Raw genomic sequence first — 288,358 nt, 5'->3', positions numbered from 1 at the left:
GTGGACTTAGTCCATCTAAATCAGACTGGTTTTATGGTGGACTGTGAAGCTAGGGACAATACTATCCGGGCTTTACATATATTGCTTTGGGCCCAGAATGGTCCTGCTCGCACACCTTGCATTGTGCTCTTGATAGACGCCAAGAAGGCCTTTGATCATGTGAACTGGACCTATATGGTGGATCTACTTCAAGAGTTAGGTCTCAGATGGATGATGGGCTGCATTTTAGCCCTATATGCGTGAAGGTGAATGGTACGCTATCTGATCGATTTAAGATCCACAATGAGACTAGGCAAGGCTGCCCACTATCTTCCTTGCTATTTACCCTAGTCGTAGAGCCCTTTCTATGGAAAGTCTGGAGTCAACCGGATATCGCTGGGATCCATATTGGGTCCACGGAACATAAACTATCAGCATATGCTTTTTACCTGTCTAAGCCCCATACTTCTCTTCCAGTAGTTATGATGAAACTTCAAACAGTTTGGTCTATTATCAAACTTCAAGCTACTACCAATCCATGTTCCCCCCTGCTGGTTTAATCTTTGCATCAGTCTTTTCCCTTTGGGTGGTGGAGGGGCTCTTTACCATACCTGGTGACCCATATATCTCCCAGCCCCAAACTCCTCTATGACCTTAATTATGTCTCACTGCTGGCTGGTGAACTTAAGGATCTGCAACAATGGAGAGTCCATTAGTTGACCTGGTTTGGGAGCGTGAGTGTCTAAAAATGACAATCCTGCCGAGGATTATATACTTTATACATACAATGCCCATTACGTTGCCTCAGATCTTCATCATCAAACAGCTACTTAGGGCATTCCTAACCTTTATCTGGCATTATAAACACCCCAGGTTGGCATATGACATCTTACAAAGACATAAGATGGATGGCAGGGTAGGTCTATATTATAAAATCATGGCTCTTGTATGCATCCGCAATTGGCACCATGATACCTCGACTAAGATGTGGGTTCTGTTGGAGAAATCAATGGCGAAGAGAAATTTGGTGGGTGCCCCATGAATTCCAACTGCTTCCAGAGGACTCTCTGACTGGATGTCTGCCCTGACTTGGACCAGACTGACGGTCTGGGATAGACTGAATGGGAATGGTTTATATGCTCCTGGGACGTCCCCACTAGCACCCCTGGGGGGTTACCCCTGGTTCCCACCGGGAGAGGATCTTGGATTTTTCCGCTCCTGGGGAGCAGATGGAGATTTTTCCTCTGCCAAATTTGCCCCTCATTGTACTCCTTTACATGTCATACAATCTTATAATGGGACCTTCCCACTTACAGACTGGAGGCATCATCAACTGACTAACTTCTTAACTAGGCTGCAACCAAAACTTCATCAACCTGGGAGATACGCCCATAGCACTACCTAGACATGTCATCCTTGCTGACTTAAAAAGCAGTCCCCAACCACAGCATTTCAGAGGCACATTCCCCTAGCGTTGTGTCAAGAGGTCAAAGATTTGTTCCATAACATACTGCAAGGTGGAGAGATGCAGTCGCAGTCCTTGGGCCGCCCCTGTTGTCCTGTGCGCAAGAAAGACAGGGGCCTGCAGTTCTGTGCGGACTATAGTAAACTCAATGCCTGCACCCATGGGCCTACCCTGTGCCTTGGGTAGTAGAATCCCTGATGGCACTGGGACAAGCAAAGATCTACTCCACCCTAGACCTGGCCAGTAACTACTGGCAGGTCCCAGTGTGGGAGCAGCACCAAGAGAAAACTGTTTTAATCATGTCTCTTGGACTAAATGAATGCCCTTTGGCCTCAGAAATGCCTTCAGTACCTTCCAGCGTTTAATGGAAAGATGTCCAGGAGACTTCAGCTTTGAGACTGAGCTAATCTATCTTGACAATATCATCTTCTCCAAGACATTTGAGGACCATTTGAAACATCTATAAAAAAGGAGTTAGTGAAGAACACAAGTAGTAAGCTGGAGCCTAACTGGGAACGCACCCCAAACTGGGTGATGGTGTAATCTTTCCCGCATACTCTGTCTATGTCCCTGAGGGGCCCAACCCTGTCAAGAGATGATTGCATTGAAATATGTTGGAGGACTTGTGTACTGGGTGGAGAGTGCTCCGAGAAGTCTTCTGAGGTCCTAAAAGCTCTCAACCCTGCTGACCTCCACCAGTGCAAAAGGCACCCCTGGTATTGTTCCTGCCACCCCTTGAACTGGAGTTTACAGTCCCCAGAGGGTCTGAGCCCGAGGGCTCTGAAGCTGAAAGATCAATGGAACAGGATACCGCTTCCAATGCCGCGAATAGTGCTGTTCAGGAAGTAAATCTTACTTAGGGCTCAGGTGACAATATGATGACCCTATGCTACCTATGGCCCCCGAGTCACCACCTGAAGATGAACCGTTGCCAAGTGACTCTGATGAAAGCCCAGCCATCCACCGCCCAGTGCAGCCTAATAGTGGGCAACTACCTGTAAGATTCTCTGATAATGTTGTTTACTAGTTCTGCCTTACCTTTTATCACACTACTGTTGACATTTTATTGTGTTGCGATACTGAAGACAGTATCTGTTAAAGAGGAGGGGAATGTAGGCAACTGCAGTCTGTTTTCTCCACTGTAGGTGGCCCTCGACCCGCGTGGTACCACAGCCTGGAATGGAAGTCCAAGGGAACATGTTTTCTCTATGGTTTCCTGGGTCAATGGAGCAGCGTTTCAGCTGGCTATGCTGCAGCCATCTTGAGTCAGCAGGTTGAATTTAAGTCCTTGTCCCTAGGTTTTGGAGCACTTTGTGTGAGTGGTTAGTGTAGGGAGAGAGACCCCCCACCTGTTAGGGACAGTAATTAGTAGTAGGTAGGGGCGGACTGACCATTTGGAAACTCACGCACTGCCAGAGGGGGTCCCATGAGATGTCCCTGATACCTTTTTCATAGGCTTTTTTGAGTTTGGGCAAGGACACAGGGGCCCCATGATCCCCTATTGCCCGGGGGCCCCATGAGTTGTCAGTCCGCCCCTGGTAGTAGGAATAGGTTCCTGATGAAGAGGGAACGGCTAGGGGTGTGCTAACCTGATAGAAGCCTCCCATCTTGGGACTGAACCAGCCAGGCCACACATCACCCTCTAAACAGACGCTGTCGGCACCTCCCAGCTGCATCTGTTACTGCATCGAACTATGAGTTATCTCCCTAAGCAGCGCTCTCCCACTAGGTGTTTGTAACACTGGAATTCTGCTAAATACAAGATTACATTTTTGCTACTTTTTGCATCATGCTGCGAAAAAGTGTTGCTTGCAATATGTATGCTTATAGCTAGACAATCGTAACTGAATAAGACACAATACTGTACATCTAAACTCAGTCACTAAAGCTAGATACTGTATGAGCTTTAGCATGTCAATTCAATGTAAATTCAAATGATGCTATCAAATATGCAGCTTTTATTATCATAACTGGGTTTTCCTGAAATGAAGGTTCTTGTTCAGGCACTTCCTGTTGTTATTGGGTGACGGTCTCCTAACTGTGCATAATGACACTGCCTCATGATTTCTTGGTAAAGGCTAAGTGACCATGTTATCTCCTTTCTTCTGCTTCTTAAAGTGGAATTCCACTCAAAAGTGGCAGCTTCACTTTTCTGCCTCCCCCCGCCACATTTGACACCTTTTAGGGTGGAGCGGGTACTTGGTTTTGACAGATACAGGGCACTTCTGCTGCCTCGGCAAACTGAGCCAGGAATTTGGCACTTGCCGCAGCAGCCCTCTGGGACTTCCAAGGTCCAATTGCAAGTGCAGCACACTTCATGTATGTGCAGTAGAAAACTTTGCTGCTGGTTTTGCTTGGTCAAGATGGCAGCACCAGCACCTGACAGCCAATTGAAGAATCACCTCGGGGTGAGGACACCGCTGGATCCCTGGACAAGTGCTCTACTATTAAAAGTCAGCGGCTACAGTATTTGTAGCCGCTGACTTTTAATTTTTTTTTTGTTGGGAGGTGACGGGGAACTCTGCTTTAAAGTAACCTTGACATTTTTTCTTAGTTCTAACAGTGATACAAAGTCAGAAATTAATTTTTATTTTCTGTTTATTTTATAGATTATCGCAGCTTCAGAGCTTTCCAGAGATTTACAGGTTTCCAAATCCTGAGTAAGTGCTCCACAACCATTGCCTTACCCATTATTGAAACAAGTAACGTTTAAAGGTTACAGCTATTCATACTCCCAAAAGGTTGGACCAGGTCCTATCTGACAAATCCCACAATCCTGCACAAATATATGGCTTCACCAAATATACCTGTCCGTAGGATGGCTTTGCTTGACTCCTAGGCAAGCAAGGACAATTGGAAGTCTCTCCACTCACAGGCCAACACGCAAATTCCACAAATAATTTTAGAATGACGTGGGATAAACAGTAGCCTAGTGGTATCATCTAATGTGACTGCAACTTTATTACTTGCCATGCTATTTATGCATCTGTCTTAAAATTTTGACCTAAAATGTTAATTAGCCAAACAGGATTGTAACTCAAATGTGAGCTGGCTATATTTGTCTAGGGTAATGGAGGTTAGTGTTGAGTAACCCATTGCAGAAATAATAATAAACATGTTAATTTAGTCATATTTCAGTAGTTTTAAATAAAAAAAAAAAATAGTTATAACTGATAGTATTTCCTTCAAAGAAAAAAAGTACACACTATTGAACCTCCTAACTGTCCCTTTGCTTTTATGCCTATGAAGCAGGGGCAGACTGACAACTCATGGGGCCCCCAGGCAATAGGGGATCATGGGGCCCCTGTGTCCTTGCCCAAACTCAAAAAAGCCTATAAAAAAAAAAAAAAAAAAAAAAGGTACCAGGGGCATCTCATGGGGCCCCCTACTGACCCCAGGCTCTCTGGCAGTGCCCGAGTTTCCAAATGGTTAGTCCGCCCCTGCTATGTAGACATTTATCCAGGTCATGGTATAGCTAGTAATAATTAGTCATTAGGGACAAGCCAAAAACTTACCTGGGTTCAGTGGATGACAGGTTCAGTGAAAATTTGAGTGTAGAAAACAAACCCCATTAAAGTCAACAGAAGTAGAATGTTAAAAATCAGTTCAGGACATTTTCTATGACAGAATAAATTAAATGGGAGCCTGCACTACCCTAATAAACATGTGAAAAAGCAAAAAAAAAGAAGTTTTTCAATTCTATTCGGTTGGGAGTAGTGATTTAACCACTTCCCTTAATTGACAAACCCATACAGCCTTGGGTTTCAGTGGTTCTACCAGAGTCAAGGCTGCTGCTGCAGTCATGACCATGGTATGTTTATTTAGAGCCAGCAATGCTCTTCCATATGGTTATAAACCCTTACATATACCCAGTGAAGTGACTGGCCTCAAGTGAATACAGTGATGAAATAAATCCTCATATACCTCTTTGTTGCATTCTTCTCTTCTCTAAGGGGGAGGAGAGCTGTAATTACACATGGTAGAGAGCTCTGAGAGCTGATTGGATGGGAGGCACACCCCCCCCCTTCACACAGCTCACAGAAACAGAGCTGAAGCTGTCAATCTGCTGGAGGTCTGTCCCATCACCTTTTTTCTCTTGGTGTCAGGAACATCTATCAGAAGCGACTCATGCAAATAGCAGAGGAATGGGGCAGCAGACAGAAATTACATTTAGTGCTCTGAATAAAAACATCTACACACTATAGAGGGATATGCTTTATTCATATTTCATCTCTGAGGTTTACATTACTTTAATGTAAAAGTGATCCAAGCAGCTACACAGCTGCTGGATCCCTCTTACAGGTGGCAAAAGGTAATCCCCCCTCCTTCTGCCACCCCTGCTTTCCTGGCTCTCCCACTCCAGTTGAGTAGCACGCCATTTAGAAAGGAGGAACTTCCGTTTGCCCAGAAATCTCGATGGTGTATGAAACCTGTAGCGATGAGGGTTTTGTCACTTCTGGTTTTGGTTTGCTGTTTACAAGCTGTTACCATGTGACAAGCTGTGACCAATCACAGCTCTCACAGTATTTCCTGATGTAATACATATACCTTTTTGTGATATACCATATAAGTTTCCCAAAAACCATATGAAAATTAAATCAAATAAATCAAATAAACCATAAAGTGTCCAATTCAATTTCAGTCTCAAATATGTCCAATAAAAAGTTTCAGATGTGTCCAATAAAACCCAAAATCCAGTTTTTCCACTTCAATCCAGTAAGAAGGAATATAATCCTAATTATTCCACGAAAACCTCAGGAAAAAGAAATAATCTATAGTGCATTAGCTTTAAACATATACAAAACACTCCAATCCGTGCAAAAAACAAACCACTCTTTAAATGTGCAAAAAAAAACAAAAAAAATTAAATATATACATATAATATATAAATATATATATAAACCAAAACGTGAACACCTTGTGATCACTCCAAATATTGTGTGCACTCTGTGATCCAGCCAACAGTGATACTAAATACTATTACCCTCTGGGAGTATTCATATGCGTAGGCTATATTATGAAATCAGATTCTTCCCATTCCTTCGCTTCAGGGGTACTCCTCCAAAGTCCTCATGAAAGTAAAAAGATTCTAAGACAGATCTCAAAAACGTAGGGACAACTTTATTCATAACTTACATTTAAAATAGGAACTTCCAGCTCACATCATAGCTTTCTCAATGGCTCTGTAATGGTTCTGCAAACATTTGGCTGAAAACCATGTGTAAACAACCAACAAAATGGCCACGGCGACACTTCCGGCTAGCGTGCGTGCGTCTTGATGTCACATATCTAACGCGTTTCGTCACTTCTGGACTTCATCTGAAGGGATCTTAGGCCAAGATTTATGAAAAAAGATTTGTTTGCAAAATTCTATAAGAAAAACACTTTTTTCAAAATGTTTTGACTTTTTTATTTATATAGCAAGAAAATAAAAATCCCAGTGGTGAATACCATCAAAATAAAGTTTTATCTGTCTCAAAAACATGCTAAACAATTCATATGGGTACAGTGTTGCATGACCGCGCAGTTGTCATTCAAAGTGCGACAGCACTGAAAGCTGAAAAATGGCTTGGGCACAAAGGAGGCGTAAGTGCCCAGTAAGCAAGTGGTTAAAAAGTACCTGTCACTGCCCATGTTATCATAACAGATGTTGTTCATTCCTTGGGATAGCAATAAAGTTGACAATTTTGTTTTTTAAAGAGACCATGTCAAAAAATAATTTTGAATGAAAAAAATGTTAAAGTGCCCCCATCCCCACATGAAAATACAAGCACATACATAGGCCCCACATGCATATGTAAACAGTGATCAGTCCACACATGTGATGTATTGCTGTGAACATCAGAGTGAGAGCAATAATTCCAGCACCAGACCTCCTGTGTAACTCTAAACTGGTAACTTGTAAAGGCTCTTAAAAAACATCACCTATGGAAATTTTTAGGTACAATAGTTTGTCACCATTCCACAGGTGTGCCTCATATTAAAGTGTTACATGTTAAATATCTATTTACTGGGCATAACAATCTTTTACTAAAAAAAAAAAAATGGGTATTATACTGTGTTTGTGTGCACTAAAATGCATTAAAGTGTATTTCTTCCCAAATAATTTGATTTGATAAACTACTGTGCAAATATTGTATGACATAAAAGTATTGCAACAACCATCATTTTTTCTCCAAGGCCTTTGCTTTGAGAACATATATAATGTTTGGGAGTTATTTAGTTACAAAATGCAGATTTTTGCATGTATGTGAGAAGTGTCGGGATTGGCTTGTGCAGCAAGTGGTAATAATGCTTACAGTGAATGATTAACTGCTTCCCCGCTGCCCCATAGTAGAACTACTGCTACTGGACGGCAAGACAGCACGGCTGCACAAAATCACGTATATATATATGATTTGCATTTCCAGGTAAGTGGCACGCCGCCCTACCCACTCCGCCATTGGCGGCTACGGATGTCAATCACCAGGTCCCGGCCAGAGATTCCCCACTAGCACCCGGCGAACGCTAATAAAACTGACAGGGGAGAGACCTGTGTGTGAACAACACACAGGTCCTTTTCCTGCTAGCAAGGACTTGCTGCTGTGTCTTTTTTTTTTTTTTTTTTTTTTTTTTAGCAAAGGCTTGTAGCAGAATACATTTTGCCCTAAATTTATGTAGACATTTTATTTTTTAAATTTTTTTTTACTGGATGTTTTATAGCAACAACTCAAAAATATTGTTTTGTTTTTTTTTCAAAATTGTCGCTTTTTTTTATAGCGCAAAAAACAAAAATGCACAGGGGATCAAATACTACCTAAAAAAAGCTCTATTTTTGGGAAAAAAGGACATAAATATATGTACAGCGTTGCATGACCACGTAATTGTCAGTTAACGTAACGCAGCGCCTGGTCAGGAAGGGGGGGGGGGTAAATCTTCTGGAGGGCTACAGTGGTTAAACATGCATTTCTTTAATCGACATGTCTGGGGAATGCTCCTAACATGACTGTGAAGTGGTGCATCTGTATGATGTATACAACCTACAGCAACAAAACTGACATTTACAAAATTAAAAAAACATACTGTTTAAACTGCTGGCAATTGACAGTTTCAGCAACTTTACTTCTGTTTGTAAATAAATGGCCAGGGAATCTCTTTTTCTATCCTAGATAAAAGGGGGGTACCGACACAGAAAAAGAAAAACTCCCCCATGAATCCACATCAAATCCATATCTGAGCATGCAGGCCAAATGTCACATGCCCTCACCATGGGGGTACTTTACCAGGGGGAACCCCCTGGCAAAGCACCTTCTCCTCATTGTGATGAGGACAAGGACTTCTCCCCCACAACCCTGGTAGCATTACGCATTCACACACAAAAATAAATACAATCAGAATAAGGCCTCATGCACACAGGATGTTAAAAAAACTCTCCAAGAAGCCGTCCTCCTGGCGGCAGCGTTTTTGTAGAAAACCGCCTGACGCTTGTAAAAGTATCCAACGCTTTCACAAGTGCTTAGGCGCATTTACAAGCGTTAAACGCTTGATTGTCAATTCATTTAAATTGGCCAGAATGATCATTTATTCTGGCCATTGAAATGAACGATCAAAAGCTAAGCGCCTAGTGTTTAGCCACATCAAGCGTTTTTTGTGCCAAAACGTTGCTGCTCCTGAATGCACTGGCCCTGGGTTTTTTCCTGATGGTAAATGCTACCGCTACTAAAAGCTTAAAAAGTCTGTGCGAACATAGGATAACAGAGGGCCATTTGGAAGCAGTACAAAAAAAAAATGCCTGACGCCCCTAAAAGTGGCTGCAAAAATGCCCTGTGTGCATGAGGCTTTGCCATTCCCTATGCCATTTGTAAGCTTTCCCTACAGCAACCTCTATTCACTGAGATTATGGCTGCTCTTTGTGCCCCCCTTTTATAGTGAGGGGACTGGCTTATCCAAAAGCCCCCTGATTGGCCCTTCTAAGTCGTCACTGGTCAAATCCTCTTCAGGTCAGAGAATTCCGTTTTATCTTAGAAACGTCCATTTTTGAGCTCCCCATATTGCAGACACACCACTTATAAAGTCCACAGTGACATGCAGAGGTCCAACAAAATGGTGCACTGTCAATTGGTGGCCTCATTTACACTTGCATTGTCCTTGAAAGAGCAATCTGCATTTGGATCACTCTTCGGAGGGCATTTAACAGGCAGTGAGGAGGAATTCTATTGCCTCCTCACTCCCTGCACAGCAATTGCTAGGCTCCCCCATTCAGTTGAAGGGGTCACATTCGGCAGGCAGTACTGACCGCCAAATGCAACAGTGGAGATCATTTTTGCCATAGCATATGTACACCCCTTGCAGCTTAAGGGGGAGCGGATGAGGGTGGTAAAAAATTGCAGCTCCCAACCACAAGTGTAATGAGACCTAAGGCTGGCCATACATTATACAATTTTCTTGAGATTTTTTGGTTTAGATTTATCAAAACAATATAATAGGAGGTCAAACCTAACAACACTTTCAATTGTATCTAATTAAGCAAGCTCTTGCACTAGATAGTTGAAGGTAAATCTAAAGGAAATTGGGCAGAAATTGGACAGAAAATTGTATAGTGTATGGCCAGCCTAATGACTGCTCTCCTTTCAACTCTTGCAGGTTGGAGGTGCCAGTCATGTGCTTTATCAGGCAGTTGCTCCCTAGTGCTGAGCATACAGCCTCATACACACTGGATGTTATAAAAACGCCAGTAGCATAAGCTGTAGAATGCTGCAGTAAAACGTGGGTGGGGTGGATTGGGGTGGGGTGGGGTAGGTTGCAGTTTTTAGCTTTTTTTGCATTAACTTTTTTGCGTTTTTTTAGTGTTTTTCCAGAGTTTGTGATTTTAAGCAAAGTTATACTCCCACAAAATCTTCAGGCTGAAAAACGCTCATAAACACTTGATATCCGTGTTTTTTAGTGTTTTTTCAGCTTTTGTCAGAGTAAGGCCACGTTCACACTAGTGTTGTGTGCAGGCGACAGAGAGGCATTTGGGAAGCGTTTTTACCGCTTCCCAAACGCCTCTGCCAATTCTGCACATTACAGCACATGGTGCTGTTCTAACGGGAGCGTATTGCAGCAAAACGGACGCCTCTGGTCGAGTCAGGAGGTGTTGAAGCCCTAGCGTTCTAGTCTATGGTGCCGCTCCGCAAATGCCCGGCCAGCGTTTGCGGTGCGGTTGCGGAGCGGTAACATCATTCAAACTGCATTATAGGCGTTTGTAACGCTCGGCAAACACCTCCCAAACACCTGTGAAAATTCTGCACATCACACGGGAGCATTGTGGCAACATGAACGCCTCTGGTCCAGTCAGGAGGAGTTGAAGCCTCCTATTCAAGTCTATGGTGCCGCTCCGCAAATGCCCGGCCGGGTTTGCGGTGTGGTTGCGACGCGGTTGGGGATATTTGCGGAGCGTTAACACCATTCAAACTTCATTATAGGCATTTGTGGGGTGTTTTTAGCGCTTTGCAAACACCTAGCAACCGCCGCTAAACCGCGCATGCAGTGTTTGAGGAGCGTTAAAAAACGCTCCGCAAATGCCAGACCAACGCTTGTCAAACGCTATAGGGGCGTTTGACAAGAGTTGGAAAAACAGTCAAGTGTGAACGAGCCCTAAGAGAAATGTTAAAAATGTCCAGTGTGCATGAGGCCTGAATGGCAGTGGAGTTTTGGTAACTGTTGCCAACACTTTTCTGAAACATCTCAAAAGGTATTATGCCTTTGCAGTAGTTAGCAGTTTTTAATCATTCCACTGGACCCTCGGGTTGGAAAATGCAATGGGCTTCTCTTTGGCTATACGTAAGCTAGGTTCACATTATAGTGTGGCGGGAATGTGCACACAGTTTCATATCTACCCGACATGTGGGACATAGGAGCTGCTCTTTAGCAGACATTTGTTGTTGCCATTAATCCTCAAACACATTGGCAAATTGCCTTTCTTTTGACGAACATGAAACTGCATGGTGCCACAGCATAATATTGTTCCTTGGGGCCCAGCAGTGCCATCCATCTGTGCCCATCAGTGCCTAGCAGTGCCATCCACCAGTACCCAGCAGTGCCACCAATAGGTGCTGCCAATCAGTGTCGTCAGTCAGTGCTGCCCATCAGTGCCACCTATCAGTGCTGCCTATCAGTGCAGCATCATCAGTGCCAGCTCATCAGTGCTGCCTATCAGTATTCATCAGTGCCACCTATCAGTGCCCATTAGTGCTGCCTATTAGTGCAACCTCATCAATGCACATCAGTGAAGAAGAAAAATTACCTGAAAAAAAATAAAACACGGTAATTAAATACCACCAAAAAAAAAGCTATTTGTGTAAAAAAAATGATAAAAATGTAACATGGGTACAGAGTTGCATGACTGCACAATTGTCATTCCAAGTTCTACAGCACTGAAAGCTGAAAATTGGCCTGAGCAGGAAGGGGGTATAAGTGCCCAGCAGGCAAGTGGTTAAGGTGGAAACTAAACTCACTGAGTAACTTATCTGCAATTAATTAGCTTCAGAACCTGTGTAATTAATATGTGTTCAGTTTTAAAAGGATGAGGTGGCAACCCTAGTCCTGCACCTTTTTGGTGCAGATGCAATATGACTTGAGCCATACAAAATGTATGGCTAAAATCGCACCGCACAGACATTTGCATGTAATTTGCACAGGAATTCGGTGCAATTCCTATGCGAATTACATGCGGTGTCCTGTACTGCCTAGTGTGAACCCGGACTGAATGTGATTTTTCTGAAATATTCACAGGTGGTTAATCATTACCTATGATTCAAAATACATGTGCCAGGAAGATTTATCTGCAGCGAATATTTGGTGAATGTCACTACTACTCCTGGTACACACTATCAGTTTTTTTTTTTCATTCAACCCAGCAGGCTGAATGAAAAATAAACTGACGAGCATGGAAGGAGCTTACTGTACTAACTATCCAATGTTATTGCAAATAGTCCAATGGGCAGGAATCAAGGGCACCAATCCTGAGTAGTAAATAGACCAGCGCTTAAAATTTCAAGTCCTGAGCTACTAGCCAGGCATTAAGAGTTACTCGCCACCAACAAACACACACAAACAGAGACACCTGTACACATACAGACACATGTATACACACACAGGCACGTACAGACACGCATACACACAGATACATGTACATGCATAGAAATACACACACACAGACACATGTACATACACACAGACACATGTACATACATGCACAGACACATGTACATACAGACACATGTACACACAGACACATGTACGTACATACACACACACACACACAGACACATGTAAACACACACATACATGTACATACATGCAGACACAGACACACACATGTACACAACCCCCCCCATAAAAAGTTGCAGTACTTTGTTGTTCACTCACAGAGCCGGGTACTGCACTCTAGGGGGAGGCAGAGAGCACAGCACGCACTGCTTCCTTTGCTTTCACTGCACTCAGCTATTGAGCAGTTTGACGGCTCCCAGTGCCAATGACAGATCCAGCCTGAGCTCCGAGTCTGCTCAACAAAACAGCCCTGGGGGACACACTCACCCCCACCATAATTTCCACTTACCATTGGCGAAAAGGCGAGTGGAAATTTCAAGCCCTGGAATACACAATTGAAAGAATAATGCGTGGCAGCAAAAGGGTGACAACCAATACTTATGTGCTGAGAGGGCACTCACTTTGTGCTCCCAACGCACAAACAGAGCTATTGAAGACAGCCCTCGGTCAAGCCTGAAAATTCATAGCCAGCTGGACCGGCGTCCAATCATGTAACCACTGTGACCGTGGTTACATGATTGCCGTTCCTTCTCACCTCCAGTTCCAAACTGTTTGAAAGGGTGGCTGGGAAGGGGTTAAAGAAACTCGTTTCGGTCAGTTCAACAGAAACTGGCCGACATTTGGTCTGTGTTTACACCAGCCTGTCTGTACTACCACCTTCTGTTGAATGGGCATGCTGAAAAACCAACATCCGATCGGAATCTGATCAGTGCTGGCAGCCAATGGCTGTGAGCGCTGAGTGGTGTTTGCTGGTGGTAGTCCCCTTGTCAGAACACAATAACTCAGCGGGGAGATTGCTGTGTTAACACAATTTAAAGAATAAAGGGATTTTTTAGGTGCCAAAAACATGATACCAACCATCATGTAAAATGTAACAATTTTTTTGGTAGGGTAACATATAAAACCAAAGAATTGGTGTTATTAAAATCAGCATTTAGTTACACTGGAGATCACTGTGACTTTTTAGTCAATTATTGCAGCAGCTTCCGCTCAACATGTTTCACCATAAACTGGCTTCTTCAGGCTTCTTATGAGTAGTGCAATTCTTGTCACTATCAGATAAACCAAATACATATATCAATACAATACAACAAATGTTCATGTTGATTACACTTGTGTTAAAATTGACGAATATACAGCATGATCACTGCAAAATGCGTTCCCTAGGGGGCTTCATACCAAAGGGCCTTGAGCAGAACCCACTATGAACAGAGCAATTATCTTGAACCATACTGGAATTATTCCAGGCATGCAAGGCGATGGTATCTGTGGCCAGGCCAGTACAAGGCATGGGAGGAAGGGACACCTGCCCTGGGCGCAGTGCCTCTGTGTAGAAGTAGGGGCGTACTTGGAGCTCCAGCAGTTCCCTTCACTTTTAGTAGCCAAGAACAAATCCAGGGAAATAAACTGTTAAATCTTATCTGCTCACATGATAACAGAACTTCCCTGCAGGGTATACCACATCTCCAGCTATCACAGGCTGCCCACAGAGCACCGCTATCTTCAGTTGTCAGTGCACTGCTTGTTGAATGGTCTCCAGTTGCCGGACCTGTGAGGCTCAACCTGAGTGTGCACTAATCAGGGGAGGAGATTAACACTTTACTTATTTCAAGTACTTATATAGTGCTGTCAGTTTAAACAGCACCTGACATATATATTGTACATTCACATCAGTCTCTAATCCGTACAATCTAAAGTCCATAACTTACATGCATATACTAGAGCCAGTTTAGACAGAAGTCATTGAACCTACCAGCATGTATTTGGAGTGTGGGAGGAAACCAGAGTACCTGGAGAAAACCCACGCTGGCACAGGGAGAACATGCAAACTCCAGGCAGGTGGTGCCATGGTGGTTGGGATTTGAACCATCAACCCTAGTACTTCCAGGTAGAAGTGCTAACCAGTTAGCCACTGTGCTGCCCATGCTTCCCTGCATTTGTTTGGTTGATGACACTTAACGGCTACTGTAGGTAGAGTTTAAAGGAGAAGGATCACCTCTTAAAACTAGTGCTCAATGCTTGTATATTAGAAGTACATACATTGAGGAATTTGTCCATTTGGCTATCTTTTGACTGGCTTTTTTAGGTGGACTTGACTGATGGAATGAAGTAGCACATGTGCCATAAAGACTTTCGATGAAAAGAGAGGATTGTCCAGGTGCTCTCCTAAACAGTTCAATCCTCACCTAGCCATTATGGTATTTCTCCGTATTGAAAGCCAACTAGGATATTTTTCTTTGGGTGCTAATTCAGATATGTGCAAGTGACTGTTGCTCCTCTGAAAAGTTATGCTTGGATCATCTTTTAGAATTGTTTGAGAGGTGGTGATTTAACTCGATAAATACTACAAGGAAAGAGATGTGCCTGAGACAAAATCTAAATATCCACGATGTGGCACCATCTCCGCCTATATGTAAAGCAAGAGAAAAAGACCAGAGTGGGCAGTCACATCCAGCTAACTGGGTGGTCATGTCCCCTCTCCAGAGAAAATGGGACTTTGTATGTACAAGACAGCGGAGAAAAAATAAATCTACAAAAAAATACTAGAAAATAAAAGGATGCATTTTATTGGTTAATCGTAAAGACACACTTTTCTTATTTAAAACCCAAACTGTCTATAGAAATAATAATGGTTTGGAATCATATCACAAAGAAAAATGATGAGCATGTAGGATCGACGCGTTTCGCTATAATTGCTTCCACAGGATCCACACTTCCGATGAACCACTATAACAATATAAAAATATACAAACATAGAATAAAAAATGCTAAAATAGACAAACATCAACTAAACTGAAACTAATCGCAGTTAATGGTTATCCTTTTAGTTGATGTTTGTCTATTTTAGCATTTTGTATTCTGAATAGTGATTTGCCACATATTACTTTTCTGAGCAGCAGCAGTGATAGCCACGCATCTGTATGGGTTCTTTTAGCACAACGTCCTTGCTCAGGGCCCCCTAGATCCCTCTAGTTCCATGCACACCTCAGAGCCAACCTACCCATCCCTACTTTGTCCTACAGACTGTCCTTCTTCAGACTGACAATAGTGATGCCGCACAATTGTTTCTCTTAGCAGCATCACCGACTCCGGGACATTTTTTTCCCCATATTTGTGCTTCAGTTTGCTGCATTGTACCATTTCAGTGCATGCCACAAGCATTACATACATTTCACTCTGTGCATCGCTATTAGCCCCGCTCCCTCCTCCCAGGTAAGGGGGGGTGCAGTTTACCATCTTCGCCCTGGGTGCTGGATGACCTTCTCCCGGCACTGTCTGTGGCCACAGAGGGGAGAGAAAACATCAGCCCCTATAATGATCATGAAATATATTCATATTAAACAATGAAGAAAACTCTGGATATTTTTTCTTCATTGCTTAATATGAATATATTTCATGATCATTAACTCCTTGATGCCGACCACACACAAAATAGTGGCCTCACAGAACTGGGCTTTTTTCTGTGGGGCCGCTTATTTGCATACCTGTCTTTCTGCTGGGAGCGCGCCGCATGAAATGCTCCCAGCACAAAGTCCGGGGTGTCCCTAAGAGCCCTGGGTCCTGTTCTAATGATCTGGACTCGGAACTCCTGATTCTGGGTCACCTGATTGCTGTAATAGCCTCTGATTGGCTATCACAGTGATCAGTCACTGTGAAGCCTGCCCCCCTTGTTTTCTCTCTCTGAATGGAAGAGAGAGATACATTGTATCTCTCTCTGTCCTTTCAGAGAGAAAAAAAGTGTGAGTAAAAAATAAATAAAAAATAAAGGAAAAATAAAAATAATAATTCAAAAATAAACATAAATACCCAGATCAAGATTTGATCTAGACTTGATCTAGGTCTAGTGTTTTGGTCAAGGTTAAAGGTCAGGGTCAGATTTTTTTTAAAATTAGTATCGGTTAGTGGCAGAATAAAGAAAAAAGCAAACTGCGCACTACGGTTTCTGGGCTGTGCTATGGGTACAAACAACAACTAACAAACACGCATGTGGTATCGTTGTGATTAGGAGCAGGAGAAATTATTTTGGGTTGTTCTTTGATGGTTGGTCATGGTAATACCAAGAAATATACAGCTACATTTAAAAATTTTTTTTTTTTTTTTTACTATTTTGGGCCAGTTTTCCTTTGGTAATAAAAAAAATCAGGAGATATCCATTAACATTTACCACCAAATGAACGCCCAATTTGTCCTGAAATAAATCAAGGTATAATTCACCTGGATGTACAAAGTAGTTGTGATGATATGTACAGTTTTGATAACACATGTCAAAGTTGCAAAATTGTGCTTAGGCTTTAAGATTTGTTGTACCCCTAGGCATGAAGGGGTTAAAGTTATCTATTAGGGGGTGATGTTTCCTCTCCCGCCTGTGGCCACAGATACCATCCCCTTGCATGTCTGGAGTATTTATAGTATGGTTCAAGACAATTGCTCTGTTCATAGTGTGAATTGCTTGAGGCCCTTTGGTATGAAGCCCCCTAGGGTCCTTTCACACGGGCGTTCTGTTTTTTTCATAAGTTCAGTCATGTTTTTTCCAAGAAAAAAACTGATCAGTTTACATCAGTTTTTCAACAGTTTACATCCATTTTTCACATCCTTTACCAATGCAAAAATGGACTGTATGTCTGTTTACACCTGTTTACATCCATTTTTCATCCGTTCCAGTTTGTTTTACAGAAGAAACATAGGGTTTTCTTCCGTAAAAAAAAAAAGTATGTTAATGGATGTGGACATTAACAGATGTTAACAGATGATCATCCGTTTACATCCACTAGTCCACATAAATACATGGGTGTCCATTTTTCATCTGTATGAAAAACAGACATATGGAATGCCCGCGTGAAAGGTGCCTTAGGCAACTCATTTTTCAGTGATCATGCTGTATATTCGTCAATTTTAACATAAGTGTAATCAAAATGAATATTTGTTGTATTGTATTGATATATGTATTTGGTTTATCTGATACTGACAAGAATTGCACTACTCATAAGACGCCTGAAGAAGCCAGTTTATGGTGAAACATGTTGAGCGGAAGCTGCTGCAATAATTGACTAAAACATCACAGTGATCTCCAGTGTAACTAAATGCTGATTTTAATAACACCATTTGTTTGGTTTTATATGTTACCCTACAAAAAAATTGTTACATTTTACATGATGGTTAGTATCATGTTTTTGGCACCTAAAAAAATCCCTTTATTCTTTCTGTAGTTTTAACTATCCAACGTTAGTACAGCAATCCTACCGCTGAGCTATTGTGTTCTGACAAAGTGACTACCCCTGGCCAGCAAACACCGCTCAGCACTGATCAGATTCCGATTGGATGTTGGTTTTCCAGCATGTCCATTCAACAGAAGGCAGTCGTTCAGACAGGCTGGTGTAAACACAGGCCAAATGTTGGCCAGTTTCTGTTGAACTGACCAATACAAGTTTCTTTACCACTTCCAGTGGTTTTACCCCCTTCCTGACCAGGGTAACTTTCAGATTTCAGCGCTATCACACTTTGAATGACAATTGCGCGGTCATGCAACACTGTACCCATATGAATTTTTTACCATTTTTTTGAGACAGATAAAACTTTATTTTGGTGGTGTTTATTCACCGCTGGGATTTTAATTTTTTTGCTATGTAAATGAAAATGTCCAAAAATTTTGTAAAAAATGTTTTTCTTATAAAATTTTGCAAATAAATAATATTTCATCATAAATCTTGGCCAAAATTTATTCCGTTATCTTTTTAGTAAAAAAAAAAAAAAAAAAGCCAAATTAGTTTATAACCAAAAATTATAATTTTGAAACTTTTTTTTACATTTTTTTTTATATTATTATTTTATTTTTTTTACATACTGTCACCCTAGCAGTACAGTGTCACCATGGTGACACTGTACTACTTTTGGGGGGTGATAAAGTTTTTTGGGTTTTTTTACACTGATTGCTTTTACACCCATATAGGATGTAAAAGCAACCATTTTTCTTTCTCTCTGTCTGCATTCTTGCAGCCATTGAGAACTACTGAGTGAGCTGTGATTGGTCACAGCTTGTCACAGTGGAGGACACAGCAGGCACCGGATCGCGGGCACCGGGGAGCGCGCGCAAACAGGGTGCGGGGAGGCCGTTTATAAACGGCCACCCAACCCTGCAGTGCCACCGTCCGGCCGTTTATATACAACTGCCGGTCGGAAAGTGGTTAAACACAGGCGTTCTTTTAAACAGTTTGGAACAGGGGGTGAGAATGAACAGCAATCATGTAACCACTGTAACAGTAGTCACATGATTGGAGGCCGGTCCAGCTATCAATTTCCAGACTTGACCAAGGGCTGTCTTCAATAGCTCTGTTTTGCTTTGGGGGCACACAGTGAGTGTCCTCTCAGCACATAAGTATTGGCTGTCTAGCAATGCATACGTGCAGCATGTGGCCATTAAAGCTCACCCTTTTGCTGCCACTAGGGTTGCCACCTCATCACTTTAAAACTGAACACATATGAATTACCCAGGTTCTGAGGATAATTTAATGCAGAAAAGGGACTAATGCAGGCCATAGATGGGTCGAAAATCAGCCGATTTTTTTTGGCGGAAAAAAAAATCGGCCGATTTTCACACCGTTAATGGGTTAATTGGTCTGCCGTTTTTCTGGATTTTGTCAGATTTTTTGATCAGTAAAGTTGGAAAAAAATCAGCCAATTTTGCCGATCGGCCGATTTTCACGGCAATGATGGGCAAATCGGCCGATCTTTTTACCGATAAAAAATCTGCTCATGAGCTGTAACTTGCAAGAAAAAGAAGAAGAAAAAGAAGAAGCAGAAGAAGGAAGAGAAAGAAGAAGAGAAAGAAGAAGAAGAAGAGAAAGAAGAATTCCAGTCCGCTATTATATTTGACATGAAAAAGTATTGCGGTTGCAACAATGTATCTACAGTTGTGTCCAAAATTATTCAACCCCCACTGAAATTGAGTGTTTTGGCCAGTTTGACATTGCTTTTGATCATTCAGTCATCTTGCTTACATTTACATTAAAGAGGCACTTGTAGGTCAGACAAATATAACATAACAGTTATAATGAAATAACCACAAATGTCTTTTCTGTGCTCACAGCATTATCAGTTTTATTCAACCCCCAAGTGACATTCAATCTTAGTACTTAGTACAGCATCCTTTTACAGTTATAACAGCTTTTAAACGTGAAGCATAGCTTGACACAAGTGTCTTGCAGCGATCTACGGGTATCTTCGCCCATTCTTCATGGGCAAAGGCCTCCAGTTCAGTCACATTCTTAGGCTTGCGCACTGCAACTGCTTTCTTTAAGTCCCACCAGAGGTTCTCAATCGGATTTAAGTCTGGTGACTGCGATGGCCACTCCAAAATGTTCCAGCCTTTCCTCTGCAACCATGCTCTAGTGGACTTGGAGGTATGCTTGGGATCATTGTCCTGTTGAAAGGTCCAACGTCTCCCAAGCCTCAGGTGTGTGACGGACTGCATCACGTTTCCATCCAATATCTCCTGGTACTGAAGAGAATTCATGGTACCTTGCACACGCTGAAGCTTCCCTGTACCTGCAGAAGCAAAACAGCCCCAAAGCATGATTGACCCTCCACCATGCTTCACAGTAGGCAAGGTGTTCTTTTCATCATAGGCCTTGTTCTTCCTCCTCCAAACATAGCGTTGATCCATGGGCCCAAACAGTTCTAATTTTGTTTCATCAGTCCACAGAACACTATCCCACAACTTTTGTGGTTTGTCCACATGGCTTTTGGCATACTGCAGTCGACTCTTCTTATTCTTTGGAGACAGCAAGGGGGTACGCCTGGGAGTTCTGGCACGGAGGCCTTCATTACGCAGTGTGCGTCTTATTGTCTGGGCTGAAACTTCTGTACCCACATCTGACAAATCTTTTCTCAGTTCCTCAGCAGTCACACGGGGACTTCTCTCCACTCTACGCTTCAGGTAGCGCACAGCAGTCGAAGTCAGCATCTTCTTTCTGCCACGACCAGGTAGCGTTTCAACAGTGCCCTTTGCCTTGAATTTGCGAATGATGCTTCCTAAGGTGTCTCTTGGTATGTTTAACATCTTTGCAATCTTCTTATAGCCATTGCCCTTCCTGTGAAGAGAAATCACCTCTTCTCTTGTCTTCCTGGACCATTCTCTTGCCTTCACCATGTTTGTAACCACACCAGTAAATGTCTAGAAGGAGCTGAGTATCACAGTCATTTTAAAGCTGCCTAATTGGTGCTTATTATGCTTGATTGCTGCTCGGTGACATCCACAGGTGTTTTCAATACCTGATGGAAAGCACCTGTATGAACCTCTGTTCTTCAGAGTGGTAGTCTTTAAGGGGTTGAATAATTGTGGCAATGAAGAAACCACATAAGAACCATTTACTACTGTATTACATAAACAATTGATGTCATTTTAGTTGCATTTGGGTAGTTACAACGTCCTTGTAGGATTTGATTCTGAATACAATTCCAAATGTACACTATAGTCCCTAAACCCCTTTACAGCATTGGGGGTTGAATAATTTTGGACACAACTGTATTTGTATCCGAAAAACATCTGTATCCGAAATGGATACAAATAGATACAATGTTGCAACCGCAATACTTTTTAATGTAAAATATAATAGTGGGGCTCTCTGCAGGGACAGAAGTAATTAAATGCCGGCCGTAGACGATTTTTTTTTACTGTTGGTGGTAACGTCGGCCTATTGAATGACCGATTTTTCATTTTTTTGTTAAAAAAACGTTCGGTTTTCTCCCCGTCTATGGCCTGCATACGTGAGTTTAATTATAATCAGATTAATCAGATAGAGCTTGCTTTTGGTGGTATTTAAACATCACTGGATTTTTTATTTTTTGCTAAACAAAATAAAAAAAAGACTGAAAATTGTGGAAAAAAAGTTTTTTTCTTAGTTGCTGTTATAAAATTATGTAAATAAGTAATTTTTATCCTTCACTGTTGTGCGCTGATGAGGCTGCAGTGATGGGCACTGATAGACATCACTGATGCAGCACTCATATATGGCACTGATAGTTGGCACTTATGAGCACTCATAGGCACTGTTAGGCGGCACTGACCGACACTGACATACAGCACTGACTGGCACTGAACGGCAGCTCTGATGGGCACTGATATGTATAATTGATGTGCACTGATGGGCGCTAGTATGTGGCATTGATGAGCACTGACGGGTGGCACTGATGGGGCTACACTGATCATCAGGGCACTGATGATCAGTATACATGTTCCCTCTGAGGAATGCTGATTACGGGCTCTCCTCACGTGCTGTCAGCGTGAGGAGAGGACTGATGATAACCGACATGTGCTATTTACATGCGGTCTGCAGTGATTGGACACAGCTTATCACATGATAGAGCCTATTTCATCGGCTGTTTACTGTGATCAGTGATTTGCTGTGTCCCAGGGACACAGCGCATCATCAATCATTGCTCCTGCGCAGCTAGAATAGAAGGATGTCGCATGACATGCGCCCAGAATGAGCGAGCCAACGCCTGTCCATCATTTCCTTACATGGCGGGACATCATCCAAACTATTACACTCACAGGATGGTTTGGTTGCTCCCCAGTCTGTCCTGCACAGTCTGTCCTGGAACCAGCTGGCTGTGCAGGACAGACTGGGGAGCAACCAAACCATCCTGTGAGTGTAATAGTTTGGAGGATGTCCCGCCATGATATTAGTCTCTAATTGATGAAGGACTTGTTGATTAATGGTCTGTACTACGCTGGCACTCACCTATCAGGTTTGGATGGGCCACGATATCTGTGCCTATGATATGGAGACATGGAGTATCTTGCCCATATAGTGCCTTGAATGCAGTGAAATCTGGGGAAGCACTACAGGAGGGTCCCATCCATATAAAATACTGAAAGCAGGTTTATTGAGGAGTGTTGGTAAGGGTATGCATTCCTTACTATAATAGAAGTGGCACGGTGTGGATTTATTTTGGAGCACTGTAAAGTGATTCACAATACACAGTTTTGCACTATTTTGGAATTTGTTTGTTCACTTGATTCACCTTTTACACTAATTACCAAAAGGAAAAATTATATTCCTATTTGGATAATCACTAGAGTGTTGTCACGAATATTTTGTTGTATCAAAAAGATAATACACTATGTGATATTTCCTTTTTTTGAGGTTTTATCACCGTGAGAAAGGATTGGAAGGACTTTCATTTTTGTGTTTTTTCATAATTTTTGGATTTATATTTATTTCTTTTTGGACTTTTTTATATATTTTGAACACTTATAGCAAATATAGGTATTTGTTTTATGGGGTGGATTGTATAAATTTTGGCACATTTTTTATATTATGGTGTAAAAACTCCTGCCTGCAGCACCTTTGGGGCATGTATGGTGAGTTAAAAAAAACACCTCAGAAATGCCTCTTCCCATTCAAATCAATGGAAAGCTCCTCAAAAACGCCTCTGGCCTTTAAAACCGCTCAGTGCGGCAAAAGCACGTTAAAAACGCCTATGTGTTTTTGCAGCGGATCAGTGTGAAAGTAGCCTTACATGGCGGCATGTAGGCTGAATCACCTCTTTTCCCAAAAGCACTGGCATAACATTTGTGCCAAAAGTCCCAGCTCTACTCATCTCCTTCCACCATGATTGATGTTATGGAGAAGGCAGCGGGAAGAGTGAGACTCTGTGGGAGGGGGAAGAGCGCGGAACCAGGGTGGGTAAGTCTGCTTGGCATCTCCTCCCATTACCAAAATATTGTTTTAGTGTAATACCTCTTTTAAAAGGCATTAGACTGTTTTAGCGCACAATATTAACCACCTCATTGCCAACATGTTTCTTCACTTCAAAAAAACTAGATTATGTTGGGGAGTCTACTTTCCAGAGAGGGGTAATTTTGAGCATATTTGTACTGTCCTGACATTTTTATTTTAAAATAAGGTAAAATGTATTTTTTATTTTACATAGTAAAAACCCAGTGGTTATAAAATACCACCAAAATAAATCTCTTTAAAATTCACTTGGGTACAGTGTTGCCTGTAAAGGTAAGGGGTGTACCGTAACATACTGGTGTTGAGGTTAGTTAAAGGATAAGTTCACCTTTCCACAAAAAATTACAAATGCACCTTTTTTTGCAGGTATAAAAATGTTCATTTACCATTTTTTGTGTTAGGAGCCTGTAAAGCATTGCACCAGTGATCAGCAGATCGCTGGTGCCATGCAGGCCTCCTGCACACCATCAGTATGTCTGATTGCTCATACATCCCATACAGACAAGCCAATACTTGCTGAAAGGTAGAATCAATGAACTACCATAGTGCTCCACAGCACTGCTGACAGCCGCTTAGAGCCCCACACGCCCGTGCTGTTTTGGAAATCTGATAGCTAGTACGGGGAACTTCTCCCCGTACTTTTGTCACAGGGAGGGGGGCCAGAGAGGTGGTAGCTGTAGGATTATGAACATGTTACACCCTAAAAACGGGTGGAACATGGAACATGTTCTCAAAGTTGAAATTATCCTTTAATTTTAGTGACTTGGAGTAGATTGGAATCTTTTGTGTAGTGGGTAAGTAAATGGCAAGGAACACCACGATCAGGAATATTTGCTGTATGAACACCTGAACAGCGCCTGCATTTAATTGGATGCAGATGCTCTTCAAGCCAACGATTTTTCATCAAGCTGCTTGGAAGGTTCAGTTGCCTTTTGTCAAACACAGCTCTGCCAGCAGGGCCAAATACTGCTTGAATTTTGTTCAGCCAGCAGGAATCGGCTAAGATCTGATTGGTGTATAGCCAGCTTAACATTTGCTATGCAGAATGTGACATTTCATTGTAATAAAGCCTGCCATTAGAGATGAGCGAATCGAAGCATCCGAAGTGGAATTCGAGTCGAATATCGGAAAAATTTCGATTCGTGCCGAATCCGAAAAACAGCCTAATTCGGACGCGCGAATCGAAATTTTTCCGAAAATGGCGGCTGACATGTGCGGCGACGGAGCGGGGATGTCGGGGAAGGCGCGCAGACAAGGCGCGCTGCCCCATAATGCATTCCTCAACGACATGTGATCGCATCAGCCAATCAGCAGCCAGCCAGCCAGCACTGTGTAATGGTCGAGGTATATATAGCGGCCATTTTGGAAATCTTCATTTGCCTGCAGTCATTGAACAGAGGCAGACCGCTCTGTACTAGGGACAGGGACAGAGTTAGGGCCACAGAAACGAGAATTGGGGACAGAGAGAAGTTACTTAGGGACAGAGAACCATTACTCAGGGACACAGACTTGTTAATGAGGGCCACAGAATCGTTATTTAGGGACAAAGAAACGCTAGTTAGGGCCACAGAATTCATACTCAGGGACAGACAGAATTGTTACTCAGTGCCAGAGAATTGTTACTTAGGGCCACAGAAACGTTATTAGGGCCACAGAATTTTTACTCAGGGACAGACAGAATTGTTACTGAGTGCCAGAGAATTGTTACTCAGGGACAGACAGAATTGTTACTGAGTGCCAGAGAATTCTTAGGGCCACAGAATTCATTCTCAGGGACAGACAGAATTGTTACTCAGGGACAGACAGAATTGTTACTGAGTGCCAGAGAATTGTTACTCAGGGACAGACAGAATTGTTACTGAGTGCCAGAGAATTGTTACTCAGGGACAGACAGAATTGTTACTGAGTGCCAGAGAATTGTTACTCAGGGACAGACAGAATTGTTACTGAGTGCCAGAGAATTGTTACTCAGGGACAGACAGAATTGTTACTGAGTGCCAGAGAATTGTTACTCGCACAGACACAAAATTGTTACTTGCACAGACACAGAATTGTTACTCGCACAGACACAGAATTGTTACTCAGGGCCACAGAATTCATACTCAGGGATAGACAGAATTGTTACTGAGTGCCAGAGAATTGTTACTCAGGGACAGACAGAATTGTTACTGAGTGCCAGAGAATTGTTACTCAGGGACAGACAGAATTGTTACTGAGTGCCAGAGAATTGTTACTCGCACAGACACAAAATTGTTACTTGCACAGACACAGAATTGTTACTCGCACAGACACAGAATTGTTACTCAGGGCCACAGAATTCATACTCAGGGACAGACAGAATTGTTACTGAGTGCCAGAGAATTGTTACTCAGGGACAGACAGAATTGTTACTGAGTGCCAGAGAATTGTTACTCAGGGACAGACAGAATTGTTACTGAGTGCCAGAGAATTGTTACTCGCACAGACACAAAATTGTTACTTGCACAGACACAGAATTGTTACTCGCACAGACACAGAATTGTTACTCAGGGCCACAGAATTCATACTCAGGGATAGACAGAATTGTTACTGAGTGCCAGAGAATTGTTACTCAGGGACAGACAGAATTGTTACTGAGTGCCAGAGAATTGTTACTCAGGGACAGACAGAATTGTTACTGAGTGCCAGAGAATTGTTACTCGCACAGACACAAAATTGTTACTTGCACAGACACAGAATTGTTACTCGCACAGACACAGAATTGTTACTCAGGGCCACAGAATTCATACTCAGGGACAGACAGAATTGTTACTGAGTGCCAGAGAATTGTTACTCAGGGACAGACAGAATTGTTACTGAGTGCCAGAGAATTGTTACTCAGGGACAGACAGAATTGTTACTGAGTGCCAGAGAATTGTTACTCGCACAGACACAAAATTGTTACTTGCACAGACACAGAATTGTTACTCGCACAGACACAGAATTGTTACTCAGGGCCACAGAATTCATACTCAGGGACAGACAGAATTGTTACTGAGTGCCAGAGAATTGTTACTCAGGGACAGACAGAATTGTTACTGAGTGCCAGAGAATTGTTACTCAGGGACAGACAGAATTGTTACTGAGTGCCAGAGAATTGTTACTCAGGGACAGACAGAATTGTTAGAGTGCCAGAGAATTGTTACTCAGGGACAGACAGAATTGTTACTGAGTGCCAGAGAATTGTTACTCGCACAGACACAAAATTGTTACTTGCACAGACACAGAATTGTTACTCGCACAGACACAGAATTGTTACTCAGGGCCACAGAATTCATACTCAGGGACAGACAGAATTGTTACTGAGTGCCAGAGAATTGTTACTCAGGGACAGACAGAATTGTTACTGAGTGCCAGAGAATTGTTACTCAGGGACAGACAGAATTGTTACTGAGTGCCAGAGATTTGTTACTCGCACAGACACAAAATTGTTACTTGCACAGACACAGAATTGTTACTCGCACAGACACAGAATTGTTACTCAGGGCCACAGAATTCATACTCAGGGACAGACAGAATTGTTACTGAGTGCCAGAGAATTGTTACTCAGGGACAGACAGAATTGTTACTGAGTGCCAGAGAATTGTTACTCAGGGACAGACAGAATTGTTACTGAGTGCCAGAGAATTGTTACTCAGGGACAGACAGAATTGTTACTGAGTGCCAGAGAATTGTTACTCAGGGACAGACAGAATTGTTACTGAGTGCCAGAGAATTGTTACTCGCACAGACACAAAATTGTTACTTGCACAGACACAGAATTGTTACTCGCACAGACACAGAATTGTTACTCAGGGCCACAGAATTCATACTCAGGGACAGACAGAATTGTTACTGAGTGCCAGAGAATTGTTACTCAGGGACAGACAGAATTGTTACTGAGTGCCAGAGAATTGTTACTCAGGGACAGACAGAATTGTTACTGAGTGCCAGAGAATTGTTACTCGCACAGACACAAAATTGTTACTTGCACAGACACAGAATTGTTACTCGCACAGACACAGAATTGTTACTCAGGGCCACAGAATTCATACTCAGGGACAGACAGAATTGTTACTGAGTGCCAGAGAATTGTTACTCAGGGACAGACAGAATTGTTACTGAGTGCCAGAGAATTGTTACTCAGGGACAGACAGAATTGTTACTGAGTGCCAGAGAATTGTTACTCAGGGACAGACAGAATTGTTACTGAGTGCCAGAGAATTGTTACTCAGGGACAGACAGAATTGTTACTGAGTGCCAGAGAATTGTTACTCAGGGACAGACAGAATTGTTAGAGTGCCAGAGAATTGTTACTCAGGGACAGACAGAATTGTTACTGAGTGCCAGAGAATTGTTACTCGCACAGACACAAAATTGTTACTTGCACAGACACAGAATTGTTACTCGCACAGACACAGAATTGTTACTCAGGGCCACAGAATTCATACTCAGGGACAGACAGAATTGTTACTGAGTGCCAGAGAATTGTTACTCAGGGACAGACAGAATTGTTACTGAGTGCCAGAGAATTGTTACTCAGGGACAGACAGAATTGTTACTGAGTGCCAGAGATTTGTTACTCGCACAGACACAAAATTGTTACTTGCACAGACACAGAATTGTTACTCGCACAGACACAGAATTGTTACTCAGGGCCACAGAATTCATACTCAGGGACAGACAGAATTGTTACTGAGTGCCAGAGAATTGTTACTCAGGGACAGACAGAATTGTTACTGAGTGCCAGAGAATTGTTACTCAGGGACAGACAGAATTGTTACTGAGTGCCAGAGAATTGTTACTCAGGGACAGACAGAATTGTTACTGAGTGCCAGAGAATTGTTACTCAGGGACAGACAGAATTGTTACTGAGTGCCAGAGATTTGTTACTCGCACAGACACAAAATTGTTACTTGCACAGACACAGAATTGTTACTCGCACAGACACAGAATTGTTACTCAGGGCCACAGAATTCATACTCAGGGACAGACAGAATTGTTACTGAGTGCCAGAGAATTGTTACTCAGGGACAGACAGAATTGTTACTGAGTGCCAGAGAATTGTTACTCAGGGACAGACAGAATTGTTACTGAGTGCCAGAGAATTGTTACTCAGGGACAGACAGAATTGTTACTGAGTGCCAGAGAATTGTTACTCAGGGACAGACAGAATTGTTACTGAGTGCCAGAGATTTGTTACTCGCACAGACACAAAATTGTTACTTGCACAGACACAGAATTGTTACTCGCACAGACACAGAATTGTTACTCAGGGCCACAGAATTCATACTCTGGGACAGACAGAATTGTTACTGAGTGCCAGAGAATTGTTACTCAGGGACACCTAATCGTTGAATTAAATAGTATGTCAGACAACATGCAGAGGAGTGGCAGAGGAGGCAATGTTTTAGGAGCGAGCAGACGTGGCAGCAGAGGAAGGGGTCGAGGCAGCAGTATTCGCAGCCAGAGGCCAGTGCTCCCGGTGTCATCCAGCGGTCGTGTCTCCACCGACAACCCTGCCGTCATTGATTGGTTGGCTCGGTCGTCTTCCTCTTCCCAGGTCACCTCTGACACCTACAGCCAACGGTCGGTGGGTACGTCAGACACAACCGTTAGTTGGCATGGCCCGGGACCAAGCCCACTGAAATCACGTGTCCTCTACCTGCCCCTGTCCTTTGCTGTTCCCTCACCAAGCGAAGTATCGCATGCTGTGGGCTCAGCCCCACTGTACAGTGAGGAAGAGCTAACAGAGGGCGGTCAGGAACGGGGGGAGACATCGGCCTTTTCAGCAGCCAAGCGAACAAGTACTGGCGAGGAGAGTGGCTCGGTAGCCGGTCTAGAGACAGGTCTGTCTCCTGACCCAGACGCAGCCGAGGGGGCTAGTAGTGAGGCGGAGACCCTACTTGATGATGAGGAGGTTGATCGCACTTGGCAGCCTCGTCGTCATCAGGCAATTTCTTCCGCATCATCAGGAGAAGAGGGTGGCAGCTTGGCAGCGAGCAAAACAGTCGGTGGGTTGCCCAGGAGACAGCAGCAGGGTCGCATCAGTGTCAGTGGAGCCAAACGTCCACGGAGTAGAGCACCAGCTCCACTGCAGCCTACCACCACGGCCAGTAGTGGTGCCGTTGCGCACGGAGGAAGTAGCAGTCAGCCAGTGAAGAGTAGCGGGGGCAAAGTTTCCTACTCGGTGGTGTGGCAATTTTTCCTCAAGCCGCCCGAGGAAGTAAACGTAGCCGTATGTCGACTATGTGGCCAGAAATGCAAGCGTGGCCAGGGGGCCCATGTTGGGACTACAGCGTTGCGTCAGCATATGCAGCGTCACCATTCGGTGGCCTGGGAAAACCGTGATAAACATACGGCGGTTCTGCCTGCCCCAGCCCCCGCTCCATCACCCGCTCCGTTACTTGCTCCGTCACCCGACGTCGTCAATCGCCCTCTATCAGCCAGTCAAGGCTCCAACACCTCTGCTGAGGGGAGTTGTCGCTCATTGGCATCTTCCGCTCGTTCAGATGCTCCTTCTCCTGCTACTCCTCTTCTCGGATTCCGTCAACAGTCTTTCTTGGAATCCGTATCCAAGAGACAACAGTTTGCGAGCACGCACCCGACGGTGCAAAAGCTGAACGTCCTCCTGTCCAAGTTGCTGGTGCTGCAGTCCCTCCCTTTCCAACTGGTGGACTCAGCACCTTTCCGAGAAATGATGGCTTGTGCCGCGCCGCGGTGGAGAGTGCCAAGCCGTCATTTCTTTGCCCAAAAGGCAGTGCCAGCCCTGCATTCACATGTAGAAGAGATGGTGGGCCAGTCTTTGAGCATGTCGGTCTCTGCCAAAGTGCACGGCAGCGCCGACGTGTGGAGCTGTAACTACGGTCAGGGACAGTACATGTCATTTACGGCCCACTGGGTGAACGTGGTGCCGGCACAGCCGCACCAGCAACTTGGACAGGTCACGACGCTTTTGCCTCCACGTTTGCACGTCCTTGGTCCAGCAAGCATGTCCGCCTCTACCACCTCTTTTTCCGCCGTGTCCTCAGCCGCCACCCCCGTGCCAAGTCCCATTACCCGACCGGCATATCACATGTGCAGGGCGCAACGGTGTCACGCTGTGCTGCACCTGGTATGCCTTGGCGAACGTAGTCACACAGGGGAGGAACTGCTGAGTGTAATGAACAGAGAAATCGACAGATGGCTGTCTCCGCGCAAACTAAAAATCGGAACCATGTTGACTGACAACGGAAAGAACATGGTGTCTGCTCTGCGTCAAGGAAGGTTGTGCCATGCGCCATGCATGGCTCACGTGTTCAATCTGGTTGTCAAGCGGTTCCTAAAATCCACCATCCCACTGCAAGACATCCTTAAAATGTCACGTAAACTGTGCATGCATTTCAGCCATTCCTACACCGCAAAGAACACCCTCATTGAGCTGCAGCGTCAGAACGGAATTCCACAGCATCGCCTGATCTGCGACGTTGCAACAAGGTGGAATTCAACCCTACACATGTTAGACCGCCTTTACGAGCAGCGAAAGGCCATCACCGATTTCCTGATGTTACAAGCGGATAAAGGTACTCCCCTGTGTAACTTAGATGTCAGCCATTGGCAGCTCATGCGTGACACCTGCCGCTTGCTCAGGCCCTTTGAGGAGGCCACGCTATTCGTGAGTCGGCAGGACTATGGGATGAACGACGTCATTCCTCTGTTGCACGTCCTGGAACAAATGCTGTTAACAATGGCTGGTCAGGGTGCGGTAGACGTGGCGCACAGATCTCAACGCCACATGACCCCTGTGGGGGCAGGACAGGAAGAAGAGGAGGAGGTAGAGGAGGACATTTGTGCTCAGGAATTATTGAGTGAAATGGGTGGTTTTTCCACTCAGCGGACAGGAGTGGAGGAGCAGGAGCATCTGGTAGAGGAGGAGGAGGAGGAGACAGAGGACCCAGACGCACCGTGGCAGTATGCTGTGGAGATGGAGGCAGGGAGTCCCTCGCATTCCTTGGCACAAATGGCCCATAGCATGCTCGGTTGCTTGCGTAGCGACAGCCGAATAATAACCATCAGACAGAGGGATGACTTTTGGCTGTCCACCTTGTTGGACCCTCGCTACCGGTCCAAAATGGTGGCCTTTTTCACACCTGCTGAGAGGGAGGCCAAAATTACGTACTATAAAAACCACCTATGTAGTCAGTTGGTCTCTGCCTTTGTGCGCCAACGTCCATCCTCAGACACTGTGGGCCCTGTGCGCTCGCGTTCCGCTGGCATGGCAGCAGGGGAGGGGTGGGGTGGTAGGAGCAGTGGCAGCTCCACCAGCAGCGGCTGCCTCAGTCTGCAGTCGATGATGAGTAGCTTTCTTCACCAGCGCAGTGAGGAAACTACTAACCAGCCGCAGCAGCAGCAGCAGCATCAGGTGGACCTGGAGCAGGAGCTCAAACAACAGGCTTGGGCCTACTTGGACAGCACCCTGCCAACCGAGGTAGACAATCCCCTTGACTACTGGGCAACGAAACTTGACCTTTGGCCCCAACTAGCTGAATTTGCCCTTGAAAGGCTGTCATGCCCGGCCAGTAGCGTGGCATCGGAGCGCGTGTTTAGTGCGGCAGGAGGTATTGTAACTCCGCGGAGGACACGACTGTCCACCCAAAGTGTGGAGAGACTCACGTTTGTGAAAATGAATCAGGCGTGGATTAGTCTGGATTTCAAACCACCAGTTCCTGACACAACTGACTAAATCCGCCATGAATCATGCCTCAAACATGTGCCACTTTCAGGTCTCCTCACACACTGCTGGTGTGTTACATTTTTTGACATAGGGTGCAGGCAGATTACGGGCCTCACATAGCTGCTGCCAGGCCCCTAATCTGCCATGGGCCCCTATATACCGCCTCCTCATGCTGCTGCCAAGTCCAGAGTCTCTCATGGGTCCCTGTACGGCCTCCCATTGCTGCTGTCTCCATCGCCACACTCTGCTGCCATGTGCCACTTTCAGGTCTCCTCACACTGCTGGTGTGTAGAATTTTTTGACATAGGGTGCTGGCAGATTATGGGCCTCCTATAGCTGCTGCCAGGCCCCTAATCTGCCATAGGCCCCTATATACCGCCTCCTCATGCTGCTGCCAGGTCCAGAGTCTCTCATGGGTCCCTGTACGGCCTCCCATTGCTGCTGTCTCCATCGCCACACTCTGCTGCCATGTGCCACTTTCAGGTCTCTTCACACTGCTGGTGTGTTAAATTTTTTGACATAGGGTGCAGGCAGATTACGGGCCTCACATAGCTGCTGCCAGGCCCCTAATCTGCCATGGGCCCCTATATACCGCCTCCTCATGCTGCTGCCAAGTCCAGAGTCTCTCATGGGTCCCTGTACGGCCTCCCATTGCTGCTGTCTCCATCGCCACACTCTGCTGCCATGTGCCACTTTCAGGTCTCCTCACACTGCTGGTGTGTAGAATTTTTTGACATAGGGTGCTGGCAGATTATGGGCCTCCTATAGCTGCTGCCAGGCCCCTAATCTGCCATAGGCCCCTATATACCGCCTCCTCATGCTGCTGCCAAGTCCAGAGTCTCTCATGGGTCCCTGTACGGCCTCCCATTGCTGCTGTCTCCATCGCCACACTCTGCTGCCATGTGCCACTTTCAGGTCTCCTCACACTGCTGGTGTGTAGAATTTTTTGACATAGGGTGCTGGCAGATTATGGGCCTCCTATAGCTGCTGCCAGGCCCCTAATCTGCCATAGGCCCCTATATACCGCCTCCTCATGCTGCTGCCAGGTCCAGAGTCTCTCATGGGTCCCTGTACGGCCTCCCATTGCTGCTGTCTCCATCGCCACACTCTGCCATGTGCCACTTTCAGGTCTCCTCACACACTGCTGGTGTGTAGAATTTTTTGACATAGGGTGCTGGCAGATTATGGGCCTCCTATAGCTGCTGCCAGGCCCCTAATCTGCCATAGGCCCCTATATACCGCTTCCTCATGCTGCTGCCAGGTCCAGAGTCTCTCATGGGTCCCTGTACGGCCTCCCATTGCTGCTGTCTCCATCGCCACACTCTGCCATGTGCCACTTTCAGGTCTCCTCACACACTGCTGGTGTGTTACATTTTTTGACATAGGGTGCAGGCAGATTACGGGCCTCACATAGCTGCTGCCAGGCCCCTAATCTGCCATGGGCCCCTATATACCGCCTCCTCATGCTGCTGCCAAGTCCAGAGTCTCTCATGGGTCCCTGTATGGCCTCCCATTGCTGCTGTCTCCATCGCCACACTCTGCTGCCATGTGCCACTTTCAGGTCTCTTCACACTGCTGGTGTGTTAAATTTTTTGACATAGGGTGCAGGCAGATTACGGGCCTCACATAGCTCCTGCCAGGCCCCTAATCTGCCATGGGCCCCTATATACCGCCTCCTCATGCTGCTGCCAAGTCTAGAGTCTGTCATGGGTCCCTGTACGGCCTCCCATTGCTGCTGTCTCCATCGCCACACTCTGCTGCCATGTGCCACTTTCAGGTCTCCTCACACTGCTGGTGTGTAGAATTTTTTGACATAGGGTGCTGGCAGATTATGGGCCTCCTATAGCTGCTGCCAGGCCCCTAATCTGCCATAGGCCCCTATATACCGCCTCCTCATGCTGCTGCCAGGTCCAGAGTCTCTCATGGGTCCCTGTACGGCCTCCCATTGCTGCTGTCTCCATCGCCACACTCTGCCATGTGCCACTTTCAGGTCTCCTCACACACTGCTGGTGTGTAGAATTTTTTGACATAGGGTGCTGGCAGATTATGGGCCTCCTATAGCTGCTGCCAGGCCCCTAATCTGCCATAGGCCCCTATATACCGCTTCCTCATGCTGCTGCCAGGTCCAGAGTCTCTCATGGGTCCCTGTACGGCCTCCCATTGCTGCTGTCTCCATCGCCACACTCTGCCATGTGCCACTTTCAGGTCTCCTCACACACTGCTGGTGTGTTACATTTTTTGACATAGGGTGCAGGCAGATTACGGGCCTCACATAGCTGCTGCCAGGCCCCTAATCTGCCATGGGCCCCTATATACCGCCTCCTCATGCTGCTGCCAAGTCCAGAGTCTCTCATGGGTCCCTGTATGGCCTCCCATTGCTGCTGTCTCCATCGCCACACTCTGCTGCCATGTGCCACTTTCAGGTCTCTTCACACTGCTGGTGTGTTAAATTTTTTGACATAGGGTGCAGGCAGATTACGGGCCTCACATAGCTCCTGCCAGGCCCCTAATCTGCCATGGGCCCCTATATACCGCCTCCTCATGCTGCTGCCAAGTCTAGAGTCTGTCATGGGTCCCTGTACGGCCTCCCATTGCTGCTGTCTCCATCGCCACACTCTGCTGCCATGTGCCACTTTCAGGTCTCCTCACACTGCTGGTGTGTAGAATTTTTTGACATAGGGTGCTGGCAGATTATGGGCCTCCTATAGCTGCTGCCAGGCCCCTAATCTGCCATAGGCCCCTATATACCGCCTCCTCATGCTGCTGCCAGGTCCAGAGTCTCTCATGGGTCCCTGTACGGCCTCCCATTGCTGCTGTCTCCATCGCCACACTCTGCCATGTGCCACTTTCAGGTCTCCTCACACACTGCTGGTGTGTTACATTTTTTGACATAGGGTGCAGGCAGATTACGGGCCTCACATAGCTGCTGCCAGGCCCCTAATCTGCCATGGGCCCCTATATACCGCCTCCTCATGCTGCTGCCAAGTCCAGAGTCTCTCATGGGTCCCTGTACGGCCTCCCATTGCTGCTGTCTCCATCGCCACACTCTGCTGCCATGTGCCACTTTCAGGTCTCTTCACACTGCTGGTGTGTTAAATTTTTTGACATAGGGTGCAGGCAGATTACGGGCCTCACATAGCTGCTGCCAGGCCCCTAATCTGCCATGGGCCCCTATATACCGCCTCCTCATGCTGCTGCCAAGTCCAGAGTCTGTCATGGGTCCCTGTATGGCCTCCCATTGCTGCTGTCTCCATCGCCACACTCTGCTGCCATGTGCCACTTTCAGGTCTCTTCACACTGCTGGTGTGTTAAATTTTTTGACATAGGGTGCAGGCAGATTACGGGCCTCACATAGCTCCTGCCAGGCCCCTAATCTGCCATGGGCCCCTATATACCGCCTCCTCATGCTGCTGCCAAGTCTAGAGTCTGTCATGGGTCCCTGTACGGCCTCCCATTGCTGCTGTCTCCATCGCCACACTCTGCCATGTGCCACTTTCAGGTCTCCTCACACACTGCTGGTGTGTTACATTTTTTGACATAGGGTGCAGGCAGATTACGGGCCTCACATAGCTGCTGCCAGGCCCCTAATCTGCCATGGGCCCCTATATACCGCCTCCTCATGCTGCTGCCAAGTCCAGAGTCTCTCATGGGTCCCTGTACGGCCTCCCATTGCTGCTGTCTCCATCGCCACACTCTGCTGCCATGTGCCACTTTCAGGTCTCTTCACACTGCTGGTGTGTTAAATTTTTTGACATAGGGTGCAGGCAGATTACGGGCCTCACATAGCTGCTGCCAGGCCCCTAATCTGCCATGGGCCCCTATATACCGCCTCCTCATGCTGCTGCCAAGTCCAGAGTCTCTCATGGGTCCCTGTACGGCCTCCCATTGCTGCTGTCTCCATCGCCACACTCTGCTGCCATGTGCCACTTTCAGGTCTCTTCACACTGCTGGTGTGTTAAATTTTTTGACATAGGGTGCAGGCAGATTACGGGCCTCACATAGCTGCTGCCAGGCCCCTAATCTGCCATGGGCCCCTATATACCGCCTCCTCATGCTGCTGCCAAGTCCAGAGTCTGTCATGGGTCCCTGTATGGCCTCCCATTGCTGCTGTCTCCATCGCCACACTCTGCTGCCATGTGCCACTTTCAGGTCTCTTCACACTGCTGGTGTGTTAAATTTTTTGACATAGGGTGCAGGCAGATTACGGGCCTCACATAGCTGCTGCCAGGCCCCTAATCTGCCATGGGCCCCTATATACCGCCTCCTCATGCTGCTGCCAAGTCCAGAGTCTCTCATGGGTCCCTGTACGGCCTCCCATTGCTGCTGTCTCCATCGCCACACTCTGCTGCCATGTGCCACTTTCAGGTCTCTTCACACTGCTGGTGTGTTAAATTTTTTGACATAGGGTGCAGGCAGATTACGGGCCTCACATAGCTGCTGCCAGGCCCCTAATCTGCCATGGGCCCCTATATACCGCCTCCTCATGCTGCTGCCAAGTCCAGAGTCTGTCATGGGTCCCTGTATGGCCTCCCATTGCTGCTGTCTCCATCGCCACACTCTGCTGCCATGTGCCACTTTCAGGTCTCTTCACACTGCTGGTGTGTTAAATTTTTTGACATAGGGTGCAGGCAGATTACGGGCCTCACATAGCTCCTGCCAGGCCCCTAATCTGCCATGGGCCCCTATATACCGCCTCCTCATGCTGCTGCCAAGTCTAGAGTCTGTCATGGGTCCCTGTACGGCCTCCCATTGCTGCTGTCTCCATCGCCACACTCTGCTGCCATGTGCCACTTTCAGGTCTCCTCACACTGCTGGTGTGTAGAATTTTTTGACATAGGGTGCTGGCAGATTATGGGCCTCCTATAGCTGCTGCCAGGCCCCTAATCTGCCATAGGCCCCTATATACCGCCTCCTCATGCTGCTGCCAGGTCCAGAGTCTCTCATGGGTCCCTGTACGGCCTCCCATTGCTGCTGTCTCCATCGCCACACTCTGCCATGTGCCACTTTCAGGTCTCCTCACACACTGCTGGTGTGTTACATTTTTTGACATAGGGTGCAGGCAGATTACGGGCCTCACATAGCTGCTGCCAGGCCCCTAATCTGCCATGGGCCCCTATATACCGCCTCCTCATGCTGCTGCCAAGTCCAGAGTCTCTCATGGGTCCCTGTACGGCCTCCCATTGCTGCTGTCTCCATCGCCACACTCTGCTGCCATGTGCCACTTTCAGGTCTCTTCACACTGCTGGTGTGTTAAATTTTTTGACATAGGGTGCAGGCAGATTACGGGCCTCACATAGCTGCTGCCAGACATGTAATCTGCCATGGGCCCCCGTACCGACTCCTCATGCTGTGACGTTGCAACAAGGTGGAATTCAACCCTACATATGTTAGACCGCCTTTACGAACAGCTAAAGGCCATCACAGATTTCCTGATGTTAAAAGCGGATAAAGGTACTCCCTGTGTAACTTAGATGTCAGCCATTGGCAGCTCATGTGTGACACCTGCGCTTGCTCAGGCCCTTTGAGGAGGCCACGCTATTCGTGAGTCGGCAGGACTATGGGATGAATGAGGTCAAATCGGCCATGGGCCCCCGTACCGCCTGTTCACGCTGATGCTGGTCCCACAGTGTGACCTGGGTCCCTGTACGGCCTTCCATTGCTTCCACTCTGCCATGTGCCACTTTGAAATCTCCTCACACTCCTGCGGTTGTCCATTTTGTCATAGGTTGCTGGCAGATTACAGGCCTTCCATAGGTGCCACCAAGCCCCATATCGGCCATGGGCCCCCGTACCGCCTGGTCACGCTGCTGCTGGGCCCATAGTGTGACCTGGGTCCCTGTACCGCCTCCCATTGCTCCCACTCTGCCATGTGCCACTTTCAGGTCTCCTCACACACTGCTGGTGTGTTACATTTTTTGACATAGGGTGCAGGCAGATTACGGGCCTCACATAGCTGCTGCCAGGCCCCTAATCTGCCATGGGCCCCTATATACCGCCTCCTCATGCTGCTGCCAAGTCCAGAGTCTGTCATGGGTCCCTGTATGGCCTCCCATTGCTGCTGTCTCCATCGCCACACTCTGCTGCCATGTGCCACTTTCAGGTCTCTTCACACTGCTGGTGTGTTAAATTTTTTGACATAGGGTGCAGGCAGATTACGGGCCTCACATAGCTGCTGCCAGGCCCCTAATCTGCCATGGGCCCCTATATACCGCCTCCTCATGCTGCTGCCAAGTCCAGAGTCTCTCATGGGTCCCTGTACGGCCTCCCATTGCTGCTGTCTCCATCGCCACACTCTGCTGCCATGTGCCACTTTCAGGTCTCTTCACACTGCTGGTGTGTTAAATTTTTTGACATAGGGTGCAGGCAGATTACGGGCCTCACATAGCTGCTGCCAGGCCCCTAATCTGCCATGGGCCCCCGTACCGACTCCTCATGCTGTGACGTTGCAACAAGGTGGAATTCAACCCTACATATGTTAGACCGCCTTTACGAACAGCTAAAGGCCATCACAGATTTCCTGATGTTAAAAGCGGATAAAGGTACTCCCTGTGTAACTTAGATGTCAGCCATTGGCAGCTCATGTGTGACACCTGCGCTTGCTCAGGCCCTTTGAGGAGGCCACGCTATTCGTGAGTCGGCAGGACTATGGGATGAATGAGGTCAAATCGGCCATGGGCCCCCGTACCGCCTGTTCACGCTGATGCTGGTCCCACAGTGTGACCTGGGTCCCTGTACGGCCTTCCATTGCTTCCACTCTGCCATGTGCCACTTTGAAATCTCCTCACACTCCTGCGGTTGTCCATTTTGTCATAGGTTGCTGGCAGATTACAGGCCTTCCATAGGTGCCACCAAGCCCCATATCGGCCATGGGCCCCCGTACCGCCTGGTCACGCTGCTGCTGGGCCCATAGTGTGACCTGGGTCCCTGTACCGCCTCCCATTGCTCCCACTCTGCCATGTGCCACTTTCAGGTCTCCTCACGCTCCTGCTGGTTTCCATTTTGTCATAGGTTGCTGTATGGCCTCCCATTGCTGCTGCCTCCACCGCCACACTGTGGCTCCAAACACTGGTTTTGGCCCCGTGACTGGCCAAAGGAGTGAAGTGTGCAGTGATTCTAAGATCGACGGCACTCATCTGCATGTCATACTGACAGACAGTATTATTTCTCTTCCCCAGCAGACTCCAAGGGCATTTAAATTAAAGGTACAGTGTTCTGCACTAATATTAAGTCTCTCTGAAGCCTAGAAACACCCTTTTTTAAGTTAAATTCACAGCGAATTTATTCGACTCGAATCGAATATTGTCCACGAATTCGCCGAATCAGTCGAATCGAATTTTTCATTTCTTCGCTCATCTCTACCTGCCATGCATGGATATAAATTTGATTTGTTCAACAGGGACTGGCTGAATTCTATTATTACTATTCATGTTTAGGTAGGCTGGTTTCTGTAGAATTGCCCTGTTGAATTTTTTGCAGCTTGATCAGCATCGCCATATTCTGACAGTGGGGACGTTTTTCTGCTGTCAGAATACAATAGCTCAGCTCAGGATTCCCCCATCTATCTCAACAGTGTAATAAATAATACATGCAGCGCTACAAAGGGTTAATATATATTAACACAAAGGGTAATAAGTGATGGGCTACTGGTGCTTAAATGGTGATTGAAAAAATGTCCTCATAACATGATACAATAGTCCCAGTAAGCAGTGCAAAGGTGGTCGTCTCCGTGCTGAAAGGTGTATAATATTATGCACTCACCAGAAAGCGCATAATATGCGCATTTGAGTTGTCAGACCACTCCTGGTCCTGGAAAGCTGAAACAGTGTGGATCATCTGGCAAGCTGTCACTCTGATGGGGGTACACCTTTCCTTGGCCAGCAGGGGGATTCCAGACATCCAGAGATACTCAATACCACTGATCCAGACTCCTCACCCAGGGCACTCATATGAGATATCCACCTTAAGAGAGGGGGGGGCTTGGCCAAAAACGCCCACCCCAAAAAAACACTGATTGTGTAGTATGTTCAAAAAAAGCATTTATTTGCAGAGTAAAATTGATGATCACTCACAGGGTATCCCAGGATCAAAGATGGCCGCCGGCCTCCACGAGGTGCGGAACGGCGTGACGTCACCGGCTAGGCTCCACCCTGACGCGTTTCGTGCGGACGAGCACGTTGTCAAAGGGAGCGAGCACTAGCCGGACAAAACTATATATAGTGGTTCCCGCGCATGCGCGGTAAGAGAAAAAGCCGGTGACGCCATCTTGGCCCGCTCGCGCATGCGCAAAGCATACGATAGCGGCCATTTTCTTGGTTATCGCGGCTCAGGTTAGGTAATTGTCATGCATTTTGGTGAATTCATCTCACCTGCATTGCTATATGGAAAACCAGTATGCAGGAAACAAAAAACGTCCATATTCAAGTGGATACTGGCCCTAAAGGGTGTTGTACATATTATTGCACTAACCCTGACTCCATTGTAATGGGGTTTAATGCAGGTACAGACAGGTTTACCGAATGAAATCTAGAAAGATAACAATTAACACATGACTATATATATAATTAAATGTAGTGAGGTTATAACCAAACATAAATAGAAATAAAGATAAATATAGAAATAAAACCATTTATAAATAATGGAATCATGCCTAAAAACTACCCCCTGAGCCAGGATAACTTACATTCCAAATGGTATAAAACCCTATATAAAACATGTATAAAAAATATATAAACATAAACATATGTAACCTACATAATACACATATGGATGGTAACCATATGGAAACATAAACAACCTTATTGTGTTCCCCAATCTCAAACACCCATAACTTATAAAATCAACCCATATAATGGGATTACCCTCATACTCCTTATAATATATGTATGATAGGGACAGAATCCATGAATGGGTAAAGTAAATGTAAAAGAAATGGGGGAAAGGGGAAACGCACTAGAATAAAAAAGAGGGAAACGCACTAGAATAAAAAGGGGGGGGGGAGGGGGAGAGGCCTGATAAAAAATATAAAAATGGGCTAAAACATATCAACTTGTATCAATAAAACAATTAATGTCAAGGTCTACATTCAGACCTTGAGGGAAAAAAGACTGAAGCTCATAAATTCACTTGGTTTCCAACCTGGCAACCGATCTCTTTTTGTAAGTACCCCTCCAATGTGGTTTAATAATGTCTATAGCCGCAAATTTCAAGCATTTGGGATTGTTGTTGTGGCACAGCCGATAATGTAAAGATAATGAATGGTCCTTAAAACCTTTTTTAATATTTTTTAAGTGCTCACGCAGTCTATCACGTAACCTTCTTGTTGTCCTCCCAACATATTGTTTCCCAGAACCGCACTCTAGTAGGTAAACAACATGTGTGCTATTACAGGTAATGGTGTTTTTAATTTCATAGGTCCTGTTGGTGGTATTAGACGCAAAAGTCTTCACCGGTCTCTTGTGTATACCATTATCAACACAGATCATGCACCTATTACAAGGATAAAAACCTTTATGCCCAAGGTTAAATGTTACAATTTTTGGGGGGTTCACAATGTTGGGGGCTAAAGACAACCCATGAGGATGACTTTGATGACCTTCATGGGTTATTTCTGCATCTGTCTAACCATACCACCTCTGAGATCAGAACCCTTTGGGATATTACCTTTTTGGAAAAATATATTAAGGAGGGTATGGTTCCCAGATCCTTGAGGTGGGAGGTTCCTCCGGAAGTCGGAGATGTTAACAGTGAAGTAGAATGGTTTTCATTCTTTAACAATAAAGGTTTGGATCTGTTAACATTTTTGGTGGCCAGGAAGAAAAAGAAATTAATATACTTAGACAATGAGATAAATAAAACTAAGGAAAAATTACAACCATATAAAGGGAAGGATGAATATAAAGCAGAATCTAATCGGTTAAAAACTCTCCTTGATAAAACTGAAAAGGAACAGAGAATCAAGAAAAAGAAAAAATATGGGAGAGACTGTAAAGATTATGCAAATAAAGAAATATTTAAATGGCAGACTTCCAGCCTGCCTCCTGCATCACAGACTGTAACCCAGTCGGAAGGTAATTTCTCTAGACCTTATATTCATCCTAATAAAGGTAATGCCCCACGGATTAATCCCCAAAGACACCAAAGAGAAGTAATCACAGGGTCGATAATGATAGACCCCCTATTACACCGAATTTCTCGCAAGACCAATATAATATACCCACTTTTAATAGGTATCAGGGGTTTAATCAGATGCACACACCTTTTTATGGAGATAGGAATTTTAGACCACATTCCAATCCTAATCATAATCACAATAATAATAGACCAGGTGGTAATCCAAATGGTAATGGAGGGCACCCGCGTAAACCACAACAAGGGGGCACTTGGAGAAATACTAAAAACTATAATCAAGCGAATTATGGGAATAATAATTATTATAACCAAGAAGGAGGGAGAGGTGATTGGACCCCAGGAAGGCACCAATATAACCCCAGTCAGAACTGGGGCTCATCACCAAGGAGATATCCTTCCAATAATTATGGCCCCCAGTATCGGGACCACCCACAAGCTTCTTTACAAAGGAATGAGAATTATTCCTATTCTAATATCGACCAACAATACCCTCACCCACAAAGTCATTTTTTAGGAATAGGTCCGGCAAGGAAAAGAAGCACACGGTCAGAGGAAGAAGAGGAGGAAAGAGGGTGCATAGACAACAAAAAAAGAAAGACTTAAATTCTAAAGGTATTTTTAATCTTAGTAAACAAAAATTAACTGAGAATGAATTAGACCTCCTGAATAAGGGGCTGAAATTTGCCCCAAAAGCTAAGCTCAATAAATTTGACACATATATTGACATTCACAAATTCACGAGGAAATTAGCTATGAAAAGGTACTTTCTGAATGCCCCTCCCACGAGTATATCCTCTAACCCTGCCAATAGTATTTTTAAGCATTCAGGCCTTAAGAATGCTTCCCTGTTTAATCCTCCAGCCCACTCATATGTTAATGTTTTTAAAAGTTCAGTATTAACAGACCTAGAAAAAATTAAGGTCAGAAATAGAGACAACTATAAACACAGGGATTCCCTGGTAAAATCATTACTGGAAGAAAAAGATCTTGTAGTGCGCCCAGCGGATAAGGGCGGGGGTGTAGTTATTATGGACAAGACAGACTATGTCAAGCAAGTATACCTTATCTTAAATGATAAGAATACCTACCAAACTCTTGATCGAAACCCTCTGGTCCCATATAAAAAATCATTGAGGAGTATTATCAATAAAGGCTATGATATGGGCATTCTAACCAAAAAGGAAAAAGATTTTTTGTGCCCTATCTCACCCAAATTACTGGTCCTATACTGCCTGCCAAAGATACATAAAGATCTGACTAACCCCCCTGGGAGACCCATAGTGAGTGGCATTGGTTCTTTAAGCTCGAAGATTGGGGAATACATCGATCAATTTTTGCAGCCTCTTGTGGCCAGGACACCGGCGTTTCTAAGAGACACTAAGCAAATGCTTATAGACATTAAAACTATCAAGTTGGATTCTCCTACATATTTGGTCACAGCAGATGTGTCAGCACTTTATAGTAATATCAAACATGATGATGGAATGGCGGCAACAGATTTTTACCTTAATATGGCCACAGACATCCCTCCAATACAAAGAACATTTATTTTAGACCTTCTTAAATTTGCCATGACACACAATTACTTTTGGTTTGGGAACGAATTTTATTTACAAACTACTGGTGTCGCTATGGGCGCTAAGTTTGCCCCAAGTCTGGCAAATTTATTTATGGCGAGATGGGAGGAAGATCTCATCTACTCTAGGGAATGGCCTAGTCTTTTGTTTTACCGGAGGTACATTGATGATGTGTTCTTATTGTGGCAGGGGGATGAATTCACTCTTAAGAATTTTTTTACCACATTAAATTTTAACGAATTAAATATTAAACTCTCTTATCAGTATGATCTTAAACATATCGATTTTTTAGATCTTACTCTTTTTGTATCAGGAATGGATATTTTAACTAAAACATTTTTTAAGGAGACGGACCGCAATAGTTTTATTCCACTTGATAGTTGCCATCACCCAAAATGGTTAATGAATATTCCAAAAGGCCAATTTCTTCGGATAAAAGGAAACTGTGATAATATTGAGGATTTCCACAGACAATCTATAATTTTAAAAGAGAGGTTCTTGGAAAAAGGGTATGATGAACCTTTTTTGACCAAAGTAATAGAGGAAGTACAAAACACAGATAGAAATGAATTACTCAAGCCCACTACAGCTGCCAATAATAACATTATCTGTCCCTTTATTACAAACTTTAATACCCAATATAAAGATGTTTCCAAAATAATTAAGAAAAATTGGTCCATCCTTTTGAATGATCCATTATTGAGAAAAGTACTACCCGACCGTCCGGAGATTATTTTCCAGAGAGCACCCCCCCTCAGGTTGTCTTTAGCCCCCAACATTGTGAACCCCCCAAAAATTGTAACATTTAACCTTGGGCATAAAGGTTTTTATCCTTGTAATAGGTGCATGATCTGTGTTGATAATGGTATACACAAGAGACCGGTGAAGACTTTTGCGTCTAATACCACCAACAGGACCTATGAAATTAAAAACACCATTACCTGTAATAGCACACATGTTGTTTACCTACTAGAGTGCGGTTGTGGGAAACAATATGTTGGGAGGACAACAAGAAGGTTACGGGATAGACTGCGTGAGCACTTAAAAAATATTTAAAAAGGTTTTAAGGACCATTCATTATCTTTACATTATCGGCTGTGCCACAACAACAATCCCAAATGCTTGAAATTTGCGGCTATAGACATTATTAAACCACATTGGAGGGGTACTTACAAAAAGAGATCGGTTGCCAGGTTGGAAACCAAGTGAATTTATGAGCTTCAGTCTTTTTTCCCTCAAGGTCTGAATGTAGACCTTGACATTAATTGTTTTATTGATACAAGTTGATATGTTTTAGCCCATTTTTATATTTTTATCAGGCCTCTCCCCCTCCCCCCCCCCTTTTTATTCTAGTGCGTTTCCCTCTTTTTTATTCTAGTGCGTTTCCCCTTTCCCCCATTTCTTTTACATTTACTTTACCCATTCATGGGTTCTGTCCCTATCATACATATATTATAAGGAGTATGAGGGTAATCCCATTATACGGGTTGATTTTATAAGTTATGGGTGTTTGAGATTGGGGAACACAATAAGGTTGTTTATGTTTCCATATGGTTACCATCCATATGTGTATTATGTAGGTTACATATGTTTATGTTTATATATTTTTTATACATGTTTTATATAGGGTTTTATACCATTTGGAATGTAAGTTATCCTGGCTCAGGGGGTAGTTTTTAGGCATGATTCCATTATTTATAAATGGTTTTATTTCTATATTTATCTTTATTTCTATTTATGTTTGGTTATAACCTCACTACATTTAATTATATATATAGTCATGTGTTAATTGTTATCTTTCTAGATTTCATTCGGTAAACCTGTCTGTACCTGCATTAAACCCCATTACAATGGAGTCAGGGTTAGTGCAATAATATGTACAACACCCTTTAGGGCCAGTATCCACTTGAATATGGACGTTTTTTGTTTCCTGCATACTGGTTTTCCATATAGCAATGCAGGTGAGATGAATTCACCAAAATGCATGACAATTACCTAACCTGAGCCGCGATAACCAAGAAAATGGCCGCTATCGTATGCTTTGCGCATGCGCGAGCGGGCCAAGATGGCGTCACAGGCTTTTTCTCTTACCGCGCATGCGCGGGAACTACTATATATAGTTTTGTCCGGCTAGTGCTCGCTCCCTTTGACAACGTGCTCGTCCGCACGAAATGCGTCAGGGTGGAGCCTAGCCGGTGACGTCACGCCGTTCCGCACCTCGTGGAGGCCGGCGGCCATCTTTGATCCTGGGATACCCTGTGAGTGATCATCAATTTTACTCTGCAAATAAATGCTTTTTTTGAACATACTACACTATCAGTGTTTTTTTGGGGTGGGCGTTTTTGGCCAAGCCCCCCCCTCTCTTAAGGTGGATATCTCATATGAGTGCCCTGGGTGAGGAGTCTGGATCAGTGGTATTGAGTATCTCTGGATGTCTGGAATCCCCCTGCTGGCCAAGGAAAGGTGTACCCCCATCAGAGTGACAGCTTGCCAGATGATCCACACTGTTTCAGCTTTCCAGGACCAGGAGTGGTCTGACAACTCAAATGCGCATATTATGCGCTTTCTGGTGAGTGCATAATATTATACACCTCTCAGCACGGAGTCGACCACCTTTGCACTGCTTACTGGGACTATTGTATCATGTTATGAGGACATTTTTTCAATCACCATTTAAGCACCAGTAGCCCATCACTTATTACCCTTTGTGTTAATATATATTAACCCTTTGTAGCGCTGCATGTATTATTTATTTTAGTGTGAAGGTTTGGGGTTTGTGCCTTTCATGCTAGCTGCTTGTCATCTATTTCTAAGCGCTCGTTAATTATTTTCACTATCTCAACAGTGTGGCTGGACGAATCAAGTCGATTTTTTTTTTTGTTCAACCCATTGCTCGAATAAATAAAATATAACTCATCTACAGGCACAATGCTGAATAGCAAAACAAATCCTGGTCGTGAAGGGAGTAAAACCTTCTGGAGGTCAAGTGGTTAAGATTTTATTTAATTGAACTGTTTTCATGACATCAACTTGTTAGTACAGCATGGCTGTTCTTCCCCAGTTTCATTCCTCCCACACAGCTGATTCTGTTTGATTTAATGATTGTAATGTAATCCACACGTTATCGTATTGATCATTAGCACCTGTTTGGTATAATTGTGTGTTCATGCACTGGACTAGATGCCTGTAAAATCCTTATGCAGGCCATACATTGGTCTAATTCTGAAAGACTTTTCTTATGAAAATCGTAACTAAGAATTTTCCCATGAATTTTCGCACCATTAGTGGGCTCCAGCATCAGCCAATTTCTGTGCACCCATCGAATTAAAGTGATCGGACGTGTTTGAAAGTTTTTGAAAAACAAACGATTTTCTAATCCACGGTGGGAGAATCATGTGAGAAATATAATCGAAAAGAAAAGAGCATGAGCTGTGACCTCTAAAGAAAACAAGATTCCCGGCCACGAAAATTATTTTCTGTAGCAACATGAGGTGAAATTGAAAGATTGGTTGTGTCAGGGACTGCGGGTCTCGCCGCGGCACGCAGGTCTGCGCATGCGCAGATTGCCTAGGCGCACTAATGTGCAGGCACTAGGTCCTGGGCGTCAGCGGCGGCAATTTCGGGCGCGCGCCTGGCACCAATGGTGGTGCAGGGCGCACTATTTAAACTGGCCAGGTGGTGATCAGGTCGCTATAAAAAACAAGAAGCGCACCAGCCTTGCGCATTACCTCAGCGACCAAAATTTATTACTTGTAAAAAACATACTCACAAACAGCGAATAAAATCAGGCATGTAAGTCCTCTCAGGGACTTGAAAATAACATGAGTCCCATCAGGGGAATAGGTGTTCAGTACAGCTGTACTGAACACCTATTCCCCTGATGGGACTCATGTTATTTTCAAGTCCCTGAGAGGACTTACATGCCTGATTTTATTCGCTGTTTGTGAGTATGTTTTTTACAAGTAATAAATTTTGGTCGCTGAGGTAATGCGCAAGGCTGGTGCGCTTCTTGTTTTTTATTTCATTTTACAGTGCTGATTGGGCTTCCCCAGCCTTGGTTTGGAGCTGCACAGCCCTTTATGCAGTGGTGTTCGTTCTCCCCAGGCCTGGTTCCATCTTGTGCCACCTGTCTGAGTCTTGGAGCGCAGGAGAATTCTTTTTCGTTTTTCCATGGTGATCAGGTCGCCACAAGGTCTAGTTCCTGTGTTTCTGAAGTGTTCCTGTTGCCGATCCTGCTTGTCCTGATTTGTTGACCTTCTCCTGCTCTGACCCCCGACTCATCCCTGACTACTCTTCTGCCTGTTGTTATATCACTAGTGGAACCCCCGTTGCTGAACCTTGGCTCATGACCTGGCTGCTCTCTGTCTACTGCTTGGTACCTATCTGTCTCCACCGTTACCGACCTGGCTAGTCTGACTACGCTCATTCCTGACTGTCATCCATCCATCCCGCTCTGGACCTGGACTTGTCAGTCTCTTCATATCAGGCTCAACCCCCGCACATACCCTCAGCGGGACCCCTCTACCATAGTCGGGTGCACTCAGGGGTCGCGACCTGGTTTCAGTCTTGCACCAAGTCCATCCCCACCATCAGGGGCTCTGGTGAAAAGGCAGACTGGGACTTAGACTCCGTGTCCTGGGGAATCCCGTTCTGTGGATCACTAGAGATCCCGCCGGGCGGTGTCTGACAGGTTGGTTGAATTTCGAAATCAATGATGGCTCCGTCTGATTACAAAACGCACAAAATTTCCGATTTTCTAAAGAAAATTTGTTCAGAATTTGACCCGTGTATGGCCTGCCTTAATTGGAAGAATTGATGCTGTTTTAAAGGCAAAGAATGGACACACCAGATTTTAATTCAATTCAGTTTTTTTTAATTATATACACTCTGTAGGTTGTTAATTGATAAAAAGCATCCTCACTTTCCAACATTTTTTTGACAAGTGCCCAAGAGCCCCTTTACACTTAAGCATTCCATGGCATGTGTGTTAATGAATGTGCATTAACATGTGTTGCGTATAGGCAGCCCATTAATTATGAAGATAAAAAAAATGACATGTACCTTTTTTATCAATGCAGCACACCACAACGCACTGGTGCGGTGCACTGGGCTCCACTGTATAAGGAATAGTACAACAACGTACTGCAGCAGGTACGTTGTCATGCATTGTGGCAACTCGTACATTGCCAAAATGCATGAGTGTCAATGGGCCCTCAAACGTTTTCATATATAAATGGTTAGCACTTCCGCCTGGCAGTACTAGGGTCGTTGGTTCAAATACCAGCCACGGCACCAGGGTTTCCTCCGGGTACTCCAGTTTCCTTCCACACTTCAAAGACATGCTGGTAGGTTAATTGGCTCCTGTCTAAATTGCCCTAATATGTGTATGTATGAATGAAAGTTAGGGACCTTAGATTGTATGCTCCTTGAGGGTTAGGGACTGATGTGAATGTACAATATATGGGTAAATTGACGGTGCTATATAATTACCTCAAATAAATAAATAATATATACACTCATTTGTGTTATTTATATATTTATGTACAATTTTTGTTGAGCCACTACTCATGTTGTTTTATGCCAACTTTCATCTTTATATCACATCAATTTTTTATCCATGCTAATTCAATGTATATTTACTCGTTGTTAATGTAGATTTATATTTAAAGCCACATTTATGTAAGTATACACATCTTCCTTTTACAGGGTAGTTAGTATAGGAGTTAGAAGGTGGGTGGGAGTAGGAGCGGACTGACAACTCATGGGGCCCCCGGGCAATAGGGGATCATGGGGTCCCTGTGTCCTTGCCCAAACTCAAAAAAGCCTAAGAAAAAGGTACCAGGGGCATCTCATGGGGCCCCCTACTGACCCCGGGCCCTCGGGCAGTGCCCGAGTTTCCAAATGGTCAGTCCACCCATGATTTATGATGTTTTATGCATAGTTAGTTCTAACTCAGGCTTCTACTTTAAAGCTGAATTTAAAACATTTTTTATGTTTATGCATTTCCTGCTTGTATTTCTCTTATTCCAGTGTGAATTAAAAGCAAAGACCTGATCAGGGCTACCAAAAAAGCTGCTGATCATGCCTTTGCTTTTAATTCACACTGGAATAAATACCATTGTAGGTCCAGTTCACTTTATTTCCAGTCAAGTCCTTCTGAAGGGGGCACTTAGACCCCCAAAACGCATTGGCTACTTCTCGAATTATACCTCCAACTTTAATGGAATAAAGTTGTATCTGGACCTCTTAGCAGTGGTGTGGTGCTTCAATGTCAACTCTTCTTACATTACACTACAAGCCAGGGAGACTGTGGAGATCCTCTGGGGTGTAGAAGCCACCTGCCCATGAAACAGATTATTTACACCAACATTAATACCTTTAAGATAACAATACCAGTAGAGTGTATCTGCACATCCATCGCCATCTTTCCGCTTTTCTCAGCAGTTCTGTGAAGATGGCACTGCTGGGCATCTTCCAATGTGGAAGGGAATTAAGCATGATGTGTCTTTCATCTGCTGCATTAAGTTTCCTTGGTAGACCATTGGTTCTACGGTCCCCAGTGTTTTTGTGCTTATTCAAAAGAGCTTGAACAACACATCTTGATACCCCAGTCTGCTTTGACATTTAACAATGAATGATTGAATGAATGAATGAATCATGTTTTGCAATGAACATATACAAGATCAGATGTAAGTATACAAAATATCCCCCAATTGTGTATAGATGGAGATGGTTCATGTCAAAGCTAGGAGGGAAATAATATGTGTACCAAGGCTTCTGGATAGTGCTAAATATTTGTCTGACCTATCTGTTAGCAGAGCCTCAATTTCTCACAAAGCATTATTTGGCTAATTCTGATTAAGTTTGGCTATAGAGAGAACAACAGATTTCCACACCTTACATGGGTTGAATTCCGAAATAATTTTCTTTAAAAAAATCACTCAAATTTCATACCATTAGTGGAGCATCGGCAGATTTTTGAATGACCATCAAATTTGAGTGATCGGGCATGTCGAAAATTTTTTGAAAAACAAACAAATTTTTAATCAATGATGGGAAAATTGTGCAAAAAATATAATCGATCAAGAAATGCACATGGGCTGTGACCTGGAAAGAAAAGAAGATTCCCGGCCACGAAAATTCTTTCCTGTAGCAACATGAGGTGAAATTAAAGGCTTAGTTGGTCAAATTTTGAAATCAATGGTGGCACCATCGGATTACAAAATGCAAAAAATTTCTGATTTTCTAAAGAAAATTTGTTCAGAATTTGACCTATGTCTGCTTCACAGCTGTGAGATCATGAAACAATAAATTAAACTGAACTTTAAGAAGCTTGGACTGGATAAGAAGTGCATATTCTGCATGTGGCGAGATCCTAAAGCATTTGAAGAGCGAGGGCCACTTTAGTAATTTGGTAACCGGTTGCAGGCCACAATAAAATGAAATAGTTTCTAATTTAAAAAAATTTCAATAGCATAATGAACATTATCCTCCAGTAACTGCTGAATTCTGGTGGGAGGGAGAGGAGGAGAAGCTGGATTTCAGTGGAAATACATAGAGGATTGGTTCCTGTGTATGCCACCCTTCCTGTCCAAGTGTAAAACAGAATGTGATAGAGAGGCCACTTGGGCCCCCTGGAGCATGGCGAAGGGTTGCCCTTATGACACCTGAAGCTACTCCAGTGGTTGGGGGATACAAACAAACTATGGAGTTTTACTGCCCCCCAAACCGCAAATGTAAACAATCCATTACTGTCGTGAGCCCCCTATAAGGCTGCTGTCAGACTGATGTGCTGCAGTTTACCCACACCTGTGGCTTTCCTGTGAATTAGCTGAGCTTTGCTATAGACTTCTTTTATATCTTGCAGGTGTGGTGTACTTTCTGAAGGCACACCAAAACTCGCATTTAGGAGTTTTGGTGAGCGCGCACAAAACTCACAGGATATAACAGAAGATAGGAAAGCCACAGGTGCACTGCACTACATGGATGTGGATCAGTGTGGAAGCAGCCTAATAACCCTTTTTTAAAAGTACTAATATATGCCCATTGCAAAACTATGTGATGTTTAATAACTTTTTCTCTTCCAACTTCTGATGGCATTGCAAAGCTGCTAGAAAAGTACAAGGTGAAGTGCACTTGGTTTCACTCCACCTGGGACAGGAGCCAGCACTACAGAGGAAGCATCAGCTTTTGAGGCCCCTGCTCCCTGGGCAGCCGCGTGCTTTCTCTGCTCCTGGCTCCATACACTTTGATGCTCTGAGATGACAGGTCGGCAACCTGCAATCTGGCTGACCCGCCATCCCATAGCATGAGCTCATGGGCCACATCAGAGGGCTCCGCAGGCCACAGATTGAGCACACCTGTCCTAAAGCCTATTAGTGTAGTTGGCAGTGTATATGCCTCTACCCAGAATTAAACTGCTTCATTTATAAACCTGGCAGTGAGATCCATTACAGTAGAATGTTTGAGAATCACAATGTTTCTAGGGAATCAGCAAACACTCTCTTGAACTCACTCTCCCAAAAATCCCTTCAACAAAAATCTATCAAAGAAATAAAAATATTGTTTGATGTTAAATACTATTACTTAGGGCTTTTTCTTTGCAGAGATTAGGTGCAGGAACTCCCCCCACACTTTGTCTCCACCCCCTACCCACCTCTGAGCATTGTCCCTTTGTTCCACCCCCTACCCATCTCCCAGTACCGCCCCTTTTAGAGAATACAGAACCAAGTATCATTTTGTGCTACTAAGTAATTTGTATGCAATTTTGGTAATGATAACAAGACAGTAAATTAGATCCCTTGCAGTGAGCAACAATAGACCCCAGCAACAGAGGACTTCCACCCCAGCAACAATAGACCCTACCTCAGCAACAATGCAGGTCACACAACAAAATACCACCCCAGCAGCAACAAATCTCCCAGCAGCCAGCAACAATAGACCACTCCCTCAAGAGTAGGTCGCTCCCAGCAACAAATGACCCCCTAACAACAATAGACCTACTCAGTAACAACAGAAACCCATGCAAAATAGATCCTCACCAGTGACATTAGATCCCCCATTAGCCACAATCAATATACTCTCCAGCACACCCCAGAATGCCATTACATACATTCAGTGCTGGAGGTGGTGGAACTGCGTTCCCCCGCTTTTCCACTGAAAAAAAACCCCTGCTAATTCCAAATACAAAGAATGATGTACTGTAAGATTGTCCAATGTAAAGATCATGCCCATTGTTTAAATGGAAGGTAAAGGTTTGTGGTTAAAGTTGATCTCTAGGTAAACCTTCCTTTTGTTGTTTTAAATAGAATGGTAGGGTTAGCACCTCTATAAGTTTTTATAGATGTCAGTCTACTATCGGGGATACCTGTTGAAGCGAGGGAATGCCAACATTTCAAAAAACATTTCCAGGGACATCTTTTTTTGCTATGCATTCAGCAAACCATAGGCAGAGAATGTACTTTAAATAGGAGGGAGGCATACATTTAAAATGGGCATGGTTCCACAACAGGGCCGCCATCAGGGGGGGACAGCCCATACACTTGTAGGGGGCCCGGATGTCCTGAGAGGCTCGAACCCCAACCCAGAGCTGTCCTAACGCACACGAAGGGCCCCTGCAATTCCCTCCCGCTGCGTTTCTGGCGCTGCTCCGGCACGATGCACTAATCTTCTGCAACCATGGAGGTCAGGTGACCAATCCTCGCTTCTCTGGTTTCTATGGCTATCTGCAGCTATATACTAGTGGCCATGACGCTTCATACTGTACTGTGGGTAGTAAATTCTCCAGTCCAGTGAATGCAGTAGAGCTGCTCTGAGGGACAGCTCTGGGAGGATAGCTTGAAGAGAGAGAGGATCAGGTAGCTGCAGCACAGTCTGAAGGACTGGTGAGTGTTAGGTAGGCCAAGTGACTTGGAGACCTTGGAGATCTGATCTGACCAACCACAAGGGTGGGAGAGCAGGGTCCAGTCACAAGTCATGCTAAGATCTCTGATTCCTCTACAGTTAGAGGTTAGTAACAAGGCATGTTGGGATCTCCAGATCCGGCCCCCCCCCCCCCGTACTGCTTCTTTCTGACCCCCCTGTACTGATCCCCCCTTACCTTCCATGTCATCCTGATCCCCTGCATCATCCCCCATTACCTTCCAAGTCATTCTGATCCCCTGCATCATCCCCATTACCTTCCTTGTCATCCTGATCCCCTGCACCATCCCCATTACATTCCATGTAATCCTGATCCCCCTACATCATCCCCATTACATTCTATGTCATCCTGATCCCCTTGTATCAACCCCAATTACCTTCCATGTCATCCTTATCCCCCTGCATCATCTCCCATTACCTACCATGTCATCCTGATACCCCTGCACTATTACTTTCCATGTCATACTGATCGTGCTGTATTATTCACCCCTCACTTTAAATGTCATCCCAATTCCCCTGCACCATCCTCAAATACCTTCCATGTCATCCTGATCCACATGCATGAAGAACTTGATAGGATGGCCAGTGGGCAGTTTCGGTGTGATGGCCAGTGGGCGGGCCCCAGAAAATGGAGAACGTCGGTGGTCAGGGGCAAGGGGGCACAGGCTTAAAGCTGTGTAAGGGGCCCCAAAATTTCTGATAGCTGCCTTGGGAAGTTTACACTGCTCAAAAAAAGTTAAAGGAACACTTTGAAAACACATCAGATCTCAATGAGGAAAAATATCATGCTGGATATCTATACTGATATAGACTGCGTAATGTGTTAGGAACACAAGGATGCCACATAATTTGATGGAAATTAAAACTATCAACCTACAGAGGACTGGATTCAAAAACACCCCAAAAATCAAAGTGCAAAAATTATGCAGTAGGCTAGTCTATTTTGCTGAAATTTCATTGCAGCAACTCAGAATGGTACTCAGTAGTTTGTATGGCCCCCATGTGCTTGTATGTATGCCTGACAACATCGGGACATGCTTGTATGCATGCCTGACAACATCGGGGCATGCTCCTAATGAGACGACAGATGGTGTCCTGGGGTATTTCCTCCCAGATCTGGACCAGGGCATCCCTGGGCTCCTGGACAGTCTGCGGTGCAACCTGGTAGTGTTGGATGAACCGAAACATGATATCCCAGAGGTGTTCTATTGGATTTAGGTCAGGTGAGCGTGGGGGCCATACTCTCGCTGCATGAGGCTGGGCATTGATGTGCACCAGGAGGAACCCAGGACCCACTGCACCAGCATAGGGTCTGACAATGGGTCCAAGGATTTCATCCCAATACCTAATTGCAGTCAGGGTGCCATTGTCTAGCCTGTGGAGGCCTGTGTGTCCCTCCATGGATATCCCTCCCCAGACCATCACTGACCCACCACCAAAATGGTCATGCTGAATGATGTTACAGGCAGCATGACGTTCTCCACGGCTTCTCCAGACCTTTTCACGTCTGTCACATGTGATCAGGGTGAATCTGCTCTCATCTGTGAAAAACACAGGGCGACAGTGGCGGACCTGCCAATTTTGGTGTTCATTGGCTAATGCCAATCGAGCTTTATGTTGCCGGGCAGTGAGCACAAGGCCCACTAGAGGATGTTGGACCCTCAGGCCACCCTCATGAAGTTTGTTTCTGATTGTTTGGTCAGAGACATTCACACCAGTAGCCTGCTGGAGGGCATTTTGTAGGGCTCATCCTGTTCCTCCTTGCACAAAGGAGCAAATATCAGTCCTGCTGATGGGTTAAAGACCTTCTACGGCCCTGTCCAGCTCTCCTAGAGTAACTGTCTCCTGGAATCTCCTCCATGCTCTTGAGACTGTGCTGGGAGACACAGCAAACCTTCTGGCAATGGCATGTATTGATGTGCCATCCTGGAGGAGTTGGACTGCCTGTGCAACCTCTGTAGGGTCCAGGAATCGCCTCATGCTACCAGTAGTGACACTGGCCCTAACAAAATGCTAAACTAGTGAAAAACGGTCAGAAAAGATGAGAAGGAAAACAAATTTCAGTGGCCTCCACCTGTAAACCATTCCTGTTTTGGGTGTCATCTCATTGTTGCCCATCTAGTGCACCTGTTGTTAAAACTGAATAACAACCCCCGCTGCTACTTAACTTTCCAGATCAATATCCCAGGAGTGTAATTGACTTGATGCTATACTCTGATTAAAAAGTGTTCCTTTAATCTTTTTGAGCAGTGTATTATCTTAATGCCATACTATAATTAAAAATGTGTTTTAAACATATGTAGTTATGTGTAAAACAATAACAAAACATTAGTAGTAACAGTAATCATGTAAACACTGATCCCAAGATTTTAAAGGAGGACTGCAGATTTTAACTACCGTATTTGCCGGCGTATAAGACGACTGGGCGTATAAGATGACCCCCTACTTTTCCTGCTAAAATGTAGTATTTGGGCTATACTCGTTGTATAAGACTACCCCTCTTCCAATGCACACCAGTGGGAGGAATAGTGCCCCATCATCGGTGTCAGTGGGAGGAATAGTGCCCCATCATTGGTATTAGTGGCAGGAATAGTGCCCCATCATTGGCATTAGTGGCAGGAATAGTGCCCCATCATTAGTATCAGTTGGGGGAATAGTGCCCCATCATTGGTATCAGTGGGGGGAATAGGTGCCCCATCATTGGTATCAGTGGGGGGAATAGGTGCCCCATCATTGGTGTCAGTGACGGGAATAGTGCCCCATCATTGGTGTCAGTGGCAGGAATAGTGCCCCATCATTGGTGTCAGTGGGAGGAATAGTGCCCCATCATTGGTGTCAGTGGGAGGAATAGTGCCCCATAATTGGTATCAGTGGCGGGAATACTGCCCCATCATTAGTATCAGTGGGGGGAATAGTGCCCCATCGTTGGTGTAAGTGGGAGGAATAGTGTCCCAACGTTGGTGTCAGTGGGGGGTGGGAATAGTGCCCCATCGTTGGTGTCAGTGGGGGGTGGGAATAGTGCCCCATCGTTGGTGTCAGTGGGGGGGGGATAGTGCCCCATCGTTGGTGTCAGTGGGGGGGGGGAATAGTGCCCCATCGTTGGTGTCAGTGGGGGGGAGGAATAGTGCCCCATCGTTGGTGTCAGTAGGGGGGGGGAATAGTGCCCCATCGTTGGTGTCAGTGGGGGGGAGGAATAGTGCCCCATCGTTGGTGTCAGTGGGGGGGAGGAATAGTGCCCCATCGTTGGTGTCAGTGGGAGGAATAGTGCCCCATCATTGGTGTCAGTGGGAGGAATAGTGCTCCATCATTGGTATCAGTGACACCAATGATGGGGCACTATTCCTCCCACTGACACCAATTACACTTGCTGACCCTGTTCTAGTATGGTGCTGCTGCAGCCAGCATATGTAGTTGCAGCAGCACCTCTACACTGAACACTTACCTGCTGCTCCTGCACTCGATTTTCGCGGGGCCGCTCGGCTCCGCCCCCTCGCTGGTGATTGGCCGCCTGTGTGCCTTTCCTGAGCTACAGTTCTGGCGGCCAATCACCGGTGAGGAGGCGAAGCCGAGCAGCCGCGCGAACATCCAGCGGCCTACCTGAAGGAGCAGCCGCGCCTCCTGAACCGAATCGTCGTGGGACCAGAGCCAGGTTAGAAACAGCCCCTGCCCACCCCTGTACTTAGTGTCCCTTCCGTTGGAAGGGGGGGGCGGCGGCACTGCGCCGCACCCCTAAAAAGTGTCAGTATGCCGTATACCGGCGTATAAGATGACCCCCGACTTTTGAGAAGATTTTCAAGGGGTAAAAAGTCGTCTTATACGCTGGCAATTACGGTACCTGAACAATCATTCTGCACAGTAAAGAAACAAAAAAGACCCACTAAATATATATAAATTGAGCAACACAGCTGTCTTGTGCATATAATATACCTACTGTATATGTGCTTGTTCAGGTCACCATCTTACACAGCAGGAGATCTGGTTTTAAAGCTCAACTCCTGGGAAAAGCACATATTTTCTAAATACAAGAGTCTTCCTTGAATCTTGATGTGCTTTGTGTATTTCTTCCAGATCTATGCAGTAATCCAGTGTGAAACTTCTGTACTGAACGACTGATCACTGCTGCCCTCTCTCCTTGGCCAGGATCACTGGTCTTGTCTCTGCCCCATCCAGTAGCTTTCTGCAAGCAGTCTATAGTGGGTGTGGCCTGATGGCCCCTCCCATATTTCTGTTCAAACTGTGAACAGGACAGTGATGTCACTGCTGCATTCATCAGATAATATCCCGGTTTGCAAAAGAATTTTGTGCTTACAAAGTGGATTTGTATTCTTTGTGACTATCAGGAATATATTTAAATGAGATTTTGTTTTTCTGCCCAGAGTTCAGCTTTGTAATGAAGCAAGGGGTGGAGGGTAAGTAATGGTGCTCTGAACAGGAGGGCAGGAGAATTTGGAAGGGCTGTGCATGGAAGGAGAAATGAGGTGTGTGTAAGGTGCTTTGACTGAGGAGAGGCGTTTGATGTGTAGGAGAGTAGTGGAGGGGGGTAGGGATTGAGGTGGGTGGGAAGTGCTGTAACCTGGGGGGGGGGGTTAGGAAAGTGACAGGAAGATACAGTGACTAAGAAGGAATGAAGGGAGGTGCTGTGACTGGAGGAGAGAGGGTGAGGTAATTTTAACGGAACCGACCCAGACTGCGCTTGAGTACTTTTGTTAGAATACCGCTTCCCCGTCCGAACACCGACAACAGACACCATAGCCAACCATACAAGACTAGACGACACCAGTCTGCCTGAACGTGGAACTTATTATTTTAAACTCAAACAGGCTTTTTATATAATACACACTGAGACTGATCACATGATCATATGCAAACAAACACAGCTATATACAGAAATAGACTTAACACTCTAAACAGTAAGTTAATTAGGTTAGCTAGCTGGGTGACAAACAAAAGGTGAATGGGAATTCACACCTAGACAATAGTTTGATGAATTAGGATCTCACTACAGTGCAGATGGTTCCTCTCCTACACTGGAGTAGAGGAGAGTGTGATCAGCTCTTTCAATTCACATGTCTAGTTCAGAATCAGCAACCAGGAATAGTCTTCATATGGTGGCTAATAAATATTACTGTCCCATCTGAAGTAATTCCAGCCGCATTCTCAGCGTCCATTTATCACCCTTTGCCTCTAAGAGACACAGGATGACTTGCACATTAGAGGGATATGGGGAGCTGAGACAGGGGTCTTCCAACCTCTGCAAAGTAAGCTGGGTTCCATGAGCCCCCCACCCAAAGTGACTCCCGTCACAGTCATGGGTGGGGGGGAGAGATGGAAAGGCTTTTTACAGGTATGGGTACCAGGGGCATATTCAATTCACCTGAATCCTTCATTACTAGTCAGCCTTGAAAAAAAGTCTCTGCACTCAGAGCCTGTCATGTGTCACAGCATGCTGCTTGCAGTGACATTAATTTCTGCACAGTAAAGTGTGGGATAGAACTTCATTGTTTTTGCAGTTGTTTTGTTGCTGGTGCCTGTTACACTGTGCTAGTGTGTGCAAACCGCAGAAACAAAGATATGCTGACATGATTGCAGAGCTGTCAGCAAACCTCCATACATGGGGCCTGCAAACAGTAGCAGTGTTTTCAACTCCAGCAACTAAACAGTGTTGGACACAAGGAGCTCATATGCTGCACTTTGGCAGTACAGAGCAGGTAGTGAGATAGTTGCACAGAGCAAGTAGAACTCTGTGGAATGGGGGCAGACTTTGAGAGCAGTGACTTTTCAGGCCGACGAGTGGCCATGCAAAAGTTCAGCGATAGGGAAGGGTGGCATTAGCTGGCATTTGTTGGAGTGGGGGACAGCAGTGTTGGATGGAGGAAGCAGAGTTAGATTGTGGGAATAGAGCCACTGGTGCTAGAACAGAGAACTACAGCTGTATGCGTGGCTCTAATGTCAAGACACAGCTCAGTCTGAAAAGTGGAACTGCACCGCCAAATTCAGGACGGTTGATAAGTGTGGTTGTGATGCTGTATTTAGAGACAGCCTCTTATCTATTTTTGCCTAGACAACATCTGAACCAGAAAAACTCGACTCTGGCTACCTTAGAAAAATGTACATTTTGAAAACTGCCAAGTACTGGACTGGCCAATACAGGTTATTTGTATATACTGAGACATACATGAATACTGCATGACCAAAATAGAGATACAAATTTTATTAATTTCGCCATATACAGTAAGCGTGGTTCCAACACTGGTTAATTGTCATTCTGGGAGAAATTTCTTGCACTTTTATAAATTTGAGGAACAAAACCATAAGCCCTTTAATATTAAGTCACATGACATAGTGTTCAGATGGTGTCTGAGAACACAGAGCCTTTTCAGTATTGGCAGGGACAGTTTTTCTGATTAGCTATCCTATATATATCGCAAGTATACAGAAAAACAAACAAAACTGTGCTAGATACATAAAACAATGCAAATCCTAAAAAATGAAAATAAATGAATAAAATTCAAAATTGTTGCCACTTCCAATAAATCAATGAGAGACAAAACTTACAAATATTGCACAGTGGCTGGACAGTATGTAAGTAGCTTATATAGGCTACAATATAATAGGGGAGAGATGCGTTTTATCTTTAAACAAACAAGTGTATTATCCTGGGAGACAATAGCGACAAATTATGTACAAAGGTTGGGCAGTATGTAAGCAGCTTGGTTAAGCTTCAGTTTAGGAAGGTAAGACAAAGCAGGTTTTATCTTGACATTAAAATGATAGTGTATTATCTAAGAGACAATAGCCACAAATAGTGTACAGGGACTGGGCAGTATGTAAAAAGCTACAGCGCCAAAGTACTGTTTTGTAGATTGCCCTGCCCATGAGCACCTTTCACTTTTTGACTCTTTCAAACAGATCCGAGCTGTTGCTGTTGTTGATTTTTCTATGTCTGTATAGCAGCTAAACAACTACAGCTGTTGCTCTCATACACAAAAATGTTGAGTCTATAAACTGTGAATGGTGGGGAGGGGTATGCAAGAATATGTAGCATACCACACTGCAATCCATAGTAATTTAGAGCAATAAAACATAGGGGGAGATTTACTGTAACTGGTGTACATAGAATTTGGTGCACCTGTGCAGAGTAACCAATCCGCTTCAAGGTTTTATTGTCAAAGCCTAAGTGAAGAAGCTGAACCTATAAACTGTTTGGTTACTATGCACAGCAGCACCAGATTCTGTGTGCACCAGTTTTAGTAAAACTTCTCCATAGTATATATATCAACTAACTCTCTCCATACAGTTAGCTCTCCATAAGCAACTTCAACACACACAAACAAATCACTGCCGGGAACACACTCTTTAAGTGAGAGGGCTGGCACATAAAAAGCCCTTACTATTGGCGATTCTAACCCTTCTGGCTATACAGCTGAAAATTCAGGAAGGCTTTATGTGTCCTTTAAAATTCGGCCTGGTGAATTTCATCATAAATTACCCAAAACTGCCAACCCTGAACCCCCAACTTCACTATGTCAAAACCACAGCTCATCCCTACCCAGAATGGGATACAGCCAATTTTCAGTGTGCTCATTGTGATATAGTTATTGCAAAAATAGTAGATTATTGTTTGGGGGCTTTAGTTGTTCTGAGCCCTAGGTCAAAAAAGAGGGAGGATATGTGCCGGAAGACCGGGAATACAGGTTGAGGGTATTTATATTTCCCCCAGGTGTGAAAACTCCAAAGTAAGCCTTTTTGGCTTTAAAAGGAGGCTATTTGCATTACTATGTTTTCTGTAAAACCGATAGTAAAAGTGTGCTGCCTGGGGCAAGTCAAGGTCTTGGATCTACCAGGCACAGCAAAGCCTTTAAACTTCTGGGGTTTTCATGTTTTTTGAAGTTGACTAATTTTATAGTCTCTGAATCCTTGGGAAGAAGCCATCTATGGCAGGCTGCAGAAAGTTTGTAGCAGCAGCCCCGAGAGAGCTTGAAATTAGATCCAGAAGCAAGGAAAATGACATGGTCACACTTGGTCACTTCTTATGCTTATTTGGAGCATATGCCAACTGTTCCTATGTAGAATGCACTTGGTATACTAGTATTTTTCAAAAAACACGCAATAGGGTGAAATTATTTTATGTGTGCCAGGAATTTCCATCTCCCAGTCTTTAAAACTTTTCTTTCCAAATGGTGCATCCAAAAGCAGATACAAAAATAACATTATAAACATTTCACATTTGTATAATAAGGCTCTAGTTTATTCTCCCAGTTGTAGAATATTTAGGTGCTTCTTTACCTGCACACTGGGAATAGAACAACACATGTTTTCATAGAACTAAAATAAATGTCAACATTTTGATTAAATTGTTTTTTTTTTTGCAGGTGCAGTAAACGTACCTGGAACAATGGCCACAGACAGTATTCCAACAACAGATTACTTTGATTATGATCATTCTGGCACAATTTGCGAAATGGACAGTATCAGAAAGTCATTGAAAATATTTGGCCCTATTGCCTTGTCCTTAATATTTATTTTTGGGCTGGTGGGTAACATACTGGTTGTTGTGACCTTCAGCTGCTACAAGAAAAGTAAGACTATGACGGATATCTTTCTCTTAAACATGGCAATAGCAGACTTACTGTTTATCTTTACTCTTCCATTCTGGGCTGTGTATTTGGAAAAGAACGAATGGATTTTCGAGGATGTTATGTGCAAATTAATTAAAAGCATCTACACAATTAATTTCAACTGCAGCATGCTGTTATTAGCTTGTGTGGGTATTGACCGATATGTAGCCATTGTGCAGGTAACAAAGTCGTTTCGACTCAGAAATGTTGCATTGAGTCATAAAGGAATGATCTGCTTAGCAGTTTGGATTGTGGCTACCTGCTTCTCCAGCATAACATGCATATTCAGTGGGGCTTACAAATCAGAAATCAGTCAGTCCACGGTTTGTGAAGCACTTTACCCACATAATTTTTCAGCATCCAACTGGAAATTTGCAGTTATAGCTGTGGAAGTCGTTGCTGGGTTTTTGATTCCATTTATTGTTATGCTATTTTGCTATACATGTATAATTTTGACATTGCTACAGGCAAAAAATTCCCAAAGATACAAGGCAATCCAAGTAATTGTGACTGTAATGATTGTTTTTCTAGTTTGCCAGGTCCCATACAATCTGACACTTTTGGTAAAAGCTAATAATTTGTTACAGAGACATGGCATGACATGTCCTCAATTAATAGCAACAGAGTATGCACTCCATAGCACAAGATTGCTAGCTTTTTTTCACTGTTGTCTAAATCCAGTCATTTATGCCTTCATTGGGGTAAAATTCCGAAATTATTTTATGAAAGTAATGCAAAACGTGTGCTTTTTGCATAAGTTTCCCCTGTCTAGAACACGGAGCTCCAGGTTATTCTCGGATATGTACCCATCAAGGAGGACAAGTGAGGTATTCCCAAGTGATGGTGCTTCATCTTTCACAGTATAGGACAAAAGCAGTGAGGCATATCTTCCCTGTTCACATATAAGATATCACAATAACCAAGATGCACTGTACAGTAAATCCATTTTTTCTTGTAGCTTCCCATGAAAATCATAGCAGATACTTAATATTTTTTTTAGATTTTTATGTATGTTGGATATACATATAGAAGAAACAAACCTTGTTGCAAGCAACATGATGTAGTAAAATGAAATGCTTAACAGGGATAGGGTTGAAAACGGCTTACAAGTTATTGTTACTGATTACTTCTTTCTCTTCCTGATGGCAACTGCTTCCCTCACTTTTTGCTGTTGTCATGCTGTCAAAAGGACTGGATTGGAGATGACTTTTCTTTAACAAGGTCAAACATAGCAATTAAAAAAATTAGATATCCTACCACCAGAAAAAAGGGGGTTCACTATTTTTTTAATTGCTTCTGTTTGAGATCCACATTCATTCATTTATTCAGCAGCAACAGTAGTGCCCACATCTTTTCCCCAATACCAAATCTAATGTTTCCGAGATATTAGCATTTAAGGACATGTGGACATGAATATATTTTGTGTGGTTTGAGTCACAATGTCAGGGTTCACCTGCTTGGGGTAAGGCTACAAACAAAATCTAAAATAGCATTTCCCAGTTTTTTGTTTTGTGTGTGTTTAGGGGTTGGAGTGGTTCTGTGTTACTATATAAATGGATCTCCAGCAAGGGATTACATTTAGTTGTTGTCAGAAACTACCTACATTATCTAAACTACATACAATCATGTCTCGGTTATTATACTTGCAACATGTTAAAACGCCACAGTATTGTGGTCAATTTTCACATCTTCACACAATTTTTCTGGGCTGCTGTAAAACAATGACAACTTTAAAAAAAAAGGATTACATGAGTCATGTCACTCAAATACAAAAGCACACAACTGATCTACAATATGTAGTAAACAAAAAGTTGTTTGTCCTTTCTCTTGTGGGCAAGAACAATAGTTCATGCACTTTCTCCCTGTGTTTATAGTACCTATAGCAGCTTTATGCACCCTCTATGACATAACATGAATGGGTGATGGTATACATAGCTGCAAGCTTGGTGTCTTCACAGTAGGGTATGAGCAAAACTAACCAAAATTTGCCCTATAACAGGGAAATGCAGTTATAGTCAATGGAGAACGCAAAGTTACTGTGCATTTAAAATGAAAACAATAGCCACATGATCAACAAGTCTTTGCTTTAGCTGCCAATTGCAAGTGTATTTGTAAATTAATGTTTTTGTTTTTAATAAATTTTTTTGTTGGGAGTTTTTTTAGCTAACAGAAAGAAATAGTTAAAATAGCAACCAGAAAATTTTTAGAGACCACAATATAAGAATTGTATTTTATTAAAGTTTCTTGTAACATATAACAATACATTTTACCAAATAGATGAGAAAAAAACCATTGTGCACGCAATCTAACATTTTCAAGCTGCAATTTGGAATATGGAGAGAAACACAAGCAGTGTTACAAATTGCTGCTCTATTCACTTTTTTCCATGGTCTAAAACAGTGGTCTCCAAACTATGGCCCGGGGGCCAGATGCGGCCCTTTGCTTGCTTTTATCCGGCCCTTGAGGCACAATTTCATCCACTGATAGCTACAATGGTGTATCATTTCCCCACTGATACCAATAAAGGGGCACAATTCCTCCAAATGACACCAATAATTGGGCATTGTTTTTTTTCAACTGACATTGGGACCTTTTCTACTCACAATGGCCACAGTCCGGCCCCCCTAAAGTCTGAAGGGCAGTAAATTGGCCCTTTGATTAGAAAGTTTTGAGACCCCTGGTCTAAAATACCTCAAATACCATAATACGCCAACATTTATTGTTGGGCATTTATTTTTAGATTTTTATTATTTACATAATGCACAATCACTTATTATGATATGATTGTGCATGTGCCTTTGATCCTTTTATTTGTGTTTTTCTCTAACCTTTGGCATATGTTATTATTTTCCACATAAAGAAAAAAATTAACTGAAAATAGAACATCAGGCACATTCTTTTGTTACCCTCTCTAAATTTTACATGTCTCCTAGGAAAGGACCAAAAAACATTTAAAAACATTTTGACTTATTTTTGGGATATATATATAACCCATAAAAAGTAATAAGGACATATTTTTCCTCCTATATTAAGCAGTCTGCTAATAAGTACATTTGTGAATTTCCATTGTTCTTGACCTGCTCTGATTGATATGAATGGGATCTATTACCTAGAAACCCATTTATATTTAACAAAGGCTTTTTTAGGTAAACAAAACCCCATTCAATGTAATAAGATGAATAGATTTGTGTAAAACAATAAGACTAATTCATATGTAAAACATAGCCAAGCATGAACATGATTTTGAGCCAGTCACCAGTTCCCTGGAAGTGGTAAATAATAAAAAAAAACTCCTATAAGTTAATTCATATTAAATGATAAACAAATAATAATAATAATTGTATATTTTAGATGATGAGTAAGTGGTATTTATTAAGCTCATCTGCTACATTAAATTAGATCAGTTGCAAACAATTTATCTTCTGGTTTAGATTAGAAAATCTGCATATTAAAACATCTCCCAGTTTAGAGAAAACATGTGGTTTCCCATTTCTGGATAAAATTGGGATTGGGTAATTGCTAAATTGGGATTGGGTAATTGCTATCTGCCTGCCATGTGAATCCCTTGAGTCCAAAAATAAATACACAGAATTTTGACTTCACTTAGGCTGGCCATAGGCGGGCCGTTTATCGGCCGAATTGTCGGCTGATAAATGAAAAATCGGTCGCCGCCGTTGCCCATGCTGCCACCATTGTCCACAAAAAAACGCTGTTTTTCATGGATTTTCCAGCATGACCGATAAACGTAAACAAGAAGATCCCCGAAAAATGGGCGACGGGTGGGCCCCACTAACGGCGAGAATATCGGCCGATTTTTCAGGCGGACGAAAAATCGGCCGATAAATGACCCGTCTATGGCCTGCATTACTGCCTACTGTTGCAGGTCAGTGAAACAGAATTTCCCTCTATCACCTGACATTGCAGAGACGCCCCAGGCTCTGGAAGGATCCCAACTATATTAACGGGATCTGTGCAGCAGGCAGCTGGAGCCATTTGCGTCTGCCCCATCCCCTGCTGGCATTCCAGCTATAGCAGACTGAGAACTGAGTGATCAGCTGTCACCACTGAGTTGACACGGAACAGCTGCAGTATTACACCAATGCTGAAGCACAGAGGCATTTATGGATGTTTATTTAGAAGCCCATACTTCTCCTTTAAGTATTTCATCATACAAGTTTGAGTTACCAAACGAACCAGTATTAGATTAGGATTACTTAAAGGGTACCTCCACTTTCATGGGAAGTAATATAAAGAAAAAATATATACTGTATATCATACACCATTGCAACATAAGCCATATTACAATTAAAAGTGTTACTAAATCCACAACAGTAAATATGCAGTAAAGCATTCATGTTATACTCACTATGGAACAGAAGGGGTTAATCCTTCACATTGTGTAAAAAGGATGCTTGATCTTGTCTTCTCTGATCCTCTCCTTCTTCTGCTGTCCCCAGTTCATCAGAGCCTTGGGGGCAAGCTGCACATGCTCACTTTGGTGTGTATTGCTAGAAAGTGTTTGTTTTTTTCTCTTGGGGGAGTGCATGTGATCAGCACATGGTCAATAAGCACTTTCCAGACACTGGTCATGCAGCCTCACAGAACAATCAGGGGAGAATGAAAACTCCTCCTACAAGTTTTAACTAGTGCTCTGCTAGACACTGATAGAATTCACAAGACTGCTCTAACTACTGTTGAGAAAAGATATTTAGCAGTTTATAGTTACCACAATAATTTAATTTACATGTTATGTGTATTGTGGGAGACCAGATAGAGTGAATGCTGGGTCCGCGGTTTAGTAACACTTTAATGTTATAAAAATTACCTTCCTTTTCAATCTGCAACCACTGTATTATTTTGTAAAATTCAATGTAATATGGCAACCTGCAGGCATTCTGTATACAGATGTTTTTCGAAACACCCGTAGAACTGCCATTTGCTGCTTCTGAGATTGGCCAACTGTTTTTCCCGGAAGTCTGCACTAAGATACAATTCAGATTTTAGGCATCCTCTGCAACAAAAAGTTCATTTTTCATGAGATGCTCCTAAAGGGTTAATCACTTCTAAAAAGGTATGTAGGCCCTGTGACTCAATGATGAAAAAATCACTCCCATAGAGAATCAATGTCCAAAAGACATAGCATAACAAACCGTTATTCTTTCATTGGAGAAACAAGCAGAAATCTGCAACAAAGTTTATTACAATCCTTACAAAAGTAGAGTTAAGTAGAACTACATCCTAGCCTGTTCCCTGTGTAGCAGTAATATATCATAAAACAGCACCACACTGCTCTCAGTTTGCAGAAGCAGGTCAGCAATATAGGCTTAAAGGGTAACTCCACTTTCGTGGGGAAAAAATAGCAAATGATTCATAGTGTAATTGAATGTTATTAAAAATTACCTTTCCTTTTCAATCTGCAGCGCTGTAGTTTTCTGCAAAATGCAATGCAATATGGCTACCTGGAGGTATTCTGTACACAAAAAGTGTACAGAACGCCCCCAGACACATCATTTCCTACTTGTGTGATTGGCTCAGTGAATTTCCCAGAAATCTGCACTAAGACACAAGTTAGACTTTAAGCATCCCTTGTAAATTTCATTCTTCGTAAGATATTCCCAAAGGGAAATCACATCTAAAAGGGATGCAGACCTTGTCACTTTCTTCATTAGAGCCCTGCAGCAGTTGATTGATAATTATGAAGCCACTCCATACAGATTTACTTTGCACATGGACACAAACAAACAATTACTTCTTCTGAATAACAAAAAGTAGGAATCTACAACAAACTGTGCTAAAATCCTTGTGATGTACATACTGTAGTTCACACAGAGTGGAATGTTTTTTTTCTCAACCAAAGTGGAGTTACTCTTTAAGTGTTTTTCCCAGTACAGGTTTCCTTAAATAGCCAACCAGGAGAAGCAGTTAAACACAAATGTTTTAGAAATGAAAATTCATAAATTAGCACCTAAGTGTAAATGGGCCCTAAGTTCTTGTTATTCACTTCATTCATCACTTTAAATCTGTATCAATAAAACAAACTAATAGTTGATGTCATCTGAAAAGACTATTACTGTTTCTAGCTTTACCAATGAACATGCGTACATGGGAACTATTCTTATAGTAGGCCTCATGTACGCTGGGCATTTGTTCAGCTCTTCTGAATTCCTTTTCCCCTTGGACACATAGGCTAACATGGAGGGGCATATAGAGGCAGAAAGAAAAAATGTTGAACACCCTTAAAAGCAGCATTTTTGATGCCCAGTGGAGGAGGCCTTAATTATAGAGTGAACTATTTTTTTCATTCATTTGTATTGTATGAAGCTACTTTTAAAACCACAGTCTAAAGGAACAAACCAAATTTGACATTCCAATGAGGGTGACATATGAATGTGCCTTTTTGCTTTTTTTAGAAAGCCATACTTAATGTAACAAATGGCAAAATATTATTATATTCATTATGTCTTACTGTGTTGTATTGCACAATTTATAGGTCTTACTGTTATTGCAAAAAGTTATGTGCATATTTATGACTGTTTCATAACACCCAAATAAAATGTTCTATTGAAATAAAAACCTTGAGTTAGCTTGATATTTTAATTTTTTTTTGCAATAAATGCTACTTAGCATCATAATAAAAATAATATGTTGGCTAAATTATTGCATTTTTAACATAACACTTGTTTCTCCTATTTTTTCCTCTGTTGTTGTATATAAAGCTGGCCATAGATGGAGTCAAATTTGGCTGGTTCAGGAGGGACCGGATGAATTTTCATCCATCTATGGCTGTTTCGGCTCAAAAGGAGTTGATCTAAAGATTACCAGCCTTTTTCATCCTTTGGGTTTTTTTTGGGTTGCCTTGGCAAAATACCTAAAAATTGGCCAAAAATTGGATACAAGCCAGCGGGTGGAACAAGCCTGCCTTTTAGTTACACAAAGCGGCAAATTTTCGTTGTGCACCATTTCAACCTTCCACTCACCGACATCCTACCATCCAATGACATCATCAGTTATTGGGCACCTGCACAGCATCCTTGTTTGCCCCTTCCCCATCATCACAGGGGTCACATTAGCTGAGTGAGGGAAACCGAGGAAGAAGAGAAACATTGGAATGCTAATCAGTACCTGTGTGGAATGGTATATAATAATAAATCATCTCTATCGCGGGGTTTCCTATGTGTGTGGATGTTGCTGTATTGGGTAAAACTATTAGTTTACCTTTTTACATTTCAGAAGGGGTGTCTCAAGATTATGCATAATTTTAAAGGGTGCCTTGACCGAAACAAGGTTGAGAAACACTGACCTAATGGATACAATTGCAGCAAAAATCTTTCACATTTGCTGTAGAGACCTTGAGACAGTGTACTTAGGTACTGTTAGGATGTTGGACCACATACTGTACTTTAGCATGTGTGCTTCTCCTTGTAACCAGCACACCTTAGGCCTCTGCAGAGAACCTACCCTAGTCGCTTTTAAATGGAGCGCTTTTAAGGACCCAGGTCCACTTGCCAGGGTGCATTTTACAGCTTCCTGCCCATGTTCACTTATCACAAAGAATGATAGCACAGAGTTTCATCCTAGCATCAGTTATTCTGCATCACACAGCAACAACCATTTTTCATTCTCCTGACTATTTAGTATAGCTCTAATTGCTCAAGTCCCAGCTTCTCTGCTGGACGGATTGTCCCTAGTGATAGGAGAATCTTCCCAGGTCCAACTCATCAAGGGTTCAGCAAATTTTGTTTGAGATCCAGAAAACCAGAACTTAGATTCCGTTCACAGTTCACACCAATGTGTTTTTAAGTCGTTTTTGCAGAAACGCACTACAGTCCATTTAACATGGTTTCCTAAGGAACATGTTCACATCTATGCTTTTTTGAGCAGCTGCGTTTTTGGAAAGGGTCAGGGACTTTTTTAAAAGCGAAAAGTAGCATTTTTGCAATAGAGTAAAATGGAGAAGCTGCTGAAATGCATGGTAGTGCATGTTTGCCGCATTTTGTATTATATTCTGTCCAGCAACAAAAAAAAATTCCACTTTAACAAAAAAAAGCTGAACAAAATGCAGACGCGGTAAAAACACGTGTAGAAAAATGCAAAACGCACTGGAGAATGTATCAAATGCAAAATGCATATATGTGAACGGAGCCTTAGAGGCGAGTCCCATGGAAGTCTAAAAGGAAGTTGAGAGAAGGAGAGGGGAAGGACAAATCTTGCTGTTAAATTAAGTACACGTCACAGACAGTGACAGTATACGCTGGCAGTGCATATTTAATTTTGGATTAGATACAGCAACAACACATTACTATGAATTTTTTCAATTTGAATAAAAATAGCTTTATGCGAGTAGATTTATCAGCGACACGTGCTTTTTCATGAAGTGGTAATAGGCCTGTTTTTCCTACCAGATAGAAATTGCCAGTAGTACACAGAGGCTGTCCTTGTTCTCTCTGATGGAAAATCGCCTTACTGCTCGCCAATGTGTATCAAGTTCTCATTAATAATTTAGAGACTGCAGATGATATATCTGTGTAAATTTAGACAGCGGCAGGGCATATTTAATGAGGGAGATCAGGTTGGAAAAAAAAAGGAGTACAGGCAGAGGCTATACTACAACAATTAGGGGACCGTAAAAGATAAAGAAGTGAAAAATTGTCCAGCAGCAAGACAATTGTATGTCCAAACTTTCCAAAGACAAAGAGCAGAGCCTGGGAAGTTAGTAAAAGAATTAAAGGATAAGTTCACCTTTAGTAACATGGTACACCCATATTCTGTAGAGGGTGTAACATGTTATACCCATATAGAGGGTGTAACATGTAATATACTACTAAGGGGGGTACATGCGCGGCCGGGAACGCTGATGGCCGCATCCTCCTGAGCTCCGCTCATCTCCCGGTCCTAGAGACTCACCCACGGCGCATCGCTGCTCCACAGGCGTCCGTGGGTGAGTCATATTAGTGGGGCACCCAGCTCTCCAGACCCTAATCTCATCATGGGGAAGATTGGGCGCTGGAAGCCTCCTTCCCCACCGCCGCATGAGCCGCGGCCGTCACCGCGGCCGTCACCGCTGCAGCGGGTCCTTCATAGGCCGCAATCTCCGGCCCCAATTCCGGCCGCAATCCCATGGCCGAGCTCCGGCGGACCCCCAGTGGTGGCCGGAGGTACTGCAGCAGCTGCCTCTGAAAAGCAGCCAAGCTCTGGCGAACCCCCAGTGGCGGCCGAAGGTACTGCAGCAGCTGTCTCTGCAAAGCAGCCGAGCTCTGGTGGACCCCCAGTGGCGGCCGAAGGTACAGTAGTAGGGGCAATAGTGCATTCTCCATTGAGCCCTTCACCACCTGCTTCTGCCAATCTTCATGTTTCATCTACTCTTACGATATCGGCATTGGAGGAAAAGCTGCAGGTATTTTTACGAATATTATCGCCACTATATCCGCTGAAGTGAGCAAGTTGGCTTTGAATCTTCGGGGAGAAATAGTGCAGATTGGGGAACGTGCGGATCAATTGGAGAATAAATTTGATGAATTGGTGCAGTACGTCCATGTCTTAGAAGAAGATAATGCGTATCTGAAGCACACCATGTCCCAAATTCAGCTCCAACAAGAGGATTTGGAAAACAGGGAACGCCGGCAAAATATCAGCATTTGCGGTATGTCTGAATCTATTGCCAATTCCCAATTTCGTCGACATCTCTTGTCCTTCTTCACTGCAACCGCCCCCTTGGTTCCAGAAGCGGATTGGCGCATGGACAGGGCCCACCAATCATTAGGTCCCAGACCTGCTGATGGTACCAAACCACGTGATGTCATCGTCCGCTTTCATTTTTTTGAAAGCAAGGAAGCCTTGTTAGCCTCTGTACGCCACATCCCATCCCTGAAATTTAAAGGGGACAGGCTTCAGCTCTTCTGTGATCTCTCTCCGATTACCCTGGCTAAACGGCGAGCGCTGAAGCCACTCACCACTCATCTCCAGCACCACTGTGTCCCCTATCGATGGGGTTTTCCCTTCAGGTTGGTCGTCTCCAAAGATAATTCCCAAGTTACTCTACATGATCTTTTTGAGGCGGACTCCTTCCTGAAGCAATTGGGACTACCTCCTCTGCCAGAAGACAATTCCTCATTACCACCTTCTCCATCTCGTCCTTCCACTACCCCCAACAAGATTTGGACACCAGTTCGTAGGGTCTGGAAGCGTCCTTCACGTACTCCACAACGTCCTCGCCCTTCTCGTTCCAGCGACGTGCCTGCTTGATGCTTCTCTGCGATGTTCTTCTGTGGGCACTTCGGGGTTGTATTCTTACTCCCCCACATCCCCCCCTTTCCCTCCCCTCCCTCCCCTCCTTTCCTTCCCCTCTCCCTCCCCCCCTTCCTTTTTTTCCTGTGCTGGGTCCCCCATATGTCATACTTTTCTGGCCGGATTTGCTGACTGATATGTTCCGGTTGTCCTGTTGCCCCCGATCCCGTCCAGACAATCGTGACGGCTTTACGACTTCTGTCATATAATGTCAAAGGCCTTAACTCTGTTCAGAAGCGGTGGATGGCTTTGAAGGAATTCTGATCCTCAGGAGCAGATATTATTTTTGTCCAGGAGGCTCATTTTAAGTCAGCAGGCTCCTTTCGTTTTGCCTCAAGGTTTTTTTCTCAATCCTATTCGGCCTTTGACCCATCTGGTAAGGCTGGAGTGGCTATACTGATACGGACACATTGCTCCCTTCGGGTCGCCTCCTCCAAGGTCGATCATCATGGTCGCTTCATTCTCCTAGAATGAATGCTTGGTGACACTCCCCTTATTTTGCTGAATCTCTATGCTCCGAATTCAGGTCAATTACAATTCCTTACACAAACTCTTGCCAAATTGGGCTCCTTTTCCGCTCCACACGATTATAGGGGGTGACTTTAACTAGCTGCCGACCGCAGATAGCCGAATGACGGCTGCACTGCGGCCGGCCAGTTCTGAGTGGACGTCATATGACGTCCTCCCAGAACGCGCTCCAGGGGGCACGCACCCGGCGATCTCCATGATCGCTGTGTCCTACGGACACAGCTGATCACGTGATGTGGTAAAAGGCCAATCACAGCGGCCTTTTACCACGTGATCAGCGGTGTCCAATGACACGCTGATCAGAGGGAAATGCAAGTGCCGGTTCTCGGCTGCACTTTCCTCACGCTGTCAGATCGTGAGGAAAGTACTGCCGAGAACCGGCAGTTGTCAGAGCGGGGATCGGCACCGATCATCAGGGTACTGATGATCAGTGCCCTGATGATCGGTGCCCAGCAGTGCCACCCGCAAGATCCGCCCACCTGTGCCCAGCAGTGCGCCCACTAGCTCCGCCCACCCGTGCCCAGCAGATCACCCACCTGTGCCCAGCAGTGCACCCACCTGTGCCACTCTGCAGTGCCACCTACCTGTGCCCAGCAGTGCCACCCACCTGTGCCCACCCACCGGTGCCCACCAGTGCCACCCACCTGTGCCCACCCACCAGTGCTGCCCACCAGTGCAGCCCAGCAGTGCTGCCAGTCAGTGCCACCAGTCAGTGCCCAGGGGTTGTGCCAGTCAGTGCCGCCAGTCAGTGCCCAGCAGTGATGCCAGTCAGTGCCGTCTATCAGTACCCATAATCAGTGTCACCTATCAGTGCCGCCTATCAGTGCTGCATATTAGTGCCGCCTATCCGTGACACCTCATTAGTGCTGTCTATCAGTGCCGCCTATCCGTGCCACCTCATTAGTACTGCCTATCAGTGCCCTTTAGTGCTGCCTATCAGTGCCCATCAGTGCCGCCTATCAGTGCCCATCAGTGCTGCCTCATCAACGCACATCAGTGAAGGAGAAAAAATACCTGTTTGAAAAATTTTATAAAAGAAACAAAGAAACTTTTTTTTTTTTTCAAATTTTTTGCAATTTTTTATTTATAGCGCAAAAAGTAAAGTGCCCAGTGGCGATTAAATACCACCAAAAGAAAGCTCTATTTGTGAGGAAAAAATGATAAAAATTTCATATGGGTACAATGTTGCATGACCGCGCAATTGTCAAAGTGCGGCAGCGCTGAAAGCTGAAAATTGGCCTGGTAAATAAGGGGGTATACCGTATTTTTCGCTCCATAAGACGCACTTTTTTCCCCAAAAAAAAGGGGGGGAAATGTCAGTGCGTCTTATGGAGCGAATATAAAGCGGCCGGTCCGGTATTTCTGCCGCCACCATGTCAGAATACCGGGCCGGCCGCTCAGCTGTTCTCTCCTGCAGGGCCTTACCTGTTCCTCGCTCCAGCTCTGCACAGTCTTCCCGTGCTGGCTTCTGTGACAGCCGGGTGCCCACTGCGCATGTGCTGCGCTTTGTGAAGGATCCGGTGTCTTCTGGGACACATGACAGGTCCCAGAAGGCGCCGGGCCATTCACAAAGCGCAGCGCTTCTCGCACATGCGCAGTGGGCACCCGGCTGTCACAGAAGCCGGCCCGGGAGGAAGAGCGAAGGACAACTCCGCGGAAGTGGGAGCGGGTACCTGTCAAATTCAGGTACCCGCTCCCCCTCCCTCCCCAAAGGTCAGCAGTCTCTGGTCATTCCCTGCACTGTCTGCAGCCTCTGGTCATTCCCTGCACTGCCTGCAGCCTCTGGTCATTCCCTGCACTGCCTGCAGCCTCTGGTCATTCCCTGCACTGCCTGCAGCCTCTGGTCATTCCCTGCACTGTCTGCAGCCTCTGGTCATTCCCTGCACTGTCTGCAGCCTCTGGTCATTCCCTGCACTGTCTGCAGCCTCTGGTCATTCCCTGCACTGTCTGCAGCCTCTGGTCATTCCCTGCACTGTCTGCAGCCTCTGGTCATTCCCTGCACTGTCTGCAGTCTCTGGTCATCCCTGCACTGTCTGCAGTCTCTGGTCATTCCCTGCACTGTCTGCAGTCTCTGGTCATCTCCTGTACTGTGTCCGCAGTCTCTGGTCATCTCCTGTACTGTGTCCGCAGTCTCTGGTCATCTCCTGTACTGTGTCCGCAGTCTCTGGTCATCTCCTGTACTGTGTCCGCAGTCTCTGGTCATCTCCTGTACTGTGTCCGCAGTCTCTGGTCATCTCCTGTACTGTGTCCGCAGTCTCTGGTCATCTCCTGTACTGTCCGCAGTCTCTGGTCATCTCCTGTACTGTGTCCGCAGTCTCTGATCATCCCCTGTACTGTGTCCGCAGTCTCTGGTCATCTCCTGTACTGTGTCCGCAGTCTCTGGTCACCTCCTGTACTGTCCGCAGTCTCTGGTCACCTCCTGTACTGTCCGCAGTCTCTGATCATCTCCTGTGCTGTCCGCAGTCTCTGATCATCCCCTGTACTGTGTCCGCAGTCTCTGGTCATCTCCTGTACTGTGTCCGCAGTCTCTGGTCATCCCCTGTACTGTGTCCGCAGTCTCTGGTCATCCCCTGTACTGTGTCCGCAGTCTCTGGTCATCTCCTGTACTGTGTCCGCAGTCTCTGGTCATCTCCTGTACTGTGTCCGCAGTCTCTGGTCATCTCCTGTACTGTGTCCGCAGTCTCTGGTCATCTCCTGTACTGTGTCCGCAGTCTCTGGTCATCTCCTGTACTGTGTCCGCAGTCTCTGGTCATCTCCTGTATTGTGTCCGCAATCTCTGGTCATCTCCTGTACTGTGTCTGCAGTCCATTGGTTCAGAATATTTTTTTTTCTTGTTTTTCGCCTCTAAAACCTAGGTGCGTCTTATGGTCAGGTGCGTCTTATGGAGCGAAAAATACGGTAAGTGCCTGGTAGGCAAGTGGTTAATTTAATCCTTTCACCACACAAGGATAGGAAGGTCCTCTTCGAGTCCACTCCTTCGAAGTGGCAATGCTCCCTGAAATCCTTTCGCAAATTGATCAGGGAGCATCGCCTCTTTGATGCCTGGTGGATTCGACATCCTACCCACAAACAGTTCACCTTCTATTCCACACCTCAAAGCTGCTACTCCTGCTTAGATCATTTCTTCATTTCAGCTCCTTTTCTTCCGCTTCTAGTTTCCTCTGACATCAACCCTATTACATGGTCTGACCACGCCTCCCTGACCTTAAATTTGTTATTCCCCAATGTTATGCCAAAATCAGGCCATTGGCGTCTCAATGAGTCCTTTTTAACCACGGAACATCTCCATGCTGAGCTCTCACAGGGACTTGATATGTACTTTCAACACAATGTAGGCTCTGTACCATCTACCTTGACCGTATGGGAAGCCCACAAGGCGGTATTTCGAGGCCTTTGTATCTCCATGGGTTCTCGCCTGAAGAAATCCGCAGAGCATGCCAGGATTACCCTAGTTCACCAGTTAACCCTAGCTGAATGTAGACTTCTCGCAAAGCCGTCAATTTCTAGGCTGTATAAAGTGACCTTCCTACGTGACCAAATCAAAACCCTTGATGCTTGTGAGTCCACAAAATATCTCCTCTGGGTCAGGCAGAAATTTTACGAACTCTCTAACAAACCCCACCGTATGCTTGTCAATAGACTTAAAGCACAGTCCCGTTCTACATTTCCAGACCATCTTGTCCAGCCGAATGGGAGCCCTACTTACGATCCTCGTGTGATGGTTTCCCTTTTTGGCTCATATTATGAGTCCCTTTACAACTGTTTGACCTCAGACTTCCACCCTCCTCTTACAGAAACCTCTTTTGATAAGCTTTTCAATCCCCTATTACCAAAGCTATCGTCTTCTGACATTGCGGCCCTCAACGCTGACATTACATCTGAAGAACTATTTGATACAGTCAAACATCTCCCCTCACGCAAAGCCCCGGGACCAGACGGACTTCCCTACTCATATTACAAGACCTTCATTGGTATCCTAGCTCCCCATCTTTCTCTTTATCACGATTTTTTCAGAGGTATTGTTCCCCAAGCCGACTTTTCCCATGCATATATCTCTGTGATTCCCAAACCTGACAAGGACCATTCCATCTTAGATAATTACCGTCCTATTGCTCTATTGAACTCTGATTACAAGATTTTTACTAAGATTCTCGCCAATCTAGGCTCATCTCCAAGCTCATACACAGAGACCAGGTTGGCTTTTGTCAGGGATCGCGGCTCCGTAACCCTGGATCGCGGCGCCGTCCCCCGCGCATGCGCATTGGCAGCAGATCACGCCGGGACACAGGCACTAGGTCCCGGCGAGCCGCGGCTGACAGGACGCCGCGCATGCGCAGTAGGAGCCGTGGGCGCGCCTCAGGCGTCCAATGACAGCCGGGGGCGCGTCCTAGCCAGCCAATGACAGTGCAGGGCGCACTATTTAAAGATGCCCTGCACTGTCACATATTGCCGCAAGGTCTTTCTGTGATTTTGAGTTCCTGCACCCGTCTAGTGACCCTGATTGACCCTGACTACGCTGCCTGCCCCTGTGATTGACCCGGATTGTCCTGACTATTCTGCCTGCTCCTGAGATTGACCCGGATTGCCCTGACCATTCTGCCTGCTCCTGTGTTTGACCCGGATTGCCCTGACCATTCTACGGACTGACTTACCCTGCTGACCCTGCGTGTGACCCGACTACTCTTTGCCCACCGATTCTGTACCCCGCTTACCCTCACGGGTCCACGATCCGTTACTACCCTGCTGGGGCCGCCATTTCCTTCACATCTGGCTCTCCCGGTACCTGTCCCCGGAGGTCTCCTCAGCCACTGGTGGGCCTGCTCGGAGGTCGTGACCTGGCCCGAGACTGTTTCAAGTCCATCCCCACCATCAGGGGCCCTGGTGAAAGCACAGCCCGGGCTTAGACCCCACGCTCTGAGTAGGTCTGTCAGTTGGCAGCCTGAGGCACCACCTGGCGGATCATAACAGTACCTTGCGGCCATGACAGAGCCAGGAAGTGGACCGGCGTCCCTAGAGGATATTTGCCAGCACCTGGCAACCTTGACCCAGGCTTTCCAGAATTTCCACAGTCGCTGCGCCCGACTGGAGGACCGCATGGAGTCAATAGCTCCCCTGACTCCCCCTGCTCAGAGTCCTCCATCTGCAGAACCTCCCGCTAACCCGGTATCCGGAGCGGTTGCCACACCCCTAGCTCCTGAACCCCGCGTTCCTCTGCCGAAACGATTTCGTGGTGACCGGAGCCGCTTCCGAGCCTTCCGGAACGCTTGCACCCTGTACTTCGACTTACAGCCCCGCACGTTCACCACCGAGACCATCAAGGTGGGGTTTATAGTCTCCCTCCTTCAGGATGAGCCCCAGGATTGGGCTCACGGTCTGATGGAGAAGCACGACCCCCATCTTGACTCCGTGACCGAGTTCTTTCAGGCCATGGCCGTCTTGTATGACGACCCTCAGCGGGCTGCTTCCGCAGAGGCTACCCTATACTCTCTGCGGCAGGGCCGCCGGACAGCCGAGGAATACGCGTCCGATTTTAGGCGTTGCATGGGAGACACCAGATGGAACGATGCGGCCTTATGTCACCAGTTCCGCATCGGGCTGTCTGAGTCTCTCAAAGACGAGCTAGCACGAGTAGGCCTACCTGACTCCCTGGAAAAACTGATTGAGTTGGCCATTCAAATTGACCGTAGACTAAGGGAACGTCGGCTGGAAAGGAGCAGTCAGGGTCAAAGGGTGGCATGGATTCCATCGAGAGACACAGCTCCAGCCCCAGGGAACCATCCGCGAAGCACGGAAACAGGGGACAACTCGGAACCCATGCAACTGGGACTGGCCCGTTCCCACTTATCGGTCGAGGAACGTCAGAGGAGACGATCACAGAACCTATGTCTGTACTGCGGGGAAGCTGGTCACCAGGTGCGCTCCTGTCCTGCAAAAATGAGTAAGTCCACTCCCGTTTCTTTTACTTTACCTGCAGGAAGGGATGATCAGTCAAGTTACCTGGCCATTCCTGTGTCTTTACAGCTCCCCGGAGGAACATTGTCGGTGACCGCAATCGTTGACTCAGGAGCCTGTAGTTGTTTTATCGATCTGACTTTTGCCCACCGGCAAAAAATCCCTCTCCAGACCAAAGAAAGGGGGTTCAACATCTTCTTGGCAAATGGGTCCAGTATAAAGTCGGGGGTGGTGGACCAGGAGACACCACCCATTTTCAACACAATGGCAGACCATCACCAGGAGTTCCTCCGTCTGGATGCCATCGCGTCCCCCCTTTTTCCAGTCATTCTGGGGCTCCCTTGGCTGAGGGCCCATAACCCCCAGATTGACTGGGAAAAGGGAACAATTCAATTTCGGTCACCTTATTGTTTGAGTCACTGCCACGTCACAGGATCCGTGGTTCCTCGGTTCCTCCTGTGCCTGGATGGAGACACCAATCTATCCCAGGTTATTCCTCCGGCCTAGCATGACTTCTTAGACGTTTTCAGTAAGCGGGGTGCTGACATTCTTCCTCCGCACCGTTCCTACGATTGCCCCATAGATCTCCTACCCGGATCTGAAATCTCATTCGGCCGTTTCTTTCCCTTGTCTGAAACGGAATCGGGTGTGCTGAGGGAATATATTGACGAAAACCTTCGGAAGGGATTTATTCGTCCATCCACATCCCCAGCCAGGGCCGGGTTGTTCTTCGTAGAGAAGAAGGACAAATCGTTACGGCCCTGCATAGACTACCGTGATCTGAACAAAATATCGGTAAAGAATCGTTATCCCTTACCCCTAGTCCCCGAGCTCCTCCAGAGACTGAGATCGGCAACGATTTTTACTAAATTAGACCTGCGGGGGGCCTATAACCTTGTTCGTATCAGGGAGGGGGATGAGTGGAAGACGGCGTTCCGTACGAGATTCGGTCACTATGAATATTTGGTGATGCCGTTTGGGCTCTGTAATGCACCGGCGACCTTTCAGCACTTTATCAACGATGTTTTTCGTGATTTTCTCGATATTTTCGTGGTGGTTTATTTGGATGACATCCTAATTTTTTCCCCCTCACTGGAGGTTCATCATGGTCACGTGTTACGGGTATTAGAACGGTTGCGTCAACACGGGCTATACGCCAAGGCAGAAAAGTGCTGTTTTGAACAGCGTGAAATCCCGTTCTTGGGTCTGGTTCTCTCTCCCGCGGGGGTCGCGATGGATCCCCAGAAAGTCACGGCAATCTTAGATTGGCCAATACCCGCCGACAAAAAGGGGGTACAGCGTTTCATCGGCTTTTCTAACTTTTACAGAAAGTTTATTAAGAACTTCTCCGGTCTGGTCTCCCCGATCACGCAACTGACGAAACAAGGGGTCCGCTTTAAGTGGACTCCCGAAGCTCAGATGGCATTCGAGAAGCTCAAGAAACTGTTCACCTCTGCTCCCATTCTCTGCCATCCGGATTCTTCTCTCCCATATGTTTTGGAAGTGGACGCCTCCGAAAACGCGGTAGGAGCGGTTCTGTCCCAAAGGAATGGTACCAAGGAACTACTGCACCCTGTGGCGTTCTTCTCCAGGAAGTTGACACCGGCGGAACGTAACTATGACATTGGAGATCGGGAGCTCCTGGCCATTAAAGCCGCTCTAGAAGAATGGAGGTATTTACTGGAAGGAGCCACACACCCAATCCTAATATTCACAGATCACAAAAACCTTGAATATTTAAGAACGGCTAAACGACTGAGACCGCGCCAAGCGAGATGGGCTCTTTTCTTTTCTCGATTCACATTCCATATAACGTACCGACCCGGTACGAAGAATACAAAACCAGACGCTCTGTCCCGCATGTTTGAGGACCCTGATGACGCCGTGGTACCAGACACCATCCTACCTTCTGGAAGCTTCCTCGCTCTACAAACGGAACTTCGCTCCCGACTTCTCGATGCTTCTGCAGGACTACCAGTTCCGTCTGGGTCACCCCTCCAGAGCCACGGTGGGCTGTTTTGGAAGGAAGACCGGATCTTGGTCCCAGAAGAAGTGCGAACCTTGGTCCTAGGGCACTGCCACGACCATCCAATGGCGGGTCACTTCGGGGTTGCGAAAACTCTGGAATTACTACGGCGCTCGTTCTGGTGGCCGGACATGATCAAGGATTGTGAGCGTTACATCCGGACCTGTCCCACCTGTCAAAGGAACAAGCCCTCCAGGAGCAGGGCATGGGGATTGTTACGTCCATTACCCATACCCAAGCGGGCCTGGCAAATGATAGCCATGGATTTCGTGGTCGAACTCCCACCATCCCAAGGCTACACAGCAATAATGGTGATCGTCGACCGCTTCTCAAAGATGGCACATTTCGTGCCCCTGGAGAAGACCCCATCGGCACCGGAAACGGCACGGATCTTCATCAAGGAAGTGGTGAGGCTTCATGGGGTTCCCGAAGATATTGTGTCAGATCGGGGGGTCCAATTCACCTCCAGGTTCTGGAACGCCTTATGTAAAGCGCTGGGAATCAAGCTGTCGCTTTCATCCGCCTACCATCCACAGACCAACGGCCAAACCGAGAGGACCAACCAAACGCTGGAACAGTACTTACGATGCTACACATCCTACCTTCAGGATGACTGGCTGACGTTGTTGCCTTCCGCAGAATTCTCATACAACAACTCGAGTCACTCAACTACGGGTCAATCCCCGTTCTTTTCCAATTACGGGTATCACCCCACATTCCTCCCTGATCTAATGCCTGAAAATCCGGTACCGGCGCCTCAAGACATCTTGAACTTCTTTTCCGTCAACAACAAGACGATTCAGGAAGCCATCGCTAAAGCCCAAGAGGACAGTAAAAGGGCATTCGACAGAAAGAGAAGAGGAGAATTACTACTTCAACCAGGGGATCGGGTTTGGCTAGCAACAACCAACTTGAAGATGCTGTGCCCTTCAAGGAAGCTGGGACCCAAGTACATTGGCCCATTTCCGGTAAAACGAGTAGTCAACGAGGTGGCCTACGAACTCGAGCTTCCGCGGACCTTCAAGATACATCCTGTGTTCCATGTGTCTCTCCTGAAGCCATCCAGACCGGATCCCTTCCCAGACCGTGAATCCGGACCTCCCGAGGCAGTCACCATAGGTGACCAGGAGGAATATGAAGTGGAGACTATCCTCAGTTGCCGTAAGAGGGGGGGCCAGACACAGTTCCTGATAAAATGGAAGGGTTATGGCCCTGAGGAGAACTCATGGGAACCCGCCCAGAACATCCACGCGCCCAGGCTCATCCGGGAATTTTTTCGTAGTCACCCGCGGTGGAGAGATCAGTGGGGCTCCCGGAGGGTGCCCATTGGGGGGGGGCAATGTCAGGGATCGCGGCTCCGTAACCCTGGATCGCGGCGCCGTCCCCCGCGCATGCGCATTGGCGGCAGATCACGCCGGGACACAGGCACTAGGTCCCGGCGAGCCGCGGCTGACAGGATGCCGCGCATGCGCAGTAGGAGCCGCGGGCGCACCTCAGGCGTCCAATGACAGCCGGGGGCGCGTCCTAGCCGGCCAATGACAGTGCAGGGCGCACTATTTAAAGATGCCCTGCACTGTCACATATTGCCGCAAGGTCTTGCTGTGATTTTGAGTTCCTGCACCTGTCTAGTGACCCTGATTGACCCTGACTACGCTGCCTGCCCCTGTGATTGACCCGGATTGTCCTGACTATTCTGCCTGCTCCTGAGATTGACCCGGATTGCCCTGACCATTCTGCCTGCTCCTGTGTTTGACCCGGATTGCCCTGACCATTCTACGGACTGACTTACCCTGCTGACCCTGCGTGTGACCCGACTACTCTTTGCCCACCGATTCTGTACCCCGCTTACCCTCACGGGTCCACGATCCATTACTACCCTGCTGGGGCCGCCATTCCCTTCACATCTGGCTCTCCCGGTACCTGTCCCCGGAGGTCTCCTCAGCCACTGGTGGGCCTGCTCGGAGGTCGTGACCTGGCCCGGGACTGTTTCAAGTCCATCCCCACCATCAGGGGCCCTGGTGAAAGCACAGCCCGGGCTTAGACCCCACGCTCTGAGTAGGTCTGTCAGTTGGCAGCCTGAGGCACCACCTGGCGGATCATAACAGCTTTGTTCCTGCCAGACATGCGACGGATAATACCAGAAGATCTATTATCTGGTTGACTTGGTTAACCGGTCCTCCATTCCCACTATTTTATTGAGCTTAGATGCCCAAAAAGCTTTTGACCGCCTCAGCTGGCCTTATATGTTTATGGTCTTGGAGACGTTTGGCTTCCGTGGCCCTTTCGTGGCAGCTTTAAAAGCTCTTTACTCTCACCCTTCCTCACAGGTCAGACTAGCCTCCTTTCTCTCACCTCCTTTCCAGATGTCGAATGGTACACAGCAGGGATGCCCACTCTCTCCCGTATTGTTTATCCTCTGTTTGGAACCCTTGGCTATTGCAATCCAGGCCCATCCTGACATAAAAGGGGTAATGTCTCATGGCCGTGAATACAAACTATCCCTATTTGCGGATTATATTCTCCTTACTCTCTCGAACCCCCAAATCTCCCTCCTAGCATTACATAAACTTTAACGACAATTCGGGACTCTTTCGAGTTACAAGGTTAACACATCCAAGACTGAAGCGCTCCCACTCCACATACCACCAGTTGTCCTCTCATCCCTCCAAGACTCTTTTCCATATCGATGGTGCACCCATTCTTTAAAATATTTGGGTACTAGTCTAACCTCTTCCTACAGTTCTATTTATGATGCCAATTTCCCCCCACTATTTATAGCTATTTCCCGTTCCTTAAAGTTTTGGGATACCCTACCCTTATCATTCTTGGGATGTATCAACGTCATAAAGATGACTGTACTACCCAAACTTTTATATTTATTTGCGACTCTACCCGTTACTGTTCCCATGTCCAAACTACACTCCCTCCAGAAATCCCTTCTACATTTCATCTGGCATAATAAGCGGCATAGAATTGCACGCAGTGTGCTACTGTCCCTGCACTCTAGAGGAGGCCTAGATGCACCGGATATCGTGACCTACTATTATGCTACTCACCTCCGTTTCATTCCGTCATGGTCGACCCAGTTTCCTCCCAATCTGTGGACTGAGATTGAGTCCTTACAATTGACTCCGATTCATCCTTGCTCTATCCTCTGGTTATCCTCGGTGGTGGACCTTGCCCCTTTCCGTCGTCTCTTCCTCGGCTCCATGCAATTTTCCATGAGTATTTGGCGGAAATGTAGGACCAGGTTTGCACTGACCTCAGACTGCTCTCCACTGACTAATATCCTCTTTAACCCCAATCTTCCAGATAGTTTGGCCGTGTCCCGGATGCTCCCTTGGGTCAAGGCCAGGCTCTTCCAATTGCGCCACTTAGTACATCGTTACTCGGAAGTTGCAACCATTCTCATACCTCCAGAAAAAAGATCTGTCCTCCCAACATTTTTATATATACCTTCAGCTACACCATTTTTTCTCCACCAAGTTGACTTTGACTCTCGGGAAACCCTCTCCCTTTGAGCGTCTATGTATACAGGTCCCACATCAAAGGGGTATAATTTCCAATATATACAAACTCTTAATGGACGCTACCCCCCTCTCTAACGACACTCATCATTACATGCGCACGTGGTCCCAGTTTTTGCAATGTGACATCGATCTAAGACAGTGGAAGAAAATTTGGGAAAACGCATCTAAATCTTCTGTCTGTGTGGTTTATAAAGAAAATACATACAAAATTCTGATGTTGTGGTACAAAACCCCTGAGGTTATTCATGCTTTTAACCCGAGTACTTCTTCTGCCTGCTGGCGTTGTGGGAAAGACTTTGGCTCCCTCTTCCACATTTTTTGGACTTGTGGATCCATTGTCCCTTTTTCGGAAGAGGTTTTGTCTTTTTTACAATTGTTATTGCGTACCTCTCTACTCTTTGAGCCCCTATACTTTTTATTGGGCTTGCTGTTCCCAGGCCTTCCCAAGGTGTCCAGGAAACTTTCCACACACATTTTGACTGCGGCCAGAAGAAGCATTCCTATGTGTTGGTTATCCGCTATACCGCCTTCGATGTCAACTCTGTTTAAAATTATTGCTGATGTACGACAGATGGAATACCTGACTGCTATACATTCCGGCTCGACAGCTGTGTTCAAGGCAGTGTGGCACCCATGGGATAATTCCTCCCCTTCCCACCTTTCTCCAACTGTGCTGTTCTGATAGCCTCCCCACGGTAGCTATGTGACATTATTATGTTTGTAACCATGCAGATTTTACCATCGATGTGCTCCTTCTTTCTATTTTGTTCTCTTTCAACGTGTTCATATATATATATATATATATATATATATATATAATGTGAAAATCAATAAAAATTGTTAATACAAAAGTAATGTATTACTAAAGCAGCAGCCCTGCATCCCCCGATCCCGCATTGTGACAGCTGGCGGGGGATCCTTCCTCCGCACCCGCTGACACAATTTAAAAGCCGCACATTTGTGCAGAGCTCAGAGTTCTGTGAATTAATGAACTACAAGTGCTATCTGTAACCACAGATGGCTTGTAGTTCTCAATAAACTGTTAGGGCACTGGCGATCACCCTCTTAGTTTATCGATTCTTCCTGCTCATCAGTAACTGCCTGCCTGTACGGGAGGTATGGGCAGACAGATCTACTGTGTCTGCAGGAGCCTGACATTGCACCCACAATCTACTGATCTTTTAAGTAAAATATATATATATATATATATATATATATATATATATATATATATATATATATACATATACATATACATACAGTGGGGATCGAAAGTTTGGGCACCCCAGCTAAAAAGTTGTATTAATGTGCATAAAGAAGCCAAGGAAAGATGGAAAAATCTCCAAAAGGCATCAAATTACAGATTAGACATTCTTAAAATATGTCAACAAAAGTTAGATTTTATTTCCATCATTTACACTTTCAAAATAACAGAAAACAAAAAAATGGTGTCTGCAAAAGTTTGGGCACCCTGCAGAATTTATTGCATGCACTGCCCCCTTTGCAAAGCTGAGACTTGCCAGTGTCATTGATTGTTCTCAATCATCGTCTGGGAAGACCAGGGGATGTCAATCTCAAAGGTTTTAAATGCCCAGACTCATCTGACCTTGCCCCAATAATCAGCACCATGGGTTCTTCTAAGTAGTTGTCTAGAAAACTGAAACTGAAAATAGCTGACGCTCACAAAGCTGGAGAAGGCTATAAGAAGATAGCAAAGCATTTTCAGATGTCAATATCCTCTGTTCGGAATGTAATTAAGAAATGGCAGTCATCAGGAACAGTGGAAGTTAAAGCAAGATCTGGAAGACCAAGAAAAATATCAGACAGAACAGCTCGCAGGATTGTGAGAAAAACAAATTCAAAACCCACGTTTGAATGCACGATCCCTCCAGAAAGATCTGGCAGACACTGGAGTTGTGGTACACTATTCCACTATAAAGAGATACTTGTACAAATATGGTCTTCATGGAAGAGTCATCAGAAGAAAACCTCTTCTACGTCCTCACCACAAAAATCATCGTTTGAACTTTGCAAATGAACATATAGACAAGCCTGATGCATTTTGGAAACAAGTTCTGTGGACTGATGAGGTTAAAATTGAACTTTTTGGCCGGAATGAGCAAAGGTACGTTTGGAGAAGAAGGGGCACAGAATTTAATGAAAAGAACCTCTGTCCAACTGTTAAGCATGGGGTTGGATCAATCATGCTTTGGGGTTGTGTTGCAGCCAGTGGCACAGGGAACATCTCACGAGTAGAAGGAAAAATGGATTCAATAAAATTTCAGCAAATTTTGGATGGTAACTTGATGCCATCTGTGAAAAAGCTGAAGTTAAAGAGAGGATGGCTTCTACAAATGGATAATGATCCTAAACACACCTTGAAATCCACAGGGGATTACATCAAGAGGCGTAAACTGAAGGTTTTGCCATGGCCTTCACAATCTCCTGACCTCAACATAATTGAAAATCTATGGATAGACCTTAAAAGAGCAGTGCGTGACAGACAGCCCAGAAATCTCAAAGAACTGGAAGACTTTTGTATGAAAGAATGGGCAAAGATACCTCAAACAAGAATTGAAAGACTCTTGGCTGGCTACAAAAAGCGTTTACAAGCTGTGATACTTGCCAAAGGGGGCAGTACAAGATATTAACTCTGCAGGGTGCCCAAACGTTTGCAGACGCCATTTTTTTGTTTTCTGTCATTTTGAAAGTGTAAATGATGGAAATAAAATCTAACTTTTGTTGACATATTATAAGAATGTCTAATCTGTAATTTGATGCCTTTTGGAGATTTTTCCATCTTTCCTTGGCTTCTTTAAGCACAAATACAATAATACAAATTTTTAGCTGGGGTGCCCAAACTTTCGATCCCCACTGTATATATTTACTGTGCTTTTAAATTTTAAAAAGTGTTTGGGTGGGAAAACAAGTAGCATGTGACCTGGGAGAAAATTCCAGAAGGTCAATTGGCTAGTGGAAAGTTGTAGAACAGTGAGAGGCTCATTATATAAAGGAGCTCTGTGGGTGGGAGATTGGCAGCTGGTCAGTGTCAATAACGAGCTCCCTCCCTTTTTTGTCGCAAGGCACATTATGTGGTATTGTCACCCTTTACATTTAAAGGGGGGACTGTTGTTATATTTATTCAGTTTGAGCTTGAGGCCTTAATGACTGAGCTATTTGATTGGTATTGGATAAGAGAAGTATAAACTTGTTTATTAATTATTTATAGCATTTGTTATTATTTATTTAAACCAATAAAGTGCCCTGGCCAAAATTTTTCCATTAAAGATTGTGTGTGTATATTTATTTAGATAGTTACATAGTTAGTCTGGCTGAAAAAAGACAAAAGTCCATCCAGTTCAACCATTTGATAGTTATATATTTGGTATTCGAGAAAGGGAGAAAAGGTGCGGCCTGCATTCCCATGCATTAGTGTAAAGTTGGTCAAGAGCTGTAAAGTTCTAAGCAGGGATAATAGGTTAAAATATACTAGAGACCAATAGTACAGGCAGGTGTTTTATTACAAGAATTAAGACAACACATATAATATGATACTGTAAAATTGGCCAGTAGGACAATTTTAATAGGAAAGGCTAGACCCAAATGTATTAGAGACACAGAGCACAGGTTGGGCTTTTTACAATTTATATACTGCAGAGGATACAGTAGTGTAAAATTGGAACATTTGCCAGTAGCGGGACAGGTTTAATCAGGGATAATAGGCCTAACTGGTATATGCTTAACTTTGATTTTATATATGGGGATAGGGGAGTGTGGTGAAAGTGAAAAATATTATGTGAGGCAATTTAAAGGCCAACTGTTCCTGCACTTAGTTTTTTCAATAATGCAGTGGTGCGGAGAACAAAAGGCAGCTCCAAGAACAGATGGTCAGCAACAAGTGAATGTTCCATTTCATGCATCCCAAACTTAAAAATATTCCTATCATAACATAATATTAAAAAAAAACCCCACAACAGATTTGAAAAATTTTGCACTTCTGCAAAAATCTCACTTTTTATAGGAAAATCGTTTGCCATGGATGGGGCAGCAAGTGTAAAGTGACTGCTGACCTCAAATCAACCACAAAAATAAAATGAAAGAAACCATGTCTCTTATGTCAGCTAAAATGGCTTTCCAAGGAGCATTGCCTGATTGCAGGCTCTTTTCTTTTTAAATATTTAAATAGTTTTAAATTCTTCTACCTGGTTCCTGCGTCTCAGGCATCCTTTCCTTGCCAATAATATCTCTCCTATTGTCATTTGAAACAATTGCACTCTTGCAGTCATTGCTTTAATCCTAATATATACACAGATATATATACAGTACATACATAATGGGGTGTATGAGGTTTGAGGTGAAGGTTCGCCACTACCATGAGTCTATGGAGAGTTCTACCTTTTCAAGGTTTGCCATCTCAGCAAATTAAGGACCGTTCTATACTATAGCTAGAGACCTGCATTTTGCTGCTCTATGAAAATGCAGGTCTCTGTGCCGTATTCATACCAAAATGCTGGTTTTATATGCAGTATAGAGCTGTGCATATATATGTAACATGTCTAAATTTCTCTGCACAGCAAACGCACATAAACGAACTGCAGCCCTGAAAAAGGAAAAGGAATTTATGACACATCATACAGGGGAAAAAAAAATAAAAAAATCAGGAAAAAAACCACATGGCAACTGATGTCAAAGTGTAAAAAAGTGGTGTGAACACATATCTATGCACTTTAAATCTGTGCATTTATTCTATGTGTTTTTATGCACATATAGTGTGAATAAGCCCGCAAGTGCTTGTTCACACTATGCAGACCAGATTCTTTGTAACCATAATTTGCTGGAGCCACGATTTGGATTGATGTAGAAGTGTGGAACTCGCTCCCCCAGGAAGTGGTACTAGTCAAGAGTGGAGACAACTTCAAAAAATGTTTAGATGTTTATTGGAATTGTTAGATAATAAAAATCACACACACCTGTGTCTTTTTCAACCTTATAAACTATGTAAACTGGCTTAGAAGGGTCAGTAAGGGACTTTTGGATAAGCCAGTCCCCTCCCTATAAAAGGGGGAGGACGCAGCAGCCATAATGATAACATGCTGTAATAGAGAAAGCCTAGGAAGTGCTGATGACAAAGTGCAAAGGAAGAGATTAGTGTAGGGCTTACAGGCACAGGCAGGTCTGCTAACATAGATGTAAGGCTGACCATACAATATGCAATCTAAGTGTACAATCCCTTTTAGATCTATAACAAATCAGGTATAGCAAAGACTTGCATGGATTGATACTAATGACATGGATTCATAAAATAGAAAGGAGGTCATAAAGAGATTGTAGCATGTATAGCCAGCGTAAACCTGTACTGAATATCCTGTAGGTAGAAAAATGCTCTGGATCTTAGACAATTTTAAGAGGGGTGGTAAGGGAATTGATTTTTACCTTTTGTTCATCCTTTGTGACATCTTGATGTATATGTAAACCCTCACCTTGTAAATTAATCCATATAGTTTAAAATATAAATGAGGTTAAACATTTATGTATACATATAAAACCATTATAAATACCTTTTTCCCTTTTTTTATACGTGATCATATATCCCCTGTTCTCAGCTGCATAGAGAGGTGAGGGTGCATAAACAGCAGTACACTGATCTTCCTAGTGAATTGCTGTGCATGGGGATGTGTCAGGACAAGTCTGATTATTGGAGGAGAGCAGGCTGAGTTCCCAGCACATCTAGAGAACTGACTACGCAGTGATCTTATGCCTACTGTGCTCAGTTTCTAAGAAAGCAGAGGGACTGGCAGAAACACTTGGGATTTTACACAAAGGAAGCAATACAAAGAAAACAAGACACTTTTTCATACAAGTACATGGTACAGTAGGCACATAATCGGGAATATGAAATGTTGGCTTTACATATTCTTTAATGCTGCTGATGCTCTACAAATTCTTTAGAATATTTCACTATTCACATGAACTACTAGCTGTTGCTGGTTGCAATAGCTATTTCAATGAAATTTGAAGATTCCTCTTATTAAAAGGCTTGCAACCCCCACTCCCCAAGTCAAACCACCTTCAAAAAGGTGATGTGAAAATGTGGTTGCTAAAGAAAAAAAAAACCTTGACCCAGGCTTCAAACACTTATGGGAGACACTCCTGAGAAAGCTAGGCACTTGAAATCCTGCAAGAATTTAGGGATGTATTCCCATGGGATTTTGAGCGCCCAGCTATCCCAATAGGTAGTGGTGAGGTATGGTGATGTCATCTGTGCCTCTGGGAGGATGCACATGAAGATGCTGCATTAGAAACCCACAAAGACTATCACTGCTGACCCCATGCACTACACACAGGAGCCCCTGTTGCTGGAAAAAAAAACACAACTAAAAAAAGCAAACATTCGCTTTTTGTGCAGAATACAACAATGATAACCTTTTGTGAGTTTCAAGGAGAGTGGATATATGTTTATCCAGCATTACCTGTCTGTATCCTACATATTAACTCCTTATAACTTCACAACTCCAAATGTACAGAAGATTAAGCTTTTTAATACAAATCACAAAACTACATACAGTGAGGAACAGAAGTATTTGAACACCCTGCGATTTTGCAAGTTCTCCCACTTAGAAATCATGGAGGGGTCTGAAATTCACATTGTAGGTCCATTCCCACTCTGAGAGACAGAATAAAAAAAAATTCAGGAAATCACATTGTATGATTTTTAAAGAATTTATTTGTCTTGCACTGCTGAACATAAGTATTTGAACACCTGAAAAAGTCAGTGTTAATATTTGGTACAGAAGCCTTTGTTTGCAATTACAGAGGTCAAACGTTTCCTGTAGTTCTTGACCAGGTTTGCACACACTGCAACAGGGATTTTGGCCCACTCCTCTACACAGATCTCCTCTGTCAGGTTTCGGGGCTGTCACTGAGCAACATGGAGTTTCAGCTCCCTCCAAAGATTTATATTGGATTTAGGTCTGGAGACTGGCTAGGCCACGCCAGAACCTTGATATGCTTCTTACGGAGCCATTCCTTGGTTATCATGGCTGTGTGCTTTGGGATGTTGGAAGACCCAGCCACGACCCATCTTCAATGCTCTGACTGAGGGAAGGAGGTTGTTGCTCAAAATCTCACAATAAATGGCCCCATTCATCCTCTCCTTAATACAGTGCAGTCGTCCTGTCCCCTTCGCAGAAAAGCACCCCCAAAGCATGATGTTACCACCCCCATGCTTCACAGTAGGGATGGTGTTCTTGGGATGCAACTCATCCTTCTTTTTCCTCCAAACACGACGAGTGAAGTTTAGACCAAAAAGTTCTACTTTGGTCTCATATGACCACATGACTTTCTCTAATGCCTCCTCTGGATCATCCAGATGGTCATCGGCAAACTTCAGACGAGCCTGGACATGTGATGACTTCAGCAGGGGAACCTTCCGTGGAATGCATGATTTGAAACCATGACGGCGTAGTGTTCTACCGACAGTGACCTTTGAAACTGTGGTCCCAGCTCTCTTCATGTCATTGACCAGCTCCTCCCTTGTAGTTCTGGGCTGATTCCTCACCTTTCTTATCATCAGTGATACCCCAGGAGGTGAGATCTTGCATGGAGCCCCAGTCCGAGGGAGACTGACAGTCGCCTTTAACCTCTTCCATTTTCTAACAATTGCTCCAACAGTTGATCTATTTTCACCAAGCTGCTTGGCAATTGCCCCGTATCCCTTTCCAGCCTTGTGGAGGTCTACAATTTTGTCTCTGGAGTCTTTTGACAGCTCTTTGGTCTTGCCCATGGTAGTAGTTGGCGTCTGACTGACTGTGGGGTGGACAGGTGTCTTTAAAGAGCTCAGACAGGTGCTACTAAGTTACATTAATGAGTGGAGTAGAGGTGGACTTTTTAAAGGCACAGTAACAGGTCTTTAAGAGCCAGAATTCTTGCTGTTTCTTAGGTGTTCAAATACTTATGTTCAGCAGTGCAAGACAAATAAAATTCTTTAAAAATCATACAATGTGATTTCCTGAATTTTTAATTCTGTCTCTCAGAGTATGAATGGACCTACAATGTGAATTTCAGACCCCTCCATGATTTCTAAGCGGGAGAACTTGCAAAATCGTAGGGTGTTCAAATACTTTTGTTCCTCACTGTATATCCATTTTCTTGACATTCATAAAAATGTACATGCCTACACTAGTGATGTACAGACTCTACCAGTCCAAAGAAATGTAAAAGTTAAAATGTTTAAATATGTTTATTGTTCTAAAATGTAGAACAAAAATAACAGAAAAGTAATCAAACAAGGTTGACATGGTATTTAAGAACACTGCAGAGCAAAGATCAGAGATTTCTATAATAATATATTATGGTAGGCTGACTAACATAGCATAAAATGTAAAAAAATAAGGACAGCAACAGTACAAATATCTAACACCTTCATTAATATAACCCAATATGATCCATCAGACATAATTACTTCCTATTAAAAATTTTAAAACAATGACAGCAACAGTGCTAATATTGAGCACCTTCATTAGTAAAACCCAACAAGATCTGTTAGACATGATTACTTCCCATGAACAATGTAAGAACTATAACAACAGCAGTAACAGTGCAAATAGCAAACACCTTCTTTGGTAAAATCTAACACGATCCATCAGACATGAATAATTCCATGAAAAATTTATTGGATTTTCATTTTAAAACCAAAATGTCAATACCTTTACTTGGAACTATGACTTAGGGCTCATGCACAGAGTTTAAAAAAAAAGCCTTTACAGGCATTGAGCAGTTTTTTTTTAAGCCTGTAAAAATACCTCTGTATAAGTCTATTTATCCATGCACACAGGCATTTACAGGCATATTACAAGAGGAGCATTTACAGACTGAAAAAAATTCCAACAAAGGTGCATTCAGAAGAGGAGATGAAAAGTAGAAAAACACAGAATTCCAATGGCCAAAATAAGTGATTAATTTATGGCCAATAGATTGCATTAACGCTCAAATGCTAAACGCATCTAAACGCATGTGCAATACACTGCTTTTAGGATGTGTAAGTTCTGAAGCTCAGAGGGCCTTAAACAGACACCCCATGTAAATGAGGCCTTATCCATGTCAAAAATTACAGACTGCACTTTCCTGAGATTAATAAAGATATTTTCAATTTGATCCTTCCATATGTACAACTATGTTTATTGTACAGGTGGGTAATATATGTCTATCAACTTATCACAAACATGTAACTCCACATAGGATGCTCCCAACTTCCTGCTTGTCTGTTTAGTTAGTAAAAGCTCATCTTTTGGCTCCACTGTACAGTTTCGCAGATCAAAATCTTTTGTAAAGCATATTTCAATCTGTCCCAGAGTCTGAGCATCTTCACCCTGAGAAAGACAGAGAGACATCATTGAAATGATTGTATTTAACCACATATTGTATGGAGTATTCACTCCCTTGAAAATGTTCACGTTTTATGGTCATAGAACATCAAAAGGAGATTTGTTTTGTCTTTTGTCTTTTGACATTGATCATCAAAAAATAGCTTCTTTTAAGTCAAAGTTAAAACATATTTCTGAAAAGGTATTCAAATTAATGGAAAAAACATGAATGAACACCTTTTAATGTAGCACGTCTAAATTATCTTAATATCAATAAATGTTGAGCGGAGTATAAATAGTAAATCGCTCAATGAATCGTGAAATAAATTAACATACGTTATCTCCAAGTTGACTACCATATATTCATGAGTCAAATTAAATCTCCTGTGAAAAAATGTCCATGAATCAACTTAAAATCAGTAATTAGGAAGTGTTCATAAATCAGCATGATCCGTGATAAGTGCTCCACCACCACCAAACACATCTTTTTACCAGAAAAAAAAGACCCCAGGTTATAGGAGGTCTATACAGGCTGTGTGTAATCCACTCTGGTGTCACTTGTATGGTGTTCCGATGCTCAGATATCTTTTCTCTTTAGAAGGCACTCAAATACAAGAAAAGGCCTCCATAGTGAAGTTCCGCAATAATTTATTAAATAAAAACCAAAACAATTCTACTCACAAAACAAACACGTCAAAAATCACATTCAGATACATTCCCAGGAGGAGTCTATGCTGACATCACCTTTGCTTACTGGGGCCAGCACCAGACGCATTGTGTCTGAAAGGGGAAGAGCAGTCTATGCTGATGTCACCTTCGCTTGCTGGAACCTGCACAAGTATCATTCTGTCTGAAGGGGAGGAGTCTATGCTAATGTCACCTTTGCTTGCTGGGGCTGGCATCAATACATTCTGTCTGAATGTGATTTTGGACTGATCGTTTTGTGAGTAGAATTGTTTTGGTTTTTATTTAATAAATTATTGTGGAACTTCACTAAGGAGACCTTTTCTTGTATTTGAGTGCCTTCTATAGGAAAGATATCTAAGTATCGGAACACTGCATGAGTGACACCAAAGTGGATTACACAAAGCTATATGCCTGTATAGACCTCCTATAACCCGGGGGTCTATTTTTATGGTAAAAGGCTGTGTTTGGTGGTGGCGGAGCACCTATCACAGACCATGCTGAGTTACGGACACTTCCTAATTACTGGTTTAAGTGGATTCATGGACATTTTTTTCATGGGAGATTTAATTTGACTCATGAATATGTTGTATATGGTAGTCAAATTGGAGATAACGTATATTAATTTATTTCACAATTGAGTAATTTATCATTTATACTCAGCATAACATATATTGATTTTTATATATATATATATATATATATATATATTGGAATGTTTGTGAGTGCAGCTGAGAAATGATTTATTGTGGTATATCACTAAGCTCATAGAAATGAAGAGTTTTTTTGTAGGTCTAAATTATCACTGTGTAGTCAATTCTTTTTCAAAGTAACATTATTATATAAAAAAAGACAGAGTTGGCTCTGAGGAAGAGGCAAGTCCTCGAAACGCGTCAGCTTGTTGGAGGTCCAGAGTTCCCATTACGGACAGACACGTAGTGCGGATTGGACAGAGCTGTTCTTTCACGTTTGCCTTTGACTGTATTGTCATTTTGTGAGTACAATACCTAATTTTATTATTTAATACATTGTTTAAGGTAATGCACTAGGCCGGTGTGCCCTCTGTTTGTTTTTCTCCACTCAGTAATTTGGACTTCCCCAGTCATTTGAGGGCAGCAAGGCGTGCATATCCCAAGATATTTGTGATGTGGTCCTATATATACAGAGTCCATCCCTAAGCGCAGGAGTATCTGGGTTTGCCATAAAAAAAAGACATCACCTGTGTGCAATTAAGGAGCTGTAGCATAAATATGTACTGTATATCTGAAGATTCAACTTCTGGTGTATTGGTAGTGTGGTATAACCTGCACTATAAAATTAAAAGAACACTCCAAGCTACTATATGAAAAAAACAATTGAAAGCCCATGTCAAGGGATGTATACAAGAACTTTTCTAAATCCGGGGTTACTCCTTGGAGCACAGTTAAATCACTAATAAACAGAAACACTATGGTACAATTGTAAATTAGTGCAGAATAGATCATCAATCAAAAGTGAATGATTGTGCCAGCAGGCTAGAAGCCAGAAAGAGACCAATGACTACACTGGGGTCATCAATAACCTTAGTGCCTGAGATTAACAAAGCCTTCTTGAGCACAAATGACTTACAAAAATCACATCATATACATTTAGATACTCTGTTGTTTATTTGTACATAAACTGTAGCCTAAAGTTACTTTCCTTCCATGCTTCTGGTTGATGAATTAGATTTGACAAAAGTCAACTTGTGAAAAATGGCTGATGAGAAAATGACACTTCTGGACACCTAGGTATATATTTAGAGTTCTTATTTATTGGCAATTTCTGAGCAGTTTGAATAACTGAATATTTTTTTTAGCATACACATACAAGACAATAGAGAGCACACATGTGGTCCTGTGTCATCATGTTTGCTCACTTTTGCTATTCAGCAATGCCTGAAATTCTTTTACAGCATATAGGGCTGGGCTAATACCTCAGCTTCTGTTTTTTTTAGTTCTGCGTCTTTTATCTGCATTCAAATTATGTAAACTCTGTGACTAACTAATAATTACCAGACAAGTCTGTAAATCAGGTCAATGACCTCCCCTGGAATTTATGCTTGTCTGTCAACCACACTACTGTCCTGTGATCCAGACAATGACAAGAAAACACAATCTGTCTATTAAAGCAAAAAAAATGTTAATTCTTGTACTACAGCATATTGACAAAGTGACAGCATCAGCAGTTGTGTGGAAAAGCACATGAAAAAGAAAGATAGAGTAGGGAATAAATGTTTGCAAACCTCATTACTATAGTGTTAATCATAGAAGGATTGTTATAAATTAATATGTGCCAAACCCAGCACTGCCAATTGGAATAGCAATGTGATGGCATCAAGAAACAATGTTAATTTAATTATGTGTTGCCCTTTTACTATATCTCTTCAGGTATGTTAGAAAGCTTCAATCTTGCAATATTAGTGAGCTCCAGCAAACCTTTATATAAAGACAAGTGTTTAAAATCCTGGTAGAAAAGTGATTAACAGACCTGTTGGAAAGGGTCTGTATATAGCTGAGCCTCAGGAATTAGGAGCCCTCAATCTGTGTGAACAATCTACTGCTGCGTCTTCTCTAAATTGTTCCCTTTCGCATTCCAGCCTCCTTCACGTACAATGCAGGACTAATAGCCCTGCATTGTATATTATGCCCACAAAGGTGAAGAAATAGAGTGGCGGGGGAAGGGGGGGTTTGGTAAGTCAATTAGTATATTCTCTTCACCTCCAACAAGCATTTCAAACCTTGCAGTCTGGGTGGAATTGGGTAGGGGGGGCTGCAAAAGTTTGGTTTCTCCTGAACGTTGCAACATTGCTATATACTGTCCGCATTTCAGTAGATTTGTATCTTAAAATCTAAATTACTGTAATATGATGTTCAGAACCTATGCGTCTGATTAATTGTGCCGACATTACTTTATTGCCCTAATGTTATACTATACACTGCACACTAATGAGAAATAAGAGAAATAAGTGTGCTACATGTCCAGTTAAGGAATAAATAGCAGACAAAAATTGGTTTTCACAAACCAATAGATTTTTTTTTCTTTTTTCTACTTCTCCTTTTGCATTTTACTCCTTATGTTATTTTTCTTTCAATTTTAACTGTCCTACATTGATTGGTCTTGTAATTTATCCATGTGTGCTTCTATATAGGGTCAGCTCTGTTCTCCAGCCTTTTCATGCAGTAATTTTTGTCTATAGCGTAAGTGATCCGATTTTTTTTTTGTACTTGTTGCAATCAGCTTGCAATAGTTAGCCTAAAAGAGGTGACTGTGGGTAAGCCAAGGATCCCACACAGTTTGGTACTGTGTGGAAGGGAGTCATGAAAAAAAGCAGGTAAACCCATTCCATGAAAAAACCTTTGTCACTGCGCTTAGTGATCAAATTAAATAATCAATCCTACAGCTGCACTCAGAAAACATCCATCATATAAATTATACTGTCACAAAAAAAGTTGTGCTGTAAATAAATAAGTGAATAACTAATAAAACAGCAAATATTCAAATAATGATATATCCTAACGAGACATATAATTAAAAGTCCAAATCATTAACGTTTTCCCCTGAAAGAAGTGTCCGTCAACTTCAATCTATTGTGAGAAGTCCATTCACCACCAATATAACCAGCCTCTTATCCCAAGATCCCATATTATAGGAGATCTATTTGGCATGATGCTGCATACATCCTCATGATGATGGTGTGATGAAATATTCCAATGCCACAACAGTTTATCCTTTATCTTGCCACCAAGAGCGCTCACGTATAAAAGAAATCCACCATAGTGTGATATCGCCAATAATTTATTGATAAAAACCACCAATATTCTACTTACAAAGTCATAAAATCAAACCACATTTCAGCAATGATGAGGTCAGCATGGACTCCTCCTACCCTGACATACAGGTGAAACTCAAAAAATTAGAATATCATGCAAAAGTTCATTTATTTCAATAATGCAACTTAAAAGGTGAAGCTGATATAAGAGATAGACTCATTACATGCAAAGCAAGATAGTTCAAGCCGTGATTTGTCATAATTGGGATGATTATGTCTTACAGCTCATGAAAACCCCAAATCCACAATCTCAGAAAATAAGAATATTGTGAAAATGTGTAATATTCTAGGCTCAAAGTGTTCCACTCTAATCAGCTAATTAAGCCATAACACCTGCAAAGGGTTCCTGAGCCTTTAAATGGTCTCTCAGTCTGGTTCAGTAGGAATCACAATCATGGGAAAGACTGCTGACCTGACAGTTGTGCAGAAAACCATCATTGACACCCTCCATAAGGAGGAAAAAGGTAATTGCAAAAGAAGTTGGATGTTCCCAAAGTGCTGTATCAAAGCACATTAATAGAAAGTTATGTGGAAGGGAAAAGTGTGGAAGAAAAAGGTGCGCAAGCAGCAGGGATGACTGCAGCCTGGAGAGGATTGTTAGGAAAAGGTCATTCAAAAGTGTTGGGGACTTTCACAAGGAGTGGACTGAGGCTGGAGTCAGTGCATCAAGAGCCACCACACACAGACGGATCCAAATGTCTTATTTCTCTTGTCAAGCCACTCCAGAAACAACAAACAACGTCAGAATCGTCTTACCTGGGCTAAATAAAAACAGACCCGGTCTGTTGATCAGTGGTCCAAAGTCCTCTTTTCTGATTAGAGCAACTTTTGCATCTCATTTGGAAACCAAGGACCCAGAGTATGGAGGAAGAATGGAGAGGCACACACTGCAAGATGCTGGAAGTCCAGTGTGAAGTTTTCACAGTCTGTGTTGATTTGGGGAGCCATGTCATCTGCTGTTGTTGGTCCACTGTGCTTCATTAAGTCCAGGGTCAACGCAGCCGTCTACCAGGAGATTTTGGAGCACTTCATGCTTCCTTCCGCAGACAAGCTTTATGGGGATGCCAATTTCATTTTCCAGCAGGACTTGGCACCTGCCCACACTGCCAAAAGCACCAAAACCTGGTTCAATGACCGTGGGATTACTGTGCTTGATTGGCCAGCAAACTCGCCTGACCTGAACCCATAGAGAATCTATGGGGCATTGCCAAGAGAAAGATGAGAGACATGAGACCAAACAATGCAGAAGAGCTGAAGGCCGCTATTGAAGCATCCTGGTCTTCCATAACACCTCAGCAGTGCCACAGGCTGATAGCTTCTATGCCACGCCGCATTGAGGCAGTAATTGCTGCAAAAGGGGCCCAAACCAAGTACTGAGTACGTATGCATGCTTATTCTTTTCAGAGGCCCAATATTGTTCTATGTACAATCCTTGTTTTATTGATTGCATGTAATATTCTAATTTTCTGAGATTGTGGATTTGGGGTTTTCATGAGCTGTAAGCCATAATCATCACAAATATGACAAATCACGCCTTGAACTATCTTGCTTTGCATGTAATGAGTCTAGCTCATATATTAATTTCACCTTTTAAGCTGCATTACTGAAATAAATGAAGTTTTGCACGATATTCTATTTTTTTGAGTTTCACCTGTACATTTCATCTATAAGGATTTTATTACTTCCCCTCCAGGGGATAAATATCCAGGGGATATAGGCATATATCCTACTGGAGGGGAAGTAAGGAATATTTCTCAATTAGAAACACTATGGATTTTCAAAAATGAAATCCTATACTCCCCATTGTCACAAATGAGTGGGATATTATTAGTAATAGTTAGGTGGATTATGGGTTTCTACTTTCTTCCATTTTTTTTGATACTGATAATTTTATTTTTCATATTCTTTATTTTATATTTTGTAATTTTTATCATACAGTACTCAGCATAAATGAGTACACCCTAAGATATTTTTAAGAAAACCTTTACTTTCCTTTCAGAATCAACATTTTCAACACTATACTACAAAATACTCCCACAAATGCGGGCCATTGATTGTAAACAACATTTGTTATTTTGCACACACAAAAAACAACAAATTTATTCAAGACCATATTGCAAAAATGAATACATCCCAATGAAAGTTTTAGGAGAAAAGCTAAATTTTAGAAAACAAAATCTTAATTAACAAGAACTCAACTACAGTTGAGTCTAATTATTCATTAAACAGGTGTCCAGCAGACAGTTGATTATAAAAGGGTGTTACTTAACAAAGAAAACCCCTTCCCATTTCATGCTGTCAGCAATGGTACCACATGGAACAGAAAAGTTACAAGGCCTGAGAAAGAAAATAATTTCTTTACACAAAAAAGGTGACAAGAAGATCAGCAAAGCTTTACTTATCAGTCAGAATACCGTAGCAAAAGTGATACAAAAATTTAACAAAAGATGGAACTGCAACCATCTCACTGACACGTCCAGGTGGTCCATGGAAGTGAACACCTTGACAGTAGCATCTTCTGATGAGGAGGGTTGATGAAAATCTCTCTGCAAGGTTACTGCAGTTAGAAGTAGAAAGCCAAACTGGGGTGATTGTTTCCTGTGATACAATACGGCGTACACTGCAGAGGAATGACATGCATGGATGTCATCCACGAAGAAAGCCTCTCCTAAAGCCCATGCACAAAAAAGCCCACCTAAAATTTGCCAGGGTCCATGCTGAAAAGAAGAAGACTACTGGGACTCTGTACTCTGGAGTGATGAGACCAGGATACATATTTTTGGAACTGATGGCTTCAAAACTGTATGGTGTCACAAAGGGAGTGCAAAGAAAAATGCATGGTGCCTACAGTGAAACATGGGCTGCATGAGTGCTGCTGGTGTCAGGGAGCTGCATTTCATTGATGGTATCATGAATTCACAGATGTACTGCTCTATATTGAAAGAGAAGATGCTACCATTTTTCTGTGCCTTTTGTCGTCGTGCACTTTTCCAACATGACAATGATCCAAAACACACATCTAAGGCCACTGTTGAAGTTCTGAAGAAGAACAGTGTAAAAGTGATTTTGTGGCCAAGTATGTCTCCTGATCTGAACCCAATCGAACTCCTATGAGGAATTCTGAAAAGACAAGTTGAGCATCACTCTCCATCCAGTATTCAGGCTCTAAAAGAGGTCATTCTTGAGGAATGGAAAAAGACAGATGTTGCAGTATGTCACCAACTTGTTCATTCCATGCCTAGACTTGGTGCTGTCCTTAAAAATCATGGAGGCCATACAAAATACTAGATGTAGTAGTTTTTGTTGTGGGCTGTATTCATTTTTGCATCAACTAATTTGAGTAAAACGGAAGATTTTGTGATCTAAGTCATATTATTAACCTTACTTTCATGTAATGAGCTAAACAAATGTTCTATAAAACTTTGGAAGTTGTTCTTGTGCTCATTGAGATATTGATTAAAATCTTACTTTTCAAAAGAGGTGTACTCATTTATGCTGAGCACTGTATTTTGCTTAGTTTAGCAATGATCTATTTCCCAAGAGATTTATTCATTTGACATTAGGAAAATGGATGTTGTCCAGTAGGGGGCATTATACCTCTTTTTTCATATATTTATATTTTATCTTAAAAAAAAGTTTTTTGGAATTATGAATATATCGAGACATGGATGTATATCCTTTTTCATGATAGTTGTTGATTGTTGGTTTGATGACAGGACACTCTGGAGAAAGAGATTCTTGTGCCGTGATCAGATGGTTCTATATAATGTACAAGTACATCAGCATGTGTAGACTGATCCCCTTGACAACATCCTTTTTGATGAAACATACGTCAAGGTAGGAGGTGTCTGTGCTGATGTCATCATCACTGACTGGTGCCGGCACCAGCAGCGTTCATTTACATGCAGTTTGATTTTATGACTTTGTAAGTAGAATATTTGTGGTTTTTAACAATAAATTATTGGTGATATCACACTATGGTGGATTTCTTTTATACGTGAGTGCTCTTGGCGGCAAGATAAACGTTAAACTGTCATGGCATTGGAATATTTCATCACACCATCATCATGAGGATGTATGCAGTGTCATGTCAAATAGACCTCATTAATTTGAGGTCTAGGGAATTGGTTAGAGGCTGGTTATATTGGTGGTGGATTCACTTCTCACAATGGATTGAAGTTGATGGACACTTCTTCATGGGAAAACTTTAATGATTTGGACTTTTAATTATATGTCACATTAAGATATATCACTTTTTTGGAGTATTTACAATTTTTTTAGTTATTCACTTATTTATTTACAGAGCAACTTGCTTCTGATAGTAAACCCATTCCATGAGCTTAACAGAATTAACCCTAGTGGCAACTTGAGTTATAAGTTTGGATTAGCTTGGACCAATGTAACTATGCATATACAGTACCATACCTGTGGGATTGTGGGATTCCTCTAGAAGCTGGAAATCACTGTAGTAGACAATACTACAGGGTTCTGTGCTGATCGGCTGCCCTGCCCTCTAGGCAATGCTTTCCCCACCATGGTCCCACCAAGCTGGACCAGTATAACTAAGTAAAAATGCCATATCTGTGGCTCAGATGCATGGCCATTCCAGGAATACTGCAAAGCCTGGTCTTATGTTATTCCATCTGTTACGGTTATCTGGATCATCTAACTGAGTCTGCATCTGATCAAGGGTGTTGAATAAGGTTTCATGGTCATAGCAGAGGATTTTGTGGGCTAGTGGGCTAAAGAGTGTTCATCATGCTTGGTCTCCAGGTTATCAGGCTATCTCATGAGTATAAGTGTTCTTTTGCAAAGCAGTCCTTGGCAGGTGGTATATGTCGAGAGAAGACCTGTGGAAAAGCCAGAGAAGAAAAAAAGTCTGCAATGCTATCTTGGAGCATCATGGGCTGTCGGTGGTGTCTCAGCAGGTTTGCTAGCTAGGAAATTCTGGTTAGGGCTTCCACATTGTGCATTCCTTCTCTGCATGCACAGCTCTGGAAGAAAGGGGGTATAGCAAGAAAGGAGTATAAAGTCCATGTCTTGCCCTTGCAATCCTAGCTTTAGTGTTCTTGGTATGGCAGAGCTCTATGAGAGAGCACCTGTTCCGTCCCGAACATTGGGGACAAAACACAGTGGGGATCGAAAGTTTGGGCACCCCAACTAAAAATTTGTATTAATGTGCATAAAGAAGCCAAGGAAAGATGGAAAAATCTCCAAAAGGCATCAAATTACAGATTAGACATTCTTATAATATGTCAGCAAAAGTTAGATTTTATTTCCATCATTTACACTTTCAAAATAACCGAAAACAAAAAAATGGCGTCTGCAAAAGTTTGGGCACCCTGCAGAGTTAATATCTTGTACTGCCCCCTTTGGCAAGTATCACAGCTTGTAAACGCTTTTTGTAGCCAGCCAAGAGTCTTTCAATTCTTGTTTGAGGTATCTTTGCCCATTCTTCCTTACAAAAGTCTTCCAGTTCTTTGAGATTTCTGGGCTGTCTGTCACGCACTGCTCTTTTAAGGTCTATCCATAGATTTTCAATTACGTTGAGGTCAGGAGATTGTGAAGGCCATGGCAAAACCTGCAGTTTACACCTCTTGATGTAATCCCCTGTGGATTTCGAGGTGTGTTTAGGGTCATTATCCATTTGTAGAAGCCATCCTCTCTTTAACTTCAGCTTTTTCACAGATGGCATCAAGTTACCATCCAAAATTTGCTGAAATTTTATTGAATCCATTTTTCCTTCTACTCGTGAGATGTTCCCTGTGCCACTGGCTGCAACACAACCGCAAAGCATGATTGATCCAACCCCATGCTTAACAGTTGGATAGAGGTTCTTTTCATTAAATTCTGTGCCCCTTCTTCTCCAAGCGTACCTTTGCTCATTCCGGCCAAAAAGTTCAATTTTAACCTCATCAGTCCACAGAACTTGTTTCCAAAATGCATCAGGCTTGTCTATATGTTCATTTGCAAAGTTCAAATGATGATTTTTGTGGTGAGGGCATAGAAGAGGTTTTCTTCTGATGACTCTTCCATGAAGACCATATTTGTACAAGTATCTCTTTATAGTGGAATAGTGTACCACAACTCCAATGTCTGCCAGATCTTTCTGGAGGGATCGTGCAGTCAAACGTGGGTTTTGAATTGTTTTTCTCACAATCCTGCGAGCTGTTCTGTCTGATATTTTTCTTGGTCTTCCAGATCTTGCTTTAACTTCCACTGTTCCTGATGACTGCCATTTCTTAATTACATTCCGAACAGAGGATATTGACATCTGAAAACGCTTTGCTATCTTCTTATAGCCTTCTCCAGCTTTGTGAGCGTCAACTATTTTCAGTTTCAGTTTTCTAGACAACTGCTTAGAAGAACCCATGGTGCTGATTGTTGGGGCAAGGTCAGATGAGTCTGGGCATTTAAAACCTTTGAGCTTGACATCACCTGGTCTTCCCAGACGATGATTGAGAACAATCCATGACACTGGCCGGTCTCAGCTTTGCAAAGGGGGCAGTGCATGCTATAAATGCTGCAGGGTGCCCAAACTTTTGCAGACACCATTTTTTTGTTTTCTGTTATTTTGAAAGTGTAAATGATGGAAATAAAATCTAACTTTTGTTGACATATTGTAAGAAAGTCTAATCTGTAATTTGATGCCTTTTGGAAATGTTTCCATCTTTCCTTGGCTTCTTTATGCACATTAATACAAATTTTTAGCTGGGGTAACCAAACTTTCGATCCCCACTGTATATGCCCGTTATTCACTTTTTTACCATTTGGTATATGATTGCTCCTTCAAAAATGTTAACAGATTGGATAAATGGACATGGTGCAAGTTGTTTGAAATACAAAGATTACATTGACCTGCTGTCTGTCCTGTCTCCAACAGGAGGTACACAATGACCAAAAGCTCATGCAACGCAAAATGAGCATGTGACCAAATCCTGTTTGAACAGAATTACAGCTATTTTAAAAAGTTAAATAATTCACATATACATATTACAACAGTATATTTATCTGTTTGTTACATGCTACACTTAAAATATACTAAAAAATATGTATGTTTAAGAACAACTAAAGTGCCCCAGCTTCACAAAGCAGTTACGTCCAGGTCATACAGCAGGAAGCTGCATGATTGTTGGAGATCCCAGCCGCTCTAAAGATAAACCAAGGATCTTGGACCACTTGACCAGACATGGTGAGCCTAGAGGTATGCTATAAACAGGATTCAAAAGCTTTTTTAAAAGAGACAAAAAATAGTCTATATAATCAATATACTACATTTGTTGGTGCTACTTTTAATTAAACTGACCTAAAGAAAATGCTATCAATTGGAGCACCATACCTACAGATGGGTATGTAAAATATATAGGATGAGTGCAAAGCAGTGCTGCTGCTTTTGTTATGATTGCTTACAATCAAATAAAAAATATTTAAGAATTTCTTAAGGCAACTCGAACTTGAACATTGTAAAAAATCTCATTACAGGCTTTTTGTGCTCTAAAAAAAACAAAAAAAACCACGTTAGTAAAGTTTATTATTACCTGCTGTGGAGGAATACACTGAATTTTTGGCACCACTCCATATACATTCAAAATCACATTTTCAATCTCTTCTACCTGAACGAAAGTACATTAATTATTACATTGATTATCATTAGCTTTGTTCATTTGATGTTCAGACATATTATCAATGTTGTGTTTTGCACACAGTTATCATTCCCTTTATTCTGAAAATCAGCATTCACATAGAACAAACCCTCTTATAGTGAAATGTTGCAACATCAGCAAAGGTCTTGCAGCAGAAACAACAAACATTCAGCATCAAAGACTGATTAGTGTGATAATTCTATTCACATTTTCACATAATGTACAATGCTATCATGAAAAAAAAAGTTAAGAAAGAGACCCGGATTGAGCTAAATTGTCTGTTTATATTTTTTCAATATTCTAAAGTGAAACTCAAGTCAAAACTTGAGGCTATAATAATTGCATTCTATACCCACATTAGGGAAATTGACACTACTTCCTGTTCTGGTGAAGTAATGATTGGGGCAGGAAGTGAGGGAAGAGCTCTAAAAGGATAAAATGGCCCTAAAAGGAAACAATGTCAATATATATCTGATGGGGAATCTAGCCTTTTCCCACACCTTAAAAAAATTATATACATATATTTATTCTGCTGCTGTGTCCTGGTTGGACAGTTTCTCCATCACTTCCCAGTTATTGGCTTAATTAGAAGTTGTTGGTTTTAATTACAATTCTATAACGTACGCATTTATTCTTTCACAAGCATGACATTTTACATATGGCTACGGATTAGTTGATTAACCAGTAGACAAAAATGTAAATATGGCAGAATCCAAATATAAATCCTATACACAGACAATATAATTGAAAGCCCAGTACACATTCCTAATTACCAATCTAATCACTTTACGGTTGTACATTCTAGCACTGCTACAAGATTTGTCATATGGTGTATATTAACTGTAGTTAACTCTAGTAGTACCCTATCCCTTTCAAGATTCATACTGGCATTCAACATGTGTTTTCACATATGGAAGGAGACATTTTCTTTGCTCATGCTTTTGAAACCTTTCTCAACAGTGCAATGTTTTTGTAGATTCACTCTTTGTTTTGTCATTATTTTGTGAACTGAGTAAAATAAGCCTTAAAGCCTTGTTTATACTAACCTTCTTATATCCCAATTATTATTTACTATCATTATTTTCAGGATCATGGATTATTCTACCAAAGCCCCTCCCCCATCCATTTCTTAATTATTTTAGTTTTTAATTTTGTCCTCTATAGGTCCCTGGTTGCTCTTCAGGACATTTCGCTGCTTTTGCCAATTCTTGCAGCATTCTCCATTCTGCCCAATACCTAGCCTTAGAAGTTCATTGTTACTGCACACAAACACAAAATATAAAATGCTCAGTTGAAAGCCACCATCTTGTTCTCTTTTTAGAAGTTTCAGCTTTTTTCCATCCACAACCCTTCTGCCCAGCATATTTAATGTGCTCTTCTCCTTACTTCCTTAAATTCACTTATTGTTGACTTGTTACTTTCTTCTAAAGCTTTATTACATTCCATATCCTACCATCTTTTCCTCTGTCCATAAACACATGCTCTCTACTGAACCATTCTAATTAATTTGTACTATTCCATTGTTTCTCCAATTCATACCTTTGGCGAGTTTCTGCAAAGTGCTTTTCTTTATTTATTGCATCAAAATATCCTCGTTTTACCACAAAAGAGCTTAGTTGCCTTCCCTTTTGTATGGCTAAATACCACTATTTTTCATCTGCTCTTGAGTCACAATATATAGTGTTTTGTGCTGCAATCTTGTACAGTTATGTACATCCTGGAGTGTTGATTTATATCAGCTATCATCCAATGATCTATAATTTTGTCACCCCAAATGCCCTGTACACAAGATGAGAATATCGGACGAACAATAGTCCGTTTTTTTCGCCTACTAGTCTCACATCTAAATTGAAAGGTTACTAAAGATACAAAAATTCTTGTACAAAAGAAAAGAATTTCGAAACTGATGTCATGTACAGTTGTGTTCAAAATAATAGTCAGACATCACTAACCTGTTCAATCACTGTTTTTGGTAGAAATGATATTTCTACATGGCAAATAATTTACTAGCATGTGTAGTAGAGTAATAGAAATCCAACAGACCCAACAGTCATGACATGCATGCTGCTGATTCTGTGTAATTGAATCACTAATTGAAAGGGGCATGTTCAAAATAATAGCAGTGTGGTGTTCTATTAGTGAGGTCATTAATTCTTTGAAAAACAGGTGGCAATTATTGCCCTTATTTAAGGAAGGAAGGCAGCAAATGTTGTACATGCTGGTTACAGTGCATTTCTCTCTGAAATTCTGAGGAAAATGGGTCATTCCAGACATTGTTCAGAAGAACAGCGTACCTTGATTAAAAAGTTGATTGGAGAGGGGAAAACATATAAAGAAGTGCAGAAAATGATAGGCTGCTCAGCTAAAATGATCGCAAATGCTTTAAAATGGCAACCAAAACCTGAAAGATGTGGAAGAAAGCGAAAAACTACCATGGATAGAATAGCCAAAATGGCAAGGACTCAGCCAACAATCAGCTCCAGGAAGATCAAAGAAGGTCTAAAGTTACCTGTGAGTACTGTTACAATTAGAAGATGCCTATGTGAAGCCAAGCTATCTGCAAGAAGCCCCCGCAAAGTCCCACTGTTGAAAAAAAACACATGTGCTGAAGAGGTTACAATTTGCCAAAGAGCACATTGACTGGCCTAAAGAGAAATGGCGCAACATTGTTTTTTTTGGGTCTAGTGGCCGGAGACAGTTTGTCAGACGACCCCCAAACACTTAATTCAAGCCACAGTACACTGTGAAGACAGTGAAGCATGGTGACAGTGAAGCATGGTTGCGCAAGCATCATGATATGGGGATGTTTCTCATACTACGGTGTTGGGCCTATTTATCACATACCAGGGATCATGGATCAGTTTGAATACATCAGAATACTTGAAGAGGTCATGCTGCCTTATGCTGAAGAGGAAATGCCCTTGAAATGGGTGTTCCAACAAGACAACGATCCCAAACACACCAGTAAACATGCAACATCTTGGTTCCAGACAAGATTGGAACAAGATTGACGTTATGGAGGGGCCAGCCCAATCCCCAGATCTTAATCTAATAGAAAACTTGTGGGGTGACATCAAAAATGCAGTTTCTGAGGCAAAACCAAGAAATAGAGAAGAACTGTGGAATGTAGTCCAATCATCCTGGGCTGGAATACCTGTTCACAGGTGCAGAAGTTGGTTGACTCCATGCAACACAGATGTACAGCAGTTCTCAGAAACAGTGCTTCTACAACTAAATATTAATTAAGTGATTCAAAGGAAAGCAAAATCCTCCAACATTTTTCAGTTTATATAGTGAATGTTTGAGTTTGTAAAGAAGAATACAAACACTGCTATTTTTTTGAACAGTCTAATATTCACTTTTCTTCAATTTTTTTTAGAGGAACAGCACAAATTTGATATATTTTTCTTCATGTTTTGGTTTGGAATAGAATGTGTAGTGTTTCCAATGCATTTGTGTGTATGGAAATAAAAGCTATTAGAAGGATTTTGAGCTTTATTCACTTTTTTCAACACACTGCTATTATTTTGAACACAACTGTATTTGTATTGTATTTTCGGACAACTACTGTACTGAATAAACGAAAATCGTATGATCTGGTATCATACAAGAAAAATTTCCCTTCGGAGATCGTCACACGAATTGTCGTGATCGGCTCTCGAAAGCTGTATACGAACGATCCGATTATCGGACAATCGGTCCTCGCACGAAAATTCTCTTTTCTTGTGTATGGGGCAACAGCGTGATCTCTACATCTCCTAATGTATATCTTTTGTGAGCAATATGTTCTGCTGAATCCTATCTTCACTGAAAAAATAATTGCTTTCTAACTATTATATTTATCTTCTTCAAGCAACCTTTCTTATCTATTACTAGGTATTTTTACCTCTCATTCCTATCATTGGCTACTTTCATACATGGCTTCCAATTTGTAAAAGTCATTCTTCGCTTCCTCTGACATGTTCTTTGATAAGAACTTGAACGGTAAATGCAGTATGGATATATCTTAATCTACTGGCCCAAAACAGAGCCTGTTTCTATGTATTATGCATCATAAAGTCAGTTCCACTTAAAACTATCCTATCCCTTCTCACATATCTCCTTTAAGGTTGTCAACTATATTCTTCTTTTTACATTTATCTTTCTGTTTGCAAATCTTCCACAACTTTTTAGACTCGGTATTTTACAGCGTGCCAACCAAATATTATTATCAGAACCAATTTCCAATCTTTGATATCTCTTCCTGTTTCTTTACTAGTCTAAAACTAGTATAGAGGCACTAATGGGTCAGGCAGATGCGATATATTAAAACAGCAAGTTTTTTAATTGTAAACATTTTGAGGTTCTTTTCATCTTTCCTGCTTCTATATACTGCAGTTAATACTTTGAGACTTTAGTACATTTTTCTTTAGCTCTAGTCCAGCCTCCAATCCTAAAGAACCAATGATTTTCTGTGAGCATTTTCTTGTTTAATGATGGTGGCTCTACTATGCCTTAGGAGCCCTCCCTGTCCTAGGGTCATTAGGTGTCAAGCACATGACTAAACCAAAACCAAAAAAAAGATGTCAGCAGCGTAAGATGTGAAGGAAAAACAAAAATGGCAGCAGCTTTGGGCTTTTTTATTTTCTTAAATAAAACAATATACAAACACTTTCTTTCTGAGAGCATGCAAAATTGTCCCTGATGCTTTTCCTTCCCCATGCTTTGGTGCTCTAAGGTCCTCTGAAGTCATAAAGGCCAATGGAGGGACCACAGCCCTGCAGTAGACGTGAGGATGTTGAGGAACACTCCACCACCAACGCATGGGGGAAGACTGCCGTAGGAGCGGAATATCAAGCAAGTGGTTTTCTATCCCCTAGAATAACCAAGCAAATAACTCTTGCAGTGTAGGAAGAGCCCCTCTGCAAAGAAGGGTTTTGAAGTCTCCTGGAGTTGGGCTGTAAAGTAAGAAAATTTTCTTGTGGAATTTTTGTTGAAACACACTTAACTACTGGCACATTTTTAAAACCATAATTTACAAAGAAAGACAGACAAGATAAAATAATGCACAGTGCTTTTCACCTTGTATGTGTTTGCAGGTTTAATTCCAGACTTCTCAAGAGCACTGGAAAAGAAAACATGCAAATCATTTTAAAACTCCACAGTATAGTTTATACACTTAATATCTGAAACACAAAAATATACATTTGTGTAATGTATATATATTCTGAAATGCTTAATATATTTTAAAGCCAAGGAACAGAAAACAGCTTAGAAAAAAGTAGATGTCAGGAAATCTAAATCTCCACACAATAGGACCCCAATTAAAATTTCTTATAACTAGAGATGAGATTAAATCACATGACATTTGCTGAACTGCTACTAAGATCTGCATGTTAAAGTGGTTCTAAAGACTCAAGTTTTTTTTACCCTCATGCATTCTATGCGCAAAGGTAAAAAAAAACCTTCTGTGTGCAGTGCCCCCCCCAATCCAGCGATTTTCTCAACAGCCTCTGCTGTCTGGGGACTCTTCCTCTGCATTGGCTGACACAGCAACGGAAGCCCAATGGCTCCGAATGGTGTCAATCGCAGGCAGGGAGCCAACGAGGAGAGAGCGAGGGGGGGGGGAGTGGAGCATGCAGAGGTGTCCCCAGAGCGGCTTCGACTAGGGGCACTGCTTGAGGAGGAGGAGCCAGGAGAGCCGGAGGGGACCCGAAAAAAAGAGGATTGGGTCTGCTCTGTGCAAATTCACTGCAAACAGCAGGTAAGCATAGACATTTATTTTGAAAAAAAAAAACAAGCTTTAGTGTCACGTTAATACAAACCCCAGTGAAGTCAATAAAGGCTGAATTTTTAAAATCAATTGTGGCCAATCAAACAGGCAAAGGATTGTCAAGCAAAAGGCATGGGGAACTAGGCACTGCCCTGGGGAAGATATAGAAATGCAAAAAACATTCAGTTTAGTGGGGAGCAGCTCTTTTAATAACACATAAAGGTCACCATTAATAGTGCACATTTCTGTTAAATAACATTTTTGCACTAAATGACATTTACTTTTTAAATTATTTTTGTTGTAAAAGAAACAGCACAAGGAACCCCCAGACAAAGGGCATAGGGAAGCTGAGCAATACCCTGAGGGATATATTCTTTTATTATTGCCTAAAGGGCAAAATTAAAAATGCAAAATGATTTTAAAAACGCATGTTTGGAGAATACCCTAAACCTGCCTGTGAAGTGGTGCATTTTTAAAATACCATTTGAATTGCCGAAAAATTTAATTTTCCAGTCATTTCCCAGTCGCTTTGTTCTATTTGTAAACAAATCGACTGGGGATTCTCTTCATCTATACCAGACTAGATATATCCTAGATGATGAGCTGTAACAAATGTTAATGGGGTAAAAAAAAGTCTACACCCCTCTTGCCTGAACCATACCAAGCCACATGTATTTTCAAATACACAGCACAAAAAAATTCCCAAAAAAGTAATCCACCTCCACCCTTGAAGGTTAATCAAAAATTGTGTACAAAACTTTTCTTTAACAAAACCACATCAAGTGTCCAAAACAAATCCCCACTCGTGTAAACTAAATGTTCAACCAAATCTCTTTATTTTCTTCTTTCAACGACACATCTTTTTCTCAACACCCGCAAGTTCTGATGACAATATCCCTCAAAAGAAAAAAACTTAACATAGTGTCATACCTTTTTAAAATCAAATACACACGTGCCCCTTCCAGTGCAACATGCAATATTGGTGAACAAACAAACACAAAAAAAAAAAAAACAAACTAATATATATATATTTAATTTTCTCCCCTTATTCAGTGAAACACTCACAAAACGTGTACACTCTAAACTCTGTGTAGACAACTCAAAAAGATATCACTGCAAATGTGTACCACCACACTAAATATGCATCAGTGTCGTTGAAAGAAGAAAATAAAGAGACTTGGTTGAACATTTAGTTTACACGAGTGGGGATTTGTTTTGGACACTTGATGTGGTTTTGTTAAAGAAAAGTTTTATACCAAGCCACATGGCCTCAACATGGGGAGGGTACATTGCTTTGTTCCCAATTTGATGACATACTGCACCTGGTGGGAGAGGGCTTAACAGAATCATAAAAGCTCCCTTAAAAATAAGGGATCCCTCAGATAACAATCCTTGCTACGTGAATGAATAAGGTGTACACTGTACCCCTGGTTACTCCTTCACAACAAAAAAAGTAAACACACTGACACATTTGTTTGTCATTTAATAAAAAAAACAAAGTTCCAAAATGTAAATCCATTGTCAATCATGCTGAACACCATCAGCTGACTTGCCAAAACAAAAATGGCAATCCGCTGACATGATCTGCTTCCAATAGAGGATCCTCAGCTGGCAGCTTGATTCTAAACAAAGGGGTGGGGATGTCATGACCATATTTCTTCAATAATGTCAGCCAGCATTCACCCCAAATCGTTTACGTTCAGCTGCTGACCAGGAGGTAAATAGGGGTGCTGGCTTCCTAGCAAAACAGGAAGCTGCCACATTTAGCATCGGAAGTAAAGCACCCTATTTAGTTCATCCATTCGCACAACAGGCAAGGTTTGGACTGAACTTTATACTGGTTCAAACCATGAAGCTCGCTCCTACAAATAATGCCACATTTAAAAGGAATTTGCTGCAAAGCAGGCCGACTTGAAGAATGTTCACATCCAACACTGTCTTTCTGCATCATCCACTGCATGGTTCCTCCTGTCAGCTCCTACGTCACTACAGGACACGGGACTAAGCTCGAAATTAATTGCAGGAATTTCTGTTAGCTTCCTTTATCTATTAAAAACTGCTGTGGAGGGGGTTTTATACACTATGCCAGTACAACCAATGGGTTCAACATTTCTCTGTACCATATGAAAGTTACAAGAAATCTATTGTAAAGCATTTTGTATGTATGTGAATCAGATAAAAGATGCTGTTCTACAATCCTTGGGCTAATTATGTGGAGTAGAGAAAGTCATAAATAGGCAGCTTCCACCTAAGGCTGCTCAAACAGGCACTGGGTAAGTGACTTAAAAAATATGAAGCTATTTTAGAATGACACTTAGTCAGCTAGAAGAAAGGGAAGTCAGCAAATGGAAACTGCTATTCTTTCTCAGTAGAGGTTTGCTGCAAGACGTTTTCTGATTACTGTGTGCACATTTGTTGCCCACAATCATCTGTTGACCCCCCCCCCCTTTTCCTCCTCACAAAGCCAAAGTGCAAATGAAGTGAAGAAAAGAAAAAGAACATAATATCTTTAAGAATAATGAGTTACAATACCTGCTAAGACTGATACGTGTATATAGTTCCAGACCTTTGCTGAAGTACTTGTGCTGAGTGTTCAGACATGGTAAGGATGCTGCACAGGTTCCATGTTTTTGCCATTCATGTTTCCTAAACAGGAGAAAAATAATCATAGTAACAATCCCAACTTCCCAAATCTCTGTACATAAAAAGACAAAAATAGGTTTCCCATATAATGCAGTAGCATGGTTTTTATATTACACAAAATTGCAACTGATCTACCTGTGCTGAACAGTAAGAAACATTCTCCCCCATAACCCTTCTGAATTACTTTTACTTATGTTCTAAGGTCAAGTTCACATCTGAACAGGTGCAGGAAAGTGTATAATCGCACATCTTCCCAAACCTGCAGAGAAAAATGAGCTGCTGCTTAATAGAGGCATGGGGTACCATTAATCCTAATTGTACCCCCATGCACTGGAAACTGCAGCGTGGTTTCCCACACTGGGAAACACACTGTACCATGCCGTTTCCCTGAGTCTTTGGCAGATACAGCAGCCAATTCAATGCATGGGCACGGTAAAATAAACGTACCAGAGTTTGAATGTCCTCCCTTCCCACCCCCTTCTACACTGCTTTAAAATAAGTGTTCCCAAGCATACTTACATCATCAAGACCATGATCCCTTCTTCTGTGCTCATTGACCCATTATGGAGTGTTCTGTGCTCAGGTAAGGAACTGTTCTGGACCACAAGTGAAACCTGCTCAGGGCCACTTCTTCCAGGTTGTCCCCGCTTACCTATGCCTGGGCACAGTTCACTCATACTACATAAACGAATGGGACCAAGGGGATGAACCATGCTTAGGCACCCTTAGTCACCCCTGAAAACAAAATCAGTAATAAACATATACATCATTCACTCCTTAATTATATTAATAATTGTTTACCAGAGTTGAGAACAGTTTGGATGGAGAACATCAGGCCAATACTTGTTCAATTCTGCCAAAATGTCCTGCAAGAAAAGACTTCATCTGAGTTCTTATCGATATAAAATGATACAATACAATACAAACTCACACATACACATGTAATTTGTATTAAACTAATCCAGATTAGCAGTGTGAAGAGTAGGTACAAGCCATGTAGTACACTTTTAGAACTAGACTTCAGTTTATACACCTTAGTGAATTATGAATTTGGGGTTGGTGCATTTGACATTTTGCATTTTGTCATACTAAATAAGGCAGAATGAGTATCAGACGTGGGATGGGGCTTTGTAAATGACATTTGACATTAACAAAAAAGTGTTTCAGTTATGTTTTAGTCATAAACTGTCTGGTATAAGGAAAGCTGTCTTTTATGTGGCAAGTTCAGCAGTCTAAGAAATAAAATATAGTTATGTAAAACCTCACATTTGTGGGTATAGTGAGAAATCCATACTTATGTGTAATATTTTACATAATCTACCTAGTAATAGCAAAACTAAAAGAACGTTGTTCAATTTATAACTGTCTGAACACAGAATGGATGACATTTGCAAATTCAAGCAGAGCAGACAGGGTGGGGAATTTATCAAAATTGGAGCAGACAGAATCTGGAGCAGCTGTGCATGCCAACCAATCCGCTTCAGCTAGTTCAGTAAATGAAAAATTGTTTTTGATTGGTTGTCATGCACAGCTGCTCCAGTTTTGATAAATACTACCCATTTGTACAAGCAAGATTAATGTGTATATTGTGGAGAAAGTTTCTTCTTAACGTTGTACAGTAAAGTAGTATGCTATTTCACTGAAACAAGTCAGGGATAGAAACCACAAAGTCAGTATTTTATATCTTAATGTGATTCTAAAAGTTAATTTTTTTTTTGGGGGGGGGGGAAATAAAAACATGTTATACTTGCCTATTGTGTGCAGTGGTTTTGCACAGAGCAGCCTGGACCCTCCTCTTCTTGGGTCCCCCGAAGGAGTTCCTGGCCCCTCCCTCCTGTTGGGTGCCCCCACAGTAAGCAGCTTGCTATGCGTGTGTCCATTCACACATGGAGCTGTGGCTTTGCTCTGCCCTCGCTCTCTCCTCATTGGCTAACTGGCTGTGATAGCAAGCTGGAGCCATTGGCTCTCACAGCTGTCAGTCTCAGCCAATGAGGAAGCAGAGACCCCAGGCAGCCGAGGCTATTGTTCACATCGCTGGATCACGATGAGGCTCAGGTAAGTATTGAGGGGGTTGGGGGCACTGCTGTACACAGAAGGTTTTTTGCCTTCATGCATGGAATGCATGAAGGTAAAAAACCTTGAGCCTTTACAACCACTTTAAAGAATATTCTTCAGGGAAAAGTAAATATGTAAACTAAAAAAAAAATAATTTTACCACACGCACACGGTAAAATAAGTATTTAACACATCACCATTGGTCTTAGTAAATATATTTATAAAGGTGCTATTGACATGAAATTTTCACCACGCGTCGGTAACAACCCATGCAATCCATACATACAAAGAAACCAAAACAAATAAGTTCAGAAATTAAGTTATGTGTAATAAAATGGAATGTAAACTACCAAGTCTTATATACAGACTATTCTTAGTTGGCAATTCTAACAACTCACTTTACGAGGGTGCACAACCCTACGCACCAGATAGCCAATTCATTAAAAATGTAACCTTTATGATTATTATAAAAGTATGTTCCTAACTGTAAATATTAGATATTTATAAAGAGAGAACAAGGAGTGCATTATTGAACAAATATTTCTTTTTTGTGCAATTTCCATAAACTCATATTTCTCTCATCCAACATAATATCTGCAATGTGCCAAATATTCATCTCAATACACACCACCCCTATATATAGATGAAACTATGAACAAATGTTGTTAGACCACATACCTGTAGGGTACGATGTATAATATATTTTGTCAAACACCCGGCACATTTACCGGTGCCTCGCGGAAAGGTCCTGATTGCTATTTGCGGTTGGGAGCTTTCCGATCATGTGTCTGGCATGACAGCTAATCACGGCTGTCACAGGACCCTAAACCCTAAACGCTTCCTGGTGTCACAAACCCCTTACAGGCTTGGGAGGCACTGGCGCCAATGGGTTAAAGATACCTATAAACTGGTGCATGGATTCATGAAAGAGAGAAGTTGTCAAACAAATCTGATTTCTTTTTATGAGGGGGTGAGCAAAACCTTGGACAGAGGGGTGGCGGTGGACGTGGTATACTTGGATTTTGCAAAAGTGTTTGACACAGTTCCCCACACACGGCTAATGTGTAAGGTAAAGTCTACGGGCTTGGAAAAATCTGTATGTAAATGGATAGAAAACTAGCCTAAAGAGCGTATTCAAAGAGTAGTGGTTAATGATTCATACTCTGAATGGTCTAGGGTTGTCAGTGGTGTACCCCAAGGTTCAATGTTGGGACCCTTACATTTTAATATATTTATAAACGATATAGGGTCTGAGATTGAAAGTCCCATTTCAGTCTTTGCAGATGACACCAAGCTGTGCAGTGGAATAACGTCCTTACAGGATGTCTTCAATTTACAAGCCGACCTCAATGCACTGTTTAATTGGGCAACTATGTGGCAAATGAGGTTTAATGTTGATAAATGTAAGGTTATGCACTTGGGGACTAAGAATATGCATGCATCATACATACTAGGGGGGTACAACTAGGGGAATCAATGATCAAGAAGGATCTGGGAGTTCTGGTAGATCACAAGCTTAATAATGGCATGCAATGCCAAGCTGCGGTTTCTAAAGAGAGCAAAATCCTCTATTGTATTAAAAGAGGTATAGACTCCAGAGAGAGAGATATCATATTACCCCTGTACAAATCATTAGTAAGACCTCATCTGGAATATGCAGTTCAGTTTTGGGCACCAATTCACAAAAAGAACATTGGGGAACTGGAGAAAGTACAGAGAAGGACAACTAAACTGATAAGAGGCATGGAGGAGATCAGCTATGAGGAAAGATTAGAGGGACTGAATTTATTCTCTCTTGAGAAGAGGAGATTAAGGGGGGATATAATCAACATGTATAAATACATCAGTGGTTCATATAATGAACTCGGTGTAGAGCTATTCACCCTGAGGTCATCACAGAGGACAAGGGGGTACTCTTTACGTCTAGAGGAAAAGAAATTTAATCTCCAAACACGAAAAGGTTTCTTCACAGTGAGAGCTGTGAAAATGTGGAATAGACTCCCTCAAGAGTTGGTTCTGGCCAGCTCAGTGGATTGCTTCAAAAAAAGCCTGGATTGTTTCTTAGATACACAGAATATAACTGGATACTAATATTTATAGGTAAAGTTGATCCAGGGAATATTGCCTCTCAGAGGATCAGGAAAGAATTTTTTTCCTAGCAGGAGCAAATTGGATCATGCTTTGCTGGGGTTTTTTTTGCCTTCCTCTGGATCAACTGTGGGTATAGGACTATAACTTTTTTTTTCTATGGTTGAACTGGATGGACTTTTTTTTTCAGCCAGACTAACTCTGTAACTATGTAACTATGTACCTGTGTTTAGAGAAAATAACATTCTGTACAATCAGCTTATGATTAGAAACTTGAAACGCAGCTAAATGCATGTAAATATGGCTGAACTACTTTTAATGCAGTAAAAAATGATCTGGGAAATAAAAAAGTTGTTTATATTTTTCAGATAACTACTCCTGCGTTTAGAAAAGTTGGGTGCAGGAGTGTCAGCGTGAATAGGGCCTAAGGGGTCATATGTAAAACAATATAATGAATAAAAAGCTCCAGCAAATGGTATCCAAGATGCGTGCAGTTTTAGCGTTACTCTTGGACAAGCTTTGGCCTCTGGGACAAGCGATTTTGATTGCTTTTAGTTCTAATAAGTTCAAATAGCAACTGCACATCCAGGTGTTTGTAAATGCCATGAATGATGGCATGCCAGAACAAGATGCAAAGTTACCATTAATCCAAATAAATGCATTTCATATGTTTATTGTGAAGACAGCATCACATAAAGCAAAAGAAATTGGCGTGGTCTTTATGACAAACACAAGAAATGCATTTATTTGGACTTTGCATTTACTTAAACTACTGTGGCTATTAAGACCATTTACACTTTTGGAAATTTTATTTTTGCACCTTTAGCACATTTTCTCTGATTATTCCAATGCTTAAAGTGGTTGTAAAGCGCCAAGGCTTTTTACCTTCATGCATTCTATGCATGAAGGTAAAAAACCTTCTGTGTGCAGCAGTGTCCCCAGCCCCCTCAATCTTTACCTGAGCCTCATCACGATTCAGTGATGTGAACGACGTCCCAGGTCTCTGCCTCCTCACTGGCTGAGACAGTTGCCATTGGCTTCTGCTGCTGTCAATCACAGCCAGTCAGCCAATGAGGAGAGAGAATGGACATATGGAGCAGCGGGTTCCCCTATAGCAAGCTGCTTGCTATGGGGCACCTGACAGGAGGGTGGGGCCAGGAGAGCCTGCGGGGGATCCGAGAAGAGGAGGATCTAGGCTTCTCTGTGGAAAAGCACTGCGCACAGCAGGTAAGTATAGCATGATTGTTACCCCCCTCCCCCCCCAAAAAAATTAACCTTTAGAATTGCTTTAAGGTGCAATCCTACATTTATATAAAACCAACAGTACTGCACATTGTAAGCTTCCCACACTGAGCACTGGAAGCTGCAGCAAGTCAAAGACTCACCAGCCTTACTGTCCCAGGCCTGCCTCCTTCACTCATTGGATTTCAGATCTTTTGATCACGGAGGCTAGGCATCATATGTGCTGCACAGTTCATATTGTAATTGAATGTTATTGAAAAGGACTTTTCCTTTTCAATCTGCAGCACTGTAACTTTCTGTAAAATGCAATGCAATATGGGAACCCAGAGGATTTCTGTACACAGATGGTGTACAGAACACCCCCAAAAATGTAATTTCCTGCTTGTGAGATTGGTTTATGGATTTTCCCAGAAGTCTGCACTAAGATACAAGTCAGATTTTGGACATCCCCTGCAATATAAATGTCATTTTTGGTGAGATACTCCCAATAGGAAAACATGTCTAAAAAGGATGCAGACCCTGCCACTCATTTCCTCATTAGATTCCTGCAAATGAAGCAGCTGATTGATACTTATAAAATCTATAAAATAACTCCCATAGACATTTATTTTGCACATGTACACAGACAATCAAATAGCTATTTTTTCAGAATAAAAAAAAAAGTAGGAATCTGCAACAAAGTTTGCTAATGTCCAGCAAATATTTCACACCACAGAAGAACTTATAGGTTCAATAACTGCTGTATATTGGGGTATAGAACAGTAGCTTCATCTTAATGCTATGGCTTATATCTCATTAGAATGAATGAGGCCATCTATTTATAGAAGTCTTTACCTGCAATGGGCAAACTCTATGAAATCTAAGGTTGTATCTCCTGACTCTGCTGGAACCTGTGTAATGCAATGAAGCTAAGAAACAATAACACAAGTCAGCAACCGGGCTCATTCAAAAAGAGTCAGAATAATCGGATAAAGTATAACAGGAGAGATTTACTAAGGTTCACACCTATGCAGGTTGCATTTGAGCCGTTTCTGCACTTGCGTTTTTGATGCATTTTGCTTATTTTTTCTTCTTGCTAGGCAGATTTAAAAATGCAGCAAAAACGCAATACATGCTTTTCTGCAGCATTTCCATTGCAGTCTATAGAACCAAAAATGCAACTTTTTGCATTAAAAAAAGTCTCTGACCCTTTCCAAAAAACGCACTGGGTGAAAACGAGCAGATGTGACCATGTCCCATAGGAAATTATGCTAAATGGACTGTACTGCGTTTCTACAAAAAGCTGCAGAAAACGCTTAGGTGTGAACCTAGGATAAAGCAGAATCTGGTGCAGCTGTGCATGGTAGCCAATCAGCTTCTAACTTCAGATTGTTCAATTAAGCTTTTCCAATTAGACCTGGTTTATGCCTATAGATTGTTTGGTGCTTTTTGCAGAAACGTACTACAGTCCATTTAACATGGTTTCCTATGGGACATGTTACTGTGTGTTTTTAAAAAGGGTCAGGGACTTTTTTTTAAATGCAAAACTGTGTTTTTTGTTTAGTATACTTCAATGGAGATGCTGCAGAAAAGAACAGTTTTGCATTTTTAATCTGCCCAACAACAAACTGGTCCCCCAAAAAAAGCATTAAAAAAATGTATGAAAAAACGCATCAAAACTTGTGTGCAAAAAACCACAAACTGCACAGCTTAAAGCACTGCAGAAACAGATCAAAAACCAAACTGCACATGTGTGAACCAAGCCTTCAACTCATAAGCTGATTGGTTACTATGCACAGCTGCACCAGATTTTGTAGGCACCAGTTTTGATAAATCTACCCCTATGTGTCTAAACTGAGCTCTCAAGAATCTACTTATATATTAGATCAATATAAATGATAAAGGTTAAGAATTTATCCAAACAAAATAAAATATTGCAGATCTATCTCTTACAGCATACCACTTTAATGACGTAACAATTAAAACTCTGTGTGTTTACCTTTATTTCAGAGTAATCAAAGGGCCAGGATTTATTGCACATTTGTGACTTATCAGTCCTAAAAAAAACAAAGTTGAAAAATATAATGGCTAAATAAATACTATACAAACTAAAGAGACCATTTTAAAGAATGGACATAGGTGTGTGATTTTAAAGGCATACAAAAGCTAAATAAAGCCCCCAAACTGGTTATTATGTTACAAATTTAACCACTTAAATTCCCACATCATTATGGACCAGAGCAATTTTTAAGTTTTCGCCATGAGCCTTGATTGGGCAATAACTTTTTTATTATTGAAGTAACACATATGCAGGCCATACATGGGTCGAATTCCAAACAATTTTTTTTTAGGAAATTGGAAATTTAATGTGTTTAGTAATCTGATGGTGTAACCATTGATTTCGAAATTCAACCAACCAAGCCTTCAATTTCACCTCATTTTGCTACAGAAAAGAATTTTTGTGGCCAAGACATTTCTTTTCATTCCAGATCACAGCTCATGCTCATTTCTTTTTCGTTTATATTCCCCACACGATTCTCCCTTCATTGATTTGAAATTCGTTCGGTTTTCAAAACATTTCCAACATGCCCGATCACTCAAATTCGATGGTCGCATGAAAATCGGCTGTTTCTGTGACTCACTAATGGTGCGAAATTCGAACGATAATTCTTAGAAAAGATTTTTGAAAGGAAATTCTTTTGGAATTTGACCCATGTATGGCCTGTTATACTGTATGTATATTTTTTTTTCTATTCAATCTAAAGGCAAATTATTTTTTTTTAGTTTGGGTGTTTCTTATTTCATATGATGCTACAAAAACAAACACTGATTAGGGTTAAAAAAAAAGGGTTAAACAAGAACAATTTTAATACAAATTTCCTTGGCTTGTGAGGTTGCTTTAACTCAGTGTTTCTCAACTCCAGTCCTCATGGACCCCCAACAGGTCATGTTACTGAAGGTATGAATTGCATATAAGCAACAAATCTAAATACAATGTTTTTTTCAAAGAAACTGGCAAACATTGACACGGTTTTCAGCACAGACCAGGAGGGTCCCCAGTGATTAGGCCAAGTACAGAGGCCATGATAAGTTACACCCAAAGTTTTTACATTTTTATGTTTACCTCATATGCCCAAAAGCCATGTCACACCTAAATGGACAGCTACAACAGCGGTTTACGGTTTACTGCGAAACCTGTCCATTGGGCTGTAGTGAGCCAGCGGTGTAGTGTGCGATTTTTTTCGACTGATCTTAACACTTCATTTGTGTCACTGTACAGCAGCGCTCCTGTGATCTTGTCCAGTGTGCTGTGATAAAATACAGAATGTCTTCATTTTGTCTTCATTTTATCACAGATCACTACAATGCAGCTCTAGGATGGGTTTCAATGTGTACAAGACACAGAGAAAACAATTGTGTTCTGTGTCCAAGTGGTGACGGGCTTTCTTCGAGTGCGGAAAAACATTGGGTACAGCATTATTGTGAATTGGTCCCTAGATCTGCAAGTTAAAGGTGAGATCCTTTACAGGTTTCCTGATGTATTCACAGCTGGACAAGCCACTACAGCAATTAAGGTCAACTATAGTTTTTAGCAAACTTCATTTAAGGGCTTTTCAGGCCCATTCTCATTTTGTCATTGTAGGCTGCACATACAAAGTGTCTTATGTAGTGTTGAAAATGTTTTTTCTTGTTTGTCAGTGATACATACACTCACCAGCCACTTTATTAGGTACACCTGTTCAAGTGCTTGGTAACACAAATTGCTCATCAGCCAATCACAAGGCAGCAACTCAATGCATTTAGGCATCTAGATGTGAAGACAAATTGCTGAAGTTCAACCCGAGCTTCAGAATGGGGAAGAAAGGGGATTCATGTGACTTTGAAAATGGCATGGTTGTTGGTTATAGACAGGGTGGTCTGAGTATTTCAAAAATTTCTGAACTACTGAGATTTTCATGCACTGCCATCTCTAGGGTTTAAAGAGAATTGTCCGAAAAAAGAGAAAATATCCAGTGAGAGGCAGTTGTGTGGATGAAAATGCCTTGATGATGTCAGAGGAGAATGGGCAGACTGGTTCGAGATGACAGAAAGGCAATAGTAACTCATGTCAATATGGACCAAAATCTCTAAATGTTTCCAACACAATTTTGAATCTTTGCCATTAAAAATTAAGGCAAAAGGGAGTCCAACCCAGTACTAGCAAGGTGTACCTAATACAGTGGCCATTGAGTGTAAATGATAGATAGTAATGAAACATATTTTTTAGTGTTACCACAATCCATGTAAAGTCCAGTAGTTTGGAATCCCTTCACATTTTTGTTCAGCCATCTGAAACAAAATGGAAACGCCAAAACAGATAGTGAGGAAATTAATTAGGTTACACATCGGTAATCAAGCAAGATTTTGTTGAAGAAAAAATGTAATTGCCCGGACATGGGCCTTAAAAAAACAAAGGCCAAAAATGAATATAAAAAAAAAAAATGCGCACACATGTGTTATGAGCTGTACCAATTATTAAAGCAGGGCTAAAAATTTCAAGTCCTGAGCTACTAGCCAGGCCTTAAGAGTTACTCGCCACCAGTACCCGTACCCTGCCCCGTCTCTAATGCCGCCCCTAAACACGCCCTCGTAAATTATCTCATGAAATGACACTGTTAATATTTATTTTACCTTTATTTTGCATAAAACAATTAACAACCACATTAACAATATTGACACAAAGTAATGTAAACATAAAAGGAAAATAAATGCTTTCCATCAATAGGGAAACAAAATGATGCACAGTGCGGAGGTCAGTGGTGTGACACATAGTGAAGGGAGAGAAGTACGGACTGTAGGGAGGAAGGAAAGAATGAAGGAGAGGGATGGTTAGGAGGGTTAGGAAGGGAAGAGGGGAAGGAGAGAAGGGAGGAAAGGAAGGAGAGAAGGGAGGAAAGGAAGGAGAGAAGGGAGGAAAGGAAGGAGAGAAGGGAGGAAAGGAAGGAGGAAAGGAAGGAGAGAAGGGAGGAAAGGAAGGAGGAAAGGAAGGAGAGAAGGGAGGAAAGGAAGGAAAAGAAGGGAAAGGAAGGAAAAGAAGGGAAGGGAAGGAGGAAGAGAAGAGAAGGAAAGGGAAGGTAGGAAAGTAAGGGGAGAGAAGGAAGAAAGTAAGGGGAGAGAAGGAAGGAAGTAAGGGGAGAGAAAGAAGGAAGAAAGGGGAGGGAAGAAAGGGAAAGAAGGAAGGGAAGATAGGAAGGTCAGACTCGTGTGGCTCTGTTATTGCAGGGCTGCAGGCTGCTCTGTATAATATTTCCTGCCCACACATCCTCTTCTCAGAAGCTGCATGGACTGGAGTGTGGGTGGGAACAGAGGGAAGGCAGAGCAGTGTGGAGGATAGGGGAAGGGGCTGGGCACTGAGGAGCACACAGGGGCGGCCTGGAAATAAACAGAAGGATCAGGGTTGATCGGTGCAGCGGTGGGGGCAGTTACAAGCAGTGATCTCCCTGTATGGCTTTCAATGAAGCACCTGGAAGTCAATTCTCTTCCTCTCCCCCCGTGGCTTTCAGCTCCTTCACTGAAAGCCATACAGGGAGATTGCTGCTTGTAACTGCCCCCACCGCTGTCCCTCCCATTCCCGACATTGCTCGCCTGCACGTAATTTCCACTCACCCAATGCAATCGGAAATTTTGAGGGCTGATTAAAGCATTACGGATTTTAAAAATTGTATTGTAGTTTTTTGCTGTTTCACAAGCATACACAATTTTCAGACAAAATCTATGTGGTATTTATTAATTCCACACAGTGTCATATTTTATATTTAGATAAACATTTGGGGATTATATTGTATTTGTATTTTATACTTTACCTTTTGGGTAAAGATAACCTCCTGCCCTGCTCACTTTTCTCAGACCACCCATTGCAATAAGACCCTCTTGTTACTAAAACCAGGGGACTTACACCAGAAGATCAGAGTTACAAATAATTTTATTGAGTTACTTCCCTCAATGTTTCTGTATGTGGCTAATCAAATTTTTCTTTCCTTTTTTTCCCCTAAAATAGTTACATGTAATAATAGACTAAGGAAAATGTTCTACTTTTTTTCCTTTTAAAGTATCTAAATCAAAATACAAAACATTTATTCGATACAGCTTATCAGTCCTTAGAGGAAGTGACTACATTAGTTTTATTTTTTTTAGGCTTCTTCACTTATTATCATTTTCCAATACTTAGAATAACACACTTCCCTACTTAGGTGGTTACGCTCACTCCTTCAGGGCTCGTTCTTACGAGCTGGATTGAGCTGTGTTGATCTGCACTGATCAATGCAAGAGCACACAGAAATTAATTGTTCTCTGTTTGACCTATTCAAACCATATACACTATATTGCCAAAAGTATTGGGACGCTTGCCATTCCACGCACATGAACTTTAATGGCATCCCAGTCTTAGTCCGTAAGGTTCAATATTGAGTTGGCCCACCTTTTGCAGCTATAACAGTTTCAACTCTTCTGGGAAGGCTGTCCACAAGGTTTAGGAGTGTGACTATAGGAATATTTGACCATTCTTTCAGAAGCGCATTTGTGAGGTCAGGCACTGATGTTGGATGAGAAAGTCTGGCTCGCAGTCTCCACTCCACTTCATCCCAAAGCTGTTCTGCCGGGTTGAGGTGCAGGCTAGTCAAGTTCCTCCAACCCAAACTTGCTCATCCATGTCTTTATGGATCTTGCTTTGTGCATGGTTCCCTTCACTGGAACTAAGGGGCCAAACCCAACCATTGGAAAGCAACCCCACACCATAATCCCCCTTCACCAAACTTTACAATTGGCTCAATGCAGTCAGGCAAGTACCGATCTCCTGGCAACCGCCAAACCCAGACACATTCATCGAATTGCCAGACAGAGAAATGTGATTTTTCACTCTAGAGAACACGTCTCCACTGCTCTAGAGTCCAGTGGAGGCACGCTCTACACTGCTGCATCTGCCGCTTTGCATTGCACTTGGTGATGTAAAGCTTGGATGCAGCTGCTCGGCCATGGAAACCCATTCCATAAAGCTCTCTATGCCCAGTTGTGCTAATCTGAAGGCCACACAAAGTTTGGAGGTCTTCAGCTATTGACTCTGCAGACAGTTGGTGACTTCTGCGCACTGTGCGCTTCAGCATACGCTGACTCCACTCCGTCATTTTACATGGTCTACCACTTTGTAGCTGAGTTGCTGTTGTTCCCAGTTGCTTCCACTTTGTTATAACACCACTAACAGTTGACCGTGAAATATGTAGTAGCAAGGAAATTTCACAGATGGACTTATTGCACAGGTGGCAACCTATCACAGTACCACGCTTGAATTCACTGAGCTCCTGAGAGCGACCCATTCTTTCAAAAATGTGCATTGGTGTGTGTTTTTATGCAGCGCAACACATATCAAAGCATGCTGTTAACTTTGAATAAAGATGCAAAAAACCCCCAAAACTTACAAGTACACACTGATGAATTGTAACAGTGCATAGTTCTAACTCTGCACACTGCACACCAGCGGAAGCTACTGTGAAGGGGCCCTTAAGCCAGCCATAGATGGATTGAATCTCGGTTACTTCAGTAGTGACCTGCTGAGATTCGATCCATCTATGGGCAGGCTGATTGTACTGAAGTTAATCCATTGATCAATTTCAGTACAACCAGCCCATCAGATTTTTTGCATGTTATCACTGTTGGCGACGGTAGTCGCCAGCAGTAATCATTGAGTTCTGTCGGCAGGGAAGCCTCCCCGCCAGCAGAACACAATAGTGCTGCGGGAGGGAGTCCTCCGCGGGTGTCAACAGAAAGTTAACGACACCCCAAACACAGGTCACAAATGCAGTGCATTTTCTTGCACCGAATTGCATGGTACTTTTGTACCATGCAATCTAGTTGCAGTGTGTTTAGAAAGTAGTGAATGCACTACTTTTGGTGCAGTGTAAATTTAGGGCCAATTCACACCAGGCTCGTACATGAATGGCACAGGAACACATTGTGCGTTCCTTTGCGATTCACATGTGGTGCAACTTCAGCCGATTCATTTTGAATGAGCTAAAATCACACCACACTAAAGTAGTGCATGCACTAGATTTTAAAATGCATTGCAACCAGATCGCATGGTACAAAAGTACTATGCAATCTGGTGCGGGCATGTGCAACGCACTGTTTTTGCGACCAGAGTTTGGGGTGTCGTTACATTTCTATTGACTCCCGCTGCAGATCGCAAAAGTAGTGCGTTTTGCATGTGTTCTGAATTGCACAGGAACGCACAGCATGTTCCTGTGTGATTCATTTACTTTGTTTCATGTACATCATAAATGTAAAACAAAAGCTAAAAAAAAAAAAAAGACAGGTGAAAGTTTGTAGGTTGCTAAATAAGATATCTCACCTTGCACACTGTAACTGGCCAATGATGAGTCAAAATAAGCTTTTTCCATTCTGGAGTATTTCTAAAACAAAATATAGTATTGTTTACAATTTAAAATATATTGCATTTCATGCATTATAGAATGTATTTTGAGATCACTCAAAAATAGGCTCAACAGTATTTCTGCAAATGCGCCCCCACAATCACCTAATATTTAGTATAAAAACAAATTGTGCAAAACCAATAAAAGTCCAAGTTAACATGTCTAGTGAAGTCCAAGTATAACACCCATGAGCTTCATCTTGCAGCAGTGATCTTCATGTGCAAGCCCATCATAGGTGCTACTAAGTTAGATTAATGAGTGGAGTAGAGGTGGACTTTTTAAAGGCACAATAACAGGTCTTTGAGAGCCAGAATTCTTGCTGTTTCTTAGGTGTTCAAATACTTGTATTCAGCAGTGCAAGACAAATAAATTCTTTAAAAATCATACAATGTGATTTCCTGAATTTTTTTTTAATTCTGTCTCTCAGAGTGGGAATGCACCTACAATGTGAATTTCAGACCCTTCCATGATTTCTAAGTGGGAGAACTTGCAAAATCGCAGGGTGTTCAAATACTTCTGTTTCTCACTGTAAATTGGAGGACTTAAATATTAATTTGACTCTGACGCTAATTTCCTTTCTCCTGGACCCAGAAAAGATTAAAATATTTGGGAATATACTGGTACCTTACTTCCTCCTTGTCTGAGATATTCAAGGAAAATTTTCTTCCTTGTTTAGCATCAACCAGACCTGATTTAAATCGATGGTATAAGCAAACATTTACTTGGTTTGGTCGCAACAGTGTACTGAAAATGACAGTCCTGCCTAGACTTCTATACCTTTTACAAACCCTGGCGGTGGCAATCCCCTGACCAAGGCGGAATTCTTGAACCTCCTATGAGGTCATAAAACGAAATGCAATTCCTACCAGTTTCTTGCTCTACCCAAGGAGCAGGGGAGTATGGGATTCCCAGATCCATTTAAATATTTCTACACAGTTCATATTCTTGTACTTTAGACTGGATCAAAAATAGTTCGGACAAGGAAAGTATGGACCTGGAGAAATTCATGTCACTGCTCCCCTTACAGACGCTCTCATGGCAAACTGTGCCTCTTCTGTCAGAGGTTAAAATGCACCCTATCATAGGGACTAAAGTGGTGATCCTGATCAAAGTGGGCTGCCTAAGCTCCCTGATCATAGTAGCTCAAGAATTCACCACAGGATTGGAGGACACAAGATTCCAAGCCTTTCTGTCGTCCAATCAATTCTGTGTCCAAAACGTTTTGACAGGTAGCATATGGCAATCCATTTCTGAGATCCAAGCGTTGTTCTTCTCCCCTTTAGATTCATGGCAGAGGACTGTCTCTATATTCTGACCTCTTCTAGAAAATCCACTCTAGTGGCCCAAACCTGGATGGTCTAGATGCCAGCAAATGCACCAGGGTTGGGAGACTAAGAAAATGTGTGCTACATGGTTGTAATTTTATATCCTGTGTAACCCGTATCCTGATGCTCTTGAGTACTGTACAACAGGACACAGTTTTGTTGGACATGGTTCTTTTCACTGCTTTTTTTTTGTGTTCCTAAAGCTTGCTGTTGTTCCACCATGTACATTTGTAGCATGTACTGTGCCAATGAGCGAAATAAAGAAAAACCAAAAAAAAAAACCACAAGCCTTACATAAAAGCCACTGCTCACCAGAAGACACCAGCCAAAAATGACAGTGTTCAAAAAGGCTCCACCAAACATGTTTCATCCAATGAGAAGTCTTCCAGGGTGGGCCCCTTATGATACAGTGGGCACAGAAGAGAATCACCTTCTTTAAAATAATCACATTTTGTTGCTTTGCAGCCCGAAATGAAAACAGACAGTTATATTTACTCAATGCAACTTAAAACATCCAAGTGAAAGATATACCACCAACACGTCACAAAAAATAAAACAAATTCAGAATCCCTGAGTTGGAAAAAGGATCACCCCCTCCTATAAATGACTTACAACCCCAATCAGGTGTAGCTAATCACCTTCTCAATGGCACACAAAGCCATTGGACTTTCAACTGTGATCAGATATGGTCATTTTGATGAGCTTAGCATGAAAAGTGCTTTCCTGGAGTATTTCAGTCCCTGGTAGTGCAACTGAAGCAAACAATCAACTATGGTTTGCGAAGCACTGTCAAAATATCTACAGGATAAAGTTGTGAACAGGCACAAGTCAGGAGATGGATACAAAACATTTCAAAGGCTTCATCAATGCCTAGAAGCACAGTGAAGTCTATTATTAAAAAGCGGAAAGTATTTGGTTCAACACAGACCCTCCCTGGATCAGGAAATCACTTCAAACTGGATGAAAGAGCCAGGAGGAAACTGGTCAGAGAGGCTACCAAGAGGCCTACAGCAACTCTGAAGCAGTTGCAGGAATTAATGACAAAGAGTGGTCATTGTGTGCATGTCACAATATCACAAATTCTCCACAATTGTGGCTTGTACGGGAGGGATGCAATAAAAAAGCCACTACTAACTGAGCTTTGCTAAAATGCACCTTGATGATTCTGAGGCCACAAAACAGAAAAAGTTGTTATGGTCAGATGAGACTAAAAATTGAATTATTTGGCCTCAACACTAAACAAAATGTCTGGCGGAAATCCAATATAGCTCACCATACAAATAACACCAATCCTACAGTAAAGCATGGAGGTGGCGATATCCTGTTATGGAGGTATTTCTCTGCAGCAGGGACTGGAGCACTTGTCAGGGTAGAAGGAAAAAAGGATGGGGCAAAATGCCATCAAATTCTTGGGGAAAATCTGCCTCCCTCTGTCAGAAAGTTGTCAATGGGAAGAATGTTTACCTTTCAACATGACAATGACCCAAATAATACAACAAAAATGACCACACAATAGTTGAAGGAGAAAAAGGTGAATGTCCTTGCATGGCCAAGCCAGAGCCCAGACTTAAACCCCACTGAAAATATGCGGAATGACTTGAAGACTGCAGTCCACAAACGGTTACCATAAACTTTAACTGAACTTGAGCAGTGCTGCAAAGAAGAGTGGGCAAATATTACAATGCCTAGACTGTGCAAAGTTGGTAGAGACACATCCCAATAGACTAAAGGCTGGAATAAAAGCAAAAGGTGGTTCAAGAAAATACTGACACAAGGGCATGATCCTTTTTCCCAACTCAGTGATTGTGTTTTTGATTTATTTTTTCTGACATGTTGGTGTTATAGCTTTCGCTTGAATGTTATAAGCTGCTTTAAGTAAATACAGATAAAACAAAAACGTCCATCTTCATTTTAGGCTGCAAAGCAATAAAATGTTATTGGTTTAAAAAGGGGGTGATTCTTTTCTTTAACCACTATATGTTATATTGGGGATGTTTGATACGGATGAGAAGATTGAGGGTGTCGTAGCCAAGATTTGCTGGCGCTTGCGAGATCTGCTTGTTAGACACTATTCGTTTATCTCTGTCCTAGCTTGTAAAGGGAGAGTAGAAGTACCTTGATAGAGCTACAGGCTAATACATGCTGAGTGCAATATATGTCTCTATGGTAAGCCTTCTAATTGCCAGAACATGAAGATAGCTGCTGCATGGTATTGAAGCACACAGGTGTTATACTTGGACTTCACTAGACAAGTTAGAGTAACTTTTATTAAGCTGGACATAGATGGATCAACTCTCGGCTGGTTTAGCAAAGACTGGCCGAGATTCGATCCATCTATGGGGAGGTTGGTTGTACTGAAGTCAATCCAGACTGTCAGGTTTTTTTTGCATGGGACTACAGCTGGAAGCTATAGCTGTCAGCAGTAATCAATGTGTTCTGCTGACAGGAAGGGCTCCCTGCCAGCAGGACACAATGGTGCTGCAAGAGGGTATTCCCCCATCAACATTTACTGTGTTGATGGGGGCAATCAACAGATTTTCTTTCCTGCAACCACAGGTTGCATCATCTATTGCTTGCCTTAGTTTTGCATATTTTGATTTTATGATAACATTGTTTGTGTGGGAAGTACAGTGGCTAAATGGCTAGCACTTCCGTCTGGCAGCACTAGGGTTGTTGGTTCGAAAGCCAACTACGGCACCACCTGCCTAGAGTTTGCATGTTCTCCCTGCGCCTGCATGGGTTTCCTCCAGGTACTTTGGTTTCCTCCCACACTCCAAAGACGTGCTGGTAGGTTAATTGGATCATGTCTAAAATTGGCCCTATTATGTGTATATATGAATGTAAGATAGGGACTTTGGATTGTACGCCCCTTGAGGGTTAGGGACTGATGTGATAGTATATACAGTATATATATATATATATATTTTATGTAAAGCACTGCGTAAATTAAGTAATAAAAATAAACATTATATTTACTTTAAAAAAAATTACATTTGAATTGCACTAAAGGTTTATCATATCTTACTTTGTAGACAATGAGCTATCCATGAAGCTGCAGTGTATACCACACAGGCTGCAAGTGATCAACAAAATATATCGAAGAGAGTTTTTCATGTTGCAAAATCTAAATTAAGAAGAAAATAAAAGGAAATAAACAGTAAGAAATAAAAATAATAATAATAAAAAAAAAAAGCAACAAAACTAAACCAATTAAACAAGTTTTTCTATGTTACTACTATAACAACAAAACTATTTTGAAAATTTGAATGATACATTTTGGTGGCTTTACTTTATTTCTTGCAAAAGATAATAATATTATGGAATCATTTGTTGCCATTGCTATACAGTACATGCAGTGCTTATATACAAAAGATATTTAAAATATATAATATCGTGCTCAAACCCCAAAACATCAGGAGTTCAGGTAGCAATGCATTAGTTTTAGGACCACAGCGAACAGGTAGCAATTATTCTTTCAACCAAACAAAATGTAATGCCCGGAATAATTCTATAGAATGAAGGTTATATTTTAAAATCCTAACTCCCAACTTTGAAACTGACCACAAAGCTGTTGTAGATGTCTTCGTGTTATGGCAAAAAACTCAAATTAGTCTTGAAGCTTGCAGATAATATGCAGAACACTATATTGCCAAAAGTATTGGGACGCCTGCCTTTACAAGCACCTGAACTTTAATGACATCCCGGTCTTAGTCCATAGGGTTCAATATTGAGTTGGCCCACCCTTTCAGCTCTAACAGCTTCAACTCTTCTGGGAAGGCTGTCCACAAGGTTTAGGAGTGTGTCTATGGGAATGTTTGACCATTCTTCCAGAAGCGCATTTGTGAGGTCAGGCACTGATGTCGGACGAGAGGACCTGGCTCGCAGTCTCCGCTCTAATTCATCCCAAAGGTGTTCTATTGGGTTGAGGTCAGGACTCTATGCAGGCCAGTCAAGTTCCTCCGCCCCAAACTCGCTCATCCATGTCTTTATGGACCTTGCTTTGTGCAGTCATGTTGGAACAGGAAGGAGTCATCCCCAAACTGTTCCCACAAAGTTGGGTGCATGAAATTGTTCAAAATGTCTTGGTATGCTGACACCTTAAGAGTTCCCTTCACTGGAACTATGGGGCCAAGTCCAAACATGAAAAACAACCCCACACCATAGTCCCCCCCCTCCACCAAACTTTACACTTGGCACAAGGCAGTCAGGCAAGTACTGTCAACTGCCAAACCCAGACACTTTCATCAGATTGCCAGACACAGAAGTGTGATTCGTCACTCCAGAGCACACGTCTCCACTGCTCTAGAGTCCAGTGGCAGCATGCTTTACACCACTGCATCTGCGCTTTGCATTGTGATGTAAGGCTTGGATGCAGCTGCTCAGCTATGGAAACCCATTCCATGAAGTGCTCTACACACTGTTGTGCTAATCTGAAGGCCACACAAAGTTTGGAGGTCTTTGACTCTGTAGAGAGTTGGCAACTTCTGCGCACTGTGCGCTTCAGCATGACCTGACCCCACTATGTCATTTTACATGGCCTACCACTTCATGGCTGAGTTGCTGTTCCCACTTGCTTTTACATTGTTATAATACCACTAACAGTTGACCATGGAATATTTAGTAGCAAGAAAATGTCATGGAAGGACTTATTGCACAGGTAGCAACCTATCACTGTACCACGCTTGAATTCACTGAGCTCCTGAGAGCGACCCATTCTTTCACAAATGTTTGTAGAAGCAGTCTGCGTGCCTAGATCATTGATTTTATATACCTGTGGCTATGGAGGTGATTGGAACACCTGAATCCAATGATTTGGAGGGGTGTCCCAGTACTTTTGGCAATATAGTGTATTTTAACTGCAGTGAAATAACTAAAGTGACATGCCAGTCCTAGATTAAATGCACAAGCAGAAACACCCATGCATTACCCATTTGTAAGCAGAACTCGCAATGTCTTAAGCTGGGTATACATGTTCAGTTGTTTTTTTTGTTCATCCAGAAGGTTGAAAGAAAAAAAAAAACGAACAGATCCCCGCATCAACACAAGCAATGTGTACTGAAATTTACTTCTGAGGAACAAAAATTTGAAGCAATTAAAAAATTATATAAAAGGCCTTGGCATTGGCCAATGGTTTTGTTATTAACCCCCCCCCCCAAAAAAAAAAAACTTTTAAAAAATAACAAACACGTTAAACGTATCTGTCTGTGCAATGGATAACCTTACATTAAGATTTTTGCTAGCTGGAAATTATCTGGTATTGTTATCTTTCACTGAGACTTTTGTTAGCTGGAAGTTTTTCTCCCATATACTGATTGTCCCTTGGATTGGATATCATCTTTTAATAAAACGTACTACACTATCAGTATACTTTTGTTTTGTGGCTTCATTTATGAGCCATTTAAAGTGGAGTAGTATTTCCGGTGCAAATCGGTACAAAGTGGTAGTCGCCAAAGGAGCTATCCTTATGTCCCCCTGTGTGCTGGATTGGTTTGCTGTGAGGTTTGGAGTGCTGTCCGGTGTGTGTGTGCCATTGGAGCCCCCCTTCCCCAGGTTGTGATCAGATCCGTGATGAACACCAGGGTCCCCATTTTGGATATGATATTTAAGAGATGCGCATTTAACTTGCGCTTCTGGTAAGTGCAAGCATACTTCATTTCTTATTTCACAAGAAGTCTCCTGCACCGAATCCTGATGTTACTGGAATCCTTTATTTAACTCATCCATTCACAATTTCACTGGACTTTCATTTACAATATTTTATCCTATGTCAATATTAACTCATATTAAGATTCGTTTTGGTTATGAATTATTCACAATTATTTTGTCACCTTAATTACTAATGATATGTTCCTCCATTCACTTTTGCACTTGTCACCTTGTTGACATTGTTGTAATCCACCAATTTTACGCTAGTTTTATACTTGCGTGATATGCACATAGTCACTTTTTTTAATAGCGCTGCATATATGTTTTTACAGTCTTTTTGAGTATTAAGGGGTTTATCCTTCTATGCAAGCAGCTGTTTTGCCTTGGTCTTTGTGCGCTCACTCTTACTACTTGTTTTTTATCCCCTATAACTTGAATGGGCATTGTCATATATTCTTTTTTCAGAAATCTGGGGTCTATCAGACTCTAGATATCTCCTCTGCCCTAACATTATCTAATCAAACCAAAATCGGTGTGTTCAGATGCCTCCCCAATTTACAAATGGCACTGTTTACATCCTGTGAAACTGAAGTGATGAAATGCTCATAGCTTCTGATTTTGTAGGCTATAGAGATGATTGGCACCATTCTGGTCTCCAATCAGCTCTATGGTCAGCTGGCAGAAACACTGGCTGCTTTCTCAGGTTCCCCCGATGGCACGGGACTGCCCGAGAAGGTGTGGAAGGCAGCGGAGGGAGGGGGGGCATCATCTCCAGCTGCTTGCAAAAGCATTACTGCAGCTAATTAGCACTAGAATTTTTTTTTTTTTTACTTCGGAGAGTACATGTGATTAGCACAGGGCCAATCAGCACTGTCCAGACAGAGGGCAAGGGTCCTGCAATGAACCAGCAAACACAAATGCTCCTGCGCTTGGGGATGGACTTGATGCAGGCTACAACCACATTAAGAATGTTCTGGAACATGCACACCTTGCTGCCCTCAAATGGACTGGGGGAATCCAAATATACTGAATGAGGAAAAAACAAATGCACAGGCCTAGTGCATTACCATAAAAAATGTTTAATAAGAAATAAAATAGGTGTTGTACTCACAAACGAGAATAAAGTCAAGGCACATCATAAAAGAACAGCTGGGTCAACACCACGCTGAGTAACAGTCCGCAATGGGGAGTGTAGACATCCAATAGCTGACGCGTTTCGAGGACTTGCCTCTTCCTCAGAGCCAGGGTCCTGCATCCTCATAGAGGAGAATGAAAACCCCAGCTAAAAGCTTTAACCAGTGTTCTCCTGGACACTGATAGAAGTCACATGACTGCTCTAATTGCTGATGAGAAAAGGTATTTAGCAGTTTATATCTACTAAATAATTGCATTTCCATGTTCTCTGTACTGTGAGAGATCAGATATAGTGAATGCAGGGTCCTGGGTTTGGTAATATTTTAAAATGTGTGAAAAGCATTTACAATGCTACTTTAATGGAAAAAAACAGAACTTCAGTACAATGACTATAGTTTCACACTTCCTGTCAACTGATACTGAGGAATATTGTTCTAGTTTAACATAAAACTTGCTGACACAAACAAATCACATGCACAATAACCACAAGCAATAGAAGCAGATATTTCTTATTTCACGTCTCTATAGCAGCGGTCTCCAACCTGCAGCCCGGTTTGCCTTTATCCGGCCCTTGGAGCACTTTTCCTCTCACTGATAGAAGTTGGGCGATTGGAGAGGAGCACCCAATGTCCAAAAAAAAAAGTCTCGTGATGAATTTTATAGTTGTTTATTGAAAATAAAAGTAAACAAGTAAAGCTAACTAATTTCAGGGGTATTGCCTCCCACTTCTTCAGGGCTAGTATATAGAGAGTATCAGAAAAGGTAGGAGCCCTAGACCCCAATGGAGACATTGTGTACTCTTCTCCATTCAACTAAGTGTTCCCTGCAGTAATATCTCTATTGTCATTATCAAAAAGCTAGCAACCCTAGACCCCAACGGAATCTATCATGAACAACCTACAACTGGGATATAAGCAATTCCCTCTACCCCCCCCCTTCCCCGCCCCCCACAGTTGCTTGCCACTAGGCAGTCCAGTACTGTCTTCCACTCAAACTTGATTCCCACTGATACAAGACACTATTACTTCCACTGGCACCCAGTGTTGACGGGCATAATTCCTGCTACTGACATCAACAATGGGGCACTATTCCTCCGACTGATACCAATGATAGGGCACTATTCCTTCCACGAACACCAATGATGGGGCACAATTCCTCTCAATAACACCAATGATTGGGCACTATTCCTCCCACTAATACCAAAGATGGGGCACCATTCTTCCTACTGACACCAAAGATGCATTGTTTACTCCTACTGCCGCCAGGACAATGTATACTCCCAATGGCCACAGTCAGGCCCCTTAAAGTCTGAAGGACAGTAAAAGTTTGGAGACCCCTGCTCTATAGGAAAATGAGATACACACAGGGCAGCATCTGGAAAATATATAATAAAAAACATACTTGATAAAAAGATATGAAAAACTGCTTAGCTTTCAATGGATATCAAACACCATCTAAGTGTATCATGGCCTTTAACATTGTGCTTAAAATGAGTTTTATTTTAATTCAGGCAGAAAATATGAAATATTAGAGAATTACAGTATGTCCATTCGCAAGCTTCTTGCAATATCAGCAATGGATAACAAATTTAGCTATTCTGAACAATATCCTGCTATGTCTTTAAAGTGAAATCTGCTAATGACAAAATCAGTTCTATAAGACCCTGGTCGCACTGTGTCCGACTTGGCATGTGATTTGCATGCCATGCGACTTGCAAATTACATGCCAAGTCGCACCCTATTGTCCGCAATTACATCGATCATGCACTACTTTTGATGCAATTGGCATAGACATCTGTGTCAGATGTCTTGCAAATCACACCTCAAATCACAATGATATCTCGACTTTGAAATCATGCGACTTACAGTGAAGTCAGGATCGATGTGACTGGGGTGTAAAAGAAAGCCGTAAGATAGAAGTAGATTTATTTCAGCAGACAGACTTTTTTTTTTCTTTTACCTGAATGGAAAGAATAAATAGTATATTATAGAATCTAATGTCTGACACCAACATATGTGTTGTTACACAGGAAACCACTTAAAAGCACCAACCTGAGGTGTGACATTGCCACTTGCAAGCCACAAATGTCTTGCAGTGTGACCTATGCTATACTGTCAAAAGTATTGGGACGCCTGCCTTTACACGCACATTTAACTTTAATGGCATCCCAGTCTCAATCTGTGGGGTTCAATATTGAGCTGGCCCACCCTTTGCCATGTATAAGCTATAACAGCTTCAACTCCTCTGGGAAAGCTGTCCACAAGATTTAGGAGTAGGTCTATGGGAATGTTTGACCATTCTTCCAGAAGAGCATTTGTCAGGTCAGGCACTGATGTCGGATGAGAAGGCCTGGATCGCAATCTCCGCTCTAATACATCCCAAAGGTGTTCTATCAGGTTGAGGTCAGGACTCTGTGCAGGCTGGTCAAGTTCCTCCACCTCAAACTCGCTCATCCATGTCTTTATGGACCCGCTTTGTGCACTGGAGCACAGTCATGTTGGAATAGGAAGGGGCCATCCCCAAACTGTTCCCACAAAGTTGGGAGCATGAAATTGTCCAAAATGTCTTGGTATGCAGACGCCTTAAGTGTTCCCTTCACTGGAACTAAGGGGCCAAGCTCCACCCCTGAAAAACAACCCCACACCATAATCCCCCTCCACCAAGCTTTACACTTGGCACAATGCAGTCAGGCAACTGCCAAACCCAGACACGTCCATCGGATTGCAAACAGAGAAGCGCGATTCATCACTCCAGAGAACACATCTTCACTGCTCTAGAGTCCAGTGGTGGTGTGCTTTACACCACTGCATCCAATGCTTTGCAGTGCACTTGGTGATGTAAGGCTTGGATGCAGCTGCTCAGCCATGGAAACCCATTTCCTTGGAGCTCTATAAGCACTGTTGTACTAATCTGAAGGCAACACAAGGTTTGGAAGTCTTTAGCTAATGGCTTTCATGGTTAGACTTATTGCACAGGTGGCAACCTATCAAGGAACCACGCTTAAATTCTCTGAGCACCTGAGAGCGATCCATTCTTTCAAAAATGTTTGTAGAAGCAGTCTGCATGCCTAGGTGCTTAGTTTTATAAACCTGTGGCAATGGAGGTGATTGGAACACCTGAATCCAATGATTTGGAGGGGTGTCCCAAAAACTTTGGCAGTATAGTGTATATTTTACAATGGTGAAGCCAAATAGTTCAAACCAAGATTTATATTTTTCTTATAAATACTGTTTAATCAGTGCCTCTTGGAACAGCACCTTTTCAAACAGCCTATAATCTGACTGCTGTTTACATTTCTTAAAAAATCCAAAAATATTCTGTAACAGCTATTACCCAGATCTATTGTTAAAGAGAAACTTGACCCCTCCCCCCCCCTCCTCGTTCTTAATCTATTCCCCTTTTATCTGTTATTAAGCATTTTCTTAGATTCACATTCTCGCCTGACCAGCAAATATAGTGTTATCCTGCTGTGATCCACCAATTTGGTCCCTCGGCACCATCTTCTTTTTTCCAATACCATCAGGAGCCAGCTGGTTTTTTTTGGGCTCAGAAAGCCGGCTCCCGATGACTTGTTGCTAGCTCTGCCCACCATTCACTGTGTGTACCTGCCTCTACAGCCACATGGGACGTATATCATGAATATCCCTGAAGACTGCAGAAGCAGGGACATGTTATTCTCGCCTAAGCTGGACTAAAAAAAAAAAAAAAAACAACAAAAAAGTCCCTGCTGAACTGGCCTATGGCCGGCTTTATTTCCCAGTAGTTGCCTGCTCAGAGAGAAAGAAGACCACAACTTAGGAAACAGCAGCAGCATAACCTATCACCACCTTCTGGAGCTCTGGAGAGAACAAGGCCTCTGTGCCTTAGTCCTTCCAAGGGTCCTCACCTTCGCTGTATGTGCAGGCAGGCTGTGTCTTCCCATTAGCACCAATAAGTAACCTTCCAGTTCTAGACTCCCCAACTGTATCCTGTTTACCTGTTTTTTTGGGAACACCTGTGCACCTCCATGTTCCTTGAACATACCATTACCCCTGTGTATCTGTACGTCCACCATCTGTCAGGAATCCCAGGGCTTGCGGCGGCGCACGGGTCTGCGCATGCGCAGAACGCTGATGCGCATTAGCCAGCGGGCACTCGCACGCGCACTTGCGGACGCACGCCTGGCACCAATGACAGCACAGGGAGCACTATTTAAACCGTCCCTTTGGATGCTCAAATTGCCGTATGGTCTTGTTCCTGTTGATTCCTGCTCGTTCTGTTCCTGTGATTGCCTTTTTGCCGTCCCAGCCTGACCCTGATTCTGTTCACCGTCTCCTGCTCTGACCCTTGGCTCATTTGACTATTCTCTGCCTGATCCTGACTATCTGACCTTCCGTTGCTGAACCTGGCCTGTGACCCGACTACTCTTAGCCTGCTGCCCTGTACCGTCTGCCTCCGCTGTTACCGACCTGGCCTGTCTGACTTCGCTGTTTCTGCTCGGATCCATCCATCCTGCACGGATCCATCTGCTACTGCCTAGGTCTGCTCGGCCTCTTCACCACAGGCTCATACCTGCTACGTACCACTGGCAATTATCTCTACCACAGCTGGGTGGTACTCGGGGGCTGCGACCTGGTCTCAGTCTGCTCCAAGTCCATCCCCCCCATCAGGGGCTCTGGTGAATAAGCAATCTGGGGCTTAGACTCCGCGCCCTGGGGAATCCCGGTCTGTGGGTCTCTAGAGCCCTCGCCAGCTGGTACCTGACAGCATCCCACTTCTATAAAATACCCCTGTACTTCTGTCTCCCTGTGAACCCAGCACCCAAATTCTGTGACTTTTACTAGTAATCCTGTCTGTCTGTAAAGCCAGCATCCCAGTGCTGCGCTATACTCCTGACAGTCCTATAAGTCCAATGCTTTGGCAGATCTTCTTCTTTTGTCCTTTACTGCAACATGTCAGCTGTAACCTACATGAGTGCTGTTTTAAAGCACACCGCCATCTAGCCCAGGCTGCACGAGAGCTTCACAATCCCCAACCATTCGTTATATTTCCCATTCATGACAAAGCTTTAGACCTAAATTCCAAAGGCCACAAAAATGATGGCAGGGCAACTGGTGTTAAAGATGTTTAAAACATGGAAGAGGCTCATGCCCAGTGAACATTCTACTCATTACACAGAGCATGAGCTTGTGCTATAATGTTTCACACAAAAGGGTCTTCTGCTCTTTCTTCTATTAACCATGCCACCATTTTTGTACTCTGTACAATCTACCACAAACACTTCTTCTCCACATGCTACTCTGGGACCCTTGCATGAGTCGAACTGCCACAAACCTACCTATGACTATGCCCAGCGCTACCTCACATGCAAGCTGTAAAGAAAATATGGTGGACTCAACATCTGAAGTCGCATACGTTTTTATGTTTTCGTTATTTCCCATTATTTTGGTATATAGGTTACTGCCTGTCACTGTGGTTACCGGTTTATGTCTTTTGGACAACACACCATGTTTAGGTATGGTAAAATGTCTCCCTAATCATGTGACCATTGTGTTTGCTGTCTCAGTGGTCACATGATCAAAAGCAAGTACAGACCGAGATCTGTCTTTGATAGCTTGGTCTCTGTGCTGAGAGTGTGCAGTGAGTACGCTCTCAACACACAATCTTCTGCTGTCCATAGACACATATGGGTGTTAAAGTCCACCCTCTTTGCCAGCCACATATGCGTTACATGGCTGGCAAGAGGTTAATAAGTCTGTGATTCCATGTAAATAGCAGGTACTGACTAAATTTTGCGGGCTTTCATACAAAATTAGTTGACTCAATGATGGCAAGAAAAAATGTTATGAGCAACGTTGTTTCTATCAATATTTGAATAAAAATTGAAGAGTGATTTACCAGTTTTAATCCTCATTTATTTGAAAATAAAACAGACAGATACAGTGCTCAGCATAAATGAGTACACCCCAGCAGATTTGTCAGAAAACCTTTACTTTACTTTCAGAATCTGCATTTTCTATGGGACACTAAACTACAAAATACTCCCGCAAATTGATTGTAAACAAGATTTGTTAATTTGCACATACAAAACAGTATTTTTCCTAAATTCATTCAAGACCATGTTTCAAAAATGAATACACACCAATGAAAGAAAGTCTTATGCAGGCCATAGATGGGGAGAAAAACTGCAGATTTTTCTTTTAAAAAACGAAAAATCGGTTGTTCAAGTGGCCGACGTTACCATCAATGGTAAAAAAAAAAATCGGCCGATTTTCTACCCGTCTAGAGCCGGCAAAAAGTGTCCCTGCAGAGAGCTCTGCTATTTCTTTGACAGTTCTCTGACAGTTCCTTGACATTTATAGAAGTTGCAACAATGTATCTATTTGTTTCCATTTAGGATACAGATGTTTTTATTCGGAAACAAATAGATACAATGTTTCAACCGCTGTAAATGTGAAGGAACTGTCAGAGAACTGTCAGAAATAGCGGAGCTCTCTGCAGAGACACTTTATGCTGGACTGGAATTCTTCTTATTTTCATCCTACTTCTTCTTCTTCTTCTTCTTCATCCTCATCCTCTTCTTCTTCATCCTCATCCTCTTCTTCTTCTTCTTCTTCTTCTTCATCCTCATCCTCTTCTTCTGCATCCTCATCCTCTTCTTCTTCTTCATCCTCATCCTCCTCCTCTTCTTCTTCTTCTGCATCCTCATCCTATTCTTCTTCTTCTTCATCCTCATCCTCCTCCTCTTCTTCTTCTTCTGCATCCTCATCCTATTCTTCTTCTTCTTCATCCTCATCCTCCTCCTCTTCTTCTTCTTCTGCATCCTCATCCTATTCTTCTTCATCATCATCCTCATCCTCTTCTTCATCATCATCCTCATCCTCCTCTTCTTCTTCTTCTTCTTCATCCTCTTCTTCATCCTCTTCTTCATCCTCATCCTCTTCTTCATCATCATCATCCTCATCCCCTTCTTCATCCTCATCCTCTTCTTCTTCATCATCATCCTCATCCTCTTCTTCTTCATCATCATCCTCATCCTCTTCTTCTTCTTCATCCTCATCATCTTCTTCATCCTCATCCTCTTCTTCATCATCCTCATCCTCTTCTTCATCATAATCCTCATCCTCTTCTTCTTCCTCATCCTCTTCTTCTTCCTCATCCTCTTCTTCTTCCTCATCCTCTTCCTCTTCCTCATCCTCTTCCTCTTCCTCATCCTCATCCTCTTCTTCATCCTCATCCTCTTCTTCATCCTCATCCTCTTCTTCTTCATCCTCTTCTTCTTCATCCTCTTCTTCTTCATCCTCTTCTTCTTCATCCTCTTCTTCTTCATCCTCTTCTTCTTCATCCTCTTCTTCTTTTTGTCTTCCTCTTGCAGGTCACTGCTCATGCGCAGATTTTTTATCGGTAAAAAATCGGCCAATTTGCCCACTAATTGCCGCGAAAATTCCAACTTTACCGAAAAACAAAAACGGCCAAAATACCGAAAAACGGCCGACCAAATCGCCCACTAACGATCCGAAAATCGGCCGATTTTATTTTCGGCCGAAAAATCGGCCGATTTTCGACCCGTCTATGGCCTGCATTAGAAGCAATGCTAAATATTAGACAACAAAATCCTAATTAGAAATAATTCAACTACAGGTGAGTCTAATTATTCATTAAACAGGTGTCCAGCAGACAGTTGGTTATAAAATGGCGTTAATTAATAAAGAAAACCCCTTGCCATTTCATGCTGTCAGCAAAGGCACCACATGGAAAAGAAATTGTGGAAATTGTTCTTGTGTTCATTGAGCTATTGAATAAAATCTTGCTTTTCAAAAAGGGGTGTACTCATTTATGCTGAGCACTGTAACTATGCCAAATTACATATATTTTCCATTTTTTCTGAAAATGGATAGTCTTCTTAACCTCTTCCATACAGGGCACTTTTACCGGCTTCCTGCCTTCCAGGTTTCAGCGCTCTCAATCTTTGAATGAAAATTGCGCGGTCATACAACACTGTACCCAAACTAAAATTTTATCATTTTCTTCACACTAGAGCTTTCTTTTGGTGGTATTTAATCACCACTGGGGTTTTTATTTTTTGCAAAATTAACAAAAAAAGCCCGAAAATTTTGAAAAAAAACCCCACGTTTTTCTTTGTTTCTGTTATAAAAGTTTGCAAATAAATAATTGTTCTTCATAAATTTAGGCCAAGATGTATTCTGCTACATGTCTTTGGTAAAAATAACCCAAAATAGGATGTATTTTTTAGTTTGTAGGAAAGTTATAGAGTTCACAAACTATGGGATATATCTGAATATTGATCGATCCTGAAGTACTGACAGCCAATCTAATTTCTTGAGGTCCAAGAATGTCAGAACAGTACAGATATCCCCCAAATGACTCCTTTTTGCAGAGTAGACAGTCCGACGTACTTCATAAGAGGCATGGTGAGTTTTTTGAAGTTGTATTTTTTTTGTCATAATTTTTCAGAAAATGAAAAAATAAAAAAAATTATTTTCACAATTTTTTTTTACATACTGTCACCAGTGCAGTACAGCGTCATCATATAACTGGCATGGCGGTGATCAGGGACACTGACTGGTGACAGTATGAAAAAAAAATATATAATTTCTCTCTCCTCGTCCCTCTGGGTGGACGCCATATGGCGTCCTTGCAGGCATGCGCAGTTTGCCTGCCTGCAGGGCCGCTCTGCGGCACAATCTGTAACCGTCTGTGTACCTTGGACACTGCCGATGACAGATCTGTGTACCAGCCCCGTTTCCAGTACCATGTGACCTGCTGTAACCAATCACAGCAGGACACATGACAGTTGTATACAAGGGATGTCTTCCTTTCATGCCATCCATTGTATACAAGTGTGTCTAGCTGTGAATGGTCACAGCGATCACATGCACAAGCTAGGCCAATCACAGCCCAGCTGTGTCATGTGATTAGCCGTGGCCAAATCAAAGCTAAGCACAAGAAAAAAAACCCTGAATGAATCGATGTCATTCAGGTAAATGCTTGCTTATAGCAAAGTAATTCTTTGCTATAAGCAAACTGTGTAAGAAAAAAAATAATGATCACTTCCCCAAAGTAGTACAATGTTACTATGGCATACTACTTTGGTCATAGTGAAATATGAAAAACAAATCTTAAAAAAAAGAGAAAAAAATTTAATAAAAAATTTAAATAAAAAAATTAAAAAAATATATAATTTTTTTTTTCGTACTGTCACCAGTCAGTGTCCCTGATCACTGCCATGCCAGTTATATGATGAAGCTGTACTGCACTGGTGACAGTATGTAAAAAAAAAAAAAAAAAGTTTTCATTTTCCAAAAAATGACAAAAAAATTACAACTTCAAAAAACTCGCCATGCCTCTTATGAAATACGTCGGACCGTCTACTTTGCAAAAAGTGGTCATTTGGGGGCTATCTGTACTGTTCTGACATTTTTGGGCCTCAAGAAATTAGATTGGCCGTTATTACTTCATGATTGATCAATATTCAGATATATACCATAGTTTGTGAATCTTATAACTTTGCTACAAACTAAATAATACATCCTAATTTGGGTTATTTTTACCAAAGACATGTTGTAGTATACATCTTGGCCTAAATTTATGAAGAACAATTATTTATTTGCAAATTTTTATAACAGAAACAAAAAAAAAGTGTTTTTTTTTTCAAAATTTTCGGTCTTTTTTTGTTAATTTAGCAAAAAATAAAAACCTCAGTGTTGATTAAATACCACCAAAAGAAAGCTCTAGTTGTGTGAAGAAAATGATAAAAATTTTAGTTTGGGTACAGTGTTGTATGACAGTGCAATTGTCATTCAAAATATGAGAGCGCTGAAACCTGAAAACTGGTCTGGGCAGGAAGGGGGTAAAAGTGCCTTGTATGGAAGTGGTTAAACAAGACGAAATCCATTAATATATATAGATGGGAATTGGAGAGTGCACATTTCACAAAGTGCCAGATCTATCTTTTAGTTTTGCATTTTTTTTTCTTTCATTTTCTTCCTATGTATGCACCAGGTTATAAATACCAAAAAAAGACCAAAAGTAATTGGACAGGGAGGGGCCTGAGCATGACGCCAGGAGGCTGCTGGGCTTGAGAGCTCCCATCGCCCACCATGCAGATTTCACTGGGGCCGGTCCACTGAGAGCGTACCCAATCTAGCCTAAGAACTTACCCGACCTGGCACAGACTGGAGCTCCGTGAATGCAGGGACCATCCGGCGGCTGGCAGCAGAGGTGAGCACAGGGAGACAGAGCAAGCGGCTGCAGAGCTTGGCTCAAACCCCAGAGTCCTGCAGAGATCAGAGCAGACTAACGGAGGCACTTCCTACTCTGCGCAGGCTGGCTGGAAGACATACTGCAGAGATCCGGAGACCAGCAGATACCAGAGTATGTAGGATACATCTGGATAGAGGACACCTTGAGCTTCCGCCCAGACCCCCTCTCAGGTAATACCTCAACCTGGGACACAAGACCCCAATGAGGGTAGAAGAGAGCACAGCACAGAGACAGATGGACCCAGAACCTCAGGCTCAGAAGGGATGGTGAGTTGTCACAACGTCCGGAGAAACCACAGGAGGGAGGAAGAAAACATGATGGGGAGAAGTCTAGATTGTCATTTGTTGTTTGGGAAGAGAATCTGATGAATGAAACAGTATAAACGATCAAAATGCCCCTGAACAACAGGGAGCCATATCACAAATCCCCACAAAAACAGAGATGAAAAAAATGTTTGCAAAATTGGAATTTTCTTTGAAAAAGGAAAATGGCGGTGATCCATAAGGATCTTGGACGAATGTTAACAAGGGTTGAGGAAGTGGAGGAGAAAATGGAGACAGAGGCCCAGCAGACATGTAACCTGGAAACGCAGTTGGAGGAGATGCGAAGGGGACAGAAGAAGTTGTCATACAAATTGGAGGACCAAGAAAATAGAGAATAAATTATTTAAGGATTAGGGACCTCCCAGAAGATGCGCATGAAGAGGACCTCCAGGAAAAAGAAAAGAAAGTGTTAAATCGATTGACAGGTAGCTTAGCCACAGATCCTTTGAAGATCGAGAGAATTCAAAGATTAAGACGCCCACCAGGAGAAGCATCAGACACCCCTAGAGACATGATTGTTCGATTACATGATTATGAGGACAGAAAAAGAATATGGAAAAAGCTGCAGGAGACCCCAGAGTTAAAGTATGGAGAAATGACTCTACAAGTCTTTGCAGACATTTCTTCTCAGACATTAGCTACAAGAAGATTGCTGAAACCGTTATTGGATCAGATGAAGTAAAAAAGAATTCGATACAATTGCGGATTCCCGGCATGTCTGATCGGGTGGAAAAACAGGAAATCAGTAAGGCTAAGATTCCCAGAAGAACTCAGTGACGTTTGTGAAAAATTAGAACTGCAGAATGTGGGAACTGTGGGGTTGTTAGAGGGATCAAATTAAAGTGAAAGGTCAAACAAAGAGAAGTGGCAGCCAGTGAATAAAAAGAAAAAATAGACTGAATTGGGGGGGAGGGGTTAGTGGGAGAGGGAATGGGTGCTACGGGGGATGAATTGCTGTTCCCCTTCTTCCTCCCTTTTTTTTTCACTCTCCCTACCTCTCCTGTGTTGTTCAGCAGGTTCTCGAGTAAGATAAGTAGAGTTGGTGGGGCGTCGGGAGGCCAAACAGGAATTCAACCATTAAACCCCAAGCTGAGGGTGGGGGGTAGGAATGGGTGTTCATGTTCAGAGTGTTACCCCAATTTAGGAATCACCAGTGGGGGAATCCCATGTCAGATTCCAGGGCAACATATAGGTCAAGGGTTTTTAGTAACTTAGGTAAGGTGGGGCGAGGGAGGATAGGTGGGATGGAGGTGACGTGGGAGGGGTGGGATTGGAGGAAGGTCCATGAGATGGGTAGTTTATACCGTTCTCCCTTTGAACAAGAAAGAGTACAAAAATATTAGACAGCTATGAGCCTGATTAATTTAATGACATACAGTGTGAAAGGTTTACATTCTACCAAAAGACATAAAATACTTAGGGAAGTCCATCAACTCTCCACAGACATTGTGTTCTTACAAGAGACACACTTATCATATGATACTAATGTTAAATTACACTCAAGGTACTACCCAACTTGGTATTATGCGGACTCACCAATAAAGAGGGCTAAAGAAGTAGCGACTGGGTTCTCAAAAAAACGTGGGTTTTGATGTGGAGGAGAGATTGGTGGACCCAGAGGGATGGTTTCTATGTTTAAGAGGGAAAATGCAGGTACAAAGCTATATCTTAGCTAATATTTACTGCCCAAATCAAAATCCTGATGTATTTCTGTACGGAGTGTTGGGGAAAATTACTGAGTTTAAAAGAGAAACTCTGGTCTTGGCAGGAGATTTTAATTTTTTTCTTGATCCATGGATGGATAAGTATTCGACTGCGCAGAGAGGAGGAGGTAAAAAATTAAGAATGTTGAAAAACAGGTTACATCAAAGTCAGCTAATGGACGCATGGAGTGTGAAACATCCCAGAGAAAGAGATTATACCTTCTCCCTGGCACATAGATTGTACTCACGATTGGATTATATTATGATCGAGCATAGACAACTGGATTTACTTGGTAAATCCAATATAGAAGTTATGTCTATCTCAGATCAAGCTCCTGTTACGGCAAGACTAAAAGGTAGGAGAAGAAGGGAACAAAAGGACAATGTGGAGATTAAATGAGATGCTTATACAGGACCCTGAAGTAGAGAGGAGGTTAAGGGAGGAAATAGAGCAATTTTTTCTGTTGAATGAAAATGAGGAAGTCTCTGTAGCCACCATTTGGGAGGCACTAAGTCTTTCGTGAGGGGAATTCTGATAGGGAGAAAAGTAAAGGAGGTGACGGAGGAATTATATAGGTTAGAACAGGCACATAAAAAGAGACAGGATATAGAGGTTAATTTGAAGATTATACTTAAAAGAGAAGAGTTAAAAGACCTAAATCAAGGAAGATTTTTAATAGGGTTTCAAAGGAAAGATATCAGTGGGGGAATAAGCCAGGAAAATATTTGATGAAATTACTTAAGGAGAAGAAATCAAAGAATTATACTGAAAAAAAATTTAAGTTGAAAAAGGAGAACTGGTATACTCCACCACTAATATTGCTGAAACGTTCCAAAAATTTTATAATAGGTTGTATGATGTAGAACCTTGGAACCCGAAAGTTTCAGAGGAAGAAAAAAGGAGGAAACGACAGGAATTTTTAAATGCAGCAGATCTCCCAAAAATATCAAAAGAAAAATTAGTATAGTTAGAACAAGCATCTCCCAAGAGGAAATTAATACAGCCCTGAGGAGTACAGCAGGAGGGAAAAGTCCAGGACCTGATGGGTATACGGTGGGTTATTATAAGAAAGTTGGAGACTTATTGGTCCATAAACTTTGTACATATATGAACACCTTAGGAGAGGGAATGGGAATAAGAGCAGAATCGCTGCAAGAATATATAACTATCATTCTAAAAGAAGGAAAGGATAGTTCACAATGTGCTAGCTATAGACCTATATCACTACAAAATACAGACACAAAACTGTTTGCGAAGGTGCTAGCTACGAGGTTAAAAGAGTTGGTGCCGAAATGGATACATTCGGATCAGGTGGGTTTTGTCCTGGGAAGGGAAGGGAGGGATAATGGTTTGAGAACATTGCTTTTTAAACTGAAGACAAAGAGAGAAAAGTTACCAATTTTATTGTCGATCGATGCCGAAAAAGTTTTTTTGACAGGGAGTTTATGATAAATACCCTAGAGGCCTTGGGAAGGTAAATGGGTCCCTCTCTAGATCTTTTAAGATGTACAATGGTACAAGTCAGGGATGCCCCTTATCCCCGTTATTATTTGTAATATCCCTGTCACCTTTGCTGGCGATGGTAACAAAGAGTGTAGATATAGGATTAATTAAGATAGGTGAGATAGAGCATAAGGTAGCGGCATATGTTGATGATATGTTGTTTTATATTGTGAACCCTGGGTTAACTTTGCCCAACCTAATGGGATTACTAAAAGAGTATGGAGAGCTTTCAAATTTGAAAATAAACCCCTCAAAATCAGGGATCTTGAACATCAGTGTTTCAAACAATATTATGCGGACTTTACAAAAAGACTTCCCATTTTCATGGAGGGAGAAGGAATTAGGTTACCTAGGAGTAAAGTTGACTCCTTCTGTAAATAATTTATACAGTCAAATTATATTCCATTGATAAATGAAATAAAGGATGAGCTGAGAAGACTCTCAAGGAGAAGGGTCTCTTGGATCGGTCATATAAATCTGGTTAAGATGGTGATAGTCCCAAAAATCTTATATAAATTTCACATGCTCCCAGTCCATATCCCAGGATCCTTCTTAGGGATAATAAAAAAAACTAATACTTAAAATATATATGGGCTAATAAGAAACTGAGAATTAGGTATGAAGTTCTATGTAATAAGAAAGAGAAACGAGGATTAAATCTGTTCAATATTAAGAACTACTACACTGCGGTGATGTTGTCACAGATTGTTGATTGGACAAATAATTAACAGAGGAAGAGTTGGGTTAAAATAGAAGCTACATTAAGTAATACACGATTAGAGAGGATTATTTGGATAACACGAGTGTCGCACTATGGATGAGACTAATAGTACATTGACACAGTAGGTATTAAGAGTATGTGAAAATTAAATGGATTGGATGTACAATTCACTGTTGATTCCCCTGGTGGGTACTGATTTTTTCCCGCCAGGGAACATTTCAGGGAAATGGTTTAAAGATGTAGATGCACGTTTGAGGGATATAGTAGTTAAAGGGAAGTTGGGTACCTTTCAAAACTTAACCACTTGCCCTCCAGAGGATTTACCCCCCTTAATGGCCAGGCCTCTTTTTGCAACTCGGCACTGCACCAATTCAACTGATAATTGCGCGGTCATGCAATCCTGTACCCAAACAAAATTTATGTCCTTTTTTTCACACATATAGAACTTTCTTTCAGTGGTACTTGATCACCTGTGCGTTTTTTATTTTTTAAGCTATAAACAAAAAAAGACCAAAAAATTTGAAGAAAAACAATATTTTTTACTTTCGGCTAAAAAAAAATATATAGTAAACCCAAAGTTGGTTATAAATTTAGGCCAAAATGTATTCTGCTACATGTTTTTGGTTAAAAAATGCTAATAAGTGTATATTGATTGCTTTGTGTGACGCTCTAAACAAAAAAAGTTTTGAAGAAAAATTCAAAAACAGGCCTGTGTGCGAATTCTTGGTGGTTGTGGGACACTACTTGTGCTTGGCACCGCACCAGCTTGTACTGCACTTACGGGACTTGCCACGTCACAAAAGCTGGTATGTGAAAGACCAGGATGTACTAGGCCGCTGGTGCTCGCCAGTTCATCAAAAGGTAGCGTGGCACTAGTACTGGCACTCTGCTGCATATGAGAGTCATCAAAATTTACCGGCAAGTGCTAACAGAGATCAGGCCTGATTCTGCGAACACTGTGATTTTGTGTGCAATGTATCAAGTGACAGTGACCTACTGACACTTCACTTACTGGGGGAGAAGGGGGGGGAGGGTAAGCGTAGAGGCTAAACGCAGGTGCTGGCAGGTGCCAAGGCTGATCCCGTTAACGCTGCATTTTTGGGGACACTATACTAATGTGAACGCTGGTATAGTGCTGATCTGATCAAAGATATTGATCCGCTCAGACACTATAATAGCAATGGAGGTTTATTGTGTATGAGCGTGTTCCTGGCAATCAAGGGGTTAAATGTGACGGGCAATCTGACGCTATCTGGGAGGGGCATGAAAACCATGGAAGCGTGAATCACGTATATATATATATATATATATATATATATATATATATATGTGCTTTTGCCGCCCTGTAGCAGTATTTCTGCTATAGGGCGGTCAGGAAGCGGTTACAGCAGCGGTTTGTGTTACGGCGCTGCGTTTAACTGACAATTGCGCAGTCATGCAACGTTGCACCAAAATGAAATTTACATCCTTTTTCCCCCACTAATTGAGCTTTCTATTGGAGGTATTTAATTGCCTGTGCATTTTTTATTTTTGGCGCTATAAAAAAAAAAGGCCGACAGTTTTAAGAGAAAAAAAAAACAATATTTTTGACTCTTTGCTATAAAACAAGTCCAATAAAAATATTTAAAAATCAAATTTCATCATAACTTTAGGCCAAAATGTATTCTGCAACATGTCTTTGCTAAACAAAATCACAAATTAATTGGTTTACGTGAAAGTTATAGCGTTTACAAATGGCGGTATATATACAGTGGAGTTTTAATTTTTTATTTATACTAATAATGGCGGCAATCAGAGACTTATGGTGGCAATCAGTGACTTATGGTGGGACTGTTGCGGACATTCTGACACTGGAGGGAACGGACTTGGGGTCACTGACAGTGATCAGTGCAAAAAAAACAAAAACACTGACACTGTACTAATGGCACAGGGGAGGAAGGGGTTAACTTTTAACTTTTGGAGGCAAAGGGTTAACTGTGTGAGGGGAGTGTTTCTCTAGGGCGCGGGGGGGGTGTACTTCACTGTTATACACTGATCTGGAAAGCTGTGCTTTATCCGGACCAGTGTGATGAAACTGACAGGGAGAAGAGCTGCAGTGTAAATACTGCAGCCATGTTCCCTCTCAGTGTTTGCCACCAATCATTGGCCGGGACCCGGTTATTGACACCCACGGCCGCGATCAGCGGCACAGGTAGGGCGGCCACGCGCCTCATACGCGCCCCCCACCTGAAATGCAAAATCACGTATATACGTGATTTTGAGCAGCGTTGCCGCCCTGCCGCAGTAAATTTACTGTGGCTGGTCTGCAACCGGTTAAAGAGTAAAAAAAAAGAGTTATTTGTGTAATTAGATGAATTGAGATATTGTCAGTTAAGACATTTTGTTGAGAAGTTGCCCCAACCACTGAGGATAACGGAGAACATGTTCCCGTTTGAAAAGATGTTGGGTTCCAGGATGGTGCCAAAGCATGCTACTTCTGGGATATATGATATTCTTGTTGAATTGGGGGGGGGGCCCTCCGCTGTTCTTAGAGAAATGGGAAAGGGAACTGGGAACAAAAATGAATGAATCACAGAAAAATAAAATAAATTAACACATGGGTCGTTTAACATGAACACGGTTGAAATTAATCATGAATGAGGTGGTATTTGAGTGTTGTACATAGAAGTCTCACCGTTATGTGGATTTAAGGGAACAATGACACGTATATGCTGGGACTGTCCAAAAAATACAGGGGTTTTGGCAAAGATGTAATCCAATTCATACAAGAGATATTGGGGACAACTACACAGATAGATCCGTGGGTGTGTTTGTTTTATAGGACAGAAGCACCAGTGAAGCAGTATAAAAAACAGTATATTATACCTACCACCTAATCAGTGCAGCTAAAGGGCTTATTCCAAAATTTTGCCGGTCACAGGAGCCCCCAAAGATGAGGGACTGGTTAGATAGGGTGGAATATATAAATAGGATGGAGGAGCTATACCACATAGACAAAGGTAATATGGGTAAATTTAGAAAGGATTGGGGAAGATGGTCTGACTTCAAGGCATCTGGAAAATATATCGAAGTAGTGGAAGGCACAGAGATCTGATTTGAGATAGGAGAATATAGGAAATGTTTTGTAAGGCGGTAGCAGGAATAAGGAGAAGGGAAAAGAAAGGTTGGAGGGAAAGGAAGTATAGTAAGAAAAAGGAAGAGTTGGAAGTGAGGATTGAGGAGAAAGATCATAGGTATAAATTGGAAAGAGAAGGGAAGAGCTATATGGACCAGGGTAAATCAGGGGGATGTTTATATTTTGGATGTAAATTATATTTTGCTGTGCTTTTGCAAGGAAAAAAAAAAGTTTAATAAAAGATTTAAATAAATACCAAAGAAAAACAGTTAAATGCAACGTGACTAGAAACAAAACTAAAACAGGAAGTAGATATTAATAATGCAGTAAGTTCCACTTTAGTGTGGCTTCGGATGAATTGCATTTATTCTGAACACCTGTCTGTAGAATAACAGCTCTTTTGTGTAACAACAGAAACTTAGAATCTGGTTATTAGTCTCCATGTTTTGAGAACGCTGGTAACGTTAGCTGTGTAAAGTCACGTTAAAAATGTGAGTTTTTAGCTTTTTTTAGCATTTTTCCATTAGCGTTTAGCTGCAATTTCCTGCGTTTGCGGTTTTTAGTGTTTTTTTTACCGGAAAAAATGTTTTGGGGTAAAAAAAAAGCCAAAAATGCCGGCTTGCGGCATTTTGCCGCGTTTTTCAGTTGTAGAGCATTTTTACAGCATGCTGGGCGGTTTACTGGCTGTAGAAAAAAAGTCACAAGCCAAAAACAGTAGCTGTAAAAATGTCCAATAAGCATGAGGACTTAGGATTTTAACTTAAATCATAAGATGTTTGCCTAACAAGTTGATGGATCTAAAATAAATATGTATTTATTGTACATGACCACGTCTGCCACTATCAAAGGAAATTTCTAAAAAGTTTGAAGATCTCACTGAAGTAATTTCTACTAAGTGAAGGTATGTGAAATAGTATTGGTGGTAAATTGAAGATTACCTTTCTTTATTTCATTGCAAGCAAAACTATATTTCCAGACTGTAAGTTGTCCTATATACACATAACCAGCGAAGATGAGCACCCATACTAATATGTGAAGAACATACAAGTGTGAATATTGTACTTCATTCATATAAAGTATACAGCAAGTATATAGTCTGCCTAAGTTAATTTACCAAGAGTTTAGGGATTCCTGTTTGAAATTCAACCCGAACTTCTAATGAGGTGAATACTGTTTCTGAATTCTGTCCTTTTTTAATGCTAATAGGAAAACTACTGCAGACCAAACAGAAAGAGTTTGCATTCGGGTCCTTTTATACCAAACAGAAAGGATATGGACAGATATAGGATGATGCATGTCCACTTACATCAGCCCGTTCATAGGCATTACATGGGTCCATTTGATCCATGGTCGATAATCAGAATGGACACGGATGTCACAAATGCTGTACCATTCTGATCCAGCTCAGCAGGGGATAACAGAGAATATACTGTTAAGGTAGCCATATACTAGAAGAATTTTGTTTGTAAATTTTGTTTTAAGAACATTAATTTGATTTTCTAATGGTTAGTAGCATCAAATCGCCATTTGCTTTCAACCACAGTGACAAGAAAATTTGAAGGAATAGGATAGAAAATTTTTCCTGAGTGAACAAATTTCTAACAACGAATGTGGTTTTTGTTTGGGAAATTACATTCATTCCTAAATTGTGTGTAACAAGAAAATACAATTTTGAAGTACTTGAAATTCATCAAGTCTTCAAATGTGCCCAGAATTTTGATAGAAATATTTCTATGAAAATTCATACAAATGCTTGTTCGAAACTCTACTCTACTTAAGGGATGAGGTTCAAGAATGTCGATATTATTGGTTTGAGAATCGTGGCCCCATTGAATTTTTGTGCAGATTCACCTGAATGTTTTTAAAACAAAAATGCAATGCATGGACTTAAACTTTTGCCAGCAGTCTTACAAAGGCCAATAAAGGGGCTTCCTGCTATGACTGGGGAAGAAGTTAATTAAGGAAGGAGGATCTGTGTGGAGGTGACATTAGGTCACTAATATATTATGGATGACAATTAGAAAAAGGGGCCAGAAATTATACAGTAATAAAACATACATTAGTTGTGGCCCCTCCATGTCAAATAATAAAAGCATCCTGGTTTGGGCACACTAGTTCATAGTGATCCCTGAAGTGCGAGAGTGACCAATGAAGTGAAAGAGATTTTGGCAAAATTAAGTAATGTGTCAGAGAATATATCATGTCCTAATCAGTATTGTTTGTAACAAGAAGCTTCAGACCCAATGAAAAAGTTGCCCCTGGAGTGTGCATGCACAGGGCCACCGATACGGAAATGTCTGCCTGAGGCTCCGCAGCATAGCGGGAGAAGCAGCCTCGCGGACACAGCTTCTGGCCTGTACCGTCCCGACCCAGCACCACATTACCATAGCGACCTCCCCGGCACCCACAGAGATGGTCTGGGGGGCCGCCAATCACCAGTCCCAGCTGAAACCCATTAAGGATGCCCTGGCTCTGGCCTCAGCCAAGATGGCGACTGCTCCTGCAGCTGTTGCTGTGACACAGACAAAGCCATATGAAGCACTGCAAACAGCACATCCCAGATTCCACAGCTCTTCAGATGGTGAGTCAGACTCTGACATAGGGACACCTGTACACAATTCTGATTTGACCTCTCCAGACCTTCTCAAACAATTCGGATGGATGCTGCACAAAGCATTGAAACAGACCTCAGACCATATCACTGACAAGCTGTTTAAAGAAATCCGTGAACTGGGGCAATGCACTTCTGACCTAGAACACAGGAACGACAACGTGGATGACACTTTCCATACCCATTCTGGTGAACTTGAGCTGTTGCGTGGTGAAAACACGACTCTGCAGTCCCGCCTAGAGGACTTTGAAAATAGGGCTCGGCGCTCAAACTTACGCATTCGGGGCCTCTCAGAGTCTATCACGGACACCCTTTCCACAGTCAAGGCCCTGTTCCAAGAGCTGGCCCCGGCTATTCCAACTGAACCTCTTGAACTAGACAGAGTCCATCGGACACTGGCCCCCGCCGTCCGGACGGCCCACCACGTGACATCATCGCTAAGTTCCATTATTTTCACACGAAGGAGCAGCTCCTACAAGCAGCCCGCGCCGCTGGGTCCTTAACCTTTCAGGGCAATAGCTATTTCAGGATCTGTGCCCAACTATGATTACTAAGCGAAGAGCCATGAAACCCCACCTCTAGGTTCTCCAGCACCATGGTATAGCCTACAGATGGAGCTTCCCATTCGCGGTCCGTTTCTCTTTCCAATCCCGGGACTACTCCTGTAGATCTCATGATGATCTTTTGTATACGTTGCGGCATCTCCAACTTCAACCCCAAGTCAATACTCCAGAGGGCTCCCGTCGATGGTCGGCTTGGGCCCGGCTGCATCACACTTTTTCCTCGTTTTCAAATCCAAGATGGACTGTGATGTCCGGATGTGCTGCCAAACCCCAGCACTCGCGTTGCATCTCGGGAGCCTAGGCTCTTACTGTTCTCGCGGGAGCCTAGGCTCTTACTGTTCTCGCGGGAGCCTACCACCATTTTTCAAAAATACTTCCACACCCAAGTTTTTTTAGCCCCCTCTACCCTCAGGTCTTCATTACTTCCGCTAAGGCCAAATGTAGAGGAGTCCTTATAGCCTTCCATCGCACAGCCCCTTTTACATTAAATACGATGATTAAACACCCCGAGGGTCGGTACCCAATTCTGTTGGAGCTCCTCCTCGATTCGGAAGTTACCATTGTAACTTAATATGTCCCCAGCCAGGGCTTGTTACTGTTCCTCTCCCACCTACTGACTCTCATCGACTACCATAAACGCGGCACTCTACTCATTTGCAGAGACTCTAACTGTATACTATACCCATTTTTAGATAAATTACCTCAACCGTCTCTGACACCGTCTTCTAGACTCTTCTTCCAGCAACTTCTGCACAGCCACTCCTTGAGAGAACTTAATCCTGTGAAATGCCGATATACCTTCTACTCTCATCCTCACAAAATGTTTTCACATCTGTTGGTTCCTCTTCGGGACTCCTCGCCTCTGATATCCTCCCTATTCCCTGGTCTGACCATTGTGCTGTCGTCACGTCCATCTCGTCCCTTGCTCCCTTGGCAGCTGATGCCTCTTGGGTTCTCAACGATAATTTATTATCCCACCCCTCCCACTTCCTGGACATTGAGATAGCTCTTAAGGAGTACATGTCAACGAACTCAACCCCGGATATTTCTCCCCTCCTTTTATGGGAGGCCCACAAACCAGTGCTTAGAGGGTTCTGTATTAGCAAATCGTCTTTCCTAAATAATGAAAAGCATCAACTGTGTTCCCACTATCACGTACCTGGTGACAGAGGCCAATGGAGAGAGGGCTTCCCTTGCGGCTAAGTTCCAGACTCCCCTGAAGGTGGGACAGCAGGAGTCAGGCCCAGAGTAGTACAGGTCGCCAGTGGGAGTGCTTGTTTGGTGGTCCACCCAAGAGCATGGCTGATGCACTGAGATGGGGTCTGCAGGCAGGGAGCGCCTGTGCGAGGCATGCAGGTCTTCCAGAGAACAGAGGATCACAATCTAACCAGTTCGAGACAAAGTCGGGTGCCAGGTGGGGATCGGAGCAGACGTAGTCAAAAGGGATAGCCAAGGTCATACACAGAGAGCAGGAGAGAAGATCCGTTAGACAAGCCAGGGTTAGGTCGAGGTTAAACAGAGCAGACAGGTCCGGCAGCAAGCCGAGTCGTTAACAGGAAATCACAAGTCAGGATAGCAAGGGAACGAAGGTACTAGGGAGCCAGAGATGAATCAGCACCCGAGAGTAGTGCAGGGCTTCCTTATAAAGGCCGTTTGGTGCCAAATTTGAGCCGATGTGAACTTCTGCAGCCATGCAAGCTACTGGCAGGGGTGCCAGCTCTCCTAACACTTCTGCCGAGGACAGAGCCCTGACACCCGCCTTGAGGCAGCTTACACTCAGTCACACCAGGCCTTCCAAAACACCCCATCGCTCAGCAATCAAAAGGCCTAGGAGCATTCTCAATTGGAACTAGATCTCTTTCTCACAGATCAAGCAGAACTTTCTCTCCGTAGATCACAACACAAGTACTATACTAAAGCAAACAAACATGACACGTTCCTAGCCCTTTCGCTCCGTAGACTAGATCAAGTTTGTAAACGGATTTGCTAATTTGTGTCCCAGGGTGGTTTCACTAGCAATCCAGTACGCATATTACAAGTTTTCTGCAAACACTTGTCTGAGCTGTACTCCCCAACGGAACCCTTTGACCAGTCTCACGCTGAAACCCTCTGGGGTCATCTGACTTTTCCGAAAAGGTCAAGCCAACAACTGGAAACTCTGGAGAAACCAATCACAACTGCTGAAACCTTGATAGACATCAAGGGCTTGAAGACGCGTAAATGCCCAGGCCCAGACGGCTTCTCCACTGCCTACTATAAAAAATTTGCACACCTTCTCTTCTCTGTTCTCACAAATGCCTTTAATGCCATCCTTACGGGTCAATCCTTTAGGCCCAAAACAGTGACGGCCACTATTTCCATGATACCAAAACTTAACTCAGATGACTTGGTCTGGTCCAATTATAGGCCTATTTCTCTCCTCAATATTGATATTAAACTCCTAGTGAAAATCCTTTCCACACGCCCTAGTCCACAATGAACAAGTAGGCTTTATCCCTTCACGCCAAGTGGGGGACAATGTCAGACGCACAGTCCTTCTTTCACACTTAGCTCATTCTCGCAACATCCCCACATGCTACCTGTCTTTTGACATTAGGAAGGCCTTTGATACGGTCTCGTATCCTAAGTCATTGGGGTTTTGGGATTCATTTTCTGTCATGATTCTACTCCTTGTACTGTGATCCATCTGCCTGTGTCCGATATCTGGGACACAAGTCGGCCTCGTTTCCCATCCTGCGAGGCACCCGCCAAGGCTGCCTGCTCTCATCGTTGCTCTTCACCCTAGCCATCGAACCTTTGACCCTCCTGATCAGAGCCGACCCTGATATCCGAGGACTTGAGTTAGGAGGTTCTCACCATAAGCTTTGCCTCTTTGCCGACGATGTACTCCTCTTACTCACGTCTCCCCTGACTTCCACTCCGACTTCTTCAGAACTTTGGCCGCATCTCTGGCCTCCACGTTAACCCTCAGAAGTCGATAGCACTGAATATTTCCCTACCTCCTCAAGAATTGGCCCATCTGCAGCAGGTGCTGCCATTCACCTGGTCCCAACAATCCACTCCCTATCTAGGCGTTAAATTGACTGCCAGCCCATCAGACCTTTACTCTGCTAACTACCTACCTATGCTAACCCATCTATCGAGGCTCATGACCAAGTGGTCCCCCCTCCCACTGGCCTAGATGGGCAGGATCACTGTAGTGAAAATGTCCATTCTCCCTAAAATACTATATGTGTTCAGAGTCCTACCCATTCCAGTGCCAGCATATTTCCTCCGCATTTTGCAGTGACAAGCCTATGTATATATCTAGGGTTCCATCTGCCCACGTATACCTCGCTCTACCGTACATAGATCTAAGCTTATGGAAGGCCTAGGTCTCCCAGATTTTACCAAGTTGCACACCTTGCACAACTGCCAAAGTACCATGTACTTGCGAAATCCCCCAATGGGTTATCCTTGAATCGGTCGACTGCGACTCACTCTCAGTCGTTAACCTTCTATGGCTTAGGCCCCCAGATCATCGGACGCTTCGTAATCCAATTACATCTCATTACGTCTCACTTTGGGACAGACTAAAATCCCACAATTCCCTTCAGTCTCTGCATAATCCCTTACTCTCGTACCTTCGGAATCCGGCCTTTCCTTTGGCCTGGTCCTCTCCACGCTCCTTCACACACTGGCCCTCGGCTAATCTGCTTGGTGCCCATCACTTTCTGACCAATAGGGGTTTCAAATCCTTCCATTCTCTTCGTGAGTCGCACACTATTCTGTCATCCGAGGTCTTTAGATATCTCCAGTTGAAGCATTTTTACGCCCCGCTAGCTGTTCAATCTCTGTCGGCCCGTACCATGACCTTTTTCGAATGCTGTTTCTACAAGGATCCATATAGATGCTGCCTTATCTTTGCCCTCCATAACCTCCTCACTACTCCTGAGTCGCTGCCAAACTTTACTTATGTTGCTAAGTGGGAGAAAGATCTTGGAAACCAACTGAGCCCTATGGATTGGGATCATCTTTGGTCGGTTACCAAATCCTCCTCCCAGAATGTGGTATCTGTGGAGACTAACTACAAAGTATTGACCCAATGGTATTTGGTTACGGCGAGGATTGCTAAATATACCCCTAATTATCCTATTGTTTTCGGGGCTGTGCGATGGTAGCAACACACTTTCATATATGGTGGTCTTGCTCGGTTGCCCAAGCTTTTTAGGCCAAAGTCTTTCGTATGCTGTCCTTGCTTTTTGCAAAGACATTATCACCAGACTCGATCATAGCCTTGTTAAATCTTCAACCCCTCTCCATATCCAAACTCCAATTCAAACTGCTCTTGCAAATCACTACGACTGCTAAGCAAATTATGGCTAAATCATGGAAGTCCCTATCTCTGTGTATATTAGCAGTTAGGAATAAGGTAACGCAGGCAATAATTCATGCCAAAGTGGAAGCAACCATTGTAGACTCAGTCCGCAAGTATTTAAAGATCTGGACCCCTTGGGTGGAACACTTTCTCCTACCGAATGTTGATGATTCATTGCTCCTCCCCTAACCACAATGTATGGTGGAGCTGAGGGCTAATCCACAGCCTAGTACAGTCCCGAGATTACCTTTTCTCTCCTGGAAGTTACACGTCCCTCCCCCCCCCCCCTCCATTCTCCAACTTGGTCTCCTCTTTTTCCCCTTCTCCTTTCCTGCCTAATCCTATCTTTGCTTTCTTCTTCCCTTGTCTTACATGGAACCTATCTGTAGCTCTCAGGAGCAGCTTTCCATATTTAGATCATAATTTTGGTTTACCTTACATTGTATCATACCCTATTGTCTCCTTATGGTTCCCAGATGTATGTTTTTGTATGACATTCTCCTTCATACCTTGGTGCAACCCATGCGCCCTTTCTTTTTTTCTGTACATATATTTGAATGTCCTACATTTGTCTCTGGCTTGAAAATTCAATAAAGTTTGAACAAGAAAAAGTTTCCCCTATCAGCTTAAGGCCTAGGAAATATCAGAATAACAAGATCTGTAAACTATTCTTCATCAGGCACAGAGTGTAGGAGAGCAACAGCAAGTGTATAACCAGGATCACAATGAATGTTTGCTAAATGAGAATTCTGCGACTGTGTTTGGGGAATTTAGCTTAAAGTAGTTATAAATCTCTGAAATGAAAAACAACAAAGTGTATTCCTATATAGTGTATCTGCCCCTATCCAAAGCACTTATTGTGCTGCTGTCTGGTGGCTCTCCCCTCTGCTTTTCGAATGAGTCACTTCTGACAGGTAATGCCTGACACCAAAGAATCCCAGGGGAGGGGAGGCTTCAGCACACAGTATGTGATTGACAGTCTCAGCTGTGAACATTTCCCTGTGAGATGGTAGAGAGGGTGTGTGTGTGTCATTTCCTCCACTCAGGTCTCTGATTACAGTCAGATCCCTGCAATATGCTGTGAATTTTGTGACATCAGATCCCCTTCCCAAAGGTCAGAAATGCTGTGAAAATTATGTACTTTGAACAGATGTACAGGAGAGAGGGTAAATATGCAGCTAAACAGGAACAACTTATGTAGGAAGATTTGTTTCATCTCTGTGTATCACCTGCGGCCAGTCAATTCACTGGGTATATGTAAAGGTGTAGAACCACTCCAAGTGGATTTATTTATACTTTTAGGTTTGTGCCTTTGTTCACAGAACTATAAGCATCATGAACCATTAAAGCAAAGTTTAGGAAAATAAATATTTTATTTTAGAGGTTTGTGCAAAGACATCCTGTTCATTAGGGCAACCTTTGAAGCAGAACTAAATCCACAAGGCTTTTACCCTAATGTGCCACTATGCACTACATATTTGCACATTATTGCACATTTAACTGCCAAAGCCTCCTCCTTCAGCGATGATTGGCCACAATTTCCCCCATTGCTCCACTGCTGCTGACATCTTCATTCGCTCTTCTTCCAGTTATCATTGCCATTTTGTTTGGTCATCCCAGAAAGATTCTGATTCCAGCACATGCTCAAAGGAGATAATTCCACTCCATCCCAGGGCATGGTGAGAATGCACACTCAGAAAAAAATATTGCTGATAACCAGAACAGGAGCTTTTACTACAGAAAAGACATACAATCTTTTTCTGCAATAAAAGCCTACCCACCAGCAATGTTTCATTAATAGGGTGTAGGTACATTCAAATGTTGCCATATGTGCATTCAATTGTAGTCAGATTCATAAAGCAGAACTAAACTCATTGATGTAGTTGTTTCCCAAAACAGTTACATTCAAGGCATGCCATGAATGAGAACTGTCACAGTTGCTTACGCTCTCAAACTGTGAAACCATCAAATAGAGGCTAAGTTGGCAGCTTCCTTGGCTGTAAAGGATAGGAGGATTTAGTTCTGCTTTAAGAACCAGTAAATGAGCTTTAAAACAAGCCCTTGCTGACTGTAGCTGCAGGCACCGTGGAGAAATTCATACTCAACATTTAAAAGAACAGCTAAAGATGTCTAATCCAATTCACAGTGCTTCCCTCCCCCAACAGTGACTTGGTTACCTTCCAAACTCCAAAGTTCACAAGAGAAGCACTGTGTTATTGTTAGGGCAGGAGCTGTGGAACAGACATGCAGGCCTAGTTGCAGAGACACACACTGACTGACGACAACCACCACCCATAGACCAGAGTCCCTCAGGGCGCGGAGTCTAAGTCCCAGGCTGCCCTTCACCAGGGCCCCTGATGGTGGGGATGGACTTGACGCAGCCAGGAACCAGGTCGCGGCCCCCGAGACACCCCAGCTGCGGTAATGGCCGCCGCCAATGGCGTGTAGCTGGTAGGAACCAGATCAGACAATAGCGTAGTCGGGCAGGCCGGGTCGAACGGTACAGAACAGTAGACAAGAATAACAGGTCACAGGCCGGGTTCAGCAACGGGAGGTCAGATCAAAGGAAAACGCAGAGAATGGTCTAGTCAAAAGCTGAGTCAGATTCCAGGAGAGTCACGAGAGTATAAACAGAGCTGTTGCAACACTAACACACAAGACTCGAATGCAAAGAGCACGTGCGGACAACAGGCTTATATGTGATCAACCACACCCCTCTGGGGGATGGACTGCAGAGGCCTGAAGGCATAAAAGACTCCCACCATGCTCTGCAGAAACCCAAGATGGATGCCAGCACATGGAGCAGCATAACCTCTGGGAAAAGGTAGGACCTTGACAAGAATACAATGAAAGGTCAGTAAGCCTGGCCATAGATGAGTCAATTTATTTTTTTGTTCAACCAGTGGGTTAAACAAAAAAAACTGAACCGATTCCCCCATGCACATGATCAATGTGGATGGGTAAATCCTCCCTGCTGTGTCTTTGCATTCTGACAGCAGGGAGAATTCCTCAGAATACACCAATCAGTGCTGCAGTCTATAGTCTGCAGTGCTGATCAAAAGGAAATTTTCCAACAGGGTGGTTGAGCAAAGGTCGATTGGTAGATCGACTTCTGTTTAACCACAGTGGCCACATATGGATTGAAATTCCAGCCAAATTTCTATCCATGTATATTCAGCTTAATAGTTGTTTGGGCTGACTTTACACCTATGTGTTGTGTCAATGCACAGTAAAGTGCTCATTAATTTCTAATAGCACTTCAACACACATGTATGGTATAATGTCATCAAAAATGCAGCACTAGAATAAATAATAAAAGTGGAAAATTGGTGATAATTGCGCAGAATGATGCGCTAGCAAGTGATACAGCAGTGGTGTTTTAATGAAGACAACAGATACAGATGAAGACAACGTGCCATTGCACGAAATGCGTCAGAGGACCAGCCTGCCTTGCCGACGCCACCTTTAGCTGCTGGAGCCACGTATTTGGCCAGCAGCCATCTTGAATTTATATTTTTATCTACATGCATGAGATGTTCTGACACACCAGATATAGCAATTAGCTACCTGGCATCTTATATGATCTTATGCTACTTGCATTCACTGATTGTAGCTATTGCCACCTGTTGCTACATGTCTGCTACTACGCTTGTTGCTTCAATATGTGACTACCATCATTGGGATGAATGAACTACTACACTATATCGGCTTTTTGTCCTGGTGACTTTTTTAGAGCTACTTAACCAATTCAATACCGGGCAATTTTACACCTTCCTGCCCAGGCCATTTTTCAGGTTTCAGCGCTCTCACACTTTGAATGACAATTGCGCGGTCATACAACACTGTACCCAAACTAAAATTTTATCATTTTCTTCACACAACTAGAGCTTTCTTTTGGTGGTATTTAATCATCGCCAGGGTTTTTATTTTTTGCTAAAGTAACAAAAAAAGACTGAAAATTTTGAAAAAAAACAAGTTTTTCTTTGTTTCTGTTATAAAAGTTTGCAAATAAATAATAATATTAAATAAAAGCAAGCATTTACCTGAATGACATCGGTTCATTCAGGGTTTTTTTTTTTTTTTTTTTTTTTTTGTGCTTAGCTGTGATTTGGCCACAGCTAATCACATGACATGTGCATGTGATTAGCTGTGACCATTCACAGCTAGACACTAGTATACAATGGATGGCATGAATGAAGCCATCCATTGTATACAACTGTCATGTGACCTGCTGTGATTGGTCACAGCAGGTCACATGGTACCAGCAACGGGGTCGATACTCAGATATGTCATCGAGCGTGTCCGAGGTACATGGCCGGTGACAGATCGCGCCGCTGTGCGTCTCTGCAAGCGCGCGAACTGCGCATGTGCGGGAGTACGCCAAATGGCGGCCTCCCGGAAAGCTAGTGCATTTTTCCGGACGCCATACGGCTATTGGCCGTACATCAAATGGTTAAGGTGGATCCCTTATTGTTGCTGAACTCACCTATTGCTGGGTATAAGTAATAACCTGTGAGCAGTTTCCACCATCGTAGAGGGTCCATTGAGAGGTCTGGAGGATTGTCCCTGGGTATATCAAGCGCCATCGGAGTGCCACATTCCAACCAGGTTCCAGATGACCACTAGTGCCCCTTTTTACTACATGCGTAAAATCATTTTATGTCCAGTGAGTGCAAGCACACCCCTTTTCTTTCTCATCACGGAAGTCATGTGCACCTATGATTATACGATGGAAGTTTAAGTGAATGTTCATTATCTTCCTTATTTGGGAAAGCTGACGCACCTCTTGAACGAATTTATGGACTTTTATTGATCTCTTTGTGTATGACATATAATGCACCTATATGATATTGCTGTCACTTTATAATTATCTGTTGTCTTCATTAAGACACCACTGCAGTATCACTTGCTAGTGCACCATTTTGCACAATTATCCCCAATTTTCCACTTTTATTATTTATTCTAGTGCTGCATTTTTTATTACATTATACGTTCGAGGATTTTAGAGGTTTTCATTTATGCTAGCAGCTTTTTTATTATTTTCCAGTAAGCGCTCGCTTTATTATTATTTTATGTGTACACATGTATGGTAGTTGCCAAAGTACAGTACAATAAACAAGGCATATTCTATGATGTGCTGTGTTGCTGAAAATGTTCCAGCTGTTTTCTTTTTTTTTGACTAGGCTGCTTTAGGACTCATTCAGATGGGCGCTGGGACCTGTCCTGTGTGCTGAGCTGCTTCTTGCTGCATGTGCATTCACAAGCAAATTTTTAAAAAAAGCCCATTTAGGGCTTGTTCATTCCAGCAACTGTGTGATATACTGCAACTGCTGGTGTGTGCTGCGAAGGGAGTAATGCTGATGCATTGTAATGACACACTGCACTGCTCAATTGTTTTTTTTTTTAACTTCATTAAAATGTAAAAAAATGGCACTTTATTCATCTTTATGCATTGAAGTGCATTGCAACTAATTCAGATTTACGTTTACCAATAATATGAGGACCTACATAAACTGTCCAATCAATGCATCTAATAAGGCAGGTTCTTGAACTACATACTTGTTGGTAGGTCTAAAGGAGAATATACAATCAGATTGTAATGTGTGTGTGTGGTGATCATTAATTAGGATGTTAATGCTCATTTGTTTACATCCACTTATCTCTGAGTACATCCAGTTCCAGAAAAAAATTAAAAAGTTCTGTGCCCTTTTTCATTTTTATAGACCTAAATTGGACGGATTGAAAGAACAGTGGCTAAATGGTTAGCACTTCCGCCTGGCAGTACTATGGTCCTTGGTTCGAATCCCAACCACGGCACCACCTACCTGGAGTTTGCATGTTCTCCCTGTGCCTGCGTGGGTTTCCTGCGGGTACTCTGGTTTCCTCCCACACTCCAAAGACATGCTGGTAGGTGAATTGGCTCCTGTCTAAATTGGCCCTAGTATGTGTATGTATGAATGTAAGTTAGGGACCTTAGATTGTACGCCCCTTGAGGGTTAGGGATTGATGTACATATATATGTAAAGCGCTGCGTAAATTGACGGCACTATATACAGTGGGGCAAAAAAGTATTTAGTCAGCCACCAATTGTGCAAGTTCTCCCACTTAAAAAGATGAGAGAAGCCTGTAATTGGCATCATAGGTAGACCTCAACTATGAGAGACAAAATTAGAAAAAAATCCAGACAATCACATCGGCTGATTTGGAAAGAATTTATTTGCAAATTATGGTGGAAAATAAGTATTTGGTCACCTACAAACAAGCAAGATTTCTGGCTCTCACAGACCTGTACCTGGTTCTTTAAGAGGCTCCTCTGTCCTGCACTCATTACCTGTATCAATGGCACCTGTTTGAACTTGTTATCAGTATAAAAGACACGTGTCCACAACCTCAAACAGTCACAGTCCAAACTCCACTATGGTGAAGACCAAAGAGCTGTCATAGGTCACCAGAAACAAAATTGTAGACCTGCACCAGGCTGGGAAGACTGAATCGGCGATAGGCAAGCAGCTTGGTGTGAACAAATCAACTGTGGGAGCAATAGTTAGAAAATGGAAGACATACAAGACCACTGATAATCTCCCGCGATCTGGGGCTCCACGCAAGATCTCACCCCGTGGGGTCAAAATGATCACAAGAACGGTGAGCAAAATCCCAGGTCCACACAGGGGGACCTAGTGAATGACCTGCAGAGAGCTGGGACCAACGTAACAAAGGCTACCATCAGTAACACACTACGCCGCCAGGGACTCAGATCCTGCAGTGCCAGACGTGTCCCCCTGCTTAAGCCAGTACATGTCCAGGCCCGTCTGAAGTTTGCTAGAGAGCATCTGGATGATCCAGAAGAGGATTGGGAGAATGTCATATGGTCAGATGAAACCAAAATAGAACTGTTTGGTAGAAACACAACTCGTCGTGTTTGGAGGAGAGAGAATGCTGAGTTGCATCCAAAGAACACCATACCTACTGTGAAGCATGGGGGTGGCAACATCATGCTTTGGGGCTGTTTCTCCGCAAAGGGACCAGGACGACTGATCCATGTACAGGACAGAATGAATGGGGCCATGTATTGTGAGATTTTGAGTGCAAACCTCCTTCCATCAGCAAGGGCATTGAAGATGAAACGTGGCTGGGTCTTCCAACATGACAATGATCCCAAACATACCGCCCGGGCAACGAAAGAGTGGCTTCGTAAGAAGCATTTCAAGGTCCTGGAGTGGCCTAGCCAGTCTCCAGATCTCAACCCCATAGAAAACCTTTGGAGGGAGTTGAAAGTCTGTGTTGCCCAGCGACAGCCCCAAAACATCACTGCTCTAGAGGAGATCTGCATGGAGGAATGGGCCAACATACCAGCAACAGTGTGTGCCAACCTTGTGAAGACTTACAGGAAACGTTTGACCTCTGTCATTGCCAACAAAGGATATATAACAAAGTATTGAGATGAACTTTTGATATTGACCAAATACTTATTTTCCACCATAATTTGCAAATAAATTATTTCCAAATCAGCCAATGTGATTGTCTGGATTTTTTTTCTCATTTTGTCTCTCATAGTTGAGGTCTACCTATGATGCCAATTACAGGCCTCTCTCATCTTTTTAAGTGGGAGAACTTACACGATTGGTGGCTGACTAAATACTTTTTTGCCCCACTGTAAGTACCTGTAATAATAATAAATAATAGTCTACTATTAAAACCACAAGTCTATTTACATGCAGCCACCTACAGATCTAATATGGGTCCATGAAAACTAAACACTGAATTGACACATCACAAAAGTGACATCCATCCTTCCTACTCCAATTCAGTAGAGGATCTGTTCACAGACCCCCCTGCTGAACAGACCAGACAGCACCCATGTGAAAGAGGCCAAAGGACTCAAGCAAATTGCCTTGTCTAGGTGTATGCATATACAGTAGTGGGGCTCTGATGAAGCCAGTTTAAGCTGGCGAAACCGGTCAGGTACCACCAGTGCCTTTTTCGTCTGTCCACCGGATAGCAGCAAAGGACTACCATGGCCTAATCAATAAGGTGACAGGTAGACTGCGAACAGGTCCCTCCCCAGCGGACAGCGGAAGACAGCAGGGATCAGGATGAAGGGCGGGAGAAGAAGCTGGCCAAATTAACTTTTCATATTAACCCAAAGGTGATTGGTTGCTAGGTCGGTCCTAGCAACCAATTACCAGCTTATTAATATGAAAAATTAATTTGGCCAGCTCTTCCTCCCACCATCCGTCCTGATCCCTGCTTTCTTCTGCTCTCCACTGTGCAGTGAGAATGTCAGCAGCAGTTGAGGAGGCTGGGGGAAAGGGGGGCAGAAGACATTGCTGAGGGTCGCCAGAGGTCACTGCTATGTGCAAAGGGGGGGGGGGGCAGCAGACATTGCTGGGGAAGATGGGGGCCAGAAGTCACTGCTATGGGGGAAAGGGGGAGCAGAAGACACTACTAAGGGGGGGAGGTGATGTGCACAGGACACCGCTATGAGCAGGGCCACCCCCATAGCAGTTTCCTCTACCACCCCTCACATCAACCCCCCCACAGTAGTGTCCTCTTCCCCCCTTTCCACCATAGCAGTGACCGCGGGCCCCCCTTCCCTCCCATGGACAGGTATTTTAAAAATCTAAACTCCCAGGAAGTGGCTGGGGACTAAGATTTTTCTGCCTCCCCTTCCCACTCTGGTGCCCTAAGGCAGCCACTTGCTGGGAATTCAGATTTTTAAAATACCTGCCTTCCGACAATGCCCTTTATTCTCCTCCTGGAGGAGCTGAAAGCTAGTATCTCCTCCTCGCCCTCCCACCATTGTACAGCTGCTGCAGGAGGAAAATCCAGGGGATCGGTTCTAGTAAACATCCCCCTCTGCCCCTCCCTTCCTTGTTCCTCCTTTTTTCTGCTGGCTAGCCCCTCCACCAAGTGCCTCCTCTTTCAACATGGCTCTTAAAGAAATTGTGAAAAATATTAAAAAATAAAAATGTAAAACTAAATACTACTGACGCCAACCTCTGCCCTACTGACACTGTCCACTGCTCTATTGACACCATCCACTGCCCTACTGACTGACACTGTCCATTTTTAAGGTAGGTTAAGTTTATATTTTTACAGTCACATTTGTTTTAATTTTACTTTTCTACATTTTCCTTGCTATGTAGTTAGGCTTTTCCGGCTTTTTTTTTTTTTTTTTAAATGGTGCTGAACCCTGGTGATCTTTGATCTCTTTCATGTTGTTCAGGTAGATCTCTACCTCTCAAAGGTTGCCTACCCCTAATCTACATGGTTTTCACAACCTCCTCTAGACCACAGTGATAGTGGTAGTAAAGTGGACAGTAACCTGATTCATGAAGGACTTATTCTCAAAGTCATTACATTTAATATATAGATGTCTGTAACAGGAATCTGAATGCTCTATATGGCCCCAATTACATCCTCTGGACCACAATATCAAAATTATCTGTTCCTGAAAGTTTGAAATAAAGTCCACAGGGTTCAATATTGAGTTTGCCCACCATTTGCAGTTATAACAGCTTCAACTTTTCTGGGAAGGCTGTCCACAAGGTTTAGGAGTGTGTCTATGGGAACGTTTGACCATTCTTCCAGAAGCACATTTGTGAGGTCAGGCACTGATATCAGACGAGAAGGCCTGGCTCTCAGTCTCCACTCTAATTCATCCCAAAGGTGTTCTATCAGGTTGGGGTTTGGACTCTGTACAGGCCAGTCAAGTTCTTTCACTCCAAACTCGTTCATCCATGTCTTTATGGACCTTGGTTTGTGCACTGGGACCAACCCTAAACTGTTCCCACAAAGATTTTGTAGCTGCTGACTTTTTTTTTATTCACTGGTGACTGGAGCTTAACGCGATTCTAGAAGTTAATTTTATTTTGGTAAAATAACAAAACATGTCTAAACTTATCTGCTGCACAGAGAATCCTGGATCCTCCTCTTCTCAGGTCCCCTGCAGGCTCTCCTGGCCCCTCCCTCCTGTCGGATGCCCCTGCAACACCCAGCTTGCTATGGGGGCACCCACTGCTCCATATGTCCATTCACACATGGAGCCATGTCTTGGCCTCGTCCCCTCCATTAAGTATTGAGTTTTGTGGAAGGCTCCTTTACCTGGCTGAGACTGGCCAATAACAGACCTGGTAGGATCAGGTTTTATGCATATAGTGTGAATGAGCCCTTAAAATGACCAGTGAAAGTGGAATAGTAGCTTCAACCTAACTAGCCTTAAAAATGTCCTCCCCTTGCTCCTAACAGCTATGCTCACTAACCTTTGTTTAAAAAAAAAAAAAAAAAAAAGGAAGATGTATTTACTTACCTATTCTCAGCCCGTTCTATTATTATTCTTATTTTATAGTATTTATATAGCGCCAGCAGTTTACAACAAAAGGGAAGACAGTAAAATTACGATACAAATGAATACAGGAGGATTCAAAGGGCCCTGCTCCTTAGGGGAGAGCGCTGACAATGGTTGGGCCATAGCAGCCCAAGGGTGATGTCACAGCTCCCAGGCAATCATAGCTATTGTCCAGTACTCGCTCTTCCCTCCTGCAGCCACTGCTGGCCGTTGCAGGGGAGATTTCATGACTGGACTGGAGCGGGCTGAGAATAGGGGAGTATATACATCCTCCTTACACAGGTTAGTCAGCATAGCTGTTAGGAGGAGGAGAAGGAGGAGGGACAGTTTTAAGGCTGCATTCACACTTGAGTGTTTTGTAGCTTGAAACTCCAAGCTCAAAAAAGTTCTCTATGGTGCCTGTTCACACCTGATCGCACAAACAGGCAACATGGAGAACAACTGATTTTTTTTTAATCTTGAACGTTTTTGGAGCTTCAAGCTACAAAATGCTCAAGTGTGAAATTCTACTTTAACCACCTCCCATCCAGCCGTTGTATATATACGGCCGGATGGTGGCAGCGCAGGGGTGGGTGGCCGTTTATAAACAGCCTTCCCTCCCCCTGCTTGTGCGCGCTCCCTGGGAGCACGCTGCACTGTGATCCGGTGTCCACTGTGTCCTCCAGACACAGTGTAACACTGATAATCGTACTCTGTGCGAGTTCCCGATCATGTGATCACTGATTGGCCAATCAGTGATTACATGCAGAGTAGTAAGCAAGATGTAACTTCTTACATCATTGCTTACTACATGTGAAATCTGTGAATGATCACAGAGATCACATGGTACAAGCCTATTCACAACAGCCTTGTACCGTGTGACAAGCTGTGACCAATCACAGCTCACACAGTATTTCTCAATGGCTGCAAGAATGCAGCCAGAGAGGAGAAATGACTGCTTTTACAGCCTTTATGGGTGTAAAAGCAATCAGTGTAAAAAAAAAAATCATCACCCCCACAAGTAGTACAGTGTCACCATTGTGACACTGTACTGCTAGGGTGACAGTATGTAAAAAAACAAACAAAAAAAAAATATTAAAAAAAAAAAAATGTAAAAACTTTTTTTTTAAATTATAATTTTTGGTTATAAACTAATTTGTTTTGTTTTTTTTACTAAAAAGATAACTGTATAAATTTTGGCCAAGATTTATGATGAAATATTATTTATTTGCAAAACTTTTTTTCAAAATTTTTGGACTTTTTCATTTATATAGCAAAAAAATAAAAATCCCAGTGGTGAATAAATACCACCAAAATAAAGCTTTATCTGTCTCAAAAAATGCATATGGGTACAGTGTTGCATGACCGCACAATTGTCATTCAAAGTGTGACAGCGCTGAAAGCTGAAAATTGGCCTGGAGAGGAAGGGGTGAGTGTCCGGACTTGAAGTGGTTAACAGCAGCACCCATGATAGATGTGCTAGAAACAATGATCACTCACAACAGACTGGTCTGGTCAGGTCCTGAATAGCAGAATGTGTTCCATTGGTAGCAGCTGGGCACTTCTTTATCTCCCAATGTACTAACCTGAGCTGGACATGTCCTGCCATTCTTCTCATCACACTGGAAAGGAATCTATTCCATCTTGTAGACGGGACTTGACGTCCCCTTACCCTCATCAGCTACAATGTATATGAAGGCTCTGTATACAAACAAGCTGAAACTGTCAACAAAGGGATAGCCTGCCCATACACAGAACATGTCCACACTGTGTACATATAGACATGTACATATACTGTATAGGGATTCTCAGCAAACAAGACTCCTTTCTCACAACTCCCCCCGCCAGCTCCTTTCCTTACCCGTCTCCTGATCCTCACACGAACTCCAAGCGATCTGATCCTCCAACTACAATGAAAACAATCCAGGAACTTCCACAGCCGGATCCTAGCCCCGCCCACAAACACAGACTTCCTCTTTGGTTGGCTGGCCGACACTTCTCAGGAATGGGTGCAATGCTGCCACCTGCTGCCGCTTTATAGACATAACTCTTCAATCATAATCCTGAGTGGAAAGGTGACTGAAGAATCATATGACAAGCTAATGGATCATTACACAATCGTGAGCTGCCTTACTGCTTTTACTACTGATCTGGTCTAAACACTGGGGAAAAGGAAGTACAAAGGCAATACTGTATACTTTACAAATACTCGTGGACTACAAAAATAGCCTGTATTATAAATGAATTAATAACATTTAAATGAATGAATAGATCTGATGTGCAACCAGGAATGTCTAGCAGAGGTCCCCCTTACATTCAGAAGAGTGCCTAAAGGAGTAACTGTCAGAATCACCTTTACAACCAGGAGTGTCCATCAAAGTCCCCCTTACATCCAGGAGTGCCCATCAGAGTTCCTCCATGCATTCAGGAGTGCCCATCAAAGCCGCCCTTAAATCCAGGAGTGCCCATCTGAGTCCTCCTTACATCCAGGAGTGCCCATCCGAGTCCCCCTTACATGTAGGAGTGCCCATCCGAGTCCCCCTTACATGTAGGAGTGCCGACCTGAGTCCCCCTTACATCCAGGAGTGCCCACCTGAGTCCCCCTTACATCTAGCTGTGCCCACCAGAGTCCCCTTTATATCTATCTGCATCCATTACAGTTCCCCTTATATCTTTCTGTGCCTGCATAAGTCCCCCTTACATCTATCTACGCCCATCAGAGTCCCCCTTACATCTTTCTGTGCCCATCTATGCTCCCTTTACATCTATCTGTGCCTATCACAGCCCCCCTTCCACCTTCTGTGCTCATCTGAGTCCCCCCTTACATCTATCTGTGCCAATCAAAGTCCACCTTACATCTATCTGCACCCATCAAGGTCCCTCTTACATCTATCTGCGCCCATCAGAATCTCACTTTCATCTATCTGCACTCATCTCAGTCCCCCTTACATCTACCTGTGCCCATCACAGTCCCCCTAACATCTTTCTGTGCCCGTCTGAGTCCCGCTTTATATCCAGGAGTGCCCATCACAGTCCTTCTTACATATATCTGTGCCCATCAGAATTTCACTTACATCTATCTGCACCCATCACAGTCCCCCTTACATCCAGGGGCGTATTTGCGGAGAGGCAAACTTGGCATTTGCCTAGGGCGGCACTTTTCAGGGGGGCGGCACGGCAGCAGTGCCACCCCCCCTTTCCCACGGAAGGGACACTTCCATAGGAAAGGGACAAGGGCAGGGCCGCCATGGCTGAGGGACCGGTGTAGCATCAAGATCTGTCCCCCCATGAAGATCTGTCCCTCTGACGCATCTGCGCATGTCACCGGCTGCAGAGGAGAGCGGAGTGGTGGGCGGATCCCCGGTGTGCACTCGGAGTGCGTGAGGGGCTGTAAGTGCCGGGATGTGCAGGAAGGCAAAAAGGAGGAAGCAGAAGAGGACGAGGTCAGGGGGGCGGAGGCCGCCCGCTCCTTTGCAGCCGCCGGAGATACTGGGGGAGAAGGGACACAGGCACCTGGTGATCCTGACACCATCTGGAGGAGCCGCTGCTGGACAGGTACAGTAAGTGTTTGGAGGACTGGTGCTCCCTCGGTCCTGTCTCACTGTCCCCTGATACACTGCCCCCCATCCATCACACTGCCCCCTGCCCCCACATGTCACCCTGCCCCACACTTGTTCCACTTCCCCCTCCTGTCCCCCACATTGTCCCACTACAACCCATCTGTCCCCCCGTCCCGCTGTCCTGATCCTGTCCCATGCCCCCCCGTAATGCTGTCCCCCATCTGTCCCTCTGTGCTCCTCCTGTCCCACTGCCCCTCACCTGTTCCACTGCGCTCCTCCTGTCCCACTGCCCCTCACCTGTCTCGCTGCCCCGATCCTGTCCCATGCCCCCCCCCGTCACGCTGCCCCCCATCTGTCCCTCTACGCTCCTCCTGTCCCACTGCCCCTCACCTGTCCCACTGCCCCTCACCTGTCCCTTTGCGCTCCTCATGTCCCACTGCCCCGATCCTGTCCCTCTGCACTCCTGTCCCGATGCCCCAATCCTGTCCCATGACCCCTGTCACGCTTCCCCCCACCTGTTCCTCTGCGCTCCTCCTATCCCATTTCCCCTCACCTATCCTTCTGCGCTTCTCCTGGCCCCTTGTGCTTCTCCTGTCCCGCTGCCCTGATCCTGTCCCATGCCCCCCATCACGCTGTCCCCTACCTTTCCCCCTGAGCTCCTCCTGTCCCACTGCCCCTCACCTGTCCCTCTGCGCTCCTCCTGTCCGAATGCCCCTCACTTGTCCCAAGTGGACCTCCGGGCCTCCCACTGACACCAATGATGGGGCACTATTCCTCCCACTGACACCAATGATGGGACACTATTCCTCCCACTGATACCAATGATGGGGCTCTTCCTCCCACCGACACCAATGATGGGGGACTATTCCTCCCACCGACACCAATGATGGGGGACTATTCCTCCCACCGACACCAATGATGGGGCACTATTCCTCCCACCGACACAATGATGGGGCACTATTCCTCCCACCGATACCAATGATGGGGCATTATTCCTCCCACCGACACTAATGATGGGACACTATTCCTCCCAGCGACACCAATGATGGGGCAATATTCCTCCCACTGAAACCAATGATGGGGCACTATTCCTCCCACTGATACCAACGATGGGGCACTATTCCTCCCACTGATACCAACGATGGGGCACTATTCCTCCCACTGATACCAACGATGGGGCACTATTCCTCCCACTGATACCAACGATGGGGCACTATTCCTCCCACTGATACCAATGATGGGGCACTATTCCTCCCACTGATATCAACGATGGGGCACTATTCCTCCCAATCATACCAATGATGGGGCACTATTCCTCCCACCGATACCAATGATGGGGCATTATTCCTCCCACCGACACTAAGGATGGGGCACTATTCCTCCCAGCGACACCAATGATGGGGCACTATTCCTCCCACTGAAACCAATGATGGGGCACTATTTCTCCCACTGATACCAACGATGGGCACTATTCCTCCCACAGACACCAACGATGGGGCACTATTCCTCCCACAGACACCAACAATGGGGCACTATTCCTCCCACTGATACCAACGATGGGGCACTATTCCTCCCACTGATACCAACGATGGGGCACTATTCCTCCCACTGATATCAACGATGGGGCACTATTCCTCCCAATCATACCAATGATGGGGCACTATTCCTCCCACTGACACCACCGATGGGGCACTATTCCTCCCACTGACACCACCGATGGGGCACTATTCCTCCCACTGACACAAACGATGGGGCACTATTCCTCCCACTGATACCAACGATGGGGCACTATTCCTCCCACTGATACCAACGATGGGGCACTATTCCTCCCACTGATACCAACGATGGGGCACTATTCCTCCCACTGATACCAACGATGGGGCATTATTCCTCCCACTGATACCAACGATGGGACACTATTCCTCCCACTGACACCAACGATGGGACACTATTCCTCCCACTGACACCAACGATGGGGCACTATTCCTCCCACTGACACCAAAGATGGGACACTATTCCTCCCACTGACACCAACGATGGGACACTATTCCTCCCACTGACACCAACGATGGGGCACTATTCCTCCCACTGACACCAACGATGGGGCACTATTCCTCCCACTGACACCAACGATGGGACACTATTCCTCCCACTGACACCAACGATTGGGCATTATTCCTCCCACTGATACCAACGATGGGACACTATTCCTCCCACTGACACCAATGATGAGGCACTATTCCTCCCACTGATACCAACGATGAGGCACTATTACTCCCACTGACACCAACGATGGGGCACTATTACTCCCAATCATACCAACGATGGGGCACTATTACTCCCAATCATACCAACGATGGGGCACTATTACTCCCAATCATACCAACGATGGGGCACTATTACTCCCAATCATACCAACGATGGGGCACTATTACTCCCACAGACACCAGCGATGGGGCACTATTCCTCCCAATGATACCAACGATAGGGCACTATTCCTCCCACAGACACCAACGGTGAGGCACTATTCCTCCCACTGATACCAACGGTGAGGCACTATTCCTCCCACTGATACCAACGATGGGGCACTATTCCTCCCACTGATACCAACGATGGGGCACTATTCCTCCCAATGATACCAACGATGGGACACTATTCCTCCCACTGATACCAACGATGGGGCACTATTCCTCCCACTGATACCAACGATGGGGCACTATTCCTCCCACTGACACTAATGATGGAACACTATTCCTCCCACTGACACCAATGATGGGGCACTATTCCTCCCACTGAAACCAATGATGGGGCACTATTCCTCCCACTGAAACCAATGATGGGGCATTATTCCTCCCACTGATACCAATGATGGGGCACTATTCCTCCCACTGATACCAACGATGGGGCACTATTCCTCCCACAGACACCAACGATGGGGCACTATTCCTCCCACAGACACCAACGATGGGGCACTATTCCTCCCACTGATACCAACGATGGGGCACTATTCCTCCCACTAATACCAACGATGGGGCACTATTCCTCCCACTGATACCAATGACGGGGCACTATTCCTCACACACTGACACTTATGATGGGACACCATCATTGGTGTCAGTGGGAGGAATAGTGTCCCATCATTGGTGTCAGTGGGTGTAATAGCACCCCATCATTGGTGTCAGTGGGATGAATAGTGCCCCATCGTCAGTGGGTGGAGCTCTAATAGGAAGGGTGGAGTGTGGAGATAAAAGGGTGGGACAAATTTATATGTGGGGCTGCCCGATTTTTGTCTTGCCTAGGGCAGCACAAAACCAAAATACACCACTGCTTACATCTATCTGTGCCCGTCTGAGTCCCCCTTATATCCAGGAGTGCCCATTACAGCCCCCCTTACATCTATCTGTGCCCATCAGAGTCTCCGTTACATCTTTCTGTGCCTATCTGAGTCTCCCTTACATGCAGGAGTGCCCACCAAATCCCCATCCATTAGTGGTGTGGCCTGTGGAACTTAGTCTGTGCTAAAGCAATGTTGTACATTAACCCATTAAACCCATCGAGCTGTTTTCAGCAGTCCAAACAGTATATGCAGCAGAAAGCTGAATTCTGATATCTTGCCATGTGTCTCCAATATTATTCTTGCCTGAAGGGGAGGCTAGCAGCACTCAAACGCTTGCACTAGAATCTATTTTGTTAGCCAATAAATGGTATCTCCCTAAATCCAAATCCTACAATATAATTTTTTTACTGCTAGTTTTGTAGTAGTACAGGTTCTCAAACTCTTACCCAAAGAGTCTGTTGTTTGATATAGTAATACAGTGATTTTTCTGTCCTCCTTACACCTTTCCCTGTGTGTAACCCGACATGCAGCTAAACCACCCTATTCTGCAATAAGCCAGACAGGGCCATCATTAATGCAGGGCAAAAGGGGCAGCTGGGCCCAGTCATTGTTGTGAGGCCCAAAGCAGCTGCCCCTTGCGCCCCTTGTCTTGGAGGGTCCCAGTCCCAGGGGCGGCAGGAACAGGGGGGAAGGCGAGCATCGAGGGCAGCTAGAATTGAGAGCCTGTGATTGGGAAGATTTACACTGACACCAAGCAGCAGCAGCAGGTGCAGCATCCCTGACGGAAGCGCCTCCTAGAGCATGGACTCCTCTAACCTCCCAGCTCGCGGCTCAGACAGCTGGAGGACAGGCTGCCTAATGGCCTGAAGGACAAGGACGGGCAGGAGCGCAGAGCAGAGGAAGGAGCAGATTAGCCAGAATGAGAACGGACTCAGCCCACTGCTGTCATGCCAGGTACCAGGCATCACACACACCTACTGGCAGACAGGGACTGGGACAGGGAGGCACAGGAGGAACTACAGACAGGGCTAGGGGTCTCTCTTTCATCTTCTCCCTCTCTCTCTCACACCCCTCTCCCCCCTTCTCCCCCTCTTTCTCACCCCCTCCCCCCACCTCTCTCTCTCACGCCCAACCCCTCTCTCTCTGACACACCCCTCTCTTCCCCCCTTCTCCCCCCTCTCTCATTCCTCTTTATCCCCCTCTCATCCTCCTCCTCTCTCACACCCCTCTCCCCACCTCTCTCACCCCCAACCCCTCTCTCTCTGACACACCCTTCTCTTCCCCCCTTCTCCCCCCTCTCTCATTCCTCTTTATCCCCCTCTCATCCTCCCCCTCTCTCACACCCCTCTCCCCACCTCTCTCACCCCCAACCCCTCTCTCTCTGACACACCCTTCTCTTCCCCCCTTCTCCCCCCTCTCTCATTCCTCTTTATCCCCCTCTCATCCTCCCCCTCTCTCACACCCCTCTCCCACACCTAATCAATGAGCAGTAATTATATGCTGTAACCTCTGGCAACCAATCACAATCACTGCCTGATCTGCTGCAGTAAACTGATTTTTGAGTTGAGCTGCTATTTATTGTATGTTTCAGGGCAGGTGGAGAGCAAAATTGCATGGGGGGGGGGGCTAAGAAAATGTTTGCCCATGGTCCAATCATTATTAAAGATGGCCCTGAAGCCAGACTGAATGTAATCTCGAAAGTAAAACTAAAGGCAAAACGTTTTTCTTGTTTGGATAGAGTAGAGATAGATTAGAACATCTGTCAGTTTTTATTGCTGTCTGTGTCCTTGTTAAGGAGATTCACACACTCTGTGTGTCTGGTTTACCATTATCATTGAAATGAACGTAAAAGAAAATCTAAAATTTTGAATTTTCCCTAGAAAAGTATTAGAGGGGTTATCTTCCAATGAGGACACTAGTTCTGGTGATCTGGAGGTCTCCAAGGAATTTCCTTAATTTGCAAGGATTTCCTCCCACATCCTGTTTTGGCTATGGGACAGAAACTAAAGGGAAATCTCCACAATGGGACTCAGATGATGAAAAAAAAAAAAGCTGACAGGGGTTATAACCTTCCCTTGCTCTACCCAAAATAAAAAAAAAAGTTTTGCCTATGGTTCTACTTGAAGCTTTATTAACAAAACAGGGTGCGTGAAACTACTGGGAAAAACAAACGAGAAATACATACTATCAATGTATGAAACATACAAAACACAATTAAATAATTAGGCCGCGCATGGCAATAAGTCCAGTCCATGATATGTGCTTCAGGGATGATGGTTGATTTCCTCTACCTCAGTTCTTAAAATGAAGTCTGAGCTCCCGAGATGCACCTGTTTCCTTTTCTGTGAATGAGGGATGATGGGACTTTTTTTTATAACCAGTTTCTGGTTTCTGCAAAACAGTAAATTTATTCCATCTTGTGGCCAAATTAAATATTGCAGGGAGAATGCATAATAAATTTCCATGCTGAAGGCAGAACAGCACTCTTTAGGACACATTTGCATGGACATATCTAAAATACAAAAGATCTTGCTGGCACAAAGATCCTGTGTATTTGCTGTTCGCATATAATGTTTGTGCAATGTTTACATGTGTACAGCGACCCTATTGGTCACTGCCGCTGCTCTTTGCCAACATATCAATAACAACGATGTGCAGTCAGCGACACCTGCACCACTGATTACAACCTGTCAAACTGATTAGGTCATTAATTTGCTGGTAGCGTATGCACAGTGTGACCCTAGGTAACCATTCATGAAGGACTATCCAATTTTGTTCTCAGGATTCACTGTCAGCATATGAATGGCTCATTTGTAATAAGAATGACAATATGTAAAAAGCAGCTATTTGGGCTAAATTATTTAAAGTGATACTAAACCCAGGACCCTGCATTCACTCTATCTGGTCTCCCACAGTACACACTACTGGAAATGCAATTATTTTAGTAAATATAAACTGCTAAATACCTTTTCTCATCAGCAGTTAGAGCAGTCTTGTGACTTCAGCAGAGCACTGGTTAAAGCTTGTAGGAGTTTTTTTTCTGCTCTAGGAGGATGTGAAAGTCCTGACCCTTGGTCTGAACAGTGCTGATTGGCCCTGTGCTGATCACATGCACTCTTCCAAGAAAAAAATACCTCTCTAGCAATACACACCAAACTGAGCATGTGCATGTGACTAAGGATTCAGTCTGTATCAGGTGGTAATTTCAACAATAGGAGGGGCAGAGAAGAGAGGATCAAACAGCCTTTTTAAACAATGCAGAGGATTAACCCCTTAGGTTCCACAGTGAGTATAACAAGCATGCTTTATTGCATATACAGACCGATTTTACTGTTGTGGGTTTAGTAACGCTTTATGGTGTTAAGAATCTTCACACAATAAATTGGGAATTTTCATGTCAATTATCGAACAAATGGCAGGTAAAATAAGTAAATAGGAATTAGCTTCTAACATGAATATATACAGTATCTAATGTGAATATTTACACAATTTATTGTGTGAAGATTCCTAGCTCCTTAAAGTGTCAGCATGCAGCACTTCACCTGCCATAGCCCCAATACAAGTGCTCAAAGCATTCTGAGAGATGTAGTCTTGAAGGAAGACTTTCCATACAATAAAGCTGAAGTTACAGTTACAAGGCCCACAAGCACCAGCCAAGGGATGGGACATTATAAAAGAAAAGGCAGATGGGAGAGCTGTGCCTTACTGTGCTGAATTTGATCAGGTCAGGCTGAACTGCATTCAACAGGGCCAAGCTGGAGCCCTAAGGACAGACTGATAAGCCGGTATTATTATTACTATACTGGACTTATATAGCGCAGTTTGCTCAGTGCTTTACAATATAAATACAGCAATGATACAGTTCAACACAAGAGGCTTAAGGGGGCCCTGCTCCTGAGAGCTCACAATCTAATAGGGAAGGGCTGGTGGAAAAAAAAGGTAAACTGTGGGGGATGAACTAATAGGAGAAAGAAGATTTGGTCATTAGCTGAAGGCAGGATAGGCTTCCCTGAAGAGGGATCGCTTAAAAGTGGACAGAGTAGGTGATAGTTGGACAGATTGGGGTAGAGCGCTCTATAGGATGGGAGAGGCTCTGGAGAAGTCCTGGAGATGAGCATGAGAGGAGGAAACAAAGGTGCTAGAGAGTAGGAGGTGTTGGGAGGAGCAGAGAGGATGGTTTGGGTGATATTTGGAGACAAGATTGGTTGGAGTTGCAATAGTCAAGGCGAGAGATAACAAGGGAGTGAATACGTTGCTTAGTGGTTTCAATGGTAAAAAAAGGGGCATATTTTGGAGATGTTATGGAGTTCAAGTCTACAAGATTTGGACAGTGTTTGGATTTGGGGTGGAAAGGACAGCTCAGAGTCCTGGATAACACCTAGTACCCTGACATGAGGGGAGGGACTGATGGTTGTATTATTGATCTTGATGGAGAAGTAAGGGGAGGGGGCACAGGCTGGAGGAAATATTATGAGCTCAGTTTTAGAAAGATTGAGTCTGAGGAAGTGGTGTGACATCTGTGCCTGGTGTGGATGGTGTGTCATCAGCATAGAGATGGTATTTGAAGCCATTGGAGTTTATCAAGTGACCAAGGGAGGAGGTGTAGGTGGAGAAGAGAAGGAGTCCGAGAACAGAACCTTGGGGGACCCCTACAACAAGAGGAAGTGGGGAGGAGGAGATAGAGTTAGAGGTAACACTGAAGCAGTGCTGCGATAGGTAGGAGGAGAACCAGGAGAGAGCAAAGTCTCAGAGGCCGAGACAGTGTAGTTTTTTGAGTAGGAGGGGATGGTCAACAGTATCAAAAGCCGCAGAGAGATCTAATAGTGAGAGTATAGAGTATTGGCCATTGGTTTTAGAAGTTAGTAAATCATTAGTGAGTTTAATAGGGCAGTTTCAAAGGAGTGTAGTAAGCAAAAGCCAGACTGTAAAGGGTCAAGAAGGTTGTTGTCAGTGAGGTAGGAGCTCAGACGATTGCAGACTAAGTGTTCTAAGGGTTTAGAAATAAACCGGGAGCAGGGAAATGGGTCTTAAGCTGTTCAGGTTGGTGGGACCCAATGAGGGCTTTTTAAGTATGAGGTTGATCAGCATATGTTTTAGAGGGGAGGGGAAGGTGCCAGTAGGGAGGGAGAAATTGAAGATGTGAGTGAGGGAGCATAGGAGTGAACAAGAGGGTGACCGTTGTAGTTGTGAGGGGACAGGATCCAGGAGACAGGTGGTAAGGCGGGCTTCTGAGAAAACTTTAGTGACCTCTTTGGTAGTAGCCAGGTCAAAAGAAGAAAGTGGTGAGGGTGGTTTTGTATAGATTATGCTAAGTGGGATAGATATCTGTGTAGTGAAGGTCCCCCCACGAATTGCATCAATCTTGTTTTTGAAATAATTGAAGGTTGTGTGGTTATTATACTGAACCGCCGTGAGCTGAACATGCTGCTGCATTAACAACTAAAGGGGCCCCACAGTGCAGAAAAAGCACTCCAGCATGCAGAGACTGTTGCCTCAGGAATGGGTGAGAAGGTTTCTGACTCATTTAATAGATTTAAGTAACTAGTGATCTCACTTTGTAAGTCAAACTCAGAAGTATCTTCTCCTTACATTCTTCCAGCTTCTCTAAAAGGAGACAAAGTGCTCTATTGCTGCCCTTTCCCACTGGCAACAGGAAACCCCAAGGCTAAAGATAACTGACACAGTTATCACCCCAGACTGCTGATTTTGTCTATACCCTCATTCCACACTGCATGTTCTGCATAGAAACCTAAACTTAACTCTTCCAAATACCGTGTAGAGAGCATTCTCAAATTCTGGCATGTAATTACATTGCCCTGCCAATCTTAAAGGGGCACGCCCACTGGCTAAGGATAACCTGTCAACTTCATGTCCCTGAACTTTTTGTCCCACAAAACACAACAGTTATGCATGCCAATGTTAAAGGGCCCCACCTGAGCCAACATTCAGAATTGTCCATATTTTGTGACCTACCTGGAGGCAGAATTGGGTTGAGAAAAGTGTGGCAAACTCTCAAGCCTAAGCCTAGTCCCATTTGGGCTCAAGTAAGTTAATCATTCTCATATATTGCTAACCCTTTCTCATTCACTTGAGGCCTAATCTCTTTGGCGGTGGGCTACTGTTTATGCTTCGTACTGCAGTACATACACCCCTAAGGGTACCTGGCTTACTGTATTGTATCTGGGGGCAACTCTGTGAGACAAACCATTTAACACTGACAGGGGTACCTACAATGATCAGCTTATTTATGTAAACCTTTCATCCCAAATGTAAAAGAATTGCTGCTGTAACCACCTAAAAATCTTATCTGGAGCTTGGATTTAATTTGCTTAGTGTATCTAAATCTTTTAGATTTTCAGTCTCTCCCAGACTGACAATGCATCTGTCCAAAGGTGTCTCTGTGCTCCTTCATGCAGAGCGGGGGCACTCTATTACCAGGGGTTTGCTACTGGTCAGATCACCAGGTGAAAACAAAGGGAACAAATCCCCCCTCAAAAGAAGAAAACTGATGCAATCACCATGCACCACCACATCTAATGAGTGATAATCTGAAATATATTAAAATTTTGGTTATGGGTTTAATACCATCTTAAAGGCTAAATTCACCTTTTGAAACATGTTACATGCTCCACCCATATGCTGTTACACAGTTAATATTTATGTTAATGTACATGAGAATTCATATAGTTTATTTTTTGTACCATTTCCTATGGACATTTCTATAGTTAGTTATGCTGCCATCCAGTGGCCTTATTTGGTAATGCATTTGTTTTATATTACCTCCCTGAGATCTATGACACAATTCCTTTGTATATGAAGCTCCTCCCTTCTTCTTGAGTTCAGCACTTCCTGTGTCATGGAGGCAGCTAACAGACCACATGTAACAGGGACACATGTATTCTGCATAGTACGCTACAGAAAGTATCATCTTTTGACCGCATAATACTGGAAACCATTCATTCTGCTGTATCCTGTTGTCACATGTACAGAATAAAGCAACTTCTGGATGAACACAGTATTGGTGAGTTCAAGCTATCTGATAAGGATTGCCCACAGTGATTATATCTGCTTATACAGGCTAGGCAGAGAGGTCTCACAAGGGATAAATCGCTATCACAACAATCTGAGTCAGAATAACCCATATTTAGGGTGAAACATTTAACATGGTGCAGCTCCTGCTGCCAGTCCCATGATCCCTCCCTTAATGTGACAGCAGGCAGGGGATCCTCTCCTAGCACCCGTTATCACAATTCAAAAACAGTGCTGCTGTGCGGGGCTCCACCCACACTGCTGCTGCATCATTCATTCACAGTTTCTTGTGAATTAATGAACTACAACTACTGTCAGTCACCGCAGCTGAAGGCTTGTAGTTCTAAATGCACTGCTTGGGCGGTGATGAGGGTTTGCATTGTTTTTATTCACAAACCCTTCAGCTTTCAACAGACAGCCCACATGAAGGCTGAAAGTTGTAGGGCTAGTCTATAGAAGCCTGACATTGCAACCCTGATCCACTGATCACGGGTGCAATGCTTTCCAGGGTCTTGCAGGAAAAAATAATAAATGCACATTTTTTTCTGCAAAAATATGTGCATTTATTAATTTTCATGAAAATATTAACTTATACTTTAAGTTTAATACCACTAAAATACAGCAGCTTTTGTTTTTTATAAGTTACCTCGTAACATAGTTTTAAAACCCGTTGACTCTGCCAGATCAGTTAAAATTCTCCTGCCTGTAATAGGATGAAAAAACAATTTGTTTTGCAGTGAAATTGCACACCAGAGTTGTCACCCTGTGGGATACAGTAGTCTTGTCTAGATTTTTTATTTTAAATACACTTTCCTGGCTCTGCATAATGTCAGCATACTAACGGTGTCAGTTCAGGCCACTACCCATACAGATGACAAATCGAGAGAGTCTTTATGGACAGTGTTCTTATTTTGTCCTTGCACTGAACTTCCTCTAATACCACAATTTCCTTCTTTTTTTGGTTATGTTCCTTTTACACTACCCCATTTTGGACAGAGAAGTCTTAGATGGACATGTTATTTTAAAAAGACTTTCCTATCCTATCCATATAGGACAACCTCTGACTAGATGGCAAATTGAGAGGTCCTCTGATGGCTAGTATTCTTCTTTTGTCCTTACTCCAGACTTTCATTAACACCACAATTTCCTTTTTTCTTCTGGTTATGTCCCCTGTATCCTATCAAATTCTGGTCCTACCAGAAGCAGAGGTACCCATCCTCCTGAAAGTGGGTGCCTCTGAATGCCTAGGAATGGGTGGATGCACAACCTACATCAAGGCATTTCATAGGATGGTGCCTTCTTGAGCTTCTTTCAGTCCCTTACATCTCTCCAGGAACTGGGCAGAGCATGGCAAGCTGGTCTCATGTTCCAGAGAGGTTCCATTTACCAGGTGAAGATGTCTGACATCATCACACTTGCTTCTGGTGCAAGGTAGCCTCAGGTTCAGTCTTGCTACACTATATTGCCAAAAGTATTGGGACACCCCTCCAAATCTTTGGATTCAGGTGTTCCAATCATCTCCATGGCCACAAGCGTATAAAATCAAGCACCTAGACATGCAGACTTCTTCTACAAACATTTGTGAAAGAATGGGTCGCTCTCAGGAGCTCAGTGAATTCAAGCATGGTACCGTGATAGCTTTCCACCTGTGCAATAAGTCCATCAGTGAAATGTACTTACTACTAAATATTCCATGGTCAACTGTCAGTGCGATTATAACAACAGCAACTCAGGCATGAAGTGGTAGGCCACGTAAAATGACAGAGTGGGGGCTGAAGCGCACACTGCACAGAAGTCACCAACTGTCTGCAGAGTCAATAGCTAAAGACCTCCAAACTTTGTGTGGCCTTCAGATTAGCACAACAGTATTGCGTAGAGAGCTTCATGGAATGAAAACTGCAAAATTACTTAAGCGCAATCATGCAAACTCCCACCTCCAATGTGATACTGCTGCTGACACTAAAGGTGTTCCCACATATGCAGATAGTAAATACTTAATAGACCAGTGCCGTGTAATACAAAATATGCAATTTATAACATATGTGCATTCCTCATAATAAAGTGCCTGTGTAATTTCCCATATAACTTTAAAAGGTGCATACAAATATCACAATGTGTTACATAAACAATGTGTCCATCTTGCTACATAGAAGTCCCATATAGTATTGAGAGTCCTTCTATAATATATACATTCTTCTTAATAGGATCACTCAATTCGTAAAACATCTGTGCACCTTCCTGCCGTGTACAGAATTACCCTTATGTGTTTCTCCTACAACAACACACATATGTACTCTCACCTCCTTATTTTGACCTATAAATGTTAGGTCAAACAGCGCCTTTCCCTTTTAACCTGGGTAGGTATAATTTCTTTATTGCTCCACCTCCAATCTCCTCTAATACAGAATGGTCTTCCTATTTCTTATCCAGCATATCCTCAGAAAATGCAGAAAACAAAACGCCGATCATAGTGTATCACTTTTATCAATCGACATTTATTAAAAGGTAAGTGCACTCACATAAAGAATGCCCAACTGGGACACTGCATTTGAATAGCTTCCACAATATCTCATCCAGCGTTCTCAGGCAACTCACAAAATGTCAGCTCTCAAACTTCCGGTCGGCCCACCCCAAACATTTGTGAAAGAATGAGTCGCTCTCAGGAGCTCAGTGAATTCAAGCGTGGTACCGTAATAGGCTGCCACCTGTGCTGTCCATCTGTGAAATTTCCTTGCTACTAAATATTCCATGCTCAACTGTTTGTGGTACTATAACAAAGTGGAATCAACTGGGAACAACAGCAACTCAGCCAGAAAGTGGTAGGCCACAGAGCAGGGTCAACGCACGCTGAAGCGTACAGTGCGCAGAAGTGTGCAGAGTCAATAGCTAAAGACCTCCAAACTTTGTGTGGCCTTCAGATTAACAACAGTGCATAGAGAACTTCATGGAATGGGATTCCATGGCCAAGCAGCTGTATCCAAGCCTCACAGCACTAAGTGCAATACAAAGTGTCAGATGCAGTGGTGTAAATCAGGTCGCCACTTGACTCTATAGCAGTGAAGACGTGTTCTCTGGAGTGACCAATCACGCTTCTCTGTCGTGACCAATCACGCTTCTCTGTCTTTCAATCCAATGGTCGTGTCTGGGTTTGGTGGTTGCCAGGAGAACGGTACTTGCCTGACTGCATTGTGCCAAGTGTAAGGCTTGGTGGAGGGGGATTATGGTGTGCGGTTGTTTTTCAGCGGTTGGGCTTGGCCCCTTAGTTCTAGTGAAGGGAACTCTTAAGGCGTCATCATACCAAGACATTTTGGACAATTTCATGCTCCCAACTTTGTGGGAACAGTTTGAGGATGGCTATAAAAGAAAGAGCGCACAAACCTTGCGCATTACCGCGATAAACAATGAATAATTTTATTTTATTTAGGAAACATACTCACAAGAGTAGCGGTAAAACAGGTATAAGTTAACCATAATCCACACGGGGTTACAGGTCAATCCAAAGGGGAGATAAAAGCTAACGCATTTCGAAGGGGGCTCCCTTCTTCATCAGAGCTGTGTTTGGCAGATAGAGACTTCAGTTTGGCAGAGTTCCCATAGCAAGGAAACATTCAGCCACTGAGTGTCAGTATTACATTATTTCAGCCTGTTTAGCACAGTTTTATCGAGCTTCCCCAGCTTCATGATAGAGCTGCACAATCTTTGATCACCAGTGGATGAACACACTGTTTGTTATTAATGTTTGTTTGATCTGAATCTTTGAGCGCAGGAGATAATGGATGTTTGGTGACAGTTTGAGGATGGCCCCTTCCTGTTCCAACATGACTGTGCACCAGTACACAAAGCAAGGTCCATAAAGACATGGATGTGCGTGTTTGGGGTTGAGGAACTTGACTGGCCTGCAGAGAGCCCTGACTTCAACCCGATAGAACTCTTTTGGGATGAATTACAGCAGATACTGCAAGCCAGGCCTTCTTGTCCAACATCAGTGCCTGACCTCACAATTGCGCTTCTGGAAAAATGCTAAAAAATTCCCATATACACACACCTAAACCTTATGGACAGCGTTCCCAGAAGAGTTGAAGCTGTTATAACTGCAAAGGGTGGGCCGACTCAATATTGAATCTTGCAGACTAAGACTGGGATGCCATTAAAGTTCATGTGTGTGTAAAGGCAGGCGTCCCAATACTTTTGGCAATATAGTGTATAAGGAGCTGTCTCTTTGCCACAGACTCTTCACTTTGTTTTCAGGTTGGTTGTACTGCACAGCAGCAAGGATTTTCTTATTCTTGTTTTTTTCTATGCTTGGTACTTACCTGTTCTCTTCTATTCAGCCCAGGGTGAGCTTGCCAGCTCCTGACTTACAGGCATAGAAAACATCTGCTAGGTAAAGAGACTTTTTATATTGCTTGCCATCACAGTTTTAATGCTTTAAAACTAGATCTAAATGACAACATAAGTGGCATGGCTCTAAATCAACCCAGCTTTGTCCCACCTCCCATCTCCACCTAAACCATTCTCCGTCACACTGCACGTATTCTACTCAGACACCTAAAATTGAGGTGTGCTGAGTCTGTGATGTTGAGCCTATACCATCTAAGCTTGTTTGTGATAATTACTTTAGGGAGGCCTCACCAGGGAGAAACACAAAGGTCCACACATGCTTTAGAGAGGCTGTGGAGGACAGCATAAGACATTTTGGGGTTTATTTACTAAAGCTGGAGAGTCCAAAATCAGACTCCCTTCTGCATAGAAACCAAGCAGCTTCCAGGTTTCATTGCCAAAGCTTCATTGAACAAGCTGAGGTTAGAAGATGATTGGTTTCTATGCAGAAGGGAGTCTGATTTTGGACTCTCCAGCTTTAGTAAATAAACCCCTTTGTGTCTACATCAAAGATAAGAAACCTCACAAGCAGAAGTCAAAATCCAGGATGAGCCATCTTTCTAGCCCAGTTAGACCCTGAACCTGACCTTTCCTTTGAGGAGGGATATGTTCAAACTGCTTCCTTTGACGTTGTACTGGTTCCGCCCTTTACGTCAATGGTCAGGCAGGCTATTGACTGAGAGAAGAATCCTTTGTTACCACAAAAACTAAGGAAGTTTTATCCACATTTAAAATAGGAACTACCAACTTTTCCTCTGATGCCAAATATAAAGAAGGAAATAGAGGAAGTGTGGATGAAACCTGATTTAAAAAAAAAAAGACTCATTGCAGACACAGTGCAAATGTTGAAATTTTATCTGGTGCGCCCATCTTATTCTGAATGATAAGTTACACCACCCAAAGTGTACACTTCCCTACAAAGCCAAGCTAGGCACATTGGCATTCCTTTGGAAGAGTCAGTCTTATTTAATCACTTCTGTCCCAGGGGCATTTTTTTGTTTTTTTTTTGTACATGTTAAAATGCATATTTTAGGCCCAAAGGTTGGTGTAAACCCCTTAAACATTATATATTTTCTGATAGCAAAGACCATTGAGAAAAAAATGGTGATAGTTGCAATTATTTTACATGACATAAGCGCACGTTTATGAAACCCATATTTTCAGTAAACATACACTAAAGTTAACTTTAGCGTGCACAAATGCAATAGATTACAACATTTTTATTTTGAATTATTATGCTATGCAAAAAGTTACAATTGTCCAAGCTGTGTAAATTGTCCATACCTGGAATTATTCTTTAAAAAGAGCAGAGATACATATCATACAGTACAAGCAGACACTGATTACTACATATTCACAATGGGACACTGAGGGTCGATGCACACTTAAAAAAAGCCACTGTCCTTAGCAGAAAAAAAAAAGTGTTTAAGCACGTTTAACATTTTTTTTCTGCCAGAAAACACAAAACAGAAAAGTTGTTTTTCTGCCTCTAAACACTGAGCTTAAAATATGCCTCTAAATGTCCTAATCTGCATGGATCCATGGACATGGGTCCTCTAGAAGCAGCATTTTTTGAAGGCAGTGTGCATGGACCCTGAATTTAAACTTACAGGAAAGGCTTTGTTGTGCAAATACTGTTCAGTTATCAAAGAAATTCTTCAAAACCAATATCTTTAAAGCTTAACTAAACCCCAAAACAATAAAAATACACAGATCAGCCATAACATGGCCATCCACCTAATACTGAGTAGGTCCTGCTTTTGCTGCCAAAACAGTCCTGACCCAACGAGGCAAAGACTCTGCTAGACCTCGGAAGGTATGCTATGATATTTTGTACAAAGTTGTCAGTAACAGATCCTTTAAGTCCTATAACTTGCAAAGTGAGGCCTCCATGGATCAGACTTGTTTTTCCAGCACAACCCAGAAATGCTCAATTGGATCGAGGTCTGGAGAATTTTGAGGCAACACTTCAAAGACACCTTCTTTTATTGCACTGTAGTCCAGTTCTTACATGCCCATTGTAGGCACTTTGGCTGTGAGCACGGATCAGAATGGACACCCTGACCAGTCTGCGGCTACGCATCTTGATGCACAACAAACTGTAATAGAAAGGTGTCAGAACACACATTGTATCGAAACCAGCATGAACCTTTTCAGCAACATTAGCTCTTTGATTGGATTGGACTACATGGGCCAGCCTTTGCTCCCCAAGTTCGTTGATGAGCCTTGATGGCCCATGACCCTGTTCACCAGTTTTCCTTCCTTGGACCACGTTAGGTAGGTCCTGATCACTGCAAACCAGGAACATCCCACAAAAGCTGTAGTTTTGGAGTTGCTCTGACTCAGTCGTCTAGCCATTACAATCTGGCTCTTGTCAAAGTCACTCAAATCCTTACATTTTCCCTTGCTGCCCTATATATCCCACCTATTTTCATGTGCCATTGTAACAAGATAAGCAGTGTTATTCACTTTACCTGTTAGTGGGCATAATTATGGTTGAAAAATGTAGGTATTGCAGATGAAGTGGTTGCATTCGTTTTTTTTTCACAAGATATGTTTCCTCTTTCACCTAGTAATTCTGTGAATAATGCACTTGCTGTCCCTAGGTGGCTACACTTAATACTCCATTGTACCTTTGGGGGCAGCCACAGCTGCCACCCAGGTTGGACTGCTGCCTTTCTTCATTTCCATTACAAGGTGGAGAGATTAGTATTTTACAAAATAAAGATATGCTTCCAGTTCAGGCAGTGACAAGGACACTCCTTTTCTGGCAGGATAAATAGGTATTTACTGTATCTGTTGAAAATGGAAATGATTATAAAGTGTTAGCTTGAGTTTGGCTTCAATTTGTGTATTTATTTCTGCTAGTACATCCAATACTCCCCTTCCCCAGATTAAAAATGCTGCTGTCCAAATGTACCCCCTGTGCTCCTTCATCTAATAATCAAATCTAATTGGTAAACTGCAATATAATTAATTTTTGGATTTGGGTTTCATACTACTCTAAATCCAGACAAATCTATTTTTAGTTTTGAATATAGTGGGAAAGGCCATTTTGCGGAAATTTTACTTTACTCCCTTGTTCGAGTGACAACTTTATCATCAGATAGGAAGTGAGGGAGAATCTGTAACAGGAACATAGACAGCAGCAAAAATCAGGCAAGGGTTATAGCCACCCCTAACTCTATTTAATACGTATTTTTTATTAACTGTCTGTGTCCCTGTTGGGGATTTTCTTTCCTTTCCTGTCGTGGTGACAACATACCAGAGAGCAATAAAAATTTGGCAGAGGTTCTAATTCTTTGCCACTCTATCTATGCCAAAAAAATCTTATCCCAAACTAAAAAAGATTATAGTTGTAGTTCTACTATAATGAAGGCTTACTCATAATCAAAGCTGCCTCTACTATATTATGGCTTACCAGCTGAAGTTCCTTTATGAAAAGGAAATAAATAATTTGGTTATACAAGTATCATACAGCTGAAGTACCACCTTGTTACCAGCAGATGACATTCTTGCTATATACTGTATATATAAAACCACAGTACAACATAGCAATTGCGTCATATAAACAAAAATCTTCAAAAACAGATTTAACATTTTCAAGGAATGTTTTCCGCACTCTATAAAGGAATTTGCAAGTTTATTGTCAAACAGTTTTATTAGAGAACTGGAACCAATCATTTGACACCTTTAACATTCTATTGGAATACCGCATCTAGAGTTCACAGCACAAAAATATCAGGTCACAACCAAACTTCAGTTACAATTACTGACTTATTAGTTACAAGCTGGGGTCATGTGTCCTTGTATTTGCTTTACACTAAGAGGGTGCATAATCACTCTTCCAGGACACATAAAAGAGAATAAGGAGGTTTTAATGGTAGAAAGTGGAAGCTATATGAAACTGTATGTAAAGGGGTTTATGTACTAAAAAAAAAAAAAAATTTGCTATGCAAATGTCTCAAGCTCTCTCAAATAGATGTAATTTGCTGAATACATTTTTTTTCCAATAACTTAGCTCCATCTAGTTGCTAAAAGGCAGTATTTTCCTGAAATAACAAAAAAAATTATTATTTTATTACTGAAATATAAAGGACTGCAATGCAGTTCTTTATATTTTAAAAGTCCTCTTATATTGGTCTTCCTGCTGGCAGCTGGTTTATTTATTTTTAAAATGTATGGTTTATTATTTGATGTTTTAGTTTTTAGTGCAGCTATTAGGGCATTATCATTTATATTTTTATAACATTTTTTCTTCCTGGGGACACAAAGGGGGGGATTTACTATAACTCTAGCACTCAGAATCTGGTGCAGCTGTGCATGGCAGCCAATCAGCTTCTAACTACAGCTTGTTCAATTAAGCTTTGACAATAAAACCTGGAAGCTGATTGATTTCTGAGCAGATCTGCACCAGGTTTTGCACTCTCCAATAAATCAACCTTACCCTAGGTTTACACCTAAGCATTTTCCGCAGTGTTTTGCAGAAATGCACTACAGGCCATTTAACATGATTTCCTAGGGGACACGTTCACATTTCTGCATTTTCACCCCATATGTTTTTTGGAAAGGGTCAGGGACTTTTTTTTGAACGCAAAAAGTAGCATTTTTGGTTCTATAGACTTCAATGGAAATGCTGCAGCATGTAGTGCATTTTTTATGCATTTGTGCCATGCTTTTTTTATGTGTTTTTGATGCGTTTTGCATTTAACTCTGCCTAGCAACAAGAAAAAAAAAATGTGGCAAAAACGTAAAATGCAACACAAACCGCTCTGCAGAAATGGATCAAATGAAAATTGCATAGGTGCGAACCTAGCCGAAATGTGCTTTATCTGCTGCTGGGCAACTGGTGAGAAGACATGTCAAACTAGGGCCAATTTTAGACAAAAGCCAATTAACTTCTCAGCATGTCCCAAGCATTTGAGAGGAAACCCAAACAAGCACAGGAAAAATATGCAGATTGCAAAATACCACATTATGGCTACTAGATGGAGCCGACGATTATAGAAGATAAACGTTTTAGGCAAATAACGGCTATTATTCGCGAAAGCTTTGCAAATGTTTGAGATATTCATATAGCAATTTTTTAAACATAGACTCCATAATGTTTTTCTGTTCTAGCCATTATTTTCTTGATATCATATCTTACATAGCTCATATTTCAGACTACTCACTTCACAAAGGTGCAGAACATGATTATTTATCTTGCCTTATAGGTAGTGGTGTATCACTGTTGGACCAATTTTACTGCACTGCCCTCGACTGGTATGTGTTAGACATTTAATATATTACAAACCTGATTTAAAAAAATTACAATTTCCACTGTACTAATAAAAATAAATACTCCAAATGTGCTCAGTGTCCAAAACAGTATCCACTGCATTGTAATACATTTAAGAATTGGTGCAATCTGTAATTAATTAAAAAATCAGTGCAGTCTATAATAAAGTGCTCTTGTGCAATCCACTTTCCCCCAGGGGGAGTGAAGAAGGGGAACAACGCACCAGCACCATTATCAGCACCAGTATTTGGAAAGTAGATAGCACAGGAGCACTTTATTATCTCCCCAATGAGGGCACAGACAGGTATAAAAATGGTCAAGCTTTCTAAACCCTCTCCACTCTATTCAAAACTAAAAAAAGGAAAAAAAAATTTGCCTGTAGTTATAATTTTTTTTTATATACAGACAGTACCTAAAGTCTTGATATCAGCATCCCTTCATTGCCTGCACAGCAGGGCTCAGACTGCAAGAGGTAGCAGTTCTGAGCCAATCACTAAATGCACATGTGCTGGCAGGAGGATTAGGGGCTCTTTCACCCATGCGTTCCATATGTCCATTTTCATCTGTCCATTTACGGATGAAAAACAGACACCCATGTATTTCTATGGACTAGCAGATGTAAACTGATTACCATCCATTAATGTCCGCATCCGTTAACATCCGTTTTTTTAACGGAAGAGAACCCTATTTTTTTTTCCTGTAAAAAAAACGGAATGGACAAAAAACTAATGTAAACAGATGTAAATGGATGAAAAACAAATGTAAATAGACATACAGTCCGTTTTTGCATGGGATGTAAAAAATGGATGTAAACTGATAAACTGATATATTTTTTCTTGGAAAAACGTGACTGAACTGATGAAAAAAATGAAATGCCCATGCGAAAGGACCCTAAAGCAGCTCATACATTAGTCATTTATTTATGTTCAAGCGGTTAGTTGAATCAGAAAAATGACCCAATTCCCCCATCCACATATCAAGGTGGATAGGGGAATCCCTCCCACTGAGCTACTGTGTTTTCATTTAAGTGCAGCTTTGCATGACCACGCAACTGTCAGTTAAAGTAATGCAGCGCCGTATCGCAAAAAATGGCCTGGTCAGGAAGGGGGGTAAATCCTCTTGAGGGCAAGTGGTTAAGGGCATCGTGAACCTTTGTTGATTGAGCTATGCAGGACATGGTCTCACGAAAATAACAACTAAACAAGAGAGAGACCGCTTCTAGAATTTAGTCTATTGTGTTAAACATTTCATTCGTTGGTGATGCAGTTTCTTTAAGTGTATTAACACTTACTCTTAAAGGTTTAAATAGATTAGGTCAGTGACCTTTGACTCAGTAAGTAGCTAAACATGAAACTGTAACAAAAACTATGCTTAATAAAAGAAATGGCATGTAATAGGCAGTGGATATGCTATGAAATGTTAGCTATACTGTACATGCATATCTTTATGAAGCATACATTGCTTTCAAACCTTCACATCCTGCACATTTGTGGTGCAGTGTTTTTATTTGTCTAGTGCTCCTTCAGAGTAAAAAGGGTGGGCAGCATCTGGAAGGTGAAGGCATGGGGATGAGTGTCGGGCTAGCTCATAGTTAAAGTGATATTATTATTATTATTATACAGGATTTATATAGTGCCAACAGTTTGCTTAGCACTTTACAATATAACGGAAGACAATACAGCAACAATACAGTTCAATACAAGAGGGATAAGAGGGCCCTGCTCCTTGAAGCTTACAATCTAGGAGATAAAGCTAAAAACATTTTTTACCTTAATGCATTCCTTGCATTAAGGTAAAAAACATGTATTATTCCTCTGTCTTCCCCCTTCCTTGTGTGCTGTGCACAGCTGCTTCTATTCTCCCCTCTCTTCCTCTTCTCACAGTGCTCGAGCAGCTATTGGCTCCTGCTGCTGTCAATCAAATGCAGTTAGGAAGTAGGGGTGGGGCTAAGTACCACTATGTGTGATACACAGCTCAACAGCGAGCAGACACTGTGTGCCTCCATAGCAAACGTTTTGCTATGGGGACACACACAGTAGTGGGGGAGCCAAAATCACCAGCAGGGGACCCGAGAAGAGAAGGTTCAGGGATGCTCTGTGCAACATCACTGAACAGAGCAGGTGAGTAGAAGATGTTTGTTATTTTAATTTAAACATTTTTTTTTTACTTTAGTAACACTTTAACAATGGCCAGCCTGTTGCTATTGTCACTGTGTTACTATGCAAAAGCACAAGAGCTAGTAAACACATAAGTTCTTTATTGGCCATTCATTCTTTATGTTATTTATGCAGACACCCGCTAGCCCATGTTACCATGACCATGCAGGAGAACAGAGGATGAAAACAAATGCCGGCCCCGCACTGGCCAGTCAGCTGGAAGACCCATCAATGTTTTATAAAGATATGGATATCTTGCAACATATCATCTGCTACGCACAATTGTCCTTTAGGCCAGATTCATCTGTCTGTGACTGCGTTTGTCTGTTTTAAGTGATTCTAAAGGTTCAAGGTTTTTTACCTTCATGCAATCTGTACATGACGGTAAAAGCCTTCTGTGTGCAGCAGCTCCCCCAGCCCCCCCCCCAATACTCACCCAAGCACCCTCTCAATCCAGCGATGTGCACTGGAGTCTCGGCTATCCCAGGACTCCCTCTTCTCAATGGCTGAGACAGAAGCAGGAGCTGTCAATCACAGCCAGTGAGCCAATGAGAAGATATAGGGGGCAGGACTGAGCAGCGGCTTCGTGTGTGAATGGACACACGGACCAGCGGGTACCCCCATAGCAGGCTGCTTGTTGTGGTTGAACCCGACAGGAGGGGCCAGGAGTGCATGCGGGGGACCTGTGTGCAAAACCACTGCACCCAGCAGATAAGTATAGACATGTTTGTTATTTTTTTCTTTAAAAAAACAATTCTTTAGAATCTCTATAATGTATGGTGTAGTGTGTTTACACTTGTTTTCATTATTATGCATCGCAGCACATATAAAAGCCCAGAAAAATGAACACACCTCATTTTTCAAACCGCATTGTACAGTAGAGATCTGAATAGGCTTGTTGAATAACATTGCTTCTCATGTCATGTGTTTTGTTTTGCTTTAAAATGCATGAAATGTTAAAAGGGTCTTAAAAATAATCGGATCAAAGCATTACAGAGAACTGTGAACACCAGAGGTTCAAAATAGCAATAAATAAAGACACAGCACTTTAATGACAAATGCATTGATAATGCAACACTGTTACAAGAATTTCCAGTAAATATGTGGTGGTGGACCATTTGTTATTTACTTGTTTGTAGTGCAGGTAATACAATTTAACACAATTGGTTTTTAAACTATTTTCTGGATCTAAAGTCAAAGACCCTGTGTATTTAAACTCATAAGCTGGCTATACATGGATTTGGTTAGTTCAGCAGGGACCAGAGGAATTTTGATCCATGTATGGGCAGAGAGGTTGTACAGAAGTTGATCTACTAATTGACTTCTGTCCAACAGCCCTGTTGGATTTTCCCCGCTTGATCAGCACCTCCAGTGGCACTGATCCGTGTATTCTGATGGTAGGGAAGTCTGTCAGAATACAATAGCTCAGAGGAGGGGATTCCCTCATCCACATTAAGTGTGTACATGGGGAGATTGAGTAACTTTTTTAGGTTCAACTCGCTGGTTGAACAAAAAAAAGATACTTATCTATGGGTTGCCTTAGTGTATAATTATATTTGTAAGGCTAAGTTCACACTAGTGCAATTTCAGATGCGACTTGAGCCGCACAGAATTGAATGACAATGGAAATCACATTGTTTTTAATGGTGCCTGTTCACATCAATGCAACTCAGCATCATGCCATTTTGAAAAAGGTTCCTGGCTTACTTTGGTGTGATTCCAATGCAATTTTGTCCCCATAGAATGTGAAACCACATACAGGTTGCTCTACATAATCACACTGAAAATCGGATCAAAATTGAATTACAACAATGTGAACCTAGCCTAAATATTTGAAGTAAATTATATTTGATGAGTAGTGCTGCTCTTTATTTTCAGACACTGACCGTTGGAATACCTCTGATCAGTAATAGTTGCATGGAATATATAATTAATAATACTTTCTAGCCATACTCTGTACCTCAAATATTACATTTATCAGTATTCTAAAAGCAAATTCCTACCAACAACAGATTTTTTTTGGCGGGGGGAGGGGCTACTGATTCAATTGAATGAGCTGTTAACATAATCATAATCTTTAAATACTGTAACGGGCAATTATGGTGTTGAGAGGTGTAGAAATGGTATAATTTAGTTTGTGAATACATCAGCATCAGAATTCAGGCAGAATACATACCTGCTATTATCTTTTTAACACCAATGCAATTTATTTTTTTTATCACAGCTACAAAATATTACAAAAATTTCCCATATGCTTTTATAAATAAGTAGCAAAACTGTGTTTTTTCACATTCACAAAGAAGAAAGCATTTTATAAATACAACTGAGCCCCACTAAATGTTTGTTTAGCCATCATACTGAATAGTTTTTTTATCTTAGCAAATTCTGGTGCAACCCATGTGTTGGTTTAATATGTTTTTTTTTTTTAATTCAAAAATTTTCTTTTCATATTATTTTTACTGCAAATGTATATGCAAGTTCAGGAGTAAAATAGCACTAAAAACATCTGTATGTCGCTTCAAATTGTAATAACACTGATAATGGAACTAATGTGCCATCCAACACGAACCAGGATTTGTTAAATTAATCAATAGAGTATAAACACCAGTTTTAGTTTCACACAGCCAAATGGTTTCTGTTTTCAATTTTTGAACAGGGGTTGGAATGATGATAAACTAAGGTTACAGCTTCACTTTTCAATAAATTCCAACAGTATATTGCTGCATTCAGTGCGAATAATAGAGACATATGTGATCAGTGCTAGTAATAGAGAGAACAATGTTTTGTCTTAGCAAGGGGAACTGGTAAACCACAAAGTGCTAGACACTTTCAGCAGACCACGCACCATAAATGCTTCCTTCTAGCAAACATGAAAAGAATGGGGTCATGCGGAGGGTTTTCTATTTTACAAATATTATCTACACTAGCGAGTCTGCTCTACTGAAGCCACCAGAATAAGAAGTACCTGTTCTACTAGAGTATACTTTACACTAATCCGCAGACGTAAGGTCTGCTCTACACGAACCACCACATTGGAGTGGAGGATTACGCTACACTACTAAAACTGGAGGGGTTTCCTGTACATTAAACATCAGAGAGGGCTCTATCACACTGGAAATAAAACTGGGGCAGCGGCATACCACATCATTTCTCTTGGTAGTCTTGCATGATATAACTTATTTTAATTGCTACTAAAACACAACACACCTATGGCTGAGGTAAGTGACACACAGGGAAAAAATTGTGCAACGTTGGGCGCATGAATGGCAATTTGCATACATCGCGTATGGCATATTTAATTTTGTTACCTACACTTTCACTGTATTGAACACTGTTCTATATAGATCATTCTTACAGTACAGTATTAATCAATGAGTATGCCTTTACAGAATATATGTGCACTTGTGATTTCTCTTAAACCTGCTTTGTTTTATAGCCCTGTAGATTGATCAACATTTTCCCTGATTTGCTTCAATACAGTTGTTCCATTTTGTAACTACAATTATGTTACCAGGGTGCTACAACATAGTAACTGCATCACACACTGTCTGTAGTGCTTTTATCCCTGCCACTCCAATGAATGGGCACTACTAAAGTAAAAGTACTGTATGTTATATAATACATGAGAAGCTATTTTTTTTTATTTTAGTTTGATACTGTGTTTGTGTTTAATCTATTGGTTAACTTAAAGTCACGTTATACTAATATTATACTTAATGTGTGTGTCACAAAACCACATTAAAGAATAGTACAAAAGAATTTCTTCTCCCTAAATGGGTTTTCTGAGGCAGGCACTGGAAGTATAAGTGGATCTTCTCGGACATGGGCGTCGCAATAGGCCATCAAATCTGCTGCAGCTTTGGATATCTGAAAAAGAAAAAAACAAATCTTGGTCAGCTGTCACTGAAAGAAATATATCTTTGTCAGCTATCACTGGGAACAAATGCTGTCATTTTTTTAAAAGTACACCCATCACCCATCCTATAATGGGGTTCAGATTTAAGTGGAAGTAGAATAAATCCACTTCAGCTCTGGAAAGGTTTTACGCCCTTCATGACTAGGCCATTTTTTGCTATTTAGCACTGCACAACTTCAACTGGTAATTGTGAGGTCTTGCAAGGTTGTACCCAAACAAAACTTATATCACATTTTTCATACAAAAAGAACTTTCTTTTGGTGGTATTTGATCACCACTGAGTTTTTTTAAATTTTTTATTATGTAAACGAACAAAGGCCGAAAATCCCAATAAGTGTATATTGATTGTTTTTTGTGAAAGTTATATTGTCTACAAACTATGGTATACAGTGAAGGAAATAAGAATTTGATCCCCTGCTGATTTTGAATGTTTGCCCACTCACAAAGAAATGATCAGGCTAAAAATCGAATGGTAGGTGTATTGTAACACAGAGACAGAATAGCAAAAAAAAATTCAAAAGAAATGTCTAACAAATTATGCACTGATTTGTATGTTCATGTGGGAAATAACTATTTGATCCCCTATCATTCAGCAGGATTTCTGGCTGCCAGGTGTCTTTCATACAGGTAACAAGCTGAGATTAGAAGCATTCTCTTAAAAAGAGTGCTGCTAATCTTATGTTGTTACCTGTATAAAAGACACCTGTCCACAGGAGCAATCAAACAATCAGATTCCAAACTCTCCACCAAGGATGTCAGGGACAAGATTATAGACCTACACAAGGCTGGACTGGGCTACCAAACTATTGCCAAGCAGCTTGGTGAGAAGGTGACAACAGTTGGTGCAATCATTCGCAAATGGAAGAAACACAAAACAACTGTCAGTCTCCCTAGGTCTGGTGCAGCATGCAAGAACTCACCTCGTGGAGTGTCAATGATCATGAGAACATTGAGGAATCATCCCAGAACTACACATGAGGATCTTGTCATTCGATTTTCAGACTGATCACTTCTTTGTGAGTGGGCAAACATTCAAAATCAGCAGGGGATCAAATACTTATTTCCTTCAATGTATACACTGCAATTTTCATTTATTCTTTTCTACTAGTAATAGCGGTGATCAGCGACTGTGGTAGCGTGGGAGGCAATCTGATGCTAAATGACACTGACATCACCAGTGACACAAATACAGTGATCAGTGATACTATACACTGTCCGGGAAGAGGTTAAAATCTCGGTGTAATCAAGGGGTTAAGTGTGTGCCTAACAAGTGTTAATTTGTGTATTATGTGCTGCTTTCTGGGCTGTGATTGGATCCAGCTGATCAGCAAGTCCCGGCCACGAATCATTGGGCGGGACCTGAAGACAAAATCCAGCTGTATACAATCACAGCAAGAGTCAGCAGGAGGGGGCGCGTGCATTTGCCCTATACCTGAAAGAGGTCAGTGAAGCACAGGTATGTTACTGTACCTTATGGGCCACCCATCCAGAATACATCGCCGGAAGGCGTTCCCGAAGTGGATATGATGATCTGATCATTTATTGCTGTATGCATGGCCAGAATGACAGCTGGGCCGTCAAGCGTCTGACCTCATACTAGTAAACATTTGAGTTGGAGTAAGAAAAGCCTCAGCAAAATAATTCCTGTTGACCAAAGCAACCAGCCAGCCTGCAACTGTAATTTTTACTGACTAATTATGAAACTGAAATACATTCTGAGTATGGGCAACACAATTTGCACACATCAGCCCCATTGTCTCCCCAATGTGCATAAACCAATATTGGTCTCTGCGTTAACCAGTTATGGTTACTTGGAAAGAGTTATGCCAGTTGACAGGGCACAACCACCAGACCTCAGGGGACTTCTCAGCTCAGATTTAGTTCTAGGAGTCATCCTAAGTTAAAATTAGTAAGGCTAAATTAAAGAGCTAATATACAGCCATCACAATCATAAGGTTACATTTTCACTTTCTCAGATAAGCTCTGTTGTGACTGGTTCACTTTTGTTGTTTCCTATGTAAGCAGACAGCTGTACTTTAATACAAATTGTAGGTAACAATTTTACGGTCATCGGCATCTTTCCCTATATTTATATAGCACTGACATATTATGCAACACCTAACAGAGTATATAGAAGCAGAAACATACAGTAAGTATCTTTCCCCAGAGGAATGTGCAATCTAATGTCCCCCACATGCACATATGGCCAATTTGTAGAAGTAAATGTCACACAAACATGTGAAGAACATACAAACACCTTGTACACAGTGTATGGGTGAAATTTAAACACAGAACCTTAAAGTGTATGTTACCCCAACATTTCATATTCTAGACATGTCTGTACTTATGTTAAAATGTATACTGTTCTCTTTGTATTACTTCCTTTGTGTGAAATACCTACACCATATAAAATTAAAGCCCAACTCCAAACCAGATATTTGGGGGTTTAGAGAGACTTGGAAAAAGTAAAAATGTGTCTCATCTGTGAGGGCCGGTTCACATACACTATATTGCCAAAAATATTGGGATGCCTGCCTTTACATGCACATGAATTTTAATGGCATCCCAGTCTTTGGCTGGCCATACACTATACAATTTTCTGTTCAATTTCTGCCCAATTTTCTTTAGATTTACCTTCAACTATGTAGTGTAAGAGCCCACCTAATTGGATACAGTTGAAAGTGTTGTTAGTTTTGACCTCCTATTATATGGTTTTTGGTAAATCTAAACCAAAAATCTCAAGAAAATTGTATGGCCAGCCTTAGTCTGTAGAGTTCAATATGGAGTTGGCCCACCCTTTGCAGCTATAACAGCTTCAGCTCCTCTGGGAAGGCTGTCCAAAAAAGTTTAGGAGTGTGTCTATGGGAATGTTTGACCATTCTTCCAGAAGCACATTTGTAAGGTCAGGCACTGATGTCGGACGAGAAGGCCTGGCTCGCAGTCTCTGCTCCAATTCATCTCAAAAGAGTTCTATCGGGTTGAAGTCAGGGCTCTCTGCAGGCCAGTCAAGTTCCTCAACCCCAAACATGCACATCCATGTCTTTATGGACCTTGCTTTGTGTACTGGTGCACAGTCATGTTGGAACAGGAAGGGGCCATCCTCAAACTGTCACCAAACATCCATTATCTCCTGCGCTCAAAGATTCAGATCAAACAAACATTAATAACAAACAGTGTGTTCATCCACTGGTGATCAAAGATTGTGCAGCTCTATCATGAAGCTGGGGAAGCTCGATAAAACTGTGTTAAACAGGCTGAAATAATGTAATACTGACACTCAGTGGCTGAATGTCTCCTTGCTATGGGAACTCTGCCAACTATGTAGTGCAAGAGCCCACCTAATTGGATACAGTTGAAAGTGTTGTTAGTTTTGACCTATTATATGGTTTTTGGTAAATCTAAACCAAAAATCTCAAGAAAATTGTATGGCCAGCCTTAGTCTGTAGAGTTCAATATGGAGTTGGCCCACCCTTTGCAGCTATAACAGCTTCAGCTCCTCTGGGAAGGCTGTCCAAAAAAGTTTAGGAGTGTGTCTATGGGAATGTTTGACCATTCTTCCAGAAGCACATTTGTAAGGTCAGGCACTGATGTCGGACGAGAAGGCCTGGCTCGCAGTCTCTGCTCCAATTTATCTCAAAGGTGTTCTATCGAGTTGAAGTCAGGACTCTGTGCAGGCCAATCAAGTTCCACCACCCCAAACTCCTTCATCCATGTCTTTATGGACCTTGCTTTGTGCACTGGTACGCAGTCATGTTGGAACAGGAAGGGGCCATCCCCAAGCTGTTCTCATAAAGTTGGAAACATGAAGTTGTCCAAAATGTCTTCATATGCTGATGCCTTAAGAGTTCCCTTCACTGGAACTAAGGTGCATATTACAGGCTTATTGACGTCTCTGGGAACAGCTTCTGAATCGCACATGTCATGAGTTTGTGAACATGGTTTCAGGACAGTTTTCTTTCTTCAAACCTTGACCTGAACCACTGAATGACTGCTTTTCAATTCTCACTGAAACCTGAGCTTTCAGGCTGCATCACACATATATGAATTGGCACCAAGGTTGACACCAAGACAAGAAGTCACAAGCAAATAATAGCCTTACAAAAGCTCTGTTATCCGTTTTACTGGAAAATGTGTTTTCTTGCAGTTTGTGGAAAATGGAAGACCCAGCTGTACACCAAATGATATTAGCAATCTAGTTTCAACAATAAGGGTGCTGTAGTGATTAGACGGATGGCACCATCAGCTTTGAACAACAGAACACGTATCATCAATACATCACCAGTGCAACCCCTAATTCTATGCAGACATTGCCTAATGAGTGGTGGAACCTCTATGGCCCAAAAATGTTGAACATTGCTTCTACTGGTCTCAATACAATATTGTTACATTTATTTTATTATTTATTTATTTATTTCAGGTACTTATATAGCGCCTTCAATTTACGCAGCACTTTACATATATATTATACATTCACATCAGTCCCTAACCCTCAAGGGGTGTACAATCTAAGGTCCCTAGCTTACAATCATATGTACACATACTGGGACAATTTAGACAGGATCCAATTCACCTACCAGCATGTCTTTGGAGTGTGGGAGGAAACCGGAGTACCCGGAGGAAACCCACGCAGGCACGGGGAGAACATGCAAACTCTAGGCAGGAGTTGCCATGGCTGGGATTCGAACCAACAACCCTAGTACTGCCAGGTGGAAGTGTTAACCATTTAGCCACTGTGCTGCCCATTTCAAGGCAAATTTGTCTTTAATAAGTTTTACAACAGAATATACAGAAAAGGGAAACATTGATAAATAACATAATATAAATAGTATACAACCAAGACATATATCTTAACAATCTATCCCATAAGAGGGCATGAAGAACATCAATACATGTCCAAGTAGAGTTCACCATATAAAACAAAACAAAGAAAAAAGGATAAAGAGAGAGAGATGAGAAGAAATAAGCACAGAAAGAGGGAAGATAGGCGGGAGAGTCGGGTTCCTGGACAGACAAGGGGTGGAGCGAGAATGGCACAACTCTGAAGGGGCCCAGGGTGAGTATCCCAATCATACAAATCAAAAACAAGTGCACTGATATGAGACAGACAACCGTGGGTCCACCAAACCAAACAGACGAGGTCTAGGGAGGCACAGTAGGAGCACACAACTCTCAAAGGGTCGAGGAGGAGAAAAAAATGGAGCCAGACTGACCATAATAATTTATGTTTTTCATAGGTATCATTGGCAAATCCAGAAAAGAGATATCAATTGACGAGTCGCAGACAGGAAGAAACGTAATAAACATTTCTTCTGTGCCGCCAGTGAGCCTGGTAAAATGGAGAGAAGAGCAATCTCCAGCGAAGAAGTCAAGGGCTCACCATAGATTTTATTATAGACTTCAAAAACTTGGTACCAAAAGGGTAAAATTTTATCGCAATCCCACGAAACATGGAACTGAGTACCCAAGGCCGTATTGCAACGCCAACAAAGATTGGATGTAGATAGAAAAATATCTTGTGAAGAGTATAGGGATCCCTATACCATCGGGAGAGGAGCTTAAAAGTCTTTTCTTGAGAGTAACAAGATATAAAGGATTTATTGGTGAAGTGGAATGACGTAAACCATTCCTCAGTAGATATATCTTTGCCAATATCCCCGAACCATACCTCGGTGAAGGGCAGAAGTTCAGAATGGATTGCGGCATGTATTAACCTGTAAAGGAAAGCCAGGTCAAGTCTCGGAGGTTCAGAAAGGGAGCACAACTGCTCAAATTCAGTGAGCAGGCGATGAATTTGAGAAGTGGAATGTAAATGTTTACAACACAAAGACAAATGTAAAGCAGTCAGCCAATCTCTGGGGCTGCCCGAGAGGAGTGGGAGACCTGTCTGAGGGTGGATAAAGTTCCGAGCTACCGGCCAAGAGGTACGGGCAAAGGGACCCAGGACAGAGGATCCTGTCCCTTGGGGAAAGGAAGGATTATCAAATAGGGGTGATAAAGGGGAAGGGTCGGAGGATAAAAGGGTAAGGAGACCGCGTTTATACCACAGGCGCAAAGGTGCCAAAGTCAAAGGACACAGGCCAGATAGATGCTGAAGGTCACAGCTGTAACCCCAGAGGAGAGCCCGTAGGTCAGTTTGAGATAGGTCATACAGGAAGCTTTATGAAAGGGTCTGGGGAACCAGTCAAGCATACATGCCAACATGGTTGCCCGATAATACAACTCAAAATCAGGTAAACCCACTCCACCCCTAAGCTTCGGATAGGTGAGCAGTTTGTACTTCAATTTCGAAAAAACCTCGATGCCAAATAAACCTGATTGATAAAGAGCACAAAGAGAGGAAGACACTCTTGGGCACAGAGACCGGGATAGTCTGGAAAACATAGAGCAGTTTCAGATGAGTGTCCATCTTAAGGGTATTAATGCGTCCAAACCAGGGCAGAGAGGAGGCTCCGCACAATGCCAAGTCTTTGCGAAGGAGCATAAGTAGGGGTAAATAATTAATCGAGTAAAGTGCAGCAAGGTCAGAAGAAATCAGAACCCCGAGATACGAAATAGCCTTTGGGCGCCATTGAAATGAAAAATTGAAGCAAAGGTGTGACAGCACGCAATCCGGTAGAGAAATATTCAATGCGCCCGTTTTCAAGATGTTAAGTTTAAAGTTACTGAATGAATCGAATCTGTGGAACTCCTGAAGCAGGCTGAGGAGAGAGATGAGTGGCTGTTGCATATAAATTAGGAGGTCATCTGCATAAAGAGAAAGTTTATGATGTGAGGAGGGGTTATGAATGCCTAGTATAGAATCGTTAGCCCATATAGCCCGCGCAAGGTGCTCCATAACCAAAACAAAAAGTAAGGGAGAAAGAGGACATCCCTGTCTTGTACCATTCGAGATAGAAAAGGACAAAGAGACCGTACAATTAACAAGAACTGATGCCATCAGGTGAGAGTAAAGGGACATAATCTTATTTAGGAACCACGGACCCAGACCTATCTGCTCTAGGGTAAGGTGCAGGAAACGCCAGTCGACTCGATCAAACGCCTTCCCAGCTTCAAACAAGAGAAGGCAAGCCTTCAGACGGTGTTGTTTGATATAGGAGATGAGGTGGATTGTTTTAGTAGTATTGTCCCTGGCTTCTCGACCGGGAAAGAACCCGACCTGATTATGATGTATCAGGGCTGGAAGGAATGGAGAAAGGCGGTTCGCCATAAGTTTCGTAAGGGGCTTAACATCCAAGTTAAGCAGAGAGATTGGGCAATAGCTATTGCAATGAGATGGATCCTTACCTGCTTTAGGGATAACCGAAATATTAGCAGAAAGAAAGGCTGGGGAGGGCAAAAGAGAGTCATCAATGGCGTTAAAGGCCTGAATTAAAAGCGGGGGCCAACAGAGGGGCAAATGTTTTGTATAATCTTCAATCTCTTCCATACGTACACAAATATCTTCTTTAAGGTCAGAAATCTCCTTTTTGTATGTATTTTTGATACACTTCACACAAAGTTCAAAATCAGCCTTAGCAGGTAGGGATCTAATATAGGTATGGAGAAACCTGATGTGGGACTGCAAGTCCCAGTCATCCCCGGAACAGATGGACACCTGAGAGGTGCTGCAGGACCTTTGGGAGAACCTGTCAGGGTCCCCTGGAGAGGAGGGGTGGCTGTGAGAGCTCACCTACACATCTTGTGGTGGTCCTGTGTCCGGAGGAGAAGGGGAAGGAGAAACCGGCGCCATCTTTTCAGCCGGAGCATGCAAGGCCGCGGTCCCGGATTGTGTAAAAAATGTCCCAGATCATTGCCAGACCAGCCCCCAGCTGCTCTCTTGGGGGTCCAGTGCTGGTTCCTGTCCATAACGGGCTTCGCTGGTGCCAAGAAGAGGGTGTAAAGCCCTGCGGGAGGATTCCAGGCCAGGAGCTGCAGGGATGCACATCCTACAGCTCCATGCGCCAAGCCATGTCCCCTATTGTTAAATTAAAAAAAAAAACATATTGTCTTGCTGGTGATGCACAGTCCTGTTATTTCCCCACTGGACAGATATCTCATCATTTCTTTTCCCAAAGGAAGTGAACAGAAATCTTCCCACTTAGGACATAGACCACAACAAACAGATGACAGTGGTTTGCCTTTTGGAGTTGTACTTTAAACCTATACTAGGAAAACGAATTATACAGGAAACAAATAAAAATCACATTGACAATGTCTTAAGAAACCTGTAGCTATTCAAGGAAGATAAATGTGGTTGTTTTACTAAGGCAAGGCCAGAGGAGAACATCATGTCTTCAGCATTGTTCTACTTTTTGTTTTTTGTTTATTTACGCATGCATTCATTTATGCATAGACTTCATCTGGTGGCTGGTTGTCATCTTTTCACTTTATTTTATATTACTGTATAACCTTCTGCAGCTTCCATTCCATCTACCCCTTTCACTCAGATGGAGGGCAAATGTGACTCAATGGAAAAGGTCCACCATTTTCAAGTAGTTTGTATTGTTAATAAGCAAAAACATCATCCTCCATTTTATAATCAGCTTCACTGGTAAGGTTACAGAAATCTACCTACATCCAGTTTATTTTGCACCAGTTAACCCTTTGTGGACTAGGGGGTCAATTTGCAAAAGCTCTACCACATTTAATATGTGCATTAATTAGCTTTATTTTCATCATTGTAAAAAATATTGAATTCGCTAGATCACAAAAAGGATTATTGAACCGCTTGCCCTCCGCCCTATAGTAGAACTACTGCTACAGGGCAGCACAAAATTATATATACATATATATATATACACATAGGAATTGCATTTCCGGGTAGGGGACACGGGCGCCGCCCTACTCACACCACCATTGGTGGCTAGGGATGTCAGGCACCGGGTACTGGCCAGATATTCCTTGCTGGCACTTGCCGATTACAGCTGACAGAGAGGAGACCTGTGTGTAAACAGCACAGGTCTCTCTCCTGCCAGCAAGGACATGCGGCTTTGTATGTGCACAGCAGAGAAATACAAAGCAGCATGTCTCCATAGTAAAACAGAACACAGCACACATAGTAAAACACACACAGCATACAGATAACCCTTTGATAGCCCAAAAGTTAACCCCTTCCTGCCCAGTGTCATTAGTACAGTGTCAGTGCTTTTTATTAGCACTGATCACTGTATTGGTGTCACTGGGGATGTCAGTGGCAAGTAGTCAGTTCCCACCCAGTGTCCAAATGCCCACCACAGTCCCGCTATAAGTAGCTCATCACCGCCATTACTAGTATAAAAAATAAATAAATAAAAATTCCAGTATATATACTGCCATTTGTAGACTCTATAAGTTTCACGTAAACCAGTTAATTTACACGTATTGGGATGTTTTTAGCAAAGACATGTAGCAGAATACATTTTTGTAAGGATGTCCTTACAATTGTTTAATATGTCTGCCTTGCATCCATCCTGCATAGCTGTAATAAATGCATAATTGATAATAATTTTGCTTACCAATTTCAAGTATCTTATCTCTTCAATAAATTATTAAGACATCAACAAATATTTTTGCTGTTCAGAGTGTAAGAAGGTTTAGTTGCATGTCAGACAGCAAACAGGTAACAGGGTAACTTGTAGCAAACACAGAATAATAAGGCTTCAGGTATAAATATACAATGCTTAGCACTCTTGTAGTGCTGGGGTCCTTGTTTGATACCTACCAAAAACCTAATTTGCAATCTAATTTATTTTAAATCTACTTCCTGTACTTGGGCGGGTGCCCCAGTTTCCTGCCACAAATTAGAAATATATGGGTCACTGGTTTCCACCCAAGATTGGCCCCAACGTGTCCCTGAAAATAAACTGTGAGCTCCTTGATGGGGCAGGAACTGATGGAAATGTCACAGTGTCCCGTTTATTTCACTGCAGGAGAAGCATCAGTGTGATAACAGAAATTAAAATAAAGAGGTATATACAGTTAGGTCCATATATATTTGGACACAGGCACAATTTTAGTTTTTTTTCAGGTATTTTCCAATACATATTCAAGCTATAGTTATATAATGGATATGGGCTGAAAGTGCACACTCTCAGGTTTAATTTGAGGGTATGTACATCCACATTGGAGAAAAGGTTTAGGAATTACAGCTCTTAAAAGTAGCCATCCCTCCTTTTTCAAGGGACCAAAAGTAATTGGACAATTGAATATAATCATAAATAAAATGTTAATTTTTAATATTTTATTGAGAATCCTTTACTGACAATGACTGCCTGAAACCTGGAACTCATGGACATTACCAAAGACTGGGTTTCCTTCTTTCTGATGCTTTGCCAGGCTCTAACTGCAGCTGTCTTCAGTTGTTCTTTGTGGGTCTTTCTGCCTTTAGTTTTGCCTTCAGCAAGTGAAATGCATGCTCAATTGGGTTGAGATCACATGATTGACTATGCCATTGCACAATAGTCCACTTTTTCTTCAAAAGCTCCTGCGTTGCTTTTGCAGTATGTTTTGGCTAATTGTCAATCTGTACTGTGAAGCGCCGTCCAATCAACTTTGCTGCATTTGGCTGAATCTGGGCTGATAGTATATCTCTAAACACTGCAGAATTCATCCGGCTGCTTCAGTCACATCATCAATAAACACCAATGACCCAGTGCCACTGGAAGCCATGCATGCCCATGCCATCACACTACCTCCACCATTGTTTTACAGATGCCTTGTGTGCTTTGGGTCATGAGCTGTTCCAAGCTTTCTCCACACTTTTTTCTTCTGGTACAGATTAATCTTCATTTCATCCAGCCAAAGAATGCTTTTCCAGAACTGGTCTGGCTTTTTTAGATGTTTTTTGGCAAAGTCTAATCTGCCTTTTCTATTCTTCAGGCTTATGAATGGTTTGCACCTTGTGGTGAACCCTCTGTATTTGCTCTAGTGAAGTCTTCTCTTGATTGTAAACTTTGACAATGATACAACCACCTCCTGGAGAGTGTCCTTCACTTGTCTGGATGTTGTGAATGGGTTTTTCTTTATCATAGAGAGGATCCTACGATCAGCCACCACTGTTGTCTTCCATGGACGTCCAAGCTGTTTTATGCTGCTGAGCTCACCAGTGCGTTCTTCTTTTCTCAGAATGTACCAAACTGTTGATTTGGCCACTCCTTATGTTACTGCTATCTCTCTTATGGATTTGTTTAATTTTTGAAGCCTTACAATGGTCTGTTTCACTTGCATGGACAGCTCCTTTGAATGCATGATGTAGGTTCACAGCAATAGATTCCAAATGCAAATACCACACTTAGAATCAACTCCAGACCTTTTACATGCTTAACTGAGGAAGAAATAATGGAGTAGCCCACATCTGGCCATGAAACGACTTTTGATTCAATTGTCCAATTACGTTTGGTCCCTTGAAAAAGGGGCGATAGCTAATCTTAAGTGCTGTAATTTCTAAACCCTTCCTCCAATTTGGTTTAAATTAAACCTGAGAATGTGCACTTTCAGCCCATATCCATTATATACAGGTGAAACTCGAAAAATTAGAATATCGTGCAAAAGTTCATTTATTTCAGTAATGCAACTTAAAAGGTGAAATTCATTACATGCAAAGCAAGATAGTTCAAGCTGTGATTTGTCATAATTGTGATGATTATGGCTTACAGCTCATGAAAACCCCAAATCCACAATCTCAGAAAATTAGAATATTACATGCAATCAATAAAACAAGGATTGTATATAGAACAATATCGGACCTCTGAAAAGTATAAGCATGCATATGTACTCAGTACTTGGTTTGGGCCCCTTTTGCAGCAATTACTGCCTCAATGCGGTGTGGCATGGAAGCTATCAGCCTGTGGCACTGCTGAGGTGTTATGGAAGACCAGAATGCTTCAATAGCGGCCTTCAGCTCTTCTGCATTTTTCGGTCTCATGTCTCTCATCTTTCTCTTTGCAATACCCTATAGAGTCTCTATGGGGTTCAGGTCAGGCGAGTTTGCTGGTCAATCAAGCACAGTAATCCCATGGTCATTGAACCAGGTTTTGGTGCTTTTGGCAGTGCGGGTAGGTGCCAAGTCCTGTTGGAAAATGAAGTCAGCATCCCCATAAAGCTCGTCTGCGGAAGGAAGCATGAAGTGCTCCAAAATCTCCTGGTAGACAGCTGCGTTGACCCTGGACTTAATGAAGCACAGTGGACCAACACCAGCAGATGACATGGCTCCCCAAATCAACACAGACTGTGGAAACTTCACACTGGACTTCAAGCATCTTGCAGTGTGTGCCTCTCCATTCTTCCTCCATACTCTGGGTCGTTGGTTTCCAAATGAGATGCAAACGTTGCTCTCATCAGAAAAGAGGACTTTGGACCACTAGCAACAGACCAGGTCTGTTTTTCTTTAGCCCAGGTAAGACTCTTCTGATGTTGTTTGTTGTTCAGGAGCAGCTTGACAAGAGGAACACGACATTTGAAGCCCATGTCCAGGATCAGTCTGTGTGTGGTGGCTCTTGATGCACTGACTCCAGCCTCAGTCCACTCCTTGTGAAAGTCCCCAACTCTATTGAATGGCCTTTTCCTGACAATCCTCTCCAGGCTGCAGTCATCCCTGCTGCTTGTGCATCTTTTTCTTCCACACTTTTCCCTTCCACATAACTTTCTATTAATGTGCTTTGATTCAGCACTTTGGGAACATCCAACTTCTTTTGCAATTACCTTTTGAGGCTTTCCCTCCTTATGGAGGGTGTCAATGATGGTTTTCTGCACAACTGTCAGGTCAGCAGTCTTTCCCATGATTGTGATTCCTACTGAACCAGACTGAGAGACCATTTAAAGGCTCAGGAACCCTTTTTGCAGGTGTTATGGCTTAATTAGCTGATTAGAGTGGGACACTTTGAACCTAGAATATTACACCTTTTCACAATATTCTATTTTCTGAGATTGTGGATTTGGGGTTTTCATGAGCTGTAAGCCATAATCATCACAATTATGACAAATCACGGCTTGAACTATCTTGCTTTGCATGTAATGAGTCTATCTCATATATTAGTTTCACCTTTTAAGTTGCATTATTATTATTATTATTATTATTATACAGGATTTTTATGACTGTAGTCTGTTTCCTGAGAAACATCCCCCACTATTCACGTGATCCTTATCAGCTTCTAATTGGGGTGGAGTTGAATGCTCATTTGAGCATCTCCCTATAAATTTAGATCAGCTCATGGGGGGAGATCTCTGATGGGGGGGCACAGTCTCTGATGGGGGTGCTGCTTCAGATTGAGAACTGCTTTGAAAGAGTGCGATGCAGTTGAACTAAAGCAGGAGAACTTAAGCAGCAGGAAGACACAACAACAGCATGAAGCTCTACTGCATGCTGGACAGACTGCAAGCAATCACCCTGGGAAACCTCTCTTACATACCTGAGTCCCACTCCGTGTACCTTTATATAATACGCCCCCTCTTCTCCTTATCTTATTACTATCCTCTGTTCCCAAATCTCATTTCTTTACCCCTCTGCTCCACCCCAAAACTTGTACATCTCCCCCTCATTGCTATCATCTCCCTACTATTGCTCTCTTCACCTCCCCAAAATGCCTCTTCCACTCCTCCTCCTCATTTTCCTCTCCTCCGTTCCCAAAATCCATTCACTATATCCCTCTGCTCCTTCCAAACAATTGTATATTGTGTCCTCACTGCTTCCTTCACCCCTCTACGGCACCCACCACCTCCTCCTATTACTCCACTCTCCCACTGACCCGAACACCTCCACTAGTAGTTTCTCACGCTCCTGCACATCCCGCTCCCATGCCACCTTTCTCACCCTTTTCCTCCTCCTAGCCGCGGGGGACATCTCCCCGAATCCTGGCCCGCCACCACCTCCCTCACCCGCACAACACCCTCCTGCCTCCACGTCCTGCCGCAACCCCCGCAACTTAGTATCTTTCCCCCTGCTCCCTAAAATCTCCCCCCCCCCATTTTCATGTGCACTCCTGAACGCCCGATCGGTGTGCAACAAGCTTATCGCCATCCACGACCTCTTTGTTTCCAGCTCCCTCAACCTCCTAGCGATCACGGAAACCTGGATCCAGCCCACTGACTCTACCTCCCCTGCTGCAGTCTCCTACGGAGGTCTCACCTGGACCCACTCACCCAGACCTGACGGTCGTAAAGGTGGTGGGGTTGGTCTGCTCCTGTCATCGCAGAGCACCTTCCGAGTCCTCCCAAACCCCCTCCCTATCCTTCTCCTCCTTCGAAGCCCACTGCGTCCGACTATTCTCCCTAACCCCCCCTGAAGATTGCTGTGATATACCGGCCTCCTGGATCCATACCCCGCTTCCTGGATGACTTTTCCTCCTGGCTACCCTTCTTCCTCTCCTCTGAGCTACCCACCATCATCCTTGGGGATTTCAACATCCCTGTCAACCTCGGCAACCCGGACACATCCCATCTCCTCCACTTAACCTCCTCCTTTGCACTTGCACAGTGCATACAATCCACCACCCACTCCAACGGTAATATTCTTGATCTTGTCTTCTCCAACCGCTGCGCTCCCCACAACCTCACTAACACCCCCTTCCCTCTCTCTGACCACAACCTGATTACCTTCTCTATCTCCTCGTCCTCCAATGCCTACCCCTCCAAATGTCACACTACTACCAGCCGTAACCTCCGCAACCTTAATTCTGCCCCCCTCCACTCTGCAGCTGATCAACTCCATGACCGCATCCTCCCCCTGTCCTGCCCCGACTTGGCCATGACTGCCTACAACAACGCGCTGTCAACAGCCCTTGACTCACTAGCGCCTTTAACCACACGCAACATCAGACCCCGACCGCTCCAGCCCTGGCAGACTGATCACACCAAAACCCTCAAACGACACAGTCGTGCCCTGGAGCGACTATGGCGCAAAACCAAATCCCAACAAGCCTTCACCCGCTACAAATCTGCCTTCCGCACCTACACCTCCTCCCTCCACGCAGCCAAACAAGCCTACTTCCTGACCCTCATCAAGACCCTCTCCTCCAATCCTCGCCGACTCTTCTCCACCTTCAACTCTCTACTCTCTCCACCCCCACCTCCACCCAGCACCTCACTCACCGCCCTTGAGATTGCAAATCACTTCAAAAACAAGATTGACACAATTCGCAAGGACATTGCCGCAACTCACACGCCCTCTCAACCCGTCCCCTCTCACACAGCTACCCCTTCATCCCCTCCTCCCCCTCGACATAACCCGCAGGGACTTCGTCGCTGCTCAAACTCCCTCCAACCCCGTTCCCCCTCACTCAGCTACCCCCTCATCACCCCTCTCCCACGGCCCCACCACTGCTCTGACCTCCTCTTCCACCCCACCCTACATTCCTCATACTGAAGCTCCCCCAACACTACACACCTTTGACCTTACCACCATCAAGGAAGTCTCCAAGATCCTCTCTGATGCCCGCCTCACCACCTGCCCCCTCGACCCTATCCCCTCACAACTCCTACGACCTCCCACCCCCTCCATCCTATGCTCCCTCACCCACATCTTCAATCTCTCCCTCTCCTCAGGCACTTTCCCCTCCCCTCTGAAACATGCACACTAGAGATGAGCGAATTATTCAAAAATTCGATTCGGCGAATTCGAGGAATAAATTTGATTTGAGTCGAATATATTCGCTGCGAATTTAACTTATAAAAAGGGTGTTTCTAGGCTTCAGAGAGCCTTTATATTAGTGCAGAACACTGTACCTTTAATTTAAATGCCCTTGGAGTCTGCTGGGGAAGAGAAATAATACTCTCAGTCAGTATGACATGCAGATGAGTGCCGTCGATCTTAGAATCACCGCACACTTCACTCATTTGGGCAGTCACGGGGCCAAAACCAGAGTGTGGAGCCACAGTGTGGCGGTGGAGGCAGCAGCAATGGGAGGCCATACAGCACCCTATGAAAAAATGGAACCCACCAGCAGTGTGAGGAGACCTGAAAGTGGCACATGGCAGAGTGTGGCGATGGAGACAGCAGCAATGGGAGGCCGTACAGGGACCCATGACACACTCTGGACCTGGCAGCAGCATGAGGAGGCGGTACAGGGGCCCATGACAGATTACGGGCCTGGCAGCAGCATGAGGAGTCGGTACGGGGGCCCATGGCAGATTACGGGCCTGGCAGCAGCAATGGGAGGCCATACAGCACCCTATGACAAAATGGAACCCACCAGCAGTGTGAGGAGACCTGAAAGTGGCACATGGCAGAGTGTGGCGATGGAGACAGCAGCAATGGGAGGCCGTACAGGGACCCATGACACACTCTGGACCTGGCAGCAGCATGAGGAGGCGGTACAGGGGCCCATGACAGATTACGGGCCTGGCAGCAGCATGAGGAGTCGGTACGGGGGCCCATGGCAGATTACGGGCCTGGCAGCAGCAATGGGAGGCCGTACAGGGACCCATGACACACTCTGGACCTGGCAGCAGCATGAGGAGGCGGTACAGGGGCCCATGACAGATTACGGGCCTGGCAGCAGCATGAGGAGTCGGTACGGGGGCCCATGGCAGATTACGGGCCTGGCAGCAGCAATGGGAGGCCCGTAATCTGCCAGCACCCTATGACAAAATGGAACCCACCAGCAGTGTGAGGAGACCTGAAAGTGGCACATGGCAGAGTGTGGCGATGGAGACAGCAGCAATGGGAGGCCGTACAGGGACCCATGACACACTCTGGACCTGGCAGCAGCAAGAGGAGGCGGTACAGGGGCCCATGGCAGAGTGGCGAAGCGTAAGCAGCTTAAATTGAAGGCCATACAGAGGCCTATGTTAAAAATAATAACATGTTTGGGGCATGATTCATGGCGGATTTAGTCAGTTGTGTCAGGAACTGGTGGTTTGAAATCCAGACTAATCCACACCTGATTCATTTTCACAAACATGAGTCTCTCCACACTTTGGGTGGACAGTCGTGTCCTCCGCGGAGTTACAATACCTCCTGCCGCACTAAACACGCGCTCCGATGCCACGCTACTGGCCGGGCATGACAGCCTTTCAAGGGCAAATTCAGCTAGTTGGGGCCAAAGGTCAAGTTTCGTTGCCCAGTAGTCAAGGGGATTGTCTACCTCGGTTGGCAGGGTGCTGTCCAAGTAGGCCCAAGCCTGTTGTTTGAGGTCCTGCTCCAGGTCCACCTGATGCTGCTGCTGCTGCGGCTGGTTAGTAGTTTCCTCACTGCGTTGGTGAAGAAAGCTACTCATCATCGACTGCAGACTGAGGCAGCCGCTGCTGGTGGAGCTGCCACTGCTCCTACCACCCCACCCCTCCCCTGCTGCCATGGCAGCGGAACGCGAGCGCACAGGGCCCACAGTGTCTGAGAATGGACGTTGGCGCAGAAAGGCAGAGACCAACTGACTACATAGGTGGTTTTTATAGTACGTTATTTTGGCCTCCCTCTCAGCAGGTGTGAAAAAGGACACCATTTTTGAACGGTAGCGAGGGTCCAACAAGGTGGACAGCCAAAAGTCATCCCTCTGTCTGATGGTTATTATTCGGCTGTCGCTACGCAAGCAACCGAGCATGCTATGGACCATTTGTGCCAAGGAATGCGAGGGACTCCCTGCCTCCATCTCCACAGCATACTGCCACGGTGCGTCTGGGTCCTCTGTCTCCTCCTCCTCCTCCTCTACCAGATGCTCCTGCTCCTCCACTCCTGTCCGCTGAGTGGAAAAACCACCCATTTCACTCAATAATTCATGAGCACCAATGTCCTCCTCTACCTCCTCCTCTTCTTCCTGTCCTGCCCCCACAGGGGTCATGTGGCGTTGAGATCTGTGCGCCACGTCTACCGCACCCTGACCAGCCATTGTTAACAGCATTTGTTCCAGGACGTGCAACAGAGGAATGACGTCGTTCATCCCATAGTCCTGCCGACTCACGAATAGCGTGGCCTCCTCAAAGGGCCTGAGCAAGCGGCAGGTGTCACGCATGAGCTGCCAATGGCTGACATCGAAGTTACACAGGGGAGTACCTTTATCCGCTTGTAACATCAGGAAATCGGTGATGGCCTTTCGCTGTTCGTAAAGGCGGTCTAACATGTAGGGTTGAATTCCACCTTGTTGCAACGTCGCAGATCAGGCGATGCTGTGGAATTCCGTTCTGCCGCTGCAGCTCAAGGAGGGTGTGCTTTGCGGTGTAGGAATGGCTGAAATGCATGCAAAGTTTACGTGACATTTTAAGGATGTCTTGCAGTGGGATGGTGGATTTTAGGAACCGCTTGACAACCAGATTGAACACGTGAGCCATGCATGGCGCATGGCACAACCTTCCTTGACGCAGAGCAGACACCATGTTCTTTCCGTTGTCGGTCAACATGGTTCCGATTTTCAGTTTGCGCGGAGACAGCCATCTGTCGATTTCTCTGTTCATTACACTCAGAAGTTCCTCCCCTGTGTGACTACGTTCGCCAAGGCATACCAGGTGCAGCACAGCGTGACACCGTTGCGCCCTGCACATGTGATATGCCGGTCGGGTAATGGGACTTGGCACGGGGGTGGCGGCTGAGGACACGGCGGAAGAAGAGGTGGTAGAGGTGGACATCTTTGCTGGACCAAGGACGTGCAAACGTGGAGGGAAAAGCGGCGTGACCTGTCCAAGTTGCTGGTGCGGCTGTGCCGGCACCACGTTCACCCAGTGGGCCGTAAATGACATGTACTGTCCCTGACCGTAGTTACAGCTCCACACGTCGGCGCTGCCGTGCACTTTGGCAGAGACCGACATGCTCAAAGACTGGCCCACCATCTCTTCTACATGTGAATGCAGGGCTGGCACTGCCTTTTTGGCGAAGAAATGCCGGCTTGGCACTCTCCACCGCGGCGCGGCACAAGCCATCATTTCTCGGAAAGGTGCTGAGTCCACCACTTGGAAAGGGAGGGACTGCAGCACCAGCAACTTGGACAGGAGGACGTTCAGCTTCTGCACCGTCGGGTGCGTGCTCGCAAACTGTTGTCTCTTGGAAACGGATTCCAAGAAAGACTGCTGACGGAATCCGTGAAGAGGAGTAGCAAAGATGAGCGGAAGATGCCAACGAGCGACAACTCCCCTCAGCAGAGGTGTTGGAGCCTTGACTGGCTGATAGAGGGCGATTGACGTCAGGTGACGGAGCAAGTAACGGAGCGGGTGATGGAGCGGGGGCTGGGGCAGGCAGAACCGCCGTATCTTTATCACGGTTTTCCCAGGCCACCGAATGGCGACGCTGCATATGCTGACGCAACGCTGTAGTCCCAACATGGGCCCCCTGGCCACGCTTGACTTTCTGGCCACATAGTCGACATACGGCTACGTTTACTTCCTCGGGCGGCTTGACGAAAAATTGCCACACCGCCGAGTAGGAAACTTTGCCCCCGCTACTCCTCACTGGCTGACTGCTACTTCCTCCGTGCACACCGGCACCACTACTGGCCGTGGTGGTAGGCTGCAGTGGAGCTGGTGCTCTACTCCGTGGCCGTTTGCCTCCACTGACACTGCTGCGACCCTGCTGCCTCCTGGGCAACCCACCGACTGTTTTGCTCGCTGCCAAGCTGGCACCCTCTTCTCCTGATGATGCGGAAGCAATAGCCTGATGACGACGAGGCTGCCAAGTGCGATCAGCCTCATCATCATCAATTAGGGTCTCCGCCTCACTACTAGCCCCCTCGGCTGCGTGTGGGTCAGCAGACAGACCTGTCTCTAGACCGGTTACCGAGCCACTCTCCTCGCCAGTACTTCTTCGCCTGGCTGCTGAAGAGGCGGATGTCTCCCCCCGTTCCTGACCGCCCTCTGTTAGCTCTTCCTCACTGTACAGTGGGGCTGAGCCCACAGCATGCGATACTTCGCTTGGTGAGGGAACACCAAAGGACAGGGGCAGGTAGAGGACACGTGATTTCAGTGGGCTTGCTCCCGGGCCATGCCAACTAACGGTTGTGTCTGACGTACCCACCGACCGTTGGCTGTAGGTGTCAGAGGTGACCTGGGAAGAGGAAGACGACCGAGCCAACCAATCGATGACGGCAGGGTTGTCGGTGGAGACACGACCGCTGGATGACACCGGGAGCACTGGCCTCTGGCTGCAACTAGTGCTGCCTCGACCCCTTCCTCTGCTGCCACGTCTGCTCGCTCCTGAAACATTGCCTCCTCTGCCACTCCTCTGCGTGTTGTCTGACATACTCTTTAATTCAACGATTCTGTGTCCCTGATTAACGATTCTGTGTCCCTGAGTAACGATTCTGTGTCCCTGAGTAACGATTCTGTGTCCCTAAGTAACGATTCTGTGTCCCTGAGTAACGATTCTGTGTCCCTGAGTAACGATTCCGTGTCCCTGAGTAACGATTCCGTGTCCCTGAGTAACGATTCCGTGTCCCTCAGTAACGATTCCGTGTCCCTGAGTAACGATTCCGTGTCCCTGAGTAACGATTCCGTGTCCCTGAGTAACGATTCCGTGTCCCTGAGTAACAATTCTGTGTCCCTGAGTAACAATTCTGAGTCCCTGAGTAACGATTCTGTGTCCCTGAGTAACGATTCTGTGTCCCTCAGTAACAATTCTGTGTCCCTCAGTAACAATTCTGTGTCTCTGAGTAACAATTCTGTGTCCCTGAGTAACAATTCTGTGTCCCTGAGTAACAATTCTGTGTCCCTCAGTAACAATTCTGTGTCCCTCAGTAACAATTCTGTGTCCCTCAGTAACAATTCTGTGTCCCTGAGTAACAATTCTGTGTCCCTGAGTAACAATTCTGTGTCTGTGCCTGAGTAACAATTCTGTGTCCCTGAGTAACAATTCTGTGTCCCTGAGTAACGATTCTGTGTCCCTCAGTAACAATTCTGTGTCCCTGAGTAACAATTCTGTGTCCCTGAGTAACAATTCTGTGTCCCTGAGTAACAATTCTGTGTCCCTGAGTAACAATTCTGTGTCCCTGAGTAACAATTCTGTGTCCCTGAGTAACGATTCTGTGTCCCTAAGTAACAATTCTGTGTCCCTGAGTAACAATTCTGTGTCCCTGAGTAACAATTCTGTGTCCCTCAGTAACAATTCTGTGTCCCTCAGTAACAATTCTGTTTCCCTGAGTAACAATTCTGTGTCTGTGCCTGAGTAACAATTCTGTGTCCCTGAGTAACGATTCTGTGTCCCTGAGTAACGATTCTGTGTCCCTGAGTAACGATTCTGTGTCCCTCAGTAACAATTCTGTGTCCCTGAGTAACAATTCTGTGTCCCTGAGTAACAATTCTGTGTCCCTGAGTAACGATTCTTTGTCCCTGAGTAACAATTCTGTGTCCCTGAGTAACAATTCTGTGTCCCTGAGTAACAATTCTGTGTCCCTGAGTAACGATTCTGTGTCCCTCAGTAACAATTCTGTGTCCCTGAGTAACGATTCTGTGTCCCTTAGTAACAATTCTGTGTCTCTCAGTAACAATTCTGTGTCCCTGAGTAACAATTCTGTGTCTGTCCCTGAGTAACAATTCTGTGTCCCTGAGTAACGATTCTGTGCCCCTGAGTAACAATTCTGTGTCCCTGAGTAATGATTCTGTGTCCCTCAGTAACAATTCTGTGTCCCTGAGTAACAATTCTGTGTCTGTCTCTGAGTAACGATTCTGTGTCCCTGAGTAACAATTCTGTGTCCCTGAGTAACAATTCTGTGTCCCTGAGTAACGATTCTGTGTCCCTAAGTAACGATTCTGTGTCCCTAAGTAACGATTCTGTGGCCCTAAAGTCTCTGTGGCCCTACCTCTGTCCCTAATACACAGAGGTCTGTCTCTCTTGAATGACCGGAGGCTAATGGAGAATTGTAAGATGGCCGCAATTTATAGCTCCACCATTACACAGTGCTGGCTGGCTGGCTGCTGATTGGCTAATGCGATCACATGTCATGAATGAATGCATTATGGGTCAGCGCGCCTTGTCTGCGCGCCTTCCCAGAGATCCCCGCTCCGTCGCCACACATGTCGCTGCCCTTTTTGGGAAAATTCGATTCGTGCATCCGAAGTTTGCTAATTTTCGGATTCGGCGCGAATCGAATTTTTCCTGATCTTCGAAACGAATTGCACTTCGCCATGTTCGATTCGATCATCTCTAATGCACACATCACCCCCATACTTAAAAAGCCCTCCCTGGACCCCAATGACCCGAACAACCTCAGACCCATCTCCCTGCTCCCATTTACATCTAAACTCCTCGAGCGCCTTGTCTACACCCGCCTATGCTCTCACCTCAACGACAACCACCTCCTCGATCCCCTACAGTCTGGCTTCCGTCCCCTACACTCCACCGAAACCGCCTTACTCAAACTCTCCAACGACCTCCTAACCGCCGAAGCTAATGGCCACTATTCAGTGCTCCTACTCCTTGACCTCTCTGCGGCCTTCGACACAGTCGACCGCCCCCTCCTCCTCAAAAAACTACACTCCCTCGGCCTCAGAGATTCTGCTCTCTCCTGGCTCTCATCCTACCTGCCACAACACTCTTTCAGCGTTTCCTATAATGCTACCACCTCCCCCTCACTCCCCCTCTCTGTTGGGGTCCCTCAAGGCTCTGTCCTTGGGCCCCTTCTCTTCTCCATCTACACTTCCTCCCTTGGCCAACTCATACACTCTCACGGCTTCAACTACCACCTCTATGCCGACGACACACAAATCTATCTCTCAACCCCCCACCTCACCCCCTCGGTCTCTGCCCGAATCACACACCTGCTGAGCGACATATCAGATTGGATGTCGCTCCACTTCCTTAAACTGAACCTCTCCAAAACCGAGTTTCTTGTCTTCCCCCCAGCCGGGACCCCACCCCCCATTGACTTCTCCATCACATCCAACAACGCCAATATCAAACCCGCCCTGCAGGCCAGAGTACTTGGTGTCATTCTGGACTCCAACCTATCCTTCCAGCCCCAAGTCCAATCTTTAACAAACTTGTGCAGACTCCACCTCCGCAACATCGCCAAAATACGCGCGTTCCTAACCCCAGAAACCACTAAACAGCTCATCCACTCCCTCATCGTATCACGACTCGACTACTGCAACTCCCTCCTCACTGGCCTGCCTTGCCGCTGGCCATCCCCGCTTCAGTCGATCCTGAATACGGCTGCCAGACTCATTCACCTTTCCAACCGCTCCGTTTCCGCCACCCCCCTCTGCCAATCCCTCCACTGGCTTCCGATTGCGCAACGGATCAAATTCAAAATCCTAACATTGACGTACAAAGCCGTCCACCATACTGCCCCGAACTACATCATTGACCTAATATCCAAGTACCGCCCAGCACGCACACTCCGCTCCTCACAAGACCTCCTTCTCTCTAGTTCCCTGGTCTCCTCCTCCCATGCCCGCCTCCAGGACTTCTCCAGGGTGTCACCCATCCTCTGGAACTCCCTGCCCCAACCCATCAGATTATCACCTACTCTCCTTTCCTTTAGGCGCACCCTGAAAACCCATCTCTTCAGGGAAGCCTACCCTACCCCCTGCTAACTTGACCGACCTCTTCCACTCTTCCTACCACTCCGTCCCCCACAGCTATCTCCTCCTGTACCACTATCCCCTCCCTCCTAGATTGTAAGCTCCAAAGAGCAGGGCCCTCAATCCCCTCATGTTTTGCATTGTATTGGTATTGTTCTGTCACATGTTCTGTCCCCCTTTGTAATGTACAGCGCTGAGCGAACTATTGGCGCTTTATAAATACTGTATAATAATAATAATAATATAGCGCCAATAGTTTGCTCAGTGCTTTACATTATAGTGGGAGACAATACAGTAACAATACAGTTCAATACAAGAGGGATTTGAGGGCCCTGCTCCTTGTGTGCTGAGCTGCCATGCATTAAGATAGTACAGTATCTTTTTTTTTTTTTGTCCCCATAGACATCAACGTAACAAGTATTTTCATATGTTTTAGTGTATGACAACAATCCCCCACTTCTAGCAAACTCTGCTTTATTTTACTTTTACATGCACTAAAAATGCATCATGCACACACAAAAACACAGGAAAATGCAGATGCAAAGGTATGAATCTATTCTAAATGGTGAGTCTTCCATTGTACTTCTGTATAACTCCGAAACAACACTGCTCCCCAATGAAATATGCTGTAAATACTGGTTATAAAATGTTTCTTTAGATACCACCTTTGGGGAAAATGAATTTAAGCTTAATTCAGGTTCAAGTGCAGCGTACTGAGGTTTGCATAAATGCGTTGACCTAAAATTTTTCTTGTTCATTTTTGGTAGTCTGTTTTATTTTCTGTTTTGCAGGATAAAATGCTTTGGTGTAAAAATAATATGAAAATACCTTTATTCTGTCCATGCAAGCTTCCATCTTGAGTTGCTCTACCGCATTTCGTGCTTGAGAGATGCTAGTTGTGCTGTTGTTAGACACAATGTCCTTCATTGTACGATTCTAATTGCAAAAAAAAAATACAAATACAAGGATTAAAAACAGACTGCAACTTAAATACAAACTGAGGAAAGAGCTTTAGAGCATTGAGAGAAATACATGGAGCTCTTTTTGAAAATATTAGTTGCCTGGCTGGAAGCCTCCAAAAAAATAAGACACCAGTGCCACATTCCTTGTTTACTTTAAATCCCTGCCTGAGAGTAGAAGTTATGGTATAATATATACCAGGCCTCAAAATTTCCACTCGCCTGCTCGCATTTGGCAAGTGGAAAAAACCATGGGGTTGAGTTACTGGGCTTGACTTTGGAAATGGCCGGCTGCTTCTTTCATTCCGGAGAGGGTGCTGCGGTTAGTGCTTGCGGGCAGGCGGAATGGTTGAGCACTGGTCATGGTGAGCTCTGACTGGGCAGCCCGCTGCTGGGATGGTCTCTCTCTCTCCTGATAGCAGAATGTGGAGCCTCAGCCAGTAGAGACGAGCCAAACACCCTCCCCCTCTCCCCTTCCCTGCCAAGGAAAACACACTGTCCCGGCTCTGCCGTATGCTGAAAACACTCACATTCTAGCTGCTGTCAGTAAATACAGTTTCTTCCTGTCCCGCAGTGGTGGCAGTGGTAGCTCCTCCTCCACCTGGCCAGATCCCCTGGACCTGAAGAGCAAGTGCAGCTGGCCCAAATGAGCAGGCACTGAAAACCGGCAGGATCAAGAGCATGGTGAGGCTAGCAGCAGTGACTGCTTCTTCTGGGAATTCTTCTACACTCAACCTCTACATCACTGTGCATTGTACCCTGCTGTGTGCCCTGCACCCTGCTGTGCCCTGCTGTGTACCCTGCTGTGTGCCCTGTGCACTGCTGTGTACCCCATGCCCTGCTCTGTACTCTGCTGTGCCCTGTACTGTGCTGTGTGCCCTGTAGACAGCTGTGTGTCCAGCCGTGTGCACTGTACCATGCTTTGTGCCTTGTACCCTGATGTGTGCCCTATACCTCTATCAGTGAGGCCGTGTCATTTTATGAGATAATTTACGAAGGCTGGGTAGGGTAGGGGTTCGGTAGGGAAACTGGTGGCAACTAACTCTTAAGGCCTGGCTAGTAGCTCAGGACTTGAAATTTTGAGCCCTGATCTATACATTTACTGATAAGTTCTATAACTGAATCTAAAAGGGGCTCTCTACATGAAACAACTGTATCCAGTTACATCTACATGCCAGATATCTTGTGTATTAGTTTTCTTTTTTGGATATTGGAGTTTTATTTTCCCATAATATTCCAGGGCAGTGATTACCAACTTCATAAATGTAGGGGCCCCTTAATGTACTGATGGCTACACAATAGTTTGTTTTTTGTATAGTTATGATTAGTAATAATTAGGATGGTATTATTACCATTTGTAGTTTACAAAAACATATTATACATTTTTTATGGGACAGAAATGGCTTTACATTTGATAACAGATTTTGATGTGTATATATTTTTTCTAGGTTTTACTTAAAAATGCATTTACCAGTAATTTTTCAATGCAACTCTTAAATAATTTGTGCAGCCCAGTTGTTTATTTCAAAATAAAATCAACAAAGCCTTCAGACTGAAAGACTATCACATAAATGTGATTTTTTTTTTTTGTGTACTGTAGCAGAATGGCTGACATTTAGATTTAGGAGAGTTTTTTTTGCCTTAACATTACATTGTGAGGCACACAAAGAAAAAAATGATCTGTGTGCATATATTGCTAGTGTAACATTAAGATAAGATCAAGTAAGGATTGTGCAGACACAAATCAGCACAATGAAATTTTCACGTGTTTGCAAACATTAAAGCTCTGAATGTTATCGCAGTCGCCTACATGAGTGTTTGATGCTCATGTAGTAAAGGCAAATGTCACCAAGAACAGCCAAAGTATTTGTTGAGACCTAGGAATTAATAGGGAGAAGGGATATTGTAGATGTTGTTAGGACCTAAAACTGATACCTTGATATTTATGTATATGTTATCTTTTACAGCCTGCACACTTACCCATGATATAGCAATAAACAATTATGCTGGATGCAATATTTCCTGTGTTATTTTGCTCACAAAAGTAGATCACTGTTGTACCGTTCTATAAACCTGTTAAGGTTCTGCTATGAACCATGCAAAAAAGGTCTCTCCTTAAACACCCAGTAATTACAAATGGTAAATTTTTTCAATTAATTAACTGTTAAAAGTGCCTTGCCTCTCTAAAACAGAAGATTTAATGTCACATTTCATGACCACCCTCATTTTGGAGTACTGGGAATTTTTTTTGCTGACTTTCAAGTGTCCTCTGACCACTTTCACAAAAAAACAACTTACAGAAATGGTACACAATATTGTTTTTTTTTCTCTACAAAAAGAGGCAGTAACAAATACAAACCTATGTTCAATGATTTTGTTTAATTTGCCAAAAATATTAGGATTCCAAAAATTTCAGCAATTTTTTTAAAGAGCAACCCTTCCTAACTTTTATGCCAAGGGCAACCAACAGTGCTCATTTGGCTCATACTTTGAAGCTAGCTTTACAGAAAGTAAAAATCACCACCTAGCCAAAGCAGGCAAATTATCCATATTTATCTAATTGTGTTCTGCCAGTGGGGAGCCTTCCCTGCCAGCAGAATACAATGATCACTACTAGTGGTTATAGCCGTCGGAAGTGATCACGTGCAGAAAATCTGACCGGCTGGTTGGAAATCGATGGATCGACTTCAGTAAAATGAGCCTGCCCCTAGATGGATTGAATCTCTGTTGTTCAGAAGGAACCAGCTGAAATTTGATCTATCTATGGCCGGCTTAACAAGTCCATTCTAGAAATATTTCATACCTCATATTCTTGGTATATAGGGATTAACTCACAAGAAACAGATCTAAGAGATGCTTCTCCCACTACTCTATTTCCAACAGCAATTGTTGGACCAAAGAGCTGAAATACAACAGGAAACTATAGTACAGGCCAGTCAGCCTAATATCAATAGTACATAAAGTATTGGAAGGAATGTTAAGGGACGTTACCCACATACTTTCTAGTGAAAAGTGTATAATTTGTAGTTACCAACATGTATTTATAAAGGACAGTTCTTGCTAGACTAAAGTTTTAACATTCTATGAGGAAGTGAGCAGTCATTTGGATAGTGGAAGGCTCAATGTCCTTGAACTAGATGAAGCCCAGAGAAGGGCAACAAAAAAATAAGTGGACTAGAGGAACTCAGTTATAAGGAACAACTACAAAAAATAAAACTACCTTCCCTGAAGAAGAGACATTTCAAAGTATGGTATGAATGGGAAGCAGTTCAGTCTTAAGCTGCAAAAGGGGTTCTTTACTGCTGAAGTGGTAAAGATGTAGAACTCCCTTCCTAACTTTGTGACATCAGCAAAGAATAAACAGAAATTCAAAAAACTATTAGATGTGTTTCTCAGTGACCACAGTATACAAGGATATAGAAATTGTTAACAACACCCAAACACACATATTGGTTGACCTGAATGGACCTTGGTCTTTATTCAACCTTATCAACTATGTAACAAAAACAGGTTGCTGAAGTTCAATGAAAAGTCATATTGTGATAGTTAAGATTAATTGTGTTTTTAACCTTTCAAAGATGGCATGCCCCAGGCACATATTAAAAATGTCAGTCACTTTCATCTAAAGGGCTTAAGCTGGCCATACAAGGATCAAAATTCATCTGGTTCAACAGGGGCCAGCCAAGGTTAAATCCATGTACAGGCAGGCTGGATTGACCTGTTGGATTGTTCTGCAAGCGGTTACTGCTAGCGGCTATAGCCGCGGGCAGTAATCATTATGGTCTGCTGGCCAGGAAGGCTCTCCATGCCCACCTGCCACCAGAACACAATAGCACTGCAGAAGGCATGCCCCATCAGCACTTGGGAAAGAACCAGTTAAATCACAGTGGCTTCTACAGGGGTAGTGCTACATTTATATAATCCTTTTAGAATTAAAGCTGAACTATGAACACATGTAAAAAAAATAATGTATAAAAAAAATTATGTCATTCTATATTGTTTAAAATCATATACTTCAATTTATCTCACACTTCAGCCTTTTGTAACCCCCTGTACAGTAAAACTAGGGGAAGGAGGGGCAACACATGGGCCAATCAGGTGTGCTGTATGTACATGTTCTGCATGGACATGTGCTGACAGAAAAAGAAAGCAGTTTGCAAACTGTAGAGATTAGTCCTGCTGTTAATTCATTGTCTTGTCACAGGCTGGAGACATGGAAAGAACATAGTTGCGTTGTTTAGCTGCAGTAGAGAAAATTTCAGTCCACCAGGTAACTTTCCATACTACAGGGACAGAAATTCATATTAGCTCCCATACATGTATCTGAACAGTTATTTTAACTGTTGTTTGAAGTTCACCTTTTAAAAGCAAAAATAAAATTAGTTTTAAGAAATCTGGAAGCGGTAACACTGGTTCCTTTCATAGTTTTGGTACAGATAAAGAAAATAATGGTATCTGTTTTAAAACAAATTGAACAAGAGCCATATCAACAACTGTCAACTCAACTATGTCCTATAATGAGCAATACATAAGTAAACAATTATAATAAGGACCTCCTGCGCTACTAATAAGTGATAAATCCAATGTGTGGGAGTTGCTAGCACCTAACCATATACCAAGTGGAAATAAATGAATAAATAAATATAACGATGCAGCGCTACCCTAAATATAATCATACAGTACAATATATAATAGAAAAAAAATGCAGAGTAAAAAAATATCACAAGTGACTATTAATCAGTGAATCGATCCTCTCTGGGATCTATGGTGAGCAATAAGCGTGATCTCACCTGGTATCAAGACCAGGAACCAGTGACACCAAATCGTCCAAATGGGAACATGAATACGAAAAAAAATAAATATATATATATATATATATATATAAATAACATGAATCCCTGAATGGGATCAATATTCTCATGCATATCGTGACTAAAAATAAAAATGGCTAAGTTAAGCCATATATATACAATAGTGTGACATAGAGTGGATCCCTAAATTTGGGATCAAATTTTCACAGTAGTGACAAGTGCCGTGATAATATATCAAATACAAAAAAAAATAATACAATCACATCAACATAAAGAAATCACATAAAATAGTCCACAAAAACAAGAAAAAAGTCCAAAAAGGTGCGTGAACATCTGAAATATTCCAGACGCTTCTATGTGCAAGTGATATTGTGGATGTGCATAACCACCGATGGAAATAATCCGTATATGGCTAAATTGTCCCCTCACCTCCTTGAAGCGACCCTATAAAGGGGCAAATCGCTGTTTTGTAATTTAAGCCAGGATCTTCTATGATGAGGTTCCCTAGCATTATGGATACCCGTCCAGACTGATGATATCCCCCTCAATAGGAACAGCCAGGTCCCCTACAGTATAATGCAGCCAGCAACCAACTCACATCACAGGTAGGGTAAAGATAGAAAAAAACCTGCCATAGTGTAAATAAGTAATATCTTACAGGAATAAAGAACAGCCAAATGCCCACTCACAATATGTCAGATATAACAAGCATTAAACCTCATGCTAAGGGTGTACTTGCATGGGTTAGTTGGGTGCAGTAAGATGGCGCACGCACCGGAAGTACGTCACCACGCTCGTGTCCTACACCTTATGTCACGTGACTTCATCAGGCCCTGAGAATGTGCATGTTAATCCCGTTAATCCCACGCCACCAAACCTATGTTCTTAATCTATTACTTAATCTATTTTTTCTCAATTGGGTGTTCGCAACAAGAAATGTTCCCACCAAAAAATCAGTATTTAAATATGTGCATTGCCATGCCTCCCTGATAAGGCAAGTGATATATACACCCTAGTGTGAGTACTTAAATTGTTTTTATTTTTTAAATGGGATTTAGACCCTGGCACATGTGATTTGTTTATTTTATGTAATTTATGCACTTTGTAATCATCAGCACTTTCACGTATGAATATTTTTCTTTCAGTTTTGCATGATAACTGGTAGTTTTTTGTTGGTACTCAGGGAGGCGACGCAATGCACATAATTAAATACTGATTTATAAGTGTCATTTCCACTTGCTGCTTCATTCCTCTGCTATCTACAGTACATGAATCACTTCTGAGAAGTTTAACTGACACCTAAAGAAAAATGGTGACAGGGGAGGGACCTCCAGCAGATTGACAGCCTCAGTTCTATTCCTGTGAGCTGTGTGAAGCTGGATGTGTCTCTTCCCTCCAATCAGCTTCCAGAATTTAATGTCAGTTCTCCACCCCTGCTGAATTCTCAGACAAGCTTATATATTCAGCACTTTGAATGGATGTACAGAAGAGAATATTGCAGATAAACAGGTACAGCTTATGTAGAAGATTTGTTTCATCTCTGTGTATCATCTGAGGATAGTCCCTTCACTGGGTATATGTAAGGGTTTACAACCACTTTAAGACACCAAAATGACATACATTTTTTATCTTTCCCTGTGAATATGCATAAGGTGATGCGGAGAGCCTTTTTGGGCAGTGAAAGGGCACCTGAATCTAAAAATGCATTCCAAGAGAAAGCTAATGGGGTTTGCCCACAAATGATAGAGCTTCCAGACAGTGTGTTGCAAGCATTGTGTAACTGCAGATAGATGGGGAGAGCATGTCTAGGTCTGCCTAACCCAAACCGACAGCTGAACCAGACTGAGATCTTATAGGAATTTAGGCGTTTTTGCTGAAAACCTTTATAAAAGCTCATTTGCACAAGCAGCTATTACCATTCCCCCTCTGAAAAGGGATCCACTGTAGTTATCGTTTCAGAGTGCAGTTGAAAGGCAGGTAGGAGGCAATATGTCACCTCCTCACTGCCTTCTTTAACCATCGAAATTCCAACCTACCGTTCACAGAATTCAGCTTGGTATTTATTTTTTGCCTTGACCACAAAGGTGCTTAATTGGGCAGTTGGGAGGCGGTAGAACAACGTGCTTTTACCACTCCCTGGGTGCCTATGTGAACAAGCCCTTAGTGATTCGTGGACCTGATAACACTGAGTCTATTATAAGGAAACTGAATAAATGTGAAATCTGGATACAGTGCATGATAAACTTTCTCAGCTTGAGGAGTTTCCTGCTCTGGAGAATATAATACACAGGACTTTCAGTATAGGAAAAATCTACTACTAAAACGAATCATAAGATGTAAGTACAGCCATGGGTAGTGTGGATGCACCCCTGATCCCCCCCATACCAACCTCTCTTTTCCAGCTTTCTTTCAAACTCACACATATACTTGACACTCCCCCTCTTTGCCCTTTTCATTTATAAGGACACTATGGGTTATTTAAAGTGTTATTAAACCCAGGACTCTGTATTCACTATATCTGGTCTGCAATTATTTTAGTAAATATAAACTGCGAAATACCTTTTCTCATCCGCAGTCAGAGCAGTCTTGTGACTTCTATCAGTGTCCAGCAGAGCACAGGTTAAAGCTTGTAGGAGGAGTTTTCTTTCTGCTCTAGGAGGATGCAGAACAACTGAACTCTGCCTGGGCAGTGCTGATTGGCCCTGTGCTGATCACATGCACTCTCCCAAGGGAAAAAAAAAACCTCTCTAGCAATACACACCAAACTGAGCATATGCATGTGGTTATGGGTTCAGTCTGTCTTATCAGGTGTACATATGAACTAGAGGAGGGGCAGAGAAGACAGGAACAAATGGCCTGTTTACACAATGCAGAGGATTAACCCCTTAGGTTCCACAGTGAGTATAACAAGCATGCTTTACTGCATATACAGACTGATTTTACTGTTGTGGGTTTAGTAACATTTTAAGTAATAGGGTTTACAGTTGGTTTCATATGGATACTGCAAGGTTCACATTACACCTGCTTCACAAGATCATTATAGAAACAAGATTTGTTTTCTTATAAGGAGCTAACATCCTTGGTTGGGGACTCCTTTCTAGCAACTCAAGATCTTTTTTACTGCGAAGAGTCACTCATTGGAGAAATGTACAGCCACAAGAAAAAAGGACACAAGGCACACAACAGCATCCATCCAGACACCAAAGAGCAACAAAAAATTGATTCACACTATATTAATAGTTCAGCTGACTGAGGTACACATTAAAGTGTGTGATTACTTTAAAAGAAGATGATTGAATATTTAAACCTGAAACAGAATGTGCATTGATGTCTTTCTTTTTCCTTTAAAGTACACGTGGCAGATGGTACCTGTAGTAGGAATCTGTGACTGAATGATATGCTGGTGTGGGAGGAGCCCCGCACAGGTGCACTCTTTTCAAAAAGTGACAGCGGGTATGAGGAGAGAATCCCCTGTCCATTGTCATAGAGACAGGAGTGCTGGTGGCAGGAGGTGGGTGCATGGGAGCATATTACATGTTACACTCTAAATATGAGTGCAACATGTAACATGCTCCTAGAGCTAAATGTATCCTTTAAATTGGAATTATTATTAATATATGATAATATACTGAATATCAGGGCTCACAATTTTAAGTCCCGAGCTACTAGCAAGTAACTAGAGTTACTCGCCACCAGTAGCCCAACCCAACCCCTACCCTGCCCCTAATTTCACCCCTAAACAAGCCCTCATAAATTATCTCATGAAATGACACAACCTCACTGATAGAGGTACAGGGCACACAGCAGGGTACAGGGAACACAGGGTAGAAGGCACAGCAGGGCACACAGCATGGTACAGGGCACAAAACACACAGCAGGGTACAGGGCACACAGCACGGTACAGGGCACAGCAGGGCACACAGCAGGGTACAGGGTACACATCAGGGTACGGGAAAACAGCAGGGTATAGGGCACAGCAGGGTAAACAGCAGGGTACGGGGAAAACAGCAGGGTATAGGGCACATCAGGGCACATAGCAGGGTACACAGCAGGGCATGGGGCACGCAGCAGGGTACACAGCAGGGCATGGGGCATGCAGTAGGGTACAAAGCTGGATACAGGGTACACAGCAGGGTACAGTGCACAGTGATGTGGAGTGTATTAGAATTTCCAGAAGAAACAGTCACTCTGCTGCCAGCATCACCATGGCTCTTGATCTTGCCAGTTTTCAGTGCCCACTCATTTGAGCCAGTTGAACTTCCTTGGCAGGGAAGCGGAGAGGGGGAGGGGCTTTGGCTCGTCTCTCCTGGCTAAGCGTCCACACACTGCTACCAGGAGAGAGAGGCCATCCTGGCAGCGGGCTTCCTAATCATAGCTCACCATGACCAGTGCTCAACCGTCGCGCCCGCCCACCTGCAGAGATGGAGAGATTCAAGAACTAACCGCAGCACTCTCTAGGGAATGAAAGAAGCATCCAGCCATCCCCAAAATCAAGCCCTCTGACTCGCCCCCACGTTATTTCCACTCACCAAATACGAGCAGGAGAGTGGAACTTTTGATGCCTACTGTATAACAATTATATATTATTGTGCCTGTTGTTCAGCTTTAAGACTAAAGTACACTGCAGGGGGCGCATGCGCGGCCAGCTCCGGGATGACAGCTCTGTAAAGAGAGCTCCGTATCCCCACCAGCCATAACCCAGCACTCACCGGACACAGCAATGACACAGACCTCTCCCCGCACTGATAAGGGGACGCAGGTCTCCCTAGATCCCCAGGGATATGCCCCGACGCCTCAGATCACCAGGGAAGCCGGGAAAGCTGACAAGCTTTTTCCCAGCTCTCAGCCTCTGCAGCCAAGATGGCGCCGGCTCCTCACAGCACAATGCCTCACAGCCAGAATGGAGCACAGAGCACACCACAGACCCCAGGCTCAAAGCATCCTTATATCCTGGAGACCCTGGTGAGTCCTCTCCGCCCCTGTCTCCCACTCATTGTTAAACAACAAGGAAGGCTCTTTATGATTAAATTCCTTCAAGCAGGCATCGATGTCTTGAAAGCCTTGAATATCCTACCAGTGGACTCCCACCAACCTACCTCCAACCATACACAACACATGGAAGTAGAATGGTCCAGATCCTAAGATCATCACCATCAACAACCACCCAACAAGCTGGGACTCTATCAACCACTAATGGCTAGCAGACAGCCCCATTACGATCATCCTTGAATCCCAAGTTATTCGTCAACATGACTTACCACGTAAGTCATATATGTTCAAATCCCCCCGTTACACAGTAACAATAAGTGCTACACATACCACTTTTGTTTTCAACAAGTTTTTTTTACCCCCTTACCCTCCTACCTCTACCAGTCGATCGACTCAACCCCTCCTCACTCGAAATAATGACCTACAAGATGAAACATCCTCATCAAACCAGCGACCGCATCCAGCACGTTACCTCTTCTTTGTGGAAACTTCTCCAAAACAACAAAAACATATGCCATTACTCTACATAACCTATGAAATACCTTTGCTACTCCGGACAACTCGCCTACATCCAGAACTATGATTAAAATCTCATCCTTAAATGTCCGTGGCCTCAACTCACCGTTCAAAAGATCTCTACTATAAAAAGAAGCTTGATTTTTGCAAGCTGATGTCATATTCCTTCAAAAATCCCACTTTGCCACCAACAAAATCCCCAAATTTCACATACATTGGACGCTCACAATATGTTTTTTGACATAAATGACTCACCTGAAATATCGATACCCACATTATGGTCCGCATATAAGGCATGCATGAGAGGTATCCTTATACAAATAAATTCCCGTAGCTCCAAACAGAGAAACCAACAAATCAACGAACTCCTCCTCTCAATTAAAACAAAAGAAGAATTAAACAAAAAATCCCCAAACTCCGTAACATCCGCCCAACTCACCACCGACAGAAACAAACTTAGAACCCTCCTGCTCTACAAATATGACCTTCAAAAAATAAAAACTACATTCTACTCCCTTAGCAACAAAGCCAACTCCTTACTAATAAAAATGATTAAACAACGACGACTAAGAAATAAAATATCCTCAGTTTATCATCCATCCTCACGAACCTTAACCATAAACCCGCAAGATATAGCTAATGCCTTCGCGACCTACTACCAACAACTATATAACCTTAAAGACGACCTGAACACCATCCAACCAATACCTACGTCCATACAACAAATCCTCCACACAATTAAACTCCCTCAAATTTCTTCAACCCAACTTGACGACATATCAATTCCGATCACTCCCACTGAAATAGAATCCACCATTAAAACACTTCCTCTTAACAAGTCTCCAGGAAACGATGGTTATATAAATGAGTACTACAAACAATTTGCCCCTAACCTTTCACCATATCTGACCAGACTCTTTAACCACGCAGCCACCACTGGCACATTCGCCAAAGACATGCTATAATCGACAATAACCACAATACCAAAGCCTGGCAAAGATCCACAGTATGTCCAAAATTATAGACCAATTTCCCTACTTAACACAGACGTCAAACTCTATGCAAAAACTATAGCACGTAGACTACTCCCCTATCTTCCCACTTTGATACACCCAGACCAAGTAGGATTCATACCAGGCCGCCAAGCACCTGATGCTACTAGAAGACTCATATCCCTCATCCATCACTTAGAACACACCAAACAACCCTCATTGCTTTTATCACTGGACGCTGAAAAAGCATTCAAACGCATACACTGGCTATTTTTGCAAATGACCTTACAGAAATTTGGCATCACAGGTTGGATGTTAACAGCCATTTTAGCACTATACTCCCTCCCTTCAGCCAGAGTATTAGCAGACGGAACACTATCAGATCCCTTTGATATTACCAATGGCACCAGACAAGGCTGCCCTCTATCTCCTGTCATATTTGCATTACTCATTGGACCCCTAGCCTCTAAACTTCGAGACGACCCAATGTTCACTGGCATATGACACCTTAATACTGAGCACAAAATTAGCCTATTCGCAGACGACATCATATTGATGATTACCAACCCAGCCAAATCCCTCCAAACAATACGTACCCATCTTCAACAATATACGATGGTCTCCTATTATAAACTAAACAAGCCCAAATCCTCAATTTTAAACCTCCACACACCATATTTCACTCAACTATCCCTTGCTAAACAATTCCCCTTCACCTGGGAAAAAAATAGCATCCCATATCTAGGAATCAAACTCTCTGCCACAACAGACCAACTATTTACTTCGAACCACAAAAAATTACTTGAAACTATACCCCAAGAAATTGCCAACCTTCGTACCTCAGAACTATCTTAAATAGGCAGAGTAGCGACATTAAAAATGCTCATCCTACCAAAAATTCTCTATATTTTTCGCACACTCCCCATACCGGTCCCCAATACTTTCTTCTCCAATCGCCAATCGATATTTACCAGATTCTTATGGAATTCCAAAAAACCTAGATGTTCCACCAATCTCTTAATCAGACCACCCTCCAAAGGAGGCGCTGGCCTTCCACACCTTAAATCCTACTATAATGCCACTCTCCTGGACCAAATATATTTTTGGTGGCACCCAACCAGAGAAAAATCCTGGTCCACAATGGAAACCTTACCCTTCCTTCCACTTAAATCACACCATCTACTCTTAACCACAATATTCTCACAAACGACCTATCACTTAAAGCACCCATGTATCCAAGCCACCCTTCAAGCTTGGAAAGATCTTTTATCCACAGATTACGCAGACTCCAAACAACTCCATACCCCACTCAACATATTACATTCCATTACGCCCTCCCTAGATTTAACCCAGTGGGAAAAACAAAACATACATCACATAGCAGACCTTTACAAAAATAACATCCTACACTCATTTCAATATCTCCAAACCCATTTAATCTCCCTGCCGCTGAATACTTCACCTACTTACGAATAACCCACTGCATCCAAATGAACAACATACCCCATACCATAATAATCCCGACTATGGCCTACACCTATTTTTCCAGACTGCATTACCCAAGTAAAGTCATCTCTACCTTCTACAAATATTTAACGGACCTGCAATTTACTTTAAAATCTACCTCTTTATCCAATTGGGAAAAAACCCTAGCAGAAACCATTCCAACCCACACATGGACTACCACATTTAACTCCACCTACAAATCCTCTCACTGCAGCTCACATTGGGAATCCTACTTGAAAATACTTCATCAGTGGTACCTAACCCCTACCAAACTAGCCATTTTCTACCCAAAACATTCCCCTTCTTGCTGGCGACATTGCGGGGACATAGGCTCCACTCTTCACATACTATGGTCCTGCAAATCTATTAAATCCTTTTGGAATAGTGTATTCCAACTAATAGCCAAAGTTTCCAAAATAAGGATAACCCCAAATCCGGCACTTGCACTCTTACACATCGGGATTAACAAATTCCCATATACCTCCCGTACCATCATTGTCCACATACTTTTTGCAGCTAAACTAAATATAACCCTATTATGGAATACCACCACAGCTCCTTCCCTTCAATCGCAAATTTCAGATCTTAACTTCCAATGCAAAATGGAAAAAAGACTGGCCACCAAGAACTCCACCCGACATAAGTTTAATTCCTTATGGTCTAACTGGTTACAAAACCCTAACTGCTCCATAAAACCCTGATACCTTACAAACAATTGTTCTACCTATCCACATCAGACTGGTAATCCTTCCCCATTCCACCACAGTTTCTCCTCCCCTCCTCACTACCCCCCCTATTATTCTCCCCCTGTTTAATACCCCCCTTACTACTTACTACTCCTCCTCATGGTTCAGTCCACCCCAAGCATACCTCTGATGTTTATGCCGCAACTCTATTTTCAACGCCAGCCAAAAGGTGGGGTAACATCCTAATAAAGTTATATTGTATGCATACAATTTAAACTGAACCAAATGTTTTCTTCCTGTTAAATTTTTTTTAAATTTTCAATAAAAATTATTGAAACATAAAGTACACTGCAGACTAAATCTCAATATGAATGATGATCGAGCTATTTTAATTAACAATCATTTTATACTATTTAAGAAAAGTAAATTTTCCTGTAAATTTTATATCAACAGTGAGCTAAACAAATATTACTTTCACAGCCAACCAGGTTTAAGTGAGTGGTGGCTGTTTTACTGATATTTATTAAAAAACCTAAAGTTACCTAGTTACATAGTAAATCTGGTTGAAAAAAGACACTAGTCCATCCAGTTCAAAAAATATATTAAAAAAAAAACACACACAAACACACACTTGTGCATTTAAGACGTAATCCATTACATCTTTTTTCCTCCAGATGTAGAGTGCCTCCTTGTCCTCTGTGATAACCTTAAGGTGAATAGCGCTACAACGAGCTTAGTATATTGACCACTGATGTTGTCAGAGCCTGGGTCCAAACCTTTAGAGAAGGGTTTTATTAGACACTCAAGATCTCCTGCGGGAGCAACCCTGTTCTTTGTTGAAAAGAAAGACTCCACCTTCCATCCATGCATTGACTACAGAGACATAAATAAAATCACTATTAAAAACCGCTACTACCCTTGACCTCTGAAATGTTGGAAAGACTTTGTTATGCCAAAATCTTTACAAAACCTGATTTACGAGGGGCATATATTTTGGTACATCCCGATCCTGAACTACCATTTATAGTGGAAGTGGATGCTTCTGATTCTGCCGTGGGAGCTATCCTGTCTCAGCGAAGTGATGAAAAAATGCAGCTTCATCCTTGTGCCTACTTCTCTCATTTGATGTCCTCAGCCGAAAGGAATTACGACAAAGGGAATAAAGAGTTACTGGCAATTAGGAAGCCTTTTGTGAATGGAGGCATCTGCTGGAAGGGACTAATCATCCTGTAACTGTTCTCACTGATCATAAAAATCTGGAATTCATTCGCTCGGCCAAGAGTTTGTCTTCTAGACAAGCACATTGGTCTTTATTCTTTTCCAGATTCAATTTTATTATATCATATCGACCTGGATCGAGTAATGATAAGGCCAATGCCTTATCAAGGATGCTGTCTGAGCCGCCCCAGGAAGGCAACTCTGAATGTAGAGGCCACAAGTACGAAGACATTCTTGAGTCTTCTCAAAGAGGGGTATGAGAATGACCCACTTCTCAATGATCATCTTAAGGACATTAACCTTAAATACAAGAATGGCTTTTGGACTCAAGCACATCGTCTCTATGTACCTGAATCTGCTCGGGTGGAAGCCCTCAAATTAGTTCATGACTCTAAACTTGCGGGACATTTTGGGATTTCAAAGACAGATGAACTTTTGTCACATTCCTTCTGGTGGCCTAGTTACTAGAAAGAGGTCAAACGCTATGTGGCCTCCTGTGTGACGTGCGCACGCCATAAGACACCCCGAGCTTCTCCTTTGGGGTTGCTCCAGTCACTTCCTGTTCCATCAAGACCTTGGGGGTCAATTTCTATTGACTTTGTAGTTGAATTATCTCCCCAAAAAGAAATGACCATTATCTTGGTAGTCGTCGACCGTCTTACTAAGATGGCTCATTTTATACCTGTTAAGGGGGTACCTTCTGCTGAACAAACTGCAGAGTTGATGGTTTGAGATGTTTTTAAACTACATGGAATTCCTGATGATGTGGTATCTGACAGAGTAGAGTTTACGTCAAAATTTTGGAAAAGCTTTTGTTCAGCTTTAGGGTAACATTTAACCTGTACTCTGCTTTTCATCCTCAGTCTAATGGTCAGACCGAGAGGACCAATCAAACTTTGGAGCAGGAACTTTGGTGTTTTGTCAGTTATCTTCAGGATGACTGGGTGGACTATCTTCCTACAGCAGAGTTTGCCTATAACAATGCTAAACATAGCTCCACCTCCCAAAGTCCTTTTTCCCTCAAAGAGGGTATCATCCAGTTTTTATTACTGACCTCCCTATCGCAACTCAAATTCCTGCTGTTGCCAACAGATTAACTACATTGCAGGAGATTCAATCAAAGTTGATTGAGACTTTGGGGGAGGCTCAGGAAAGTTATAAAAAGGCTGCCGACAGATATCGCAGATCACTTCCTACCTTTCATGTGGGCGACAAGGTTTGGCTATCAACCAAAAATCTGAAAGTTCATGTTCCATCTGCAAAGTTGGGCCAAATGTTTGTGGGACCTTTCCAGATTTCTGTTCAGATCAACCCAGTCACCTTTCGCTTAAAACTTCCTGACAGTATGAAGATTCATCCTGTTTTTCACGTATCGCTATGCAAACCATTTAATGAAAATCCTTTCTCTGGAAGAATTCTTCCACCTCCTCCACCTGTTGAGGTAAAGGGTGAAGAACTATATGTGGTGGAGAAGATTCTTGACTCTAGGATATTTAGGAAAAAATTGTAAAATCTTGTCCAATGGGAAGGATATGGGCAAGAGGAGAATTCTTGGGAGCCTGAGGAAAATGTTCATGCTCCTAGATTAACAAGATAATTCCACCAGAGGTTTCCCCACAAGCCTGTTCCCAAGACGTCCAGGGGACGTCCTGTGAGGAGGGGAGTACTGTCAGAGCCTGGGTCCGAACCTGGGCCTTCTGCGGTGAGTGGACTGGCAATGTTTCTGCTTGCTAAGCCACCTGGAATGCTGGACAGCTCCCTTGACAATTATTTGGATGATCCTACCTTGACCTGGACCTTGTTTGTCGTGAACCTTGAACCCCTTGCTCCTCCCATGAACTTCCTGATATAAGCCGTGCCTCTGCACTTCCTGTTTGCCAGATTATTGTGCTCTCCAGCCAGTATCTTGCTCCTTGCCTTCTCTGTTATTATCCATATTTTGCTACCACTCGTTATTGACCCTTGGCTTGTTCTCGACTGCGCTTCTTCCTGATCCCAACCTGCGACTGCTCATTACCAACCTTGGTTTGTTTACTGACCACACTCCCGTTTGATCCCTACCTGCTTATATGCTACTGGACCTCCACTTGCTCACCTCCTGGTGGGGTGATCCTGAGGACCGAGACCTGGTGCTAACACGCAGCAAAATCCATCTCTACCATCCGGAGCTCTGGTAAACACCGGTTGGTATTTAGACTCCGCACTTTGGGTGATCCCACTCCTCCACCACGGTGACCTGCCTATGTACCTATCCTTCTGGTTTCAGGTGAGCCTTTCCACTGCTATAGCAACTGGTCTTCGAGCCTGACCCCTGATTGTGACAGATGTATTTATACATGTTAATTTTTTCCCTTTTAATCTCCTCTTCTCAAGAGAGAATCGTTTAATATTTCCTCATAGCTGAGCTCCTCCATGCCTCTTATCAGTTTTGTTGCCCTTCTCTGTACTTTCTCCAGTTCCCTGATATCCTTTTTGTGAATTGGTGCCCAAAACTGAACTGTATATTGCAGATGAGGTATTACTAATGATTTGTACAGGGGCAGGATTATATCTCTCTCTCTGGAGTCTATACTTCACTTAATACAAGAAAAGATTTTGCTCAGTTTGGAAACCTCAGGTTGGCATTGCATGCCATTATTAACCACTTACCCTCCAGAGGATTTATCCCCCTTCCTGACCAGGCCATTTTTTGCGAAACGGTGCTGCGTTATTTTAACTGACAATTGTGCGGTAATGCAATGTTGCACCCAAATGAAATGTATGTTTTTTTCCCCCACAAATAGAGCCTTTTTTTGGTGGTATTTGATCACCTCTGCATTTTTAATTATTTTGTGCTATAAACAAAAAAAAAATAACAATTTTGAAAAAATATATATTTTTGACTTTTTGCTATAAAAAATATCTAGTAAAAAATGTAATCATAAATTTAGGCCAAAATGTATTCTGTTACTTGTCTAAGCAAAAAAAATCCCAATACATGTAAATTAATTGGTTTACATGAAAGTTATAGAGTCTACAAATGGTGGTATACATACTTTTTTTTTTATTTTTATATATATATATATATATATATATATATATATATATATATATATATATATATATATACACTAGGTCCCAGCATGTTCTCCCTGTGCCTGCGTGGGTTTCCTCCTACACTCCAAAGACATGCTGCTAGGTTAATTGGCTTCTGTCTAAATTGTCCCTAGTATGTATGTGTATGTATGAATGTAAGTTAGGGACCTTCGATTGTATGCCCCTTGAGGGTTAGGGTTTGATGTGAATGTACAATATATATGTAAAGCACTGCGTAAATTGACAGCGCTATACAAGTACCTGAAATAAATAAATATATATATACTAGTAATGGTGGCGATCAGCAACTTATAGCAGGACTGCAGCGGGCATTCTGACACTGGGAGGAACTAACTGTCACTGACATCCCAGTGACACTAATACAGTGATCAGTGCTAATTAAAAGCACTGACACTGTACTAATGACACTGAGTAGGAAGGGGTTAACATCTGGGGCAATCAAATGGTTCTGTGTGCCATGTGTGTTTTACTAGGGAAACATACTGCTGTGTATTTATCTACTGTGCAGAGAAATACACAGCAGCATGTTACTGCTGGCAGGAGAGAGACCTCTGTTGTTTACATACAGGTCTCTCCCCTGTCAGTGGGGTGCCGGCGAGGAATCTCCGGCTGGGACCTGGTGATTGACATCTGTAGTTGCCATTGTCTGTAGTAAGCGTCCCCTACCTGGAAATGCAAATCACGTATAATTATGTGATTTTGTGTAGCCCTACCGCCCTGTAGCAGTAGTTCTGCTATAGGGCGGTTGGGAAGTGGTTAAAGTGGTTGTAAAGACTGAAGGTTTTTTACCTTCATGCATTCTATGCATGAATGTAAAAAAACCTTCTGTGTGCAGCAGTCCCCCACAGCCCCCCTAATACTTACCTAAGCCTCATTGCAATCCAGTGATGTGCACACGAACCTGGGCTGTAACGGGTTTCTGCCTCCTCATTGGCTGAGACAGCAGCAGGAGCCATTGGCTTCCGCTGCTGTCAATCACAGCAATCACAGCCAATGAGGAGAAAGAGGAGGTGGGACCGAGCCATGGCTCCATGTGTGAATGGATACACAGAGCAGAGGTAACATGCCCGCTTGGGTGCCCCCATAGCAAGCTGCTTGCTATGAGGGCACTTGACAAGAAGGAGGAGTCAGGAGCGCCAGCGGGGGACCCGAGAAGAGGATGATTGGAGATGCTCTGTTTAAAACAACTACACAGCAGGCAAGTATGACATGTTGCTTTTTTTTTTGTTTTTTTTAAATAACAGCCTTTAGTATCACTTTATGCTTATAATCTAACAGAACAGCCAGATCCTTCTCTACCATTCACTCCCCCAGTTGTACTCCCTATAGTACAATATAATAGACAATGCAGCTCACAGGGGGAGGGTTTCAGCAACAGTACAGTCAGCTCTATAGTAGGCAGGACTAGGTTTGGCCAGGTACTTAGACACAAGCTGCAGGCGTATGAATTAGCAGTGACAATGCTCACAACCACATTCCCTGTATCCTCATCCTACTGTAGAGCAGGCAGACCAGCTGACATGAGGGAAAACACTGTTTTGAATTCTGTGGCAGTGCATCTATATTGTCCCTGCACCAAAAGAGCCTGCATTAGGTGGACTTCACAGGCAGGACCAACAGGTTTTATGAGACTTTGGAGGTGGACTGAGGGAAAATGAAAATAGTTTTTTGCCAGCCTAGTTATTTATCAAATTCCTAACATATGTTTTTTTTATTAATTATCTCGCAAACCTTAATGTATTTATGTATTTTGTGCAGCATCTATAGAATACAAGGATGACAACACTATGGTATGTCAAATAGCTAACCTTCCTAACTGTAGACCTTTGAAGCTGGCTTCACATTTGTGCATTGTAATAAAACAAACAAACACGCAGTGACAAATTATGTTCGATGGCTCACCAATGCACCTTTCAAACACACCCCAATGTACATGTATTGCAGAGCACAACACGCAGATGGGAACTATCTATGCTGCATAGTCATGCATTGTGGTACATTGGTACAGCTGTGGTATGGTACATCTTTCTAAATAAGTCCCAAGATCACCTGTTTTGTCATGATTTTGGTAGTATCCTCAAACAGCCTCCCACTAGTTACAGCTGTCATCATGTGGACAAACCAAAAGCCCCATTTACCCTGCAGTCAAGATCCATCCAAAACATTAGCAGCTCTGGGGAAGATCTAGTGTTCCTTGGATCCTGTACCTTAAGGTAACTTATTGGCATTTTAATTGACAAGGTGATGCTTCTGTTTAACAATTTTAATTTTGTTTTTAATGAAATAGAAAAAAAAAATTTTCTAAGTGCCAAATCTGTCAGAAGCACATATTCAGCACTATGGAGAGTGCCATCATCGCAATTACTGGCCTTTATTCTCTGCTAAAAGCCATTACTATACTTTAAGTATACACTGTCATTTCAAAGGCATGTTTGAGGAGTGTGCTATGCTCCTCCCAACTCATTTAGGAACAATTAAAGTGCCTGATTATAAATCACAAGGTACTCTTTGTGGGTTCATTTGTTTTCGACTAAGCCTACAATATACACCACAAAGCTGTTCTTTACCAGTATTGATATGGTAACATCTGCAGTGATGGAAAAACTTAATGGTTTAAAAGAGACGTATGGCTTTTTTTTCCCTATTACATACCTAGGTGGATGCAGCATCAGTCAGACATTGCATCTGTCCACTGCCGGCTCTAAGAGTGAGAACTCAGCGATCACATGACCGCTGATCGCTTAGTTCCCCTCTCCATTCTGAGCAGAGGGTGGGACTGTCAGTCACCTCTGTCTGCTCAGGTCCACTGCAGGGGGTGCGGCTGGCTCAGGCTCTCAGTGCTTTGCTGAGAGGCTGAGCCTGGTGCAGCTCCAGACTCTGGGGTGGATCCCGACTTTAAAGTCGGGATCTTTCCCCAGCCTGGACCAGCTAAGTGAAGTCAGCCGACAGCGAGCATCAGTCTGTTGTCAGGTGAAAATGGGTCACAGTAGTGCAGATCAAACTGCACTCGTGTGATCCACAGGAGAAATACAGCCAAAAAAGCTTTGGCTGTACTTCTCCTTTAAGCCGTTACTAAGATTTAGTAAAACATACTTATCTCTTGCCATCCTAAACATCTCTCATACTTGCAAATGTGTAAAACTGTGGCCTCCAGAGGAAAAGCAGATGAGGAATCATTCGCAGTTTTCTTCATACACTGGCACACTCCAGCTCTAAACCTGAAAGTGCTGAGCGTTGAGCACTTGAATGCTCAGTTTTTGGAGAGTTTTTGAGTTGACAGGGAGGGAGAGTGCGAGATATGTATGTGGCTGTGTTTACAGTTTTAATCAAGTGAGCTTTTAACATATACAGGATATCATGTAAGTGGGAAGCACATACAGGCTTCATTTGCATGGCATGTGTGCTTGTTCTGCACGAAATGCATGTTCTTGCTGGCAGAGCTAGCAGAAGATCCAGCATAAAATATGCACCAAAAGTATTTGTATTCAGATACGTTTAGGTGCATACAGTGTCTGATAAAACTCTTGTAGCACGTTTCTTGCTTAGCGGACATCCCCATAAACATTTAGGCAGGTGCAGTCTACTTTTTCCACTGTAGGTGGCGCTCAATCAAGTGGTACCACAACCAGGAAAGTCAAGGAAAACCTCTCTATGGTTTCCTGGATCATGAAGTACTATTCTGGTTAGCTCCATTGCATTCATGTGACCCCTGGAGACCATCTTGGGTAAGTAGGGTCTTTATAAGCTCCGGCCCCCAGGTTTTGTTGCGCTTTGTGTGAGTGACTAGTATAGGGAGAGAGACCTTGTAACTAGTGGCAGGGGCAGGTACCTAACGAGGAGGGAAAGGCAAGGGATGTGCTAAGCTCCTTTTTAAAAAAAAAATACGTATATTGTTTTGAAATATATTTTTCAGATTTTTTTTACATATAAAAGTCATTTTAACATATATTTTTACATACATTTATAAATGCATTCCAAAAATGTAGATTTGTATTTTTAAGAAATTTGTCATATATTTTGTAATAAAAAAACACATTTCAACCGTAGTGTGTGTGTGTATATATATATATATATATATATATATATATATATATATATATATATAAAATATATACTGCATATATATATATATAAAATGTATTTTGAAATATATTGAATATGGACAAAATTGTATCATTTCAAATATGTGTCAATATATTTGAGAAGAATGTTTTTAAAATATATTTCAAATATATTTTTCTTCCATATGGGCTGTCAAAAGCCTCCCATCTTGGGACCAGACCAACCAGGCTACACTTCACCCTCTAAACAGACGGCACCTCTCCTCAGCTGCATCTGTGACTACATTGAACTGTGAGTCATTTCCCTAAGCAGCGTTCTCCCGCTAGGGTGTTTGTAACGTTGGCATTGTGCTTAATACAAGTTTAAAATGTTGCTACAACTGGACTCTGTATTTGCTGCCCTCAACATGCTGCACCTGCCAAAGCATTTACCCTGGATTTAACAAAGTGGTATTCTTTAGCTATTTTATCATTTGATTTCAGCATCAGTGGGGTTTAATTTTTTTAACCCATGAAGGGACGTAGGATGTAGCATCAGGTTAGGTTCACACTACTGAGGTTGTGATTTGATCTGATTTTCAGAGTGATTACGTAATGCAACTTGGTTGCATTTTGGTTGCATATTCTATAGTGCCAAAATCCTGCTGGAATAGCACCGCAGTGTACTGCATTGATGTGAACAGGCAGCATTGAAAACAATGTGATTTCCATTGTAATGCAATTTCGTACGACTCAAGTCCAATCTGAAATTGTACTGTAGTGAACCAAGCATTCTGCTGTGCATTACTAACAATTCAGTCCATTGTATTGGTTCGCAGAAATATTTGATCAAACTTTCTAATTAGATTTCAAATATTTGGCAATTTTTCCAGCAGTGCACAGATTTTTTTACACTATGGTCAGACATCAGAACACTTCCCATCAGAACTAGGTATGGGTACCTTAGCACATGTATGGCATATTTTGACTCTGACAGGTTTTTTAAACTAATGCTATTGCTCTCTTCTATGCAAAATCCTTTAGTACTAAAGCCCAATATGATGATACGTTTCCCTGCAAAGCTTATATTTCTGCCACCACAATCAAATAGATGTAGTCATATTCTGAATTTTACATTTATTTTTTTTTTAGCCTGTGTGATGAAGCTGGAGATATTTGTGTAATGTGGGATATAGATGTGATGGCAAAAATATATCCATCCTTTCCAACTCACTAAACTCACTTCCTGAAAAATCTAATTTCCCATAGTGCTTATCACCACAGATTTGCAGACGTTCATTGTTCATCCCAAGCTGTGACCTTAAGATATGGGCGCTGAATCAGCGCTTCTCCGCTGTGGGTATACATTGCCTGCATCACTGCCGAGTTGTCTGCATCTAGGACCACTCAGCTGCCCCTAATGGCATGTAATCATTTACATGTGCAAATATATGTAAACAGCTGTGGTCCTGTCATTGATTTATTACAGGCTGCTTGCTATGTTCAATCACACACAGTTGGCATGTTTGCTGCAGTAAATGCTGATTATTGGCAGCAAATGCCTCATATCAGCAGTGTGAATGATATATAAAATACGATCACAAATACGGAAGAGCAAGCGTTTAAATTGTGAGTTAGATCTGGCAAGCACTAAGTTATCACTATACAGTTAATTACTGCATTCATTTTATGTTATCAAAGCATATTTATGCTGTATACCACAGTAATCAGAGGTTTTTTTTAGGTATACATATTGGTTAAGCAACATTTTGCCTATTCTGAGTGGGAAAAGCATCAACACATGTATCCATGTCAAATAAAAAAAGAGGGCTATTAACACAAAATATTTAATATAAGCTATATGAGTAACCACAATAAAGATAATGTAAGTTTGTATTTACTATATTAGCAGGCTTATTCAAGAAATCCAAAAACAAAATGTTTGATTGGTGATATATTTTTGCTAAGAGTAAGTGCACTTGACACAATACTTTTACTTTAATGACAAAATAATATTTGTTAAGCTAAAATCCAGCCTTACCTTCAGTTTTGTACAGTTGTATAAGCTCCTCTCCTGTACTGAAATAGCTGATTCTGGTTTCATAGCATAAGGTGAGCTTCTCACAGTGTGCACTAGAAGCAGCAACAAGTGAAATAGAGCTCACTCTCATATCTTGGCTGGAGTACATTCAGCATCATCTGGCCATTCCTCCATTGCCCACCCCTTTCATTCATAGGATTTCAGTTCTTTCAGTAATGGAGGCTCAGCGTCATATGTGGATGTTACCTAGGCCAGTATGTATGCAAATATAGCCTGCCTGGGAACACCCATTACTCCAAGGGGGCAAACCTGTCATGACATTTGCACAACTCTTCCCAGGAACGAGCCCACTGCTTGCATTATGGCTGAGGGCTGTTTAAAGAATTACAAAAGCAAGGGACTGCGACATTTTCAGAAAGCCATGTACAGCACCCTCCTGGTCAATCTTGATAGCCATTACCCGTCTGCATTGCTTGGAGAAGTACAGAGACCAGGTAATGACATCACTGACTCTACAATAAGGTATTTAATGTAAATGGAAAGGTTTTATTTAAACCGTTTATTAGCATATAGATGAGGGGGGAGTAGGGAACCAAGTAAAATATAAGCAGATTAAAGTTCAGCTTTAAGCCTTGTGTCTGAGAATAAATGTGTATCGAACACCTAGTCAAAACTAACCAATTTCACTAACTATAATTAGTCTTTTGAATACGATAGCCTCCCTGAGCTGAAAAACACATTGGATTTAATAGGCTTTAACCCTAATGTGAAATATTATGGAATGGGATGTCAGTATGAACATTTTTGGAAGTTCTAATTTGAAATCAGTAGTTTCCTTCTAGAACATGGGTTTAGTCAGGTCTGCAAGTGTGTAAAGTAAGCACAAACCTTTACAAACCATAGAATAGATTATTATTGGCATATTTGCTTCTGTGGTTTGTTTTTCGGAAAAGATTATACGGTTATATACCACTCAGATGTAGATGAGAAGCAGAATTACATTTGGGTACAAAAGACAAATACTGTTTGGCACTTCACCATGGGCTTGATGCAATAATGCTAGTAAGCTACATGGGAAACTTGTAATTAACATTCAAGTTTACATGCTAATTACTATTGGATTTGATAAATGACGGTAAAGGAAAAATAACATGCAATGACAAGGGATAATTACAAATGGGCCTGGTGCTGCATCAGATTTCATTTGACACAAGATCTAGGTTGAAAGAAGCTCCAAACCCCAACTGGATGGCATTTAGGTCGCTAAAGCAAAAGAACTGCCATGGATTTTTTCATAAAATAGTGTTTCACTTTTTATCATCCTTATTTGTATCTCTGTGCTGCTGATCTCCTCCAGCCACGTTTATTCACTTTCTGTTTTTATGCGCTCGCTATGTGCTCTTACATAGTTTATTTACCAATAAAGCCATCACAAAGGACAAGGGGCACTTTTTACCTCCAGCTACGGAAATGCTTTTCACAGTTTCAAGAGCTGGTTCTGGCCAGCTCAGCAGATTGTTTTCAAAACGGCCTGGATTCTTTTTTAAACACACAAAATATAACTGGATACTAATATTTATAGGTATTAGCACCATCAGGGCTTTTTTCCCTCAGAGAATAGGTGCAGGAACTCCCCCCTTCCGAATCACCCTTTGTCTCTGCCCCCTACCCACCTATGAGCAACAGCTTTTGGTTCCACTGCCTACCAGTACCACCCCTTTTATTGAATACAGAACCAAGTATCATGTTGTAGTATAAAGTAATTTGTTTGGAAACTGCTACAGATAACATAAAACGCAGTAAAGCAGCTCTCCTTCTGCCAGCAACAAAAGCAACCCCCGCGAAAATATAACCCAAGCAACAATAGACCCCCAGCAGCAGCAACAATACATCTTACAGCAATCAGCAACAACAGACCCCTTCTTCAGCAGTAGATCCGTCCAGAGGCATAACTACAGGGGTTGCATGGGTTGCTCCTTGTAAACCTGGATAGTAGGAGCGGTGTGGGAGACTGCATATAGAGGAAACCGATCTCTCCATGTTCCTCCTGCAGCCACAGAATGCCTGTGGGAGAGGAGAAGCAGGCATTCAGCGGCTGCAGGAGCAACATGAAGAGAAGGATTCCTCTATGTGCAGTCGCCGCACTGCTCCTATGATCTAGCTTCTTTTGGCTGCACCTGAGCTGAGAGAGTTAGCACTGACAGTTACCCCCCCAGGCACACACACACACACACACACACATGGAAGGGAGAGGAGAGCTGCTTCTGCTCTTCCTCCTCTGGCCCCTCCCTCTGCTCCTGTGTCTGCCCCGCCCAACACTACATGGGCAGGAAGTTTGCAGCCCAGGCAGAAGAGGAAAGGAGCAGCCTGGCGCTTCTCTGTGAGTGAAGTCTTCCCCCTCCCTTTACTCTCCCTGCCTCCCAGAGAGTACTGTAATGTAAGAGGGACCCTTTCCTTTTCTCTTTCCTTTCCTCTTTTTTCTTTCCTTCCTTTTCTTTTTTTCTTCCTCCCTTCCTTTTATTTCTTTTCTTTCTTTCTTTCTTTTTTAGATCCCTGATATCTCACGCCCCCCAACGGGGCTCTAAAGGTTCTAGTTATGCCACTGGATCCTTCCCAGCAACAATAGACCCCTCCCTCATCAAGAGATTCCCCCTTCCCCAGAAACAATAGATCCCCTAACAGCCAGCAACAATAGAACCTTCAGCACACCCCAGCACCCCTTGCTATTAAATACATTCAGTGCTGGAGGTGTCAGAACTGCTTTCCCCCAGGGTTCTGCTGAAAATAAGCCCCAATCACCAGGGATTTGTTTTATCTGAGGAATATCCAATTGCTCCTGTGGAATCAAGAAGGTTTTTTTTCCTCCTGTGGAGCAAATTGGATCATGCTTTATTTTTTTTGGCCTTCCTCTAGATCAACTGTGGGTATAGGATAACACATATGGAGGTTTTCTATTTGTGTTTGTGTGTGTTTTTCTTTCTATTGGGTGAACTAGATAGTCCTGGTCTTTTTTTCAACTTTACTAACTATGTAACTACAGCAAAGGTTGCACAAGCTCTGAATCTACTTCCCGATAATGAAAGTAGACCATGTCTGCACAATGTAAGTTGACACGGCCACTTGTAGTCTTGTGTGTTTGACAGAGTGACAACACAGGAAAACAACTGGAAGATGTCACCACATTACAGGAAGTCCCTGAACAATGATGGTCATGGCAGGACTACCAAGTAATATTTTGATAAAAGTTGCAGATGTCAAAACATTAAAAACAAAAAGTAAAGCTTATGAGTTTATAGTGATTGGGTTTACATTTCATAGTCCAGGAGCTGTCCAGTGCTGATCCTCTGAATTTATAAGATTGGTAGTAAAAGTTTTATATATTTTAAAGCAATACAGTATATTACCGTTAAAAAAAAATTAATGTTAGTATGCCCCTCCCCCCCCAGCAATAAGTCTGCTATCCCTGCTATGATGATAAAGCTGTCTTTAACAGTCCTTGTTACAATTGTTTCTGCTGAGTTAAAGTTCACAACAGCTCATGTGAATTTCGCTGATATCCACTTCAGACCTTTTATGGGTATTATAAAAATAAACATTTACAGTATACTCACCTACATTACAGAATAGCCGGCAACTCATATCCTTATCATATATGCGTTATTGGCACACAGTAGAGGACATAGAATCCATAAAGGCTGATGCGTTTCAGCCACAGCTTTTGTCAAAGCTTACATTAAAAAAAACTTAAATTCAAATTTATATAACATAGCAGCCCACAAAATTAGAGGCAGTACATGCTTAATTAAAATCATTATTCAGTTTAAATGATTTCAGGTGAAAGTGAAGCAATAGGATTGCAGATTCTGTAACGTATCTTAGATCTAAAAACCAGCCTGAGCACCAGCGCTCCACTCACATCCCTTTGATGAGGAGTAGAGCTTGGGTGAGTTGTTGACTATTTATACTCACCTAGGTGGTTACAGCATTGGCCCAATGCTGCAACTTTCCCGTTGCCTCTTCCCTGAGAACAGAGCGGTCAAAGACAGTCGATCGCTCAGTTCTCTGCCTTCAGTGAACAGAGAGCCAGTGACGGTCAGTCACCAGATCTCTGCTCTGCCCCTCCAGTGTGCTGTGGAGAGAACAGGAGTGGCTGGTTCAGGCTCTCAGCTGAGAGGCTGAGCCAACTGCTGATCAGGCTTCTGGGTGGATACAGTAAAATAAAGTCAGAATCTCTCCAGAGCCTTGACTGGCTCAGAGACATCAGCCAACAGTGGACTTTAGCCCGCCGTTGGCTGAATACAGGCCACAGTAGTGCAGAACGAAGTGCACTCCTGTGATCCCGAGGAGAAGTAGGTCCAAAAGAGATTTGGCCCTACTTCTCCTTTAACTCTGTTTTTTTTTTTACATAATCAGATGACCACTATTCCATGGAGACTATGGAGAAGATGCCCTGGTATCTATTTTTACATATAAGTGGGGAAAGAGAAGAGAGGTAATTTTATTTAAGAAAAAAAAGTGTGTTTTTTAAATGTATTTTATTTTGCATTCGAGTGAATGTATACAAGTAAATACCTACCCAAAAATGTCCAATCTTTTTTAGGTAAGCACAATAGAGCCTAGTGTTTTCCATTATCTCTGGGGTATAGGCACAGGATTAGCTACATCACCTGATACTACTCCAGTTTTTACTTTGTCGCTTTGATGCCATCCACCTTTAAACCACTCCAGTACTTACTGTCTTGTAAAACAGCCAGTAGCTGGAGTGAGAATTTCTGGAAGTGGCAGTGCTTTAGAACTGGTACATGGCTTTCTGAGCTAAAATCACTTATTGTGCAGAGTATTCTACAATTAAATACTCTGTATTTTTGAATTTTTTCCTGACACTGCAGGTCATGCTGATTTCTGTAGTCAATAATGCCTGGGAAAAAACTGCACTGGTTTGCAATATTATATAAAAAATACACACACTGTAGGACTACCACATTGCACAGTGTTATTGGATTTGGATGCTTTTCTTTACTTTGTATTTTTTGCTTTCACTGTATCTCACAGAATGATTAATGTGAATCTGCAACAACATCGGAACTGACGTCATCAACTGTGATATAGAATAGTTTTTCTATAAATTGAGGTCCTGAATCTGTATATCGTTAGCATGATAAGATCACTATGGAATAAAACATTACCGTGTACACATAGTGAGCTGAAACAAAGTTTCTATTTTTAGCCATCCCAATGGATGGTGCTACTGCTTCTTTCCCACATCGATTTCCTGAGATCCGAGTGGAATTTTGACTGCAGCATCTATGCCTTTTTCTTACCTTTGGGGTTTTGTGGTGAATCTTTTTGCATCTAACTTATGCATAATCAGTTTCAGAAGGTTTGAAAACACTGAAAATTTTTGCAGAAGCCAGTTGACATTGCAGACAATATTACTGCCAATCAGTTCTGTACGAAAATAGCATATGTACCCTTTCCATACAGTTGTGACCAAAATTATTCAACCCCCACTGAAATTGAGTGTTTTGGCCAGTTTGACATTGCTTTTGATCATTCAGTCATCTTGCTTACATTTACATTAAAGAGGCACTTGTAGGTCAGACAAATATAACATAACAGTTATAATGAAATAACCACAAATGTCTTTTCTGTGCTCACAGCATTATCAGTTTTATTCAACCCCCAAGTGACATTCAATCTTAGTACTTAGTACAGCATCCTTTTACAGTTATAACAGCTTTTAAACGTGAAGCATAGCTTGACACAAGTGTCTTGCAGCGATCTACGGGTATCTTCGCCCATTCTTCATGGGCAAAGGCCTCCAGTTCAGTCACATTCTTAGGCTTGCGCACTGCAACTGCTTTCTTTAAGTCCCACCAGAGGTTCTCAATCGGATTTAAGTCTGGTGACTGCGATGGCCACTCCAAAATGTTCCAGCCTTTCCTCTGCAACCATGCTCTAGTGGACTTGGAGGTATGCTTGGGATCATTGTCCTGTTGAAAGGTCCAACGTCTCCCAAGCCTCAGGTGTGTGACGGACTGCATCACGTTTCCATCCAATATCTCCTGGTACTGAAGAGAATTCATGGTACCTTGCACACGCTGAAGCTTCCCTGTACCTGCAGAAGCAAAACAGCCCCAAAGCATGATTGACCCTCCACCATGCTTCACAGTAGGCAAGGTGTTCTTTTCATCATAGGCCTTGTTCTTCCTCCTCCAAACATAGCGTTGATCCATGGGCCCAAACAGTTCTAATTTTGTTTCATCAGTCCACAGAACACTATCCCACAACTTTTGTGGTTTGTCCACATGGCTTTTGGCATACTGCAGTCGACTCTTCTTATTCTTTGGAGACAGCAAGGGGGTACGCCTGGGAGTTCTGGCACGGAGGCCTTCATTACGCAGTGTGCGTCTTATTGTCTGGGCTGAAACTTCTGTACCCACATCTGACAAATCTTTTCTCAGTTCCTCAGCAGTCACACGGGGACTTCTCTCCACTCTACGCTTCAGGTAGCGCACAGCAGTCGAAGTCAGCATCTTCTTTCTGCCACGACCAGGTAGCGTTTCAACAGTGCCCTTTGCCTTGAATTTGCGAATGATGCTTCCTAAGGTGTCTCTTGGTATGTTTAACATCTTTGCAATCTTCTTATAGCCATTGCCCTTCCTGTGAAGAGAAATCACCTCTTCTCTTGTCTTCCTGGACCATTCTCTTGCCTTCACCATGTTTGTAACCACACCAGTAAATGTCTAGAAGGAGCTGAGTATCACAGTCATTTTAAAGCTGCCTAATTGGTGCTTATTATGCTTGATTGCTGCTCGGTGACATCCACAGGTGTTTTCAATACCTGATGGAAAGCACCTGTATGAACCTCTGTTCTTCAGAGTGGTAGTCTTTAAGGGGTTGAATAATTGTGGCAATGAAGAAACCACATAAGAACCATTTACTACTGTATTACATAAACAATTGATGTCATTTTAGTTGCATTTGGGTAGTTACAACGTCCTTGTAGGATTTGATTCTGAATACAATTCCAAATGTACACTATAGTCCCTAAACCCCTTTACAGCATTGGGGGTTGAATAATTTTGGTCACAACTGTATATGGAACCAAGTCATAAGGGATTTAATAAATGTAATGTTTAACTCAGCTACATTTCAGCATCAATGCACAGATGTATCTCTTGACATTTTCTGTGCAACCCACATACAATGCTTTATAATTGGCATTGTTACTGTGGAATACTGTATTTGCATTTGACAAATGTATCAGATTTTATAAGGTTCAAGACGTTTTACTTTAGCTTTCCTCATTTCACAGAGCCTGCCTCAAGAGTCTACTACTCTATCTGATTTGATCTCCAGTATTAAATTGATTTTTTTTTTTTGGTATCAACAGTGATTGTTGTTTAGGATTGCAATTATTATACAGAGCTGGACCAGATTATTGAATTGCACTCCAAATATTTGGATTAGTTACTTTTTCACTACTGTACAGTGCTTTGAAAAACTCTTCACTCTCAAGTGTGTTACAACCTAAAGAGGTTAAAATGGAAAAATCTACAGTTTTCTAATTTTTTTCAAAATTTAAAAGAAGTAAAGAATCTTCATTGAATATGTCCTCCTAGCTCTAAAACCTCTAAATTAAGCCCTGGCATGACCAACGTCTGCCACCTGTGTACACTTAAAGTGTCACATGTTATTAAAAAAATACTCCAGTTTCTAGAAACCAAAGTGATTTCAGAAAATATTCTGTAGCTAAACAAAAAGCGGATTTTTTGGTTGAGCTTGGTGGGAGATGTGTCTTTTATGTTAGCCTAACTTTATACTTTATAGATCAAACAACTACTAATACAAGACCGGGATAAAATTCAGCAGGTAGTGGAAAGAACATCATACAACTCCCGAAACAACCAAGGGAAGCATCAAAGAAGTCAATGGCAACTCTGAATAATTTGCTCCACAAAACTGTGCTTAATGAATGAGTGACAAAAACAAAGAAATTACTGAAAAAATAATCCTATTTTGCAGTTTGCAAAAGGCATATGAGAGACACAACAAATGTAGGTAATGGTTCTGGTGAGACTAACATCGAACTTTTTAATGTTGATGAAGAGTTAAACTTGCTCATCACCATGAAAATACCATTCCTCTGCTGGTGGTAACGTAATGCTGTGAGAATGCTTTCATTGGCAAGGAATGGAAGACAGGGTAGGGCTGAGTGCACTAATAAAGAAAAAAAATGGTTTGCCTGTCCAAGAAATCTGGTAATAGAATGGAGGTTTAACTTCTAGTAGGACAATGACCCAACACACAGCCAAAAGTATATTGGTGTCATGATCAGGAGTCAGGCCTAAAGACCAGTAGCTACGTATTTCAGTAGACTCCCACTGACCAGCAGGATAGGTATACAAGCAGGGCACACTGGTGAATGACACAGGCTCACCGAAGGTGCAGGGTCTAAGTACTAACAGGTATTTGCCAAAGCTGCTGATGGTGGAAATTGGTTTTGCTGCATTTTAGTACAAGGTTGCGGTTCTCTGGATCACACCACCAGCAGGTGGAAAAGCCAGGGTACAATAGCAGATAGAGCAGGCAGGGATCAAGCAGAAGCATAGTCAGTAAACAAGCAAAAATTGTTAATAAGTGGTTGCAGATTCGGATCAAACAGAAGCATAGTCAAGGAACAAGCCTTAGGATGGAAACGTGTGGTATTAAAGATATGGGCAACAGCAGCAGGAGAGGGAAGAGTGAGATATTGGCTGGAGGGAGCACAATCTGGCAAACAGGAAGTACAAAGGTATGACTTTAATAGGAAGTTCAAGGGAGGAGCAAAAGGGTTCAAGACAAACAAGGTTCAAGGCAGGATCATTCAAGGAATTGTCTAGGAAGCTGACCAGCATCTCAGGTGGCTCAACAAGAAGAAACATCGCCAGACACAGCAGAGGTTGTAGGTTCTGACAATTGGAGTGATATAAAACCAAGAACCTAAATGTCTTAGACTGGCCGAGTCAAAGTGCACACATCAATCTAGTGTGTAGTCCAGGGGAGAGGAGGAAAAACTCAAAGCACTGTATTGTAGCCGGTTTCATTATTTTTTACAAAATGGAAATGAACACATTACTGGTATTGTTCTTTCTTTATATGCCACCATATGTAACTTTATCAGCAAACATTGTTTAGTACAATTGCATATAGCATTTATTTCCCAAGCAATGCTTGTAAGCACTGCAAATGCTTTCTTTCAACACAATGATTTTGCAGCTTTTTTTTTTTTTTAATCTTTGTGATGCAATCAATGTGTATGTGTTCCTTTTTCTTTACAGAGAAAATTCTTTTACCACACATAGACTATATTGATGTCCCAGCTGAGTTGGGATGCTAATATTCATCAAGACATATGGGCCAAGTTTACAGAGATAAACCTGAAAATGATAAAATTGTAACGGGTTGCATTTTCTTTTCACAGTACTTTCTCCCTATTGTTTTCAATTAAGGCCAAACAACAAGCTGGCAAATTTTAGTACTCATAAAAGAACACATTATGGAAATGAAAAAATACCTTTTTTTGTTGTTGCACTTGCTCAAACCACCAGCTATCTCTTGTGATCATAGGCATACATAAAATAGTTGACTGAATTGCATGTTTCTCTTTCTTTTCACAATAAGCCCTGCCAAGTGTTAGCATTGACACATGAATGGTATCCAGATTTCAAAGGCAGCTGACCAGGCGGTCATATTTATAGTATTATACTACCCCACAAGAGGCCTGAGACAGATGTCCCATTGTGAGCACTTGAAAGGAGTGATTTATTAAGGAACCAAAAGACCAGCTATCCTGTGTTTGCTTGAAACTGGATTATGTAGAAAATGCTATTGGAAAAAAGGTGTTAAAAATTATTAGGTATATAGTTAGTAGCATTAAAAAGACACCTATCTGTTTAGTTAAATTTAAAAAACACAAACCATAAACCTGCAATTTATTCAGATAGCTCTGGATCAGATTCTCTGGTTCAACTTTCTACAATAATATTTTTCCGCATTCCACATTTTACAGTTGTTACAGTTTAGAATGCTTTCTATATCCAGAGGTTAAACTTCTTTTCCTACAGTCACAAATAGTCCCCTCAGAACTATTGTAGAGAAAGTATATGTCAGGGCAAAATTAAAAATAAAAACATATTTAGCACATTTCTGAAATAAATGCATATTTGTTCAAGATTTATCCCATTTAAAAAATGCTTATAGCACAGAAAAATACCTGGCAATCAGCCAGAATTCATTCAATGTACTCATCATTTCCTATTTTGAGCTGACAACACAGTGCCTTCCTTACTCTGAAATCCCAACCAGTATTGTCAGCCCTACCTGCTGACAAGACAACACACCATTCTCTGTTTCCCCATAGTGCTGCTGCCTTGACTCCAACAGGTCTAACGCACCAGGAACAGTGGCTGTAGCCAAGGAGCCAAAGGTGGAGCGCATGAGAAACAGTGCCTGTAGCCAGTTGCAACAGATGGAGAATGCTTGGAATAGTGACTATGAATTACATATACCTGCTGGTAGTGGTACCAGGAGGCCCAGGAACAGACAAAGCACACCAGGACAGGTTCAGGGCACACAAAGGGGGTTCAGCGTCATGCAGAAAAACATTGCTGCCACACTCAGGGTAAAACCAGGAACTGCACCTGCCTATGTGCCCTAGGAGGCACTGCGCTAGAGCGAGGAAGGCAAGTAGTCATTACACTAGACTACGCAAATAGGAACTGAGCTGTGAGCAACTGCATCTGTCAGAATATTGCAAGGTTGGAGATGATGTCACAGGGAGTAAAAAGGCCATTTCTTGCTACTGGAAAAAGGTAGAAGAAAAAATAAATAAATACTAGCATGTGCTCTAAAAAGGGAGAGGGAGTATTATACCGTTTAAAGTGAACAACGTTCCACTGAGTTGTATGGATGTATGGATCACCTATTTATTCATGGAAATATCTTCCCTTAACTGTTTTTGTCTCCCTGAGAACAGAATAAATACAGATTAACCATTCTTTCCTCAAAACTGAGATTTATAATACCACTTATTCATTAAATTAAAATTCTCTCTTTCCAGTTCCACAACATGCTTATTTTAATTTGGAGTCCCAAACTAAACTTCAAATTGAAGATTTTACTAATTCTACTACTAATCCTACTAATTAATATTATGCATTGTGCATTATTATGCATTTTTCCAAGGTAGGCAAGGCATGCTGTTCTGTAAATTGTGATCTACTAGAACCCCTAGACCAAGGGTACTAAAACTATGGCTCGTGGGCCACATTCAGCCTGCCAAAGTTATTTGGCCAGCCAACAGAAGATGAAATAACGGCGCCTGCAAATAGCTAGGAGGCAGCCTTGTGAAAAATCAACCTGTGGTGTCCAGTGCGTTACAGTGTACAGTGCATTTTGGTGTCCAGTGCATTACAGTGTGCAGTGCATTTTGGTGTCCAGTACGTTACAGTGTACAGTGCATTGCGGTGTCCAGTGCGTTACAGAGTACAGTGCATTGCGGTGTCCAGTGCATTACAGTGTACAGTGCATTGCGGTGTTCAGTGTATCAGTACAGTGCGTTACAGAGTACAGTGCATTGCGGTGTCCAGTGCGTTGCGGTGTCCAGTGCGTTACGGTGTCCAGTGCGTTACAGTGTCCAGTGCGTTACAGTGTCCAGTGCGTTACAGTGTCCAGTGCGTTACAGTGTCCAGTGCGTTACAGTGTCCAGTGCGTTACAGTGTCCAGTGCGTTACAGTGTACAGTGCGTTGCGGTGTCCAGTGCGTTGCGGTGTCCAGTGCGTTACAGTGTCCAGTGCGTTACAGTGTCCAGTGCGTTACAGTGTCCAGTGCGTTACAGTGTCCAGTGCGTTACAGTGTCCAGTGCGTTACAGTGTCCAGTGCGTTACAGTGTACAGTGCATTGTGGTGTCCAGTGCATTACGGTGTCCAGTGCATTGCGGTGTCCAGTGCATTGCGGTGTCCAGTGCATTGCGGTGTCCAGTGCATTGCGGTGTCCTGTGCGTTACAGTGTACAGTGCATTGCGGTGTCCAGTGCATTACAGTGTACAGTGCATTGCGGTGTCCAGTGCCTTACAGTGTACAGTGCATTGCGGTGTCCAGCGCCTTACAGTGTACAGTGATTTGTGGTGTTCAGTGCGTTACAGTGTGCAGTGCATTGCGGTGTCCTGTGCGATACAGTGCATTGCGGTGTCCAGTGCATTACAGTGTACAGTGCATTGCGGTGTCCAGTGCCTTACAGTGTATAGTGATTTGTGGTGTTCAGTGCGTTACAGTGTGCAGTGCATTGCGGTGTCCAGTGCGTTACAGTGTACAGTGCATTTTGGTGTCCAGTGAGTTACACAGTACAGTGATTTGTGGTGTCCAGTGCATTACAGTGTACAGTGCATTTTAAATATTGTATTGTTTTTTTCCTGTTTTTTTGCACTACAAATAAAATATGTCTGGTGTGCATAGGAATTTGTTTATAGTTTTTTCAAACTATAGTTCGCACCCTCAACAGTGTAAAGATCAGTGAACTGACCCCTGTTTAAGAATTTTGAGGAAACCTGCCCTAGACCCTTCTGCGATATTCATTCATCCAGTTTTGCTTCCCCTAGTTTGTGTGATGCCTTGATATTTTTCCCCATACATTTATCAGCATTAAACCTCATTTGCCATGTAGGTGCCCAGTAAGCACTGTATTCCACTTCATACCTTTTATGTAGTAATTTAACCGTCTTAATTTTTAATCCAAATCTGTGTATCGACTAAACAGGTTACAATGTAATGGGCCATAAACTGAACCTTGAGATACACTGTTTATAATTTTATACCATTCAGTGTATGAATCATTAATCACAACTCTCTGGATGTAATAAATAACTCCTCCATGACCAAAGAGGTCATTAATGCATAGAAAAATGTAACAGCGCTAGTATGCACTGGTTAACTTAACAACTATCTGACTAATTGTCTACCTAAATCATTTTGCATTATTCCAATAAAAATCCAACACAATGCTTCCCAAATCGATCCCTTGTTCGAACCAAGTTATGCATATAGTTCTTCAACCGCCTTACTACCGCACCATTCTAAGAAAAACAGAGTAGGTGGACCTAATTTTCGGTAGCTCCATGTATAAACTGCACTGCAGAAAACACATGGGTGGTCAGTGTGCCCGTTGAATGTCTGTGATAGAGATTAGACAGAATAGATCACAAGCAAAATGTACAAAGCCAGTCAGAATGGCTCTGTACCTTGTGATCACTGTGAACCAACCACAGCAATCACTAGTGTAAACATTTCCTATGTTTACAAATGTTCAGCCCATTCACAACAGAAGAAAGGAAGGAAGGGAACAGCAGCAGCATATTCAAAATGGGAGGTTTTATAGCCACTGACCACCAATAATTTTTGTATCATTTTTTGAAGGTGGGAGGTTTTAAAGTGCCAATGACCATTAATAAATGTGGGATTGGTTTTTAAAGGTAGGGTGGTTTTAAAGTGCCATTGACCATTAATAAATGTGGGATCGGATTTTAAAGGTAGGGTGGTTTTAAAGTGCCATTGACCATTAATAAATGTGGGATCGGATTTTAAAGGTAGGGTGGTTTTAAAGTGCCACTGACCACCAATGATGAGGATTGGATTAAAATGCCACTGACAGTCAATGATTGGGGGGAAGGCAGGAACTTTATTGGTACTACTTGGCTTCAGTGGGTGATTTAAAGAGACTAACTGCACCTTAAAGCGGAGTTCCAGTCATTTTTGTGTTCATTAAAAGTCAGCAGATACAAAAACTGTAGCTGCTGACTTTTCATAAACATACACTCACCTGTCCCAAGGTCCAGTGATGTGCTCACCCGTGCAGTCAGTTCTCTCCCTCTTCTATCCCTGGCGCCGGCATCTCAACTGTGGGTACCAGGCTGTGACAGCTTGTGGCTGCACAGCCAGGTGCCCACTGAGCATGCTCGAGTTTCACTGTACATCTTGATTGGTCTGGCAGTCTTCTGGGACCTGTGGTGAAGTGTCCCAGAAGACTGCAGGAGGAAGGAGGGGGCAAACTTCCGGCTCACTTTGCCATGGCAAACTGAGCTGGAAGTGGAAGCGGTTACCTGTCAAAACCAGGTATCCGCTCCCCAATCCCCCCCCAAAAAGTGCCAAATATGGCAGTGGAAGGGGGGAGGAGGCAAAGAGCGGAGCTTCCACTTTTGTGTGGAACTCCGCTTTAACTAACCTAATACCAGCATGTTTCTTCCTTTCCAATTTGAGGCAAAAATAAATAAGTTGAACTTGGCATAATTTTGGGGTGTTTGTACTGTACTAACATTTTATTTGATGTGTTTATAACAGAAAGTATGAAATAATATTTTTATTCAAAACATTTTCCAGCATATTAAAAAAGAAAAACTCACTGGTTATCAGTTACTCAATCTGCCTAGAAATATTATAAAAATGATTTGGGTTGAGTTGCATGACTGAATAATTGTCAATCCAATTATCACAGCACTGAATACTGAAAAATGGCCCGGTATTGAATAGGTATATACAGACTAGTACTCAAGTGGTTGGAGTGCATCTGTGCCCAGAGTATGGACATTCATTTATCTATATATGCTTTAAGTGGAACTTCACTCTCTCAATCAACACTGACTATTTTTAATCCTTATGTTGCTAGCATTGTTAAATAGATAGGAAAGTTTATCATATTTACTTGCTTTAAACTGTTTTTTTTTTACATTTCTTTTTTTTTTTTATCAAGCATATACAATAAATACAATACAGCGCTTGTCACAGGTTGTAGGCATAAAGTAAACAGGCCAACAAAACTTCCATTACCTCTCACAGGAGGAGTGTGACTACAAACAATATGAGCTTAAGAATCTCCCACAATAATTCTGAAACGACACTGTATATACTCATTTATTTTCTTTTCAGAATTTTCATATTATAGATAATGTGCATTGTCATATACTCATATGACAACGCATGTTACCTATAATATGAAAATTCTGAAAAGAAAAGAAATAAAAGAAGGAAAACAAAAACCAAACCCACACCTACAACCAATTGTCCAACAGGCAAGTCTCCTGGGTTCATATATGATCAGGGTAACAGCAAATTACAGATATGTTTTCCCAGTATAGAAGAAATATGAGCCACTATCTGGTAAGTAACATAAAAGGAAAAATGTAGTCCTCTATATACAGAACCACTCCAATAGCCAAGTAATTCTTAGGAAAAAAGAGTTATTTATGCATCTGGCTCCACACAGGTATCAAATAGCTCTGACCATGGGCCCCATATTTGGTCAAATTTGTGAGGCCATCCCCTGGCCTCATAGGTCAGCCTATAGAGTGGTAGTACTTGGTTAATCAACTTTTTCCATAGATTAACAGAAATTACTTCAGGGTGAACCCGTTGTAGTACCACAGCTTTCATGGCATAAAATAATAGATAACAAAGAAGTTGTTTCTCATGAGAGCTGAGATCTATAGTTCCAGCATCCCTAACATACATCATTTTGGATTACAAATATACTGTAGATCAAAATGCGTGGCAAGAAACTGGGTAACATGTGACCAAAAGGGACACATTTTTTCACAACTCCCTTTTTTAATGGTTGAACTGGATGGACTTTTGTCTTTTTTCAGCCAGACTAACTATGTAACTATTCATTTAAAGCATGTGAAGAGAATCTCCCTTGGAATTATGACATTTATGACATTCAGGGTTATCCTTCTTGTGCATATGAAAGGGCCGCAGGAGCATATAATAAATTCTGTGAAAAATACACAATTGAATTAATCTGTCCCTTGTGTAAATAGTAGTAGTGAAGTAATTATGAAAGCGTTCATCCTAGTTCTCATCTGAGAGATCTGGGATATTCTGTGTCCAACGGGATTGTAGGATGTGTAAACGAGTAGGATTACTCTGTATTACAATACCAGAATAGGAAGAGATAAACTTAGAGTGTTCGGAATTTAATAGTGCTTTTTCCAGTATTGAGTTATTAAATTGAACTTCCCTGAGCCACTGAGTTGTGGCTGCGTGTCGTAATTGAAGGTTCCTAAAAAAACAGGTACCTGGAACTTGAAATTCTAATTGTAAATGGGAGAATGTTTAAACAAAAAAACTTATTCCTGCGCCAAAACTTTCCAAATAACACTCTAAAAATGCTGCTGTGCCAATCGTGAAAACACAAACAATATAAATATAAATAAACAGCGCAAATTTAGATAATTAATCAATATAATAAATCATTAAAATAAGTGCATAAATTATTCGTGTTTCCCCTTAATAATAAACAAAAACACCCAAAAGTCCATGTGCTGAAGACATAATTAAATTGTAGAAGTAAAAAAATAAAAAAATGAAAGTGCCAACTTCTTTTCTTCAAAAAATATTTTCACCTTCCACCAGTGCACACACCAACATTGAATACACTCACCAGAACTTGGTGAGTAAAAGACCTTTTAAGGAATTTTAGGGATCCTAAACCCTCTTTGGTGCCACGCTAGGGAAAATCTTCACCCTCCGAATAGACTCCACCATCCAACCAAAAGAAAAAAACTCACATAGCATAATATTGTCACACCATAGTAACTTATTCCAAATAAAGATTAAGGCCACTCACATGTTAATCACTTGCTAAAGGCATGTTTATTATGTAAAACAGGCTTCAGTTCCAGCAGATATACAACCTTTTCCTTCCAGGACTCTCACATCCACAATGGAACAAGGACAAAACTCCTCTTAGACCAAACAATGAACCAAGATGGCCGCTGGAACGCACCGCTCCGCGTGCGTTCCACTCACCGGAAATGACGTCAGGCGCATAGAGTGTGGACCGGAAATGCGTCAACGCGTTTCGCCCCTCCCATAGGGCGTTATCAAGACCCCTCCCATAGGGCGTCTTGATAACGCCCTATGGGAGGGGTGAAACGCGTTGACGCATTTCCGATCCACACTCTATGCGCCTGACATCATTTCCGGTGAGTGGAACGCACGCGGAGCGGTGCGTTCCAGCGGCCATCTTGGTTCATTGTTTGGTCTAAGAGGAGTTTTGTCCTTGTTCCATTGTGGATGTGAGAGTCCTGGAAGGAAAAGGTTGTATATCTGCTGGAACTGAAGCCTGTTTTACATAATAAACATGCCTTTAGCAAGTGATTAACATGTGAGTGGCCTTAATCTTTATTTGGAATAAGTTACTATGGTGTGACAATATTATGCTATGTGAGTTTTTTTCTTTTGGTTGGATGGTGGAGTCTATTCGGAGGGTGAAGATTTTCCCTAGCATGGCACCAAAGAGGGTTTAGGATCCCTAAAATTCCTTAAAAGGTCTTTTACTCACCAAGTTCTGGTGAGTGTATTCAATGTTGGTGTGTGCACTGGTAGAAGGTGAAAATATTTTTTGAAGAAAAGAAGTTGGCACTTTCATTTTTTAATTTTTTTACTTCTACAATTTAATTATGTCTTCAGCACATGGACTTTTGGGTGTTTTTGTTTATTATTAAGGGGAAACACGAATAATTTATGCACTTATTTTAATGATTTATTATATTGATTAATTATCTAAATTTGCGCTGTTTATTTATATTTAAATGGGAGAATGACTTAAATGTGCCACCATCATACAGTTGATGTACATATTTCAAACTCTTCTGTGCCCACAGGTATGCATCCGGTAGGGTGTGGAATTGAGGGAAGGTAGGGTTGAACCAAATTGGTTGATTGGGTGAGACAGAGTGGGAAGTATCAGGCAACATAGCAGCATATTGGCAATATACTTTAAGCAATACTTTCAGCAAATCCCCTCCCACCCCCTGATGGAGTAGTTTGTCTATAGATTAAATTTGTCAGAATTTCGTAGGAAGAAACCAGGGCTGCTTCTGTAGCTGTAGCTGCATTATATAATTGTGGGAAAAGCCAACTGAGAGGCAAAATAATACAAAGGTAAATTTGGTTACGCCAAACCCCCTTGTGAAGTTGGTAGTTGAAGTGTAGTTAAAGAAATCCTTGGCGGCTTGGAGTACCAAAAGAAGGAGGAACTAAGAGAGTCTACCTCTGTAAAAAAAACGTTTAGGGATATATACCAGACTATTGGATTACACATATAGAATTTTAGGTAGAAATACCATTTTGAAAAGATTTATCCTCCCTAATAAAGTTAAAGGTAGTGTTTTCCAACTAGCAATATGAGTTTTAAGTAAAGCAATAAAAAAAGGTAGTAACTTGTAAAGGGCAATTTGGTGGTAAAATAGGCACAGTGTCTGAGTCTACTGCAAACACACTGGATTTGGACCAGTTGACCCTTAAGCCAGAGAAGGTGCCAAAATCTTATACCAGCTTTAACACCACATTGATCGTAGTTTGTGGATCATAAAGGTAAAGTAATATATCATCTGCATAAAGGGAAACACATTTTTGTAATGAGCCAACCCACATGCCTCGTACTTTGAGTTAGAGTTCCTAATAAGCTGTGCCAAAGGTTCTATTGCAAATGAAATATTTATACATTTCTTTAGTTATTTCCTAGTTTCCATGCCTAGGCAAATGATGTTATACATCCCAGGAGTCTTTATGAGGGGAGGAAGAGTTTTCTCAGCTAAGCACACCCTCCTGCCTGCATGCCTGAGCTAAGGGCAGATGGATTCAATTAAGTAATTGCTACATGAATCATCTGCCCTTACTCAAAATGGGCATGGCCAGAAATGCTAGGGGGTGTTTTTCAAAGTGATTTCTCAGCAAAACAAAGCATGGAAACATGGATGGATTGGAAAGTTTGCTTTGAATAGTAAAAATTATTTAACTATTGATTTTGGTTTGTGGTGCTCAGATGCAGTGAAGGTCTGCTTTAACAAGCAGTGAAAGAACTTCACAATAAGCCATCCCTGACCTCTTTTGCTTCTTGTAATGTGGAGTAATTACTTCTCAAAGATCCTCAAACATCTCAGCTAATGGTGGCTATACATGCTTTGATTTCATTATCTGATCACTGTGTGATTCAAAAATTATTGAAATGGCAAATGATCAAACAGGTATGCCCTATAGCACTTCCCTTCTAAACAATTTGGACTTGATTTAGACTGGATTTGATTAAAGTAGATCAATCTACCAGGGTGAAATATTATCAATTGTGTCACATCAGAGATGTGATCAATAATTTACAATTCAGGGACATAAATAAGGGATGGGGGGGTCAGGGGGGTCTGAACCCCCTCCCCCTCCCCCAGAGCAGTTACTATCTTGTATAGGGAAAAACTGTAAAGAACCAGGGCTCTTTCTCCCATTCATAATTGTACAGGAAAAAGCTCCTCAGAGCACTGGCAGTCTGTCATACTGCTGCTGTTTCTTCTTCCTCCCCCTCCCTCCAGGCTGCTCAGTGGAGCATCTCTCCTCCACCTGCAGTAAATCCTGCCTGCTGTGTGGCATGGCAGGATCTAGGGGGGACTGGGGTGGGCTGCACCCCCACAGATTTCAGTTACCCAGCCCCCCAGGCAACCCCCCCCCATCATGGATGTTGTGCCAGGGCCAATCATCCATCGGGATGAAGTTGTCCATAAACTTAAGGGCAGACTGGCTGCAGTTGTGAAGTCTGAGTGTCTGTGGCACTCTCACAGAACCCACCCTGCACACTCCCCCCACCCTGCACAGACAGGAGAGGATCCATCTGTTCCGCCATCTCCCGCCCCTATCTCTCTGTGCCTGCTTTTCCCACACTGCTATCCTTCGTGTGCAGCCTGTGCCTGAGAAAAGGAAAGTGTGGGTGGGCGATTAGAAGTACAGAAGCCGACAGATCTATTGTGGCTGTAAGACTGATGCCTCCTGAGCCTGCAGATACCAGCCTGGGGTGAGGGAGCAGTTCACTGAACTCTCCGTTTCCTTCCCTTCTCTCCCCAATCTATCTCCTTCCTGTTCTTCCAGGAGCTTCACACACTTGCCCTGCTGATTTCATGTCCAGTTAGTACTTAGGGACAACTGAACTCTGATGTCCACTCTTAACTAGGAAAACGCATTGACTCCTGCTGCTTTTCTCTGGGTAAATGCACCTATCTCCTATCTCCACTCTTAACTAGGAAAACGCATTGACTCCTGTTAAATTCAGAACAAATAGTGTATTTATATTTGTGTATCTGTTGACCAGTTCTCACCTCTAGCTGCACCCATTTTATGACTGTAGTCTGTTTCCTGAGAAACATCCCCCTCTATTCATGTGATCCTTATCAGCTTCTAATTGGGGCGGAGTTGAATGCTCATTTGAGCATCTCCCTTTAAATTTAGACCAGCTTATGGGGGGAGATTACTGATGGGGGGGGGCACAGTCTCTGATGGGGGTGCTGCGTTGATGGAGTGCTAAGAAGAAGCAGTTAAACACAGCAGTTGAACTAAAGCAGGAGAACTCAAGCAGCAGGAAGATACAACAACAGCAAGAAACTCTACTGCATGCTGGATAGACTGCGAGCAAACACCTTGGGAAACATCTCTTACAAATCAGAGTCCCACTTCGTGTACCTTTTTAATATGTCCCCTCTACTCCTTTTCATATTACTTTTTTGCGTTCCCAAAATCTCATTTCTTTACCCCTCTCTGCTCCACCCAAAACTTGTACATCTCACCCTCACTGCTACCATCTCCCTACTACTGCTCTTATCACCTCCTACTGATACTTCACTCTCCTGCTAACCCAAACACCAGGACTGCAAGGCATGTGCGCTCGTGTACATCCCACTCCCATCTTACTTTCCTCACCCTTCTTCTTCTCCTAACCTCTAGGGATATCTCCCCAAACCCTGGTCCCTCACCACCTCACTCACCCACTAGGCACCCTCCTACTCCCATGAACCACCGCAACCCCTTCAACCTTATACCTGCCCCCCTCCTCCCCGCATCTACCCCTCCACTCCCGGTTGCACTCCTGAACGCCCGATCGGTTTGCAACAAGCTCACCGCCATCCATGACCTCTTTATCTCCCACTCCCTCAACCTCCTAGCGGTCACTGAAACCTGGATCCAAGCCACTGACTCCACCTCCCCTGCGGCACTCTCCTATGGAGGTCTCGTCTGGTCCCATTCACCCAGACCGAGCGAGCAGTTGTAGAGGTGGTGGGGTCAGCATGCTCTTGTCACCGCTGACCACCTTCCAGGTCCTCCCAAACCCCCCCTCTCTATCCTTCTCCTCCTTCGAGGCCCACTGCATCTGACTCTTCTCCCCCACCCTTCTGAGGATTGCAGTAATCTATTGGCCTCCTGGATCCGTATCCAGCTTCCTTGACGACTTTTCCGCCTGGCTACCCTTCTTCCTCTCCTCTGAGCTACCCACCATAATCCTTGGAGACTTCAATATCCCTATCAATGTCAACAACCCGGCTACATCCCAACTCCTCCACTTAACCTCTTCTTTTGCACTCACACAGTGTACACAGTCATCCACCCACACCGACGGGAACACCCTGGACCTCGTTTTCTCCCATCTCTGCACCCTCCACAACCTCACAAACACCCTTTTCCTTCTCTCTGACCACAACCTCATTACGTTCTCTATCTCCCCATCCTCAAACACCCCCCCAATGTCAAACCATCGCCAGCCGTAACATCCGCAACCTGAACCCGGCCCCTCTCCACTCTGCAGCTGACCGTCTGCACGACAGTGTCCTTCCACTGTCATGCCCTGACCTGGCCACTACTGCATACAACGACTCGCTATCAGCTGCCTTAGACTCCTTAGCATCCCTAACTACACGTAGCATTAGGCCCCGACCGCTTCAACCCTGGCAGAATGACCACACTAAAAATCTTAAACGACGCACGCTGGAATGATTATGGCGCAAAACCAAATCCCCTCGAGCGTTCTCCCTCTACAAATCCGCCTTCCTCGCCTACTCCTCCCTCCACGCTGCCAAACAAGCCTACTTTGTAACCCTCATCAACAACCTCTCCACCTGTCTTCGCCCACGAGATTGCCTATCACTTCCAAAATAAGATCGACGCAATCCGTAAGGACATCGCCAATGCTCAACCTACCTCCCCAACTAGCCTCCCTCCCACTATAACCCCATCAACTCTCCCCTCCTCTGACCTCGCAACCGCCCTACCCCCCACCACACATAACATCCCGCACACTATAACCTCCCCATCACTCCGCTCCTTCAGCCTTGCTACCACTGAGGAGGTCACTAAGGTCTTCTCAGAAGCCCGCCTCACCACTTGCCCCCTTGAGCCTGTCCCTACACAACTCCTCCGGTCACCCTCCTCCTCCATCCTACGCTCCCTCACCCACATCTTCAATCTCTCCCTCTCTACTGGTGCATTCCCCTCCCCTCTAAAGCACACGCACATCACCCCCATACTCAAAAAACTCTCCCTGGACCCCACCGACCTGAACAACCTTAGACCCATCTCCCTGCTGCCATTTACTTCCAAGCTCCTTGAGCGCTTAGTTTACAATCGCCTAAGCTCCCACCTCACCGACAACAACCTCCTCGATCCCTTACAGTCTAGCTTCCGTCCCCTACACTCCACCGAAACCGCCCTACTCAAAATCACTAATGATCTGCTAACTGCCAAAGCTAATGGCCACTACTCCGTCCTCTTACTCCTCGAACTTTCCGCGGCCTTCAACACAGTTGACCACCCCCTCCTCCTTAATAAACTACACTCCCTCGGCATCAGATACTCCGCTCTCTCCTGGCTCTCCTCCTATCTATCCCAATGCTCCTTCAGCGTTACCTATAATGCTACCACCTCCCCCTCTCTCCCTCTCTCTGTTGGGGTCCCCCAAGGCTCTGTCCTCGGGCCCCTTCTCTTCTCCATCTACACCTCCTCCCTCGGCAAACTCATACACTCCCACGGCTTCAACTATCACCTCTACGCCCCTCACCCCTTCAGTCTCCGCCCGTATCACCCACCTACTGAACGACATATCAGACTGGATGTCGCTCCATTTTCTCAAATTGAACCTTTCCAAAACCGAGCACCTGATTTTCCCCCCAGCCCACGCCCCCCCCCCCCCACCCTCTCCATCACGACCAGCAACGCCACTATCATTCCCACCCCGAAAGCCAAAGTCCTAGGTGTCACTCTAGACTCAAACCTGTCCTTCCAACCCCATGTCCAATCGTTGGCAAACTCATGCAGGCTCCACCTCCGCAACATCTCCAAAATACGTACGTTCCTAACCCCAGACACTACTAAACAACTCGTTCACTCCCTTATTATCTCACGTCTGGACTACTGCAACTCCCTTCTCACCGGCCTACCTCATCACAGACTATCCCCGCTTCAGTCTATGCTGAACTCAGCGGCCAGACTCATCCACCTTACCAACCGCTCCGCTTCTGCCACCCCCCTCTGTCATTCTCTCCACTGGCTCCCGATTGCCCAACGCATTAAGTTCAAACTACTAACACAGACATACAAAGCCATTCATAACGCTGCCCCAAACTACCTCACCGACCTGATACCCAAATACCACCCTACCCGTAATCTTCGCTCCTCACAAGACCTCCTACTTTCTACTCCCTGGTCTCCACCTCCCACGCCCGACTGCAGGACTTCTCCAGAACTTCCCCCATCCTCTGGAACTCACTACTCCAATCCATCAGACTGTCACCTACCCGCCTCACCTTTAGGCGCACCCTGAAAACCCATCTCTTCAGGGAAGACTACCCTGCCCTCACCTAACAGCCGATCTACTCCACTCCTCCTACCATTCCATCCCCCACAGCCACTTCCTCCTGTACCGCTATCCCCACCCTCCTAGATTGTAAGCTCGAAAGAGCAGGGCCCTTGACCCCCTCGTGTTTTGTTTTGTTACTGTATTGTCTCATGTTCTGTCCCCCACTATAATGTACAGCGCTATATAAATACTGTATAATAATAATGTAAGGGGGCACTCTGCTGGATTCTGATGTAACGGGACACTCTGCTAGATACTGATGTAAGGGGACACTCTGCTGGATTCTGATGTAAGGGGACACTCTGCTGGATTCTGATGTAAGGGGACACTCTGCTGGATTCTGGTGTAAAGGGGCACTCTGCTGGATTGTGAAGGTGGCACTTTGCTGGTTTCTGGTGTAAGGGGCATTCTGCTGGATTCTGATGTAAGGAGCACTCTGCTGTGTTCTGGTGTAAGGGGGCACTCTGCTGGATTCTGACGTAAGGGGGCACTCTGCTGGATTCTGGCGTAAGGGGGCACTCTGCTGGATTCTGGCGTAAGGGGGCACTCTGCTGGATTCTGGCGTAAGGGGGAACTCTTGACCCCCTCGTGTTTTGTTTTGTTACTGTATTGTCTCATGTTCTGTCCCCCACTATAATGTACAGCGTTGAGAAAACCTTTTAGCGCTATATAAATACTGTATAATAATAATAATAATGTAAGGGGGCACTCTGCTGGATTGCGATGTAAGGGGGCACTCTGCTGGATTGCGATGTAAGGGGGCACTCTGCTGGATTGCGATGTAAGGGGGCACTCTGCTGGATTGCGATGTAAGGGGGCACTCTGTTGGGTTGCGATGTAAGTGGGGGCACTCTGTTGGGTTGCGATGTAAGGGGGCACTCTGTTGGGTTGCGATGTAAGAGGGCACTATGCCAAATTCTGATGTAAGGGGGCACTCTGCCAAATTCTGATGTAAGGGGGCACTCTGCCAAATTCTGATGTAAGGGGGCACTCTGCCAAATTCTGATGTAAGGGGGCACTCTGCCAAATTCTGATGTAAGGGGGCACTCTGCCAAATTCTGATGTAAGGGGGCACTCTGCCAAATTCTGATGTAAGGGGGCACTCTGCCAAATTCTGATGTAAGGGGGCACTCTGCCAAATTCTGATGTAAGGGGGCACTCTGCCAAATTCTGATGTAAGGGGGCACTCTGCCAAATTCTGATGTAAGGGGGCACTCTGCCAAATTCTGATGTAAGGGGCACTCTGCCAAATTCTGATGTAAGGGGGCACTCTGCCAAATTCTGATGTAAGGGGGCACTCTGCCAAATTCTGATGTAAGGGGGCACTCTGCCAAATTCTGATGTAAGGGGGCACTCTGCCAAATTCTGATGTAAGGGGGCACTCTGCCAAATTCTGATGTAAGGGAGCACTCTGCCAAATTCTGATGTAAGGGGGCACTCTGCCAAATTCTGATGTAAGGGGAGACTCTGCTATAAGGTGGAACTCTGCAGGCTCTAATTTAAGGTGGTGGAACTCTGGGGACACTGATGTAAGGTGGGACTTTACAGACCCAGATAAAAGGGGGGAAAGGGAGGACTCTGATGTGAATGTGGTGCTCATCCTACCTGCTGCACTCCATATGTTGTTTTTTTTTTCTTACGCCTGACCCCTGCACTCTATACATTATGCTGTATATAGACCTGAACAAGGTGTTCATTGTCTCAACAGTTTCTGATTTTAATGAAGTTCTTCTTTAAGGTAGGTTTAGTAAGGCAGCTCATACATTAAGTGGGGTACACACTATGAGAAAATTGGAAGAAAAATTCTGTACAAGGCACAATTGTTCAATTTTCGCATAGGGTGTACACAACTTTTGACACCTGATTCAAACTTTCCAAATGAAAATTTCCAAAAGGGACACATTTTTCTCATACAAGAACAGGACTAATGATTTTTGTTTAATGTGTACTTATTTTGTACAATTTTAGTACAAACGGATATGAAAGACTGCGCATGATAAAAAAACAATAAACAACAACAAAAAAGACTTTGTCGTACGAGAATTTTCATACAATTAGTATCCTAATCAGTTTTGACCTGCTGTGGGAAATCGTGGAAAACTGGACGATCGTTCATCTGATTCTTATAGTGTGTACTGGGCTTTAGTCATTTATTTTTGTTTAACCATCAGGGCTGAGTAGTCCCGCTATTAAACTGGCCATAGATGAGTCAATGACTGAACAAAAAAAACTGACCTTATTTGAGTGTGTGTGGATGGTGGATTCTTCCCTGTTGAGCCTTTGTATTCTGACAGCAGAGAGATTCCCCAATCAGAATACACTGATCAACTTTTCTGCTATAGCCTGCGGCACTGATCAAGCAGGCAAAATCTGATACGGCGGTTGTACAGTAGTCGATCGGTAGTTTGACTTCTGTGCAATCTCCCTGCACATACATAGATCGAAATATGGCTGGTCCCTGCTTAATTTCTAACCATGTATGGCATGGTATTGAGTAAAATAACAGATTAAGGAGTATTTCTCCATCCAACTTGCTTTTGTGGATGGGGAAATCTGTTTGTTTTTGTTTTTTATCATCCCACTGGGGCTACACTCCATATATCTTATGTGTTCCATCTGTCTGATTAAAGTTTTTTTTATTATTTTCTCAACAGTTGACCATTGCTGTGTAGTTTACAACTGTTTTAATGAAGTTCAAATTCACAGCAGGCAAAGTGTTAGCTCTTTTTTATTCTGTTTATGCATCTTTGAGGAGGAATTAATGTGCTTCACCACCTCTTTTTAACCCCTAAAAACCCGCACCACAACTGCATGGTGAATGGGTCACATTTGATAGGCACTACTACCGAGTGTAACAGCCTGTATAACATTTACCCCTGTCTGCTGTCATTACAGCTAAGGGGGGGGGCAGTAAAAATGCAGCTCAGCCGTGAGCTGAAACTCTCCCCCAGAAAAAAAAATATATGTGGCCCTGTTACACTTGCATCTTCCAACTATCGATCAAAATCTACTTCTCCATGTGTGTCAAATTGATAAAATGGGTTGTTGACTATAGATCAATTATCCCTATTGGGACAGATAGATTAGAAAAGAAAATGGTCATTTATTGAAACATGCATCTCCACTATTAGACTCTAAAGTCAGGTTAGGCTACTTTTACACTGCTCTGTATGAAAAACACATTAAAAATGCATGTGCATTTTTCATGCATGGCGTTGCATTTTTGTATGTGTTTTTCATGCGTTTATGATGCATTTGTATTGCCTTTTTTCCCCATTGGAAAAAGAACTTCCCACTGGTGTGCTGCATTTTTGATGTGGTTATCATTCATCTCAATGGAGGGTTGCATTTTTGGTGTGTTTCTTTTTAACTGAACAAACATGCACCAAAAATTCAGCAAGCTGGACTTCTAAAAATGCAACTGAAGCACAGTGGGCCAGTGTGAAGCATTTCATAGGATTTAATGGGATTTGTTTTTCTTCCACTTTTCTTCTGCTTTTTTTTAACTGAACAAAAACAGATTAGTGTTGAAGCAGCCTAAGCCCTGGTTCACACCGATGCTACTTCAGGTGCAACATGCGATTTACAAATCACACCTGAAGTCACATCGAATATATTTCTATGGCACTGTCTTAATCAGTGCAATTTGAAGCAGCGAGATTTCAAAAATAGTTCCTGCACTATTTTTGGCAATTTCGTGTGCAACTTGCATTGACATCTGTGCATGAAGTCACGCAGATATCAGGCAAGCTGCAAATGAAATCGCACTGACCAGCGGCTTTGAAATCGTGCTACTTCAAGTGAAATTTTAAAGTGTGAACCAGGGCTTTATCAGTTCTTCACAGCTTAGAAACACCTGCTGTTAGTTTACATTTGAAGGCTGGAAGCCTGCCAAGGTTTTGGTGTAATAACAAGTAACAGAAAAAACCATGCTGCTTAAAGCTACAGAGGTGGTCGCTACATTAGGGCTTGTTTTTCTGATCTTACTGCTTGTTCAGAATATGTAAATACTTTTGTGCATATTCTGGGCACAGGTTCCCATTAAGCTCCATTGCCTTTTCTGTATTGTCCACGGCCTGGGCAATATTCAGGAAAATATAACCTTGGAGACCGCAATTAATTGCCAGTTAGCTAAATAGATTTTTACAGCCCAAATCCCGGCTCTCCCATGTCATTCCTCCAGTGTCCTTCTCTACCTTTTTTTTTTCAGATTACTTCCAACTAGTGATGTTGTGGTTTCTTTCACCCTGAATATGTGACTTACTGTAAATGACTGAGGACATCTAGCAGTGGAAAAGATTTATTGTGAACAGCTTCAGAGCGGAGTTGAGTATTGCGGCCAGAGCAGATTTTTTTGTTTTAAAACCCTGCTAGTGGACTCATTATTTCTTGGAGTTGAACGTTAAGCAATTTATGTAAGCATCTGCCTTCCTTACAGATGTTAAAATATCTGATTTTCCATCATCCCAAAATAGTGATGAAATTAGTTAGGAAAAACCGCTCTTCCTCCACTGACCTGTACACTTTAATAAATGCAAAGCTTTAGAAACCATGCTTATGTGCAATTTCAAACTGTCATTTTAAACTAGGACTGAATTGTTAGCATTTCACCAGTTCAGGAAATGGAGCAATCTTAGTCCTTTTTAAGACAGAAGGTAAAGATGGAAGTTCAGCTGTGTTTTAACACCCCCAGCCGCCTCTAGACGGCCAAACAAGGCAGCAAGTGGGGAACCTAAACATGCTGTGTCCCACGTAGCTTTCCCAAGCACCACCTGTCAAACTCACCCAAGAAAGTCAATGGGATGTGACACAACCAAAAGCCAAATACTAAGGTTGTGCTGTGCTAGTTCCATGTAAAAACACAGCACACACGTCAAAAGTTAAAAAAATTCTTTAAAAAAGGGACGGAAAAAACAGGCATTCAGGAGATGTGCAGTACCACCTCCAGAATGCCAGAAAGCCGCTGCTCTACCACCCTCTGAAAAGTGATGTATGGTAGATTGCTTTTCAGCAACTGCTGAGCCTTACTTAAATCAGTACCAAGCTCCAATGCTTAGATCTGCTTTATGCAGCCTTTAACAGCCTTCCACCATGGTAATTACATGAGTTTAACTGCAGGAAGAGCAGATGGTGCAACTGTCATAAAGCTTTTGACTATAACTGTTATTATATTTTTCTTACCCGCTTTATTTTTACATTAATATAAGCTAAGAACAGACCATCATTTCACTTTTCTTAATTTTTTGTTCTGTTAGCTGCTGTTTTTTTTTGTCTTAGATTTTTTTAAAATAACAAAGCATATCTATCTCAATTTCACCTCATGTTGCTATAGAAAAGAATTTTCGTGGCCAAGAATTTTCTTTTCTTACCAGATCACAGCTCATGCTCATTTCTTTTTCATTTAAATTTCCTGCACGATTCTCCCATCATTGATTTGAACTTTGTTCGTTTAACAAAAAATTTCCAAGATGCCTGATCACTCAAATTCGATGGTCACATAAAAATCGTCCATTTCTGTGACCCCCCTAATGGTGCGACATTCGAATGTAAATTCTTTCGGAATTCAACCCATGTATGGCTGGCTTTAAGATAAAACTACCTTTTTAGATTTTAGAATTGTGTGGGAAGTGGTTAAAACCTCTGCTATCTGTGCCCCAATGGAGGGATTTCCCTTTACATCCTGTCCTACAGACACAACTCAAAGTGAGAGGAGAGTCTCTACAAATTAAGCAAAATTCCAGTCTGTAAAATTTGTCACAAGAGCAAGTGTCCCCATTGGTAGATTGACCCTCATCTATTATTTGGTAACAACTGCAAAATGTTGGCTTTCCACACATTTCTCATTGGCAATAGTCACCTGAAAAATACAAAGAGCAAGGACTTGTGTCTTTGGGCTTTGACTTGCATAGACAGCATTAGTTTGAGATGTTTGAGATAATTTAGAATTCATTGACAAGTGCATTTGACCTGCTTCAAACAAGTTTCCATTTCTGTAGACTTATAAAGGAATGTTAAACCTGGTGGTACAAATACAAGCTTAAATCTCCCCAGTGAGAACATGGGCAGCAAAAAAAACTTGACAGGGGTTTATTCCTTACCGACTCTCTTAAAATATAAAATAAAAGGTTTGCTTTACATACACTTTAAAATTAGCAGTCCCAGTGCATAATAATAATATCTTTGAGATAGATGTGGCCCCTGTTGTGATACACAAGGCCATAGGGGTTTCACATAATAAACTGCCCAGATATTCTGAGTGCAGAACTGTTCCACATTTCTCAGAATCCACAGATTTAGAGGGGTGGTACTCTGGATGGGACCATGTTCTGCTTGTAGGCTGAATAAAGTTTTGCCCATGAAGACACCATAGGTGTGAGGCTTCACCTTTTGATTATATGTAGCTATGTGTGGAGTAGTGATGGATTACAATCCATTCTGGCTTTGTCTAATAGAGACTTTGTGGCTGGTGAGAGGTTAAGCTTGTGGATTTCAGAGGCTAGTGCATATTCCTGTTCCAATTGTTGTTTGCGTTATTCCCGCTCCCAGCATCTTTGCTTCACTATTTGTATCAAATGACCCCATGCAATGGCTTTATAAGCTTCCCACAGCGTGGTGGGGGATGAGGCTGATTGAGTACTTAGCTGAAAATATTCACTGGTAAGGGAACACAGCTTTTCAAGAACTGTGGGGTGCAAGAGTAAGGAACATTATAGATCCAGGAGGAGGGTTTAGGTTTCTGCAATAAAGAACAACAGGAGATCACTAATGGGTTGTGGTCCACCCAGGGCACCTTTTAGAATGGAGAACTTGAGTTTCGGAAGGAAAGTACCCAAATATGATCTATTCAAGCATACAGTTGGTGAGAGGAGGGGAAAAAAAGTATAGACTCTTGTTACAGGGTGCAGTTCCCTCTAGGCACCAACCTGCAGACAGGCTACATCTATCTTCTGGGATTGCAAATAGTTAAAGGCCATCCTTCGCTTAGTTGGGGAGGTGTACTTTTCTTTGACAAAGATTTATGTTTTTATAGGAAAAATGGTGAAATTTCTAATGTTGGGTAATATCATTGAGTTAAAGCCCAACTCTAGCCCCACTGGAGGAATTTCCCATAACTTCCCACCTCTCTAACCAACTATCATTAGGAATGGTAGTGAGGGGCAATGTCCCCCAACTGGACTGATACTTCCAACTGTTAAAAACAAGTTTGGTGTACATAGTAATGAAACAGCTGAACACAAAGTCAAACTACATATGTGAACTGTTTTAGATACATGGATGTGTAGTACTGTCCAACCCCATTTTTTTGTTTCACAAAACCCATGTGCACTGCATCACTGTTCCCTATTGTCCCTTACTGGTATTACTTACCTGCTCACTGGACAATGAATAAGCAGCACTCTACTGCTTCCTATAAGCTACTGATAGGGAAAGAAATACTGCGGATCCAATTTTAGCTCTGTTGCATTGCATTTTAAATGAACAAGCTGCCTTAACATAAAAAAGCAAAAGCAAAACTAACAAGATGAAAATGAACAACCCATTAAAAGATAATATTACGCAACTAGATTATGCTGCAATATTCAGCCTCATTTCAAAGATTTCCCCCCAGCACTGCTGCTACATGTCCTCAGTCTGATGGCTAACATCATTCAAGCCTCTTCTTCTGAGCCCAGGTCATCCTGGACCAAGCCTGTGACTGGAAAGTGAAAGGAGAAGCAGCACAGTGCTGAGCTCCTCTCTATGCCTCTGCTCCCTCCTCCTATCAGCATGCTTCTTGTCAGCACATGAAGTGATTGGCTCCTTGTTTTGCTTCTTCCTCTAACACCCCAGCCCTCCTGTATATGGATTGCAAATCAGGTCAAATTCAGGTATTTGCAATACTTTAATTAATAACATGCATTTACCAATATATCAAATACTTCAGAACTGCATTCATTTGTGTTTTTATATCTGCCTGGAGTTCAACTTTAAGGCATTCCATTTATTTAATGCGTGCTTTAAGTGCACTGCAGTGAACCTGAGCTAGATGAATGGACTTCTGGAAGTGTGGCACTGATAGGATCACCATGTGAAAATAATGGGAAAAAAAGCCTGATAAAGAAGATGGAGGCTGCCAATCAACAACAGACTGAAGGAAAGAAAATTGCTCAATTCCCCCATCAACACAGTCAGTGTTGATGGAGGGATCTCTCTCACTGCGCTATGGTATTCTGACAGTGGGAGGTTACTCTGTATTTGTCAGAATACAATAATCACTGCTGGAGGCTTAAGCCAGTGGCAGTGATCGAATGGAAAAAAAAAACAAGTTGGTTGTACTGAACTTGATCAATTTTAGTACAACCATTCTGCCCATAGATGGATCACAATTTTGCATAGATGGATCAAAATATCCTGTTGAACCAGCCAAATTTCGATTCGCCTATGGCCAGTTTATGCAGCCACCACATCTAAGGACTGGTTAGCTGCAATACACTATATTAAATGGTTGCTCTTGGGTTTTGGCACACTTTGACATTGTGCTGTCAGTTACATTTTTCCATCATCTTAATCAATTTGTTTTGTTAATGTACCATGTTGGATCATTCATCAGTCACTGCACTTCAGTCATTTTTTAATCAGCTTCTAAAAGGGAAAGTGAAAGCAACCTACAGATACACAAGTGCAGTATATGGAGACCTAGATGTAACCAACTGTGTAACTGGGAAAAAACTGACATTTTTTTTTTAGAATACCTATGGAAAAAAATCAACATCACCTGCATTCAGACTCACCTCTTTTTATCATGCATGGTTTGAAAATGAAATTGTTTTGCACAGCTCTATAATATATACATGCTTTACACTGACTCATCATCTTCATGTACTATAGTTACCCATAGCAATGAATTTCCTTGAATCATTGGAAAGAGAAACCTCGTCAGTTGCCATGGGCAGGAAATCAATGCTTGCTCCAGTGATCTATGCTCCTTTTTATACACAAAAAAAAAATCACAGCAGTGCCTCAAACCCACAGATAGGAGCACATTGCTTTTTCATGCATGTAGTTCCAGAAATTTCTGTACAAAGAATTAGGCACCCAGGAGACTGACACACAAGGTGACCAAGTCCCAGATTTTTTTGTTCTTCATGTGAATATCTGCCAGGTAGACAAACGACAGTAGCAAGTGCAAATTGTAGTAATTGTGTATAGCAAGTCAAATTCCTGCATGATAATTTACCTTCAATTGCTATGAGTTACTGTAAATATACTAAAAAAGCCTAATAATGATGTAAATATGTTTGCTACACATTTTCTTCACCATATATGTTTGCTACACGTTTTCTTCACCATGCATGTTTGGCTTTAAATTGAAAATGGTCCCTTAATGCAATCAACCTGGCTGTTTATTGTACCAAACTGTACCTCTATGGAGTGGGTAGATGGCCGAATTAATTTCCATCGTCTGATTCCCACTAAATATGCATGTAGAGTTCATACAAATCATCAGCCTACAAATAAGGCCATTTACGAGCTTGCAAGGGAAATCCCTTCAGAAGACATGAGCTAGTAGGTAAATATAACAAGCAATGCTTAAGCTTCTGGATATAACAAGTCATTATGATCACACTGCTGTCACTGCTGCGACTCACCAGTTCTTTGTGTCTGTATTATAGAATACAGACTTGGATGGCTGTACTCCAGAGCGAAGTAATCCTTTTCAAGCAATCCTTGTATCCTTCTTTCTGGCTCTTCTATCAACACTGACATACCACCCACGGAAAATGAACTGCAAATACATAGAAGAATTAGGAAGTGCGTTAGACTGAAACTGAAGCGACTGCACAGTGACCTAGATATGAAATATTAAGCGTGTTGACACAATTACGGCACAGGCTGCAATCAATACAGCAGCTAATTATCCTTTGCACGATACGTTACATATTACGCCGATGGAAGCAGCAGAAAATCCTAAATATCATTCAGCCTGTTTATGATATGCTCATAAAGCAGGGGATTTGAAAGAAAATCTTTGCTAATGCAGCGTCTCAAGCCTATTCTTGAGATCCCGTTCTTTCATGGTGTAGATTATTGTGCTAGAGATAGGAGAAGTCCATCTGTCACTTCATCCTGCTACAAAGCAAGGGGAGTATCCGATTGCTCCAGCCCAGATTCCGAATCCATGGAAGAATTGGTACTGTTCATAGGCACAACTTACCGGCGGGGAACATTGTGGACAGGCAGATCACCAATGACACCCACGAGTGAGCCTGCTAGAAAGAAGCGCGCCTTACAAGACAAATAAGGTGAAGGGAATAGAAAGAAAATGCCAAAAGGAATTTGCTCATGGCAGCTCCTGCGCTTGACTGCTGTTCTAATTGATTCACTATAGAAACACACTGTTCGCACCCACGCTCACTTCACCCCATCACAGAAATAGCATCGCAGCCTGTCAGCACAGGAACAAATCCCTTCCATCACCTCTATGCATCAGATAACAAAAGGCTCCTTATTTGCTTGCTACCTCGCTCTTTTCTGTTAGCCATCTTTCACCAACGATGCCTGGGCTAATGGATTCCCAGTGATTTTATGCATTCTGCCCTCTGGCAGCATTCTAAATTTAGCATTTCCCATTTTGTCCTCTCAGAAGCTGTGCTTTTACAACGGTATAGCCAAACAAAATGCTCAATATAGGGGACAGCCTTCCACTCAAACACGGAAATTTGAAATGATCGACACATACATGTTCATGTGTAAAACAAAAGAGTTGTTTCTCACTGTGGTGGCCAGGGCAGCTTCTCCTCCTCACTATAGAGCTGTGCTCGGCGTGCGCCTTTGTGGCAGCTCCTTGTACGTCACTGGCTCCAGTCGCTGCAGGATTCCCCTTGTGGAGGAGAAAATGTGCCGTCATCACACTGAGGACTCACCTGCAGCCGAACCACAGCCTGCTAAGCCCTGCATCCTAGCCCATGGCAAGACATTTCTATAGGAAAGCTGAGAGACATTCAATTTACGTGCCCACCAGGCCTAATACTGTCACTCTGCCATGGCATAGCAGTTAAGCATTTTCCTTTTATAATATAACATGCTGTTTTGTTGCCTTGGGCTGCTCTGTTAACAACATGATGTGCTATAAACAAGACCATTACACCAAGAGAAGGCGAAGCATTTTACAAGCAAAGTGCTGCATATGTGAAAAAAGGCCTCCGAGTCAGCCCATCAAAGCAATGTAAAGCGCCACCTGTGTGTACATTTTTGGCTTACTGATTGAATAAAAGCACAATACTTATCATCCCAGCTTTTCTGTACTGATCCAAATAAGCTCTCAAATATGTAGTAAAAAATATCTACAGAGAGCAGCTTCAATCCCAGGATTCAAATCTCTTTTAACAATAGTGAACGTTTATAATGCTGAGCCCTCCCTCCTCTTACTAATTTACTATGAAAAGTACAAATTTTCTTTTGTCTACCTAAATTATTACAAATATTAATCTGTTACTGTGCAGTCCTACCATTCAAAAATAATTATGTGACCTTAAGGCCTCGTTCACACAGATACTATACTGTATGCCCATGCAGGGCTGTGTTTACCCGGACGGGGATGCTCAAGTGTAATTGTTCAGCTGCACAGACGCAGCTGCTGTGTCCCAATATGGCATTCCTGTGGATGCAGGTACATGTCCCCGAACTCACCCTTTGTGTATTCAGGGACATGCACCAGCATCCTTATGGATGTCATATTGGACCACATGACATGAATGTATCTATCTACACAGAACACATGTGCATCCCCATTTGTCTAAACACGGTCCTGCATGGGCATACGGCATAGTATGTCCTGTGTGAATGAGGCCTAAGAGAAAAAGGATTATTGATAGCTAAAGCTAAAAAAAAAAAAAATTGTATAAATAATTCATTAGGGAAAAAATTTCAAAATTATTTTAATCAAAAAATCTTTATTATACTAGAAAACAAATATTTATCTGAAACTATCTTTACCCATCAAGATAAAGAAAAAAAAAGTAAAAACAGACCCAGCCACATACAGGGTTACTAAATATCTAGAAACATACCAAATACCCACAATATTACCCCTTCCCAATTATTCAGTGTTCTGAATTTCAAATGCATGATAACAAAACATTACACTGAATACATTTCACATCAAAATGCTGATAGTGCTCAAAAACGTAAAGTGCTCCAAAAGTCTTCTGTCAACCATTCCTTTACTGCTCCACCCCATCACATTGCCTAAAAAACATCATATAAATTAAAATATACATTAAAATACTAATAATACTTCAACAAATATAACATTCACTGTAACCATTACAGCTTAAACAACCCCACTCTTAATGAAAATCCAAGATCAAGACTAATCTTCCCCCATTACATTCACTAACTCTCACAAAATCCACAATATATTCACAGAATAATAATTACATTCTGACTTCACCTTTAGCTGAATACCCAAACATATAGAAATAGAAATTCTAATAAAACCAAAAACTCCAATCCTACCTACAAAGTATAACTACATTCTACTAAACTCCTTTTAAGCTAAAACACAACATTGTCTGAATCCAACCATAACTACATACTGTGTGGCATTATAAAAAAAAAACATGAAAAGGTAATTTAAACCCTTTCAGTTCTTTACTGAATAGATAGATCTAACATTCCCACTAGGTTAAACTTTGCTGATAAAACAATTGATGTGCAAATCCATTCCCCTGAGACACTTTCTTTCGGATACTGTATCCATTTAGTCTCTTTCTTACTTAATTAGATTAGTCCCCCTTCAATGTTTGACTGCTTTTGCTATTCACTAGAATTGTGATCCTATTGGGTTGCTATTGTACTTATTGTGGAAATGAGACAGTTGAGTAGTACACCCTTTCTTATTATTATAAATATTTTCTTCTACACGTGTCTTAAGCCGACAATACATAAATCGAAATTCATCTGGCTAAGCAGGGACCAGTCGAATTTCCATCCATGTATGAGAACCCAGGTTGTACAGAAGTCAATCTATTGACTTCAAAGGTGGTGATGTCTATCTCTATGTGAGAAGTGATTTCAAAGTGAGTGTGATGAGACTGAAGCATTGAGTGGAACTGCATATGGTCGTGTGTACTACAAAGTTAGGCTGGCCATACATTATACAGTTTTCTGTACAATTTCCTTTAGATTTACCTTCAACTATGTAGTGCAAGGGTCTGCTTAACTGGACACCACTGAAAGTGTCATTTAGGGCTGACTTCATATTATATAGTTTTTGGTAAATCTAAAGGAAAATTGTACAAGAAAATTATAGAATGTATGGCCATCCTTATTCATTGGAGTTTGTTACAGGCCACCGAGTGTAAATGAGGAGGTGGAGACTCAGCACAGATGGAAAGGGCTGCAAGGGCTGGGACAGTGATGATAAAGGGGGATTTTAACAACCCTGATATTATTTGGAGTACTGGCACTGCTGGAACAGGTAAAGGGTAAAAATGTATAAACCTATTACAAGACAATTTTATGATACAGTTTATAGAGGCCCTGACCAGAAATTATGTTCTGTTGGACCTGGTAATCTCAAACCATGCAGAGCTTATTACTAATGTTCATATAAAGGAACATCTGTATAGCAGTGAACATAACATGATTTCATTTAATGTTAGCTGTAAACAATAAGCACATACGGGAAAGATAAAAACACTTAACTTTAAGAGAGCAATTTTTCCAAGGCTGAGGGCTCCTCTACAAAGCTTAGACTGAGAGGGAATATTGGCATTGATGAACACAGAACAGAAATGGGAATTCTCCAAAAAGACTGTAATTGAACACACTGCAAAATATATTCCCATGGGCAATATGTTTCAAAGGCTAAAAATAAAACCTATGTGGCTCACGGCCAAAGTTAAAAAAAAAGCTATAGATAATAAGAAAAGAGCATTTAAAAAATATATATATAAAAATGAAGGAATATTATCATCATTTAAACATTACAAAACATATAACAGAATATGTAAAAAGAAAATCAAGGCCACAAAAATTAAAAACGAACGACAGATTGCAAAAGAGAGGACAAACCACTTCAAATTCTTCAAATTAATTAATAGTAAAAAAGGTCAGGTCTGAGCATGTAGGCTCTTTACAAAATAATCTAGAGTAGGTGACTGGAGACAAAGAAAAGGCAAATGTATTTAACCTTTTTTAGCTCTGTGTATACAAAGGAGCATGGGAGGCTCAAGTCCATAATGGGGATGATATTGACACAGCCCCAAATGAACCACTTTGGCTCAAAATTGACATGAACCAGAAATATTTAGACAGAATAAAGGTGAATAAGGCTCCTGGACTGGATGGCATACACCCACAGGTCCTAAAAGAAGTGAACTCTGTCATTTCAAAGCCATTGTTTTTAATATTTAGGGGCTCTTTAATAACTAGCACAATACCACTGGATTGGTGTAAGGCCAATGTGGTGCCTATTTATAAAGGGGATCAAAATCTTTACAAAGTAGATATAGACATGTTAGTTTAACTTCGATAGTTGGGAAGATACTGCAGAATTTTATAAAAATACATTGACAAGTTTTTGCTTGAAAAAAATATATTTTATGATGATGTAAACTAAAAACTTAGACAAAGGAGTGGCTGTGGACATATTTTACTTGGATTTTGCAAAAGC

At 42.9% G+C, this 288,358-nt stretch overlaps 3 protein-coding genes and 1 pseudogene across 6 annotated transcripts; 2 read left to right on the top strand and 2 right to left on the bottom strand.

The window, feature by feature from the left end:
- The first annotated feature begins 62,186 nt into the window (after positions 1-62,186).
- On the top strand, positions 62,187-63,292 carry CCR6 (C-C motif chemokine receptor 6). Its single transcript, XM_089668589.1, has one exon. It carries the CDS (start codon positions 62,204-62,206, stop codon positions 63,290-63,292), a length of 1,089 nt encoding a protein of 362 aa, XP_089524715.1. The 5' UTR covers positions 62,187-62,203.
- A 29,674-nt stretch (positions 63,293-92,966) lies between these two features.
- On the bottom strand, positions 92,967-174,098 carry RNASET2 (ribonuclease T2). 2 transcript variants are annotated; one of them, XM_089668587.1, is made up of 10 exons: positions 173,960-174,098; positions 132,857-132,955; positions 128,425-128,485; positions 124,318-124,373; positions 122,044-122,101; positions 115,482-115,546; positions 114,570-114,683; positions 111,347-111,389; positions 106,181-106,255; positions 92,967-94,114 (listed from the first exon to the last, which is right to left on the bottom strand). In XM_089668587.1, the coding sequence occupies exons 2-10, from the start codon at positions 132,943-132,945 to the stop codon at positions 93,923-93,925; spliced, it is 753 nt and encodes a 250-aa protein (XP_089524713.1). In that variant the 5' UTR covers positions 132,946-132,955; positions 173,960-174,098; the 3' UTR covers positions 92,967-93,922. The 2 variants fall into 2 exon arrangements, with proteins under 2 accessions (XP_089524713.1, XP_089524714.1); XM_089668588.1 differs by lacking the exon at positions 173,960-174,098 and adding an exon at positions 138,477-138,497.
- A 19,948-nt stretch (positions 174,099-194,046) lies between these two features.
- Positions 194,047-284,599, bottom strand: GNG4 (G protein subunit gamma 4). Of its 3 annotated transcripts, none has more exons than XM_089668584.1 (4): positions 284,455-284,599; positions 283,329-283,465; positions 225,974-226,081; positions 194,047-201,708 (listed from the first exon to the last, which is right to left on the bottom strand). In XM_089668584.1, the coding sequence occupies exons 3-4, from the start codon at positions 226,070-226,072 to the stop codon at positions 201,580-201,582; spliced, it is 228 nt and encodes a 75-aa protein (XP_089524710.1). In that variant the 5' UTR covers positions 226,073-226,081; positions 283,329-283,465; positions 284,455-284,599; the 3' UTR covers positions 194,047-201,579. The 3 variants fall into 3 exon arrangements, with proteins under 3 accessions (XP_089524710.1, XP_089524712.1, XP_089524709.1); XM_089668586.1 differs by lacking the exon at positions 284,455-284,599 and adding an exon at positions 284,201-284,306; XM_089668583.1 differs by lacking the exon at positions 284,455-284,599 and adding an exon at positions 283,895-284,092.
- Positions 235,776-284,665, top strand: LOC149469792 (uncharacterized; annotated as a pseudogene).
- Positions 284,666-288,358: the final 3,693 nt, after the last annotated feature.

Source organism: Staurois parvus, unplaced genomic scaffold (genome assembly GCF_062004578.1).
Source record: "Staurois parvus isolate SC_StPar_1 unplaced genomic scaffold, SC_StPar_1.0 ptg000059l, whole genome shotgun sequence".
Lineage (NCBI taxonomy): Eukaryota > Metazoa > Chordata > Amphibia > Anura > Ranidae > Staurois > Staurois parvus.
Note: the sequence above shows the minus strand (reverse complement) of the source record. Positions and strands in the feature narration are given on the sequence as shown.

Excerpts from the sequence above, each read along its gene's own strand:
- RNASET2 (XM_089668587.1), bottom strand. The coding sequence starts at position 132,945 with ATGAAAAACTCTCTTCGATATATTTTGTTGATCACTTGCAGCCTGTGT. Across the intron at positions 124,374-128,424 it reads GGCCAGTTACAGTGTGCAAG|ATGGCTGAACAAAAATGTGA; the intron begins GTGAGATATCTT and ends ATTTTGTTTCAG. Across the intron at positions 106,256-111,346 it reads AACCTGCAAACACATACAAG|GTAGAAGAGATTGAAAATGT; the intron begins GTGAAAAGCACT and ends ACTTTCGTTCAG.
- CCR6 (XM_089668589.1), top strand. The coding sequence starts at position 62,204 with ATGGCCACAGACAGTATTCCAACAACAGATTACTTTGATTATGATCAT.
- GNG4 (XM_089668584.1), bottom strand. The coding sequence starts at position 226,072 with ATGAAGGACATTGTGTCTAACAACAGCACAACTAGCATCTCTCAAGCA. Across the intron at positions 201,709-225,973 it reads CTTGCATGGACAGAATAAAG|ATATCCAAAGCTGCAGCAGA; the intron begins GTATTTTCATAT and ends TTTCTTTTTCAG.